General features: G+C 42.7%; 13 protein-coding genes across 21 annotated transcripts in view; 12 read left to right on the plus strand and 1 right to left on the minus strand.

Moving 5' to 3' along the window:
- Positions 1-25,431: 25,431 nt before the first annotated feature.
- ttyh2l (tweety homolog 2, like) lies at positions 25,432-51,541 on the plus strand. 3 transcript variants are annotated; one of them, XM_076753588.1, is made up of 14 exons: positions 25,432-25,827; positions 29,503-29,675; positions 33,775-33,886; positions 38,100-38,320; positions 41,117-41,212; positions 43,085-43,157; positions 45,504-45,573; positions 45,676-45,731; positions 47,166-47,258; positions 47,345-47,437; positions 48,510-48,652; positions 48,784-48,969; positions 49,050-49,128; positions 50,421-51,541. In XM_076753588.1, exons 1-14 carry the CDS (start codon positions 25,699-25,701, stop codon positions 50,499-50,501), a joined length of 1,605 nt encoding a protein of 534 aa, XP_076609703.1. In that variant the 5' UTR covers positions 25,432-25,698; the 3' UTR covers positions 50,502-51,541. The 3 variants fall into 3 exon arrangements, with proteins under 3 accessions (XP_076609703.1, XP_076609704.1, XP_076609705.1); XM_076753589.1 differs by having other exon boundaries at positions 25,610-25,827; positions 48,784-48,861; positions 50,421-50,630; XM_076753590.1 differs by lacking the exons at positions 25,432-25,827; positions 29,503-29,675; positions 33,775-33,886; ... (1 more) ...; positions 41,117-41,212; positions 43,085-43,157 and adding an exon at positions 43,272-43,375.
- Positions 51,542-52,639: 1,098 nt separating this feature from the next.
- On the plus strand, positions 52,640-57,464 carry LOC143334082 (charged multivesicular body protein 6-A-like). The gene is made up of 8 exons (XM_076752612.1): positions 52,640-52,902; positions 53,138-53,247; positions 53,623-53,710; positions 53,996-54,082; positions 54,461-54,526; positions 55,088-55,168; positions 56,958-57,033; positions 57,151-57,464. The coding sequence occupies exons 1-8, from the start codon at positions 52,837-52,839 to the stop codon at positions 57,198-57,200; spliced, it is 624 nt and encodes a 207-aa protein (XP_076608727.1). The 5' UTR covers positions 52,640-52,836; the 3' UTR covers positions 57,201-57,464.
- A 1,288-nt stretch (positions 57,465-58,752) lies between these two features.
- LOC143333721 (BAR/IMD domain-containing adapter protein 2-like) lies at positions 58,753-110,519 on the plus strand. Of its 5 annotated transcripts, XM_076751952.1 has the most exons (15): positions 58,753-58,961; positions 72,674-72,749; positions 76,546-76,632; positions 88,815-88,876; positions 90,053-90,124; positions 92,645-92,782; positions 98,970-99,122; positions 101,840-102,082; positions 102,991-103,222; positions 103,776-103,977; positions 104,065-104,133; positions 104,215-104,368; positions 104,600-104,637; positions 108,417-108,459; positions 108,980-110,414. In XM_076751952.1, exons 1-14 carry the CDS (start codon positions 58,890-58,892, stop codon positions 108,442-108,444), a joined length of 1,626 nt encoding a protein of 541 aa, XP_076608067.1. In that variant the 5' UTR covers positions 58,753-58,889; the 3' UTR covers positions 108,445-108,459; positions 108,980-110,414. The 5 variants fall into 5 exon arrangements, with proteins under 5 accessions (XP_076608067.1, XP_076608065.1, XP_076608066.1 ...); XM_076751950.1 differs by lacking the exon at positions 108,417-108,459 and having other exon boundaries at positions 108,980-110,519; XM_076751951.1 differs by lacking the exons at positions 108,417-108,459; positions 108,980-110,414 and adding an exon at positions 106,278-107,750.
- A 107-nt stretch (positions 110,520-110,626) lies between these two features.
- On the minus strand, positions 110,627-141,804 carry aatka (apoptosis-associated tyrosine kinase a). Of its 3 annotated transcripts, none has more exons than XM_076751944.1 (15): positions 141,446-141,804; positions 141,176-141,285; positions 128,642-128,775; positions 123,971-124,112; positions 120,635-120,714; positions 120,076-120,194; positions 119,833-119,920; positions 119,567-119,700; positions 118,837-118,921; positions 118,610-118,731; positions 118,030-118,179; positions 113,861-117,272; positions 113,577-113,757; positions 113,277-113,480; positions 110,627-112,267 (listed from the first exon to the last, which is right to left on the minus strand). In XM_076751944.1, the coding sequence occupies exons 2-15, from the start codon at positions 141,255-141,257 to the stop codon at positions 112,239-112,241; spliced, it is 4,962 nt and encodes a 1,653-aa protein (XP_076608059.1). In that variant the 5' UTR covers positions 141,258-141,285; positions 141,446-141,804; the 3' UTR covers positions 110,627-112,238. The 3 variants fall into 3 exon arrangements, with proteins under 3 accessions (XP_076608059.1, XP_076608060.1, XP_076608062.1); XM_076751945.1 differs by having other exon boundaries at positions 141,676-141,693; XM_076751947.1 differs by lacking the exons at positions 123,971-124,112; positions 128,642-128,775; positions 141,176-141,285; positions 141,446-141,804 and adding an exon at positions 121,111-121,846.
- Positions 140,691-157,071, plus strand: LOC143333727 (immunoglobulin lambda-1 light chain-like). The gene is made up of 6 exons (XM_076751957.1): positions 140,691-141,323; positions 142,351-142,478; positions 143,822-143,910; positions 144,003-144,328; positions 155,767-155,800; positions 156,549-157,071. Exons 3-6 carry the CDS (start codon positions 143,871-143,873, stop codon positions 156,872-156,874), a joined length of 726 nt encoding a protein of 241 aa, XP_076608072.1. The 5' UTR covers positions 140,691-141,323; positions 142,351-142,478; positions 143,822-143,870; the 3' UTR covers positions 156,875-157,071.
- Positions 157,072-157,906: 835 nt separating this feature from the next.
- LOC143334115 (immunoglobulin lambda-1 light chain-like) lies at positions 157,907-167,246 on the plus strand. Its single transcript, XM_076752657.1, has 4 exons — positions 157,907-157,946; positions 158,039-158,357; positions 165,862-165,902; positions 166,730-167,246. The coding sequence occupies exons 1-4, from the start codon at positions 157,907-157,909 to the stop codon at positions 167,053-167,055; spliced, it is 726 nt and encodes a 241-aa protein (XP_076608772.1). The 3' UTR covers positions 167,056-167,246.
- Positions 167,247-171,579: 4,333 nt separating this feature from the next.
- LOC143334110 (immunoglobulin lambda-1 light chain-like) lies at positions 171,580-181,742 on the plus strand. The gene is made up of 4 exons (XM_076752651.1): positions 171,580-171,619; positions 171,712-172,037; positions 180,359-180,392; positions 181,220-181,742. The coding sequence occupies exons 1-4, from the start codon at positions 171,580-171,582 to the stop codon at positions 181,543-181,545; spliced, it is 726 nt and encodes a 241-aa protein (XP_076608766.1). The 3' UTR covers positions 181,546-181,742.
- Positions 181,743-196,577: 14,835 nt separating this feature from the next.
- LOC143333728 (immunoglobulin lambda-1 light chain-like) lies at positions 196,578-204,000 on the plus strand. Its single transcript, XM_076751958.1, has 4 exons — positions 196,578-196,617; positions 196,710-197,034; positions 202,643-202,677; positions 203,492-204,000. The coding sequence occupies exons 1-4, from the start codon at positions 196,578-196,580 to the stop codon at positions 203,815-203,817; spliced, it is 726 nt and encodes a 241-aa protein (XP_076608073.1). The 3' UTR covers positions 203,818-204,000.
- Positions 204,001-204,851: 851 nt separating this feature from the next.
- On the plus strand, positions 204,852-214,449 carry LOC143334159 (immunoglobulin lambda-1 light chain-like). The gene is made up of 4 exons (XM_076752721.1): positions 204,852-204,891; positions 204,984-205,302; positions 213,154-213,194; positions 213,963-214,449. The coding sequence occupies exons 1-4, from the start codon at positions 204,852-204,854 to the stop codon at positions 214,286-214,288; spliced, it is 726 nt and encodes a 241-aa protein (XP_076608836.1). The 3' UTR covers positions 214,289-214,449.
- A 9,322-nt stretch (positions 214,450-223,771) lies between these two features.
- LOC143333724 (immunoglobulin lambda-1 light chain-like) lies at positions 223,772-226,775 on the plus strand. Its single transcript, XM_076751955.1, has 4 exons — positions 223,772-223,811; positions 223,897-224,219; positions 225,455-225,491; positions 226,253-226,775. The coding sequence occupies exons 1-4, from the start codon at positions 223,772-223,774 to the stop codon at positions 226,576-226,578; spliced, it is 726 nt and encodes a 241-aa protein (XP_076608070.1). The 3' UTR covers positions 226,579-226,775.
- Positions 226,776-237,525: 10,750 nt separating this feature from the next.
- Positions 237,526-251,057, plus strand: LOC143333723 (immunoglobulin lambda-1 light chain-like). The gene is made up of 4 exons (XM_076751954.1): positions 237,526-237,565; positions 237,658-237,976; positions 249,745-249,785; positions 250,549-251,057. The coding sequence occupies exons 1-4, from the start codon at positions 237,526-237,528 to the stop codon at positions 250,872-250,874; spliced, it is 726 nt and encodes a 241-aa protein (XP_076608069.1). The 3' UTR covers positions 250,875-251,057.
- A 4,822-nt stretch (positions 251,058-255,879) lies between these two features.
- Positions 255,880-270,400, plus strand: LOC143333726 (immunoglobulin lambda-1 light chain-like). The gene is made up of 4 exons (XM_076751956.1): positions 255,880-255,919; positions 256,005-256,330; positions 269,038-269,071; positions 269,895-270,400. Exons 1-4 carry the CDS (start codon positions 255,880-255,882, stop codon positions 270,218-270,220), a joined length of 726 nt encoding a protein of 241 aa, XP_076608071.1. The 3' UTR covers positions 270,221-270,400.
- A 2,540-nt stretch (positions 270,401-272,940) lies between these two features.
- The window catches only part of LOC143334091 (immunoglobulin lambda-1 light chain-like), a 17,885-nt gene continuing 2,467 nt past the window's right edge, over positions 272,941-288,358 (plus strand). Inside the window, exons 1-2 of the mRNA XM_076752625.1 lie at positions 272,941-272,980; positions 273,073-273,397. Of these exons, the coding sequence (XP_076608740.1) occupies positions 272,941-272,980; positions 273,073-273,397 (365 nt within the window). The remainder of the gene's footprint in view (positions 272,981-273,072; positions 273,398-288,358) is intronic.

Consider the following 288,358-nt stretch of genomic DNA (forward strand, 5'->3'; position numbering starts at 1 on the left):
GTGTCAAAATCCAAGCACAGAATGGTGGAATGGAGTTATTTAGGGCTGTAGTTTCAGTATGAGTTGACAAACTTGCACAACATGAGCCTGCTGGTTTCAAGGAAGGAGCTGGTTTTGCTATTGTGGGCATTGTAAATGTACCCATGGGTCCATATAAAGAAGAGAGATATGATGAGTGGGATCCTCTCTTCTTAAAATGGACACAGACGTTTATGATACAGTGGCAATGTAATACATGTACTTTTGAAGAAAGGTAATTTGGAAAAGTTTTACCAAATAGACAGTGGAAATATACATTAGACAGTACCTTGAAATAGAAATAGCTTCTCACAGACTTATTGAAATCAGCCCTCAAAACCACCTATGGAATAAACAGTAGAAGCAAGTTGGTTTATTTTCCAGCCTTTGGCCTCATTCAGTCCACAGGATCTTTCTTGAAGGTGTTGCACCTAAAGAAATTAAGTGTGTGTTAAAATAATTTGTTCTTTCTGGACAGGTGGAGTTGGACATGTTCAATTCAGCCATGCACAGTTTTCCTTTTCACCAAGTGCAACAAACCCTATCCTATCAGTGTCAGTATTTGGCATTTAATGATAACAAACAGTCCTCTGGGCAAATGCTGATATTGTTGAAGATCATGCTTTTTCTCCTGAACAGTATACAGAAAAATGTTCAGTTTGTCTTGGACCTGATTGAGATAGTTCAGTTCATTTTCCCCCTGTTTTTCTTTCCAGGCAAAGTGTACTGCTACTGAAAAACACTTTTCCCAAGTATAATATAATTCATGGGCAACATTACATGCTGCATTTCCCTGCTCAGATCCTTTCTCTGGGCTCTTTGGTAAGGCATATGTGCAAGTCAAAGCATTGTTTTTTCAAATGATGGTCTTCTAAATTAAACTTTAAAAATGTCTGTAAGTCACTTGTTAACCATAATCAGCTTCTTGAATACTGTCAAAATGAAATGGGCATTGAGCATCCCATTTTTTATACATGACAAGGAATTGGGTCCTGTCTCAGAAGTGATAAATATGGAGTACTTTACAGCAAAGATTAGAGATTTTTGGGAGATGGATGGCATACATCCTGCAGTCACAGCAAAGTGGGTTATTCTCAGTGGCAAACATTACATCAATGAAAGGCCTCTGATAATCACCAATGCAAATGAAACACTACCTGTCATTATTAAGCATTTTTTATTATTAAGCAGTTGTTACTGGGGAGTCTTGAATCAAGTTCTCACAGCTTGAAACAGCATTAAAAGACACAATTTAATTGGACTCCATGTCTCTGACTGTAATTTAGCTTGATGTTCATGTAAAGTAACTCATTTTATAATTTACTAAATAAGAAAAAATAACAATTTAAAAAAAAAACAATGGTAATCATCTTACACTATCTTGCATAGTATATTGTTCTCAAAACAAGAGCAATAAGAGAGCTAGATTTTAAATTACAAGTCTTGATTAGATCAGGACTTTCTGTCTCACCCATCGAAAGTACCATGGTGAAAGACAAAGAAAAATAAACTGTAAGTTTGATTAGTTGGGACAAGATACAAGGACGGGGAACATAAGCGAAGGCTTAGAGGTAGGGTTGGGCAGTAGGTAAACTGTATTGAGTCATCAGGTGTAAAGGCGGAGAGAGTTAAGAGATGAACAAGGGTGTGAGAGAAGAAAATTGCCAGTGTTCTGAGTACAGTAACTATACTCTATGTAGTGAAGAGGAGAGAATATAGTGGTTCAGAGGTGGTAACCATTGGAGAGGCAGAATAGATGTCTGTCCAGGTTCCTGAAAGTAATGGTCAGAGGAGTTTTTGTGTCAACTGATGACAGTTGTCCAAGTGGAAAGGAATGGCGTTGTAGTCTGAGATGAGGATGCAGAGGACAGTGGGACGGAGTGGATGGAAAGCAGCGGAGCAGACACTTTCAAGGTGTGTCCATTTATTGTATGTGGGGAGAGGAGACATGCCATGTGACGTTACATGAAAAAGTCCTAAAACCAAAAGCCAGCTGCTTTTTAAGTGTGCGCGAGTGCTGACGCTAACAAATAATGAAAGGTTTCTGTATTTAACAGGGACAATCCACATTGATATACATGTTCTCTAGGGAGAACATTAAGCAACCTTAGCAACCATAAAGTAAAGCACCAATCTCCTGATCTCACACCTTCAGCTTTTGGCTGTAGAACTCCTCTTTTCTTCGTACCTGTCTGCCTTCAAGGTCTCACTGAAGCCATCTTGGATTCCAGAGATGACTTTCATTGTCTCAGAGACCACCTGCTCTCTCACATTTGCTTCAAGAACCTCTTTCTCTTCCCACTGGCACTGCACCTCTCTCTCCAGGACATCAATGGCTTCCAGCAAAGCCAGAGTATATAGCAAGGTAATATCTCTGTCTTCAACATCACTCATCCTCCTTGTTACCTGCTGTCTGGCTGGCCCAACGTATCCCTGGAATTCATTCTCTGTGGTGATGGATGCCCTCTGGTACACTGCAAAGGCTCTCTCCATGCCTGTTGAGACTTTGAGCTCTTACACGAAAAAGAGACAATGGCTTTTCTAGGTCTTTGAACACAGCATCCCAACAGTTCCTAATTCATTCATGTCAATAATAAAAGGGTTAGAAGAAAAGTTGTCTTTTACAGGGAAAATGCTACGGTTGTCAATCTTAAGTCCCTCAATTTAAGACCCTATACCCTAGGCATGGGATCTTGAGGCCATCGACCACCTTTAGCTTCTCAAACAATGGGACATCATTTACACTGTATTCAGGAAACTGCCCAGTGAATAAGCTCTGTTGCATCAAAGTACACCTCCTTCCAGGCTGGACATTGACAGTGTTGATGGGCCTTTGTACGAGGCTGCACTGGGGCCTTCTTAATCCACTCTTGTGTCAAGTCCTTAATCTGATCTCTAAAATCTTCCATGATTTAACATGACTTTAACTCCTGTTTCCAGGCTGTATCCTGTGGACGAGACCGGACACCGTTTTACCCCCCTTCTCCCCAGCACAGGTTACCTCAGGCCACCTTTGACTGTGCTAGGCCTCCTCCACTGGGGACCACCATGTCCCGCAGGTGGCTCTCATTGGGGCCTTCCACTGGGTCATGCTGCTGCAGCCAACAGTACCGTTCTTTCAGACGGAGCATGTAAGATTTCAACGGCTCCTCTGGCTTCTGTATTCATCCTGAATACTGTGACCTTAATGCATACAGGTTTTCAAGTTCAGCAAATATCTTAGCAGCAAAATTTCTTAGCCATCCCAGTTAGTGACCTCATTAAAACCCTAACCTTTTGAGGTTCACCCAAGTTTTGCAATTCTATTTTAAGAGGCCTTGCCTCTTAGTCACATGACGGTTTTGTAAATCACCACTATGTCCTTGAAATTTTGGTACCCATGGTGCACCAGGGTAGATAGACTTTCAAAGAGTCCAATCTGGTAAAAACACTGCTCATGATCCTATTATCCTGCCAACAATGCCAAATTATGGGAATGAGAAGAGGTTTGTTGCCACAGAGGACAGAACCGAGGACTGGACACTGTGTGTTTTTGTTAAATGGGGGTGAGCAGTAGAAATTACCCAAAGGAGACAGAACTGAAATTGAATAATTTCTTCACACATTATCCAATATTACTGTGATGTATCATGCAGGATTACTGAAATGAGCAGCATAAAAACAAGGCCTTGTGTAAAAATGGTAAAAGGTAAAAGAGGATACAAGTTAAAAGTCCAATAAAAGTGAAATAAAAAAGAACAAGTCTGTCACCGTGTTCTTTTCAAGGCACTCAATCAACAAGCCGCTCTCTCTCTTACAGTTCAGTTTCTAATGACGACCTTTTAACTGCTGTTCCACAAAGAACAAGAGAACAAACTGCCAGTGGGGAACCCAACAATAGCCTGCTTACCCCTCATCCACCCTTTACTTGGCTGTATTTCTAGACAGCTTGGCCCAGATGTCCTGAGTGTGTAGCTCCCCTGGTTGGGTATAACTTGTGACCGTTGCTCTTTGGACTGCACCATCAGATTTGGCTCTGCAGCTGTGTCCACCTTCTTTGCTTTCTTTATGTCTCTGTCACAGTGCTACCACCCCATTACCACTAGTACTCACCTCCACTCAGGTGTGTTCCATTTTGCTGATGGCTGTGACCAAGTCAAAATCACCACAGACACTACACACAACACACTAGAATTCAACACAATACATGCAAGGACTAAGCAATCCGCAACAGACTTAAATACATAAAATCATAATTGCATCTAAGACAAAATAAGCAAACATAAGATATACTGCATGCAACCCAAAACACAGCAACCAAAAATATAACTGCAATAAAAGCAAAGGCAACCTCACACATTCAATAAAGAAGCATGTAATGTATAAATCAAGCAACTCATCTGGAACGTGTAAAACAAGACAGAAATCCAATGAATTAATGCAGCAATAAAACACTGCAATGGACAACACATTGCAGGAGTAGTAAAAAACAGTCATACACACATATATTTGTCACTGACAGTGAGAAATGACGAGCATAGATTGGAAAGATGGCAGATTAATTAAATTTAGAAAGCAGATTGGAGCCGCCAGGCAATTTAGCAAGGAACAGTTCTGAGGACTGGAGGTTGACGGTGATTAAAAAGGTTCATGCAATGGACAAAAATCAAACCAGGAATCTTTGATTTTAATGTTAATTAATTAATTATATAAATATTTCTTTTTTGATATTTGTCTGTGGAGCATTTTTTGTTTTTGTTTTTTTAGTAGGTGAACACTTTCTATTTTTGGCCTTGTGTGGCCTAGTGCAGTGCCCCTCCTCGAGGCTTGGGGGTCATAGTGCAGTTGGACACTACCCACTGACACCTGTACAATCTGCAGCAATCCAATACAACAACAACAACCGAATCTTCAGCCTCAAAAATTATTCATAAAGGTCGCTCACAAAGATAAGATTTTTTTTTTCTTTTTTTGCAGAACTTGAATTTCATTAGAGTGTCCAGGTACCTAATGAATTGGTAACTGGATTGCTAACTGGATATACACACTGGTGCCACGAATCTAACAAAACCACTTAAAGACATTTAACATTATGCCCCTGATCAGGTTGCTCTGTCATACAGAAGTTATATGCATCCAGTATTATGCACTACATCTCCATATTCATGTGCTCATAGCAAAATAATGGCTGTTTCCTACTGGCAAAAACAGTGCAGTGAATTTCAGCTTACAAAAATTCCACAGAGCTAGTTTGACCCACAACATAACCTGCAGACAACAGCATGGCCGGTGAAATCGTGATATCTCTCCTTTACATCAGATTGATTGACAAGAGTGTATTGAAGAAGTCTGACTGCTTCCTTCCACAGTGACTGTGGAGCCAGGCTATGGGCTGCTGTCTAATGAGGATGGGGTTTAGAAGCACAGAGTCTTTGACAACGGCTTAAAAAAAAAAAGAAAAAGAAAAAAGAAAAAGCACTGTCTGCAGAGCTGCGGTGTGTGCGTGTGCATACACATGTGGATTCGTAAGTTCAAAGTTCATGAACTCTTGCCTGTGAAGAAAAATAATGTATACTCAATAATGGGGTAGAAGAGAATATATGAAGTTTGGAATTAAGTCATAAGTCATGTTTAAACATGATATGCTGATGGATTGCCTGAGGTATTACAAGAAGTGTTTGTATGTTTTCTATTTTCAGAACAATAAGCTCAAGCTTATCGCTGCTATCATGGCTGAACAAGAGCTCTCTGCTTTCCTTCTCCTGGGTCACACCCATGCGATGGCAGAGACTGTACCCTACTTAACATCGTCTTTTCAGCCCCACACTGCACCTCATTTCATGTGGATGGATTTATTTCTGCTGTATCTGGATGTTTGCTTACAAAAACAGGACAACTGCTATATGCATGTTTTTCAATGCAGGACTCTTAAAGAGACAAACAGGATTCCCGAACATCAGCCGACTCAAAGCGCTGCATTTTTCACATCTGGAAGATTAAACTCAAGTGTGGAAATGGCCTCATCGTAACACACAAGCAGTACTTCAAAGGATTCGTCTAGATGTCTGCAAGATTGTTTTGCACTTTGAGGCAAACAAAAATATAATTTGGTTGCACACAGTGTACAATCTGATATCCTTTTGTGAGATAAGGGCGCCTGAGGACACAAGGTGCTGTTTGTTTCCACTGAATTAGACCTTTTTATTATCCTCCATGAAATTGCTAGTTTATGGAAATTTTAATGATTGAGTGAGCCATGTCCCCGCATCAAAATAAGATTAGAATAAGGTCTTACGAGGAAAATCCAACAACACAGCATGATGATGGGCTGCACTGTGTCCCCAGCTCTACCCGTCTCTGCTCCTGTTTTCTCCTCCTCCCCGTCCCTCTGGACTCGCAGTGCATTCAGTCTGACTCAAATTCATATCCCTCTCAAACTCTGAGGATATGCCGTGTGGCCTAGTTTACTCCTTGAACTGACCTTATCCTCCTGAAAGTTTGTGTGCCTATATTTATAATATCCGCAGTAAATCCTGGGGGCCCAAAACAATTTGTTTCTGCTTCACTCGCCTTGATTGATCGATTGTCTCTGAGTGTGGTTTCATTGTATATATTTTTAGGCTTATTTGCTTGAAATATCAAGAGAGTAGATCTTTGAAGTTGGGAATTTAATATCAGAAGTCTAGTGGGAGCTCTGAAATACTGTTCGCAGCTGTTGCGTTGAGATCAATAAAGATTGTGTGCTTAATTGCTGCAGAGTCTTTTTTGAACGCATCTTATACTGTCCCATTTTGTTAACGCTGCGTCTCCTTCTTGTACGGTGTGGACTTTTACAAATCAGTGACACCATATCTGTAAATACCTTGTCTCAGGGGGCTTTTCTTGAAAGATGTCTTCATTTACAGAACGTGGGCACACACACCCTGTTAACAGTAATAGAAAGTCAGGACGAGACCCCGAGTGACTGAGGTTCTATCTCAAAAATGTGTAGCAGGAAGAACAAAATTTAAGATCTTGTGAGGATTTTTTCCCCCACCTTTGCTGTCTTTCATCTTCTTCCCTGTTTCTTATCTCTTTGTGGCTGAGTGCATTTCTCTCACCTCGCTCGCTGTCTGTGTTCTCCTCACATGAATTGCATTGCTGTTACTGAATGTCTTCTGGTTAGGTGTGGAGATAGGCATTGTGAGCTGCTGTCAGTCAACTAGATTACAGCTCCGGAGGATCCTTATTGCTCACCCTCCAAAAATAAGTAGATGGCTCCTAACTTCACCAGCCAGACGTATCTGAAGATTTTCCCCCAGTTTGGGAGGTTGCGCTTCAAAAATACTCAACATGAGAGACAGAATTGGAGGACTAAATCTGAATTTGATTCAACAAAGCTGCTATCAACGAATCCTCACACAATTGGCAACCTTGTAGATACATAGATCACAGAGGCAGACAATAACCAAACACACATTATTCAGACTGTCTGAGAATGCCTTTTCATTTTATTTGTTTTGCAGCGATATTCATATTATATTTCGTCAACAACGGTTCTCTGTTCACCTGTCAACACTCCCACTGAACTGTCAGCTTAGGTAGATGTGAGGTTTTCCCCCATCATCAGCGCTGTAGGGATACGCAATGCTTGTTCCATGCAAGTGATCTCAGCTGCTGATGAGCTTATTGCTCCACATCTGTCCAAATCAAACCATCTGGTCAACAGAAAGCTCAGTCTGAAACAGCACGAAGCCGCTTGAAGGGCCTCCCTCTTTTCACTCCTAAAATTGTTTAGATCTTTTAAAAGTCTGGACTTTCAACTTTGAGCACTTCGGAGCATAGCTTCACTCTATCTATTGTAATATGCTGCAAGTAGAAGGTTTTAAAAGTTAAAAAAGGGCAATGGCATGTGTCCAATCTCTGCTGTGAGCGAGTTGAGCTGGGTTGGTGCATGGTCCCTCTCTTTTTGCCCTCCTGCTGTGTGTCAGGTCTTGAGATTCTGGAGATATGCAGGTGAGACCTGCAGAAGATGGGCAGGCACGGCTAGGACGGCTGCAGTTTGGGGAGGTGGGGGACAATTATTATTTTTGGTTGAAATTGGATTTTATTTTTGTCCACTCTGAGACCTCCATCTTATCCTGCAACCCAGTCCTCCCACTCAATTTCCATCTCACCGTGCAAGAATTGGAGTGATATAAAGATGTGAGCTAGTGATGGAGAAGACAGTCAGAGATGGTAAAAAGGAGGGCAAGGGAATGGCAAAAGATGCAGACAGGGAGATATAGGGGAGAGAGTGGAGATGGAGGGCGGACAAGGTGGCAGCACACAGATTCCAGCATTTCCAGCACACAGCAGCAAATGTCTTGACCAGATTTCCTATGATAGCTTTTACTCATGTGGAGAAGCAAACTATGTAGCCACCACACTCCAGTAAATTATTTACTTTAAACTGTTTCTGTCTAGCATCAAAACATACGCTACTGAAGTCATGCATAAGAAACCAGCAGTTTTAAAAAAAAAATGCCAGACTATTTGAGAAAAAAATATAATCAGTCAAATAGGAATGCATCTTAAAAAATCATGCATGTGATATTTCTTTGGCCACTTAGTATTCACAATGTGGTGCTCACTCTCCTCTCAGATGGAAAGACAGAGACGCTCATACATACAGTACATATAAACTGTGACGGAGGCATTGCTCATCTTGGATGCATTACACGTTGTGGCTCAATAACAGCACGGTCAAACGAAATCTCTGCTCTTCAGATGCATTCCAAATCCTCTTTTTTGTCTAGTCTACAATAGAAAGTATTTAACAGATTCACCAGCATGTGTTAAAAAAAAAGGGGGGGGGGGGGGGGGGGGGTCATTTGCTAAAAGTAGAGAGAGAAATCAATGAGTAGAAAAGGGCTCTGATAGCGATGCAGGGACGGCTTGCGTTCAGTTGGTTTGCATTCATAATGTATAAGGTGACAGCCCATTAGACAGCGTTAAAAGGAAATCAGATTCTGGCCTCCCTCCAAAGCCATTAGCCGCCAGGGTCAGCCTGAAGACAAACTGGTAATTGACCAATAGAGTCGGGTAATTTGCAGGTAAATTGTTGGTCTCTGGGAGGAACAATTATTTTGTTAATTGTATTTTTAACAGTGGGTGAGGGGATTTTGGATTACAGGTGTGTAATAGCAATCAGTGAAATGGGTCCAGCGCTCAGCTCAGCTCAGCTCAGTTCTGCAAACACATGTCCTCCCAGCTCAAATGCAAACATCATAGTACAATGCAGAATTAGTACAGTGCATTCTAAAATCCTGCACCAGAGGAAGCGGATAGCCTAGAAAGATGTGAATAAAAAATATGTGTTTTGATTTGTGAGATACTGGGTGGGTGTAAGTTCTGCATGAGTGAAGGGTCAGAGTTTCTACTGAATACTAACAAAACCTCGGGAGCCAACTGTCAGTCACACTAATGGACACTAACAGTAGTAAGGTCACTGCTATTGTAGCTATGTTTCTGTGTGTGTGTGTGTGTGTGTGTGTGTGAGAGAGAGACAGAGAGAGTGTGTGAAGTGTCTTATTTGTGCACATTTCACAGTCATGTCTGCTACCAGCCTGCTACTGTTTGAACTGCTAAACATGCTTTACCATGATGCGATTGATCAAGTGTCACTGATCAAGTGCTCTTTAATCCGTTGATGCAGACCCATGGTTTAGTCGTATGATGTGGCTTTAAACCAGGGGTGGATCAGATCCTTCACATAAAGGTGTGGAGGATTTAGTGGGTAAGGTTGCAGAGAAGGTCACCCTTCCCTATGGTGGCTGCTAAAAACTGAAACAAAAGGCGAAAGGCACTGTCTAGAGTGAGTGTTTGGTTTGTCCATCCTGGGCTACCGTAGAAAAGAGTACAACATGCTGTGCTCTGTGAAGTGGACCCACACTCTCTGTGGATATAAAGAGCTCATTCTAAGATCACGAAGACACAACAATTTTTATTTTCAGGTGATTATACACCAATGAAAACATATTAAAGAATCCTGAATCCTACACAATGGAACCTTTAAGTAAACCTACCACAATGGAAAAATATGCTCTTACAAGTAAAAGTACACAAGTATTATCAGCTACATGTACTTAAAGTACTGAAAGCACTTGTGATGCAGACAAAATGGCCCCTGTGTATTGTAATGTATTATACATTAATGTCTGAGTAGCATTTTTGCAGTTATAGTTCAGCATTCTGGAGCTACTTTTACCTCATCTCCACTGTTAGTGGTATAATCCATAATGATGCATCATATTTTATAAACCTATCACACTTTTTCATTATAAAAGCTGAATCTGAAAAGCAAGTGATAACGAAACTCAAAATTCAAAATTGTTCTTTAGTGCAGGACTTGAGTAAATGTTGTTACTTTCTGCCACTGGTTTAAACACATTCTCATGTGTCTGCAGTGATTATCTCACCTTCTCTGCTAATAAATAATTGTAAGTGATTGTATTTGTACATCTGAACTAACATATTAATAAACTGTGCAAGAGCTTGTATGGCAAGAAATATGTGAGGCTCTTCTTTCAGAGGCACAGGGTAAAGTGCTGTATTGGTTGTTCGTGGGAATTCAGGTTATTCAATCACTGTAGCAATTCACAGAGATTGTGTTGGTTTTAATTGAAAAACTGCAGCTTTCCTTTCAGTCTGTGAAGGCCCGTTAGTATGCTGAACACATCCACTAACAGCTACAGTACAATGGTTGTTCACAACACGTGCCAGTCATGTTGCAAGGACTAAGTGAATTCCAGGCTTGGTGCCACAGGACTGAGTAGGAACTTGATCTCACAATAACGCGCAGGTGCAGGCTTGAATTTGATCAAGGCACGGGAGCCCAGGCAGCAGCTAAATAATTGCCATGGGGAAATCTGATCTGCTGGTAAGCATGTCTGCACTCTGTACAACCGGAAGCCTTCACCTCCCTGACCCTCCGCAGACGGACCCTTCTGGTCAAACATGGGGCAGCAGACTGGTTGAAGGGGAGGAGGAAGAGCAGGAGGTGGAGGTGGGGGATGTGGACGTAGACCCCTCGCCCTGCAGGTATGACTTTCGACAGTGGAAGAGACCTGCTGCTCAGTTACAGTGATGAACGACTTTGCCTACCCTCTGATAATTGCTCACTCAGGGGCAGAGAGAGGTCCATTAATCAAAATGAGCTGAAGTACTGCAGGACTCCTCCACCTATGGCAGACTCCAGCATGCCTGAACAACCCCGGGGCAGACCAGGAGGCATCGGCTTCAAAGGAACCTGGCTGGTCAGGACACTGTCATTCTGCGATGGCATTCGGTGCCTCCGCCTGACGGTCTGCAATCTAACCTGCTGAGCAGAGCAAACACGGGTGGAGGAGGGGAGGGGTCTCCATTAAGTGACTGCCAAATGGAATAGCCTTGCAACCTAAACTTGAGGCAAACTGCACTATGCACCCATGGGAATGTCACACAGACTTTGTTGATGTGTCTGAGAGTGAGGGGGAGGGAGAGAGAGACGAGTAAATGTGAGAAAAATTCAGACAGGAGGAAGAAGAGGGAGAGCGGTCTCATTTCTGCTATGACAAATTGAGGAAATACAGTGAGAGCAAAGGTCTGCGATTGATTCTTGCAATAATGCATCAGCTGGGATGTCTGTTCGGGGGCGGTGACAAAGTGTTTATGTTCTTCCTACAGAGGAACTCAAGCAGCCAGATCGCTTTGTCTCGAGAGTCAAATCCATTAGATCAAGGTAAAGTAATCTTGTTAAGGGATGATTCTGCTCCTTAAGTTAGATTGACGGGAAATCACAATCAAGGTCACGGTCTCATCTGCTCTGCTGGTTCTTGAGTGCTGGTTTGTACACGAAGGAAACAAACATGCGCGGATTCATAGTCAGGCTATGATGTCCGTGGTTGCATCTCCTTCTGCTTTGATCTGCAGCAAATTTGCTTTGAATGCTGGAATACGTGTTTTTGCAGTAACATTAGCTTTGATTCCTATCATGATTTTACTTTATGCTGTTTTAACTTGTGGTTGTATAGTTATTGTTGAGTTGAGTTGAAAATTTTATTGTATGAGCTGACTATTAATGAACTAAAAAAACTAAAAAATGTTCAGGGATACTGACCAGCGATGAGCAGCTATGCTGTGCCTGGTAGGGTCATAGGATGTGCGAGCCTGTTTACAGATTTCATGTGTTTTGTTATTATTCATTTCAGTAGACATCCTTTGAGAAAAAATTTGCACTTCTGACTCAGAGGCTGTATACCTACTTAGAATACTGAGGATTGTCATGAGAGGCAACAGCTCAGGAAATCTTTGTACTCAAGCAAATTTATATCTTATCAGCTAACCGTGGCTTTGCAGGATTTTATTTATGCAATACACAAAAACGCTGTAACCCTCGATCTAGACCTTGAATTTTTATCAACAATACAACCCAGATACAGCAGGCAAGAAATCAAATTTGTATTCAGGCCAGTGTTGAAACCATTATAGCTGTGAAATAATTGTTTGAGTTACACGAGTTCACTGGATGTAACAAAAATAATACAACATCCCTAGAAGGTCAAAGTCATAATTAATGTCACTAAGCTGAATAAAATGCCTTTTTAATGAAGAATAATTGCGCTGATTTCACTGAGAGCCGTTTCGACCCTGTCCACGGTAACACTCAGGTGTGTGAGGTCAAACAGTCTCAGGTTACAAGAATTCACTTTCTAAAATATCATTTATGAGCAAATAAATGAGTAAATAAAAATGCAGAGGGGATAAAAATTGCAACACATTTGACAGAGTGGCCTTACAAGGCTGTAGTAAGCTACCAGACCAACATTTGATCATTTGCATCATCATTACAGTATAATATTTAAAGTTATTTACAGTAACTGTTACAAATAATGGAAAGGAGTTACTTGGTGGAGACCAAAAGTAGAGCTAAAAGAGGGTGAACATTAGGCTTACCGTCACCAGGAGGCCACAAACATGGCCCCAAATAAAAGATAATGTCACGTGTGAATAAGCAGCTGTTTGCTAACATAGTCATTTCAAATTGAAGGGCGATGATACTTTAATGCTGTACTCACAACTTGTTTCTGCTGCCCCCAAGAGGCCAAAAGGAATCAGTCATTGCAGAGGTAAAAAAAAAAAAAAAAAAAAAAAAAAAGACCACCACTGTAATCCTGATATGAGATATCATGATGTTTGACTGTTAATTGAAAGCTCAAGTCTTTTTAATATAATGAGGGCTCATGCGTGGTGAGGCTGAATGGAAGCAGCAGATTTCAGACCCTCTATCAGTGGTGTGAGATCACTCCTTTCCCTCAAAGACTGCTCCCACCAATCTTCAGTGACAAATCTTATCATTCATGTCAGCGGGAACCAGATCTTATTATGCTTCCCCCAGCTGAAGGGTGGGCATACTGATCCTGCATCCCAACCCCCCAAACCTCGACTGCGTGAAAGCCAATGTTTTTAGATGGGTCTATATGAGTCCACATCACACAGCTGGTCATTAAATGAAAATCAGTTCCTCATATCTCATCCTCACACAAAATAAACTACCTCTACTGTTCCTAGCCAATCTGCAGGCACCCCGCCTATTTCACGGTCCAGTTTATGTATTGTGTGACTGTGAGTGTGTGTGTGTGTGTGTGTGTGTGTGTGTGTGTGTGTGTGTGTGTCACTCCTGTCCTGTCCTGTCCCTGTGTATACCACACAACTCTGTAATGAGAGGCAGGAGAGGGAGCCTTGGCTTCAGGGACTCACATGGGAGCTCACATTATTGTGCTCGCATTTTATAGCCTATAGTGGTTTACCTCTGCATTAGCTCTGTCCGTCACATTAGATTGGACATCAGCGGGGTGATTGAGACCTACAGAGTAGATGAGCAGTAATGGGCACCGTGCTGAACAGCGACAGAAATGTATGGCGCTGATGTCACACTGCTATGGAGACAGATACATATTGTTCGTAGCCCTGCTTTCATGAGAAGCATTCATTCCCCCGCTGTGCTTTCAGTCCATCCATTTGAGACGCAGCTATAAAGAAGGAAGAACTGTGCTCTTACTCACCACAGCACATCTTCCAGACAGTAGCATGGATTAATGGCAGACCGAGGGGTGCTCACGCCCGCTCTTCGCTCAGTGTGGAGATACAACCCAATCGCTGGGATTGTACATTTCTGCAACATATACTGAAACTTTATGTTTCTTAACTCTTTCATTTTCAATTTCATGTTGTGACAACGCTGTGGTTGAGGTTTGCTTCAGTTTAGGCACAAAATCAACTTGGTTAGTGTTAAGAAAAGATCATGTTTTGGCTTAAAATACCCGGTTTTGTTGCCACAAATATGGCTGGAAAATGTCCCGAGATTTCCTTAGCCATGGCGCCACCACCACCCCCTCCTCCCACTTTGATACCAATTGTAGAAACACTGATATGATAGATATTAAACGTTTATATTTAACCTATCAGTGGTTCATAAAAATGTAAAATTCCAGCATTTCATCCTGGCGACTGGGCCGGTCGTAGCTGTCTCCTCTGCCGGACTTCTTCCAGATACTAACACCAGGCTCCAGCCCCGGCTGCGCTTTAGAGTCATTACATGAAGCTTAAATCGGTGTCTCAGAAGAGAAGCCCTCGTCTTTTAATGCTCCAGTTATCTGTTTTCATTTCCATTTCATTTTGATCAGAGAGATGGTCAGATGTCCAGCTCTGCTCTGTCTGGTCCAGCCTGAAATTAGACTGACTCTCAGTTATGCAGATCACAATCACATGAATGATGAATGTGTTCTTTTCTGTTGCAGGTGTCAGGACAAATTTCAGGCAAATTGCTGGGCTGAACTTTTTGTATTGTGAAATATTTTTGGAGCAATTACTGTTTTCTACTTTTCTATATTTTTCTACATTGTAGTTTTGGTGAAAACTGTTTTTCTGGGTCATCTATTTGATTCACGATGTGTATTCGGCTCCCCTGTTGATGAGTAGAGTTAGTGTGTGTCTATAGTTGCCTTTGCCCTCTTCACTGAGACTTGCTCTGTCTCCTGTGTGGAAGTATAAACGCTGACCAGCTCTGCTCTCATTGGTCCAGCTTGAAAGTAGAATGACTCTCAATCGTGCAGACCACAATCACCTGAATGATGAATGCATTTGTCTATATATCGGTTGCTCTGCTTTGTGATGGTGATTTGACAATGCCTGACGAAGATCTCTGTTCGATCCAAACGTTGCTCAATTGAAACTGTTGAGAGCTTTTAGTACAGTCCGCAGATTTTTGTCTAATTCTTGCCTTTATTTCGATTCTGCCATCGACACAATGATAATTCCTTGCTTTATGCTCTGTTTGATGCTCTGGGGGGTTGTAGAATATAATTAGTGATTGATCTTTGTGGTTGCATGCCATGTGCCTCTCTCTCCCAGGCAGCACTGCTTTGACCGCATGTTACAGCCTGAACCTGAGAATTAGTCAAGAAGAGGGATGGTGTGTTCAAGGTGAAAACTAACACATTAGTGTACACTCATCTATCTTCCTTCTCTCATTCACAGTATCGCGGCGCTCGGTGAAAACATGTTCCGCGCTAACAGTGCCCGCCAAAAACCAGTTGTGTTGTTCAAAACTAATGAAGACCCAGCTGGCTCAACTATCCTGAAGCTGTATTAAAGCACTCAGCAAAACTTTCTGATAAGCCTCCTCCGTGCTGCACAAGGGCAAACGTTCAGGCTAACAGACCGCACAAATCCCTCATTATTCAGTCCTGAACAGAATCTGTTACACAGCACCAAGCTTTAACAGGTAGTTTTTGATATTGTTGATGATGCATAAATTGCCTTTTTTGTTTGCTTTTGTAGATAATTGAAGTCTTCCTTTGTCTGTGTAGATGTAATCCTTGACAAGGTAAATTATATGTGTGTGCGTGTGTGCATGTGTGTGTGTGTGTGACGAACATGTTGTCAGAAAAATCTGCCACATGTGATTAAAGTGAGCCTGTGTAATGAAGAATGTGGCCAGTATCTGTGTTTCAGAGCAGGACTGCTTATCATTACAGGCTCTTCTCGCTTGCCACTGGCCGTGGATCTCGTCTCTGCAGCTGTGAGCACAACACACACATACACACGCACACATAAACAAGAAAAATTGATTACCACCTCTTCCTGATTGCAGCCCCTCTGTCTTCTAAATCTAAATTGCAACTCCAGACACAAAAGCAGCGCATGTAGCTGAAGCACACTAAATCAATCTCCCCCACTCTCCAGCTCCTATTCTGCCAAATAAAAAAGCACAACCTTTAGCAGAGAAATGAAAATCTCCGTGGTGTAAAATATGCCACGTAGGACAATGCTGTCTGCCCTCTGTGACCTTGAGTCTGAAGGGTGCAAACCTTAACTTTTCATGTTAAACTCTAATGGATTTGCCCAGAAGAGCCACATGTCAAGACCACAATCACGACCAGACTTCCAGAAGTGCCGGGAGATTAAAATCCCAGCTTTCGCCAAATGCTATGTGTTGAATAAAGTGTCAATCCCTGTCCACATATACTGTTTAATTTCCCCCACAGTGGCTTCATATTCCCTCCACATCCCAGTAAACAATTGGACATTATTCCACCAGGGACCATATCTGTCTAATTACCCACAGACTTTACACTCCATTGATTTTCTATTCTTAGCTATTCAAATTAAACAATACGTTGCATTTTAAACACTGACGAAAACTACTTAAAATTCAGTGATGAAACTCATTGAAGTATATCAGCAGTTTTGAGAGTACATACAGTATCTACTATGGAACCCCCCCCCCCAGTCCCACCCCTCCCTCCATTTATTACATTTGTCTGGCATCAGCCCTCATTCACCACCTTCACGTCCCCCCTGCGTTCTCTATGCTGGGTCCCTAATATTGTTGGTCACATGTATCACAAACTAGTCTTTAATGTGTCCTTATCCGTCACTCAGACAAGGCACTTAACATGGGAATGAATCTGAGACCTTGTCCTTAGCATGGGCCATTATGTGAAATGGTTGTCAGCTGTTTGGAATGCATTGCCCATGTGCCACTGAAACGCTCTCATTTGCACCCTTGTCTAGTTTGGCATTCAAGTGTGCACACAAGCACTCTTGGTTATTCGATAGTGGATGCTGGAAAAGTCTCCAACCCGAAAGGATCTGTGTGATTTTGCCTATTCTTGAATAATAATAATGAAAAAAAAGATGCTCATATGAAATGGCTGAGGCTGAGAGGTGTCATTGACAGAGAGAGAATGTGATTATCTGTGATAGCCCTCTCTGGCCTTGCATGAAGTTGGCTCAGTTCCTTCTAGGTGGAGGACTCGTCGACAGCGTCAACAAGGACAGCGCATATACGTTGTAAGATGACTTATAAAATTGTAAATGGTCTCGGCCCTTCATATCTGTCTGATCTCATTATACCTTATAGCCCATCCTGTGCTGTACGCTCTCAGAATACACGGCTCCTGTCAGTACTCAGAGTTAAAAAGGAGTCAGCAGGCTGCAGGGCCTTTTCCTATCGCGCCTCTTTCCTCTGGAACAGCCTCGCAGTTGATATCAGACAGCCTGACTCTATTGATGCCTTTAAATCTGAGCTAAAAACTCATATTTTCGCCCTAACTTTCAATTAGTGCTCATCTTTCGATACCTCAGGCCTTGTCCCTGTTACCATTATCCCACCACTATCCTCTCACTTTACTTTTCTCCTCCTTCAACTCTCTCTCTTCACTCAGGCTTCTCTCTGCTGGACCATCGACCGTCCTGGAACCTCTCTCTCTCTCCTGGCAGTTGGTGTCCATCCAGAACCTTTGATCTGGATCATCGTCCCCCATGAGACGCAGCCTCTCGTCTTCTCTCCCTAGTTTGCATGCTATCATGTCTCTCCTCCCCTCTGTGTGTTTGTCTGCCTCTCCTATCTCTCTGAATGCTGCCTCCTCTGTGTTTGATTGGCGGTCATGTGTTTCATATCTAGTGACACCTAAAGCTGCTTAACTTCCTCCTGGACGCATTCTCTTCAGATTTGTTTTATCTGTATTTTTGTCATGAGAATTCATATATATTGTGATATTTTGCTGACCAGTTCTGACATCTATTGCATGCCTGTCCATCCCGGGAGAGAGATCCTTCCTCTGTTGCTTTTCCTGATATTTCTCCCCTTTATTTTTCCTGTCAAAGGATGTTTTTAGGGAGAGTTTTTCCTAATCAGAATCGAGGGTCTAAGGATTGAGGGTGTCATGCGCTGTACATCTTGTAAAGCCCATTTGAGGCAAATTGTGATTTGTGATTCTGGGTTATACAAATACGATTGACTCGACTTGCCTCAAGCAGGAATCTCGCAGTTCTTCCTCCGTGTGAGTGGCAATTTTACTTCTTTTTTTTTTCCTGATTAGCACACCGCTCTGCTTGACAAACCTTAACAAGCTGCACTGAGAACGTGTGCTCAGAAATCTCATCGCACACACACACCATCCTTAGAAAGCACTGTGCAAAACTGATATCTGTCCCACGTGTGAATATCAGTGCGCTTTGAAGACACACACCTTACAACACAGTACATAAACTATGTGTAATGAATTAAGATCAATAAATCTAAATGCTCACTTGATATGCAGCATCAGGCAGAGACAGCTATGCAGCAGATAATTGTTAATTTAAGCATATTAAACTCACAAAAATTCACAGCTTGGAGCAGATAATCTCCCTCTATGAAATCTTATGTAGCACTGATAAGCAGCAGATGACCATCAGCTCATGGATATAAGCTTATAGGGTTTGCAATGAGTGTGTCTGAGACGAGCAGCAGCTTAAACTATGGAACGGGAGCTCAGTAGTTAAGATGTAATTATGATATGAACAACAGTAAGGCAAGCCGTAATATGTTGCTTTGAATTGAAATATTTCTCCAAATGCTTAGCTGAATATGAAGGATGTGGAGGAAAGGTGACTTTGACCATCTATCCAATAGTGACCAAAGCCGTTTGGATTTTGAAGCTGATGTTGGAGTGAAATTGTTATGTAAATGCGGTCTGTGACATTCCTAAAGCCAGTACACAATATAACCCTCTACAAGAGGCACTAGTTTGCAGGAATCGCCCTCAAACAGGAGTATTCATACTCCAGTGCTGTATAAATCAATATAAAAGAACCATAGTGCACATGTCAAACAACAACCAAGATAAATAGAAACTCAGAAAAACTACAATTAATACTTCAGTTTGAGTGCAGCGGCAGAGCAAACACAGTCCAGCTCATGGCCACAAGCTGGTCTGGAGCAGAGGAATAAAGCAGCTTGGTAGGCTAGCTTATACAGCTTTCTGATATTGTCAAGTACATAAACTCTGCAGCCACTTGAGGTTTACAGTGCATTAGAGGCCAGCAGCTGATACGACCAACCTAGCTGCAGCTTCCCTGAAGACTTTTGATAGGTGAGCTTTTCCTGTGCAAAGCAATGCCATCAGCCAGTGTTTACAAATGAGCCATGAGGAAGACACAGTGAAAGAGAACGGAGCGCTCAGTAAACCTTCGATCCAGACATACAGCTAAACAAAGATATACAGCAGCTCCTCTTTAGGCTGTGAGGGTTGATGAGCATTAATTAATGGTTTTATTATTGATAAGCCATTCTTAAGAGTACTGAAAACCAATATGAATAACTCATTAATAATTGTTTTTAAAAATGTTAATACACTATTTATGCATTTATTTTGGTCTGACTGTCCTGCAGCCCTTATTTAGAAGTGTTCAAACAGTCCATTGGAGGGCTTTTCCTGACGAATTAAAAAGTTTGATGCTCGAGGAGGATTTGTCACAACCTGGCAACCCAAAAGTTCTTTTAATTAAGGGCTTACAAATGATCCATAAAGCATCAGTAAATGATTAATAAAACTATCTTATAAGCCCTTTAGGCTGACTTATCAGGAAGTGCGGTCCATTTAGGTAAAGTAAAGCAGCGCGGTTGACAGCACACTGACTATACATAAATATATTATCTTTTGTTGACTGGACTTGTCTGCCGAAATTGTCTTTAGTTTCAGATTGTGTCTGATCATTCATTGGTAACTACTCAGGATTTCGTAATCTAACTTTCTAATTGCATTATAAACTTTAGAATTGAATGTTGAAATCCTTGCATACTTTTTTATTAGCAAATAATTGTGTTAGCAAAGGCAGGAAGTTTTCTTTAAGATCAAACTATTGCCTGGCTGTATGGGATAGTGTTTAAATCTGCAAAATCTTCTGTGCCACTCTCACAGGTCCTTTTGATTTTAGAAGACACAGTATTCCCTTATTTTTTACAACATTCAAAGATTAAATTAAGGAACTGGAGGCATCAGTGGGGGTATTTTATTCACTAGCAGCCGATAAAGCCTGTACTTCATCTTAATACTTTACTATTACATCTTCACAAAGGCCAGATAAACAAACCAAATGTTATTGCACACAAGGAGAACCCACTCCTTTTCTCTGTGTGTGTTGCTTGTTTCCATTCCCTGGACCCACTAGATCAATACAATGCTGTTGCAATTATTACCATCAGCAACCATTTGGAATGATTGGATTTGCTCCAAAGGTTGAAAAATAGACTTAGGCTGTATCATATGGGCGACTTTGCACTGCTGTAAATCCGTAATTGGATAAATTGCAGGCTAAAAAAGCCATTTTCCTGCAGGGGGATTAAAAAAAAAGGACAAATGTGCCAATGTCAGTTTAGTTTTTTCTCCTCACAAAAATCATTACTGTATGAAATAGCACTGGGCAGCTGTATAAAATAATAGTATAATCATAACATCAAAGCTGCTGTCTCAAACAGCCCCAGTGTCTGAGTTTCTCATTTTAAATGCCCAACCACACACTGAGTTGAAAAACCAAGCAGAATAGAATAGACAGTCAACATGTGGAGGGATGGATCTCAGGGGGGTCTGAGTGCTCTGCACACTAAAGGTTTCATTTGGGCCCCGAGCATTTGTACGCCAAACAAGAATTTTACCCTGGTAGGAAAAAATAAAAACACAGAGGTTCAAGGCAGTCTCCTTGACAGAAAGAAATCGAAAGCCTTTATTAAGTGTACAGTTTGTGATAGAACAATAATAAAAAAGTGTCTATGGTCTAGGCAGAGAATTCGCTTCATCAACTTGTGAGAACATGACCTTTTTTTTTTTTTGTAAAGGAACATTGTGAAGGAGCATTTTGCAAAGCTGCGGATTTTCCTTTTCTCTCTTTAAATCAGCGTCTGATGTTTCTGAGCCTCAGAAATGTTTGCCTTCAGCTTCAGTCGAGCACCTCCTTGCTGATTCTGAAAGCTGGCCACGTCAACAAATAATCGCTGCGATTTTGTAAGCAGTCGGAACAATAAAATATGTTCGTCAAGTCCTAAGGTGAGACGTTCAAATAACGAAACATGATTTCTTTAGCAATGGGAACACTCTTTAGGAGATAAGTTCCAGGGACTCTGTTCTATTTAATTCGCTATGCGGAGACAGATTGCAGTCTGGTTCTTCCTCTTGCTTTTATTTGTTTATTTTCAGGTCGCCTGCACTGTCTTGAATTTTCTCCCCTCTCCATCCAATCATTGAGAGAATACATTAAACATGGTGGTCAGCTTTTCATTAATTTACCGAAGCAATCTCCGACATGAAATATTACCTAAGTAGACAAATCCCCTTGATCATAACACGTGGCTATAGCATCGGAGGGGACCCTGGGTATTTCAAAGTGGCAATACCCCGAGGATTGCCGCATTGATATTACACTTTAATGCAATCTCAGGAGCCACTGAGCGGCCCAGTTTGATTGGATAATACCGGCACATTGAGCTCTCAGGCATAAATCTTCATTCATATGTATAGATCACTCAAAATAGAGCAAGGGGATTTGAGTCACAAATCCAAAAAAAGCAATAACCATAAAGCAGGAAAAAGTCCAATACAACGTATTTCCACATTCCACTGAGCAGTAACTGTTATGGCTCAGAAGGAGCCCAGTAGTATAGGAAGTAGGAAATAGGACACAAGGCTCTTCAAAACACTTTTAAATGAACCAATCATCCCTGTGATTGTTATGGAGCCAGTCAATCAGGAGGTAAATCCAGCGCTTGTTGAGGACACTTGAGCACATGATGAGGAAGAAGCAACAACGACATAACTACGAGGACCATGAAGAGTGTTTTTTTTTTTTTTTTTTTTCCTTTTTCTTTCATGAAAATTGTTTCTGCAAACCGCTGCGCAAAGCCAAGTTGTGTCTGGGTGTGTCAAGGCATCTCATACATTTCTTATTGGGCATCATGGAAGGTTTTATGGGGAAAAAAAGCAGGTTTGTCAGAAAGTCCAATAGGATTTTTCTGTAATTCAAGACAGGGGTGTGACATTAGTCTCAAGGTAGTTCCAGTCGGCTGCGGGTGAAATGTGGCCGCCCACAGAAGTCAAGGTTGGAGTATCACCTGCTCCTAAAGGAATATTTTGCCCACGATTAGAAATTCAGCAGTTTTTTTTTAACCTTCTGTGAAACATTAAAATAGAGTTGTTGGAAGTCTACCGACCTTGAGACTTGTTATTCACTATATGACTTTATTCCTTCACAGCCCACTTTTAGGTTTACTGTGCGGTCTAAGTTACTTGACTTCAAAGTCCCCTTTGATATGTATTTCCTGTAACATCAGTGCCCAAATGGGTGACCCCAGAGGCTCTTTCTGATGAAAGGCCCGAGAGAGGAGTGGATCCGATCTATAAGCCACAGTTCATTAAGATTAGATCTCACTTTATGGACAGTATTATGCACAAAGGAGCAATGACGGGTCGAGATTTTGTTCTTCACTGATACACAACCAGAGGACACCAGTGGACGGTGCAGAAGCATGAGGTTCTCAGCCTTACAGAAAAGTGCTGGGCTGCCATCTAATGGTTCAGCTTCATTGTCTGTGTAAGGAAGTGTTGCATGAAAATTGTACCCATTTCCCAATTGGTGTTGGCTTTTATCCAAAGCATTTTAAGCTACCACAACTGTGGACATTTTTAGTAAATCCTCTGTAGGAACCAAACCCCAGCAGTGTTTGTACAACATTTTACACACTGATTTACAGAGGTACACTCGCATAGTTTAATTAGACTCAGAACATGAATTGGCCTGACTGCAAACAAGTACCAAAATATAAGACTTTGTGGCCTAACTACATGCATCCTCAGGGTACAAGTTCACACCGACATTAGTCTGATTTGTGGTTTTGACATGTTTCGTCTGCAGCGAGATAACAAGAATAAACGAGCAGCGGGAGAGGAGGCTTGATATACAAAATCTGAATCAAAGAGACACAGACAGAGGTGCTTTTATTCACGTCACTCCCCTTTTTCACATCGGTCCCTCGGTTCAAACGCTGAGAGTGATTGGCACCGCAATCACCGGAGAGCTTTCTGGCACAAAATCCAGCTGTTTGTAAATGCAGAACACAGTCAGGAATTCATATTCATACCGTGTATTTCGAGTGTCACCTACTCCAAGTGTTCAGACTCAGAACACACTCTCTTGGCACGCTGGCCGTGGAGGTGCATCAAAGCACCCAAATAATTACAGCGGTAGCCATATGACATCAAGATGGCTTAGCATGCAAGCAAACTGCTCTGTACTCCATGTTCATTAAAACAACTCGTCCTCAAGGCAAAATGCATATGCCATGTTTTCATCTTCGCTTTTATCTGCCAATGGAACCTTTTCTGTCAGCTGACTTTCATTCTACTTGATTTGGTGTATTACCCAAGGCTCTCTGTTTACGTTCCTGAGAGATGGCATGGTAGTGGCCTGCTCTGTCTGTAACACTCTGTTTAATCTGATGTATTTGCCATATGTCTCCATTGCAAAAATAATATGTGCAATCTAGGGAAAAGTTGGGAACCATTCATAGATTCAGTTCAGATCGTACTGTAGACAGCTCTGGAGGCATCAAACCCTTTCTTTAAAAAGCTATAACAGCTATAACAGGAAACGCCGCATGAGTCAGAGCCAGATGTAATATCATCCGACAGAGGCTGTATTTTTTCAGTTATAGGTTCCAGCACAAGAAGACAAAGACTCTCATAAACAATAGAAATAGAAACAACATGTCTTAATGTAACTTAAACATTTCGAGAAAGTTGGCAAAATATTACTAAAATACAGTTGATGTCGTCTGTAACTCTCTTTAGGGTACAGAGGATTAATAAAGAGTGATAGTCTTTTCTAAATCAAAATGCAGACATTTAAATTTCTATTAATGTTGTGTAATTCACATTATTTTGTTCAGCGTTATCTTTAATATTCATAAATAAACACTGCATTTGCATCAATTTTCTATTTTTTTTTTGTCTGTCAACCAACCGTACCTCATGCCGCGGTTCAGTCAACAGCAGGCAGGAAGGAAGGAAGGTTTTACATTGTTTTAGAGACACTTGGAGACATGAAACCGGCGCATTAGCGCTGGTGTCAACTTTCCCCATCAGCCGGCCCTTTCCAGGAGCCCTTACTTTACTCAGCACGTAAGCAGCTGATTGTAACACCACTCATGCTGCGAGTTCCTCTCTCATGGTTATTTTATTTTATTTTATTTTTGCAAATTTAAAAAAGCTTGGTATCCACTGCCAGTTAATATAACCATCTGTATGCTATGTTGCATGAGTTCACATAGTGATAATTATCTGCTTTTGTGCCTTTGTGCCAAAAGAAAAAAAGTTTCTTTATTTGAGCACCGTGTGCCTGCGCTTACTTTAAGCAAATGGGTTAAATGGGTTTAAAACCCTGCACGTTTATTGCAGGTATAGCGGTGATTCTGATACAGGTGTAAATTCATTTTTTCACCACTGGGTGAAAATAAATAAATAAATAAATAAATATGTAAATACAACTTCCCACTGTAAATAAAAGCAGAAGCCAGCGTCCTGTACCGGGGGCTGCAGCATCTCATCACCCTCATTACTGCTCACCTCAGTGCGCTTCATTGTCCACAAGAGGTCAGACATTAACAGCACAAGTCATAGGCTAAATAGTGCACTAAATACCTCTGCCTGCTCACGCCAAGAGGCACGGCGCGGTGCCTTTTCCCATTTTTATGTGACTCACTTTTATTGTGGAATCAACATTTTGCATTTCCCCGGACAAAAACGGTCCCATGTGGTTCAAAGGGTGGAGGCCATTGACATCCACCCTCGCTATGTGTGACCATCTCGTCGCCGTTTGATCATTTTAATGGTTTAGTTTGCAATATAGTTGACAATTTCTCCTCCTAATTTTTTTTTTTTTTTGTTTGTTTGTTTGGTATCTCACTGTTAACTCCTCTTCAGTCAAAGTCTACGGTGGACCTGACACCACTTGACTGAAAAATGGTTGTCACGCCTTCTCTGCTCAAGGAGGCAGGTTCATACAGTCACTCAATCCCATGTCTCGGATACAAACGCTTGGCCCGCACTGAAGCTGTGTATTTTTAAGTAGCAACGCAACTCAACAGTTCGCGCAGACTTATAGGAACCGGAGTGTAGTGGAAATCTGCACTGTTCTGAAGGTGTGATGGCAAAAGAAGAACTTCCTGTTTAATATTCTGTGGTGATTCTAACCTAAACTGAAGTCGCGTGTCTTTTCTTTTTCTTTTTCCTTTTTTTTTCCACTCAACCTGGGAATATTTGAGTGCCAAGGTCTCCAAGGGAGGCGTGCGGTCAGTGGTTCGGTGGACTGACTGTCCAAGCAGGAATGGCCACTGCAAGGCTCGATTACGTTGCTCCGTGGTGGACATACTGGCTGCACAATTTCCCTCACTTCAATTTCTCTTTCCAGTCGCTCGACAACACTTTCAGACCGGAGGAGGCGAGCTATCAGCAGGTTGGTAACTGCACTTGCGCGTAAAAGCGCACGTAGTTTCAAAAGAACAGTTATTGGGGAACACTGACTTTCAAAACCAGTGGTGAAATACACATTTTAAACAGGAAGTAATTACAGGAAGTAATTAGAATCATGTGTTTACGGATTAAAGCTTTTTTTTTTTTCTTTTTTTCCCCCTTTTACTTATTACTGATTGTTTCCATGATGCATGAGCGTCAGGAAGTAAGAACCCATGTTCTAGACCTCACATGATCACACATGACCTGTATTAACTGGCCTATGAAATAGCCTATTTCAGGCCTTAAAAACTTTATCTATACGTTTCTGTATGTTTGTCAATTGTACACACTGTTTAGAGGGGCACAACTAATCCTTTATTGTTCCCAATCTTACTGTTTAACACCGGGCTTCACTTTGTGCAGTGTATCAGCAGACTGCAGTTACACTTCCAGTGCACTCTTTTGTCCAGTTTGCTACAGTAAGTCAAAAAAAGGTGAAAAAACCAAAACAAAAAAACATTTTGCATTACTGCTCATTCTGCTATAAAAACACATCATTTGTAGGAGATGGTTGTGTTCCGCACTTTTCTGTTTCCTTTTCATGATAAATTGTACGAGACATGTCCAAGACGAGGAAACTCTTTTACCCCGGAAAAAAAAATCTTTTTCAAATGAAATATTTCGATTTCAGTCCATTTACGGTCATTTACTGTACGGTGTGTGTCCTACTCTGTCATGTGTAGTGATGGGACTGACTGCAGGCAGCAGGACCAGAGTCATTATAGATAAAAGAGGCTGCATGATGGGACAAAAATATTGGATGCTCATGCTCAGTTGTTGTCATTGTTTTCCATCCGCACTCCATCAGTTCATCATTATACCTTTATGTTATGGACTTCATTTTCTTCTCTTTTTGTCTGTTCGGCTCGTCCTGTAAGCCTTTGTGTTTGCCTGTGAAGAAATTGGATTTCTCCTCACACAGTGTATTGCAATACAAAAAAAAAGTGACATGGCATCGCAGCAAGACATTTTGACAGGCCTGAATTGAATTAAAAATTGCTAACGAAGTTCATATGAGCGAGCACTATCAACAGCGCCTTATTGAATTTATTCCAGTAAAATAAAAGCTTTGTGTTTGTTTGTGTGAAGACTGTTTCTAAATCTAATTCAAAAAATTGTTTTCATATTTGTATAAATGGATAACTCACTCTGAGCTCAGAAGGATTTACACCTTTAAGTCTATCGTGTTATCTTTAAAAGTAAGACAACGCTGTAAATCCCCTTGAATATGGATATTGAATATGACTTTCTTAGTATTTGTTTGTGTGTCTGTGTGTAAGTGCATATCCATGTGGCACTGCACGCCTTTCGCTCCCAGGTCATCGATGAATACAGAAGCCATTACCAAGAACCTCCCAGATCCGACCTGCGTCCTTCGCTGTGTGTCTCTCTCTCCATGTATCAAGGCCCATCTGGGTCATTGAATCCCAGCTGTGTCACACTGGCTCAGCTGAGCACCAGTCAGTGAGGGGTGAAGAGCACCATGTTGCCTTCACAGAGACACTTGGTAGTCTTTGACACAGACTCATGTTCTGCATTTGACATGCCGGTCTGTTGTCCGGTTTGGAGACAGTCGAAAGAGCAGAGCAGAGCAGCCGCAGACACATTTCCCTGAAGCTCTTTGTTTACTGGTTAATTAAATTAGACAGACACCGTTCTTAAGCCTGCTTTATGCAAACATCCATTTGGGAAGATGAAAGATCAATAACCCTATGGTCAATGGATGCAGATACTGTAGCTGTTTTCTCCCTCGTTCTCTCTCCCTCTCATGCATCCTTTGCCTTGTTATGGCATGGCAGCGGGTGGAAATTGAAGTGCCTGCATGTCTAATTACAAAACAATGGAGTGGAAAATTAGAGGAGAGAGCAGAACTAGCAGCATTGTGCATCTGAAAGGCCTGACTTATAGTGACAGGAAATCTAAGCAGGGTTGAAACCACTGTAAAACTCCACACAGGGCGACTCTTGGCTCACCAACAGTGTCCTCAAAAACCAATGATAAGCAAATCATTGGATTAAGGTTTCGACCTGGGTGCCTGTGAAGGTAGGGCAGCTCAGTCTATATTGACCTATTTCACTGAGGGTATACTGGGAATGACGACAACTGTATTTTTTCTCTTCACACTGTACATTTGGCCTTTTTTTTTTTTTTTTTTTGAGGCCACCGTTGATCTTTGCAAAGCACCGGAACAGCGACATAATGTTCATTACTGTACATCAGTCTGCCTCAGGTTGAGTGTCTGATCTCATTTCTAATTGGAACATACTGATGAGTGAAACTAAGAGCAACGTGGAGCTCAGCTCCGCAGAGCTTGACACAAAGTTTGAACAATGAAGGACTGTGTTAGAATAATATGCAAAGAAATATCATTTAAATTCAGTCACAGTGTCAATGTCATCCAAACGGAATAATTAGTCGCAGACGCTGTAGTTGAGGAATAGCTGTGCTTAGTCAGCCAGACAGACTTTCTGAACTCATGGGCATTAAAACTTAAGTGCTAATTATTTGCAAGTAAAACCAAGGTCATGCTTTTCTTTTGATTGTCTTTAAACTAGTGTAACTTGGAGCTCAGTGCTTTGAGTTTGAGCCCACTTAAATTTAATGTTCCTAGTAGTCATCAACACTATAGGGGGCCCCAGTTGGGGCTCCAATATCAGCCAATACTAATATCGATGTTTGTGCAGCAGTGTAAACACTTTTTATATGGTTGGGGGTTTGTTTTATGGTGCTGCTGTAAAGACCAACGGATCAATTGATGTGTCTGCTGCTTCCAGACAGTTTGTTGAGGGAGAAATAAGTTGCAGAAAACTACAAGCATGTTTGCTCAATAGTCATGTGACATGTCTGCATGAAAATATGTATAAACTGATTGGGGTTTAATGCAAGAAATGTTCCCCCGAGTACAATCTAATGCAAGCAAACAATTCCATTTTGTCTGCCTTGGAGCATATGAACTACCAATTCTGTATTTATTTACTATGCAGTGATAAAAGCTTTTCAGAGAATAAGAGAAATTAGAGGACTTGTGGGGATTTATCGTGAAATACTTTGCGTACAGTGTTTCATGTACAATCTGTCCACATACAGGCTGTTTCAATGAAGTATTTCTCTAATGAGTGTTTTCATCCTTCAGGCTTTAAATGTTTTGCACACTCAGAAATCACAAGACTGGATGAAAGCCATTGTGCCACATGATGCTCCCCTCCCTCAGGCTTGGATCATTTCTGCTTTTCCTCTGAGCCACAATCCAAGTTCTGAATCAAGATGGCCCCCCCTTTCGTCACCCAAGACCACCAGCTTCTATGTTTCTGTCCCCTTTGCTGTAGGCTGCAGTGATAATGTTGATCAGTGGATTGCTGCACATATCTCTACACACGAGTGTTGTTTGATACTGGTGGGTTGTTTTCACTCAGTGCTGTCAACCTCTGGAGGGGTGGGGTCACCCAGCCTGACATCTCAAGACCACATGGAACAGCTGTGTGCCTATTTAAAGATATTTGTGTTCAATCTGCTGCAAACTGGGTAAACCTATTTTTCACTATAAAATGGCTTCCTAGTCTTGACTTTAACTGCATTTTTGTCTCTTGCCTCCTCTCTCTCCACTCTCCTGCCTCAGTCTCTGATATTTCTAGCATGTGTTGGTGCAGTGGGTCTGGGGCTGAGCCTTCTGGTTCTGGCTTCATACCTGGTCTGCATGTGTTGCTGCCGCAGGGACACGGATGAGGACACCAAAAGGCCTGAGACCTGCTGTGTCACCTGGGTTGCTGTCATCACGGGTCTCATCATATGGTGAGTCTGAAAGGTTAAGACCAGGCAGTTTTATCGATAGAGTGCCAAATCATACTAGTTTGGGAAAACAGGAAAAAAAAGAAAGAGAAAGAAAACATCCAGACATACAGAAAGCGGAAGGACAGTGTGACGTCAAAGGAAATTATGCTCAAATTTAAGGTCAAATGACTTGGCTCTGTCCGCTGCCTTATTCCATCCGGAGTTTTAACGCACTCAGATCTGCTAATGTGAAGCTCCACCATCCAGTTCTTTCTCTCTAAAGAATAGAAGTAAGGCTAGTTCAGCTGGTGTATTTCTGACATGCCGCATTATCCGCGGGGCCCCCATCAGCTGACGGTTAGTTGACCAGACCTCTAAATCCCTCAGATGACTGTTCAGCTGACTATACCCGCCAAAACTTTGACATCTGACTGCTCAGCTTGGTCCATTTAAATGCATTACCAAACAAGAATGCTGCAGCCTTGGATTGCTATTCAAAATCTCATATTTCCACGGATTGCATTCTGTAACTGTCTTTGTTGTACTGCTGATTTATGCTTGCTTGAACAAGAAGGGAGCTTGCATAAAACTCGACATAATTATACATTCGGATATGATTCAATACGCTTAAATTATCTGGTCAGAAATCTCCAAAACGACTTGATTGAATTTGGCTACACATCTGCTTAAGCTTGTGACATTTAAGTGTTGGGCTTTAACTTTGTTAGTTTTCTGTGTCCATACAGAGGCACTGCTGCAGGACACAAGGCCTGTTGCAATGTTAAGTGACTGGGCATGACGCTGTTTAGCAAAGGAGCTCTGTTCTCCAGTCTCTGCTCAGAGCTCTTATCTCTCCCTGTACAAGCTGCTTCCACTGGACGTTAATATATTCAGCTCAACAAATTAACCATCGTGTATGGCATCCAATTAAACGATCGAGCCGTACGAGGTTGAACAGACTGTCCATACATTACAGGTTAGGTTTAGTGGTTTAGAGCAACACTTGTAGCTAAAGAGTTTAGCGTCGTGGGGTACAGGAGGAATACAGCCGCACACATGCTCACACACACAAGCCTCCTCCCTGAATTCACATGGTAGCTCATGGCTCATCCTGAAATGGAGTCATAGGCTGCTGAGTGGTGAATAATCTGACTGGATAAGGAGGGGTGAGGGTCACAGACATCACACCAGCTTTGCATAGAATCTCAATTTATACTGCAACAGAGGGGCACAGTGGCATTTTCAGTTCTGCAATTAAATATTCCGACATATGAGACTGAACAGACTTTACATTGCAGTTTTTTGTGGTACTTGTTAATAACAGCATTTTGTCCTTGTCTTGTTTTTAACATTAAATCTTATCCACCCATTAGCTGGTGTTTTTGAGCTAAGTTTTGAGCTATAGCAGAATCGGCTTAATTGAAAAAGTTCTTGTGGTGATGCTTTTTAAGCTCCACTGAAACAAAGAAGGCTTGGACAGAAGCACAAAGATGCATATAGAATGAAAACTTTAACCGCATGTGTTTTGGTTCTTTTATGATGCGGGTTCATGGGACTTTTATTTGCTAAAATGAATAGAAATGTACTTTCATGTCATTTGAGAGAGATCTAATTGTTTGTCATGATCAGCCCATTCACTTTTTCCAGCTTTTCATCCCTCATGATATTCAAGGAGAATTGCGTTAGAGAGGAACTCAGACAGAAAAAGGCATTTAAGAGCCGCTGCACCTCTCTGAATAATTATTTTTTGACCTCAGGGGAATGAATGGGGTAAATTAAGGTTAAAGATAGAAAACAAATCTAATATTCTAAAAATCCTTCCTCCTGAGGTCGGTTTGTGTTAACCCTGTTACAGTTTATGAAAGCAGCGATGCGCTGGTCTCCACAGAATCGAGGCATTTATCTGCTAATACTTGTTCATCCTGTCCATTTGTTCAGCTCATAGCATGTTTTGAATAGTAATGTCCAGATATCACACAGTCTGTGAAGTGATACATCCTTAGAGGCACTAAATATCCTGGAGCACATATGCTGTAGTCCTGTTGTTCATTGTGTTGGTTTTCACACCTCTAGCCGCTGCAAACAGCCACGAAACACTGACGCTTCCCTGGAGGTGAAACTGCCTCATGACATCCTGTGTCGTTACTGTTTCATTACCGTGCCATTAGTGGGTCTTTATTGTCGCTGACATGTCACCAGGTTGGCCCAGAGGGTTAATGAAGAGCTCATTATCCAGTCTGCTGTGGACCATCTGAAACACAAATATCCCGAAAAGCATGGAGGAAGATGATTCGGTTTTCTTTAACCAGCTGAATGAGTACATGTTTATAACCACATCTGTGCAGTTTGGGTTTTGAGGTTGACTGTAATTTACTGTAATTGCATCTTTTTTTCTTTTTGGTTCTCAGTCTGGATTATACAAGGTGTGCCCCCACTGCCCCTAATCATAACCAGAGGGACCTAGTTTAATGGAGGAGACACCGGCAGTGGTTTTCATTATATTTACAAGGTTACAGTGAAAGGATGACACAAAACGAAACTCACACCCATGCAGTGACATATCACGCACTCACCCTGACAGGATGTATTAAATGCTAAAATAGAATAACTCCACATCCTGTCTTTACACTTAAAATTCCCCTTCACTCAAAGACATGTTTTTCTTCTTGTTCCTACAGCTGAATGTCTGCGCTTCACTCTACAGAACCATGTATGCGCACACACCGGGGGATGTTTTCATTTTTCTCTGCTGAAAGTGGAAAGTTTCCATCCACTCAGTGAAAATCAAATTTTCAGGGGCGGACCTACAAGTACAGTTTGGGACATCACAAACACTTTGGAAGCCAATCCCGGTCCAAAAGTCAACATGTCACGTGTCTGGAGGGGAATTTTAACTAACCTCCTTCATTTTCTTTGTCTCACCGTGGAGCGTGATAGTGCTAACCTGGCCGTATGTCTACCTGGCTGTGGGGTGTGATGCTTTTGTGGTTTTGCTGCACAGATGGTGTTAAAAATCTTCAACATACGAGTCATTGTGAGAGTAAACATTCTTGTGTGTGTTTGTGTGTGCATGTGGTGTCCCAGAAGCAGCCCTGCTCTGACTTGCTGCTATGTGAAGTGTGATGGATGGGCTCCGTCCTCTCTCAGTGGAAGCTGTCCCTAAACGCGGTTCAAAATGTCATAAACCTCCGACCTTTGTGTAGAGTGACAAACTTATTGCAATCAAGTATGATGAAATTGTGTCATTGCTCATGTCACGGTAGACTGTTAGCAGTGGGGTATATTGACTCTGGGGGTTAGGACACCAATCCTCCCTGTTACAGAGGCTCAGGCACGGTCTCAGGCTGCAGGGAGGTGGGAAATAGGGATCCTGTGTATTACACTCGGATACGTTTTCGGATGCCAAGCAGAATTCTGATGTGGTTTTAGTCTCGAATGGAATAACAAATTCAGTCCAAGTTACTGCTGAAAATAGAGCTTTGATATGTTTAACTCCAAATCTGTGTGAGAGAGAAAGGGGTAAACAAAACAGATGGAGGTACTGATGGGTGGAGGGAGGGATCTTAAAGGAAGAAATATGACAAATATGAAGATTTTGGCTTTCTCAAATCAACTCAGGTGTTTTTTCCTGGGCCCGTATGGCTGCCAGGTGGAAGAAAAGAGATGAAAATACACTCTTTTGACCAGTGCTCATTAAGACATCTGACAAATAAATGATGCTGAAAAACAAAACTGATGAAAAGGCTGAAAATTGCTCAGTCTTTTCTTTGTTTACATTTTTAAACAACTTTTTGTATATCTACCCCAAGATGCTTTCATTAATTCATGAATTTGTTGATTTCAGTCGCCAGTAGCACATTTTCTTCTATGAATGTAAAATAACGGTGATTCAAGGGTAAGGAGAAGACTAAAACATAATCCAGAACAGTGACTGCCATGATAAATATTTACCCTTAAGCCTCAGTGTCTCCCCTTTGAGAAATTATGAATAACATCTATTTGCCTTACTTCTCCTCTAATTGCCTCACTCAGTCCATAACTAAGAAGTACAAAGATGAAACAAACAGGGAATTAGGTTTGATTATTCTCTTATTAAAACTGATTCTCACCTTTTTCACAGTTCTGCTGTAGGAGTGGGTTTCTATGGAAACAGCGAGACCAACGACGGGGTGTACCAGCTGACCTACTCGCTCCACAACGCCAATCACACGTTGGGTGGCATCAACAATCTGGTGAGGGAAGCATGCCAAGCTCCTCTGTATAATCTCCCGTCGCATCAGCATTATTTATATCAGTTACAATTTAAGAATTTTCCAGTTGAGTCAGTGCGAGTTGACCAGGCAGTAAATGTGTCGTCGATGTTCTATATCGTTTTGCTGTAAATGACTGCTTGTCCCGTGCCTCTTATATTCAATTACCAAACATTTTTTATTAGCCATGGTGGCACAAAGCATCATTTTAATGGCTTACTCCACATTGGAAACAGTGATTTACAGCTGTTAGACACCAGAACAGCTCCTCTATTAATGGATTGTGCATCTGTCTCAGAGCAGCACCTCCCTGCGGGGGGTCTGCGTCCGCTTTTTGTCACAGTGAAGGAATTGAGGTGACTGCCGCCTGAGGATTTGTAAATACGGATTCTTTCTATACAACTCCTGACCTGCATTCAGGGAAGTTATTTGGGAGGCTTAGGGGGAGGGGGGAGGGAGGAGGGATAGGAAAGAGGAAGGAGAGCATGGGAGTCAGAACAAGGCCCTGCAAGAAGCAATAATCACAATGAGGAAGAAGAGGATTAACTCCCATCTGTAGTGCATTAATGGATGTTAAGCCTCTCCTCTCCCCATCTCGCTCAGTCCTGCTGTCTGTACTGTATATGTTTGTGTGTGCATGACAGTATCACACATCCACTTAAAAGCCTCATATGCACACATATTGTATTCATGTGTGGGCACAAACAGATTTGTGTGCACTTTTCCATTGTGTTTGGTGAATTTCATTGTGTATGAGGAGAGAACAGATTTCGATTTAATCCAGTTGTGGCTCACACGTTAATTTGGGTCATGATGGATGAAGGGTTACTTATGAAATATACACTTACAGTTCTGCCATTAATCCCACAATCACGCATCTTCTAATCAGTTTTTGGTGAAACGGATTTTAGTGGTGATTCAACTTCCTACCCTCATTTGTATGAATGTGGTGGACAAAATATTAGAAACTCAGCAAAGTGCGACATAATTCAGCAGCACCACAAACTGCATCCTCCTCAGTTTCAACAAAAGCTGAAGATTCTGCCCTTTATAAATGCAGTATAGTGGATTTCAGCGCGGGTGTATTGGACTGCATTAGTTCCAGCTCGGTGTAACAAATAACCTGGAGAAGGAGTGTAGTTTGCAGCACAGCTTTGTCTTTGTGCTGGAGAAAGGAAATGGGATCCAACATTAATGATTTCACATCCTTACTACCGACTCTCTCTTCTGCATCTTGGTATTGATTTGATTCAGTAGCATGATGTATGCTGTGGCTGCATCTGAAGCATAGCTTTTCCCCAAGGAAACAAAGGCTTTCTCACTCGCAAAATCATAGCTTGATGTAATGTACTCCACTCTCAGAGCTGATGAGTTGGCCGGCTGTTCATCCCATAAAGCTAAAGCTGCCTTCGTCTGTGTTTAGTCTTTGATTGAGAGAGTAATTTCTCCACTGATCTGTATTGGTTTATCAAATCCTTTCTCAGCCCTTCATGTGCCTTTTTATTAAGCGGGTTCAAAATAATCGCTTCGGCAGTTTGCGTCACCTTAATGCCTTAAATACACTTCCTTTGTTGTCTTTCACACACTGGGTTGATTGGTCCACTAAAGCAGGCACAGGGGTGACCAAAGATCTCCTGCGAGGTAGGTGATTTACAGCAGCGGCCATCTGGAAGGCTGTTCTCATCATGAAATACACACTGTCACACTGCGAGGGATCAGCGTGTGTCATATACAGAGAGAGTTGATGAGGAGGACCATTCGGTCGCTTGCCGTCGAACGGGGGCTTTTGGTTGTTCGCTGGCATTCGTTATTTTGAGTGTTCAGCTTGCTATATTAAGAGCTCTTCAGTGGTGGAAATAATGGATGAGAAAACATGGCAATCACACTTTATCAGAATGTCTGCTCCCAATTTACAACCCTGGATACACTTTTATATATAGCTCTTCCTCTTTGAAAGTGAAAGCTGTCTTGTGATGCTTGGAACAAAATGATTAGTACTTTCTGTGTTATGCACCAGTCCCCTGAGTGTCTCTCCTCAGTGTCCTGTTTCTCAATGTACTACCTCGCTCGGCTTTAAACTGCTCCCGTCATATATATTGTTTTATTGTCACAGTTAATACTGTAAATCTTAGATATATAAAATCACTGAAGGCATCGAGCAGAACAGCTCAGCTGCATATGAATTGGCACTTGGAGTAGTGCTGCTGTGAGCCTCAAATCAGTCAGTCTCATTTAACAGGCATGTCCAATACGGAGAAGCCTCCTTGTGACCCGCTTTCAGTAAAAGTGAGCTTTAATCCATTTTAAGGGAAGACGGGACGGTCCAGATTAGGGAAATGTGGATCACCCAGAGCAGCTAGCTGATGGATCCCATTTCTCACACTCAGGCATACAGGCTTGCAGATAAGATTCGGGGCGTTATGGCAGGAGCTGTTAGAGATGATGAACATAGAGGTGGGGAGTGGGAGCAGTTTACTGGCAATCACATCCTCCCCCCTGGGAGTGCTGGAGTGGAGGATGGGCCTGTATCTTTGCCCCATCTCCACACGGATACTCTTTCAGGGGTCTTGCTTAGAAGCCATCAGATGCATCCACTCCACAATTTAATCAGGAGTGTTTGAAATGTGACAGAGCTGAGGAGACTGAGATACGTTTTTATCTTCTTTGTTGGTGGCTTCTCGTGGCGTGGGAATGAACAGTCTCACTCAGAATACTTGGATGTGTTAAAGAAGAAGTCATGGGTGTAACTGAGAGAGATAAAGAAAGCAGGACTGTTGCTAAATGCTTCAGATTAGAATACAGAAAGCAGCATCTGTGTAGAATTAGTGGAGCCTCCCACTCAGTGTAATGTTAAATACACTGTTGTAGCAAAGCACGCGTGTGTGTGTGTGTGTATGTGTGTGTGTGTGTGTGTGTGTGTGTGTGTGGTTTTTAAAACTAGGGACCTCTTGCTAAAAGACCAACACCTCTAAAGTTCACCAAGTAACATGTTGTTTGTTTAATCTGTACAAAAACCTGTAAAAATGACCATTTGCCATTTTACACAGAGTCATGTGCTGGACTAACTCTTGGTTCTGAGCAGTTGCCAAGTGGAGAGTTACTGCACAGAGCCAAGAAATAGTCTGGCCCAGTGTGAAATTGCAAATTGTTGCTTTTAGATGTCGTTTTTTGCAAAGATTAAAAATATTAGATGTGACATGTTGATAGTGAGCTTTAGAGATGCTGGTAGGCTGATTGTTTTTTTTTGCCTTCTGACAGTCAGGCTAGCTGTTTCCCCCTGTTTCCAGTCTCTATGCTAAGCTAGGCTAACCAGCTGCTGGCTGTGGCCTTGTATTAAAGGACAGATATGGGAGTGGGACTGATCTTCTCATTTAATTCTCCCCCAGAAAGCAAGTATTTCCCAAAATGTTGAGCTGTTCCTTTAACAAAAAAAAGAAACTTGATTGACTTTCTTCAAACTGCATATGTTTTCTCAAATGTCAAACCCAAAACATCTTGACTAAAATTCAAGTGTCAGGCCAAGTATCGAAAGGCCTGATTTTGGAGTGACGGCAGGTTTCAAGCACGCATTTCCATTTTGATGGCAGGGTTGCCCTTTTGTTTACATGTGCAGAGTGAATTGCGCTTTTACTGTCATTTTCCAAAATATCTGTATAAGTGGGTCAAGCTAGCGTGCCTGTGATTCGCAGTGAAATGCGGCTGTGGCAGAGAAACTATTTCCCCCTGTCAGCATCAGGCTAAAATTGACCTGTTTCTGGCTCCATTGATGCTGTGAAAGTGCAGGCGTTTACTGCATCACATTGTTTTTGTTCAAACAGGAAAGTAAAATGTATTTACTCCGCCGTGCCTCCTCCCACTCTGTTCTCACAATCAAAGACCCCTGTGATAACAGGTCTCCCTGGTATTGTTATCGGTATTCTACTCGAACAGTGTTTACCTGAATAAAACACACGGTTGAGGAGAAAAGTTAATCTTTTCTCAAGGGAGCCCTCCTTTGGTTCTTTCACCTCTCTATATATTTTCAATCTTTTTATGAATATCTGTTTTGTATGAATTTATTTATGTTCCTGTTTCCTGCTGACCCTCGTTTTTCATTGACTTCTCTTCACCCCTCTCCCCTCCCTTGTGCTGACACCTACTATTTCCTATTTTCTTTCGTTTCTTGCATTCCTCTTATCTTTACTTTACTTCACAGGTTGCAGGATCTCTGGGCAATGTGGAAACTGGACTCAAACAGCACCTGCAACGGCTGGATGAAATCTTTGCCACAAGATCCGACTACCTCCAAACTCTGCGCTTCATGCGGCTGATGATCAACAACGTCATCCGCGAGCTGACGGCTCTGCCGGATATCAGTAAAGCCAATGTCGACTTGGCGGCTATTGCTGACCAAACGGCCTTCATTGAGTATTACAGGTAGGCGGAGCCTGACTTACTCCCCTGAGGTGATTGACGTCATTTTATTTCATCTGTGTGTGATTGAAGTAAACATGGTGCTCAGAATGGCACGGTAAGTGATCCAGATGAGACACAGAGCAGATGGGATTTTATTGATCTCCCCTGAGGAACAGAGACCGGAAAGCTGTTTTTCCTGATTGCTAAATAAATGAAAGCTGAAATAGAGCTTATTGCCCACTGTGCAGTTTGAGCTGTAACGCTTATTGCTCTCACAGAATGTTATGCATGGCAGAGTGGCTATTAGACCATAAATGATCTCCTTACCCGCAGACCATTGCTCACATTGCAATTATTATTTTGATGTGGCTCTCTCTTCAAGAACTACGTTCTTTTCGAAAAAGAACTGTGAAGAAGGATTGAAAACTGAAATTCAGTAAACAGATGTTACAAACCCAACCAACAACAAAGTAGTCCAAATGAATAAAATATCCAGCATTAATTCACAAGCGGGGTACTAATTTATGAGGCTCCAACGGCTGCTGCTCCTCCAAACTGTGAGTGCAATTTCATAGCTTTTGTGAGTTTATTTTTATTTTTGAGCACATAAAACTTCATAGCGCTGTTATGCTGTGAAGCGTCACATTTGCAACCTTTTCATTACTGTGCTCCAAGAGTAATTTGGATGAAATTAGCAGAAGGAGAGACTAACTGAACATAGATTTAGGGTTGTGTGGCACCTTCTATGAAAGGATTTGTTTTGTATATGATAGACACAAAGGGACCGGGGCTTATCTGGATGCATGCGTGGGCAAGTTCTGCAGAGATGTGACGTTGATGTCATCTCATCCCATAACTCCTGTTATGTGCCAGTAGGTTGCAGATTTAGTAGAAGATGAATAGCAAAGTGTAAAACTCATTCGGAGACATCTTACACACTGAGGTGCTACACGCTCCTGATGAAACATATGTCGAATCATATTTCAGTGGAAAGTTACAAAAATATGCATGCCTCTGCAGCACGATGATTAACAACATGGCTTATTGCTTTGTTTACTTGTTGAGGCTCATCTCCCTGCGTCTGCGTGGAGCTCTGTTAGTCACCTAGCCCTGGGTTAGATAGGCAGTCGAAGATAACCTCCACTGCAGCTCCATATCCAGTCTCTTCACCGTCTTTACGGAGGATTTAAGTGGTCCTTCGCTAGAGTTTTATTCAAAACCTCTCTCCTAAAAGGTTCAGCTTTATCATGAGCTTTTAATACCGTCAATGCTCTTGTTCTGGTTGGATTAGGCTGCTTATTTAATGGTCATGGATTCTGATTCACACTGGAAATGCTCAAAGTTTAAATTAGCTTCATAATAATAATGCTTTTGTAACTTACGTTTGGCATTAAATGGAGATTTCGTGTTTTCGACTATGTGAGGAATGTCAAGGAGTCCTACACCTACACTGTAGATGTACACTGCATGTAGAGAAAAAAAAACCACATGGTGTGAGAGAGCAGATGAGCATGACTCGCAGCTTCCCGCTGGTTGCCATGTAAATCTGTTTGTACTGTGAGCCTGCAAAATAATACAACAGAAACTTCTGCACAGCTCTGTGGTCAAGGTCTGAATTAAGGCTTGAGCAGAATGAAATGTGAGAGATCTTCGTCTCTAATATAAACTGTTAACCCCAAACGAAATGATAAAATAGAAATATTAATAAAACTCTATTTGTTTGTTCAGTCATAGTTTCTTCTATGCTTCTTAAAGGAACCGGCTATGATCACAGCAAGTGTGTCTGATTCTTGGCGTGACAGAGCACCAATAAGCACAGTTGTATCACTGGTGGTGACTCACTGGCCTATTTCTATCATTAATGTCCTGCATATAAATTCTCACATTGTGTGTTGTTCCCATCATGGTATCGGATCTTCTTTGGCACCGCAGTCGCCACTTTGTGCATCCTGACACCAATCTCCTGGGTGTTGATTGGATTTCATGCAGCTGTTGGGCTATGACGAGCCTGTGGCAGGGCTTCATCGATGAACAGCAAATGTTATGGCCAACCCAGTGTTATTCCAACAAGGGAAGCTTATATCTTCCCTTCCCTATTCTATTCCTGAATTAATCCCTGTCCCTGTGCTCAGAGAAACGCGTCTGCAGTTCTGTTTATGCAGATAATGTAAAAAGCACTCTCCTTTAGTGTTTTCCATCCATATGTCCTCTTCTGTGAGCAGCGGAATAACAAGTCTCCAGTTTTTTTTTTTCAAGTCTATTGTGGTACCAATAGACGCCTTCACATAGCATGATTGAATCATATTTGCAGTGGCCTTCGTGTACAGATTCACTATGATAGTGCAGGTAATTGAACAGCATCTTCATAATTCACCTGCTTGTGTGACATCCTGCATCACAATGTTTTTGGTCAATGCTAAAAGATTTACAATGCTACCGGGGCTTGTGGAGTTAAGAATGAGTCATAAGCATTCCCACGTGTTTAGCTGGTCAGCACACACACACACACACACACTCACACACTCTTCTAGTACAGGCTGACTGTGGGCCATTCCTGTGAAGGACATTTTCAGAGCTTGAAAAATTAATGTCTATGGATTTGTGGTGTTGAATTATTAAACCAACAGGCTGGAAATTACCTGAAACAGATGGGCTCTAACTAGGTGACAAGGATGCTGATATACACAGACCTCACACATTCAGTCCTGAACATATGTCGGGCGAGCACTTCCCGAGGCTTGTACATGTGCGTAAAGCATGCTGTCTGCGAGCGAAGGTGATCAATCAGGGCTGATGCTTCACTTTCCTGTCTCATAGATGGCTGACCTATCTGCTGCTGCTGATCCTGGATCTGGTCATCTGCTTGGCCATGTGCTTGGGGATGGCTAAACAGTCTCGATGGCTACTTATCACGTACGTACCCCAAGTGTGTATGCGGAGGTATTTGCTTTTCATGTCGTTGTTCTCACTGACCGCAGACATGCAGGGCACCAGTCAGCCTCTCTGGCACCATACAGGTCACTCCAGCAGCACCAACGATAGAATTACATCTTCCAATAGCTCCGACAATGACTCTGCCCTTATTCCACTCCTCAGTGACTTGCCTTTTATTTCCTCATACAGTTAAAGGCAACCTTAGAAAGTTCGGAATTGCCTGCGACAAAAGCTTGGCTCAGCACAGTCAGATGGCTGAGAGGACCTCTTTATATTTTTGAATGGTCTTTCATGCTTTACTGTTGTAGAAAGTCCTCTTTACAAAAGGAGGTTATTTTGTATGAAAGATTCACCAAAAAGGGATGTTTTGTACCCGTAGAACAAAATGCTGTGCAATGGCTCAACCCGACAGACAAGTGAAGACGCAGAGAGAAACAGTTCAGTAAGAATAAAAGAAAATAGCAGCCATTGGTGGAGCATGTTGGAAGCTTAGCATAAAAATCTGTGCAGATTTAAATCAGGACTTGCTCCAGTTTCAGTGTGAACTGCACAATAATGCCTGTAACCTCCCATCATGCAACACAGTGGGGACATGAATTGTATGTTAAAAAAGCCATTATTGAAGGAAAGAAGAACAGCAGAACAGATGCTTCCAAACTTTTCATCAGTTCGCGTCATGTGATTTTTATATCCTCAAACTACATCAAGAGTTTCTTCTCTTAACAAGAGAAAATAACTTTATCTTCCAAAGCTCTGGAAGAAATGGGAAGATTAGCAGGAGGAACGTTAGATTTAGTAAATTGCCAGCAGAAGTTTAAACCAACACTGATGTCTGACAAGCAAATCCACAGTCCAGACTTCCCTTCCCATTTGCCCAATTTAGTGCAGTCTACGTGTTCGCAGATGATGCTCAGGATCGCTCTTCACATCCCTCTCTGATGGGCCTCACTAATGCCTATTGATCGCTCCAGCAGGATGAGTCCGCTCCCTTAACTAATTATTAAGTGCTCTCAGGCTACTTTATTGGTGCTATCAAGAAGGTCTGAGGAGTGAGCTGAGAACAGAAGCGCTCTGCCGCCTTTTCACATCCATCACGGGGACTCTTCTAATTCACAGCGCTTTTCTCGAGATTCTGCCATTGGTCGCTAAGAAATTGCAGTTAATAGTGGGGAGATTTTTCAAAGTGTTTTTTTCTCATATTCCGCCTCCACAATGTTAAGAGCCCGTTGAACTCTTTTCAGACAGAAGGGGGCAGATGAAGCGGGAGGTCGACGACGCGAAGCCTGCGTCAGCTTTTGATTGACAGTGACGGTGCATAGCGATTGACAGCTAATAACGTCCGTGATTGAGAGAAAGCGCAGCCAATTAAAACGTTGCCAGTGGAATCCAGCAGAGCAGAGCAGAGAAAAGGAAAGACAAGAGATGCAAAGTCCCCAGACTTCAAGCGGTATCTTTCACTGTGGCTTTCTGAGACCTCTATTGAACGTCTTCAATCAAACATATTTCTGAATAGATCTTTTTTCTGTAAGTCTATAGCTAACAAGTGAATTCAGGAAGGAGTCATGAGTTAATTTATCTTTATATCACACCATGATAAATTGAGGTTCAGCTGTATCGTCTAATCTGCGATGCAGCAGTACAAAGCGCGAGCTGGGCCTCTGTCTTTCAGGCACGAGGAGTGCAATTCCCAAGCAAACGCTGAAAAGAATAAATCAAATTAACTAGGTGAGAAAGGGCTGAAGATCATCGGTACAAAGGCAAACGGATTCATCTGCTTCTCCCCATGCGTCTGTCTGTATCTCCCTGTCACCCCCTCCCTCTCGCTCCCATTCGCTGTTTTTTCCCCCCCAGGATCATGGCTTTTGTAGTGCTGTCTCTGATCCTGAGCTGGGCCTCGCTGGGAGCGGGCACCGCTACAGCTGTGGTGAGAAAACACTGTCTTTAAAAACTTGTCACAGTTGCTTCTTTATTTATTTATTTATTTATTTACATATGTGTGCTTGTGTTTGATTGGACCCTCAGACACTCTTGCGAACCACTTGTTTTCCCAGTTCTGTTTTAACCCACAGACCCACTGCCATCTTGGTGGACGGCAACGCTTCTCATGTTTAGCTTCCCAGCTCATGCAATTACTTCCTGAGGGTATTACTGTCAATAAGCATGTGTTTCTTGGACATGTTTCCTGGTTAAAGAGTGTCTGTACATGTTTGTTTAGTTTGCTCTGCTACGGTCAGTCATGCAGTAAAGCTGATTACAAGTCCGCAGGCTTTAAGGTTAATCAACCCTTAGCCCCGCCGTTGTAAACAAAGCTGTTTCTAGCATTAATTACTAGCTCTGCTTTCTTCAAAATCTCTTCTTTCGTCGTGCTCGGCTTTATTTCTCTTTCCTTATGTCCTTGTTTCTGACAGATTGTTCTCTCCTCCTGTCTGTACACCATGTGTTCACAACATCTGGGCTTAATGGAGCTCGCATTAGGGACCCTGTCTGGGGTACAAAGAGTAACCCCTTGCTTCAAGCCTTCCTCCATCCCTCATGTCCACTGTCTCCTCTCCTCGATCTCCTTGCCTCCTGTAGCTTATCCCATCTGTGGGATTATCCCACTGGATTTTGCATCTGGCCAGCTGTTTTCAGTGAGGCAAGGGGAAAGAGAGACGGGGCAGGGGGGCATGATTTTAACCCAAAATTAACTACACATGTGTGAAATGTGGAAACCTCTTGTGGTGAACACAGAGCTTCCCTGCCGTTTTAAGACAGATTATCAATGTCTTGGACTGTGCCTGTGGCTTAGCATTGTTCATTATAGTAGAGCATGACTCTGCAGTACAAGCTCTGACCTCTCCGGCCGACATGCAGTATCCAGAATAGTTGAGTATAGCTCGTCTCTACTGTGCATCTCTGTCAGGCGGCGTAAGTTGAGCTGAGGTGAATTTGCTCTGCAACTTATACCTGCCTAGTTATTAATAGGGAGGCCAGTCCTCCACACAGAAGTGGTTTATCAAAGAGCACGGTCTTCAGTAATAGAATTTGAATATGGGACAGTATGAAAAAGTAAGCATAAAGACTTTACTCGAAAGCTGCACATGGTGCATGTTTGTAAGGAAGGTGCATGACGGTGGTGTCCTAGAAAATGCTCATAAATGTGTACATATTTGATGAGACGAAGCATAAACAAAATGTCCCTGCTAGTATAATGAGATAGAGATGAAGGGTAGCATCCTAACAGTGCTGCACAGTCTTTGCTGAAAACACACGTCACGTGATCGACTTCAGAGGCATGTGCGTAATCTGAAATTGAGCTGGAACGAGTGTGACTTCAACTACAGAAAGAAAGTGGAAATGAAGGTTAGGCAGGCTGACTTTGTGTCTTGTCTTGCTTTACAGTTGCATTCCCCTGTGTTTTATTTTGTTGCATCCCGCATTGCATCATGTTTTTTTCATTGATCATGCTTTGTTAGATCGAAGCAGGTTTGCTCACTGTAAAGTCCTTTGAGCTGCGCTTTACAAAGACAGGCTATAAAAAGACACTTTTTGATTCGGGCTGACATGAAAAGCAGCGGACACGAGACTGCATCAGGAATAAATGATATGAGGCTTTGATTTTTGACTGTGTGTCACAGCAGATTTCTTGATCCCTTTGAACTGGATCAATTTGAATGTCAGCCTGTTAATTATGCATGTTTGTGAGAAATTATTCTGTTTAAGTTATTTTTTGTTATTTGCCCTTTTTTTCATTGCCTTCTTTTTATGTTCTAGACAAGACTAAGTACACAGAGACAGCATGAACCTGACCCCGAATTTCTTATGCATGCACATTAGTGGCTCTGAATGGATGAACTAAAAAACGTGAAAATATTTAGCAGATTTCAACCATGGTCAGGAAAGCTCGACATGGTTGAACATGGTCAGTGCAGCCTGAGGTCTATTGCTACACACTGCACATTTTCCTGTGTGCTTGTATAATGCATGTGTGTGTATCTATACTGTGTATGTGTGTGTATGTGGGCTGCTGTTGCACATGTCTGAAGGCATTTTTGTGCGAATACTGTCATTTCACAGTTTTGGTCACTCCAGAGTTTAAGAACGAATGATAACAACGGTGTAAACAAATAGTTTGTGTTGCTGAGAGATTGTCAATAACTGCCCGTTGCAAAATCAGTTTTGCTCAGCTGCAGCTCTAGAAATTGGATCTAGTTCATGGCTTGAATAAATACCGCACTCCTCTTGGTCTTGCATGCTCGCTACATTACAGCATGTTGTTGTTTTCCTGCAGGGCACCAGTGACTTTTGTGTGTCTCCAGACAAGTTTATCGTCAACCAAACGAAGGATTTCCTCAGCGCAGGTGATTCATGTCTACAAACGGAAACGCACAGATACCAGCTCCCTGTCACTGAATATTAAGACGCTAATGCTAATCTCTCTCCCTGTTTCTCTCACCCTCCAGATGTTGCACACTATTATTTGTTCTGCAGTCCGAATCTACCCAACCCGTTCCAACAGGTATTGACAAAATGTCTAAAGTCTCAGCTATCTGCTCACACATGGAATTGTTTACTGAGTCACGCACTGGAAAATGTATTGCTATTTTAAAATGAGTTTTTCCTTGTTAGATGCCAGGCAGCCAGATCATTATCAGGCCCTAACCGGCTGTTCTGAAAAATGAGCCCCCAACACTAATTGAATTACTTAAAGTGATAAATGTTGATCAAAGAATATTCCTTTTTCATATGTGGGTCTCCAAAAATTAGCCGTATCTTTTACCCTGTGCATAATCTGTGCCTTGGGGAATTCTCACTAGCAACTGTTTTTTTTTTTATTTAGTAATTTATTCAACTTACTGTATATCATGAATAAAGGCAGCTGCTGCACATAGGCAACTTGTGTTATCCCGATTTATTTTTATATATTTTTGCATAAATGACTTTTCAAAGAAACATGTAGACGTCACACCTTCCAGAGAGGCCGTTTATCGGTGCTTTGAATGCAGGTGCGTTTGGAATTGTCTCAAAAATGAATGGAGAACTGATACAGCTGTCACGAAACCCTGGAATTTAATCAAGCGCTAACATGCTGTTTAGAAACCACTTATTTTCAAGGCCAACAGACTTCAAAAACCCAAAGTTGTCTTTCATCGTATCTCTCCATGAGAGCTGCTTTCTATCTGGATGTCAACAGCAAATGTGACGCCGGAGCTGGAACGGCTCTGAAAGAACATTTCACAAGAGGCATTAGGTCTTATTACAGTGAAGGTCAACCTACTGTCCATGGCCAGGTGCACCAGATGATAATGTTGGGTGAACAAATTCACTGAATCTGTCGCTGAGTTTTGGCGCACAATTTTTATGCCCATTCAACAATGAGGAGGTTTTTTTAATACTCCACCTTCACAGTTAAATGCTTGCATGGCTTCGTGCATTTTAAGCTAGTGTGATCCTGCTATTTCTCATGCATTATATACAATGCCAGGCGTGTTTTTCATGAGCCCCACCATATCTGTGTTGCATGTACGGAGGGAATTTGTGGAGGATTAATCCATGACCAATAATTAGAAAAACCCACATGCTTACTGTAGTTATCGACGCAGCATCCATTTAGGGATTAAAATGATGCTTGTTAAGTCGGTAAGGATAATATTTTTCTCTGATGGCCTAGTTGATATAAATATTGCTCTTTTGTTTGTGCTTGAGATTGGTTGCTGGGAATGGGAGGAGGGATAGTGACTGGTGGGCGAGACGGTTGGTGGCGGAGGATAATCTGGGCCTATCTGTCTGGAAAGAAGTGTGTCCTCTTGTTAAGCGCATTACAAAACCTTCTTTAACACCAAATTACTTGTTGACATGTCGCACCCAAACAATGCTCTCCTTAATGTGATCCTCTAATTGTTGTGGCGGATGTGTGTGCGTGTGATGGCGGTGGGCGATTATATTTTCGCAGTCTTTGACAGTCTGCCAGCGTTCTCTGACCACCATGCAAATCCAGGTCCAGGGCTTGCTGCAGTTCTCCGTGCCTTTCTTTCCCACTGCTGAGGTAAGTGGCTGGCTGACAGACTATTACACCAGACTGTGGAGAAAGTGTGTATCATTCTCTCCTCTCTTTCATACCTTGTTATACAGAGAGACCTTTTGGGGATCCAGCGACTGTTGAACTCCTCCGAGTTCAGCGTACACCAGCTAACAGCCTTGCTCGACTGCCGCGGGCTACATAAGGTAAGGTCAGATTCTGAGGACAATTTTTAATAGGGCTGCTTTGTAGCATAGCTTAAAGCCTCTTAGAAGACCAACTTGACTGATTCTCAACTTTATCTCTGTGTACATCTCATAGAATGACATGTTTAGATACACCAGTGCAATTGTCAGTACACTCTGTATCTGCTCGACAAGCTCTTCTCACCACCCCCAGTTTTTCTCACTCTAAAGTCTAACTTTACTTTTGCAGGTTTCAGATTGTCAGTTTTTATCTGTAAAAGGAATAAGACGTGTCATCGCTGAAATTAGTCTTTCTTGCTGCTGCGATTGTAAGATCAGATCTAGGCTTTTAGATGAATAAAGCTGTCATATGACATCTGTAATAGTGTATGCTGCGTGTAGGTGTGTCATAAGGTAATGTGGATAGTGGGGACCGTATTTTCAATTTCAGCAGGGTGGTGGACGGGGGACGTCAATGTGCTTACTAATAATACATTCTAATTACATTAAAGAGTGCTTTGCAAATGTTTGTATGGTTCCCAGAGCTTCTCACTCAAACATAACAAGAAAATCAAAGGGAGACGGCAGTGATAACATGCGTGTCATCAGAGTAACATGATGGTCTCAGCACGGAACAAGACAACGTTATGTTTGTGTGCATGAACTCTTCCCTGTGGAATCTAATTAGGGGACCAGATTCCGACTTAATGATCTTAACAAATAATAATAATGAAATTACTTTGAAGTAAGGGCAGGGTGTCCCCACTTTGTCTGTGGGTTTATCTTTGAATTAGGGTTAGGTTAGCCTGCAGGATATGAATGAGAGTGAAGTAATGTCCCCAAAAATGATACAGACAAACATGTAAGAGTCCATCAGATTACTCATCTCATGTTTGTCTGTAAACCTCATAACTCAAACCATCACTTTTTAACTGCTGTTGATGGGTTTAAACTCAGTGGGTTTAGAGGAATATGTACATACATGCACACATAATACATTGGAGGGACTTGTATTCATGAAAGGTAATATTATTACTGGACAGTGACAATAACTGAAAGCACTATACTTATCTATGTGTGTCCATTCTTCTAGGACTACCTGGATGCCCTAATGGGTGTGTGCTATGACGGGGTGGAAGGGCTCCTCTACCTCTCTTTGTTTTCTCTGCTGGCTGCCTGTGCACTCTCTGCCATGTTGTGTGTGATTTTCAGAGTGTGGACACTAATGGGCAGCAGGTCAGCACCAAGCAACCCCCTTATCCCATTATGTACTTCCCGTACGCCTGCAAAGTATTAACGCATGCACTCTTTCCGTTATGCCTTTGTGTGTGTGTGCGTGTGTGTGTGTGTGTCCCACTTCCACCCAGGGACAAAGAATATGACGACATAGATGAGGATGACCCGTTCAATCCCCAGGCGCGACGGATGTCCTACAACCCCAGAAGGTCCAACATCCACAGTTTCTGTAGCTATACCAGCAGCCTCGGTAGCCAGGCCAGCCTTCATCCACCTCCGCAGTCTGCTTCTAATGTCATGCCGCCTCCTGAATACATGTAAGATCAGTAGATGATGACAGTATATGAGTGTATGTGTTTCATCTCTTACCACCTTTCTCTCTCTCTCTGTGATGCAGGAATCAGTCCATGCTGTTTGGAGGGAGTCCTCGATATGAGAATGCGCCGCTGATAGGGAGAGGATCCCCACCTCCCTCGGTGCGTTGGCCCTATGAGGCTCTAGTGTCCCTAGTGTGATGAGGATGATGACACCGCTGACCTCAACACTGCTGCAGCACTAACTGAAAGCATGCATAGCAACAGAACATAACAATGCATATATACACTTTAGAGGACCTCACTCTGTCAATGCCAAGTGAGGGGAGTGATGTGGCTCTGCAAGTGATGAAAGACTGCTCTCTGCTGGCCACTGACTGAAATGCATCCACCTCTCAATGCAAACACATTCTCTCACTAACCCGAGCACAATTTCACGTCCTTTTCTCCACCGCCTTGGATCGCATTTCTAATTCTTGTGACATAACACTTAAGACTAATGCACACATTAATTAGGTGTTTGATGGATAAAGACAGTGCAGGTGTCTAGCTTTGAAGGTAGCACTCATAGTCTGTAAGCGTGTGGTGTGTCCCCAGAGCTGAAGCTAGATAATAGATAACACCACAGGTAAAGTTAAATCCACACTGAAGTTTCTTTTCCATTAAGTTTTCTGTTTGTGTAGCTGACTCAGTGCTGGAGCTGCATTCTCAGCAGAGAGAGGGAGTTTAAAATTTTACTTTGTCTCAGTGAGACATGTTTTTAACAAGCACTAACATGTTTTTTTTTTTATTTGTGTGCAGAGATGCATTGGAAAAGATATTTTCTGTAGATTAACAATACTGCACTGAATGAGTCTACCGAGGAAAATATGTTTATTTTTGTTTATTTTTTGTGAATCAGCTCTGAAATGCATTTTACTCATGTTTTCATATAAGCCGTCTCTCAATGAGGTGTCTAACTGCTCAATATGAACCAGTGTTTTGCAACTAACCCTTTTGCTATTTTCATTTTTGTTACTCAGACTTTTAAAAACCGTAAGTTTTCTGTCTTTTCACTTCTTCCTGATTTGTTTGATTTCGCTCTCATCCCACTCCTTGAAACCCACTGTGGGCTTCCCTCTGTAACGACGCTTGCTTTGCAGAACGTTTTAACCTGTAACCCCAACACCCCCTTAAAGCTCTATACAGTACCTGAGCTGTGTGACCTCCTGGCACTGTTTTATCCACAGAGTGTTACATGTGAGTGTGACCCCTGACCCGTGCTCTCTTCACCTGCCCCCCGCTCCATTAAAGCACCACCCCTGATTCCACAGCCTCCTAATTAAAGAGCTGCTCATCATCAAAAGAAACCCTCGCCAAACTTAGACCACATGCCATTTTCATGTTTCATTTTGAGGTGATGTTGTTTGAATGCAGATGTGCTAAATTGTGTTTTTCAATCATTTCTCTTGCAGTATTCGCCCAGTATGAGGACCACCTATCTATCTATGACTGATGCCCAGATCAGACACTTTGGGACTGACTTCCAGGTGTAGCCTGCAGCCTTCTGAATCCTTTTCAGAGAAGCACTGTCTGAGACTCTGGGTCCTTATCAAGGAGGCTGTCTTCATGGCATAATCCTGTTTACCGGAGCTGCAGCCTGCTGTCCCAGTCTGAGACATGAAAGCAGGCCACATGAGACAATTACCTCAGTAACACACCAATGCAGTGCTCTGAAAGCCCTGCATGCAGCTTTGAACAGAGTTGGCCTCTGATGTATGGAAACACCGTTGCTCCAATGTCAGCACTCCTATGAGACAAATCAAGAGCCTTTGAACTGATTGGATTCAAACACATTTTTGACTCTTTCCTATATACTGGTGGTCTACGTGGATATGATCGTCAACACGGTCAGTATTTTGATGTGAAGTAGGACGGCTGATTATGACTCATAGACAATCCATCATGGCATTTAGATTTTTTGCAAAATTCCTACTCTTTGGCAGCAATTTAAATCTATCGTATTTTAGCCCTTTGTGTCATTTTTATTGGTGCTGTCTGAAATGAAACACCATATGTTCAACCTTTTTAAATAATATCATAAAATGTCAATGAAACAGCAGCAAATATTGTAGTTTTGTCTTGAACAGCCAAAGATTTGTGATCAGTTCTCTTTCTAGGTGTGTAACTACCACAGGTTTAAGCATCTCTTCGTTCTTGTTGTAATACTATATTGTATTGTATGACCTGCTGATCTGGGATGAGTTAAATAGTAATAGCTGGAGGGGTTTGCTGTAGTTTTGCATTTGGAGGATTTATAGCAGTTGCACGTGGAAAAATTCCCCTGGACTAAATAAGCACAACAGAATGGGATTGAATTCACCTCCAGGCATGTATCACTGTACTGTTGCAGAGCAGGTAAAGCGTAAAGTGAATATGCAGGAATTTAAAGTTTATTCTTAGATCCATCCTCCCCCTGTACCTCGTCAAAGAGACATTGTTCTCTTCATTGTAGAGAAATCTGCTGTATGCTGTTTTCTCTGTTGGATAATGTATCAAACTAAACTAATGTTTGAACATAAATGCTATATTCAGATTGTGTGTCGTCCTGTCACTCTTCATTTACCACTGTTTACTCTCGCTCTGATGGCTGAAAATGACCTGCATGGGAATAGGCTGATTGGGATTTTGTGTCTCCCACACCTGATGATGCCATACAGGGAAATATCCTCAGCCAGTACCATAAATCTAAAAGCTGCTAAAAATGTGTCTATGCACCATTGAACATCTTACAAATAACTTTAAGAGAGATGTTAGCAGTAATGGCTCTCACAGGGAGCGGGCTGGGCTATGTTTCCGTCACAAAACTAACTTAATACCAGGCTAAATAACAGCTTCATCTATGGTTGAAAGCCCTGGTGCCCCCATGGTGGAAGAAGGGCTGCAAAAGTGCCCTCTTGGATGCCTCTATGGTAGATAAAACATGATAAAATGCCCTCTACGGTGGCCCAGTTTGCAATAAAACTTGATGAAGCGTCCTCTCGGAGAGTGCCCTTCCAGTGGAGAAAAAGTGATGCAGTGCTTTATGGGCTGCCTACAAGGTAGAAAATTAGGCCTGTAGTTGCCCTCTGTGCACCTCTAAATTGTTAAATAGTTAACAGTTTCCTGTGTGTTTTTATTACAGAGGTGCAATGTTTTATTTATTTTTTTTTATTTTCCGGCTACCCCTCAGACTGTCACTGATTTGCACAAAACTACATACTACAATCTCATAAATGTCATAATTGATATCCGTTCACCATGAGCTCTTTTCAAGCTGTTGGAGTCGTGTGGATACTTTCAAGATTGAAACTTAAGCAAAAAACTACGGTAAACTTGAACCTTAATGTTGTAATGTAACACTGTCAGCAGATAAACCACAGGGTATGCCATCCTCCCGTCCTCATGTTTACCTCAGGTGAGTCATTTTCAATAGAGTTTGTAGTGATCGCTGTCCAAGGTGCTGATCCTGGATCCCCCGGGGAGCCGGGAGCTGTCCACGCTCTTAGCACGGACTTCATGCTGATAGCCGGGTACTATTTATACGGTTCTTCGTCAAAACTCATTTATCCCATCAGCATTTTCCTTTTATTTGGTCATCGACCGCAGACATATTATTGCTGCTCTATCGGGACTTTGGAACCGAGAAAACACTGTCAAAGTCAAGTACCAACAGACCGATTGACTGTCCTGCCTCGCTTGCCGTAGGAAACACGGAAAAACTGTGGACATGGTGGTAGTCGGTTAGCCTGCTAGCCATATTAGGCTGTTTATTAGCATGGCAAAATGTTCAGTAAACAGTGATATTTGGTCTTTTGACGAAGACAGATGTGGAGGGGATGTGGCTAAATAATGGGCAACGTTTTTGGGAGAAAGAGTCGGCCTTCTCGTGTAACGGAACAAGACAAAGCCGTTTTGGTGAGCTGATAGCGGTTGTATTAGCAGATTAGTCCCGTTACATGAATGCAAGGCAGGCGTTAGCTAGCTAGCTGTACTGTGCGGTGGCCACTGAGGCTGCATGGATTAATGTTAGCATGTTATAGCATTCACTGTTCAAATATATTCATTTGTATGTATTCATTAATTTCAGTTTGTACATACATGGTATATTGTTACTTGTCAAAATATATCTGACTTTGTGCTTCTGTTCCAGCAATTGAAGCAGCAGAGAGACAAACTGAAGCAGTATCAAAAGAGAATCACTTTACAACTGGAGAAGGAGCGACTTCTGGCAAAGCAGCTGTTGAAAGATGGCAGGAAGGAGTAAGCATAAAACAGCTAGTTCACCCTTTTCTGTTCAGATCTGACACATATCTGTCGTATAGTCACACCACAATGAATGCAGGCTACAGTAAAAAAGGCAAATGTTGTTATTAATTGAAAATGATATACCAAAGTGCAGCTTTAAAGCCTTTACTGGTAGAAAATACTGTATTTATTCATGTGCAATGGTGATTAGAAGCACTGCAGGTATACATGCACTACTGTACACAAAATGCCTGTTGAATGAATGAATGAAATCTCCTGAGTTGCAGACCTCCCAACAGGCTCGATGGCATGATTGTGTGTCTTTTATTCTCAGAAAAACACATTCTTTGCTCTGTTACATTTCCCCCTTTTTTTCCCCTGTTTTTTCAGGAAAGCACTGCTGCTTCTTAAGAAGAAACGATATCAGGATCAGCTTCTAGACAAGACTGAAAATCAGATTTCAAACCTAGAGCGCATGGTAGGTTTCATGAGATTACTCCGTTTGATGCCATAGCTCATGGGGTTCAATGTGATATGATATATTAAATTAGGAAATATTCTGCTGTAGAGAATGATAGATGCAGTTTTTTTATGCGGCTGACTCTTCAGTGTAGTTTCAACACTTTGAACACAATGAAGTCAGTGTTGTGTGATGGAATTAAAGCAGCAAAATGTTTTTGATCATATGTAAATATTTGCAATGTGGTTGTTTTTATTTGCCCTTTTTGCTTTTTTTTTTTTACATGCTAATATTTCTCGACAGGTTCAAGATATCGAGTTCATGCAGATTGAGATGAAAGTCGTCGAGGGGCTCAAAGTTGGCAATGATTGTCTGAAGAGTATGCACGAGGTAGATATGTTTTTTGTGTTTTGAATTTCAGCATTCGTGTGATAATGACACCCCCTTAAGCTGCAGATGTGTGAGTGTATACTTAAACGATGTCAGAAATTCCACTGATAAGCACACTTTCTATAATGTGGTCCTTGGGTGAGGATGGAGCTGCAGACAAAGCATGTGGTGTGTGTTAGCATAGCTGGTGCACATTGTTTGAAGATTAAAGGATTAGAAAGGAAAGCCTTGACTACAGCGGTGTGACTGCTGCACATCCTTGGATACAGTGCACAGATCTCGCTTAGAGAGAGAGGAAAAAAAAAAAAAAAGACAGCCAGAATAAGTGCAAAAGACTTTTCTCCTGTAACATGGGCGTCCTTTTCTTGCTTGTGACAGATCATGTCCATTGAAGATGTGGAGCGAATCCTGGATGAGACCCAGGAGTCAATTGAATATCAAAGGGTGAATATCTGCTTGATGTCAGTCATGTTCACCTGTGCAAAGCTATTTCTGCTTTCCTGCTTTACTTTCTTAAATTGTTTATTAAAACCTGTATTATATATGTTTATATTAGGCGTAAGCAGCAGTGGAAAGTCTGCAGTTTCTTAGGTCCTTTACTTACGTACAATTTTGAGGTACTTGCACTTGACTTGAGTATTTCCATTTTGTGCTACTTTATACTTGTACTCTAATACATCTCATCTACTTCGGTAAGTTTTCAAATTCAGGACTTTTACTTGTAACCGAGCACTTTCCATTGTGGTAGTTCTGCTTAAGTTAAAGGATCTGTATACTTCTTCCGCCCCTGAGCTTAATATCAACCAAGTTCACTAAAATTGCTCTATAACAAATGATGAGGAAGCAAGTACTGTTTTTGATCACATTTGAATAATGAAAATGTATTTGACGAGGAGCTCCTTGACATTAAAAAGTCATCCGTAGATAACTGTCCATTTATGCTAAGTCAGCGAAAAAACTGAGCTGTCACTGTGCTGTCAGCTAACATATTTTTTGCTCCGGCAGCAAATAGATGAAATGCTGGCTGGAGCCCTGACGCAGGAGGACGAGGACGCTGTTTTAGCGGAGCTGGAAGCTATCACTCAGGTCGGTGTTGAGCTGCGTGTTTGACCTTTATTGATACAGAAGATGTCAGCTGAGCATGCATGCTCTTCTACTGTAACACAGCGCTTCACATTTAGAGCATAGTTACGTACACGCTGAGGCTTTATGTAACCACAGTTAGCGCTGTGGTTAAACCTGACCCAGAGTTGAGTCGAGTGGGGGTTTCACACCAGAAATGCGTGTTGGTATTTTGACCTCAGATTTGTTCAATGTCTGTCTGCTGAGAAGAGGAATAATTCTAGTAATATTCAGAGCATTTTGAAGGAAGCCACAATATCATTATTCATATCTAATAATAGGCCGTATAATTGAAACAGTCATAATAATTAAATCATCAGCTGATTTCTTTCTTCTGTTGTGATCTAGTTATTATTCCAAATGACACACACACGAACTATTATGGTCCACGCTTGAACACAGACGCAAATTCTTCACCGAACAAAAATATAAAAGCAAGACTTTAGTTTTCGCTTCCGTTTTTCATGTGTTGAAATAAAAAATGAATAAGAAAGAGTTTTTGGAGCTTACGTCTCTCAAATTTTGCTCACGAATGTGTTTAAATCTGTGTGTGTGAGCCAAGAGAATCCATCCACCTGGTTGGTTTGGCATATCTCGATGCCGTTTAAACAGCATGATTATTGCACAGGTGTGCCTCGGGCTGGTCACATAACAGGCCGCTCTGAAATGTGCAGCTTTATCGCACAACACAAAGCCACAGATGTCATAAAGGACGTGCAGCTGGCGTGCTGACTGCGGGAATGTCCATCAGAGCTGCTGCCTGTGAAATGAATGTTCATTTCACTACCGTAAGCCGCCTCCAGTGTTGTTTCTGAGAATTTGGCAGCGCATCCCCCGCCTCTCAACGGCAAACAGTGTAACCACGCCAGCCCAGCACCTCCACATCCGGCTTTTTCACCTGCGTCTTCTGAGACCAGCCACACAGACAGCTGGTCTTTGTGAAATCAAGTAATTTCTGCATAAACTGTCGGAATCCACGTCAGGGAAGCTCGTCGTCCACCGGGGCCTTGACCTGACTCCAGTTTGTCGTCGTATCCAACCTGACTGGGAAGATGCTCACCTTCGACGGCGTCTGGTGAAATGTTCTCTTCACGGATGAATCGCTGTTTTCACTGTACCAGACAGATCAGATTGTGTGTGCAGTGTCGTGCAGGTGAGCGCTCTGCTAATATCAGGGTTGTGAACAGAGTGCGCCGTGGTTGGGGTGGGGTTGTATTGACAGGCATGAGCTACGGACAACGAACACAAGGGCGTTTCATCGATAGCACTCCGCCATCGCCTCATGTTGGAGCGTGATCGTACACAATCCCTGCAAACTGAAAACATCCCAGTTCTCGCATGGCCTTCATGCTCAGCAGACACGTCACCCATCGAGCATGTTTGGGATGCTCTGGATCAGCGTGTATGACAGCGTGTCGCAGTTCCTGCCACAATCCAGCGACTTCGCACAGCCACTGAAGACAAGTGGACCAACATCCCACAGGCCACAATCAGCAACCTGATCAGCTCAATGTGACGGAGCGGTGTCGCACTGCGTGAGGCAGACAGGGAGCAAGCGATGCAATGTTCACTTAAACAGTTTATTTACAAATGTTTTGGCTGGACTACAATGAAGCCTAAGCACCTTTAGTGGTATATCATGATTATTCCCTGAATCCTGAAGCTTGCATTGCCAAAATCTAAATGTGAAAAGCTTTTCGAGTGACTGTATAACCTTTATTGTATCACCCGTCCGTCCCTTTTCCTGAAACAGGGAGAAGATGTAGCACTTCCAGAAGTCCCCACTGAGCCAATACCAGAGGTCTCAGATGCAGCTAAAGCTGAACCGGGTACAGTTGTTTTGTTTTGCTTTGTTTTTGTTTCGCCTCACAGAACATTCCTTACACATATGATGTATTTTTTGATTGATGCCACACTGATCATATTTGCTTTGCTTTCGTTTCTAGAGAGGAGAGAAGCAAAGAACAAGCCAGCCAGAGAGATGTTGGCAGCCTAACAGACCGATTCCGCTCATTTCAGTGTTTCATTTTTAATTGTTAGACGGTGAAGGTGGGACCTGCAGACATCAGTGCACCTTCACTCATTTTTACTGGATAAGCACTGTGTCAGTCCGTGGTTCACCGGCCACCTGAAGTATCTTCATAAAGGAAGTGAAATGTTCTGTGTCTGACTCGGCGTAACAAAATGAAAGGACTAATTTTTAGATGTTTTACACATGAATTTCAGTTGTTTTCCATAGTAAACTGAGCTGTGGCAGCAATATGTTTTCTTGGCTTTTCTTTCACTTAGCAGTTTGTATGACTCTTGCCGTGGAGTGTCAGTATTTTGCTCATGTTTCCTGTTTGTGTATCATGCTTACTCCACAAGGGGGCACTCTTTGCTAGTTTTATTTTTAATCTTTGACTCAACAGTACACAAAAAGGGTGTCTTCATTCACAACCCGTGTGTGTGTGTGTGTGTGTGTGTGTGTGTGTGTGTGTGTGTGTGTGTGTTACTGTCACAAAGTAGAAAGCTCGTGTTGCTGATATGTGGGAGATGTTTAGACAAGAAAGCCAATATAATATTTACAGTCCAACATTAAGTGGGCTCTAGACTCTAATTAACATGTACAGTGAAAGCTAGCACAAATTATCCACTGGGAGAAAAACATCACCTATGTTATTAGAGAAAACAGTCAGACTATGACTCGCTGACAGCCCTGCACGATGCAGTTGTATACCTAAAATGTTCTTTTGTAAGCAGAAAGAAGACAAACATGGCGACAGCTGGGCTGTACATCATTCTTTAGGTGAATCGTGACAGCGGCAGGGTGCACAAAGGCTTTAAAGACAGAAAACAACAGAATACACCACACAGGTAAAGGCTAATTGCTGTGATGAATGCAGATTTTAGATCAGAGCTGTGGCTTTTAAGCACATGATAACACGCATTGGGAGTGCCAACATAAGCAGGCAAATATATAACGACCATTTTTTTCCCCTTCAGGGTAAGAACAGCGTTTGAATATTAGACTTATTTGTAAAGAAACAAACGCGTCTCCGTATGTTGCAGGAATTCTGCAGCTCAATTGGTACAGAGATATGGGGGGCGGGCACTAAAGCTGTACTTTGACAAGATGGTGCCGCATTATAATGCTGTGGGAATTATTGGTTTCACGGTTTCAGCGCGCATGTGGTGAGAAAACGCTCTTTAGTATAGGAGCCATAGGGATTTTGTTACGTGCTGCTGACTGTTTAATAATGTGCCCTTTGTTAGCCTCTATTACCTCTATTTAAAAAAATATAGGCTGTAGTAATTTAGTTTGTAACATTTCGCCATCAATTAAATGCTGAATTTCTCCTATCCAGCCCACCATTGGTGCACCGTCCTTTTTCTATTCATAAGCACATGATACTTATAGGTAAACGACATGTGTTCTTTTTGATGGTTCACTTTATTTCTGAGCCCTTCTGAGGTGCGTCTGAGATGGCGAGAAAACCAAGCCGTGGAGGAGTCCGTGAAGGCAGCAGCGGGCTGTCAGCTGTGAGAGGGAAGGTGTGTTTAGTTGAAGTGGGGTTTCGGGAGCGCAGCATCGTCTTGCTCTCTCACGGGCGCGTTGCCTCGCCTTTTGTTTGATCAAACTCGCGTATTTCCCCCGTTTTACTCTCCTTTTCCGCGGATACACGTTTCAAGGAAAAAACCGTTTATGGTCCTGGCTGAAGATTTCACGATGTCTCGCACCGACGAGGTTCACCGCTTGACGGAAAATGTCTATAAGGTAAGGTTCAACTATTGAATAAAGTTTTTCAGACGTGCATGGTGATATCATTTGAGGTGTCAGACACGCAGTGTGATTCCACCGTGAAGCAGGCTTTATTAAACATTGCTCAAGACGCATTCAGAGTCTTGTGGGGGGTTTTTTTTATTGGATAATCTCTTTAGGGAGAGGCGCAGTTTTTTTTTTTCAATCACTTCCATTTGTCGAAACACTGCACTGTCTTCCACCTCCACATATTTTTCCTCGACACCACGTTTGATACTCAAATCAAAGTCAATCACTCAGTCCGCTCCTCCACCTAGGCCTATATTTTATTCCTGAAGTCCACCCACTGCGCTGATAGTAGTGTTGGATAATTCAGGGATTCGGTGGATTTCTGCAGTCTCGTTTATTTGCTGAAACAGAGACATTCCAGAAGTCAGTGTTTGACGGGTAGAGGTTGGGCTTATCTGTTGCAACAAGTAAACATTTGCCCCATAGGGATTTCAACATTCAAACCTGTTCTACATAGAGAACCTGTGAGAACTTTGCATGCAACTGTTAAGCCTCAGTATTGGGAAAAAAAACCGATTCTGTGATAAGAACAGGATGGATTTCTATAGGGGATGTGTCTGAGGTTTTTTCCCCCCTACCAATGATTTGGTCGTTTATTTGATCGTTTGTTTGATCCTTTGGAGTCATGCCTTCAAATTGTTTTGTTCTACCAGCAGTCCCACCCCAAACTGCGTTCAATTTGCCATCATACAAAACGAAATGAAGCGGCTAATGTGGTGTTAATGTTGTCATTTATTAACCACCCATGCTTGTCACTGTCTCTTGAAACATGACTGTGATATGTTTAATTGGTTAAAAAAAAACAAAACTGGTTGCTGATTAACTTTCAGTGGAACAGAGAATCCACTGAGCAGGAGTCGACCCAGTGCTGATTTCTGTGTCATTTGTTAAAACTTGCTCTGGGCTTTGGTTCACAGCAGCCACCTACTGAAGGAATGTTAACGAAACCTCATGCGATGAGGGCTGCACACCTGTCTTGAGCTAATCTCAGGTTTCTCTTTTGTTTAGAGCTCACTGACTCTGACTTGCAGTATATTCCTGGTCATTATTTACAAGTAATGACCCATAAATATTACCCTACTTTCAACTTTCCCCCTGCGCCCTCCGCCAGCTGTAGTTCCCCTAACAGAAGGCCAGGAACGGGCAGGGGGTAGCTGCTCATTCTCCTGCAGGGAATAGACATCTATCAAAAAGGAGGTCAGATGAGCAGAGACTGACTGGTGCTTCTTCTTTTAGAGCCAACAGGGGAAGCAAATGTTTCAGGTGGTTATTTCTGTCCTGAATTGGTCACACAGCCTACAGTGTATCCTTCTCGTCGTCAATTGTGTACGCTCTGTCGGGGCCTCGTCCAAGTGTTTACACCTACTAATGTGGGTTAATCAACATAGACACAGAGTAGGTGTCTGGATCCCGAACCTTTGGGGAGAACGGGCGCTTGCATATGTGGTCTTGTTCATTCGAGCGCAAGCCCAGCTGCGGGACTCTGTCTCTGGGGTGAAAGCGCCCCGTCAGAGTCCTGACAGCCAGGAACGCTGATGGGCAGTGGAGTGGAGAGACAGAGTCCCTCATCCTCGCTGGGGATCTGACCTCGTGGCAAAAGCTAGGAAGGTCACCTCGAGTGTTATCTGTAGGCACTGCATTTTTTTCCCCCAGCAGTGTTAAAAGCAAGTTTCTGAGTGTGCTTCAATATTTGAAGAGATGCGTTCAGTTTGACTCAGTGATGAATGATAAGTCTTTTGCAGTGCGCTGCATGTTTTTAGGTGTTCATACCCTCAAAACCTCACTTCAGTGACGCCATTTAATTCTAGGGATAGGCGGTACTCGACATGTTTGGTCACTGAAATCTGCTGCTCCTAGTTTGGATGCAACATGAAACACTGCGCGAGTTTGAAGTGCAGACTATCAACTTTAATTTCATGGGCTCCTGAGCCACGATGAGGGAATGGTGAAGCTACAAGGCTGGTTGCGTAAGTATTAAAATGAGCTCAAAATTGCATGATTTTGCAAGTAATTGAGAAGATGCAAAATGTATCCAAAATCCTGAAATAAACAGAAAATTGAACAGAGCTCACCCCATCATTAGCGGCACAGGCAGCAGGGCAGGATGACTTGACATTTCTTAGTGCAGAGTGTAACGTTGATCAGAGTTGTTACTTCTAGTGTTGCACCTTTTGACTGTTTGAAGCATCTCCCCTTTTAATAATGCATTTGCTAATTGTTTGCACAGATGATTGAACATGGAGACTTTCCAAGCACCTGCAAGCTCCAGCAGCCAGTCACATCACATTAACTTTGGTTGGGAAATGAATGAAATTTTAACTTCCACAGCACAGGCCTGCTCATTTCTCTCCTCGATAAGCATTTGAATGCCTCTGCAGACGGTGATTGTGTTTGTCTGCTTTGTATGCGAGCAGACACCTCCAGAGGAAGAGGAGATGTAAAAAACATACGGCGGCTGCAAAGTCACAGCAGCCAGCAGCTGGGCAGATACTGAGTAATCGCAGGGGAGAAGAGGGGGGTAACTGCTCTGCTGTGAGTCATGTTAGCCCAGTTGAGTGTGTGTGTTTAACAGGGCTGGGACTGTAGGCACAGTGAGAGCGAGACGGCGAGCGGAGGCCGCAGGCACTCCTTAGTTTTCTGACTTTATCTCGATCACCAGGGGAGTCAACCCTTTAAACCTGGCAATCCCAGCCTGATCCTGCGTGACTCACTTCCATCTCCTCCCTCACATAGACAGACAGTTCCAGACGTGGCGATTGGCATCTAGTCATTCCCGCACTGACGGGGTGAGACAGATACTTAAGACTGACACCCGGTGCTTGCGTGTTTGAGTGTGTCTGTCCATGTGTGTGTGCGCATCTCCACCAGCTGGCCCGTGTCGCTGAGCGTCTGTGACCCGGGTCAAGCCTCTTAACATGCCGATGGATGAAGTCTGAGCGCCGACCTGGCTTCTAACTTAAGTGACCAAACAGATTAATCAGACTGGGGGCTGAGGAAGAATGGAGCTGTGTAATAAACCGGCCAATAATGAAACGGTGCAAGCACTTTTGGAAGAACACACCCTTTAGCACATTACAAAGTTTACCTGTATTTATTCACAGGCTTTGTTACAGGAAGTGTGTGTTCTGTGCTTGGTGCATGCGGTGCAGGTTTTGAACACACCCTGGCAGGTAAGGGAATAGAAGGGTGTGTCCCGTCTCTACCAGCCCTCAGGACTAAACACTCATTTTCCCATGCAGCACCACTCCCTGATTGTCAACACAGCCTGGAAAACAGCGAATGCCATTTTCTCAAATGGCTGTTATGAGGAAGGCTAAATAGTTGTTTGACGTTGAACAGGATCAAGTGTGATACTCAGCTCTCTCCGGTTACAGGATCCTCATTGTGTCATGAGGCTCATCCTGCTGCAGAACGCCGTTTGATAAGAAACCCCGATCCGAAATGCAGTTTTTCTGCCTAAAAGGTATCCTGTTATATAATCGGTTTCTCTCTCAGTTGCAATATTGTCGTGACATTCTCTCCACTCAAATGAGTGATATTCTGATAATGATAAGAGGACCAACAGTTTCACCACAATCTCATGTGGGAGATCTGAACAGGTGGTCTCTTAGCAACAGCGTGCCATTATTCTTATGTGTTTCTGTCATATCATTGTGCTAAAAGACTTGCAGTCAGCGAAGGGCTGGAGAAGGCGAGTGAGAGGGAGGACGAGCGATGGAGAGGGGAGGTGACGTAGCTTTAGTTTCAGGAGGAGATGAAACGGAGATGTTGAAGCTGTCTTAAAAATGCTTCATGAAAGGTCCACGAGGGCTCTGGAGGACACCAGCTGGTTATACAGTGGTGTGATTTGGTCTCGAATTAAAAATTAAAATACATCTGGAGTCATTCCGCTGACGGTGCCTCTCTTCACTTTATTTACCCTTTTTCCAGCAGTATATCACATCAGGCGCCACTTTCCTTATAATACGCAATTTAATAGAGTTTAAAATGACTTCAGCTCCTGAACATCTGCCTCCAGAATATAGTGTTTCAACAAGTTTATGCCTGCTGGTGCCCAGGGCCTTGAAAAGATTGCATTATGCACTGCAGGAGATATCATAACATTCATTGCCTGTGGAACAGCAGATTTGTTCCCTGTGCCTTTGACTGCGATGCAGAGAGAGGACTATTGCTCCACACACCCACCTTCTCTGCACGTCCGGGGGCGGATGGTTTAGAGACATTCTCTCTTTTCTTTTACTCATCACTGCTGTTTCAAGGACGGAGACTGGAGATGCTGCGCGTTGAATCCAAGGCTACACTGTACTGACTGCAAAGAAGCTCGGGAGCCGCCGCCGACAGAGAAAAGGTTGATTTTGAAGTCACCTTGTTAGCGTGGCCAGCGTCCAAAACGTGACTTGTCCGTCACAAGAAGCGGCACACACCAGGATGTTCTTTGCTCTATAGAAAATGCTTTATTGTGGGGGTGGAAGAGAGAGGGAGATGAAGAGAGGGGAAAATAGATGGAGACATTCCACATCCTTGTTGAAATAGTCCCTAATTACTGTGGAGGGTGAAGCTGTAATTACACAGACTGAAAGAGACACACAGGAGCAGAGACAGAGCATTTCAGTTAGTGCTGTGGCAGTGGACAATGGCCTTACATCTACGGGTCGTGCCCTGCAGTTAACATGCCTGTGGCTTGTGTTACTGTACGTCTCTGTGGCAGATGCTGCTACTTTCAGCAGCGTCGGCCACGCTACACCCACCGGGCTCGCTCAGCAGGCGACCGCAGTGTTTCTCCGAGCCCCACGCCAGTCATGCTATTGTACAGAAAGGAAACTCAGCTCGCTCACTCCCATGGTTTTCTGCGTTCCTGGAGCTGAAGACGTTCCTGTGCAGTCAAACTCGGGATGTAAAGTGACTAATGCAACACTCATTGTCGTGGCGCTCCACGTATCGCCAGTTTATTTATCAATTCAGCCTCAAATGTAAATTCAAAGTGCGTTGGCATTATTTAAGCTGTGTTAATTGACAGTGTGGCACGATATACATTTTCATCACGAGCTCGCTGTGATGCATCAGTATGAAATAAAAGAGAGATGAGGAAAAATACTCAAATCGAGGGAGCACTGAGAAAGACTGCCACCGTGGGACACTTTCATAGGAAATGTAGATGTATTTTAGATTTAAATTTGCCGAGCACGAGACAGATTCGAGGTTTTCTGTCTCTTTGTGACTGTGCTGAGATCTGGATGTTCCAAGGGGGGGGGGGGTCAGCAGTGAGACCCTCACACAATACACCCATAACTCGTAAACACCCTTCCTGACAGCTTTAACGCTGCCATGCAGAACTTGAATTTGCTCACGCTCCCTTCATCTAACCAGTGAAATGAAGCTGAAATGAAGTTCTTCGTGGCACAGTGTGTCGCCCTCTCATTGGATGGTCATTTAGAGAAGCGTCAGCCTCCGCCGTCTGTTTATTAGCATCTCGCTTTCACAATTGATCCGAGTTAGGACGATATTTTGAGGGATTTCAGAGGGATGCCTTTCTTTCCTCCACCAAAATGAATGGATCGTTCGCTGGTCAAAGAACTAAAGCTAGCAAATAAGCCTGGGTCTTGGTTGCTGTGGTAACCAGCGCCTGTGTTGGGTTAGTTGAGTGGCTGATGCCGGCGCTGGCCTGAGAGTGTGTGTGTGTGTGTGTGTGTGTGTGTGTGTGTGGAGGGGGGGGGGTCACACTGGCTGCAGATGACAGAAGACAAAGCAAACAAACGCAGTAAATAGTTGGTCTCTGGCGGGCAAATTATTTGTTGTGCTCCGGCAGCAGGAGACGCGCAGTTAGAAGGTGGAGGCAGAACAAAGAGCCTGTTTCAGAGGTGGCTCCTCCACCTGAGACCTCTTGTTGGCAAGTGCGGGGGCCAAACACACTCATCAAACCGCACATCTCGTCCAGCTTTGATTGAATCTGGTAAAAACTGTGCCTTGTAGCTTTTGCCATTTCGTTGTCAAAAGCCCATAATAATATATCAGTTGGTGGCAAATAGGCCTGTCACGATTATTACATCATGTTGCACTGTTGTTGATTCCACAGTCAAGGGAATTTAAAGTACATGAAGCAAACATAAAGGCTGTATTTCTGTCATGTTTTCCAGCATTTGAGGTTTGACTCTCTTTTGATTGCGTCACCTCTTCTTCTGCCCTGGTTTGATGGCACCTGACCGGAGAATTCGCTCCACCAACTTTTTGTCTTGATGCACTGAACTTCTATGATTTGCATAATGGCAGTGGATGGAAACTTTTAATGATATTGTATAAATTCTGTTAGTGGATTAAAACGTGGTTAATGTGAAGTGAATTAGGTGTGTTTCCATCAGCTGGGTTGAGGCAAACAAGCTGTCTGCCTGAGCACGAGCTTCCAATGTGAGGAAACAAGAGATTGGCTGTCTAGACGTTCCTGCAAGTGCACATGTTCTGTTTCAGCTCAAATGAGACCTACATCAATGAAGTCTTCAACCACATTTTCATTATATGAGGCAGACGTATACAACAGTTTTCGGACAAGCTATTTGAAATAAGATATTTTGAATTGCTCATGACAGGATGTGAATAATAAAATAGTGTATTGCACTATTTATTTGCACGGATGTATATTAGCATGTGTTAAACATAAATAACGCAGTAGAATGAATGAGCAGCAGATCGAGAGGTGGAACATTGTTTCCGAACACACGTGTGCAAACTAGTTGAGGACTGATGCTCTTTTGCGAACATGACTTTAATGAGCAGCCATTGAATTTACCAACATGGATTTAGGCCTAGCTGCCTCCAACATGACCAAACATTTTACTTCCGCGTAAGTTGCTGTGCGTTGTCCTTGATGTGGCGGCGCTTTGGGGATGCTTACAGCTCACACTGACAGCGAATGATAATGAAAGATTATTACAAACGATAAGCCTGTATTGCTCTTCAAATCCGATTTTAGCCGAAGCCTGCGCACCAAGTCTCCTCTACCTTTAGCTTTCCGAGTCCCGATAGCAAGGTGCAGATTGTGTTTGCCTGGCAGAGAGAGGAAAGAGCGTGGGACGTGTAAGAGGACGAATGTTAGTAAGAGGTGATTCAAGATTCACGGTGATGGAGATCCTTTTTGCAAGAGTTGAGTTTCCTCGGTTAGCATAGCTCCTGTCTGATAATATGAGTCACGCTGGACTCGAAAATATTGACTAAGCAGAATGAAATCTAGCTGAAACTTTGTGTCTTTCTGCTGTTATGTTCTGTTCACATTACATAACTGCAAAAGATGCAGAAGAACACAATTACTTTTGTACCTAAACTGACGGTGGAGTGTTGATACGCTTGTCCTGGTCCTCTTCAAGCTTCTGCAGGGTCATGAGTTTCATCATGGCCTCTGTGGCTACGACCCATAATTGGATCCCTGCTGCTAATAAGTTAGCTGTAATAAGTAGCGCTTAATGTTTCCTGCTCGGGCTGGACAAAGAGATCACAGGAGGCTTTAATGTCTCTGATACTCCGGTGCCAGAATTTTTTTTTTGTTTTGGTCACAGAAAACAAAACATTTCCCCTCTGATCCTAACAGCAAAGTGAACTTGAACGTCCCATCAATCGGGCATGTTAGCATTTTACCTACATTATTCAGTTTGTATGATAGAAGCAGCATCATTATCTGTAGCATAAGACCAAGTGCTGCAACTGTCAGTATTTGCTGCATCAACAAACAAAAGATTTCCTGTCACTTTGTGAAGTTATAAGAAGAACGCCTTTGATCTGTGCCGTACGGATCCCCGTCTGTGTTTGGCACGGCTGATGTGCAGTAATCTACTCTGCACACTTCCCCAGCAAAAGAACATGAGAGCTCTTCACAAACTGTACAGAGTCTTCTCTTCGGCTCACGATGTTGAAAAGTTTGCTCTCCTCAGTGCAACTTGGAAAGGACACAAATGTTCACGTGGCATTCTTGGATTGATGTTCGGCGCGGCCTCCACTGAGAGGCACATGCTGTGCCTCCTGCGTTAAGAGTGAGGCTTCAGGTATGCAAGAAGGACAGGCTTCTTCGTGGCATCTGTTCAAAGCACATACCTGGACTTTGCTCTGAAACAAGCATGTGACAGTCTGTGTGTTTTCTGGATTGATGTGTGTACTTTAGAAAGTTCTCTAACCCACCTTCAGCTGGATTGCAGGATGAATCTGGCTCTGTTTCCTTCACTTGTGCAGAAGCTCTGCAGTGATTTTCAGACTCCCTGCGCTCCACATCCCATGCTGTTGTGTGGCCACCTTGAAAACTCATGAAAATCTCTCTTAATCTACGACTTAACAAGAAGTTTGCCATCTTCCCTTATGAAGAAACGGGAGAAGTGAGGACAATGAGTCTATATTTGAGCACGATGGTTGAATTAAATTTGCATTCTTCTGGGGAAATGTAATAAGATTTGTATGGAATGCAGCCTCTCACAAGTGGCTGTTGTCTTTCCAGTGTCGCGCAGACGTCTGACATGCTCAGTTGTGACAGCAGGAGGAGTAGAAGCAGTTTGGGATGAGCCGTGACCAGACTTGAAATAAACAGAGACAAACATCTGGAAAGTTTAATCCAGACTGACCTTTGACAAAATACCCACACATTCTCCCCCAACCACTTATTTTCTCCCTTTTCAGAACACTTAAAAGTTAAAGGAAAAAACTATACACTATATATGCAGTGGTACGTTTAATTAATAGTTCAAAATTGTCCATAGTTTTGCATTGTCCGTAGTTAATATCCTTCCTACATGTGCGTTTTCTCATTCTGATATTCACGACACGCGCCTGAAGGCAGCATGGTGGAGTTTTGACGCGTTATTTGGTCAGTCTGTCTGCTGATGTCAGCTCAGGGTGTGAAGAGTACAATGGCAGCTACCAGAGTAAAGCTGTTGAGTGGAAATGTTTTGGAGTTTGTTTATGACCCCAACCACACACACACACACACACATACACACACACACACACACACACACACACACACACACACACACACACACACACAAACACACACTCAAAACTCCAAACCTCTGCTTTTACCAGACTGCTCAGACTCCTTGAGACAATGAGATTTCCTCAGATTTGGCCCTTTGAGCTCCCAGTCCGCTCTGTTTTTTGCGGCGGTGCTCGTCAGATGTGTGTGTTCAAGCATTGCTAACTTGAATGTGCATTGGTCCCTGTGGTAATGTAGAAGAGCTTTGGAATCCACACAGTGTGGTAGATGAAGAGCAACAGAATTGCAATCACATGCACACCCGCAGCTGCCCTGAGGCCAAGCCGAGCGGCGTTGATTTTAGCTTCGTTTAATTGTAGATAATTTCCTGTGCACATGTTTGCATATTGCAAAGCTGATTTTAAAACTGGAAAAAAATAGAAAAGTGTTCACTGAACTTTTACCCTGACTCACTGTTGCCTTTTTGTAAACATTGCACAAGTGATGCCACAGCCTCATCCTTTAGCCTCACATATTGATAGCATAAGATGATATGGCACAATTAGCAATTTTCTCCTTGGGCGTTATGTTCAAGCCTGCTTCGCTGCAGTAACTTGAGCAACGCAGGGTTTCCCCCAGGTGACTGCTGAGCCGAGGAGGTGAGATCCTGATGTGTCTCTTCTTGGTCGGCCCTTGCTCCTCATCAGTCGGTGGAGTCAATCAGACAGGAGATCATGCTGCGATCTCACTCTTTCCTCTTGGCACCGCAATTAGTTTAAAGGTCTCATCTGTCCTCCAGCTGATTGAGACCCATCATAAACTCACGCTTCTCCTTATTAAGTCCATCCACAATTTACTACCTTTTTTTTCTTTCATTCCTCTCTGAATGTGTCATAAAGCTTGGCTGCCCCAGCTGCCTGTCACCACATGACAAGTCCTTACAGTCCTCACAAATACAGTAAGCGGTGGCGTCAGCGCTCATCTGATGCTGGGCATTTTCCGGCCTGCGTGTGGAAGAGGGAACGAGGAGGTGGGAGCGAGGGGAGGGCGCGTCTAGGAGCAGATGATGGCATCCTGGCTTCTGATTGCGCGTGATTCCCCCTGGTTCTAATCAGCCGGTGTTGCTTTGAAATTACCCCCTTTGCATGTCATTACTGTGTTTGCCTGTGTGTAAGCGTGTGTGTGACAGAACAGAATGAGTGCAGATGAATATCCCATAGCTTGAATCAGCAATCTGTTTCACATACACTGACCTTGTTACAGTCGCTGCTTCCATGGCGAGGAGGAATTCATTTGGTTCGGGTGCAGAGAAATCATTTTAATCCACTTAATAATGTTTTCTCTTATCTGCAGCCTTTGTGCTCGAGCTCCAGAGTTCTCCGTATTCTTCCCGTCTCGCAGCACAATTGGGTGTCGGACAGATTTGATTCATTTCGTTGGAGACTTTTCTCTGCCCCCCTTTAATTGTCTGCTTTAATTTTTGCCCCCGGTGCTGATAATGAATTCATTCAGTCTTCATGTAGGCAGTCGCAATATGGACAACTTCTCGGTCCCCACAAAGGAAAAGATTAGACTTCAGCCGTGACATGTTTCTTATTTTATTACTGCTTTAATTGAAAGATGATACGGAGGAGTGATTGAATGGGCAGGGGGACACACAGTACGCGATTATATACCTTTTATTTCAGAATTCTTAAAGTATTCCATCCTCTCTCTTTCTGTCCTCTCTGTCTCTCTTTCTCTTCACGTCACACAACTTCAGTGCCTCCTGGCCCCATTTCCCAATTAGCTGCCACAATTAGGGTGACAATGTAGTACACGAGAACTGGGATGACAAATTTAGCAACGATGGGAAGAGATGAAGGAAGAAACTACCTCACCGTATTTTTTTTCTCTCCACTTCCCCCTTAGCTGCATGTAAATCATGTCTTTTATATAATCATTATGTCCGTGGTAATTCTTTATATACAGTTCTTCAGTAACTGCATGTATTTTCTTTGTGTTGACTGAGTGGCAGTGGGTCAGCGTGTGTGTGTGCGTGCGTGTGCGCGTGCGTGTGTGTGTCAGTTACCTTTGGCCTCTTTCAGTGGGAGAATGTGCCGTAATGATGCTGCACCGGGCTTTGCTTCGTTATGTAATCCTCCCACCAGCTCGAAACACCACCACTCTTTTTATTATAAAGCCTTGTATTAATGTAGGTGCGTGCATGAGCACGCACGCACACGTGAATGTGATTTGCACATTCACGTGACCCCGTCCTCATCAATGAGATGCACTTTATTTCAGAATCGGGCAGAGCGAAGGAACATTTCGGAATAAACATTTCCTCAGCGAGGCCCAGAGGGACGTGTTAGGCTTTTATCTTCCCCGAGGCGGAGAGAGGGGGGATACCTTTTCATGTGAGCGCTGTGTGTGTGTTTGAAAATGGGATTCTCCCCCAATTATGCGCCTATCCTTCTAGTACATTAGACGCTATTAAACACTAGTTGCTGTTGGAGTAGTTCACAGAGCTCATTCTGCCGTCTCTTCAAGGTAGCTTTGGAATAAGTTTATGTAAAACAATAAGCTGACACGACGCCCTCTGCACAAAGCAATCAGCAGTGTATTCAGTCTGCAGAGCCTTCATGTGCTCTCTTTCTTGAGAACATTTTTTTCTCCTCTTCAGGAACAACTGTTGTATTTTTAAAAGAAGCTTCTCTGCAGAATCTCGCTGTGGCCCTGAGAGCTGCAGAGCTGATGCACGGTGGACTTGCTGCAATCCTTTTGGCTTGAGGGCCAGAGCTGTCTAACAGCAGCAGAGGAATTTAATAAGCAGATAATGACCTCTGAGTTCAGACAGCCAATCGCATGGAAAGCTGAGTAACACCTTAACTGCTGATGCTCCCCTCGACCGATGCCAGAGTTTAAAGCTATGTTAAAATATTTTATGCACAATTATCACAAGCTAGCATCCTCCAGAAATGCAGGGAACTATTGAGACAGAGCTGCAACAGTTAATCGATTAGGTGATCAAGATGAAATTAATCAACAATCTTGATTACTGATTAATAGTGTTAGTAATTTTTCGAACCAAAAGCAAAACACGTGTCAGGATTTGATGCTTTTCTTTGTCATATATGAAATTAAATTGGATATCTTTCATGTTGGAAATGGCTCACTTTCGCCCGTGGGAAATGTTGACAGGCATTTTTCATAATTTATTTATTTAATTTTCTTAATTAGTCCATTAATCAAGAAAAGAATTGGCTGATTATTGTGAAAATAATCATTTGTTGCAGCCGTAGACGCAATCACTGCTCTAATGCGTGCATAAGAATTTCAGCTAATTCTCATGTTGATTATACCATATCAGCACAAGTGAAGCGATTTATGGTCATTAGAAACTATTTAAAATTAGGTTAAGCTGCATCTTTTACAGTTGGAACAGCTTTGTTTTGTGATCCAGTCCAGTTTCTGCTGTACGGGCTCGAGATGCAAGCACAGCCATGGAGAGGCGTAGTAAAATAGTTGCTGCTGGTAATGAAAGTATCAGTGGTTTACCTCTGACTCACTGGTATTTCTACTGTAGGTGGGTTATATTGCACTCAAGCCACCTGAACTATGACTCCTGACAGGATGCACAGCAAGCGCGCACACACACACACACACACACACACACACACACACATACCGTCCTATCCAAATCTTGGCTCTCATTAAAAACAAAAGACAGACAGCAAGATGAAGGCAAAAGCCAAAAGAGCTGAAGTATGACTGAAGATGAGAGGCTTGTGATTTTCAGGATGTGCTGCCGAGGTTGTTTCAGGTTGACGCTGGTGGCACCCTGCCATATTATTCTGCCACAGTGTGGATCCAGGCTAGAAGTAGATTATTAAGTGTTCTCCTGCAGTATTGATGGCTTGTGTTTGGGACTGCTGCTGCAGCAGTGTTGTGGCTGTCTCTCTGTCCCCTGGCTGTTCCTGACTAGCTGACTGGGGACCGGCTAATTGGAGGAAGCCCTGGAGGAGCACAGGAGGAGGAAGGAGAGGAGGGGTGGGAGAGAAGCAGAGGAAACAATGGTGGTGGGAGATGTCAGGCATCATGCATTCTCTGCATTTACATCCACTGTGCCTGTGGTGCGGGATGATGCTCTGTCTATACGGTAGAGCTGTGTGTTGCTGCTGCCGTGACAAAAAGTCTGTTCAGTTTCAGAAACAGAGATGTTAATGCAATAATTTTAAGTCTCGATGCTGATGAATTAGGGCCAGCAGCATTGTGTGTTATGTCCATCTGTCGAACCTCTAGCAGCCTCCATTAGCCTTTCTGTCCACCATCTACTGTTCTAGGCTAACTCTGTGCATCCCTGTCAGTGCAAATCTCCCAGTCACTTTGTTCTCATCCACGAGTACCTCTCCCACTCCTCCACCACCACCTCACCCCACCTGCACTGTAAGAGGGCGCGACGTGGGTGGAGGAACCCATTCCTGCCCTCATTAACATTCGAGACAACCACCGAGTGCCTCCAAAGATTCTGTCGATGGCTGTTTACTCTTTGTGTGTGATAGATTTTGTGCAGCTGACGCAGGTTTGTGTATGTCAGAGGGAGAAAGAGAGGCAGGAAGTGTGTGAGAGAGTGAATAGAGCAAGGTGGAAGACTTTCTTCTCTGCCCTTGACCCCGCTCTGCTGATAAATGAAACCTCCACCTCCCATCTATCTCTTGTTTTTCTCTTTCAGACCATCATGGAGCAGTTCAACCCCTGCTTACGGAACTTTGTTGCCATGGGGAAGAACTATGAGAAGGCCCTTGCCAGTAAGTCCTTTTTTTTCTCATTTATTTTCTCTGCGCTTTTCGCTGCAGGTTTAGGCACACGGCCAAGCCAGCACTCTCCCTGTCTCTTTCTCTTTCTTCTCTCTCTCTCTCTCGCCACATATATATCTATCTACCTATCTTTCTTTGTTATCTCACTAAAAGGAGGACAGTGTTTATCCTCTTGCCAAATGGGCAGGACGTATCGTGTGGTGCACAGCCCCTGGCACGGTTTGCATATTGTAGGGGACGTGCATTCATAGAGACACAAAAAGCCTCTAATCCGATGAAGAGGTAAGGGGAGCTCACTGTCAGCAGTGAAATTCACTAAGGAGAACATGTGGATATATGTTTGAATCACTTTCATTTGCCCAATTGCCTGACTTGGTAACAACGTCCCAAAAACTTTCCCCCAAAATGCCTCTCAACCTTAACACAAAGCCGAACCCCCTCAATCCAACTAATCCAGAAATTAGTGGGGCTTCTTCCCCCTCCCTATCCCTGTGCCTCTTTCCCCTGACACGCACAATAACTAATCCTGGCCTTGGTGTAGGTAGGAGACAGACTGGTAGGGACTCACTGAGCCATTAAAGACCCACTTTGCAGGATTGGCTCAACCCAAGGGACTAAGAGGCTGTGATGTGCGGGGGCAGGGAATGGGAGGACACACTTCCACCCATATGGTGCAATCACTGAAATTATTCAACACCAGAAATGCCAAAAGGGCTTCATGGGTAGGCCCGCTAGATCTGGATGTGGGAACGTTCCAGGTTTTCTAATACAGCAGTCAGTCGCTAAATCTCACAGCGTTTGGTAGGTGTAAAAGCAACAGATGCACACAACTGAGTGACTCCGACTGCCTACCAAACACAGCCTGGAACTTGTTATACAAGTCCCCTGACAGCATGATGAGGACGGTGTAGGTGCAGGAAATGATCGCTGTCCTGATTAAGCAACGTGTGGTTCATCCTCCTCTTCTCCAGAGTGAAGGATGAGTGATGGATCAGTAGCTCTGAGATGAGCCCCTCCCCTACCGATTGTCTCCCAGCCTTGCAATCAGAAATCCGGTAATCCTCTCCGTCTGTCTCTGTGAGCCCCTCACCACACATTTCATTAGACAGAAGTAAAGTATCCACATAGATCCAGCTTATCTACTCAGCCACCCTTCAGCTACACACACACACACACACACACGTGCGACTGCAGCAGCAATATCAGCAAGACGAAAGTGTCTGTTGCTTGGAGATCGCTTTGAAAATGTGCCGTAGCTCCGACCATCCTACTCACACCAGCCCCTGCCACACATATGCACACTCGCATGTACGCGCACAAACACACACACACACACACACACATACACATCAAGGCAGGCAGGAGGTCTGTTTGGCATAATGAAGAGAAATCAGCCGTGATGCTCTGGAGGGGCTCCGCTCTCAGTTCTCAGGTGTTCCCCCAGCAAGAGAGGAAGGAGAGAACGCATGCCATCCTCTGCCTTTGACTCAGCTGTAATTGGGATTAGCATTAGCATATGTCCCTCATCCTCGGAGCAGAGCTGCTAGGCTCGCAGCCTGGGAGACTTCCTCTATCGCAAGGCTGCATCTGTCTTCTGGAATTAGCCTGCCCCTGCCAGGCTATTGTTGTAAATGTGTCTCTCACCTGGCAGCTGTCTGCAGGCACAGGGCCCATCTGTCACCTGGACCGCTGTTGAACTCACCTCCAAAAGCGGCGGCCATTATTCACTGGAGATGGTGCTGATTGGCAGGCTGTGTGGCAGCCGGGCAGAAATCACTGGGAGCCGACTTTGCCCTGCGTGACCTTTGCTGGCCAGCACAGCAGCAGTTGGAATAATAGGGACTGAAGGGGATATTGATCTGCAACCGGGAGCACTCTTGATCTTTATTTAGTCAGTGGGAGAGAAGAGGAGATATGGCTGCTGATTACGATTAACCTCACAGATTGCTCCTGTGTACGCTCCAGATGTACAGCAGAGGTCAGTCATTTTGTTTGTGCGTCGCGCAGCGAATCTGTGCACACATGACATCTTGTTTTTGTGACCCTTGAACTCTCTTGAGTGAAAAACAGGTTATTAGGCGACCCCATTAGATCATAAAGCCACTTGGATTTACATTATTCATCAATGCTAGAACGCAGCATGACTGAAAGTGGTCGACATCCAGTGCTGCGGAGGGACACGGCAGCAGGCTGGAACCTTGTCTGTTCAGATGTATGAACCATAATTCACCCGCTAATCACAGTACCCCCCCAGGTCACCGTGTCACCCTGCTGTCTAGTGTTCAGACACACCGACAAAAGAGATGAAATGGAATGGAAGAAGGAAAAGGCCAGTGGTGTTAACAGCATGTGCTTAACAGCGTGACATTTTTCTTTCCATGGCTGGAACATTTTGAATCTTATTTGGTCACAGATCAGAAAGAGGCTCTCAATGAAAAACACCCCAAAATTGATTCCAATCACGGGACGTTGCGAATTTAAAAATAAGCTTATTGACTCACTGCAATGCTGTGTGTATGGTGTGTGGTACTTATCACAGATGCAGCAATAGACAAACTGTTAAAAACATGGAGAAAAAGCAAATGGAGTGTTTCCAGTTTTGATCTGGAGAAACTGATGAGTTTGGTGCTACATTAATTCAGGCTTCACTGAATGTGAAGTGTGTGTGCGTGTGTGTGTGGGGGGGTCCTTGATGCCCAGAAAACCTCTAAATATTAAACTTAATGCTCACATGCACCTTGGGGTGGTAATAAACCAGACTCTCATTATAACACTGGGCCAGAAACAAAACATAAAGGAAAACAGTTTGTGTGCGTGTGTGTGGCTTTCCCATCAAGCACAGATGATCTGCCGGAAAATAATTTCCTCTTTGCAATCAAGCACGCAGAATGCCAACAAGATGATGATGTGGAGTAATTGCGTAGCAACATCGGTGCGGCATTATTTTCGGATGGCGAGAAGCTGTGATTGACTACTTGAAAAGCAAAGCAGAGCTACAGTAGAAGAGAAGGGTGCGAACGTTTCCGCGTCACTGGCCAGACTGCTGTTTACACAAAGCTGAGCTGTCCAGTGGTTCATCTTTTCCGGAGTGTAGCCTGTGGAGTGTAGCTAAGGGTGTTTACTCAAGTACAGAGTCGAGGTGCCGTCTTGGATTAGCTGAAAAATGCAGTGTCACAGAAATGAAAACAGGGCTGTGTTTCATGAGAGAAACGACAAACGTTTGATGATCTTATTGAATGTGACGCGTTGCTGTCGGTTAAACTGCCAAACAGCACAAAAATTAATAGGAATTAGCTCAAGCTTAAACATATACAGCAGAAAAATGCAACATGCACATGAATGCAGCGTTATTATTATTCTGAAAACACTGACAGGGAACATTTTACTGCACTATGAGTATTTTTACCTCATAGCTTCAAATACATTTTGGTAATACTTTGCTTAAGGTTTTTAATGCAGGACTTAAACATTCGGTGTGTTTTTTCACTCTTTTGTTTTTGTTTCTGGGTTACAGTCGTTTCTTATGTTTTCTGATCTTTGTACTTGGTTTATGCTGCATTTTTTTTTTTGGCTTTATGGAAACAGTCTGATTTTTAAATTTGTATTGTTTGTTGTGTCAGTGAGGAGCTGAGGAAGATTATGAGCCACTTTGTGGAAGCTAATTGGGATTCAATAGAAAAATAAAGTGTTTTCACAGTTTTTTATTGCTACTTTTTCTGAAGGAAATGATCTGAATACTTTTAACTTCACAGCCATCCTGCTCTGTTTGTGTTCTTTTTATCTCTAGATGTGACATTTGCTGCCAAAGGCTACTTTGATGCTCTGGTCAGAATGGGTGAACTGGCCAGTGAGAGTCAAGGATCCAAAGATTTGGGTAAGTGACTGACATACACCTGAAGACCTCTGTTTTTTCTATTATTTCTGCCTTTCTCTCTCTCTCTCTTTTGTTCTTGCCGTTGGCCTTCACTGTCTCACTGGCCTTGCGCAAGCAGTTCTTTATACACTCACATGCACGCACACATCATCTAAACATCAGCTTCCTGTGCAGGGGAAGCGTTCGGCGAGACACGTGTGGGCTGATACAGGAGGTGTTTTTTAATTAGAATTTCTACTGAATCACTTTAGTTCAAAAGCAGTTTGTCGTCAGCTTGTGTCCTGGAGGAAATCACTTTTTCAACTGATGGGCTTCCTTTTTGTGAGAGGCATGTCATCAGAGATAGAAATAGGAACGGTAATGAATGCAGTACCGTCAGCGCAGGGAGGTGGGAGCTGATCATCATTTATTTACGACAGTATAGACGATGGTAACATGTTTTCATCCGAGCTGAAGATTGATTCTGGAAAAGACTTTTCATTTGACTGGTAGGAGTTTGCCAAGCATTTCCACTCTTACATTGATCGTGTGTGGAAAAACGTATCCGTGTACCACATGTCAGGAGTGGTGCACCTTATATGATGTGTGCATGTCATGTCAATTAGGTGTGTCAGCCTGCGTGCGTGTGCGCGTCCCCGTTACAAACACAGAGGTCAGCTGGAGAGCCAACACCTGGTCCTCTCGCCGCGAGTAGTTTCCCAGGTGATCGTTGTCTCTGAGAGTGTCTGTATTTGCTGTCACCAGCCCGTGGGGAAATCAGCTCCTGTTTGAAGAGATTCCCTTTGCACTGATTGTGCTTTCGACTGCTTGATCTGCGCAGAAGTAGCTGTTGATTTGACGGGGCCTTTGTTGCGATGGAGCTGAGATCCAGTTTGGGTTTCCTCCAGCCCAGCCAACAGGGATTGACATGAAAGTGCTCTCAGGATGTTTTATTCAGTAAGCCACCCTCTCTCTCTCTCTCTCCCTCCCTCCCTCGCTCGCTCAATCTCTCTACCTCGCAGACTCTGTGAGGTTTCCCATTGATTCCGAAGTTTACAGCAGCATCTCCGTGTTGAACTGAGCCTCGCTTACAGTAGCGGAGCTCCTCATCCTCAGCTGAACTTGTCCCGAAAAGAAAACAGCAGAGAGTGATCTGACTGATGGCTTGCTGCACACACTTTAAAGAATAGTTACTGTCAGATGCTTTTAAATGTGTGTGTACATCTTGGTGTGTGCTGATAGGTAGAGGTGAGCGCTATGGCCTGAAATAATATGGCGATATTTCAGGGAATGTAGTTTCTCAGCTTCCTTTAAAACTCACAATAGCTGTTGGACTCTCCTTGCAGCATTTTTGGCTCCACTCGTACTCAACCGGTTGCTTCTGCTTGAGGTGGTGAAATAAGTTTGTTGTCTGTGTGTGCACTTGTTGTGCATCTGATCGTTTGTAACTAAACCATGAATGTCGCTTTCCTTTTTTGGAATTAACTCCTCCACTGTGGAGCCGGCAGCAGTGTGCTGTGAGATTGTTGACATAATCACAATGCTGTATGCATTTTTTTAACTTATCATATTAAATAGTATATGTATTTTTGTGGCACACCCCTGCTAGTAGGTGACTCTGCCTACCAAGGATGTAAATGGTGCATATATAGTGTATGTGTGTGTGTGTGTGTGTGTGTGTGTGCAAGAATATCAGTTTACTCACCTCTTTTGTCACGAGTATGTATGCCAGAAGTGAGAAGTGAAGTGAAAGCACTGCCTGGAGGAAGATCTGCAATGGGACTGGATATTTGAGATGACTCATTCTCCTGGTCATCTGCTTGATGAGCACAGACACAAACAGACAAAGCCGGAATCTCTCTGTGCAGCTGTGAGGTTGTGATGCAGCTAAAGATATTAGCCCTCTGTTGTTCAATGTCTCCACTACAATGCAAGATGAGAGATAAGATAATCCTTTATTAATCCCACAGCGGGAAATTTGCACTGTTACAGCAGCAAAGGGGAGAGTGTGATGTTAGAAACATCAGTTAGAATAAAAAGTAGTAAAAATGTAGCAGCTACGCTCTGCTGCATGCCACCGTGCTTCCCAGGGGAAGGATCGGTATTTTTCCAGCCACCTGCTTGCAGCTTTTTGGAGTTTCCACCCATGAGGTCGGTGCCAGTGCACTGACCTCCTGTCAAACGATGCGCAGGGGTTAGCTCAGAGTTTCCTGTTTATCTGCTGGCGGAGCACAGAAATACTCACAGATCCGGAGGAGCGCTGGAGGTTAGCTGAGCAGATCGCAGCCCGTGTGCTGAAGTTGGTTGGAGATGGCAGTCTTACCGTTTAAATCCGCCTTTTGTGATTAATCTGGTCGTAATCTGTAAGAGATGTTTTCATTCAAATAAAGAGAGTAAGTATTTTTTTTCCCACAGGAACTTTGTTTCTTAATAGCTGTTTTCACCCACTTCTCATCTGCGTATTGATGGAGATTTTATTAAGGCTTAAGGTTTATTCAGGGTCTTTCCGGTTTCTCACATTCAGCTGTGAGGACTGTTGCTTGCTTGCATTTTAACTCCACCCAGGCTCCGTAATCAAACCGCATCAGTCACGTGATCGCTCGGCGTCCCGTTGATTGGCTGATCATCCCAACCGCAGACACATCTCTGCTGTTTTCTATGGGCTGTCTGTATCTGCGTGCGCTCACACTTTCATATGTGAGCATAAGTTTGATCTCTCTTTGCACCACTTTAAAGCCCGTTAATTCCACAGAGGCTCAGCGAGAGACGGCTGCAAGTGGTCCCACCTACACACCTAAGAGTCGGCAGCTGCTCTCCATCTCTTTCTTCCTCCCTCCCTCCTCCCTTTTTTTCCCTTCTGTCTTTCACACACACACATACACACACACACACACACGCACACACACACACACACATATAAACAGTATGCTTAAAACACGGGTTGAAATTACCCTGTGAAATAATGCCCTCTGTCGCTGTTTTTATTACCAACAAATCAACATGCGTTACACCCTTTAGAACACCGTATGTTCCCACAGGAGTCGGCCCTTGTGCGGATGCATGTGTTCATGCCTTTTTATACTTGGTTGTAAGCTTTTTCTATGCATAAATCTCCTGTCATTTCTACTTGTTTATACAGCATGAGTGCTCTTTTAATCCACTTGTGTATATCTCCGCCTAAAGAGACAGAGTCTCTCTCGCTCGCCAGCCCCACTACTCCCACACACTCCCTCCCACATACCCTCCTCTGGTTGGGCTAATCATCGCCTGTCACTTTGCCACCCACACACACATGCGTGCGCGCACACACACATACACACACCTGCCCTCCCTCCCCTCTTTCCCCTCTCTTCCTCTGTTTCTGCCATCCTCCTCTTCTTTTACCCTCTTCATTAAGTTACATTGGTAGCTTTCCAAGCCTTCTAGGGAAATACAGGAAACATAGTTTGTGGGGCTGAAGATATTTATGACAGTCGTAACCAACCAGCTCTGCTCCATTGTGTTTATATTCCTCTGAACTAAGAGGCTTGTTATTTATGTCCACACCCGAAGCCAAATGGGCAGTTTAGAGGTTTTAGCTGCAGAAATTCCTGGCATTTTGATCCTCCTTCATCTTTGTTGGAGCAAAATTCCAACCAAACTTTGCCTTTTTTGCAGAAAGTTGGGATGTGTTTTAGAGTTGTACATTGTAGATTACTTTTTCAAAAACAAACAAACAAAAAAAACTAAATAAACTAAAAAACACATTTTTATTTGAATTGATTGGCAGCCCACACAGCCCGTCCTAACGCCTCTGCTGCCTTATGTGTGTACGTAATGTTACTGTAGGGAAGTTATGTTTTACAAAGTCAGCCAAGGGTCTTATCTTTATTCATATTTTCCCACACACTAAAAGACACTGGGTTAAAATTCACCCTGTTTGCAGTCAATATAGCACCAGTGGAATACTGGGTTTAACTTATAGGTAGAAAAGTTGGGTTGTTTTGATTCAGTAACTGTATTACAACAATTACACCAGCAGTATGCCAGGGCTGCAGCAGTATACCAGCTTCACTGTACACCGTGGTCTTAAAGTTGAGGTTATCTTACTGTGTTCATTTGCTCATCTACGGTATTGAATTCCATCATACTCCTGTTATTAAAAAGTTTCAATCTAATATCATGGGTCTATTTTTAATGCCGTATTTGTGAGTGTGCATTCATAGTTTTGAATTTAAAATGCTCCCTGACGCTGCCTCTCAAATGGTTTGGTTTCATGGTTATCTGTTCAGCACGGCTCACCAGTCCCCTCAGTTTTCCATTCGCAAAGAAAAGAACAATAGCTGACAAGTGACGGGCCAGCGTGGCATGCAGCGGGTCAGATGGACAGACCCACTGGAGTCCAAGGCGAGGCCTGTTTGCTTACTGTGAACTCTGACTTTGAGTAATGACCAGCCTGATCTTCTGTGTTCATAGGATATTTTGCACAAAGACAAGACCAACAGATGACCTCAAGTTAGTTTGTAAGACTCAGTTTTATACATACATTACCTTTGTCCCACTTGAATCCAATGCATGACAGAACAGTAAAGAGCTTTTATGTACCACAATACTGAAGGAAATGGGTTTCTGGCAATGGGCCTGTTTACGACTGGCCAGTATGGTCAGCCCGTGCTTTTAGTGTCCTCAGGTGAAGTCGAGTCTGTGCTTGGTTGGGCATGTTCAGCTATGCTGTCCTACATGGATAGTGTTTCACTGTTGGAAGTTTTTAAGGATTAGTGAGAAAGTCAGACTCCAAACTGAGCACTGGCCTGATTTTTGAACATGCAGAGAGCGCAGACAAAATGCACAGCGTCTCATATTTGCTATGGCTTCCCTTCATCCCGACCGCCGGGTTAACAATTAAAAATACAGTCTCTCTCGAGCCGTTTGGCTGATTAGTCAGTTTTCGAGAAACCTGAACAGAAATGTGAAGTGCTTACAGTTCAGCCTCCCCAGCCAGATTAAATCAAATATCTTTCTCCCCTCTTATCGACCTCTGTAACCTTGCTAATTGCCGGGTTTTAATAACACGCATGTATGAATCAGCACAAATACATGTCTTTTGGGAAATTACATGCATCAGAAGAAAAAAAAAAGAGGTCATATTAAAGTGTAGTCAAACACTGGATTGCTTAGGTTGCTGCTGGGGAGAGAGCCCATGAAAAAAAAGAAAAAGAAAAAACACCTCATAGCCCTCCCAGTAATTACCTGAGGAAAAAAAGGTTCACAGAGGGAAAATGAGGCTGCAAACTGATGTAGCATAATTGTCTTTTTTAGGTTAATGGATCGGGGACGTGAGCGTTACATTTCTGCTGGTAAATGGATGCTGTCTAAAAGGCTAAATGACATGTCTGTTGACACGAGCAGAGGTTAGCGGTGGAGGGTGAAGTGTTAACTCTGACATGCTGTATTAGAATGAGTTCGTACTGTATACACACAGCTCTCTCTCTCTCTCTCTCTCTCTCTCTCTCTCTCTCTCTCTCTCTCTCTCTCTCTCTCTCTCTCTCTCTGTTTCCCCTCGCTGTCTCTCTGCCTTCAGTCTGGCCTACCTCTCTCCTCCTCCAGCACCTGTCCCTGTTTAAATGAGAGCAGAGGAGCTCTTTTCTTAGCTCTGTGCCACCATCCCAGGGGTCCCTGCCTGCCTTCTCCTGCTCTATTTCTGAGACCCGCACTGCATGATGGGAAGCCACTGGCCCCCACACTTTGCATCTACGCGCATTCCCATTGCCCTTCATTCGTTCGTGGCAGTGACATGTGCTGAAGGTGAGCTTGGATACAGCTGGGATGGACACGGACAAAGCTGCACCGGCGGCTCTGTTTCCTGTTAAATAAGCACGCACGCTTCAGCACGCACTCGTGAGGATCAGTGACGCGTCGACTGTGCACTCTGCACCGGTTGGTCTCGCATGCAAACTATGCAAAGCAGCACAGTCAATGCCACGCTGATGTGAAAGTGTGGTCAAACCAGTGCGTCCACATTTTGGGAGATATGGTGCTGTGATGTCTGCGAATCAGCATGTTTTTAGGCGTGAGGGTTTTAGATCTTGTCCGTCATGTGATCACCGGTTGGTAGAATCAGCAATGGGTTTTTTTTTTTCCTTTTTTTTTTTTTTCTTCCAATCCTGCACCATCAGCGACCTTTTACCCACTTTAAAATGACTCAAGTGCACGTCTACCAGTGTTTCCCCTCACCTGTGCATATTCAGACTTGAAGAGTGTGTTTAGTGACTTGCACTGACCCTGGTGAAATGGATGGATCAAATAACACACACGCACACACACACACACACACACACACACACAGACAGAGAGCTCAGTTTGGATTTTCACTCAGCCCCTCCTTGAGTCTCCATACCTCAACAGGTAGCTGCATGACTCTACAGTTTTTTCTCATTGCCTCAAGTGTAAAAGGCACAGCTTTAGAGACAACACTGTCGTTAAGGCTTAAACGGCAGCTTCTCTCTGTTACATTGAGGTATCACTTGTTGTCGCTGCGTTCTCAAGGGATTTTCCCCATCACGCTATACTTTTTGCCTCCCTAGCATTCGCTCTCTCTGTCTGCCTAATTTGCCCCGGAACGAAATCTCTTTCTCTTTCATGTCGAGCTTTCTTCGCTTTGCACTTCATTTGATCCTTAGAAGACTTTTTGTCGCAAAGAGCGGAGAGACAAAAACACCCCGGATCTTTCCAAACATACACACTACGATCTGCATGTCACAGTTAGAGCTACTGTTCCTGCTCTTAAGCCTGCCGTCTTTTTCACTTGTCTCTCTGCGTTCCACCGAAGTTTGTCAAATCAGTCAAAGTGCTTGGAATTCGTCACTTGTGCTCTCAGCGACAAGGAAAAGCCGATAAGTTATCAGAAGGGGCTTTTTGTGATCAAAGTTTCTCTCAGGGGACACACTTTTTTCATGAGAGTTTAAATCATATCTCACAATTGCTTTCGCAGCCTTGTGCAGGTTTCTGTCAAGTTATTAAACCTCTGCGGTGCCATAAGACCTTGTTTCAATCACAGGGGACAATGTGAAGGATATATGACAAGTTTCTAGTTTTTTTTATGATGGATATCACGCAAATCAAATTTTAGTTGTGTTTTATGGGGTGGTTACCCCCAAGACTTGTACAACCAGATACAGCTGAGGCCCTCTGGAACATGATAAATGAACCAGCCCACTGAGACTTGGAACATGCTGCAGGTTAAGACATATCAGCTATGCAGCACAGTTATTACCTTATGCATAAGTGAGCAGGAGTTCATGGATTAGAGAGCTGACACACATAGTTTATGTTTGCTTTAGCTAAAGAGCCAAAGTCTATAGCCAAAGTCACTATTTGCTTTTTTGTATGTTTACTTGATACCTGATAAGTGTTACCATGTTAAAACACCATAATCAGTTTGTCAGCATTCAGGAACTACAGCTCCCATGAGGCTTTCACAGCCATTCTGTGGCTGAGACTCATGGGATGTGTTGTTGTTATTGAGCTCAAAATAAACAATTATTACGATGACTATCTATGTCTTTGCTAAAATGATGCAAAATGCTAAAGTATATGTTAAAGCCATGACAGAAATAGGATTTAATCTGAGAGTGTGGACTGGAAGGCTGATTGTTATGTTTCAGCTTTTGTTCTGTGTGTTCATAAAACGTGACGTGTGGCTGAGGCGAACGGAGCGGCGGCTTAAAAGGGACGCCAGGATTTTGGCTCGCTGATACCGGCCGCTTTTGGATTTGCTGCATCTTATCCAGCAGACAATGCACGACAACCTACCTGAGACCTTCTTAGAATAAACACCGAGATTATTCGCAACTGCGCCGCGGCCCACTTCTCTCTGCCGGTCTCGCATTTCTCCCGTTAGGCCTTCATCATGGCCTAAATGCATGACACCATTGCTGGACAAACTTATATTAGGCTAGTAGGTTGAACAGCTGGGATGGCTGAGCTTCCCATTTTAGTATACGTATCAATAGTTGTCTCCTGTGAGAGGCTTTCATCCAGCTCACAAAACTACACAGCATGTGTGTTTGTGTGTGCGTGAGAGACAGCATGGGCCGGAGGAACTGTGAGCATAAGCTGCCCTCACTTCCAGATTAACCGTGTTGTGGTTTCACAGGGAGTGCGCTCACACACACACACACACACACACGTGCACACAAACGCGCACAGAAACGCGCACACAAACGCGCACACAAACGTACACACTCACGCGGCCACCCAGGCTCACTGCTATTATCTGCGTCTCGCACATTATCCCGCCGCTGCCCCATTACACTTGCCCACTTGTTTGTTTCCCTTGTGCCTTAGTGTGCCAGGTAGGCAGTCATTAACATCACTGCACTGTTTAGTCACACGCACACGCACACACACACACACACACACACACACACACGCACTATACACTATACACTGGCTCCCCAGGTGGGACTCACTCCACTTTTCCTCCTCCCCCGGCATGTGTAGATGCTGATGTAATGATAGCTGGTAGTAAGGGTGGAGATCTTTTCAACGGTGTTTTGTAACACAAAGCTTTGCAGCCGCCGGCCCTCATCTCGCAACTTCTCCCATGGCAACGACCCTAGCATTATCCTGCTTCCATGACAACCCGTAGTGAATCCGGCTTGACCTTCACCAGTGATTCAGTGTCTCTCCATCCACCTCCACTCCTCTCTCCCTCCCTCCATCTCTGTCTCTCTTGTTCTCTCTGTTCAACATTTCAAACTTCCACTTTTTATATATATATATATATATTTTTCTGCTCCGTAGCCCACATTCTGTTAGTCTGTTTTTCTTTTTCTCCACCTGTGTGGGTGTATCATCGCTTCTGTTACACAAGCAGTCAATACAGCTACACAGGCTGATGTCATACTTCAGGGGGACAGTCTGTTCACATGCACCCAGGCCCTGCGTCCGTGCTTCCTCCTCTGACTCAGTGGTTGGAGCGAGCAGGCTTGTGGCTGCTTGTTGCAGAGCTGCAGGTGCAGATCAACCTGAGCTCACCTCCCTACAAAGGAACTATTGTTTTCCCTCAGCCAGGAAGGACGCAGGCAGGGTTGAAGCGAGCCTGGAAGTCTCGAGACAATAATGACAAGTCTTTTCGGCTTTATTTACAGTGTGCGTGCGTGCGCTTGTGTCAAAGTGCGCTCTCTGTGCGTGTCCACGAGCCTGTCGCTGTGGATGTGGACCCGTCTGTCATGTCGCTCTTCGCTGGTATGCGGATATCCTCGTCAGGCTGGCGGCTCTCACACAGAGTCTCGCAGGTCGTGTCATGCCTGCCAGATAATTTTCTGTGCGGAACAATAATGTTACACAACACGTTGAGATTTTCCACATTATGCATCTTTATTGATTCTTGATTGAATTCTCTGCTGTTAGCCGCCCCTGAAGGCTGCAGCCCAATTTTCTGCTACTGTTGTTGTTGTTGTGTGATATGATATCGAAGTTGCCATGGCAACTGTTTGCATCTCCAAAGTGTGAATACCCCCCCACCCCCACCCCATGCTTTGGCATCGTACATTGCGCAGTAATAAAACTGCAGATGACAAGATGAGATCTCTCCCAGATTCATTCATTCTTTACCTTTCTGGCTTCATGCGAACGCCCTGTCCTACTGCCAGTTTACTTGAAGCGTGTGAGTCTGTCTCCGTGTGCGTTTGTGTGTCTGCGGCACGGTGATGGCTGCTCATTTGTTAATTGATCCAGCTAGTTGAAGCCGCCAGGGTTTCTAAGCCTTGAAGGGCTGTGATCAGGGATGAGTATCTGTAAGCTGCTTAGCAGGCCTGCTGGGAACTGACAGCATGCTTTGTCCTGCCTCTCTGCTCCTGCGAGGCACAAGATCAGCGGGCAGGTTGTGCCGTGGGCAAATGGCCTGGCTGTGTGGGGGGTGCAGGGGTTGGAGGGGCAGTGATTGCGCTGAATTGAGCAAAAAATTCAATTTAGCACCATGTTTGAATTCCTTCCTTTCTTTCTTTTTTTTCAATAAGATGGTTGAAATAGAATTGTACTAATTAGTGGGTCATTATTTATATCAGTGTTTAAAGTTAAAGGTCCCTGATTGTGCAGCATGTTGAGCTCACATTGCTCTTCAGGAATTTATCTTTTACTGTTTGATTCCATTGTAAGGCTTCACTTTAAATCCCCCTTGGTTAGCATTTATGAGCTGCACAGAAGCATTTAATATGTGGTTTAGGATGCATTGTAATGTAGTTGTAAGCAGGTGCGAGTGTCTGTTAATGTTTAAATGAATGAAAAGGAGCCTTGAAAGTCTTTCTGTTTCTAATTTGAAACGCTCATATTACACTGAAGACACTATGTGTAATTATTTTGGATAGTTTTGTATCTCTGTGTGTATACATCAACTTGATATATTCCTTGGAAATATAATTTAGTTTTTCCACTTTTATTTCTTCCATTTTATCTTGTTCTTTATATTCTAATTGTTTCTTACTGTACTTTCTATGTGTAGCACAGATGACTGCACCCTATGACTGCATTCCATGTGCAATCCTGTGTTATATAATGACAAATAAAGAACCCTGAACCTTGAACTGAAACTCCCTCTATTGGCATGCATACAGTCAGTGGAGGTGGGTGCATAAACAGATAATGAATGACAATATAGTCAAACACATTTGCTTATTAATGCTACAGTAAATAAAGGGGGGCTGACTTCTCAATAAAAATGCCAGTTTAGCGGTTAAACTTATCAGCTCTTCATACATTTTGCAAGATATTAATGGCCTCTTTACTTATTTATACATTTTGGAAGCAGTTGAAGTGGACCCCGTCACTTCAGCGTCGTCGCTCTGTTGCAGTTTGCATTCGTACGTGCTGTCTGTTGAGACAGAGACCACTCAAAAACCCTTCGGTGAAGACTGAAGTTTGGGCCGAAACCACTTCAGCGCAACTTCTGCTTTCACATATGGAGCGTGTTGAGATGGGATGAGATGTGCTGTTACAGGTTAGCTCTCAAAAGAGGACACAGCAGGGGAGTGTAGACTGAGATGAAATAAATCTGAAGTGTTGCACTAAAGCATGCAGCTCCTACTCCGCCACAAATGTCCAGTACTTGCTTTTGTATGCGCAGTATTGATGTCTGCAGTAACACAGCGATGGATGGTATTTTACCACACTTCAGCCTTGGACAGTGGTCTTTTAATCAAACTTGTTATGTGCCTGAATTGAATAGATGTTAGTAAATTGCCTTTTAAATGTTCTTGATACCATTTTTGAGCTGTCGCAACATTATTGATATTTTTCATCAGTGGCTCTTATTGAACTTCTCTGCTCACTAAAGTGTTCTCACTAAAATCAATACACAGTTTTTAAGTTAAATGCAATTTCCTGAATAACTGCAGTCGATACAAAGCGTTATTAACGCTGATTTTGCAGGTTTGCACGAGGCAACATGTAAATAACTCATATGTAATATGTCTGAGACTTAGCTGAGGGGCTTTGGACCTTCAGGGAAATGTATGTGTGTCTCATTTTTCTGTACATGCAGTTCTCACACTGTCTTTCCACCAGGTCTCTGTATGTATATGTGTCCTTCGCTCAATGTAGCTCTTTGTGTTCCTTTTCTTGACAATGCACTGCATATTCAGAAGAGGCAGCCTGTAGGTATATGAAAATGAAACACTCTCACTAGCTGCATGATCCTCCTTATCTCTTCCTTTTTGCTTATTTCCTTTTAACGTGGAGACTTTAACCTTTCTTTGAGGTGGTTTTTATTTATTTATTTATTTATTTATTTTTTGTTCTAGAAATCACATTGCCTGGTGTTAAGATTAATCAAAGAAAGAAAGGCAATATGTTTTGATCTCCACCAGACATCAGTACTTACACGCTTGAAGAACCAGAATTTAATTTGAAGCACTTTGTCTCCTCCATTTTTCGTACCTGTCATCACTCGTTTCATTTTCTGTGTTTTCTGTTGTCTTGTACCAAAAACAAACTCTCATCATGTTCTCCGTTGTCCCAGTTCCAAGTCACTCGTCCTGTATGTTTGTGTCTTGTGTTACTGCATGATATTTGCACGCTGGGGTCTCTCTGTTTCTCTCGCCTCTTCCTCTCCTCTCTCTGGTTTCCTACCTCTCTCCTCTCTGTTTTTCTGCTCTAGGAATGCTCGTGCTCGCTGAGTGTTCTTCATGTGTTCTCTCCCTGTCTCCCTCTTTCTCTCTGTGCAGGGGATGTGCTGTTCCAGATGGCTGAGGTCCACAGACAGATCCAAGTGCAGCTCGAGGAGATGGTTGGTATTCTGAGCTCAAAGGGTTTTTACACTGCGCTCTCGACAAAACTCTGGCTCCGTGAAAGGTCTCGTAATGTTTTAGCAATAGTTTAGACACGACGACAAGTTATTGCAGCGGTAACACACGTCAGTGTGGCGGCGTGGCTCTGCTCCACGATGCTCCGCAGCGTATTTGGACACGGATTTGTGCCCGTGGGCAGTACAAGGAATACACGATAATTAAATGAACATGAACTCATATTGAATGGACAGACGTGCTGAGCTCATATAAATCCAAACTGCCAGCCCAGGAGGCGGCTGGGGAAGTTGAGTGAGTTAATTGAACTGTGTGGCATTCTGGGTAATAAGAGCCTGTATGGCGAGTGGTCCACAGCTAATATCAAATTCATTAGTGTGTGTCTAGTATATCGAAGGGTGTTCCTCAAGCAGATGCCCTGCAGCTTGAGCTGAGGTCACTGAAGCACCCACGAGCCAGCTGCCCTTGATGGGATCATTTATTGCATCTATCTTCCCCACTCTGTCCATATATACAGTATATTTCTATAGATATATATATGTCATCCTTTATCCAGAGATATTAGAAATCAGCAACAAAATTCCCGAAATATGATCTTTTTAGTGTAAAATATCCAAATTAAATGTACAGGGCTTTTCTTCCTTCAACAATATCTCATAAATTTGAAATAAATGGCATAATTATATAGTTACACATATAAAATATGCACATATCAGTCTCTGAGGGAAAGAAACCCCAAAACATATTAGAATTAAATTCAGGAAAACAATGTAAAAATGACATTATTTAAGATGGATTCTCCATATATAGAAATGAATGACAGCAGATCAGAGATTGATCACTTTATTCAGATTTGGTAGCCGCCTCTTCAGGCAGGTCAGTTTACAATGAAGTGACTAAATACTGTGTCAGATAGCACTGCATCTGTGACCGTGACAGTGATTTGCAAGCTGAGAGAGGCTTCGCAGGCCAGGACTGTGTTGGTGAAACATTTATTCTGTAACTGAGGAAATGAGGACAACACATGTTATTTAATAACTTATTCCGTACAACTTCATGCGGAAGCCTCCACATCCACACGCAGCATCCGTGAAGGATTTTGTCACTGAACTAACAATCATTAGCATCTTTGTTGAACTGTTTTTGTGCTTCCTCTCCAGTTGAAATCCTTCCACAACGAGCTGCTCTCCGAGCTGGAGAAGAAGGTGGAGCTGGATGCTCGTTATCTGACGGTGAGTGCCTGATTGGCCCGTTGTAGTGCTTCATTTTATGTTGCATCAGACCTGTGAAGGCCCGGTTTGACTGAAGATGGAGGTGAAGTTGTATTTTAACATCTGGATCAAAGTCTGTCTCTGAGACAATTAGAGCATGCGTCTGTGGAAGGGGATGCTTTGAAATAACATTTCATGTCTACTCACCCTTCAAGGGTAGACTGATTATAATAAACCCCTTCTTCTTGTGTGTGTGTGTGTGTGTGTGTGTGTGTGTGTGTGTGTGTGTGTTTGTGTGTGTGAGAGCACTGTGGAGCTGGTCTACGTGTGATATCTTTAGAATGAGTGGGTTGCAGCTTGAGTGTAGAGCAGCACTGCTGTGCGTTGTTTTGGGGGATGGGATAACGTTGCCGTTATTGTATTGTATTATTGGAAGAGCCACGTTACGAGCTGCTGCGGCTCACAGTCGCTCGCTCGCTCACACACACACACACACACACAGACGTCATGTAAAATTGCTCTTAAATGGGGAATAAAAGGTTTTGTTTGTGAGAGATTTAGACTCCCGTTCTTTGACCTTAACAGGGAAATCAGATGTCGTCATGTTGAGTTCAAATGAAAACCTGCTCTGATTTAATCTCCTTGTAATCTCTGACTCCATACAGATCTGCAAAATGCGTCTTCGCTGTCTGAACTGATACGGGAAAAGATGTGGAAATGTTTCATGCTTCTTACAATAGTTCAGCTACGCGAACCATCGCAGACTCTTCTTTCCAGGCGTATCCCTGAGGTTTTAACATCCATTACTTTTAATGAATTTCCCACAGATCTGCCGCAGTGATAATAGCAGTCATTTTGCTTCAGACTTTGTGAATTAATCATCTGAAATTTTGACTGAGTTCAGAAAGACTCAGAGGAAAGCTCGCTGTTTTCCAGGACTGAAATGTGTGTGCTGTTCCCAGCGGTGCGTCTCCCTCCCTCTCTGCCTCGCTTTCTCTCGTCTCGCATAATCGCTTACCGGGGGGTTTTACAAGACTCTTCAGTCATTACACAGAGGTCACACTCTGGGCATAGACGAGAAATGCAAAAAAAGAGGCTGTAAACTAGCAACAAAGAGGAGCTTTTCTGGCAAATACGCTGTAAAAGGCAATGGGGAGATTCTCCAAGTCTACCAAAGTTCATCCACTGTCCGCTCTGTTAATCTCATTTATTATCAGTGATTGATAGTAAGTCAACAGCCTTTTGCTTTAGGACCATTCCGGCTCAGTGAGGCGGATACTTGGCATATTATTTATTGCTGTTTACCCCATTTGACCCTGCAAACTAGAAGCTTTTTTAATTTCACAACACTCGATTGTGTCTTCCCGAATCGCCACTACACTGCGTGATCTGTCTGTTGGAGATTTTCCACTGGGGAGCTGCGGTTTCTGGGAGTTAAGTCGTAGATATGAATAGCAGAGCAGCCCAGATTGTTTGTGCTGCTTTGCCTCTTAGGAGGGAATGAAAGGATGAGTCATTCATTGTTATTGGGTGAAGACAACACCAGTGCAAAGGCATGTTTTGTCCATTTTGTGCAGAAACCTGTTCAGCAAATTGCAGAGAAGCTCCTGGCTTGGAAGATGAATCGTCAGTAGATTAAATAAAAGTAAAATAAAGTTGTTTAGAGGTTTCCAGTCCAGCTCAGACCTGCAGATCTAATGCCACCCATCTTTGTTATGAAATCCAACCCTGCATGTGTCATCCGCTGGTCTTCCAGAGACAACAGCAGCTTCTTTTCAGCCAAATGACACCTGGAGGGGTACCTCAGCCTCGTACAGTATGCAAATGTGGGTGTTGAACCCTCAAGCATGAGCTCTCCTCTGCCACTTTTCCCCCGAAGAGAAACCACATGAGCTTTGTCACACCAGACACAGTTACTATAGCAACAGAGCTGGTACAGCCCGGAAACAAAGTTGTTATTCTCAATAAATAAACAATTAAATGAGCAAATTAAATGAATTAAATAAAGACACTCTGGCTGTAAAAAGGACTCGGCCAGTCGCTTGTTCTGCAGGCTGCCGCCGATTTCTGTCATTCTCATGCTGCAAGGAAGATCCACTTGGATCGGCCCGAGACGGGTAATCAGTTACAGCACGCGCTTAAAGAGACACATGTTGCAAAATCAAAGCGGGAAGACGAATAATAAGCAAACATCAGAAGGAATCATTGTTTCTCTGATTAAAAAGATTGCTTTCAGATGTCAAAGCCCTCGCAAACACACCAACCAAGAGTTTCAAAACAGCCCCAACATAGATCACATCTGCAGTGCCACACAAATTATGCAACTTCAACCCAAAAAAAAAAGACATTTTTTGATATGCATTGCAAGTGAAATGAGTCAAATCCAGCGGTTTGTGAGGTAGCAATTAGTCGAAAAAGGCTCAGGAATAGGTTGGCAGTAGCATTAGGTGTTTGCTCATGTGTGCCCCACCCTCTCCCACCCAGCCTTTTTACTTTGTTGTCCTAATTTACTGTTGGTGCTCTGCCTGTTGACCCACGTAGGCTGCCCTGAAGAAATACCAGATGGAACACAAGAGCAAAGGGGAGAGTCTGGAGAAGTGCCAGGCTGAACTGAAGAAGCTGCGCAGGAAGAGCCAGGGCAGCAAGAACCCCTCCAAGTACGGAGAGAAGGAGATGCAGGTGAGCCTTTCGCCGGCTTTTTGCACCAAGCCTCATTTTATGAATATGCCTCATGCTGTATAACCATCAAATGGACTTTGATCATGAAGGGCTACTGTAGAACAAGAAAATACTCAGAAATGACAAAAACAGAAATGAGAAATGAAAATGTAAACACTCTGAAGCCAGTTCGTAGCAGTGTTGTAGTTAGTTTTTAGCAGAATCTGCGCGCATGTGGGTGATTGTTGGATTGGAGATTCATGAGTTTTGGTGCAAAATAATGACTTTCTTCTTCATAAAGTAAAGCACAAAACAGCAAGGATGGGGGCGGAGGCAGTGGCGGCGAGGTGCCCTGAGTGGGAAGGCAAATAGTGGAGGTTTGATTATGAATTGTGTGCCCTCGCCAATCGCTCGTGCATCTCCACACATACAGCAGGCGCACAGACACACGGGAGGAAAGTAAGGCAGCAGCAATAATTGATGTCCTGGAAGAGAGGATGCATTTACTTCAGCTAATGTGTTCATGCACATGGCTTTGATCAGGGGTTTAACAGAGTGAGTAACGCTTGTATATTACCACAAAATAGCTGACTCGATGCTCCAAAGACGAAGAAGAAGAAGATAAGACGGCTATTTTTTTTTTTTAACCTCAAACATGGACATTTCAAAATAAAAGCTAACAGCAGAATGCTATTGCTTTCTGTTTTTTTAGAGTAATTTAATGAAGGAGTTTTATAGTTATGGCTTCTTATACATTTTTTTTTATCCTCCCATATAAGAAGACATTTGTTATTTTGTGCATTTTTATTGTCTATGTGTTCCACTTCTCCTTTTTATTGTCGCTCTTGTAACAAGTGAATTTCCCCGGCGTTGGATCAATAAAGTCTTATCTTCCTATCTTATTATATGGCATTCTGCTGTAAGTTTTTATTCTGAGGCTTCTGGTTGATGTTTTAAATCTCTGCTTTTAGTCAGAAATCTCAGTCTCTCGAGCTTGAAGTAGACACTGACGGCACATATGAACATGTGAATATGGATTGATTTGTTTGTCCACGCATGTATAACTCCTTCTTTTAGTAAAGGTGGTTCGGTGGTATGGCACACAGAGGCTGCGCTTGTGCAGCTTCTTTGATCAGGATGAAATGCTCAAAGAATTTCTGATTGTATCTTTTTGCATCAGTCTTCAGGAGTCGGCCGACATTTCCAACTTGTCAAAATGATTATGGTGAACATGTGAACAGTCAGGTGACTCACGTAATGGAATAAAGCAGAATTTGCTGTGGGTGTCATCATTCATGTGATTGTTTCCTCCGACCGAGCAGCTCAGGTGGAATGTTTTTTGATGAATTGGAATGGACCCTCAGTGTTAAGACATAACTTAATTAGTTGTCTTTCACATTCAGTTTTCCGCCACTCAGCTGCCTACTTGATGGGAGAAGTCGTGATGGTGTTCTTTCTCTACATAGTCACACACACACACCTGCAAAGACGCAGCACTCTCTCTATGAAGCCTCTTATTGCAGGCCTTCACTGTGGTGTTGCTAAATTTATTGGTTCAGTCTTGTTGCCTGTGTTGCTGTCAAACTGGGAAAAAATGACGCAGCAGAAAATGGCCACAGTGTGACTGCTGTGCCTTCACAAGGATTTCACTGGAAGCTGGAAGTCGGGCCGCCTGCAGGGATAGAAACAAAAATCTCAAACTAACAGGTCGAGGCTTGCAGGGTAATTGCCGAGCTCCTGTTGGTCTTGCTGTGAAGTGTGGACGGCTGTGACAGAGTCGGATTGATAGCTGAAGCAGAAACAAGATTCCACCAACACTTATGGGTACGATGTTTTTGTAGAGTTCGCTGGGTATGAAAACTTTGCTCTTTGCCAAACAGATTGTAGATGAAAGCAGGTCCCTCTGTCCAGGGAGTTTGTGCAGTCGCACACCAACATCTGCCCTCTCCTGTCTGAGATGGCATGGCGGTGCTGGATTGATCTGACTGCTGCGTCATATTGAGTTTGTTCCACCGTGTCAGGGATGCCACGAGGAGACGGTGTAGGAAGTGTCATCTTAAGGCATCAAAGTTGGCAGCGTGTGCAGCGGTCCGGTTTTGCATGGAGCGGGGCTCGGGATAGGAGGGGTGTTTGAGTGCACTGAGCCAGTAAATCTCAGTTAAGAATGGCAAGTTGTTGCATGTTCGTGTCTGCCTCATGTGTTGCATCATTAAGCCTCTGATAGGTTTCCAGTGTGACATGAGGCACAGTTTGATGAAGGAATCTTCTACTGCAGATCACTTCCAACCAAAAACTGAAAGAGAGGACATCTAAAAATACAAATCTAAATCCATAGTAAGGGCCCGGAAAGTTGATTACACCCTCAATACAAATATGTTGGACTTATTGAGAGTTTATAGAGCCTGATGATTAATGGTACTAATCTAAAGTTTGTCTTCAGGGCTTACAAAAGGCCACAGAGCATTAAAATAAAACCTCAGAGGAGTATGAATGTGCTAAGTGGAAACAAAATAACTTGTGTGCAATGTTGACATTATATCCCATGGGGGTTCAAGGAAAAAGATCCACAAAAGAAAGAGACATATTAATACTCGTATTATTGCGATTTCTTAGCAATCTGCCCAATAGACATTGATATTTAATTTGTAGTAATTGAAAGTTCAGATCAGGGGTTCCCCGAAACCTCTGGATTTGTCCTCTGAGTACCATGATGCCATATTTCATTGCCAGTAGCTGATGTTGAATGAGACAGTATCTTGCTGTGGATCAGTCGATGTAGCGACAAATGGACTAAAGCCAAACCAAACACAGCACAACAATTTCAACTTGTGCATATTGGACATGGAGAGTAACATTACCCCACTCTTACTGAGCCTGTATGACTGATCAATGGGGCCCATCTGCGCGGAGGAGCGAGCTCATCGGGCTCCGGACTCGTACCCGCCAGTCGGTTAGCAGGGAAAAGGAAAATCAATCTCCATGTCTCATTTTCAGTCTGCTCACTTTAACCGATCATATCGCAGCAGTGGGCGTGTGAGGGAAAAGTCAACTCGTTTGCATCCACAGAGAACTGCTTCGATGGTTCGGATTAGTTCAGTTTGTGCGGACAGAGGCGACTCCTTTCAGGCACTCGGAGGCAGTTGAGAAAGTACAAGTAAAAGTTGCTAAGGCGAGCTCAACGTGTCCTCCCCCTAGTCCTCCTCCACCACATCTGTGTTATTTTAGCAGATGAGAAGTTTTCCTTTTTATCTCCTCTCTTTTCATTAAAAAATAAAGTATGTCTGAGTGCAGTCTGGCAGCGGACACAGATGGCGGCCGCATTTCATTGATCGCCGTCTCCATCGCTCTCACTCTCTCTCTCTCACACTCTTCGCTGTTGTCTCTCCCACCTCTCTGTCTGTCTCTTTGTCTGTCTTTCCTCCCCCTCCCTGTTCCCTCCTGCCCTCAGACACTTTCACTGTGCCATCTCATCAATGGGTAAAGCCCCTGCCAAAATGATAATCAGCTCATTATGTAGCTCAGTGGAGTGGACCAAGGTACCGTAGAAAGGAGGTTTCATCTAGATAAACTCCTTTGCACTGCACAGGCTGTTAATAAGAGCCCAGACAGAGATAGAGAGAGACGGAGTTCAGGATTCAGAATTAATATCTCAAGATGTTTGATAAGCTCGGAGTTTATTCGCCGTGGTGTCATAAAATTGAAAACTGAGTCCAACCTGGAATTGTGGATTCAAACGGACGCAGAGAAAGAGGGTTTGTTGAAGTGCGGTCGATAAGCACAGACGCGGTGGATTCAAGCACGTACTGTAGGTGTAGGTGCTTTCTGTTGTGCCCCGGAGTGTCACAATACAATTCTTTTGATTCCAAAGACTGCTGATGATGAAGGAACAGAAAAGCAGACCTAAGCGGCTCTTGACTGTGCAGGAAATGCTTTTGAATCCCAACAGAACTGTAAAGGAGTATAAACCGTTTTGTTATGAGTCCTACCGTGTGCTTGGTGTGAATCCCTTCCTCCCCACCACTGCGACTCGTATTAGTGTAATAAGGTGCATAATGACGCGCAGGTTTTTTGCTGGTGTAGTAGGATGTTGTCCTGAATATGTCAGCGTCAGGGGACACACAGACCACTTCAAGCCTGAATGTAAGAATTGACATGCAGCAGGTTTCATTTATATTCATAACCTTTGCGAAACAAGTCATTCCAGCTATGATGTAACCTGAGGTCGCTTGAATATAATAGCGGCTGCTGTCTGTCCCGGCTTTTCCCGCTGCACTAATTGTCTTAGGTTACTTTGGTGACCTTTTGTATGCTTTGAGAATTGGGCCATGTGGATTTGACAAGAGGAGAGGGCTCTTCACCTTGTTGAAGCAGACGCTCAGCCCTTTAACTGATCGCTGTGCCTGTCAAGAACTAAAACTAACAACTGAACTGAACCCGTTTCAAAGCACTTAGCTTGAGCTTAAGGTGCACAGGAAGAACAGAATAAGGCCAGGCTCTGGCTCGGTTTGACAACTTGGCTCTCTGGATTTGTGTAATGGTGTTGGTGGATTTCTTCCAGTGCTAATGCAAACGGCCGTTCCTCAAAATGTTTGTGTTCAGTATCAGTTTGCCACCTTAAGTGTTCCTCCACACTTTGAATTCCAATAACCTTGTGGCTGTTGGCAGTGGGGAAGCAGTGTGCTCTGGTGGTTACTCAATGAAATACATCTGCACCGTGTGGTGGCACCACAGGAACTTTCATTTGGCTGCAGGGAGGAACTCAACAAACTTCATTAGTCTTTTCATCAGTCTTTGTGGAATTTAATATGGAACTTTTGAAAATTTACTCTAATGAGAATGCAGAACTTGAGATATAATCACACCACAGCACCAACAACATGCATTATGATCATTTCTTTCCTGTGGCTGAAATGACAAAGTAACACAATTATCTGCAAACTTGATACAGTGGCTGTCTTTACAATTTCTTAATACGGAGGGGTATTGGAGTCATGTGTCAACAAACAAGGTTGACATTTTTATCACTTTAAGCATTCAGAATAAAATGCATTTGGTCATTATCCAAGCCAGCTTCCTTGTGTAACAAAAAGAAAGGTGTATGTGTTTGACACCGGTTATGTGTGAGTAACACAGCCCATAACAAACCAGCCAATACGCCAAAGAAAGTTCAGTCTAGGTCAAATCATTAAATCTAGTAAATATAACACTCTCTTCTAGGTCAGTATTTGTCAGCAGATGTTGCAGTTTTAAAGCCATGAAACTGGACACAGCCAGCCTACTTTCAGAGTACAGTATTGAAACCTTTCAGCCACCAACTCGGCTGTTCTTAAAATACAGTGCCTGACATGCGTATGCACACGCTCAGAAAAACACCTAAATGCCACTTCCTCTTCAAAATTGGACTCCCCGTAGCTCCTTCTCACCACTGTTACTGACCATGTTGTGTGTGTGTGTGTGTGTGTGTGTCTCTGTGTGTGTGTGTGTGTGTGTGTGTTGTCAGTGAACTGGCTGAGACATTTCGCTCTTGACATTTCCCATTTTTAGAGCGCTCATGCTAAGACAAACTGACAGCCCTGGATCTCCCTCCCTTTCTGTCGCTGTTGCTCACTCCTAGACGTGCATTAGCACACCTGTTATTTGTTACTGTCCGATGTATAAAATGGATTCGTGGGTCTTTGTGAGCAGTGGGTCCTGCACACTGCAGGATCTTCAGGCATAATTGCCTTGCCTCAGTTGCAGCCTGCAGGGAAAATCTGACCACAGAAAGTTACTGAGTAAGGATCTTTCGTTGGACGGCTATTACCGCCGAGGTGCACCTAACCTCTAATTGCTCCAGTGGAGCTGTGCAGTGATTGGCAGAACAATACTGTGCTGTATGTCTAAATGTGTGTAATTTTGTGAATGTGAAGCAGGGTGCTATTTTTTTTTTTTTTTTTTTAAAAGTCGATGTTAGCTAGCTGTTTGGATACTTGTCAGACCTTCTGTCCATCGGCCCGACCTACTAAATATAAGGAGATGAAGGACTTGCAGTGTACCGCTAACCAAAACCTCCCTCTCGCTGTTTCACTTGTAAAACCTGGAAAGGCAATAGTTAGGCATATGAAACATACGACAATATTCAGTGTACACATCACTGTCATGATTGTTTTATGCAAATCTGTAGGTATTACGCCTCACCAAAGTGTCCATGTGTCATTGTCTGTTGCAGTTTGTGGAGACCATCAGCAGTAAGCAGACTGAGCTGGACACCTTCATCGCTGAGGGATACAAGACAGCCTTGTCCGAGGAGCGCCGCAGGTACTGCTTCCTGGTGGACCGCCAATGTGCCGTGGCCAAAAACAGCAGCGCCTACCATGGCAAGGTAAGTCCAAGTGGCACTTGAAGATTCAAAAACACGTTTATTTTGCGATCAAAGAAGGATCAGGAGAGACATGAACGCCATAGTTCCAGGAAGTCATGGTTAAAGTTACCATGAAGATGTAAGTTTAAGTCAGCTACAGTACAGCTGTAAGTACAGCTACTCTAAAGTTGTTGTTCAACAGTTCAGTCATAGTTTTTTGGTGACACCTGTACTGGTGGTAAGAGCAAAATGCAGTTTAGTACTGCAGGTCACAGAATTATGGGGACAGCAAAAGAAGTCAGGCAATCATTGGCCTTTTCCTTCATTCTGTGATGGAAAATGCTGATATTATGCTGCACATGGCATGAGTCTGCAGACAGTCAAAGGAGTTGGTTACATTGCAGAGAAGTTGGAGGTGTGCAGCCTGTCGCCTGCAGCTCCATTACTTCTGTTACTTCCTGCAACATTTCAACATGATCCACTGTCAAACAATGACAAAAATGACTTGTCATGTTACACAGACACAATTTTGATTAATGATCGTGGTGAGTGCATTGCATTTCACCACTTAAACTGCTTTTAAGGTGAAGCATCAGAAGTAGGAAATGTTCAGTTTGCATTAGCAGAAGCTCGTTTTCTCTGGGAATGTGGCCAAAGACACCCAGCTTGTAATACTGGTTGGGGTCAGTGGGCCATAGGCTCTATCACCATTGTGCTACCTCTTTCAGCCATTAAATGTGACTTAACAGACATTTATTTAAGTGAAAGTCTTCAAGATTACTCATTTGAACCTTGAAAATCGTGGTTTCAAATCTCAAGTATTTCTATATATCCATGACCAAATAGCTGAAAAAGCTGATGTTGAGAAAAAAACTAAAAACTCATCTCATCTGCTTCATCAGGAGAGTGAGTGTGGGTGTGGTTTGATTTGATTTGATTGACAATGATGGCAACTCAAGCAAGACGCCCACGACCGCCATTGTGTTTTAATTCAAACGTTGCTGAACTCTGATTGGTGCAAAGAAACACATTACATCATGTTTCTCCCAAATGAGCCATGCCCAGTTATAATCAGGGAGAGAGGAAAGGACGAACAGGCCGAAATCGCTGTTCCTGCTCAAACTTTGGCCAAACATAGTGTTGATCGCTCATAGCAACAAGCTGATTGAGAAAATTGGCTTTCGGGGCCTTTAATAAAGGCTGAGTTTGTGGTCAGTTTTGGTGTTTCCTTGAATAATTTGTTCAACCCTCAAATACTTGTTTGCAGTGGAACCTCAATAGCTAATGGGGCTCAGCCTGTTTTCAGTCCTTTTGATCTGGCAGCTAATCAGGAGCAGATTTTCTGTCCATTAAGTTCAGAAAGGGACGTGTGCAGAGCTCATTAGGTCAATGTACGAAACCTAACGTATTCCCTTTGTGCTCCGGTGTTGACTCTAGCCACCTACTCCCCGTGTGTCATCTCTGTTTTATTTGAAACTCACCTGCTGTAGACCATTGTTCAGTGAAAAGAGCATACTAGATGTATAATTCAAAGTCACATTAGCTTCGACCGCTCATTGGGGCCTCTTCATTTTAAAAATTCATTAAGACTGTAGACAATGCCCAGCTGACAGGCATATCTGAAGCTGTAATCCATCACTGCACCCTCGAGCGTCTGGCCACCTTTTTTGTGTAGAAAGCTGCTTCGCTTGTTCGCTCCATGAAAGGCTTTAATAGGAAAAGGCATCAAAACGCTGAATGTAGAGGAAGATGGATTGAAATCGCAGCTCAGCTCAACGAACAGGACAAGAGTTGTTTCTCACCCATATTGTTTACATCAGTGATTAGGGAATTTTATAACAGCTGCTTGTTATTTCCACATCGCTGTTGACATTTGAGGCAAAGAAACTTTAAATCCAAACAAACTCCCCCTATATCATACCATCAAAGGTAATGGAGCGTTATTAACCAGGCTTTAGTCCTTTGTTTTTGCTCGTCTGTATGTCTACAAATGTATGCCTATCCATTATCCAAGAACCTCATATTCTTGAGTAATGGAGTACATCAGTCTCATGGGATAACTGGTGGGTGTGAACTGCCAGCCTGAAGATGTGGCTGGAGGAGGACTGTGGTTGTGTGTGTGTGTGTGTGTGTGTGTGTGTGTGTGTGTGTGTGTGTGTGGACTGTGTTCCTGCTTCCTTTGTCAACATGGAGTCTAGTCATTAATCAGGATGGGGGCGTGCGTGGGAAGAGTTCACCTTCAGCAAACTAAAGAACCCTCTCCCAGAGGGTTCCTAGTGTGTATGTGTGTGTGTGTGTGTGTCTGTGTCTGTGTGTGCACCTGAGAAACCGAGAAAGAGCTACGAATTAGCACCTCGAAAGGAACAAAACCGTCTGCGTTCTGCATGTGTGTGCATGCATGTATGCTGTACAGTATGTGTTGCCTTTCCGTCTGCACTTTAAAATCTGTTTCTGGGGTTGTTGGAAGAACAGCCGTGACCACAGGCTGTGAGATGCTGAAGTGGGCAGCTCAGTTGTATGTCAGTCTGTCCCACATCCTCACCCACGCAGCACATTATCATAGCTGTGCAAAGGGCAGTGGTCAAGGGTACAGAGAGAGGAAAAACCGTTGAGAGCCGAATCTTTTTCAAGGATAGGGAGGAACTATGAAAAGAAAGTGCTTAACTGGACTCTTTTCTCTGGTCAGACAGCAGCTACATCGATATCTCTGTTCTCTGATTTTTCCTGCCTCCTTCCAGGGTAAAGACCTTCTGACCCAGAAGATCCCAGTGTGGCAACAGGCTTGCTCAGACCCCAACAAGCTGCCAGAGAGGGCCATGCTCCTGGCCCAGCAGATGGGCTCTGCTGCCCTCGGGGGCACCAGCCCCCTGCATTCCTCTAAATCCAACCTGGTAATCTCGGACCCTATCCCCGGGGCCCAGCCTCTTCCTGTGCCTCCAGAGCTGGCTGTCTTCATGGGCAGTGGCCTGGGACACCCAGGGGTGAGTTTAGGAAATTATCTCTACTGTATTAATTTGTGTTTCTATTTTATTTTATTTTTTTTTTACTTGACCTAGCCTTAATCACAAGCTACATCCTGGACAAAACCTCTCTTTTAACCTAACCCTTAAAGTCCAAATGAAACTGGATTATCTGGCGCCTGTATCAGGACAAATTGAATTGGTGTGAAACAAGATAGTCAGACAGAGTTCAGTGATAGCCACCATTCAGTCTTAGAGGACGACTTTCCTCCTTCAAGACCTTCATGAACTCTGTTTCCACAGTAGGCAGACGTGCCCGTCGTCTGTCCCACGGAACAAGGTCTGAGGTGGCCGATGAGACATATTGTGCTTTTGCTAGCTAGCTGTGCCTACTAAAAGTTGAATGTTGATGTCATGATATTATTTGTTGAAACTGGTAAGTTCAAGCTTAGGTAAGCACACGTCATATTTTGTTTTATAGGAAGACAACATGATTGGAAGAAGACGACTGACTTGAAATTTATGGCTGTTTACACAGAAAGGGTTCTTGTTTTTCTTAAGAGAACTGAATGACGTAACTGTGACGGAGGTTCTATCTTAATGTCAGCTTGTCCACCTGTGGCCCTCCATAAAGATGCAAATCAGACAAACATCTCCCTTGTCTCACTTTAAAGATGGCACTCAAGTTAATGAGCTATTTAGAGGCTACGTTTCATGCTGCGCCACAGCTAACAGACTAGATTTAGATGAACCCTCACTAGACGTCATAGTTGACCCCAAAGTTCTGATTTATTTATTTTTTTTATCAAGATGTTGATCACAACATGTCATCACTTTGGCTTAATTGAAATATTACATGAAGTAATTTCTACTGTAGCCATTTTCTCAATTTTATGTATTTAATCCATATATCCGCTTGTTTATTCCAGAGGCTGATGGGCCCTGATGGTATGTCCATGGTCAATGGGACAACAGGAGTCCACGGGGAAGAATATTGGACGGACGGAGGGACTATGTCCGTGTCCCAAGTCAGGCCTTCGTCCCCTCAGACCCAGGCGCAGGGCCAGTCCCAGGCTCAGCCCCAGAGACAGGTCAGCGATGTCTACTCCAACACCCTCCCTGTTCGCAGGCCCGCTCCCGCCAAGAACAAGAACCCCGTGGGTAAGATATCCGAGCGCTGCTGGAACTGAATGAGCAACAGGAGCACTGCGGCAAGAAAATCACAAGCAAAACATTTGATTGAGTCTCAAACCAAATTCTGTAATTTTATGTAAAAGTATGCTGAGGTCAGATCACAGTAAGACTGACTAACTTTGATGCTAAATTACAGTGTTGGCTGTTGGGGTGGGAAGATTTAGACTCTGACTTGTAGTGGAGCAGGTAGAAGTGGCGACATACACTTAACAGCAGTATTTATGAGAAATATAGGCATGAGACTGTTTTCAATTAACTCAAAAACTCATTTTTTATGGTGATTACACCAGAGTATCAGTGAATCTGGCAGTGATATATGGATGTTTACAAATGCTGTTCAAGAGCACATTTAAGAACCTGTTAAATTTAGGACATCTGCCTGGCTGCTGACTGTGCCGAAAGAGACATAAATGTCATCTTTAGTGAGCACTGCAGCCTCTAGTTATTCAGAGTTTGTGACTCTCTGAACTCTTCGTGAACTTCATGTCACTGACCATCGTCTCTGTCTGCAACTCCTCAGGAGAGACACGGACCCTGCCCAGGTCCAGTTCCATGGCAGCAGGCCTGGAGAAGAACGGGCGCTCCCGTGTCCAGGCCATCTTCTCCCACGCTGCGGGTGACAACGGCACCCTGCTCAGCTTCTCTGAGGGAGATGTCATCACCCTGCTAGTGCCTGAAGCCCGCGATGGCTGGCACTATGGGGAGAATGAGAAGAACAAGATGTAAGTAATGGATTCATTTATTCTATTTTGCCTGAATCCAGACTGTGAGAGTGGATAAATGGTTATCGAGGTCTTTGCTTTTCCCAGGCGTGGCTGGTTCCCATTCTCCTACACGCGTGTGCTGCCTGAGAGCGACAGTGAGAAGCTCAAAGTGAAGTACGTAGTGTTTTTCTTTCATAAATGGTGTGTCAACTTCAGGAACTCAAGTCCGAGGCCTTTGTTTTTCTCCCCTCCCAGCCTGCACCATGGGAAAAGTAGCAGCACAGGGAACTTGTTGGAGAATGATGGATCACTGCCCACACCTGACTATGGCCTGACCGCCCGGCTGCTGGCACAGAGCCTAGCACAGACCCGCCCACGCCCCTACAGCATGGCAGGCTTTGGCACACAGGTGGGTACCACTTAACACGTGTAGAATCCGTGAACAGCACACACACACTTGTTACTCTTGCTCAGTTAATTTGTAGCCCCCGTCTGGTTTTGCCCTGTGTTGCATAATTGGATATGAGTAATCCTGCAGCAGCTGAAAAGGAGACTTCTGCTCGAGTTTCTGCTGCCACCTAGTGTGTGTATGCAGGTACAGCAGGCCACAAAATAAGAAATATTACTTTTATCTTTTCAGCCTGCCATTGAGGATTATGACGGCCGCTTTGCCACAAGGTAAGTGCCTTTTCTGCCCTGCCCTGAGAGCAATGACTGATATGACTGCTGCTGCTATAGCTTCTGTAGTTTTGGTAGTGAGCATCAGAGGAAGACAGGCATTTCACCTGAGTTACTACATGCTCTGACACCCAAGAGACAGCAAGGCAACTGCTTCACATGCGCAGAAGTCAAATTAAATGCCACATACGCATTCAAAGCAGGTTTACGCTGCAGTACGAGATAATTGACATGTAGAAAAGTTTGTATGCATGCTGTATTCTACAAAATATGAACTGGTGGAGCCAGGCACAGCTGCAAAACATGAAGCCAAAACACTGTGTCGTCGGCACATGTTGCATAATTTTTTGTTGGTACAAGATGGTAAAGTACAAGTACACAAGCTGCAAGGAGTCTTCTGTGACAGTTAGTGTAATACAAACTCTAAACAGTTAATATGTAGCTTGAAATTAGGACGGATGTGTTCTTTGAGTCTATAAAGTGTCTGAAAATAGGGACAAATAGCAATCACAGTTTCCAAGGGCTGTCTTCAAACGACGTGTCCTGTCTGAACAACAGTCCAAAACCCAAATATAAAATATGCAGTTTATGGTTAACAGGGAAAAAATTGATTTGACGGATGCATTTTTTGCCCCATTAACTAAAGAATCAATAGACTACTGGCTTCAGAAGTGGTTAGTAATACACAGTGGCGCGGCTCAAGCAATAGATTTGATGTATGCTCAGTGTTTCCTTTGAATATTTCTTTACTGTGTCTTCTTTGTCCTTCCCTCTTTGCTCTCGCTTTATTTTTTTAGTGGCTCTTTAAAGTAACGAAGGCAGCGTAGCGGGGGTCAGTGTCCACAGTTTATCGTCAGAGTGCTCTTGGCCCAGTATATTAGCACTGTAATCCTATCAAGTCCTAGCTGACTCGCCAGGGGTTGTGAGAGGTTAGGGTTAGGAATTATGCTGTGCCTGTTTCTGTCCAATCAGGGAGTACATCCTTGTGTACATGTATATAAATGTGTGCGACTGTGACAGAGTGAGAGAGATGGCCTGGAGTGTACGTGGGCTCGTACTGGTCTTTGGTGGAGTACGTGTTGTGACAGAAGACATCATGCTGACTTCATCTCAGTCATCACTGCTTGTCAGCCTGGGGCTTTGGGCACCGGTGTCAAGCTGTTTTACACACTCTTGTCTGCTCTGAATGTGTGTGTGTGTGTTTTGTTTTTTTTTTTCTGTATCAGTAATTTGAGACAACACTGTCCCGCAGGGTGTATTCACCCCAACAGACTAATCTTAACACTACATCCCTCCAGCTAAGGAGATGACTTGATTTTCTCATCAACAGTAACTCCTGGGTTTTTTGTCGACTTCTCACCGACGACCTTTCTCTAAAATGGCTCGATTTGAATATCCAACCAGCAAACATATCCCGATTTTGAAAAAACAAAGTGTTGATGAGGGAATTGGAAGTCCAATCTTCCTGATCACGGCAGGTGTGTTTGGAGTTGTACCTGTAGGTGGGGCGACGTAGATTTCCTGACCCCACCTACGCTTCTCCAAAACTCTACCGCGCCTCCTTGTGCCTGTCTTGTCTTTCTCCATTTCTCTCTGAGTGTGTCCGACCTGGCAAGCTTCCTTCTCTCTTTGTTCCACAGTGACAGTCCTGATGGCAAATTGATTTCGACTGTGTGAGAACAGACATACAGACAGACACAGACAGCTCCGGATAGCACAGGGGCCTCTTCCTCCCCATCTTTCCCTCCTCTTAGCCTCCCTCCTGTCCACTTATCTCCACCTCTCCTCCTCCTCTGCCTCCACACACACCCCTTCTCCAAGTGGAAGAGGCCAGTTTCATCCCTCCTTTCTGTCCTCTCTTCCTCCCCGGGTCCCTCCTTTCCTCCTTCCGTCCATCCTGGGTGCTGCTGCTGGTGGTGTCGGTGTGGACAGTAGCGGTTGGTGGGTGGAGGATTGCATTGAGCGAGAGAGCCAGAGCGGGGCCTACCTGCTCGGCATGCAGCGATATGGACTCTGAATACTCTGTCTCTGATCACAGTCCACCATCACGGACTGATCTCTCAAGAGACTGCCTTTGCTACTGCTTGTCTTTCATGCATGTACATGGTTGTGTCATTTTGTCAAACTAAAGGACATGTTCATGTACTGTACAAGTGCCAAAAGACTTCAATGTCATTGTACTAAAGCCACCGGCTGAATGGCCTTTATAAGCACATGTGGGCCCAGTATTATTGAGTTCCCACCCAACACACATATGCTCAAAGAAGAAAAAAAACAACAAAAAAAAAAGCTTTGTTGAAAGTAAGGCTGTGCAGCAGCTTACTATGTTTCTGTTCTGAGAGATCCCGTAGGTCGCGCTGTGCTTCCTTGTGTCAGTGCTAAACTTGATTTTCCGTCCAGAGGGTGTGTGTCATATTTGCCTTACTTTGCTTCTTTTTTTTTTTTCTATTAAACACATACTTTCTGTGCAATGAAGCAAATCTTCAAATTGAGCTTCGAGAATATACGGTATATATATCTCTATATATATAAAATGTTTCCGTCAGTCCACCAAATTGCACTGTATTATGATCATTGCAGAAACATGTTTCCAGTCCCAATCGCAGCCCCACAGAAACTGTTTTTCTTTTTTTTTTTTTCTTCTTTTTTTTTTTTTTATTCTTGGCTGGACTTCCTGCCAGAATTGTCCGTTAAAATAAAAAGCCTCACTCCAGTTTAACCTTCAGTTTGGTCTTTTTTCTGAAGCAGTCAGTTCGGAGGGGTCTTCTGTTCAGTATCCTCGATAACAGCTGTGAATTCATTTTAGGTTAAACCACGGCTTTTGCGGCTCTCAGTGTTATTTATGATTGTATTCCCTGAGTGGCTATGTAGTTTTTGGTCTTTTCTTTAAAAAAGTAATTCAAAAAAAAAATATTGTCCTTGTTTTAAAAAAAAAAAAAAAAGAAAGAAAATATTTCCAGAAACAGTGAGAAAGTACTGATTAGTTGAAGTGTTTATCTTATGCATGCTGTGGAGGGAAACCAGAAAAATGTGATACTGAAAATTGACCTTGAATGTATGGTGACTTTTTACAAAGGTATTCTAAATAAAACATATCTCTATATATTAATAAACAGTCTGGTCTGGCGAGAAATCTGTTCTGTCAGTGACAATGACATTTTCAGTTTTGTTGAACATTTTCCTTGTTCCAAAGTTACGGCTCTAAACTGATTTTTTTTTTTTTTTTTTTTCCTTCCCTTGAACGTTTCAATTCCTTCTTTTCAAGACCTCCACCCTTGTGTGAATCATTTCCAGCAGCATGCCGTTTCATCCTTCCCCCTCCCTCAGTTAACACCCACAGCATCTGTGCTTCTCTCTGTTGTCAGAAATAAAAAAGACTGTCAGTGTGTGTGTATGTGTGTGTGTGTGTGTGTGTGTGGTGTTGTGTACAGTATGTGTATTGTGAGTATCTGAACTCTGCCTGCCTGCTATTATTTTAGGATGACAGACCTAGTAATGCACACCTTTTAGCAGACTCAACTTCAGAACACCTGCCTGTTGACTGCATTGCATCTACGTCACATAGTTGAGGATGTGACAGGGAGCGCACAGCGAGCGGCATGTTGAGCATGAAGTGTGTACTTCTGTTTTCCATCCCTCATTTCAGTTACAGTTCTTATTATCCACTGACAGTATGTTCATCTTGCGCCAGACTAACCAGCAGTGTTGTTTCAAAATGTGACCCATGCATGATCTGAGAGATGAGCCATTCAAACCCAAAGGTTCTCTTTACCTTCCAGTTTGGGTCCAGAATTGTCCCGGTTCTGAGGGAACAGGACCTCCGTAAGTCACCAGCCTCCATCGCCTTTCAGCGAGCCAATCACTTTTCTCCTCCTCTCTATTACTGCCTGGTTCTCTCTGCTGTCATTGGCTGTCTGGCTGCAGTAGGATGCTGGGAATCACTGGTCTTTTCTGTCCTTTGGCCTCCGTGGATGTGGCAGCGTTTGAGTCTGTCAGTCCAGCAGGCCTTGGGTTGTAAAAGAATTACTTTTCTTTTCCCTTCTTTGTGTGTGTTTATCACAATGTCATACAGAGAAGACACTAACCCTGCATGTGTGCACATTACAAGCTGTTTTTGTTTGTTGTTTTTTTTTTCAGATTTTACTAGAGTTTTCTCACTACATGCTTGCTAAAACTCACAGTAGATACTACTTTGCTCAGCTTATACTGTAAGAAACAAAACCGTAGGAAGGGTGATTTCTTTGGGAGTGGTTACATAGTTGACCGTGTGTCTCTCTTATTTGTGTCATTAGTTCAACCTAACTGTCGCTGTTCCTTGTCTCACCCCCTCCTCTCCCCACAGTGACCGTTCCTTGGAGGTCTACCTCCGGCCCACCTTCATTGATGACCGATCTGCACCCATCTTCTACTAGCAGTCCGCTGTCCCCTTTTGTCCACTAATGGGCTCTTTTGAAGGGGAGTAAGAGAAAGGCTAACATTGGCATGTTTCCGTTGTTTGATGCTATCACAAGAGAGCCCAGAAGTGTGACACGGGGGGGTAAAAAGTCACCTCAAGGAACATGTTGCACTACTAAGACTATAGTTTCCGTGGAAATTCACTCAGACAATTTCCGGTTAATCCTTGTCATGTTTTGCGAACGCTTCCACAGACACTGAATGTCTCAGCCTGAGCATTCGAGTGCAGGTGTGATAATAGATTTTATTAGTTATTTAGATCCCACCTGTTGTGGATAAGTTATGGCTAATAGGTTTTACTAGTGATGCCGTCACATTATTATTTATCTGCACCTCTACTATGGGATTTCTTTTGTTTTTTTTTTCTTCACTATACACTGTAAATTTCATTTGAGGATTATTTACATTACTGAGCAGTGAAGGCGCACTCTGCATTAGCTGTTTAAGTGAGGCTTGAGGGTGAATAGAAGACGGTCAGTGCATCACTGTAACATACACTGAGGACAAAGTGTAGATTGGATACTGCCACAGATAGCTAGAACTTGACAGGTGGTGAGTAAACTATAGATCTGCTTTTGTTAAGTGATATAATACTATATATTTACTAGTTGTGATACAGTGTACCCATATTTTCAATGTGGGAACTGTGCCTTCTCCTTTTTTTTTTAAACATATGCTTCATGCAGCATTGACCCAAACATCTTTAAACTGGTTCGAGGGCATATGCGTCAGTTCAACTTGTATTTTTGATATTCCTAAAAATATAAGTTTAGTTTTGTTTGCTTGTAATCTTGAGGCTTTTGTTTGTTTTGCGTAGCGAGCCTCCAGTACAGCGCAATTGCAATTCCACCAAAATGATTCAAGAATACTTTGAATTGCTATTCTTTCCGTCTCTTTAAATTTCAGTAGTATCTAAACTGCCAGATAGCCGAGAGATGAAATACAGTGCATACGTATTGGGTCTTTTTTTATATTTAGCTTTGAGGGAGTGGTAGCTTATCAGATAAGGTACAGTATTATCGTGGCTTGTGATCATTCATTCTCAGTATTATACACTCACCTGGGAGAAACGCTTGGAGCAGAGGCACTTATCTACAGTATGACGTGTGGGGAAAGTAGTGAAACTGTATGTGATGGAAAAGCAATAATATGTATGGTTGTGTGAATGAGTTAAATGCCTCTCAGACTGCAATTAATTAGAGTTCCATCATGAAAAGTCAGTTTTCCATGGATGAGTCCTTTACGCTGAGTGATATGATCAGGCTTTTATTACACAGCTCATTTGGGCTGCAGGCTTTTTTTTTTTTTTACTTTTATATAGCTTTCATTGTCCATTTCTCACTTTTGTCCCGGTTTGTATTATATCTGTACTGTACAGAAAGTGCATATAAATTATCTTGTCCAAAATAAACCTATTCATGGGCACAAACGTCATACTTTTATGTGTTTTGTTGTTTCATGTTTTCATGTTTGTTTGCTTGTTTGTTTGTTTGTTTGTTTTTGGCAGAAAAATAAATCACAGACACACGAAGGGGAAAAAAAAAGTATTTGGATTTATTTGTTTGGGATAGTACAATAGCAATGAGTGAGGGGAAAAATGGAAACAGCAATGTTGTTACTACCGGTGCACGGAACAGCCCACCTCACCTTCTCCAAAGGTGTCTGCCACTTTAGCCAATAGACTTTGTAATATCTCTTTGGCAAATTTGAGAGACTGTCATCCTGGATTGCATCTTTTCAAATTGTACAAAAATACTTGCGAGGTTTTCTCTTCTTGCAGAACTTAAAAAGCAAGGTGAGAGGAAACAGAATTGGCACTTTGAGCTACAGAAGGATAGAGAGGGGGAGGGAGCCGTCGATACAGCAGTAGTAATTCAAGTCAAGCTACCTGCTACATGTTGATAAAACATTCATACAATATGTGAGATATGTCATATTTTGAATGTCTTTTTTTTTTTGTACACCTCAGACTTGGGCATTCAGCACACATGTAATAGAATACATCATGTATGAGAATATGGACGATACGTAGACGTAGAAAAGATGCATAAAGATGGTAATGTCATTCAACATTTATGACATGACAATGCTGAACTGTGTTGAAACACCTCTCTGTCCCTTTGGTGTCATTCTATTGCTGATGAAATGTAACATAAACAAAGCTAAAGTGACACAAAGTAAAGTGAACCTGTAGCTGGCGCTGTGGACACAAATAGGAACCTCACATGTTTAGATATTTCATTCCAGGATGGGGAGATGTAGAGCAACAGAGCCATCACTTCTATAAATAAAGACCCAATTTGGCTAATACAAAGTGCTTCAGACAGATATGGTGGAGACATATATTGTAGGTCATCATTAACCGGAGTGAGCGGTGGTGATAATTAAGGGGTGACAACACCTGTTATGTTGCCATAAACATAGCACACTGCATCCCACCATAAATATGATTTGGATGTGATCTTGATTAAGGGACAAAATAAGTTTCAGCACCTCCATCTTCAAACACCACCACCACCCACGGCTGTTAAAAAGTCATATTTTGTGTCTGGAAATCCACCACCGCTTCTTATGCGACACTAAGTATTGTTTTCTAGCTCTGACTATGAGAGCTGTAACAGTCTTTAAAAAAAGGCCAGATCAATAGTAAGCAGATGGACCAAGGCAGCCAATGAGAGGAGCAGCTATGACGCCTGTCATTTCACTATTTTTTTCTCCTTTTATTCTATTAATTTTCCTTTTAAATTCACAACTGTAATGACCCGTGAGGTCACCGACAGAAACCGATGCTGCATTCAGCAAATAAGTTATTGTCATATACTGTGTGTTAAAACTAATATACTGATGACTTCTATTTCTGCAAACAACGTGATCTGATTTTGTATCCACTCTCTGGTTTGTCTCAATCAGGTTGCCATACCTGCAGCTATCACATTTTCTTCACAAAAATAAAAAACAAAAGTGTGCAAATCATTGAGGGTCTTTCACTATAACATGAGGCACTGTCTCATAAAGGGTCACCAGGGTCAGATGCCCCAAATGTTGATAAAAATAAAACTCTGTAAAACATCTAGATATAATAATGCTGCTTTTCTGTGTCGAGAAGGACCGGGACTCATCCTCCTCCAGTCAGGACCGTGGGGCGCTTAATCTTTTGGACTATCTTCACTGTGCCCTGTTGGAAGATTGATGGGAAATTACTATCACAGCCTTCATTGTAAGAGACTGATCAAACAGCTTAAAGTGATACTCCACCCAAAATCTACTTTTTGTGTCTAACACTTACCTGCCTGTGAGCTTGAAAGGCAGCTTTTAGAGATTAGCAGTTTTGTCCCCCAGAGAGAAAATTTGTTTCGGAGGCATTCCAAAAGGTGACGAGTTTGCACAGCAGAAGAAATGTCATAAGAACAGAGTGCTGCAGGAATGAGTCCTTAAACCCAGAAATGGGTGATGCTCACCTACAGTGCCAAACTCTGTCATCCCTGCAGCACTCTATTCATTAACTTCTTCACTCCTCATCATACAAATTGTTTGCATGCTGCAAACTCTCAAATATTTATCAAAATACCTCTCACTACACTGATTATGTTTGTTTACACCACCAGTGTTTGAAACTCACTCACAAGCTTCATCCTTTATCACCCAATTTCAAACTCATCGAGGTTCGGTATGTTTTACTAGAAAGTTTGTTGGTGGAGTATCACTAAGACATAATGTGCTCCAAATATTAGACCAGCTTTAAACTGCAAAAAAAAAAAAAATGTCAGTGTTATTTAAAATTTATTAGCAATGTGCTTGCTTGGTTGCTTGTTCAACAAGTAAAGTGCATGACGGGGCATGTATCCATGTTTGATGTTTGTTAATAAGGGGACTCAAGTAGGAAAGTTAATGTGGATTGTTGTTCAAAGTGTCTGTTGCAGCAGGCTGCCATCAGGCTGTTAGTGTGACCGTCTGCTGTGCCTAGAACGCTCACATTTCTGCTTCAAACAAATATGGTTTAAAATGAAACAATCTCAGTGGCCATTTGGAAACAAGTTCTCTGTCTGTGTGGACAGCTAAACCAAAAGAATTAAAATTTAAATCTCTCCCATCTGGTTTCTGAAATAAACATTTTTAGATCACATTTCAAGATACAATAACATTATACAACCGTCCATACTGTGTATGAAAGCGTTAATACAGACCTGTTGCTGAGCCCACGTGGGGGTCGGAGACATGTGTGATAGAGAATCGTGAGACCATAAAACGGTTAAGTGCTACAGCTGCAGGTTTAGGAGCCTCAGGACTGTTGGAGGTGGATGTGGGTGAGGACCGGGGCTCAGGGATGGTGTCAGGTGAGGATGGGCGGGGCTCAAATGAGAGGTCATCTTTCCATTCACAGCCCCCACCTGAATATACACAGACACCATTAGTTTTTGTGGACAATCTGGGATAAATCAGCTGGGATTACTCTGTGTAGCAGTGTATGTCCTTGACAAACCCACCCTCTTCTGGGTTGTTCCCATCTGTTTCTTCAGAAACACAGAATGCTTCACAGGATTGAGCTTCAAGTTCAGGGTCAGGTTGCAGCTGTTGGTCAGAGGTTTTCTCCTCTGAGGATTCCTGCTCACTGGACTCCGTTCCTAAGGAGAAGGCGTAGTCAGCCAGCTCTCCCGTGGGGCTCTCCTGGAAGTCATAAACATAAAAATATTCCCCACATACTCTCAAGCAATAATCTAATCAACAGACTATACACGTTGCACAATCTTGACCTATAAATGTGTCATACCTGGTCAAAAAGAAACACCGTAACATCATCAAAGAAGGACACAGCTTTTTTCTTCCTTTCCAGCTCATCACAGAAGGACTGGGTGAGCAGGGTGGGCATCTTCAAGAGGCTGCGGAGGTGTCTAGCCCTGCTGCAGTCGCTTACGACCACTGGCACTGCAGTGAAATCCTCCTCACTCTCCTCGCTGTCTTCATCTTGAATGTTGTAGGTCCTCAACTCTTCATCAGACTCACTGTCATCTGAGTCATCTTCATCCTCCGCCTCCTCCAGCGGAGCTCTCACTTCTTCTCCGCACAGCTCCAACAATGATGAGGAAGAGGACAGGTCAACAGGACCGTTGGATTCTTCACATAAACTGTCCTGTGAGTCACATTCCTCTGCATCTATATCCTCAAAATCTTCCTCATTTATTCTCACAGCCTCCCTTCTGTCCTCCGCTTCTTCCTTGACATGATTGAATTCGGGCAGCTCTTCCTCCTCTGTGGACCCATCACTGTTTTCATTTTCTTTTGGGGCCTCATCTCTGTAGTCAGTTATGGTGGAGTCAGAATGCAAAGACTGGACAGGGGAGCAATCTTCTGCTCCCCTGTTCCCCTCTTCATGGTTTCCTGAGGCCTCCTGGACGGTGGAAGAGGGTACAGACCCAATGGAGGAGCTAAGTTCTGAGGAAGGCTCCTCTCCTGAGTGCTCTGTTTCCAACCCAAGATCATCATCAGCAGGAGCAGACTCTTTGGTCAGGCAGCCGCCCATCTGCGGAGGGAAGGGTGACAGCATGGACAACCCAGGGGTGGGAAGGGGGTTGGGTGAACTAGGGTCAGCCTCTGAGAGATTGACCAAAACACAACTTTTGATGTGTCTCAGATTTGTTAAGTGATCTTCATTGTTGAACTGCCTTTTGACAGAATCATCATCTCTGATACAACTCAATTTCTCAACAGTGACGTTGCTTGGACCTGCATAGAATTTGCTGCCTTCCTCTTGAGGGCTCCTCTCATTTTCAGCATCATAGTCAGAGAAATAGGCTGAGTCCCTGTATGGGTTTTTATCAGTCAGGCCCTTTAACTGCATCTCTGAGGTGCTTGAAGTGCAGACCCCTTGGCCTAAACCCACCTGCAGAACTAGTTCAGGCTCTCCACCCAGCCTCGGGCTCCTCTCACCACCTCTGGGATCTCCAAGCTCTTTGAAGATAAACTCTGGAGATTCATTATTCTCTGTGTCATAGCCACTGTCCAAGGATTTAGGTAGGACAGGGATATTGAAGGGATCCGGGCTGAAGGCCTGATCACAGGTGCTTGCCATTGATGACGACAGGTTAATGGTGTCTACAGAGTCAGGAATTCTCTCTGGATTCTTCAGTGGGCTAAGCTCTTCCTCTTCTACCTCAGCATAGTCCAGGTTGAAGTCTGCAAAAATCCCTGACGTTATATCTGTGATGTCCTCGTCATCATCCTCACTATAGTCACCAAGCTCAACCAGGCTAATGCTAGAGTTTCTGACCCCCACTCCACTGTCCAATGCTCTGCTGCTTTCTGATGTCTCAGGATAGTTTAGCCTCTTGTCCCCCAGACCAACAGAGATTCCTGCTGAAACCCCCTCCCAGATGTTACCTCTCTGCTTGACAGACAAGGCTCCTGTTTGACCAGTCTGAGACTCCTTGAAAGAGGATGGGGACTTTATATAGCGTGCCTCAGGTATCATCTTAGGCTCAAAGTACAGTCTCTCTCCATTAATGAACAATTGCTTGTCATATGTTCCGTCTATTTTCCCATCCTCTGTACCTCTGGCAATAATACTTGAGCCGGTAAGAGAATCAATACTTCTTAGATTTTCTGCAGTTAAGTTCCTTTCTCCTTGAGTGACAGATTCATCTCTTTCTTTATGATATAAGTGAATGTATGAATCTATTTCAGTGGGCTTGCCAACAGCATTACAACCAGAGTCTCCTCCTTCCACCTCCAAGGTGCCACAAGACCTGGAGCTGTGGAAAGTTCTGGTGGTGGCCTTGGTTAAAGACCATAATTCTGTTGTGTTAGAGTGATTGCTATATTGAAGGTCCAGATAGCTGTCATGCCCACTGCCTGTATGCCTGCTGTCAAAGCTCAGGCTATTATTGTTTGCTGAATGGTTTGATGTCCAGTTAGTGGCGTCTCCTTCAGAGAAAAGGTCATCCTCAATGTCTTCACCTCCCCGCTGGCCCACCAGCAGTCCGTCATCTGTTCCTACATCAATGCTAATGTGGTTGACAATGGGTAGTGTCTTTCTGAGGGGACCCATCATATTATGGCAGCTTTCATTAATCGTACTACGACCTGTGCTTGCTTCAAGGTAGGGATCGCAGAACCCTAAGCTGGGGCTGCTCACTGCTTGTGACAAACTGCGTGGGTTTTCTAAATGCCCTACAGGATGGACAAGGTTTGTTTTGGACTCTGGAGAAGTTTCCAGTTCAGACAGAGACAACTGGTGGTGTGTCTTGTATGCTGATGACTGTTCACAGTAGACTGAGTCATCATGACTGGATGAGAAGCAGTTGTGGGAATGGCCTAACTTTACAGGACTGGTGCTGGATGCCTGTCTTAGCAGTGGCTCCATGGTTAGTTGGACAGTGGGGCTTGAATCAGAGTCATAGGCAGTAGACTTGGTGTTGTCAGCAGTTGCCCAGTAAGCACTTGGCTGTGCCATGGATGAACCAGTCCGACTCTCAGAGGACAGCCTGCTGCTGCTGGCCTCCAATCCTGGGCTGTAGTCCACCAAAGAGTCATCCAGGTTAATGTTACACTCTACTGGTTCCTCTATCCGAATGTAGTACTCACTGCTGACAGAGGGGCTGTGGGCACTCAATACTGGGACCACACCTGGATGTTCAGGTTCATAGTAGGATGGGGATGTGCCTGAAGTCAGACTGTCAGTCTTGCAGCCCCCTGAGGTGCTTCCTTTACTTGAATAGTAGATATCCTGGTAATGTGGGTTCCCTTGGCCCAGTGGCCCACTGGTAGAGGAGGAGCAGTATGGCTGCTCAGCTCTTGCTTGCTCCCATTTGTACTCAAAGTTGAGACCATGGCTGGTCTCTGTGACAGTGAGTAGGTCATCCCCTGTGTCAGAGTGGAAGCTGTCAGAGAAGTGCTCCAGGAGGGGGAAGGAGGATGAGGCAGAGGAGGCCAGCTCCACTGTCTGAGTTTGTTCTGCACCGGGCTCGTCAGCAGAGGCTGGTGTTGGGCTCAAGACTAGGGCTGTGGATGTTGCTGTGTGGGAGGTGCTACCAAGCAGGTTGGGTCTCAAGGCATTCCAGCGTTGTTCAAAGTCTTCCTCAGCCTCACTGGAGCCTTTGGCACACAAGTAAGTGACCAGAAGGTGTACTTCCTCACCGCTGGGTCTTAGCTCTGGCTGCAGCCAGCAGAACTGCATCACCTCATACCTGGACAGAAACGGCAGAAAGAGAAGAAAAGATCAGAAGCACAGGAAATTATGTCACAAGTTCTCTGTGTTACTTTTCTTATGTTGGCAAATGAGTTACCTCAGAAGAACTTAATATCTTAAGAATATTGTTTTGATCTTTTACATAAGGAGAGAAAGTTAAAGAATTGATTCCAGAAGAACGACAAGGCAAAATAAAGGAAAACTTTTGAAGTCAGCACTTTCTAGCAACACCTTGTACTTTTTCTTGACACAAGTCAGAGACATATATAATATATGAAGGAGGTGCAGTGCAGATGCTGACATAGTTAAAAGATGTTTACATCCCTCCTTTTGTGTGTGTGTGTTGCTCCTCAGTGCTAGTACCAAGCACATTTAATTTAGTGAGGAACAATTTCGAAAAACAAATAAATAAAAACAATATTTGGCTGCCTTCCCAGGGAAAGATGAATGAGGTGATTCAACTCCAGCCGATGCCAAGGGGATCATAAAGAATAGGGAAAGTATTGATCATCTGCCCTTGCTATCAAAGAGAAATACTGCTACAGTGGACCGGTGCACCATCAAAGCAGAACGCGATTTTAAAAACAGGACACGCTGACTTGTAGGAAATTAATTGGTCAGTGAGCCCTGGAGGTTTAGTAATGTCTAAAATTTACCTTATGTGGTATCAACATATATAACACTCTGAGTGTCAGTCTGTGCATGGTATGTACAGCATGTCTGCCTGAGTGTGTGGGCATACAACTATGTCTCACCAGCGCTCAACCATTGGGAATTGGAGCTGAGGTTTGGGCAGTTTGAGCTGCTGTTCTTTCACAGCATATGTCAGCACCTGTCTGTCAGAGTAGTGTCTGTACGGCTGGTTTCCCAGCTCAAACAGCTCCCACACAGTCACCCCCAGCGACCTGGAACAGGCACAGAAATCATTAATTGTGCTCACCGCTCATATCTCAGACAAGGCCGTGTTCCAAAGAGGCCGTTCATTTCATACTGACAACTTTCTTGATGTTATATATTTTTGTGTTGTACAGATATTTCCTAAAGCGTATCTCGATAAAAACAGAGGAGAGCACAGGAAAACATAACATGTTCTTCATGAATATGAGCTAAAACTAAATCCACTTATGTTGCTGTACATGTTAGGAGTTTTAAATGCATCACTCCTCAAACATAAAAGAAAAAAAAAATGAAAACCTGTGCATACAAAGTAAGACTCTAGCAATAGTCTACATTAGTTCAAAGATTATTTCATTCCCATTTTTATATACACAGAAAAAAAAATCCATGTTAAACTTGCAATAATATTTCCTGTTTATCACTCTTTAAATATCTTACCAAATGTTGCTGGATTTTGTTTGGTCCACGACCAGCAGGTTTCCGTGAACCTCGTCTATAAGCTCAGGTGCAATCCAGCGCAGAGGCACCCATATCTGGTCTTGTGTTACATAGTAGTCATCCTGTAGTAAAACAATAACAACATAAAACATGTTTGAGTACTGATCGGGGAATAAGGTTAAAAGCACTCAATCAAAAATAATGACTTTATCAAACGACAGTCTGACCTTGTATCGGCTGTGAGAGAGCCCATAGTCTCCGATCTTAACTGACATTTCTGAAGTTAGCAGGCAGTTTCGCAAGGCCAGGTCACTGTCAAAACAAAGTAAACTGTCATCTAGTGAAGTACAACTGAGCTGCATAAACATACTTGACCAAACCACACAGTTTGACTATCGGATGCTTAAAATGCTTAAAAATACTTAAGATTTGAAACCAAGTTGTCACAGGGTTTTAAAGTATTGCTGGAAGTTTTAAGACTTAAGAGTTTTTAGCACTGTTACAGTATAGTCAGTGTGTTAGGCTCATTATGGGTAATACTTGCTGTCAATGAAATATGTCTCACTGCCTTCTGAGTACGTATATATATCTATATCTATATATCTATATATATGTGTATATATAGATATAGATATATAGATAGATAGATAGTTTCATGTGTTTTCTCACCTGATCACATAAAGACACAGACTAGGCTTAGTCGCATTGTTCAATCTCACCTCCTTCACAAACAGGGAGCTCTTTCGCCTGGCAGCCACTGATTGGTTGCGAGATGGGTTCGCCCCCGGCAACAAAATCACTGATGCTGGAGTTTCTGACAACTACTCAGGCAGCACCAGGATGTTGTTGCAGAGAGAGACCAGCAGGGGGTGCACAGAACATTCAGCTGGATTCTTCCTTTCTAGGGCATTAATATTGATGACGGTAAATAGAGCTGAACTGACTGATATACTGCACCTGTGTATAAAGTTGTATTTGTGGAGGTGCAGAAGCCCTGAGGCAATGTCACAAGCCATTCGCTGGAGGATCAAGGGGTCAGGCGTCTCAGAGTCAGCCACCCGACAACTGCGCAGGTAGCTCTTCAGATCACCCTGAGAGGAGAGAGGACATGAGGTTGCTCTACTGTTTATGAATAATCCAAACAAGAATTCACAAAAAAGGGGATAATACGGTATGTGGGAAGGACTGTATTAACTGAATTTCATCATTAATGTGCGTCTCACCAGAGGGCAAAACTCCATGACCAGCAGATAAGGAGTGACCTCTGAGCACTGTGCCAGGCACTGCAGGAGGGCAGGGTGCTGGAGCGTTCTGGTGGGGGAAACAGGATTTGAGCAGTTATGAATGCACAAAGACCATACGTACAACAAATAATCAGATCATTCATTTACATTGTTTTTATTACTAGGTGGTGCTTTTCACGGGCTGAACATGCGGCGTGATCTCTAATGTTTCAGTGAACTGACCGGTATGGCTGCACCTCCTCCAGGAACTGCATCTGGTCCTGGACACTGGCACTGGCCTTGAGCTCTTTTACCACCACCTGGGTGGTGCTGAGGCCTGCATTGACCTCGCCCAGCAGAACCTGAGAAGCATACATAAGAGGAAGAGCAAACTCTAGGAATGTAGTACATAATTTACTACGAATGGCATCAACATGCAGATATAAACTGAGAATGTGTGAGGAGGAAAAAACGGAGAAGGGTGCGTGAGCAAACCTAGCAGCGTGTACTGCACAGTAAATTGTGAGGAATTTACTGTGACTGTGAATTTCAACTCCTCTCCCATGGAATCAACACGCTGGCACAAGTGCCAAAAAATTAGCCTCGCTAGCATGAGATCATCATCACATTACCCTCGCATGCCACACAGAGGAGAAAAACATAGGAGTACAGTTAGTAAAGGAAGGACAGATGCAGTTGAAACAGTTAAAGCAAGTAATAATGAGTACACAGGTGGCGTCTCTGGACCCAAAAACTGTGTGTGATTGGGTGCATGTTTTAAGAACAAAAAAGCTTGTTTTACCTTGCCAAACCAGCCATGTCCAATCTCCTTTAGATACAGCAGACTATGGCGGCCAAGGTCTGATGATTTCAGCAGCTGGACTGGAAAGAGCAGTAACAAAGACATGAGATTACTTTTAGACAGGAAAAAAAAAAATAGTGTTATAGTTGGAAAGAATTGATGAAGAGGAAAGAAACAGCAGAGATTTCTGAAAAGAAAGGTTTTCAACATTATAAGCAAAGTAAATGAAAAAAAAGAAAAAGCATCAAATGCATCACAGACAGAGTTAAGAAGAGGAAACAAACAGAAACTCCTCTCAGCCAAACAATAAATGGACTTTTCCTCAATAAAAAGCTGCATCAGCTAAAGAGGACGCACTGCCTGAAGGCAACAAAACCCATCTTCCCAGCTGGAAGTATCTATAAGTACAAGGAAGCTTATTGCCATCACACTCAAATTCATTAAAGAGAACTTAAATCCTGTGTGTTTTCAAATACCTCCATGGATCCTCATATTTCAACAATGGAGATGATGATGGTGAGTAGAAAGACGATGCTGACGGAGCAGTGGAGCGGCCAGCCACTCTGAGCACCGTGACAGGGACTGAGTCCGAGTCCCAGGCAGGGATGAAGTACCGGTTCAGAGTGTGAGAACCAAGAGCCCGTGGCCCCAGCCCTAACCCCAGGCATCTTAGCCTCATTGTGTGTATGTGAGAACGAGCCCACGGTCGCAGTGTGTGTGTGAGAGCCTCGGCAGGATTTAACCCTCCGAGCCCTCGTGCAGCTGAACAAGCTCGCCACGCCGCCTCTCCCCGTCTGCACCGCGCTCATCCTCCAACTGGGACACACACAAACACACATACTGTCCTCGTCTAGAGCTCTCCAGCTGTCGAGCAAACACCGAAATCCTTGGTTCCTATACAGACCGCTTTTAAATCTACAGTAAACTGAGCGGGAACTCTACAGGAAACTTCTCACGGCTTCGAGTCAGTGGAGCAATCTGCCGATGGTTCTTCGCAGGAGTTCTGAGGAGGATTTCTGCCCTGGCCGCTGAGATTTTCTGGTCATGTATCACGCCTGATGTGACCGTCACGCATGTTGGTAGTGTGCCGTTTGACGCGCCAGCTCTGTCTGCAGCTTCAAGACACCCAGTAGTGACATAAGGCCCACATAATGCCCCCCCTGTCACCCAGGACAGCAACATTCCTCGGCCAAACAGGACACAAACACTGCTCTGTCCGATGCAGAAAAGACCTCTGTCATACACACTCACCACCCCTATCTCAAGCCTCCCCTCCCCGCTCTTAGGTCCTGGTACATGCCACCACCCTTCCCCTGTCTCTCCTCATTCTGGCACAGACGCCTCACTGTATTCTGCCCATAATGCCAGTCCTCCACTGGTGCGTTCCACGGACGTTTCAGCCCGGCCTTCTGCTCACCCACTGCCCAGCCGGCCTAAATCAGGACCATTGTTTGGCTCGCTCACTCACACGCTCACGCTGCGTCTCCTGGTACCCAGTGCACCAAACACACACTCATCTGCAGACACACACAAGGCCCATTCTCCTCTGGATGATAACAGACCCACACTTCTCCACCCCAAACCCTTCCCGAGCCTCCACCACCCCGCCCTGACGGAGAGAGAAAGAGAAATTAAGAAGTGGTATTATTCCAAATGTGGAATGTGTGAGCGTGAGTGTGCATTCCCGTCCTCCTCATGGCATTCCCAGAGAAGATGGTGGAATGATAGGCACACAATCGCTTCACACACACACGCACACACACTCACTTTGATGCATCCAGCCTCTGTGGTGGGTTTGAAAGCTTTACATGACCTCTTGAATAAAAGATTAGAGCAACAAGTGAAAAGGAGGACTGTCAGATCAATGGCAAACGTTGTACTGTGTGTTCACACAGATGTATAAGTGATGCTTGGCTCACATAGAAAGCACCATTCACGGTTAGAGTATAAGCTATAGTATATGACTGGTGTTTTTGTTGAACATGCAATTACTAGGCTCATTTTCATTGAGTGTATGTCAGCGTGGGGGGTGGATAACTTATGACGTGCATGATGTTAGTGTGTAAGGAGGAGTCTGTTCAGTTCTTGACCTGTAGCATATTGATGTAATATAAGATTATTCCATTTCCAGTCAGTCTTTTCAAATTACACATTCCCAATACGTCCAAAGTATATACAATACATACATGTAAAGAGGTTCATACAATTAGAACATATTTTACTGTCTTTACATAAAAAAGGAGGAATGAGTAAGGGACCATTCTCTCTCTGACTTAGTGAAAGGAGATATTCTTCCTCTTTCACGATCTCGTCTCCTTTTGCCGTTTATCCATTCCTCGCCCTGCAACACCTGGACCAATCATACAGCCGTAGCTATGGAGGACAGAGGAGAGGCTACTGATTGGCTGTGAGCCTGAGGCTGCCTTGTCCAATCATTGCTGGAGCTCACATCCTAGGATGCTGAGCCCCAACTCACCTCCCTTCTGGCTGAGCACAGTGCAGCGCAGACAGCCAGTGAGTCATGCAGGGAGAGGCATTTTGAGCACCCAGGATCTGGCTTACACTGAGATTCACACACACACACGCACACACACCACATACATGCACATACACATCGTAACAGGCTGGATGTGAGGCAGAATGACCTCAAGAAAAACAAACAGGCTGTGATGTCCCTGAGAAAGATCACGGATATAGAATACAAATTAAACACGTCAGCATAGCATAGAATGTGCTGACATTGGATTTTGCAAGATTCAAATAAAAAAGGAGGAAAAGTCATATTAGATTCATGCACATGTAATGGAGCATGCATCTACAAACAGAGGTTATGTACACAAAGGTTAGGCCGGATTCCTTCCTCTCCAGTGGGCTACACTTTTCACATACAGAACGCATCACAGCACTGCAGTAGGTCGATTTCTAAATGCATTACACAATGGACAGATGTCTGTCCTGTGTCTTGTGGGGAGAGAGGGCCAGAAAGAAGAGACACATAATGCATGATAACAAATGAAGGAGGCCACGTCGGCTCCAACTACAGAATGTGCTCAGCTGTGTCTCGTCCAAATCAATAGAGCGAGTAGCATGTTCCATAATCCACTTTCGCTGTGCTCCACAGAAGTAACAACCTTTCTTAATAGTGTTAGTGTGATATAAATTCACTCCTTACAATAAGCTGGGAATTAATACTGACAGTGGAGGTATGCGATTCAGAAAAGAGAGAGAGAGAAAAGAAGAAGTGGAAGCAAAGAAAAACTAAACTCAAAAGGAGGTCATTAAAAGTCCAAGCAGGCAGAATCTGTTATGCATTTATGGTGTTGTGTCATTTCTTACTGGATCTGCCAGGCTGTCTGGAGACAGGCAGGGAGACCTCCGTGAGGGGAAGGATGTAGACCTCGGGGCCATTCTGGGAGGAAGGCGAGGCCAGGGCGGAGAGATCTGCCTGGTACTCCTCTCCCTCAGTGTTTTCAAACTCCTGGTGCAAAGACACATGCTGGGATTAGTCATCCACTCGCAGCCATCCTACCACTGAGATAGTGGGAGACAATGGCTCGACTGTGAAGGCATTCAAATGCACTGAGGCACGCCCACCTAGCCATATATTTAAGTCATGTACATTGTAGGGTGTATTATGTGAGTCACTGCAAGGCGCTGTAGGGGGAGCACACCAATGTGTGTGTTCAAACTGTATACACAAAGCCCTTCTTTCTTGCAATCTGTCCTTTCTTTCTTCCTCATGTAAACTCAAACCAAGGTTCTTATCAAGAAGAAAAAATATAAAAACTGCACTTTTCATACCGCAAATACATGAATTGTTATGCTTTTTGTTTTATTTGGATGCAATAAAAACTACATTTTGGGTCTTATTTTAACCCTTGAACTTCTTGTTCACAAAGGATGTGCTAGTTTTGGACACAACATCACCACTTTCATCATGTCAGAAGTATCTGAGAGGAATCATCGATGTCCTGATTATTTTGAGCTGTGTGATATAAACTGTGCTGTTGTATCTGCTAATACATAGCACTACCTTGAATCCACATTTTTAAGTTTTCTGATTTATTACACAAAAATGTTGCAAAAATATACAAAATACCTGTTCTTTACTGTCATCAATAATAATCACATCATCTGAACCTTCCGTTGAACCATGAACGGTCTCCGGTGCACTTTGACAAAGATAAGCAGAGATAACCTTTACAATATCAATGCGCACTTTCAAATAAGAGGAAGAAAGAGTGGGAATTATCATCAGATATGCAGAAAAAAAAAAAAAACTCAGGTCCTTTAGATTTAGTCCCCTCCTCCATACTGAGATGGATGAGGAGGAGAGGGAGTGGAAAACAGTGACCCTCTCCCTTTTCATCCCGATGCACCACATCCCACATCCTCTATCTGTCTGCTGTATCCCTGCTACCCTTCTCTTGCCCCCATCTGTTGTTGCTCCCTGGTCTACTGCAGTGTCCTTGCTCTCTAACTGTTGTAGTGTGTCTCTATAGCAGTCCGTCTCTCTAAACCCACATGCAGTGCGACGCTGATCTTAAATTCAAAGGTGCTTAAACCAACTTCAATGCGACACATTGAAGTTAAAGAGACAGATTTTATGCTTTGCACATAAATGAGAAAAGTCTTGCATTGTCCTTCATGTAGCCTTAAAATCAGATCTGTCGTCACTCACCCAAGCAGCTATTACTCATTACTTTTAAAGCTGAGGCATGGATTGACCTTCTGGCTGTAAATGCCAGAAAGAACAGCACATTAGGAAATATATTAACAGTAAACTCGACAAATTGCATGATGCAGCATGAGGCAGATCACACAGTAGATTAGCAGAGTATCGTCAGGGTGAGTCAAGATTTATGAGTGTTAACAACTCCATGAGCTCATATGAGATCTGAAGAGTCCTGCGTGTTCAGTTAGAATTACATTGTTGTTGCGTGTTAACTCTGGGCTGTGAGCAGGGTTGAATTGTGTTAATTAAGATCCAATATTTTTGAGAAAATCTGCTCTTTTCCTGGAAGAATTGCCTGTAGGAAACTGACATTATTAGCACGACCTGTGCCTGTGCTCTGTGCCTCAAACCGCCGAAACAATGCGCTGAATTCGCTGCATGTGACAGATTTTTCTTTGTTGCCACTGCATGTAATTATAACCTCAAGTCAGCACAGAAGATGGTCACACACAATAAGTCATAGTTGGCCCCCCTTCATTAAATATATCAGGTCTTTAAGTCAAAGCCCCTCTTGTTGCTGTCCTGACTTTGTCCTGCCACAAGAGGCAACATCCCAAAACCATTCAAGTCAATCTCCTTAGCAGTCTGTAAGACTGTGGCCGGGATGAGACACCGGGCTGACAACAGTGCTCTGCTCACAAGCACCCATCCGTCCCTCCATCCACCCATCCATCCATCTATCCATCCATCCGCCGGCTAATGAACTGCTACCCATAACAAGCCTATCTCCCACTTGCAGCCACCAGGGAGGTTAAGAAAGAAGGAAAAGTGAGGAGAAAAGAGGAGGAAATGAGAAAGGAGGAGAGCAGGAGAGTGGGTTAATATGAAATATTTGAATGGCTCATTGTGTGTGTGTGTGTGTGTGTGTGTGTGTGTGTGTATGTGTGTCTGTGTGTATTTACATGTGTCCTAAAACACCAGTGTGTGTATACAGGAATGTGTGTTTCTCATTCAGGAGAACCATCTGCCACTCTCCTCAGAGCGAAGTGTGAAAGCGAGCACCTGGCTGTGAGTCAGCGTTGCATAGCTCCCCAGAGAGCCTTCAGTTTAGAAAGCACTTAATACGCAGCCTCACACAACACGCTTCGGTAAGAGCACAGCGATGGAGAGGAATAATGAAGCTTTTCTGGACGGCGCAGCGGTGCGGTGCAGTCCCACACGAACGCACACCTTACAAGTGAGCTGCTGAGCGACGAACCGGTGCCAAAGAGAGGGAAAAAGAGTGGGGACCTTTCAACCATTAAGTGATGTTTGCTGCCAAACTACGAAAGCAAGATGAAGATTTGATGCTTAAGGATGAAAATATATCAACCATCATTCTGGCTTTTCTCATCTGGTATTACAATGAACCACAATCAAGACAATGAATCAGCCAGAGAAGAGTCCTCGTTAATAACCAGTTACCACCACACTTACTTACTATATTACTAATAACTCACCCTTGAAAAACAAAGACTGCCTGAGACACCGAAACAGATGCTGTTGTTCAAGCAAAAACAATCTCCACCTATTGTTGAGTCCGTGCCCACCTCTGTTCCTACATATTTACAATAAAGATGAACCCAGCATATGTGCTAAAACAACATAGTTGTGATGCACTTTGCCACCTTGACTGTCAGTCTCACTCAAGTGTCCTTGACACAGAATGCAGCGGCGTCGTGCCTAAACTTTCACCTCGACTATCTGATGAAATGGTGCTGTAAGACAATATCTCTGCACGAATCAGTAGTGTCGTATTGGAACTTCAGCAAGGCTTAAACTGAGGCCACCGTTGATCTGACTACAGTCCGATAATGTCCGATCCCTCTGTCACTGCACAGCAAAAAAGCAGGCCGTCGGAAAGCAGACGCAGACCTAGACTCCCACTGTTCCTGCAGGTTATTAAAATACACTTTCACGTAATGAGGCAGAGGCGATCTGCAGAGGCGTGGGACAGACAGACGTGGGCACATATAGGAAAAGTTGTTAATGATGCTCCTCCACGCTGTGCTCATTAGTAACACTGTTATCCCTGCAGAATCTACCTACCACAGGCTGTTCCCTGTTCAGTGTGAACGCTGAAGCACAGACCTGAGTCTCAACAACAAGAGAAAGCCAAACATGGTTTTCATTCCCTGTATACACAGTTCTCCATGCCTACATATTTCACCTCAGGAATTATGGGAGGGAGGCTCACAAAATGATTTGCATGACTAATCTTAACATAAGAGTCAGGGATGTAATTTATCCACTGCGCCGCTAACAGAGTGAGAAACATTAAATGCATGACCAAAAATGAAAATACGTTCTGATGCTAAGACCATAATATGAGCAAACGCTAATGGGAAACTTGTAACGACAAGGAGCAGCCAGCAGAGCGACTCTAGAGTTTCTCCTCCCTCTCCCTCTCCATATGCCCCCTGCCTGTGTCAGTCTCTGTTAGCCCTCATCAGCCACTCAGCTCAGAGCTGATGTTTGACACAGCATGGCTGAGTCATGCTGGCAGCTGAAGGCAACACAGAGACAATGTGTGCCAGCCTGGGATGGCTAAGGGTAGTTAGTTGCATCACTTGCATACAATGAAGGCTATAGTCCTCAGGAAAAGGGATTAGGGAGCTGGGCAGATCAGTGCTGAAATATGAGTACAATCATGATCCTCACATCTCCTGACAGGAAACATTAGACGGTACCAAACGAGTTAGCTGCGACGATTGGCTGATTAATCAGTCAGTCGGTCAGCAGAAATTAACTGGCAATTATTTAAATAGTAGAATAATCATGTTAGTATTTTCAGCAAAAAATTCTGAGAATTTGCTGCTTCCAGCGTCTCAGACGTGATTTTTTTTTAAGCTTTTGTGTTTCAAACATTAAAGCAAACGGAGTGTCTTTGGCTTTCGGATAGGACAAACAAGACATTTCTCATAGTCCAAGATGACATCGTTAAAATAGCCATTTTCCAGCATTTTATTGACAAAATGATTAATCAATTAATCAAGAAAATGATCAGATTAATCCAAAATGGACATAATTGTTAGTCGCAGCACTAACATAATCTGTTTATCTTTAGGATTTTGAGAGCTTTTTCTCCCCCATTTTTTTCCCTTAAAAAAAAAAAAAAGAAAAGCAGTTTATTAATACATATATAGGTGTGTTTTTCATGTCTGTACGACATGTCTATAAATACTGGGAACACACACATTCCTTATATGTTATTTACTGACCCTCTCTTCCTGTGTGCACATGCAGTTTGTGCTCTCTTTATTGCTTCCAGCAGGGGGCAGCAGTGAGCTCACCTTGAAACCTATGTCGCCCTTCTTGCAGCAGAGGCAGGCCAGCATGAGGAAGACGAAGGTGAAGAGGCCAGAGAAGGAGACAGCCACCACCGCCAGGGATGAAGGCCACGACAGCTCGCTCAGCGGAGCCCCATCTGCAACATCAGAGGATGATTGTGTTAAAAGGGTGGAGATCAGACGGCAAACTGCAGGGTCATACAGGAAATTAAAAACAAAATAGAGATAAAGGTGATTTGTACACGCACACACACACACACACACAGATGATTCGTGGATGTTTCATTGGCAGCGAAGAAAGAAACATGTGACGCATCATTACCATTCTCCTCTGCTTCCTATTCATCGCTAGAATCTGTGAGTCTGAATAGGCAGCAGGCCCCTGTGGCTTAATTACAGTGGTTACTCTGCACTCAGGACTTGTGGAGGCTAAAAGTTTGATACCGCCCATAAAAACATTTACTGGCTCTCGATAATAATTGAATAAAGCAGCGGCAGAGTAGGTGTAGTGGCTCATTTTCAATGTTAACAATGGCGATGAATAAAAATGCTCACTGCGGATCTATAATCTGCTTTTCATCTTCTGCAGCGCCCTGCAAAATCACGCTCACAGCAACGTCCGCCATTCAAAGTACAACCCCGAAATTTATGTAATTGAAGTAACTGCTTTCCAGAACAATGCACACAATGCTATGACAGCCGAGCACACAATGAGAAGCAGTTATGTTTGAGTGCATGGCGCTTTGAAAAAAGACCGCAAATAAATGTTTTGTGAGGGTCTGTGACCAATAAACACAAGCACGCACATGCTTATTGGTGATTTTGTGTAATTATTTCTCCATTGTGCAAGTTATTCGCAATCTGTCATTGTCTTCTCGTGGGCATATGTGCAGCACACGTGTCTTTTCGCCTGTAGGACCGGCCAGAGGGCCAGATGTCACAGTTTGGAGCACCTCTACATAATCAGATTTACAGTTTTAAACCTCCTGCCAGCACAGATGAAAGAGACGCGAGGAAAGCAGGAAAGAGGAAGAGAGTGAAAGAAACTGTGGGAGAGTTTAGGACAAACACACGAAAACATGCACAGACACAAAATATTAGCAATACCCATAGGTTCACCTCTCAGCACCTTCGATATGAAAGGAAAATGCTCCGTATCTACATGACTCAAGGCTCACTGTATTCATCTTTGACCAAACATTTGTTAGCATTCAACGGTTATTTCACTGCACCAAGTAACCACTGCCTGCATTAGCCATCTGCTGGGAGCGATGAGGAGATCTGTGCTGTAGCCTTCGTCTCATAGGACACTTCTGGAGAAAATACAACATGCTCATCTATCTGACCCTCAGTCATATTTAATGCTTTAAGATGAGTTAATGGAGTATTGATTTTCTCATTTGCCTGTATGATCTATTTTGGGTCCCATTCTGTTTACTAATAGTCCCATTGCGCTTTTTTATTATGTGCTACTTTCAAAAGGGCATTAATGTAACGGTAATTAAGAAGGAAGGATCGCCCCAATGTTGCTGCTCTATGAAATATAGAAATTTCAAGGGGTATTCCAGGAATTTAGTACTGTGCTTCCACACAGTTGAAACAGTTATGAGAGACAGATTAAGTGGGGAAAAAGAAAAAAAATACATAAAAATCCAAGAAGCAGATGCAGAGAAATCCAGATTTTTAAGAGTCAAGCTTGAACAATTGCTGCACCATTATGCACCTCCATAACATGACATCACTGTGACATCATCGCGGTTATCAGGTAACTTTAGACGGATCCCTCCAGGGCCACAGAGGACATTATACTAATGTTTCCACAGGATGAGTAAGATGGTTTTTATGTGTTTAATCTGTTGAGTCATAACTAAATCGTTAAGATTATTTCTTTATATAATGCCACATTTGCATATTCTGTGGTTAGTTTCTCCAAATTAAGCTCACAAATATTTGAAAACATGTTTTGGTTGGAAATTCCTGGCTAAACAGCAAATCTGTTACTTCTCATTTTCCCATGTTGTTTGCATGAAGCTCGTTTGAGTTCTCACTCTCAACAGCTTTTCTCACAACTTGTGCCCTTGTAAAAAATTGTACCCTCCATAAAAGAAAAACCCACTAAACCCGAAGCTAAACTTAACTAGCCAACCACAGCAATCTGGCAGAACTCCTCCATCTGTCAACACACCCCATTACACCAGCATGTCTGCTCTCAAAATGTCCCAGGCCTGCAGTTACCCATGTGGATGCCATGTTTATTCTTATCCCCCTTCCTGTCAATGCATCTATAATAGCCTGATAAAGAAGGTCAGCAATATGTCCTCGCGCTGGGATTCCCTTTATTTCTCTCTCCTTGTGAGGACAACGCAAGCACGGCGCTCCAGTTCTCACTGGGTCCACTCAGAGTTGTGGTGTGTGATGCTTGAGCGTGGGTACTTTTCCAGCTCACTGACTGGACTGAGACCCAGTGGTCCTGACCCATTTGGCTGTAGGGAACACACTGTTCCAGACATGACATCTCCTGCAGCACCAGCAGCACCGCTCCAACCAAAGCTTCACCCTAATGTCACAGCCACAAAGCATGTATGCACGAGAAGACGCACACGCGCGCACACACACGGGCGGATGATGGAAACAGACAGGGAGAAAGCATCCGGGTTCCTACTTGAAGCCTGGTTTAAGAGCTGCAGTCTGTGTGTGTGTGTGTGTGTGTGTGCGCACTGACCTGCCAACACATCACCATGGTAACAACTTTGCTGGCCAACACGTATTAATTGATTGGCATTTACAGTGTACTAAACCCTCTTTATTTCCCCACATTTGGAAGAAACTGCTTTGCTTGTGGCACTCTTCCGTTTTTCCCCCCTGTACTATGCTGTGACAGCTTGCGGCAGTGAGAGTTTGTGTGTGTGTGCGTGTGTGTGTGTGTGTGTGTGTGTGTGTGTGTGTGTGAAAGTGTCTGTGAAGTGGAAAAGAGGGAGATTACCAAGCTAAACCACGCAGTGCCCTTTCTGGATCCACCACATACCACAACACACAGCCTGAGTGGGTGGTGACAGGACACATTGTGGAGAGGCTGATAGGGGAAATAAGGATGATGCTCTCCTTCTAATGTGCATATTCACAGCTTCTATGCAGTCCCTTTGGTATCCTTGTCAAGCAGCTTAGAAGACTAAGTGTTATAAATTTGCTTGCTCCCTTTCTGCCATTACACAGATAAATGACTTTACAACTGTGTTTTTCAATGGAGTTTTTAGGCTCTTTTTATATACTGCATATCAGTTGCCTGTGTACGTGTAGGTGGATGGATGGATGGATGTGAGGAAGCATGATGGAGTAGAGAGGACGCACACTGTGCAGATGGTGTTGGAAACAGTGATGGCACATGCGGAATCAGAGGGCACGGTGACTCACTCATACAACACACACACACACACACACACACACACGTTACAGGTTCTCGAGGAGTCAGTTTTCAAGATGTGCAAACCCTGGGCCTGATCGGATTTTCAGCAGTGACCATCTCCTTTAAAAACAAACACACATCTCCTCACATTAAAGTTTAAAGCAACTTTTCACCTTGAGGTAGGAAGTGTACGATCATGTCCACTTCCTCCTCAGCTGGTCGCAGTCCCACCACAAAACCTCATCCATCTTGATAAGCTGGCTGCCTTGACAAGTTATCTCGCCTGAGGCAGATGTAACTGGCAACTGTCAACCCTCTGCAGGCACTCATGGAGCAGATGGTGAACACAAACGTGCAGAGGACCAACTTATTGTTCTTTCACCGAAAATGGAGGAATCGTGGAAATTGGCAATACACTCTAAATCTGTTTTGTACATCTGGAGAAAGCAAATGACTGTGTTTCCCCTGAAGTAGTAACAGGGGGGCGTTTGGTCTTTTACATTTGCCTCCATGAGATATGCATTTAAACTGGACGGACAAGGGTATACCTCCTGCCTCTTTTATTCGAGACTCTAGCTGACAAGATATTCACAGTGAAGCGGTGCTCTGGAGAGCGTCACGTTTGGTGATGATGTGGTGGCATGTCTGCTATGCTGATGATGTGGCTCTCTTCTGGAAAAATGACAGATCACTGAATCCAGGTGAGAGGCAAGTAAATTCACCACCACAGGGGATCAGATATTCAAAAGCCTTATTAATCAATAATGGTACAATACAAAATCAGTTCCAGTAATGTCAGCATATCAAAATGTGATTTTTTTTGGATTACTGTTCAGCCGTACCTACATAATGTCTAAGTGGGTGATTGGCTGGGTGTAGACTCCAGGGCAGACGGGTTGGAGAAGCCCCCCAAAGATTTGGAGAAAAGAGACAAATGATGCTTCTCTGCACATCCTTTCACCACCATGACGCTGCCCTGGGCAAATGGTTTGAAAACAGATGAGAAATCATCATCTGGTCCCTATTTAGCTTCACAGTTCTTTTGTTTCTTGGTACATTGTGCAGTTATTGGTATACCTGTGAATCCCCTGTACTGTGGCAGCTGGACATGTTTCGACTACAACAGACAGATCTGCTGTTATTAAGTCTTCATTTACCACCAGAGAGTCTAATATGATCATCCAGAGGAAAATCAGCGGCACTATTTTCATAAGAGCCACATTTGGAGAATCCATCTCCCCCTCTCTCTGAAGAAAAGTGAGAGTGCGACGACCTGGGGTCCTCCATAAATATTTGAGAAGCACACATTACTTCACCAGCTGCATGGCAAAATGAAAATAAAGCACTTAAAGCCAGGCTCATACCTGCTTTATTAAAAAGCTGTCCTCAGGACTGGAGGAAGATGAGCAATGTCCTGACGGACGGGAGGGGAGAGCAATAGAGTCACCCTGCCACCTCCACAATTCAGGCTGATAATGAGGAGGATGCAGTGGAATAAAGGGAGGGAAGGAGGGAGAAAATGTGTTGGTGTAAGGAAAATGAATGTATGAGGATTTACCACACTTCATCAATAAAAGTCTTACTTCAGCATGACTTTGTACTCCCGCTGTGGATCTGTTTCCCTCAACTAACCTGTGTCTCCTTAACGAGAAAGACATGGAGAGAGATGAAGGCCCGAAGAGGAAGCACAAAAGCCAAGGAATGTCATGTGTATGCAGGTGCATGTGTGCATGTACGAAATGAGAATGTAGTGCGTTAAGCACAGCCACTGAGGTTTTCATGGTAGATCATAAATAAAGCATGCAGCAGCGAGGTAGAGCGTTCTGTTGCTGTGCAGCTGGAGCGGCCAGCTGAAGCGAGTCGGGTCTGCAGCTGCTGGGATATTTACTGTGTGTGAGTACCTGGTATTCACGACAGAGCTCATCGTGCATTCAACAAATCTGTTCCAAATGGACACATGTAGGAGAGGGAGAGAGGACAAACAGGACAAGGAAGACTAGTGCGAGAAAAGGGATTTTTATTCAGGGCAGAGTGATGCATATTACAATGCCTCCCACACTCGTACCAAGGCCAGGGCCGAGCATACGAGCGTGAGAGCATGCACCCACACAGAGAGCCAAGTCAGGGCGTCTCACCAGGCTGCAGAGGAGAACTTTTGAGTTTCAGAGCAGTGGGTTGTTGTTTCTCCTCCTGACAGCAGCAACCCTGTGACAAAACCCACGAGAGCACACCGCAGATAATGTTGTGTGCTTTGATACAGACCGGCCAAACACAAATAAACGTCGCTCTCTCTGTGAAATGCTGCGTTCTCTTTTCCCCTCTGCAGTCTGCCACTTTTTTTTTTTTTTTTTACTTCAGTCTTTCTCAGTCCTGCAGGTCTGGTTGCTTTGCATGCACAAATGCACACAGACACACACACACACACACACACACACACACACACACACACACACACACACGTACACACACCCCGCTTCTTGTTTTTGACCAAGAGACCAAGTAATGACAGTGCTGCAGGGTGGGCACTTTGCCAAACTACACACCACTGCAATCAAATCGTCCTGAGAAAGAGGGGGAGCTGAGGAGAGGGGAAAAGGGATACAGTTACAACTGCAATTAGTATTCAGTAGATTGGGCACAAATAGGGACAAACTAGTACATTTGCTAAAGGTCTCCAGTTGTCGTGCGGTGATTGGCCACAGACTGACGTCCCACCTTTCCATTCATCCAACAGCACTAACATTAAAGACAACAGTCGCTCCATATTTCAACACACTCAAGTGAAGATGAACTTATGTATCCAGGTGGCACTAATGACCAAGCAGCATGGGATATACTGCAAAAAGACTGGGGGAAGTTGCCACCATTATTTAGCTAATTAACTCCCCTCGATGCTCCTGATGGCTAAAATGTGTGTCAACGTGAGGAGGACAGAAAGACACCCAAATCTCTCCGAGATGATGTGTTTACATACAGGACGCTGCTGCAGGGGCAGACAAGCTCCTCCGTCTGCCATGCCTGGGCTGCACCAAGCGGCTTCCAACAACAGCAAAGGCTTGTATGTACTCTCAGACGGATGCATACACGGACAGCTGCGGACACCACGGCTGTTTATACTACTTTCTAGGGTTGACGAGGAGGATGCGTTCCACACGCGCACAGACGTATTTCAGAGCTTTGTAACAACAAATTGGAGGCGAGCAGATGTCTGCACAAAGCGTCAGTGCACGCCCTCTGATGACGAAATTTACCAAAGCATCATTTCAGCTACCACACACGCACACACAACTGCAATGGTGATGTAGGTGGTGATGGTGAGGAAGTGCTTGGAATACTACAGACAAGACAGACAGAGAGAGAATAGAACTGTGACCTTTGGGTTAAGCTTACAGGTCGGTCAGGAGGCGGCAGGAGCAGCTCATTGATTTGCATACAGTATATAAATGAACACACACACATGCAGAAAACTGTCAGAGCTACGCTGATATTTGACTGGATGACAGGTGCTGTCTAGAGCAGGGCAACTCATAAAAACAACCAGCTTCCAGCAGAGAGTTGCCCTCCTGTATATAAGCCAAGCAAAATATTGATTCTCCACTGCTTTTGTGCATTAGTAATTAAAATGCATAAGGGCAGTCGTTATGGATCAATTGTTGGCTTTAGTGGTGAGCTCATCTTTGGTGTCAAGATGTAATTTGAGCACCTGTTTTAAGACTTGTTCTATATATTTCGGCGCCTGGGGATGCAGAGTGGCTGGAGTTAGTTCTCATCTATTTCTTTCTTTCTTTTTTTTTGACAGCCAATGGCAGAAGCCTCACAGCCCAAGAAAGAGAAACGTCTGGCAGCAACCCTCTGCTACATGCTGCATGAGGAAGGGACGGATCGGGAGTTAGGACAGAGGGAGGGAGAGAAATGCTCTGAGGAAAGGAGAGTTACAGTTGCCAGGTTGAAAAAAAAATGGGAGAGAAGTGCAGTGCAAATGAAGATCAATCTCTGAGGAGGGAGGGCCGAACAGAGAGAGCTGCAGATGAGGAAACACTCTGCAAACACACACATGCACAAATATGTCAGTCTTAGGGAAGGCTGACAGCGGAGGGAACGGCATGACATGATTAATGGCAGGGTACGGCATCCTCCACCGTTTTACATCCTCTCTGCTGTTCTCCAGTCATGCTCTCTGTGAATGGCTGCAGATGGCAGAGGGAGGCGCTGGCCTGCAGAGAGCCATGATAACTGTCATTAACTGGGAGTGAGAGCCCAGGAGGACCACCATGGATCAGCATTACAGGCCTGTCATGTCCGTCCCCTGACAGTCCGGGAAGGGCACGCTGCTGGAGAGAAGGGGTCTGAATATTAACTCTGTCTTTGATCTGCAGACATTTTAAGCTAATTTGACTAGCTTCACGACCAAGGCATCTCAAGTAAAGGTGCTAGCTGTAGCATTTAACATCAATAATGCATTCATTTGAAACATCTTTATAATTAATGTAAGGAAGCACGAATGATCGCAGAGCGGACTGGCAGCCTCTGCTGGCCTCTGTTGTGCAATTTGCCGTGTGGGCTGTTGGGTCAAATTTTGAAGGAAATCTGCTGAATTGGATGATTATTACGCAGCACAAAAAGAATCAGAGCTACTGTCTCTTCTGCTCAACGGAACAAAAGCTGTTCACAGTTTATCACACTGGCAAACAGCGAGCCGAATGAATGAATGGAATGAAAATATGTTTATCCTCTTGAGTCGAGTAGAGGAGGGAACTTGACTGAGGACTCGAGGATCCTCTTTGCAACAGGAAGCAACACAGTTTATAGGAAATGCAAACTGTGATGAGGACCAGCATTAACAATCCCAGGAGATAAGTGCTACCAATCTTTTTAACTGTTTTGTCATCACTGCTAATCATCACAATGACAAGAGAAATGCTACACATAGCACCTTTAGCGCACCGGATCTACAACTTTTGTTTCATTTTCATTTTCATACATGTTTCCTGGATAACCATGTAATGCTGGGAAATAGAGAAAACCCTAGTGAAGAATATAGGTTTATTAATGCATCTAAAAACCTTTGCATATCCCAGTGAGCCGTAACAACACCTCATTTTAGTACTTGCTAGTGAATGCTAGTGCTAGTATAATTATCTGGTGTAAATATTTTACTATTGCTATGCTTTACTTACGAAAGAGGATGTTTACCACTTGTCATGTGGTTGAAGAAGCAAACAGAACTGCCAGATTACAATTTACAAAGCTACTGTAAATGACATGACCAAAGAAATAAAGAATACAATCAATGCACTTTTTTCTTTGATAAGTTAATGACACCCTGCGGCTCTTTGAAAATGCTAGAACTTAATTATTTTTATCACTGGCACTATGAAGGCTCAAATAATTTAACCTGTATATAGTAATATCTATGACGAGAGCATTTGCACACAGACCTGACAGAAGAGAGCTCTGAAAACACACACACACATACACACACACACACATGCGCACACACGCACACACACACACACACCGGGAAGGAGTGATTGGGCCCTCGTGTGTTTAGGCCTCAGGCTGATAAACACAAATTAGATGCATGTGCAGACCATATGCAGACATAGAAATATGCACTTGAGATGACATTTCAGGCCGAGTCTCGTGATGCATACAAAGGCAGTGTGTGTGTACATTTATGTGGAGATGCCTGTGCGTGTGTGTGAAGTGAATACAAGCATACCTGAGCAAAACAAGTTAGTATGAGTTACGCTGCCTCCCGAGCTCTCATTATTCCTCTCATAATGTTCTGTTTCCCTGATGATATTGTTAAGCACGTACTCCGACTCCGACGCACATGCAGTGAGTTCACACAGTCACACTTTGTGTTACGAACACACGTGTGTGTGTGCTTTCCCTCTCTGTCACTTCATCATCTGCATGAAACATCCCTAAAATCAGCCCACCTCACCTCAACCTCGCTTCATAACAACCGAACCCCTCCAATTCTATCCACCATGTGAGGTGTAGGTAAATGGCTCTCAGGCTGATTTAACATTTAAATGCACCGAGAAATGATACTCAGTGACGGGTTAAATACTGCATGGGACCCTCTCTAAAAAATTAAGCATGCAATTGCAAGCACACGAGCCTTCAACCAGTGTGACACCAAGAAAACCTGAACATCCCCCACATCATCACACAGAGAGCACATAGAGGAGACATGGATGGTTCCTCTTGACTGCTTAAATCCACTTCATTCTTATTCTAGTTTCCCCAGAGGCAGACTTATGTAACTAAAGTGCTTGGTGTTACACATGGAGAGATGAATAATCAAACAGTCAGTGGCTTGTGCTGGCTGAGTCAGTGGGAGGAGCACCGCCAGCGCGTCGAGAAACCATTTTTAAAATCTTTCCTCTATGATATCAGTACCTCCGTGATTACAGCCTGCAGTGGTGCGTCCATGTGTGTGCGTGGGCACGTGGAAGCTTTCCTGCATGTGGAATGTGCATTATGCATCATGCTCTTCTGTGTGTGACTGACATAAAACGTGCGTGTGTGTGTGTTCATTTGCGCCAGATACCATCCATAACATGCACACTAGCTGTTACTGCCACCCCCAGGCATCAGAGGAGACTGCTGAAAGACAAGTCTCCCACAGTGCTGTATAGTCAGCTTGTTGGTGTATCAGTGCCGCCTTCCAGGTCAGTCTGTCTCCTATTTGCCCTGACAGGAAAGTGATGCATATTAACTCTGGGTTGCAGCCAGGTTTTCAAACAGCTACCCTGCACACACACACATCTGCGCCCTCTCCTGATGGGAGAGCTCTCCGTGGTGCTGAAGCAGTAGTCAGCCAGGTGCAAGCTGCAGTTGTCACTGGTGCAGAATGCCACACATACTGGGCCACCACCTCCCAGGGCTGCACACAAACCAAGCCGCAGCCAGGGTTCGCCAAGGGCTACGTAGTCAGGAGATCAAAAATCCTACTATGGTGCATTCGTCCCTACTGGCATCTTATATAACAGCATGCAAAGTGACGACTGACCTGGCTCCCCTGTGTGGGTGTGAGTGTACAGAGGTAGCACACACTATGTTCTTACATATTACGTCTTGCAGGGGGTGTAAGTGTAACTATGGAGGATGGCTTTAGGGGTGATACAGTTGAAAAAATGTAAGTGTGTTTCATTAATCTACTCCTCAGCCTCAAAGACAGCATATTCAGCAACTACAGCTGATTGAATGCTGTGTGTCCCTCCCCTTTAAGGGACTCGAGCATTTCTCTGTCCTTAGCACTGGCCATGAAAATGATTGGTTCCTCCTCACACGCCCCCTCCATCGCCTAGACAACATTGATCCTCAGTCCAATTACTGGGAAGGAACAGGATCGCTGGTGAGGTGCTCCTCTGATGCAGAATGTAGATCATTATAACAGGGGGGGTGACCATTCAGACCCCATCCTCTAGTCCAGCTACATACAAGCTACATGTGCATGCCCACTCATGCCCCACCCTCCACCTGAAACTAACCAATCCCAGTGCATGTACTGAATCCATCCAGAGCTGTCACCAAGGTTATACATTCAGCTACCACCAGCATGAATAAAGAAAACATGAATGTTTCACTGCACATTCCTGCGGGGAAATTTTTAAGAACTGCATCAGGAAGAAAATACGAACACAATTAAATTAGACGATGCCCCTGAAGAGCCACAGTTAGCAAGCATTTTATCCATACTTCAGCTGGGAACCATTTATCTGGCTTCAAATTAAAAGATTGCTCTCCTCTGATAGGTTTGTATCATATTTCACCGCACAGAACCAGGGATAGCCAGCTCAGCATCCACTACACACACACACACACACACACACACACACACACACACACACACTCCATGCCAAGAACTGCTCTTGTCATGGTTATCTTAACACGAAACCAATCTCTTGTTTGTTGTCGCAGTATATTTTAGAGCAGAGCGGACTATTATCTGGAACAGGTCAAGCATTACTTATGAACAAATCCTTCAGTTATGATGTCATATCAGTAGTCTTATGTGATCAGCGATCTAGAGATTTACTTAATAATCTAAATGCTCTCTGCGTTTTGCGTCCAAAACGCTCTGTGTGATGATCAAAAGCATCTGCTGTAGATTTGAAAATGTCCTCTATCACTTCTCTTGCTATGGTGCTTTGCTTGACAGTCAAATTACTACAATGCTGTGCAATGTTGTTGCCATTGCACACAAACTTCCCACATGCACAGGGACAGCATAGGTCGTATAAATAGTCGAAGTGGCTTTAAATGGAGGCCCCTTTTAGTGCCACATTCTGAGAGGAGATGCACAGGAGAAGAAGTGGGGAGTCACAGGAAGGTAGATGAGGGCGGAATAATTGGACAACGAGGGATCAGAGATCACAGAGCGTGCAGTTTGGGGAGGACAGATAGGGCCTGAAACTTGAGAGCCACTGAGCTCACTGTCATTTGTATGCTCAGCACACTGCGCTCTGTGCAGGGGCTCTCTCAGTCCTGTTTACACTCCTGCACACAGTTATTTATTCTGCTCTAATTCGAGCCCTCACACAGGCTGTAAGCACAAGCATGACTTCCTGTTTGGGGGTCCCTGTAGCACTGCAGGAGCACCTGGGTTCTCCTTCGCCAAAGGATCCCAGAATCCCTCGACAGCCAGGGGATGATTAAACACAGCGACCAAATGGGAGACCGCAACCTCAAGCGCTTGAGCCTCACACCTCTGTCAGCCGGTCACCTCTGTAATGTTGAAGTCAGTCGCCACCCTGATCATAGCACACACATGTACACACACAGCTGCAGGAATGGATGTGTTGGACTCGATGTGTTGGACTTGTACTTTTAACCCTCCTGTCACCAGCTATAAGGGACTCAAAGGAAATATCCATACCGGAGCAAATCTTTTGAGGTTTGGGCTTACTGTCATGATGATGATGATGATGATAATGATGATGATGATGATGTTATGGCAATGATGCCACTGCTGGTGACTAAGAAAATGGCATATACAATGAATGTAGCACCGAGAGACCGCGCATGGCCCTGCATCAAACACAAGCTTGATTTTGAAGAAACGTGAAAATCACAAGGTCTGCAGCAAATGGATAAACGGCCTCATTCAAGTCACTCACCTGTATCAAAGTGGGAGCTGAAGGCAAAACTGGGATTGAAAAACGCCGAAGACATGACAATCACATGTAGGGCAAAGACCATCCTCCTCGTTGCAGAAGACAGCAAAAGCCTAAACACGAAAAGGTCAAGGATAAATTCCCACCTCAGGTGCGTTTCAGACTCAGTAACCTGTGGTCGAAGCAGTAATGCGCAGCATTTTATTCCATCGCACTTCACAGAGAGACCCCCGGCAATCCTGCTCCACCTTCAGCTCGAACAGATTTGGATACAGATGTTGACATTTCCCCACATCTGTTAGTTTACTTGTTTGACAACAAAATCCCGTCTCACGATTATTCTGGACGGGTTTACTGTACCCACTCGGTCAGCCGGTGAAACGCTTATCCGTTATTTACACCAATAAAATAATGACCGCTACAAACATTTGGTCACCTCCCATTTGTGTTCCTTTCAGAATAAACCTCTGGCTGCTCTTAGTCTCGTACTGCACGTCAAATACCGTTTTTCGGGAGAGCAGAGGGGTCTTTTCTATTCTTTTTCTTTTTTTTTTTTCTTCTTTTTTTACAAAGATGCGTCGGTCAGCGATGCGCATTTGGGTTTCAGCTTCGGCACAGAAAGAATGAGCGACATCTTGCACCAGAGTCAAGTGATAGAAAGCATGAAAGTATTTCCGTTTAAGCCTTTCAAAATAAAAAACGCATGGGCTAGAGGACTAATCTTTTCCTTTTACTTTGAAGGCAAAGCCACGCAGAGCTCCGGCTTTCTCTGGCGCACTTGACGCAGCCGTTTCTAGAGGAATCCTGCTGGGGATCGTGCGCGTGCGCCTCCTTGTGCGTGCACGTGCGTGTGTGTGTGTGTGTGTGTGTGTAATCGTTTTAAACAATACTTGTACTGAAATGCTTCCATTTACTCAAGTTAAGGCCACATGAACATCACCATACCTCATATCCTAATTGTCCAGCAGGTGTGTCCGGGAGGAGGCGACGAAAGACACCGAGGACCGGGCCACAAACAAGCGGACTGCAGTCTGGCTGCATGGGCAACATTATGTTTGGCTTCAGAGACTCCGGAGTTTTGGGCCCGTGAAAGAATCTGCTGAGTCCATTGTGGCCAGACTGCCACAATAACCCCATTAGCAGAGACGGATTTTTTTTTTCTTTTCTTTAATTCCTAGGCACATCGTTGACACGCAGTGGGAAGGTAACCGGAAGAGACATGCAGGTCGACAGCTGTGTGGGAAAGGAGCCAATGGTGAGGTGATTTGCAGAAGCTGGGAAACCGAACAGAGCTTCTAGTGGACAGGTGAGGAACGGCAGGCAGCAGAGGTGTGTTGAGTGATGGAAATGATGCGTGGTTTGGTATTAGTTTGATAAAGTTATCAGTCAGCATGGACCATTTTAATTGAATATTTATTGCATATGCACATTTTCAGTATGTGGAGACTGGATGCACACGTGCGTGTTTGAGTGCAAACAGGTGTTGCTGCAGGCATGAATCATGTTGGTTCTGTGGGACTTGACTTTTTATTCAGATGTTGTTTCTGTTCTGTAGATTTGTGCGAACTGTTTTGTTGATCATTCAAACTGACTCCGCATGAACAGACCCCAGATGTGCGGGACCATGTGTGCATTCTTCAGACAGAAATAATCTTTAAACCAATTCAGTCAAAGCCAGCTTGCTTATGCTACATGGCATAATACCTACCTCTGCTGGTTGTCAGCAGTAATGCAGACAAAGTCCTGGCGTTAGATGATGACGAGCTGCCACCACATTGTCTCAGACCTAAACACGAAATTCACAAATGAATGATCTATTACATTGCATTGTGCTGTGTACAATGTATGTATGGTGCATTTTATTTATTTATTTAGGAGATTATTTGTTTATTTAAATTGAAGAAGCAATTGCATTTTTATGCACTATTGCCCAAATAGTCTTTCACCTGTTTATTTGCATGTATTTCTTTCAATAGATGAATCATTTATTATTTTGACTTTATGTGGCACAACCTGATGGCAGCAAATAGGGGAACTATGCAAGAGAAGGTGTTGTTATTCAGTTGAATGCACACAAGAGAGCAGCACAGGACTACTATTGGAAACACATACACAAGCACAAAAAAAAAAAAAAAAAAAAAAAAAAAGCCTAGATTTCACCAGAATGAGGACTCATTTTTCAACTCTGCTATCTCATCTGCCGGATGCACCTGCAGGCGTCCTGTCTTTATTTAGCTTTATGTAAATTAAGAGGTTCTCTGCAAAACTGCCCTTGACTGGAAAAACACAGATGTTCAAAACCTGCGCTAAGTGTCTCCTTGAAACTTGTGAAAAAATCTGCCAATATGAAGAATTTTTGAACTGTTAGTCAAGCAAGGAAATAAAGGGTGTATGCATGGCATTAATCCCAATCAGTAGGCTCAAAGATCAGGACTATTACAATAAAATTACACACTGTACAACATTTTTTGGTGCAGGGGGTTCACCTACACTGATAAAAGATTATGTGAAATAAGACAAATGTGCCAAAGCATGCAGATTGAAGCAAAGCTCCTCCTCCTGTCAGTCACTCTCAGTTTCAGTGTTGTCTTAAATTGCTCCTCCAGCACCTCCTCTCCTCATCCTCCAAACCCTCTAATCTGTCAGCAGGAAGCTCACTTTCCAAGTTCCAAGGCCATTCTCAGCACACACTGACAACATGCTGGGGACCCTCTGCACTCTCATCACTGCTCTAACATGTAAGGAGGCTGACTTACTGCAGCTTTGAGCTCATGTTGGATTCATCAGTCTGTGTGTTTCTCTTGACTTCATGTCATCTTCTTGTTTCCAGGTGTGAGTGGTGTGACGGTGGTGACACAGAAGCCTCCTGTTGTGGCGCTGAGGACAGGAGAGACAGCCACCATGGACTGTAACCTGGGCACGGTGACTGACTGTGGTTCTTGGTGGTACAAACAGATTCCAGGAGGAGCTCCTCAGTTTGTCTTAGATATGTATCACAGCTCAAGCTCTCCCATCTATGGCTCTGGTTTCTCGTCTCCAAAGTTCACATCTACTCATCAGTCACAATCAGATTATCGTTTGATCATCAACAATGTGGAGGAGGGAGACTCAGCAGTCTATTACTGTCACACATGGGACAACTCTGCTAAGCAGCACGTATCACAGTGATTTACACTGTGACAAAACCCTCCTCACTAACTACTTCTGCTTTCTGACTCTCTCACACATGTCCACTGATAATAGAGCCACAAACAGGCTCAATGTAACATCCCACTGTGTACAATCATTTGTTTTAAAAAATGTAAATAATTTGGTTTTCTTTGCCCAAAAATATATGAAAGTTCATATTTATATGTATATGCACATAATTTGTAGTCATTCTTTTACAATCATAATATTAATAAACTTATTGAAGGCATGAAACAGTAAAAACATTCCACCTTCATCCAGAATAAATAAGGGTCTTTTTCTTTCTTTCTCTCTTTGTGCATCAGGATTCACATCTGGTGCTGTGTTCATATTTTCTTTACTCACTAAATGTTCTGGGGGTCTGGTGGACCAGCAACATTGTGGTTTCAAAAGATTGTTTTGTTTGTTCTATTTACATATAGTTAAATGTTTATGTCAACCTTTGTTCAGCTTTGTTCTGAGCTTTATGCCTATTTCTGTGTACGTACATTGAGAGCAACAGAAAACCAAATTCATTGAGTGTTTAAACATGATTGTGACTGAACACTGTTTACTGCTCATACTGTAATAAACAACTGTGAGAAACCATCAATCTGATGGTCCAGCAACATCATATTTATAATGTGATCATATTTTTTTGGTCTTTAGACTCAAACATCACCTTAAAAAGAACATTTGTACCACCCCTGAGAATATTAACACTACTTCTCCTCCTCTTCCTCCTCCTCCTCTTCTCCTCCTCCTCAGTGTCTTTATAAGCTTCAGTCTCTCTTCTCCTCACACTCCAACCCTGCTCACCTCTCAGCTGGACAGTAAGGGACGTTTACAGCACACACTGACAACATGCTGGGGACCCTCTGCACTCTCATCACTGCTCTAACATGTAAGATATTCTTCTCATTGTTTTCATAGCTCAGATTTTCACACACAAACCTTTCACTCATGGATTTTTCTGTGTTTGTTGACAGATGTTGATGCAGTGATCGTGCTGACCCAGACGCCTGCTGTCCACACAGTTTCTCCAGGACAAGAGGTTGTTCTCAACTGCAACATTCAGAGAGATGATAATGCTTATGTCTACTGGTATAAACAGGTTCCTGGTGAAGCTCCTCAGTATGTTCTGAGATTTCACCATAGTGAAAGTTCACCCACCTTTGGAACAGGATTCTCCTCAGACAGATTCAACTCTAAAGCCTCATCAAACACAGATTACCAGTTCATCATTAAGAGGGCAGAGGCAGGAGACTCTGCTGTCTATTACTGTCTAACATGGGACAACTCTGCTAAAGAGAGGGTATCACAGTGATTTACACTGTGACAAAAACCTCCTCACTAAGTACTTCTGCTTTCTGACCCTCTCACACATGAACTAATGCTCTCTATAACTACTCTACATGAGACTTTAAAAACAACTGAAAAGTCAGTTTCATCAATCTAATCTTGACCAATTTCATGTCAAAGTTTGTTCCAAATCTCTCTCAACACTGAACTTAACAAAATAATTAGATTCAGCATTTGTTGTTTTCTGTTTTTCATTTTATTCTTTTCATTTGGACGAGACAGAAAAAACACCAACGACTGATAAACAAAGATAAACACAGAATTTCATTCTCACTGTTTGGGATAAATATATGTGGTAAACATCTGTATTGATCAGTCAGTGGAAATGATGAATCACTTCTGTTTGTGGTCTCAGAGACTCCGTCTGTGAAACAAGATTAAATCCAATGGATTTGAATCAGCTCCATCTGTGTGATTGGTGCTGTCAGCACTTTTTATGCAGGATGCACCTGCAGGCCTCCTCTGCTTATTTATAGCTGCATGTAAATGAAGAGGTCAAGTGTCAGCTCTCTGTGAAATCAGAGGGAACTCAGTTCAATCCCTTTTATTAAGAAGTGAGCAAAGAAACAAATCTATGACAATAAAAGTGCAGGAAGTCTTTTCCAAATCATCATGTTGTCATATTTTGGGGTCGGGGGGAGACATTGTCTACAGAGACAATAATGGAGACAGAAAAGACTTTTCCCTTCACGGAAGATAAGAGAGCAACAAATGTGCCAAAGCATGCAGATTGAAGCAAAGCTCCTCCTCCTGTCAGTCACTCTCAGTTTCAGTGTTTCTTAAATTGCTCCTCCAGCACCTCCTCTCCTCATCCTCCAAACCCTCTAATCTGTCAGCAGGAAGCTCACTTTCCAAGTTCCAAGGCCATTCTCAGCACACACTGACAACATGCTGGGGACCCTCTGCACTCTCATCACTGCTCTAACATGTAAGGAGGCTGACTTACTGCAGCTTTGAGCTCATGTTGGATTCATCAGTCTGTGTGTTTCTCTTGTCTTCATGTCATCTTGTTGTTTCCAGGTGTGAGTGGTGTGACGGTGGTGACACAGAAGCCTCCTGTTGTGACGCTGAGGACAGGAGAGACAGCCACCATGGACTGTAACCTGGGCACTGTGACTAACCGTGCTGCTCGATGGTACAAACAGATTCCAGGAGGAGCTCCTCAGTATGTACTGAGTTTTTCTCACAGCTGGTGGTACCCCGGCTATGGCTCTGGTTTCTCGTCTCCAAAGTTCACATCTACTCATCAGTCACAATCAGATTATCGTTTGATCATCAACAATGTGGAGGAGGGAGACTCAGCAGTCTATTACTGTGCTACATGGGACACCTCTGCTTCTGCAGCTGTATCACAGTGATTTACACTGTGACAAAAACCTCCTCACTAAATACTTCTGCTTTCTGACTCTGACACATGTCCACTGATAATAGAGCCACAAACAGGCTCAATGTAACATCTCACCATGTCCAGTCATTTGTTTTCAAAAATGTAAATAATTTAGTTTTCTTTGTCCAAGAATTGACAATAGTACATATTGATTAGTATGTTGCGTTCATTCATTTATGATAATAATACTATTCATAATAAAGTCATTGAAGAAGTGAACCAGTAAAAACATTCCACCGTCATTCAGAATAAATAAGGTTCTTTTTCTCTTTGCACATCAGGATTCACACCTGTTGCTGTGTTCATATTTTCTTTATTCACCAAATGTTCTGGGGGTCTGGTGGACCAGCAACATTGTGGTTTTAAAAGATCGTTTTGTTTGTTCTATTTACATATAGTTAAATGTTTATGTTGACCTTTGTTCAGCTTTGTTCTGAGCTTTATGTCTATTTCTGTGTACGTACACAGAAATAGACATTGAGAGCAACATAACCAAATTCATTGAGTGTTTAAACATGATTGTGACTGAACACTGTTTACTGCTCATACTGTAATAAACAAATGTGAGAAACCATCAATCTGAAATCCAACAACATCACATTTATAATGCCATCATATATTTTTGGTCTTTAGACTCAAACATCACCTTAAAAAGTATTTACACCACCCCTGAGAATATTAACACTAATGTAAACTCCTCCTCCTCCTCCTCCTCCTCCTCCTCTTCTCCTCTCCTCAGTGCCTTTATAAGCTTCAGTCTCTCTTCTCCTCACACTCCAACCCTGCTCACCTCTCAGCTGGACAGTAAGGGACGTTTACAGCACACACTGACAACATGCTGGGGACCCTCTGCACTCTCATCACTGCTCTAACATGTAAGATATTCTTCTCATTGTTTTCATAGCTCAGATTTTCACACACAAACCTTTCACTCATGGATTTTTCTGTGTTTGTTGACAGATGTTGATGCAGTGATCGTGCTGACCCAGACGCCTGCTGTCCACACAGTTTCTCCAGGACAAGAGGTTGTTCTCAACTGCAACATTCAGAGATATGATGGCAATTATGTCAATTGGTATAAACAGGTTCCTGGTGAAGCTCCTCAGCATGTTCTGAGATTTTACTACGGGAGCAGTTCACTCAGCTTTGGAACAGGATTCTCCTCAGACAGATTCAACTCGAAAGCCTCATCAAACACAGATTACCAGTTCATCATTAAGAGGGCAGAGGCAGGAGACTCTGCTGTCTATTACTGTGAGACATGGGACAGCTCTGCTTCTGCAGCTGTATCACAGTGATTTACACTGTGACAAAAACCTCCTCACTAACTACTTCTGCTTTTTGACCTGATGATCGTGAAGCCATCAGCCACTGTGATCTGTGATGTTTTAAAGAGAAACACTGCTCCTGTTTCAGCTGATGATTTTTCATTGTTGTTTCTTTTTTACAATTTTACATTTTTTTCTTCTCATTCATTATAAAATAATCAACCTTTTAAATATAATTATCAACCATAATCTTAAAATTCCTTCTTGATATAAATCCTCTGGACATGTCATGATGATGTTACACAAACACTTGTTTTGAATTGTAATCAAGTTACATTTTCCGTCTTCATTGACGGGTCCAAATGTCATCTGCTCACCAGAAGTTAAAAACACGAAAATCTCTGTCATGTGCAGCTGAAACAAAACAAAATGAAAATCTTTGATTCACCTGGCAACATGTCAAAAGATTCAGTGATTCATGAAAACGTTTCATAGGGGATGCTCAAGACAATGAGGGAAGGACCCAAATGCAGACAGTCCAGACAGACAGGGAGAGGTCAGTGATTTATTGTGAAAATAGAGGTGCAAAAGCTCATTGAATCAGAAGACAGACAAGGGTCAAAACCAGGAAAGCAGCCTGAACAGACTTATTCAAAGGGATTAGGAAGAGAATCACAAGTCCATGGATCAGGCAGACGGTCAGGTTGGAGGTCCAGGTCCAGGTCCAGGTCCAGGTCCAGGTTCTGGTATCAGGATACAGGTTGAGGGTCATTCTGGCTGGAAAGCAAGGAATGAAACAACATTAACAATCTGGCCAAAGACTGAGAAATGGGGGCTGGTCAGTGGAGCGACACACTGATGAGGGAAATGGAGAACAGGTGAGCAGGTTGGTGAGGAGAGTCAGGTGACTTCCATGGAAAAACATGAGCCTGGAGGAAGTGAGACGTGGCTGGAGACAGGGGCCGAGAACAGAGTGAGGAAAAGGACAACTGAGGCCGACATTGAGACAAAAGTAAAGAGAACATTTATGTGATGAGAACACAAGTGGATTTAACAGTCAAAGGACACATCTGTGAGTGTGAAGCCCCGAACCAAAGCTCAATGTTTTCCCTGCATGTATGATGAAAAATCTCACTGTTTAATATCCAATATCTTCTCAATGGATTCACCTGATTTTTCTGGCTTTAGATGTGAAAATAATTTACATGAATCCCACTTGATGAGACAAGCACTGAAGCTAACTGCTGCACAGCTGTCACAGAAACAAACAGTTAACAGATGAAGCTGATTTGACTCCATCAATGTGCTGCATCACCATGAAGCCTGAGCCCATGAAGACTGGAGACAGATGGAATCACCTGGAGTCTACAAGCTGCTGCTGGTGGAGGAAAGCCAACAGGTGGAGGATGGAACCTCTCAGTTGAATCACTGGGATCATCCTGAGGGAGATGGAGGTGACGGGGAGGTGCTGGATTGCACAAACAAAGGTGTGAAAGACAGAAACACAGTGAATTATTTAAAGGACAGCATCCGAGGAGTGATTGGCTCAAGGTCCTTCAGCAGAGAGATCATTGGCCAGATGTGATGATTGTGTATGAAATGGATGTTGAGAGTGAGGCAAAACAGAAGTGACGCAGTCGAGAGCAGAAAATAACAGAAATAAATGAAACCAGTGTGGAAACTCCTCCTCCTCCTCCTCCTCCTCTTCTCCTCTCCTCAGTGTCTTTATAAGCTTCAGTCTCTCTTCTCCTCACACTCCAACCCTGCTCACCTCTCAGCTGGACAGTAAGGGACGTTTACAGCACACACTGACAACATGCTGGGGACCCTCTGCACTCTCATCACTGCTCTAACATGTAAGATATTCTTCTCGTTGCTTTTATAGCTCAGATTTTCACACACAAACCTTTCACTCATGGATTTTTCTGTGTTTGTTGACAGATGTTGATGCAGTGATCGTGCTGACCCAGACGCCTGCTGTCCACACAGTTTCTCCAGGACAAAAGGTTGTTCTCAGCTGCAACATTCAGAGATATGATGGATATTATGTCAGTTGGTATAAACAGGTTCCTGGTGAAGCTCCTCAGCATGTTCTGAGCTTTGACTACGGGAACAGTTCACCCGACTTCGGAACAGGATTCTCCTCAAACAGATTCAACTCAAAAGCCTCATCAAACACAGATTACCAGTTCATCATTAAGAGGGCAGAGGCAGGAGACTCTGCTGTCTATTACTGTGAGACATGGGACGACTCTGCTGATGCAGCTGTATCACAGTGATTTACACTGTGACAAAAACCTCCTCACTGATTACTTCTGCTTTTTGACCTGCTGATAGTGAAGCCATCAGCCACTGTGATCTGTGATGTTTTAAAGAGAAACACTGCTCCTGTTTCAGCTGATGATTTTTCATTGTTTCTTTTTTACATTTTTTTCTTGTCATTCATTATAAAATAATCAAGATTTTAGATATAATTATCAACCATAATCTTAAAATTCCTTCTTGATATAAATCCTCTGGACATGTCGTGATGATGTTACACAAACACTTGTTTTAAATTGTAATCAAGTTACATTTTCCGTCTTCATTGACAGGTCCAAATGTCATCTGCTCACCAGAAGTTAAAAACACGAAAATCTCTGTCATGTGCAGCTAAAACAAAACAAAATGAAAATATTTGATTCACCTGGCAACATGTCTATAGATTCAGTGATTCATGAAAAAGTTTCACAGGGGATGCACAAGACAATGAGGGAAGGACCCAAATGCAGACAGTCCAGACAGACAGGAAGAGGTCAGTGATTTATTGTGAAAATAGAGGTGCAAAAGCTCATTGAATCAGAAGACAGACAAGGGTCAAAACCAGGAAAGCAGCCTGAACAGACTTATTCAAAGGGATTAGGAAGAGAATCACAAGTCCATGGATCAGGCAGACGGTCAGGTTGGAGGTCCAGGTCCAGGTCCAGGTCCAGGTTCTGGTATCAGGATACAGGTTGAGGGTCATTCTGGCTGGAAAGCAAGGAATGAAACAACATTAACAATCTGGCCAAAGACTGAGAAATGGGGGCTGGTCAGTGGAGCGACACGCTGATGAGGGAAATGCAGAACAGGTGAGCAGGTTGGTGAGGAGAGTCAGGTGACTTCCATGGAAAAACATGAGCCTGGAGGAAGTGAGACGTGGCTGGAGACAGGGGCCGAGGACAGAATGAGGAAAAGGACAACTAAGGCCGACATTGAGACAAAAGTAAAGAGAACATTAATGTGATGAGAACACAAGTGGATTTAACAGTCAAAGGACACATCTGTGAGTGTGAAGCCCCGAACCAAAGCTCAATGTTTTCCCTGCATGTATGATGAAAAATCTCACTGTTTAATATCCAATATCTTCTCAATGGATTCACCTGATTTTTCTGGCTTTAGATGTGAAAATAATTTACATGAATCCCACTTGATGAGACAAGCACTGAAGCTAACTGCTGCACAGCTGTCACAGAAACAAACAGTTAACAGATGAAGCTGATTTGACTCCATCAATGTGCTGCATCACCATGAAGCCTGAGCCCATGAAGACTGGAGACAGGTGGAATCACCTGGAGTCTACAAGATGCTGCTGGTGGAGGAAAGCCAACAGGTGGAGGATGGAACCTCTCAGTTGAATCACTGGGATCATCCTGAGGGAGATGGAGGTGACGGGGAGGTGCTGGATTGCACAAACAAAGGTGTGAAAGACAGAAACACGGTGAATTATTTAAAGGACAGCATCCGAGGAGTGATTGGCTCGAGGTCCTTCAGCAGAGAGATCATTGGCCAGATGTGGTGATTGTGTATGAAATGGATGTTGAGAGTGAGGCAAAACAGAAGTGACGGAGTCGAGAGCAGAACAGAACAGAAAAAAATGAAACCAGTGTTGAAACTCCTCCTCCTCCTCCTCCTCCTCCTCCTCCTCCTCTTCTCCTCTCCTCAGTGTCTTTATAAGCTTCAGTCTCTCTTCTCCTCACACTCCAACCCTGCTCACCTCTCAGCTGGACAGTAAGGGACGTTTACAGCACACACTGACAACATGCTGGGGACCCTCTGCACTCTCATCACTGCTCTAACATGTAAGATATTCTTCTCATTGCTTTTATAGCTCAGATTTTCACACACAAACCTTTCACTCATGGATTTTTCTGTGTTTGTTGACAGATGTTGATGCAGTGATCGTGCTGACCCAGACGCCTGCTGTCCACACAGTTTCTGCAGGACAAGAGGTTGTTCTCAACTGCAACATTCAGAGATATGATGATGTTTCTGTCAGTTGGTATAAACAGGTTCCTGGTGAAGCTCCTCAGTATGTTGTGGCTTTTAACTATGACGACAGTTCACTTGACTTTGGAACAGGATTCTCCTCAGACAGATTCAACTCTAAAGCCTCATCAAACAGAGATTACCAGTTCATCATTAAGAGGGCAGAGGCAGGAGACTCTGCTGTCTATTACTGTCACACATGGGACGACTCTGCTAAAGAGGACGTATCACAGTGATTTACACTGTGACAAAAACCTCCTCACTCACTACTTCTGCTCTCTGACTCTCTGACACATGAACTAATGCTCTCTATAACTACTCTACATGAGACTTTAAAAACAACTAAAAAACCAGCTCCATCAGTTTTTCTTGAAAGACCAATTTTACATAAAAGTTAGCTTACTAATCTCTCTCACCACTGAACACAAAGAAATCATTAAATTCATCCTTGTTTTCTGCTTTTTGTTTTGCAGATGTGTTCATTTGCACGAGACAGCACAGTGAAAAACACCAACGACTGGTGAACAGAGATTCATTCTTGACCTTGGGTCAGGAGCCAGGAGAGTGAAGGAGGAAGACCACGCCCAGACAGACAAACACGAGCGCCGAGTCCACATGGGTGTTTTTCAACAATGTAGATTTTTCATTTTGTCCACATGCAGACAGTTTTAGGTCAGCTTTTGGAAGACTCCTTCCAGGGTGAAAATGATCAGAAACTCAGTTTGCAGTGTTGACGTGTTGACAGGGAAAACCGAGCGTGCACCGTTTTCTCCTTTGTTTGTAGAAACACTGACAAACACAGACAAAATGTTGATGTGGTGCTTAAATAATGCTTTTTTCTCCCTTAAGTTTATCCAACTCAACATCAGAATTGCACCACTGCATGCAGAAAATTCCTTTGACAAAGTCAACTGGACATTTCTTTGCATGCAGAAACTTGGTTTTGAGGAGTCGTTCTCTCAGTGGATCAAACATCTCTTTAACTCTCAGTCTACATCGATGATAATCGATAATCACACCTCTCAACACTTCACACTGCAGGGGCCAAAAGACAAGGATGGCCACTCTCTGTATTATTGTTTTCCATTTTCATTGAACCTCTTGCAGCTGCCATTTGACAAACCATTTGTGCACAACCTGTTCCCACTTCTGTCCTCTGGTGGGCGCTACAGAGCTCTGTACACCAAAACAACCAGACACAAGAACAGTTTCTTCCCACAGACCATCACTGATGAAGAGTCAAATCAGTCACATGGTGTCAGAAACAATCACTGTGCAATAACCCTGAAACACTAAACATCCACAGAACCTGAATTATAAATGAAGGATTTCAGAGTTTCAACAGACATTTTTCTAACAAAAATATATCAAATACAAATGTGAGCATGCTACATACACACATGTGTCCATGCATATTGTCACTTAGTGGTTATAAAGCAGCCTGTTACATTAATTATTCAATGATTATTTCAGCTCTATTTGTACTCCAGGCATTATTTGATGTTTATTGTTGTTCAAACAGCATCTTAAAAAGAACATTTGCGAGAATATTAACAGTGATGTAAACTCCTCCTCCTCCTCCTCCTCCTCCTCCTCCTCTTCTCCTCTCCTCAGTGTCTTTATAAGCTTCAGTCTCTCTTCTCCTCACACTCCAACCCTGCTCACCTCTCAGCTGGACAGTAAGGGACGTTTACAGCACACACTGACAACATGCTGGGGACCCTCTGCACTCTCATCACTGCTCTAACATGTAAGATATTCTTCTCATTGCTTTTATAGCTCAGATTTTCACACACAAACCTTTCACTCATGGATTTTTCTGCGTGTGTTGACAGATGTTGATGCAGTGATCGTGCTGACCCAGACGCCTGCTGTCCACACAGTTTCTCCAGGACAAGAGGTTGTTCTCAACTGCAACATTCAGAGATATGACAGCAATTCTGTCAATTGGTATAAACAGGTTCCTGGTGAAGCTCCTCAGTATGTTCTGAGTTTTTTATATGGGGGCAGTTCACTCAGCTTTGGAACAGGATTCTCCTCAAACAGATTCAACTCTAAAGCCTCATCAAACACAGATTACCAGTTCATCATTAAGAGGGCAGAGGCAGGAGACTCTGCTGTCTATTACTGTGACACATGGGACGACTCTGCTTATGCAGCTGTATCACAGTGATTTACACTGTGACAAAAACCTCCTCACTGATAACTTCTGCTTTTTGACTCTCTGACACATGAACTAATGCTCTCTATAACTACCCTACGTGAGACTTTAATAACAACTTAAAAGCCAGTTTCATCAATCTAATCTTGACCAATTTCATGTCAAAGTTTTTTCCAAATCTCTCTCAACACTGAACTTAACAAAATAATTAGATTCAGCATTTGTTGTTTTCTGATTTTCATTTAATTCTTTTCATTTGCACGAGACAGAAAAAAAAACAACGACTGATAAACAAAGATAAACAGAGAATTTCATTCTTACTGTTGGGGATAAATATATGTGGTAAATATCTGTATTGATCAGTCAGTGGAAATGATGAATCACTTCTGTTTGTGGTCTCAGAGACTCCGTCTGTGAAACAAGATTAAATCCAATGGATTTGAATCAGCTCCATCTGTGTGATTGGTGCTGTCAGCACTTTTTATGCAGCATTTCACCTCCCAAACATCAAATCAGTCTCCATAAGTTCATGTTTGTTGCAGTTTTACAACAGGCTGTTCATAAGAGGTCTAACAGGGAGTTTGACCTCTCTGACGTTGAATTGACCTCAAACATCAGAAATGTCACCATGTGTCAAAACATCTTTCACTTTTCTACACATTGAGTTTTAATGAGGTCATAAGAAGAACATATTGAATATATTTGCACAGACAGCAGTGGGTCTGTGGGTCTCCAACAATGTCAACCAAACACAGGGTGAACACAGCAATCAACTGCTTTGGTTGAATTTGATGGTTTGAAGACGACTTTTGGCTGCAGCAAGTTAAACAGAAGCAGACTGATGAAGTGAACGATGTTGACAGTGAAAGTTGGTCTCAACAGGATGTTTCAGTTCCACTCCCCTCATCAGTGAGAGTCAGGAGGTTTTTGTACGGCCATGTGTACAAACTGAATCACTGTGGTATTCGGACAAGGCACCAAGCTGACTGTGACAAGTAAGTACTTTTTAACTGATCACAAAACAAGACAGATTCTCTGTTTCTGAGTCAAATTCGGTGAAAATCATCAATTCATATCAGGCTGACTGTTTAGAAAGTCAAACATGTTGTTGAGTGAATTTCACTTTGACTTCTTTTCATCTGCTTTAATGAAGTGTTTTGATGGCTGAGCAATTTTAATATTTGGACAAAATGTACAAAATTATTTGATTTTATTTTTTCAAACCCTTTGTATCATTGTAAAACCAAATGCTAAATAATCTGTCAAATGTAATTTATTCTGTCATATCAACACTAAATCGTTGAGTTTAATTTATTAATATTTACTTGCTAATCTTCCAAATTTTTAGGGAGTTTTTGTTGTTTTTTATGTGAATGAATACAGTTGTTTTTTTCTCTGGATGATTAGACAGACAACAGCAAAACAGCTAAATGACCACTGATTTCCTGTCGTGCCATTTGTGAGACACAGAAAGTGACTTCATGAATTTTTTCAGTGTAAAAATGATCCTGAATGAATCCAAATATTTCTACGTTTGTAACTGATAGACTTTGTTTGAAACAGGAAGAGTGCTCATATTTTAGGCGATGGTTTCAAAATGTTTTCACTCATTTAAAATGCTTCACTTCTTCACTGTGTTTGTCGTATCGTTGAAGAAAACAGTGAAATAATCTGCTGCTGTCGTGCTTTGTATCAGTGATTCCATTTGGAGTTATTTGATGAATGTCCTTGGTGTGTTTTCAGGCTCCAGCCTCCCTCCTCCTGTCCTCACAGTCTTCCCTCCGTCCCGTGCTGAGCTCCAGTCCAACAAAGCCACTCTGGTCTGTCTGTCCAGTCAGTCTGTGCCTTTTGCAGATGTGAGCTGGTTGTCTGGTGGGAGTCCAGTGAGCAGCGGGATCTCCACCAGCACCGCTGTTCAGCAAGCGGACCGGACTTTCCGAATCAGCAGCTCTCTGGCCATCCAGACGTCAGACTGGAACATGGATAAGGTTTACACGTGTAAAGTGTCTCTGGGCTCCCAGACTTCAGAGAAAAACATCGACAAGTCGCACTGTCCCACTGAAGAATAGCAGAGGAGCAGAATGAGCATTTCAAAGCTGCTTCTTTACTGTTTGTGCTGTTTGCTCATGACGAGGTTGACGTGTTAGAAAAGATGTGTCTGCATGCTTGTAATAAATGTTGTGACAGTGAGGTGGAGGTGTTGTATCAGCTTTGCAACTGCTGCGTTTGTCCAGACTCATTCAATAAAAAGTAAACATACAACAAACTGTGGACGACAAAAGTGTTTGTATTTATTTGTTTTCTTGAAAACATCATTTGAAACAATAATGTTCATCAAAATGTTGTAACTGTCAGTAGATTTTATTTTTCTCCTCATGTTCATCTCACATCTCATGAATCCAGGACACAGAGATAACAGACATATTTCTGTCTGATTATTACTTCAGTGTGTTTTCTTCAGAAAGCTACATTGTTATTAGGAGTTAATTTGCAATAAAAGCTCAACAGAGAGATTAAAATCACCTTTTTTGGTTTCAGTCACTTACAGTTGTTAAGACGTAGGAAAAACCGGATGAAATGAGCAAATGAAACTGAACGTTTATCCTCCGTCAGTGAAGCATCACCTCTCTGCTCCTCCCTCTCTTCCTTCCCAGGATGCACCTGCAGGCCTCCTCTGCTTATTTATAGCTGCATGTAAATGAAGAGGTCAAGTGTCAGCTCTCTGTGAAATCAGAGGGAACTCAATTCAATCCCTTTTATTAAGAAGTGAGCAAAGACACAAATCTATGACAATAAAAGTGCAGGAAGTGCTCTTCAAATCATCATGTTGTCATATTTTGGGGTCGGGGGGAGACATTGTCTACAGAGACAATAATGGAGACAGAAAAGACTTTTCCCTTCACAGAAGATAAGAGAGCAAGAAATGTGCCAAAGCATGCAGATTGAAGCAAAGCTCCTCCTCCTGTCAGTCACTCTCAGTTTCAGTGTTGTCTTAAATTGCTCCTCCAGCACCTCCTCTCCTCATCCTCCAAACCCTCTAATCTGTCAGCAGGAAGCTCACTTTCCAAGTTCCAAGGCCATTCTCAGCACACACTGACAACATGCTGGGGACCCTCTGCACTCTCATCACTGCTCTAACATGTAAGGAGGCTGACTTACTGCAGCTTTGAGCTCATGTTGGATTCATCAGTCTGTGTGTTTCTCTTGACTTCATGTCATCTTGTTGTTTCCAGGTGTGAGTGGTGTGACGGTGGTGACACAGAAGCCTCCTGTTGTGGCGCTGAGGACAGGAGAGACAGCCACCATGGACTGTAACCTGGGCACTGTGACTAACAGTGCTGCTCGATGGTACAAACAGATTCCAGGAGGAGATCCTCAGTTTGTCTTAGATGTTTATCACAGCTGGGGCTCTCCTGGCTATGGCTCTGGCTTCTCGTCTCCAAAGTTCACATCTACTCATCAGTCAAAATCAGATTATCGTTTGATCATCAACAATGTGGAGGAGGGAGACTCAGCAGTCTATTACTGTAAAACATGGGACACCTCTGCAACTGCAGCTGTATCACAGTGATTTACTCTGTGACAAAAACCTCTTCACTAAATACTTCTGCTTTCTGAGTCTCTGACACATGTCCACTGATAACAGAGCCACAAACAAGCCCAGTGTAACATCCCACCATGTACAATAATTTGTTTTCAAAAATACAATTTTGTTTTCTTTGCCCAAGAATGTACATATTTCTAAGTATGTTGCATCCATTCTTTTATAATAATATTTTTATTGAAGAAGTGAACCAGTAAAACATTCCACCTTCATCCAGAATCAGTTAATCAGGATTCACACCTGGTGCTGTGTTCATATTTTCTTTTCTCTCTTTTTTTTCGTTTATTGAATGGAGTTATGATACATATTGAAATGGAATTAAAAACTTCCAACCAATAAGTGTGTAATGAGGGGCACGACCACAACATATGGATATAGGTAGCAGGTGCCTGACGACATCTGTCACACCTGGGATCAACATCATCATAAATCTTAGTCAGCCTGACTTTGGTGAAGTGGACGCGATGCTGAATTTTACATTGGGTCAGACCATGTCTCGAGCAGATAGATGAGGTGTGAACCTGTTACGGCCCTGGCCGTATTGTGCTATGTGTTTGTTCCTGTGTGGTCCTGTGGCGTCTTTTTGTCCGGTTCGTGTTTTTGTGTGTGAGTGTGTGCTCTTCTTTTTTTTTGAGCAGCTGTGCTGGTCCTGCCCTCCTCCGTAAGCCAAGTGGTGTCGCTCTCCGATTGGTCCCTGCTGCAGCATCCAGCTCTCTTAAACCAGGGATTTCTCATTCGCCGGGGGACTCGGCTTGACAGCAGTGGCTCCCTTGTTTCTGGCGTTTTTGAACTAAAGAACTTTGTCCCCAGATCTCGGTTGTATATTGTGGTAGAGTTAGATTTGGTAGTGTGGTTTCTGGTGGTGGGTTTTGGATCTTCTTCAGGTTTTGGTTGGTCGTTTGTAACACTGTATATAGTTAGCACTATTTTGTTTTGTTTTGGCTGTGGCCCTTTTTTACCTGTACATCAGGTCTCTTTTTGTTAATACCAATAAATTGATTGTTTATCATTGAACCTGGTTTTGGTCGTAGAATATTTGTTGATTTGGAGACAAAGTTTGTTTTTCTGTCACTCTTTTATGTTGCGTCTTGGCTCCCCTAGACTGGGGCGTAACAGAACCCGACGCAATATCAGATCCAATGCTCCTCAGAAATCTCCCCCACGTTGTCTTCCCACTGAGTTCTTAGCCGGCGTAGAGAAACTGGGCGCAATGAGATAATAAGGTTATATAAATGTGACACCACACCCTCAGCAGAAGAAGGAGGAGACAGAAAAGAATCAAGTGCTGAGGCCTCAGGAAGACCTGGAAAGTAGGAATTAAGATTGTGAACAAAACTACGGATCTGCAGATACCTAAAAAACTGTGAATTTGGTAATGAAAACTTGTCGCGCAGCTGCTGGAAGGATCCAAATACATTTTCAATATCTAACTCACTAAGCGTCTGAATGCCTGAATTTGACCAGATAGAAAATGTTCCATCAATCAAAGATGGATGAAACATAGGTGTTCATATTTTCTTTATTCAGTAAATGTTGTGGGGGTCTGGTGGACCAGCAACATTGTTGTAGATTAATAGATAGAAAGATTGTTTTGTTTGTTCTATTTTCATATAGTTAAATGTTTATGTTGACCTTTGCTCAGCTTTGTCCTGAGCTGTTTGTCTATTTCTGTGTATGTAAATTGAGAGCAGCAGAAAACCAAATTCATTGCATGTGTAAAAATACTTGGCCATTAAAGCTGATTCTGATTGTTACTGAACACTTTTTACTGCTCATACTGTAAAAAACAACAGTGAGAAACCATCAATCTGAAATCCAGCAACATCATATTCATCATCTGATGATGATGATATTTCTTTGTCTTTTGACTCAAACAGCATCTTTAAAAGAACATTTGTACCACCTCTGAGAATATTAACACTGATGTAAACTCCTCCCCCTCCTCCTCCTCCTCCTCCTCTTCTCCTCTCCTCAGTGTCTTTATAAGCTTCAGTCTCTCTTCTCCTCACACTCCAACCCTGCTCACCTCTCAGCTGGACAGTAAGGGACGTTTACAGCACACACTGACAACATGCTGGGGACCCTCTGCACTCTCATCACTGCTCTAACATGTAAGATATTCTTCTCATTGCTTTCATAGCTCAGATTTTCACACACAAACCTTTCACTCATGGATTTTTCTGTGTTTGTTGACAGATGTTGATGCAGCGAAAGTGCTGACCCAGACGCCTGCTGTCCACACAGTTTCTCCAGGACAAGAGGTTGTTCTCGACTGCAACATTCAGAGAGATGATAGTGCTTTCGTCAATTGGTATAAACAGGTTCCTGGTGCAGCTCTTCAGCATGTTCTGAGTTTTTACTACGGGAGCAGTTCACCCAGCTTTGGAACAGGATTCTCCTCAGACCGATTCAACTCAAAAGCCTCATCAGACATAGATTACCAGTTCATCATTAAGAGGGCAGAGGCAGGAGACTCTGCTGTCTATTACTGTCAAACATGGGACAGCTCTGCTTCTGTAGCTGTATCACAGTGATTTACACTGTGACAAAAACCTCCTCACTAACTACTTCTGCTTTCTGACTCTGACACGTCCACTGATAATAGAGCCACGAACAAGCTCAGTTTAACATCTCACCATTTACAATCATTTGTTTTCAGACATTTAAATGCTTTTATTTGGTTTCTTCCCTCAAGAATTGAATTGAAGACAAGTCCATATTTCTGACTTTTTTGCATCCATTCTTGCACAATAATAATAACAATAAAAATAATATTAATAATAATAATAATGCACCATTAAAAACACTCCACCATCATGAATAATAAATGAAAGCAGCACTCAGACAAAGGCTGGTGATAGTTCAACACAGTTTATGTAGGATTTGGGAAAGGTGAGATGGATTGATGGTGAGCTAAGCTGGAGTTTACGGTGGAGTGTGTCAGGTGAGTGAATGGCTGGCAGACAGTGGACAGAGCAGAGCTGAACGGCAGAGCAGGGAGAAGCACAGCAGGCACAGAGAGCTGAGCTGTTGGCTGGAGAGTGGACTGGTGAGATGCTGAGCAGGACAGACAGACGGAAATCACAGAGAATGAGTGAACCTGAACACAGGTTAACACAGGATTAATCACAGATACAAACAACACGAGCAATCACAGAACTAGAGCTCGACTCGGCTGCAGCTTCAGCAAACTGAAGAATCTGGAGACGAGTGGCTGAAGAACCAGGGTTGATGTTGTGCAGGGTTGATGAGTCGACGGGCTGCAGGTGAGCGGCTTGGAGCAGGTGTGTCTGCTGAACAGCAATCAGGAAGTGAGGAGCAGAGTAGAGCTCCGACCACAACACATCCACAGACAAACACACAGAGAAACAAAGAGGGGAGCACAGGAGACACGAGGTCAGGGAGAAAACACAGGAAACACCAGGAATAACTGAACTTCATGAGTTCACAAAAGTATGGATTTTAAACTGTTTGCAATTTTCATAAAAACTCATTTGGATGTTGTTACATTTGTACACAAACTGTTGAACCTGCATTTCCAAAGTGGACACAACATGTTCCCACTTCTGTCCTCTGGTGGGCGCTACAGAGCTCTGTACACCAAAACAACCAGACACAAGAACAGTTTCTTCCCACAGACCATCACTGATGAAGAGTCAAATCAGTCACATGGTGTCAGAAACAATCACTGTGCAATAACCCTGAAACACTAAACATCCACAGAACCTGAATTATAAATGAAGGATTTCAGAGTTTCAACAGACATTTTTCAAACAAATACATATCAAATACAAACCTGAGCATGCTGCATACACACATGTATCCATGCATATTGTCACTTCATGGTTATAAAGCAACCTGTTACATTAATCAATTAATACTTATTCCAGCACTTTTTGTACTCCAGACATTGTTTGATGTTTATTGTTGTTCAAACAGCATCTTAAAAAGAACATTTGTACCACCCCTGAGAATATTAACACTGATGTAAACTCCTCCTCCTCCTCCTCCTCCTCCTCCTCTCCTCTCCTCACTGTCTTTATAAGCTTCAGTCTCTCTTCTCCTCACACTCCAACCCTGCTCACCTCTCAGCTGGACAGTAAGGGACGTTTACAGCACACACTGACAACATGCTGGGGATCCTCTGCACTCTCATCACTGCTCTAACATGTAAGGAGGCTGACTTACTGCAGCTTTGAGCTCATGTTGGATTCATCAGTCTGTGTGTTTCTCTCGACTTCATGTAATCTTGTTGTTTCCAGGTGTGAGTGGTGTGACGGTGGTGACACAGAAGCCTCCTGTTGTGACGATGAGGACAGGAGAGACAGCCACCATGGACTGTAACCTGGGCAATGTGACTGACAGTGGAGCTCACTGGTACAAACAGATTCCAGGAGGAGCTCCTCAGCTTGTCTTGCATTTTTATTACAGCTGGTGGTACCCCGGCTATGGCTCTGGTTTCTCGTCTCCAAAGTTCACATCTACTCATCAGTCAAAATCAGATTATCGTTTGATCATCAGCAATGTGGAGGAGGGAGACTCAGCAGTGTATTACTGTGAAACATGGGACGACTCTGTTGCTGCAGTTGTATCACAGTGATTTACACTGTGACAAAAACCTCCTCACTGAATACTTCTGCTTTCTGAGTCACTCACAGGTCTTGACTGGCAGTCAGCAAACAGCCACTGCTTTCTGTAACTTCCCCACACAAACATTTGCTAAATATAAACAATATTCACATGTGCAAAGGCAGGTCATGAGTTATTACACTGTTACAAAACTCACTGTTTACAGAAAATACTATTTTAGATTCACAAATGAATGATGTTTTTCCTAGAAAATAATAACAGGACTCATTATTAATGTGGATCATGCTAAGCTGGTTAGAGGACAATTTACAAAGTGTGATCAACCTGAGATAAGGGATAAACAGTTGTGTTTACTCCAGCTTCTTATTTTCTACCTGTCAGATCACAAAGTTCCTGACGAACAGGAAGCAGCAGGTGAGACTGGAGAAAATCACATCCTGCTGTGGCGTCCCTCAGGGATGTGTGCTCTCCCCACTGCTCTTCCCCCTCTACTCCAACGACTGCACCTCAGGACACTCGTCTGTAAAACTCCTGAAGTCTGCAGACGACACAACAACCATCGACCACATGACGCTGATGAGTCTTCATACAGATGGGAGGATGGACAGCTGGTCCTCTGGTGTCGTTAACAATCTCCCAGAACCCAAAGTGCACGTCCAACATCACCACAATCATCACAAAGGCCCAGCAGAGGATGAACTTCCTGTGTCAGGTCAGGAAGTTCAACCTGCCTCAGGAGCTGCTGGTCCAGTTCCACACTGCAGTCATCCAGTCTGGACTCTGTTCATCCATCGCTGTCTGGTTTGGATCGACCACCAAACAGGACAGAACAGACTGCAACAGACAGTCAGGACTGAAACATGTCCAGAGTCCTGTGTACACGTTACAGCTGACTCTGATTGTTACTCAGCACTGTTTATTGAACATATTGTCATAAACTACTGTGAGAGAGAACAATTCTGAAATCCAATGAAGACTCATTTAGCATCTGATCATCTTTACTTCATGTCATTGAAATGAAACAGCACTTTAAAGAGAACATTTGTATCAACCCTGAGAATATTAGCACTGATGTAAAGGTCATCATCAGACCTGCAATGACAACAAGAACAACAACAAAACAAACTGGAACAAACTGATTTGTGGATATTTATTCATGACTGAAACCAGTGTTGAGTGTTGAAACTCCACCTCCTCCTCCTCCTCCTCTTCTCCTCTCCTCAGTGTCTTTATAAGCTTCAGTCTCTCTTCTCCTCACACTCCAACCCTGCTCACCTCTCAGCTGGACAGTAAGGGACGTTTACAGCACACACTGACAACATGCTGGGGACCCTCTGCACTCTCATCACTGCTCTAACATGTAAGATATTCTTCTCATTGCTTTTATAGCTCAGATTTTCACACACAAACCTTTCACTCATGGATTTTTCTGTGTTTGTTGACAGATGTTGATGCAGTGAAAGTGGTGACCCAGACGCCTGCTGTCCACACAGTTTCTCCAGGACAAGAGGTTGTTCTCAGCTGCAACATTCAGAGAGATGATGGATATTATATCAGTTGGCATAAACAGGTTCCTGGTGAAGCTCCTCAGTGTGTTTTGAGATTTTACTATTCAGACAGTTCACCCAAGTTTGAAACAGGATTCTCCTCAGACAGATTCAACTGTAAAGCCTCATCAAACACAGATTACCAGTTCATCATTAAGAGGGCAGAGGCAGGAGACACTGCTGTCTATTACTGTCTAAAATGGGAGAAATCTGTCTATGAGTACGTATCACAGTGATTTACACGGTGACAAAAACCTCCTCACTAACTACTTCTGCTTTCTGAGTCCCTGACACATGAACTATTGAGCTCTCTATAACTACCCTACATGAGACTTTAAGAAACTACAAACCAGTTCCATCAACACCAACGACTGATAAACAAAGATAAACAGAGAATTTCACTCTTATTGTTGGGGATAAATATATGTGGTAAACATCTGTATTGAACAGTCAGTGGAAATGATGAATCACCTCTGTTTGTGGTCTCAGAGACTCCGTCTGTGAAACAAGATTAAATCCAATGGATTTGAATCAGCTCCATCTGTGTGATTGGTGCTGTCAGCACTTTTTATGCAGCATTTCACCTCCCAAACATCAAATCAGTCTCCATCAGTTCATGTTGTTGGAGTTTTATAACAGTCTGTTCATCAGAGGTCTAACAGGGAGTTTGACCTCTCTGACGTTGAATTGACCTCAAACATCAGAAATGTCACCATGTGTCAAAACATCTTTCACTTTTCTACACACTGAGTTTTAATGAGGTCATAAGAAGAACATATTGAGTATATTTGCACAGACAGCAGTGGGTCTGTGGGTCTCCAACAATGTCAGCCAAACACAGGGTGAACACTGTTACAGGACAAAATCCACATCCTGATGAGTTCAGTACAGCAGGAGCCATTTTTGTGAGTAATTATGTCTCTGACATTATATCAACTGCTTTTGTTGAATTTGATCGTTTGAAGACGACTTTTGGCTGCAGCGAGTTAAACAGAAAATGACTGTTATCCCATCCCTGCAGTCAATAACATCCAACCAGGTTCAGCTGCATTGTCTGAATGATTTTCCTCATTAACATTGGACTGAATTGACTGATGATATCTGGACTTTTAACATGTCCAGCACGAAAACAAAAGGATGCAGCAGAAGACTGAGAATCAGTCCTCAAGTCCAGCAGTGTTTGTGAACAGAAGCAGACTGATGAAGTGAACGAGATGTTGACAGTGAAAGTTGGTCTCAACAGGATGTTTCAGTTCCACTCCCCTCATCAGTGAGAGTCAGGAGGTTTTTGTACGGCCATGTGTACAAACTGAATCACTGTGGTATTCGGACAAGGCACCAAGCTGACTGTGACAAGTAAGTACTTTTTAACTGATCACAAAACAAGACAGATTCTCTGTTTCTGAGTCAAATTCGGTGAAAATCATCAATTCATATCAGGCTGACTGTTTAGAAAGTCAAACATGTTGTTGAGTGAATTTCACTTTGACTTCTTTTCATCTGCTTTGATGCCAGACTGTGTCTTTGAGGACAAAGTAAAGATCTGCTAATGATCAAAATGTGTTAAATGATATCTACAAATACTCTGAAGTGTTTTGATGGCTGAGCAATTTCAACATTTGGACAAAATCTAGAAAATTATTTTATGTTTTCAAGACTGATGACACTTTTGTATCATTGTAAAACCAAATGCTAAATAATCTGTCAAATGTAATTTATTTTATCATCTCAACACCAAATTATTGAGTTTAATTTATTAATATTTACTTACTAATCTTCCAAATTTTATGGAGTTTTTGCTCTTCTTTATGTGAATGAATACAGTTTTTTTTTTTCTGGATCATTAGAGAGACAACAGCAAAACAGCTAAACGACCACTGATTTACTGTCGTGCCATTTGTGAGACACAGAAAGTGACTTCATGAATTTTTTCAACATAAAAATTATCCTGAATGAATCCAAATATTTCTAAGTTTGTAACTGATAGACTTTGTTTGAAACAGGAAGGGTGCTCATATTTTAGGTGATGATTTCAAAATGTTTTCACTCATTTAAAATGCTTCACTTCTTCACTGTGTTTGTCGTATTGTTGAAGAAAACAGTGAAATAATCTGCTGCTGTCGTGCTTTGTATCAGTGATTGGATTTGGAGTTATTTGATGAATGTCCTTGGTGTGTTTTCAGGCTCCAGCCTCCCTCCTCCTGTCCTCACAGTCTTCCCTCCGTCCCGTGCTGAGCTCCAGTCCAACAAAGCCACTCTGGTCTGTCTGTCCAGTCAGTCTGTGCCTTTTGCAGATGTGAGCTGGTTGTCTGGTGGGAGTCCAGTGAGCAGCGGGATCTCCACCAGCACCGCTGTTCAGCAAGCGGACCGGACTTTCCGAATCAGCAGCTCTCTGGCCATCCAGACGTCAGACTGGAACATGGATAAGGTTTACACGTGTAAAGTGTCTCTGGGCTCCCAGACTTCAGAGAAAAACATCGACAAGTCGCACTGTCCCACTGAAGAATAGCAGAGGAGCAGAATGAGCATTTCAAAGCTGCTTCTTTACTGTTTGTGCTGTTTGCTCATGACGAGGTTGACGTGTTAGAAAAGATGTGTCTGCATGCTTGTAATAAATGTTGTGACAGTGAGGTGGAGGTGTTGTATCAGCTTTGCAACTGCTGCGTTTGTCCAGACTCATTCAATAAAAAGTGAACATACAACAAACTGTGGACGACAAAAGTGTTTGTATTTATTTGTTTTCTTGAAAACATCATTTAAAACAGTAACGTTCATCAAAATGTTGTAACTGTCAGTAGATTTTATTTTTTCTCCTCATGTTCATCTCACATCTCATGAATCCAGGACACAGAGATAACAGACACATTTCTGTCTGATTATTACTTCAGTGTGTTTTCTTCAGAAAGCTACATTGTTATTAGGAGTTAATTTGAAATAAAAGCTCAACAGAGAGATTAAAATCACCTTTTTTTGGTTTTTAGTTGCTTGCAGTCATTGAGACGTTACACAAATCAGATGAAATGAGCAAATGAAACTGAACATTTATCCTCCGTCAGTGAAGCATCACCTCTCTGCTCCTCCCTCTCTTCCTCCCCAGGATGCACCTGCAGGCCTCCTCTGCTTATTTATAGCTGCATGTAAATGAAGAGGTCAAGTGTCAGCTCTCTGTGAAATCAGAGGGAACTCAGTTCAATCCCTTTTATTAAGAAGTGAGTAAAGAAACAAATCTATGACAATAAAAGTGCAGAAAGTCCTCTTCAAATCATCATGTTGTCATATTTTGGGGTCGGGGGGAGACATTGTCTACAGAGACAATAATGGAGACAGAAAAGACTTTTCCCTTCACGGAAGATAAGAGAGCAAGAAATGTGCCAAAGCATGCAGATTGAAGCAAAGCTCCTCCTCCTGTCAGTCACTCTCAGTTTCAGTGTTGTCTTAAATTGCTCCTCCAGCACCTCCTCTCCTCATCCTCCAAACCCTCTAATCTGTCAGCAGGAAGCTCACTTTCCAAGTTCCAAGGCCATTCTCAGCACACACTGACAACATGCTGGGGACCCTCTGCACTCTCATCACTGCTCTAACATGTAAGGAGGCTGACTTACTGCAGCTTTGAGCTCATGTTGGATTCATCAGTCTGTGTGTTTCTCTTGACTTCATGTCATCTTGTTGTTTCCAGGTGTGAGTGGTGTGATGGTGGTGACACAGAAGCCTCCTGTTGTGACGCTGAGGACAGGAGAGACAGCCACCATGGACTGTAACCTGGGCACTGTGACTAACAGTGCTGCTCGATGGTACAAACAGATTCCAGGAGGAGTTCCTCAGTATGTGCTGAGGTTTTATCACAGCCATAGTTCTCCCACCTATGGCTCTGGTTTCTCATCTCCAAAGTTCACATCTACTCATCAGTCACAATCAGATTATCGTTTGATTATCAACAATGTGGAGGAGGGAGACTCAGCAGTCTATTACTGTAACACATGGGACAGCTCTGCTTCTGCAGTTGTATCACAGTGATTTACACTGTGACAAAAACCTCCTCACTAACTACTTCTGCTTTTTGAGTCTCTCACAGATCTTGACTGGCAGTCAACAAGCAGCCAATGCTTTCTGTAACTTCCCCACCGAAACATGAAAATTATATTTTCGAAGTTCTTTACTCTTTTATTGGAGTCACTCATTAGTCCTGAGAGGTGTTTATTTAGTGTTAATTTGCTAAACAAAAACAATCCTGACATGTGCAACCACAGGTCATGATTTATAACACTGTTTCTAAACTTACAGTTTACAGAAATAACACATTATTTTATCTTTGTAATGATCAAAAAAGATTTCAACAATGAAAATTTGCAAAATATTCTGGTTTCTGATTTAAATTCTCTAAATGTAAGAAATCCTATTTTACAGAAGTCCTCTGGTGCACATGCAGTGATGATTATTATACTGACACTGAGATTAAATTGAAGACCCCAACACTGTCCTCTGTCATTATAATCAACAACACTGTGTTTGATATGAAACATTCAAGTTTCTGGGATCCACAATCTCCCAGAACCCAAAGTGCACGTCCAACATCACCACAATCATCACAAAGGCCCAGCAGAGGATGAACTTCCTGTGTCAGGTCAGGAAGTTCAACCTGCCTCAGGAGCTGCTGGTCCAGTTCCACACTGCAGTCATCCAGTCTGGACTCTGTTCATCCATCACTGTCTGGTTTGGATCGACCACCAAACAGGACAGAACAGACTGCAACAGACAGTCAGGACTGAAACATGTCCAGAGTCCTGTGTACACGTTACAGCTGACTCTGATTGTTACTCAGCACTGTTTATTGAACATATTGTCATAAACTACTGTGAGAGAAAACAATTCTGAAATCCAATGAAGTCACATTTAGCATCTGATCATCTTTACTTCATGTCATTGAAATGAAACAGCACTTTAAAGAGAACATTTGTATCAACCCTGAGAATATTAGCACTGATGTAAAGGTCATCATCAGACATGCAAAGACAACAAGAACAACAACAAAACAAACTGGAACAAACTGATTTGTAGATAATAAGTGAACACAGATGAATCCTGTCATTTATTCATGACTGAAACCAGTGTTGAGTGTTGAAACTCCTCCTCCTCCTCCTCCTCCTCCTCCTCCTCTTCTCCTCTCCTCAGTGTCTTTATAAGCTTCAGTCTCTCTTCTCCTCACACTCCAACCCTGCTCACCTCTCAGCTGGACAGTAAGGGACGTTTACAGCACACACTGACAACATGCTGGGGACCCTCTGCACTCTCATCACTGCTCTAACATGTAAGATATTCTTCTCATTGCTTTCATAGCTCAGATTTTCACACACAAACCTTTCACTCATGGATTTTTCTGTGTTTGTTGACAGATGTTGATGCAGTGATCGTGCTGACCCAGACGCCTGCTGTCCACACAGTTTCTGCAGGACAAGAGGTTGTTCTCAACTGCAACATTCAGAGAGATGATAACGAATATGTCTTTTGGTATAAACAGGTTCCTGGTGAAGCTCCTCAGTATGTTCTGAAATTTTACCATAGTTACAGTTCACCCGACTTTGCAACAGGATTCTCCTCAGACAGATTCAACTCTAAAGCATCATCAAACACAGATTACCAGTTCATCATTAAGAGGGCAGAGGCAGGAGACTCTGCTGTCTATTACTGTGCTACATGGGACAACCCTGCTGCTGCAGCTGTATCACAGTGATTTACACTGTGACAAAAACCTCCTCACTAACTACTTCTGCTTTCTGACTCTCTGACACTCGTCCACTGATGATTGAGCGACCAAACAAACTCAGTGAATAATTATGATAATTTTGCATCCATTCTTTTGCAATGAAAAATAAAGCAAACAAAAAAATTAAGAAATGCACCAGTAAACACATTCCACTTTCATCCATAATCATTCAGGGTTTTTTTTGTTTGTTTGTTTGTTTGTTGCACAAGTCATGATTCAAACCTTCTGTCTCTTGTCTCTGGTGCGTCAAAGGAGCTAATGGGGAAGTTCAGCAGGTGAAAAACACCAACTACAACTATTTCAATCCAGAGGGAGGACATGGAAACTGTGCAGGGTTCAAAGTGTGCAGGAGGACACTTGGACACCAAGCTGGACTGGACTAAGAACACAGAGGCTGTGTACAAGAAGGTCCAGAGCTGACTCTACTTTCTGTGGAGGCTCCGGTCAGTCAGTGTCTGCAGTCCTGTGCTGAGGATGTTCTAGCAGGCTGTGGTAGCCAGAGCTGTTTCCTTCACTGCTGTTTGCTGGGGCAGCAGGGTGAGGGCAGTCGACACCAACAGAATCAGCCTCATGTTGAGAGATGGACAGCCGAAGCACGAGGTCCTGAGGTGGCTCCAGGGTCCATTTCAGCTCTGATCTGCTCTGGTTTAATTAAATTATCACCTGTTATCGTGAAGAAGTGCTGATTGTTTCACTTCCAGCTGCAGTCACTATAACAGAAATCTGATTCATGAGACAAACCCCAACATCAACTGATAAACAGTTTGAATAAAACATTTCTCTTCATGTGTTTGGATTATTAGGAAACATGTTTGTGTGGTGGAAAGAAAATTTAGACAAGTGAAAATACTGAGATTAGAGGTGAACATTTACCTCCACATGTTCTTATTATAGAAGAACGTTTACTTCACATACAACGATGAAAGATGAACATGAACTGATACACTGATGATGATCTGACTGGAGTTAAAAATACTCATCAAAGGACATCAACACACCTCCAAACACCATCAGTTCATAAACATTAAGGTGATGAAATATGAGATTGATGGTATGAAATGATTCAATGACACAAACAAAATTTATTTTATCTGTGACTGAAACCAGTGTTGAGTGTTGAAACTCCTCCTCCTTCTCTTCCTCCTACTCCTCCTCCTCCTCTTCTCCTCTCCTCGGTGTCTTTATAAGCTTCAGTCTCTCTTCTCCTCACACTCCAACCCTGCTCACTTCTCAGCTGGACAGTAAGGGACGTTTACAGCACACACTGACAACATGCTGGGGACCCTCTGCACTCTCATCACTGCTCTAACATGTAAGGAGGCTGACTTACTGCAGCTTTGAGCTCATGTTGGATTCATCAGTCTGTGTGTTTCTCTTGACTTCATGTCATCTTGTTGTTTCCAGGTGTGAGTGGTGTGATGGTGGTGACACAGAAGCCTCCTGTTGTGACGCTGAGGACAGGAGAGACAGCCACCATGGACTGTAACCTGGGCACTGTGACTGATCAGTCTGCTCGCTGGTACAAACAGATTCCAGGAGGAGTTCCTCAGTTTGTCTTACATTTTCATCACAGCTGGGGCTCTCCAAACTATGGCTCTGGTTTCTCGTCTCCAAAGTTCACATCTACTCATCAGTCACAATCAGTTTATCGTTTGATCATCAAAAATGTGGAGGAGGGAGACTCAGCAGTCTATTACTGTAAAACATGGGACAGCTCTGCTCAGGAGTACATATCACAGTGATTTACACTGTGACAAAAACCTCCTCACTAAATACTTCTGCTTTTTGAGTCTCTCACAGGTCTTGACTGAGAGTCAGCAATCAGCCACTGCTTCTATGACTTCCCCACTGAAATATTAATATAATATTGTTAAAGTTGTCCACCCTTTTTTAAAGTCTCACATTAATCCTGAGAACTATCTAGTGTTAATTTGCTAAACATAAACAATATTCATATGTTCAAAGACAGGTCATGACTTATTACACGGTTTCAACACTCACTGTTTACAGAAATAAAATACTATCTTATCTTTGGAACTATATAAAAAAGATTTCAATAATGGAAATTTGCAATAATGTTCTGGTTTCCTGATTTAAATTCTTAAAATGTAATAAATCCTTTTTTTACAGAAATCTTCTGGTGCACATGTAGCCATGATTATTATACTGACACTGAGATTAAATTGGAGACCCCAACACTGTCCTCTGTCATTATAATCAACAACACTGTGTCTGATGTGAAATGTTCAAGTTTCTGGGATCCACAATCTCCCAGAACCCAAAGTGGACGTCCAATATCACCACAATCAGTAAAAAAGGCCCAGCAGAGGATGAACTACAAAGACCTGCAAAGACAACAGGAACAACAAAAAAACAAACTGGAACAAACTGATTTGTGGATAAGTGAACAGTCATTTATTCATGACTGAAACCAGTGTTGAGTCTTGAAACTCCTCCTCCTCCTCCTCCTCCTCCTCCTCCTCCTCCTCTTCTCCTCTCCTCAGTGTCTTTATAAGCTTCAGTCTCTCTTCTCCTCACACTCCAACCCTGCTCACCTCTCAGCTGGACAGTAAGGGACGTTTACAGCACACACTGACAACATGCTGGGGACCCTCTGCACTCTCATCACTGCTCTAACATGTAAGATATTCTTCTCATTGCTTTCATAGCTCAGATTTTCACACACAAACCTTTCACTCATGGATTTTTCTGTGTTTGTTGACAGATGTTGATGCAGTGATCGTGCTGACCCAGACGCCTGCTGTCCACACAATTTCTCCAGGACAAAAGGTTGTTCTCAACTGCAACATTCAGAGATATGACGGCAATTATGTCAGTTGGTATAAACAGGTTCCTGGTGAAGCTCCTCAGTATGTTCTGAGATTTCACTATTCAGACAGTTCACCTGACTTTGGAACAGGATTCTCCTCAAACAGATTCAACTCTAAAGCCTCATCAAACACAGATTACCAGTTCATCATTAAGAGGGCAGAGGCAGGAGACTCTGCTGTCTATTACTGTGCTACATGGGACGACTCTGCTTCTGCAGCTGTATCACAGTGATTTACACTGTGACAAAAACCTCCTCACTAACTACTTCTGCTTTCTGACTCTCTGACACTTCAACTGATAATAGAGCCACAAACAAGCTCACTGTAACATCCCACTATGTCCCATCATTTGTTTTCAAAAATGTAAAGAATTTAATTTTCTTTGCCCAACAATTGACAAAAGTACATATTTATTAGTATTTTGCATTAATTGTTTCCCAATTATAACATTATTAATAATAAACTTATTGAAGAACTGCACCAGTAAAATCATCCCACCTTCATCCAGAATAAAGTCTTATTATTATTATTATTATTATTTTTATTTTTATTTTTATTTTTATTTTTTTTAAAGTCAGGATTCAACCCTTGTGTGGTGTTTTTCATGACATAATATTGTGGTTTGACAGAAATAAAGCCATAATACTTAATACTTAAATAAAATACAAGAAAAATTGACGCCAGTAAAAGACAATAATTTAGCATTAAGAATGATTGAAGTCATTGAGCAAATATATTCACTTTAAGTAAAAGCTGTAGCAAATAATAATGTTTTCAACCCTGATTTAAATGAGTTGACAGTTGGTGCAGACCTCAGGTGTGCAGGGAGAGTGTTCCACAGGTGAGGAGCATAATAGCTGAAAGCTGCCTCACTTTGTTTGGTTCTCATTCTGGGAACACACAATAGACCTGTCCCTGATGACCTGAGAGGTCTGGATACTTCATATGGAGTTAAAAAATCAAAAATATATTTTGGTCCTAGACCATTTAATGCTTTGTAGACCAACAGTAAGATTTTAAAGTCTATTCTTTGACTCACAGGAAGCCAGTGTAGTGATCTGAGGACTGGTGTGATATGGTCCATTTTTCTGGTGTTTGTTAGGACTCGAGCATTTTGAGTCAGCTGTAGTTGCCTAATTGATTTTTTGTTTAGGCCATTAAAGACTCCATTGCAGTAGTCCAACCTACTGAAAATAAATGCATGAACAAGTTTTTCCATGTCTTCTTTGGACAGACATCCCTTAATTCTGGTTATATTTTTCAATTGGTAGTAAGCTGATTTGGTAATGAGCTTTAACTGGCTGTTAAAATTCAGGTCAGAATCAATAATTACACCAAGATTTCTGGCTTTATCTGTTGTTGTCAGTGACATGGCATTAAGGTGAGCACTGATCTTTGACCTTTCATTTTTGGGGCCAAATACAATCACTTCTGTCTTATCTGCATTAAGCTGAAGAAAATTCTGGCACATCCACACATTGATTTGATGAATACACTCACTCAGTGAAAGTAAGGGACTGTAATCATGTGATGACACAGAAATATAAAGTTGTGTATCATCTGCGTAGGTATGATAAGAAATATGATGATGCTCCATAATCTGAGCTAGGGGCAACATGTAGATATTGAAAAGAAGTGGTCCGAGAATGGACCCTTGTGGCACCCCACACATCATCTTTTGTCGTTCAGAAACATGCTCACCAATTGACACAAAGTAGTCTCTATCTTGTAAATAAGATTTGAACCAGTGTAGTACTGTGCCAGGAAGTCCCACCCACATTTCCAGTCTGTCAAGAAGTATGTCATGATCAACTGTATCAAAGGCAGCACTGAGATCTAATAATACTAAGACTGAGGTTTTGGAAGCATCATTATTCAGATGTATGTCATTTAAAACTTTGATAAGTACAGTCTCGGTGCTGTGGTGTTGACGGAATCCAGACTGAAATGCATTAAAAAGATTGTTCTGCATCATGAAAGCATGCGTTTGTTGAAAAACAACCTTTTAAATAATTTTTCCTTGAAAGGGAAGATTTGATATTGGCCTGTAGTTACTTATTACTGAAGTATCCAGATTAGTCTTCTTTAGGAGTGGTTTTATTACTGCAGTTTTCAAGGCCTGGGGAAACTGACCAGACTGAAGAGAATTATTTATTATCTGCAACACATCTGGAGCTATGCAATTAAAAACATTTTTAAAAAAGTTTGTTGGCAGAATATCAAGGCAGCATGTTGTGGATTTTAACTGTGATACAGTTTCTGTCAGCCTTGAATGATATAGAAGGTTAAAATGTGCTAGATTAACTGGAGAACAAGAAGGCACAGATGGACTTATCATTTTGGCTGAACTGGAGCTGCACACTGTTTGTCTTATCCTCGAAATTTTATCTGTAAAAAAGGCTGCAAATTCATTGCATGACTTGTTGGATAGCAGTTCAGTAGGGACTGATGCTGTGGGGTTTGTCAGTCTTTCCACAACAGAAAACAAAGTGCGGGCATTTTTACAGTTTCTGTTGATAATCTCTGAGAAGAATGCTTGCCTTGCTTTCTTTAGTTCATGGTTATAGGTGTGGAGACATGAGGTCAGGGAGAAAACACAGGAAACACCAAGAGTAACCGAACTTCATGAGTTCACAAAAATATGGATTTTAAACTGTTTGCAATTTTCATTAAAAACACATTTGGATGTTGTTGAAACTGTTGAACCTGCATTTACAAAGTGGACACAACATGTTCCCACTTCTGTCCTCTGGTGGGCGCTACAGAGCTCTGTACACCAAAACAACCAGACACAAGAACAGTTTCTTCTCACAGACCATCACTGATGAAGAGTCAAATCAGTCACATGGTGTCAGAAACAATCACTGTGCAATAACCCTGAAACACTAAACATCCACAGAACCTGAATTATAAATGAAGGATTTCAGAGTTTCAACAGACATTTTTCTAACAAATACACATCAAATACAAACGTGAGCATGCTGCATACACACATGTGTCCATGCATATTGTCACTTCATGGTTACAAAGCAACCTGTTACATTAATCAATTAATTAGTTAACTTCTACCGCTGCACCATCGAGAGCATCCGAACCAACTGCATCTCAGTATGGTACGGCAGCTGCACAGCCTCCGAGCGGAAGACCCTAAAATGGGTGGTGAAACCGTCCAGTATATCAGCGGTGCCCAGCTAACTGCTATCAAGAACCTCCAGCACAAGCGGTGTCGAAGAAGGGCACGCAGCATCAGCAGAGACAGCTCCCACCTCAACCATGGACTGTTTGCCCCCCTCCCATCTGGTAGGAGGTTCAGGAGTCTCTGTTCCTGTACCAGCAGGTACAGGGACAGCTTCTTCCCCAGAGCTGTTACCTCTGTCCCCCAGCAGCCTCCCCTCCAATCCCCACCACCCTCCCATTGATGGACACTGACACCTCCCTCTAACCACCTCCTGGTATAGTTTCATCATAATTACTTGCAGCGACATCATACTGTTTATACTTCATGCCAATTGCACTACCTGTATGTATTTATAGTTTGGGTATTTTGACGATTTTCGCTTCTGGTTAGATGCTAAACTGCATTTTGTTGTCTATGTGCTGCACTCTGACGATGACAATAAAATCTAATCTAATCTAATCATTCAATACCTATTCCAGCACTATTTGTACTGCAGACATTGCTTGATGTTCATTGTTGTTCAAACAGCAGCTTAAAAAGAACATTTGTACCACCACTGTGAATATGAACACTGACGTAAACTCCTCCTCCTCCTCCTCCTCCTCCTCCTCTTCTCCTCTCCTCAGTGTCTTTATAAGCTTCAGTCTCTCTTCTCCTCACACTCCAACCCTGCTCACCTCTCAGCTGGACAGTAAGGGACGTTTACAGCACACACTGACAACATGCTGGGGACCCTCTGCACTCTCATCACTGCTCTAACATGTAAGATATTCTTCTCATTGCTTTCATAGCTCAGATTTTCACACACAAACCTTTCACTCATGGATTTTTCTGTGTTTGTTGACAGATGTTGATGCAGCCAAAGTGCTGACCCAGACGCCTGCTGTCCACACAGTTTCTCCAGGACAAGAGGTTGTTCTCAACTGCAACATTCAGAGACATGATGGCAATTCTGTCCGTTGGTATAAACAGGTTCCTGGTGAAGCTCCTCAGTTTGTTCTGAGATTTCTCTATTCTAGCAGTTCACCCAGCTTTGGAACAGGATTCTCCTCAGACAGATTCAACTCTAAAGCCTCATCAAACACAAATTACCAGTTCATCATTAAGAGGGCAGAGGCAGGAGACTCTGCTGTCTATTACTGTCAAAAATGGGACAGCTCTGCTGATGAGCACGTATCACAGTGATTTACACTGTGACAAAAACCTCCTCACTAACTACTTCTGCTTTTTGATCGTCTCACATATTTCCACTGATAATAGAGTCAAACAATTCCAGTGTGCAGTTGTTTCCAATAAAGTTGTGACCCTGTGTGAAACATGTATAGAAGCAGAATGTTATGAATATTCAAAATCCCACATTTTATTGAAAATAACACAAAGACAAAATATGAAATGTTGAAATGGAGAAATTTCATTGTTGTCTGATTATGACATCCTCATTTAGAATTTGATGCCATCAACAGCAGTGTCCCAAACTGTTTGGAAATTGGGTTGTAACATCCCACCATGTAATATCGTGTAAAATCATGCTCTTATTGGTTTTCCTGACACATTGATTCAAGTATATATTTTGAAATTGACTGTATTTATGAAGCGTTTTTCTACTCTGACAACCACTAAAACAACACTACACTCGTCTGCATTCACCCATTCACACACATATTCAGACTACCTGCTGAGGCCTCCTGCTCATTATGAGCTTTTAACCATTCACACACACTCACACACCAATGACACAGCATTGGGAGGAAACTGGGCTTTAGTGTGTTGCCCAAGGATACTTTGACATGTGGACTGCAGAGGCTGAGGAGTGAACCTCCGACCTTCTGATAGGTGGACGACCGTTCTACCTCTTCACACCTTTACTCATAATGTGTGTCATTCTTTTTACAAGTCAGACTTCAGCTCTTTGTGGTGTTCATATTTTTTTTAATTGATCAAATGTTGGGGGTGTAGTGATCAGCAACATTGATTTAAAACAATATTATTGTAAAAATATTTGACAGATTTGAGATAAAAGCCTGACTGCATGACTCTGTTGACTGACAAGCTGATGACGATGATGAAATGATGAAAGTGAAGATCTGCAAAGACTGTGATGGCGAGGTGGAGGGGTGTACATAACGACAGCAGGAAAAAACTTGGACAGAGACAGCAGCGGGATAACAGGCTAACAGTGAAGGTGTGTTGCTGTGCTGTGGGACAGGTGAGGATCTGCTGACTCTGATTGTTACTGAACACTGTTTACTGCTCATACTGGAATAAACAACTGTGAGAATCCATCAATCTGAAATCCAGCAACATCATATTTATAATGTGATCATATTTTCTTTAAGCCTTTGGACTCAAACAGCACCTTAAAAAGAACTTTTGTATCACCCCTGACAATATTAACACTGATATAAACTCCTCCTCCTCCTCCTCTTCTCCTCCTCCTCCTCTTCTCCTCTCCTCAGTGTCTTTATAAGCTTCAGTCTCTCTTCTCCTCACACTCCAACCCTGCTCACCTCTCAGCTGGACAGTAAGGGACGTTTACAGCACACACTGACAACATGCTGGGGACCCTCTGCACTCTCATCACTGCTCTAACATGTAAGATATTCTTCTCATTGCTTTTATAGCTCAGATTTTCACACACAAACATTTGACTCGTGGATTTTTCTGTGTTTGTTGACAGATGTTGATGCAGTGATCGTGCTGACCCAGACGCCTGCTGTCCACACAGTTTCTCCAGGACAAGAGGTTGTTCTCAACTGCAACATTCAGAGATATGATGGATATTATGTCAGTTGGTATAAACAGGTTCCTGGTGAAGCTCCTCAGTATGTTCTGAGATTTCACTATTCTGGCAGTTCACTCGACTTTGGAACAGGATTCTCCTCAGACAGATTCAACTCTAAAGCCTCATCAAACACAGATTATCAGTTCATCATTAAGAGGGCAGAGGCAGGAGACTCTGCTGTCTATTACTGTGCTACATGGGACGGCTCTGCTTCTGCAGCTGTATCACAGTGATTTACACTGTGACAAAAACCTCCTCACTGACTGCTTCTCCTTTCTGACTCTCTGACACATGGACTAATGCTCTCTCCTACATGAGACTTTAAAAACTACAAAGCAATGTCATCAATCTGACTTTAAAAATCTAATTTCATATAAAGGTTTCTTCCAAATCTCTTTTGACTCTGAAATTGAAGAAATAATTAGATTCAGTATTTGTTGTTTTCTGCTTTTCATTAAATTTTTTTTCATTTGCACAGACACAGAAGAGACAGAAAAACACCAACGACTGATAAACAAAGATAAACAGAGAATTTCATTCTCACTGTTGGGGATAAATATATGTGGTAAATATCTGTATTGATCAGTCAGTGGAAATGATGAATCACTTCTGTTTGTGGTCTCAGAGACTCCGTCTGTGAAACAAGATTAAATCCAATGGATTTGAATCAGCTCCATCTGTGTGATTGGTGCTGTCAGCACTTTTTATGCAGCATTTCACCTCCCAAACATCAAATCAGTCTCCATAAGTTCATGTTGTTGCAGTTTTATAACAGTCTGTTCATAAGAGGTCTAACAGGGAGTTTGACCTCTCTGACGTTGAATTGACCTCAAACATCAGAAATGTCACCATGTGTCAAAACATCTTTCACTTTTCTACACATTGAGTTTTAATGAGGTCATAAGAAGAACATATTGAGTATATTTGCACAGACAGCAGTGGGTCTGTGGGTCTCCAACAATATCGACCAAACACAGGGTGAACACATCAATCAACTGCTTTGGTTGAATTTGGTTTTGGTTGAATTGACTGATGATATCTGGACTTTTAACATGTCCAGCATGAAAACAAAAGGATGCAGCAGAAGACTGAGAATCAGTCCTCAAGTCCAGCAGTGTTTGTGAACAGAAGCAGACTGATGAAGTGAACGAGATGTTGACAGTGAAAGTTGGTCTCAACAGGATGTTTCAGTTCCACTCCCCTCATCAGTGAGAGTCAGGAGGTTTTTGTACGGCCATGTGTACAAACTGAATCACTGTGGTATTCGGACAAGGCACCAAGCTGACTGTGACAAGTAAGTACTTTTTAACTGATCGCAAAACAAGACAGATTCTCTGTTTCTGAGTCAAATTCGGTGAAAATCATCAATTCATATCAGGCTGACTGTTTAGAAAGTCAAACATGTTGTTGATTGAATTTCACTTTGACTTCTTTTCATCTGCTTTGATGCCAGACTGTGTCTTTGAGGACAAAGTAAAGATCTGCTAATGATCAAAATGTGTTCAATGGCATCTACAAATACTCTGAAGTGTTTTAATGGCCTAAAGCTTTTAACATTTGGACAAAATGTACAAAATTATTTTATATTTTCAAGACTGATGACACTTTTGTATCATTGTATCAAACCAAATGCTAAATAATCTGTCAAATGTAATTTATTCTGTCATATCAACACTAAATTATTGAGTTTATTAACGTTTACAGACTAATCTTCTACAGTTTATGGAGTTATTTGCAGTTTTTTATGTCAATGAATATAGTTTTTTTTATCCTCCGGATGATTAGACAGACAACAGCAAAACAGCTAAATGACCACTGATTTACTGTCGTGCCATTTGTGAGACACAGAAAGTGACTTCATGATTTTTTTCAACATAAAAATGATCCTGAATGAATCCAAATATTTCTATGTTTGTAACTGATAGACTTTGTTTGAAACAGGAAGAGTGCTCATGTTTTAGGTGATGATTTCAAAATGTTTTCACTCATTTAAAATGCTTCACTTCTTCACTGTGTTTGTCATATTGTTGAAGAAAACAGTGAAATAATCTGCTGCTGTCGTGCTTTGTATCAGTGATTGGATTTGGAGTTATTTGATGAATGTCCTTGGTGTGTTTTCAGGCTCCAGCCTCCCTCCTCCTGTCCTCACAGTCTTCCCTCCGTCCCGTGCTGAGCTCCAGTCCAACAAAGCCACTCTGGTCTGTCTGTCCAGTCAGTCTGTGCCTTTTGCAGATGTGAGCTGGTTGTCTGGTGGGAGTCCAGTGAGCAGCGGGATCTCCACCAGCACCGCTGTTCAGCAAGCGGACCGGACTTTCCGAATCAGCAGCTCTCTGGCCATCCAGACGTCAGACTGGAACATGGATAAGGTTTACACGTGTAAAGTGTCTCTGGGCTCCCAGACTTCAGAGAAAAACATCGACAAGTCGCACTGTCCCACTGAAGAATAGCAGAGGAGCAGAATGAGCATTTCAAAGCTGCTTCTTTACTGTTTGTGCTGTTTGCTCATGACGAGGTTGACGTGTTAGAAAAGATGTGTCTGCATGCTTGTAATAAATGTTGTGACAGTGAGGTGGAGGTGTTGTATCAGCTTTGCAACTGCTGCGTTTGTCCAGACTCATTCAATAAAAAGTAAACATACAACAAACTGTGGACGACAAATGTGTTTGTATTTATTTGTTTTCTTGAAAACATCATTTGAAACAATAACGTTCATCAAAATGTTGTAACTGTCAGTAGATTTTATTTTTTCTCCTCATGTTCATCTCACATTTCATGAATCCAGGACACAGAGATAACAGACATATTTCTGTCTGATTATTACTTCAGTGTGTTTTCTTCAGAAAGCTACATTGTTATTAGGAGTTAATTTGCAATAAAAGCTCAACAGAGAGATTAATATCACCTTTTTTGGATTTAGTTGCTTGCAGTCATTGAGACGTTACACAAATCAGATGAAATGAGCAAATGAAACTGAACGTTTATCCTCCGTCAGTGAAGCATCACCTCTCTGCTCCTCCCTCTCTTCCTTCCCAGGATGCACCTGCAGGCCTCCTCTGCTTATTTATAGCTGCATGTAAATGAAGAGGTCAAGTGTCAGCTCTCTGTGAAATCAGAGGGAACTCAATTCAATCCCTTTTATTAAGAAGTGAGCAAAGAAACAAATCTATGACAATAAAAGTGCAGGAAGTCTTTTTCAAATCATCATGTTGTCATATTTTGGGGTCGGGGGGAGACATTGTCCACAGAGACAATAATGGAGACAGAAAAGACTTTTCCCTTCACAGAAGATAAGAGAGCAAGAAATGTGCCAAAGCATGCAGATTGAAGCAAAGCTCCTCCTCCTGTCAGTCACTCTCAGTTTCAGTGTTGTCTTAAATTGCTCCTCCAGCACCTCCTCTCCTCATCCTCCAAACCCTCTAATCTGTCAGCAGGAAGCTCACTTTCCAAGTTCCAAGGCCATTCTCAGCACACACTGACAACATGCTGGGGACCCTCTGCACTCTCATCACTGCTCTAACATGTAAGGAGGCTGACTTACTGCAGCTTTGAGCTCATGTTGGATTCATCAGTCTGTGTGTTTCTCTTGACTTCATGTCATCTTGTTGTTTCCAGGTGTGAGTGGTGTGACGGTGGTGACACAGAAGCCTCCTGTTGTGACGCTGAGGACAGGAGAGACAGCCACCATGGACTGTAACTCGGCAATAGATGGACCACGCTGGTATAAACAGATTCCAGGAGGAGTTCCTCAGTATGTACTTAGGTTTCATCACAGCTTTAGCTCTCCTTTCTATGGCTCTGGTTTCTCGTCTCCAAAGTTCACATCTACTCATCAGTCACAATCAGATTATCGTTTGATCATCAACAATGTGGAGGAGGGAGACTCAGCAGTCTATTACTGTCACACATGGGACGACTCTGCTAAGCAGCACGTATCACAGTGATTTACACTGTGACAAAAACCTCCTCACTAAATACTTCTGCTTTCTGACTCTCTCACACATGTCCACTGATAATAGAGTCACAAACAGGCTCAATGTAACATCCCGCCATGTACAATCATTTGTTTTAAAAAATGTAAATTATTTTGTTTTCTTTGCCCAAGAATTGATGAAAGTTCATATTTATATGTATATACACATAATTTGCAGTCATTCTTTTACAATAATAATATTAATAATAATAAACTTATTGAACGCATGAACCAGTAAAAACATTCCACCTTCATCCAGAATAAATAAGGTTCTTTTTCTTTCTTTCTCTCGCTGCACATCAGGATTCACACCTGTTGCTGTGTTCATATTTTCTTTATTCACTAAGTGTTCTGGGGGTCTGGTGGACCAGCAACATTGTGGTTTTAAAAGATTGTTTTGTTTGTTCTATTTACATATAGTTAAATGTTTATATCGACCTTTGTTCAGCTTTGTTCTGAGCTTTATGTCTATTTCTGTGTACGTACATTGAGAGCAACAGAAAACCAAATTCCTTGAGTGTTTAAACATGATTGTTAATGAACACTGTTTACTGCTCATACTGTCATAAACAACTGTGAGAAACCATCAATCTGAAATCAAGCAACATCATATTTGTAATGTGATCATATATTTTTGGTCATTAGACTCAAACAGCACCTTAAAAAGTATTTACACCACCCCTGAGAATATTAACAATGATGTAAACTCCTCCTCCTCCTCCTCCTCTTCTCCTCTCCTCAGTGTCTTTAATATCACCTTTTTTTAGATTTATTTGCTTGCAGTCATTGAGACGTTAGACAAATCAAATGAAATGAGCAAATGAAACTGAACGTTTATCCTCCGTCAGTGAAGCATCACCTCTCTGCTCCTCCCTCTCTTCCTTCCCAGGATGCACCTGCAGGCCTCCTCTGCTTATTTATAGCTGCATGTAAATGAAGAGGTCAAGTGTCAGCTCTCTGTGAAATCAGAGGGAACTCAATTCAATCCCTTTTATTAAGAAGTCAGCAAAGAAACAAATCTATGACAATAAAAGTGCAGAAAGTCCTCTTCAAATCATCATGTTGTCATATTTTGGGGTCGGGGGGAGACATTGTCCACAGAGACAATAATGGAGACAGAAAAGACTTTTCCCTTCACAGAAGATAAGAGAGCAAGAAATGTGCCAAAGCATGCAGATTGAAGCAAAGCTCCTCCTCCTGTCAGTCACTCTCAGTTTCAGTGTTGTCTTAAATTGCTCCTCCAGCACCTCCTCTCCTCATCCTCCAAACCCTCTAATCTGTCAGCAGGAAGCTCACTTTCCAAGTTCCAAGGCCATTCTCAGCACACACTGACAACATGCTGGGGACCCTCTGCACTCTCATCACTGCTCTAACATGTAAGGAGGCTGACTTACTGCAGCTTTGAGCTCATGTTGGATTCATCAGTCTGTGTGTTTCTCTTGACTTCATGTCATCTTGTTGTTTCCAGGTGTGAGTGGTGTGACGGTGGTGACACAGAAGCCTCCTGTTGTGGCGCTGAGGACAGGAGAGACAGCCACCATGGACTGTAACCTGGGCACTGTGACTAACAGTGCTGCTCGATGGTACAAACAGATTCCAGGAGGAGTTCCTCAGTTTGTGCTGAGCTTTTATCACAGCTGGAGCTCTCCAAGCTATGGCTCTGGTTTCTCGTCTCCAAAGTTCACATCTACTCATCAGTCAAAATCAGATTATCGTTTGATCATCAACAATGTGGAGGAGGGAGACTCAGCAGTCTATTACTGTAAAACATGGGACACCTCTGCAACTGCAGCTGTATCACAGTGATTTACTCTGTGACAAAAACCTCTTCACTAAATACTTCTGCTTTCTGAGTCTCTGACACATGTCCACTGATAACAGAGCCACAAACAAGCCCACTGTAACATCCCACCATGTACAATAATTTGTTTTCAAAAATACAATTTTGTTTTCTTTGCCCAAGAATGTACATATTTCTAAGTATGTTGCATCCATTCTTTTATAATAATATTTTTATTGAAGAAGTGAACCAGTAAAACATTCCACCTTCATCCAGAATCAGTTAATCAGGATTCACACCTGGTGCTGTGTTCATATTTTCTTTTCTCTCTTTTTTTTCGTTTATTGAATGGAGTTATGATACATATTGAAATGGAATTAAAAACTTCCAACCAATAAGTGTGTAATGAGGGGCACGACCACAACATATGGATATAGGTAGCAGGTGCCTGACGACATCTGTCACACCTGGGATCAACATCATCATAAATCTTAGTCAGCCTGACTTTGGTGAAGTGGACGCGATGCTGAATTTTACACTGGGTCAGACCATGTCTCGAGCAGATAGATGAGGTGTGAACCTGTTACGGCCCTGGCCGTATTGTGCTATGTGTTTGTTCCTGTGTGGTCCTGTGGCGTCTTTTTGTCCGGTTCGTGTTTTTGTGTGTGAGTGTGTGCTCTTCTTTTTTTTTGAGCAGCTGTGCTGGTCCTGCCCTCCTCCGTAAGCCAAGTGGTGTCGCTCTCCGATTGGTCCCTGCTGCAGCATCCAGCTCTCTTAAACCAGGGATTTCTCATTCGCCGGGGGACTCGGCTTGACAGCAGTGGTTCCCTTGTTTCTGGCGTTTTTGAACTAAAGAACTTTGTCCCCAGATCTCGGTTGTATATTGTGGTAGAGTTAGATTTGGTAGTGTGGTTTCTGGTGGTGGGTTTTGGATCTTCTTCAGGTTTTGGTTGGTCGTTTGTAACACTGTATATAGTTAGCACTATTTTGTTTTGTTTTGGCTGTGGCCCTTTTTTACCTGTACATCAGGTCTCTTTTTGTTAATACCAATAAATTGATTGTTTATCATTGAACCTGGTTTTGGTCGTAGAATATTTGTTGATTTGGAGACAAAGTTTGTTTTTCTGTCACTCTTTTATGTTGCGTCTTGGCTCCCCTAGACTGGGGCGTAACAGAACCCGACGCAATATCAGATCCAATGCTCCTCAGAAATCTCCCCCACGTCGTCTTCCCACTGAGTTCTTAGCCGGCGTAGAGAAACTGGGCGCAATGAGATAATAAGGTTATATAAATGTGACACCACACCCTCAGCAGAAGAAGGAGGAGACAGAAAAGAATCAAGTGCTGAGGCCTCAGGAAGACCTGGAAAGTAGGAATTAAGATTGTGAACAAAACTACGGATCTGCAGATACCTAAAAAACTGTGAATTTGGTAATGAAAACTTGTCGCGCAGCTGCTGGAAGGATCCAAATACATTTTCAATATCTAACTCACTAAGCGTCTGAATGCCTGAATTTGACCAGATAGAAAATGTTCCATCAATCAAAGATGGATGAAACATAGGTGTTCATATTTTCTTTATTCAGTAAATGTTGTGGGGGTCTGGTGGACCAGCAACATTGTTGTAGATTAATAGATAGAAAGATTGTTTTGTTTGTTCTATTTTCATATAGTTAAATGTTTATGTTGACCTTTGCTCAGCTTTGTCCTGAGCTGTTTGTCTATTTCTGTGTATGTACATTGAGAGCAGCAGAAAACCAAATTCATTGCATGTGTAAAAATACTTGGCCATTAAAGCTGATTCTGATTGTTACTGAACACTTTTTACTGCTCATACTGTAAAAAACAACAGTGAGAAACCATCAATCTGAAATCCAGCAACATCATATTCATCATCTGATGATGATGATATTTCTTTGTCTTTTGACTCAAACAGCATCTTTAAAAGAACATTTGTACCACCTCTGAGAATATTAACACTGATGTAAACTCCTCCTCCTCCTCCTCCTCCTCCTCCTCCTCCTCCTCCTCCTCCTCCTCTTCTCCTCTCCTCAGTGTCTTTATAAGCTTCAGTCTCTCTTCTCCTCACACTCCAACCCTGCTCACCTCTCAGCTGGACAGTAAGGGACGTTTACAGCACACACTGACAACATGCTGGGGACCCTCTGCACTCTCATCACTGCTCTAACATGTAAGATATTCTTCTCATTGCTTTCATAGCTCAGATTTTCACACACAAACCTTTCACTCATGGATTTTTCTGTGTTTGTTGACAGGTGTTGATGCAGCCAAAGTGCTGACCCAGACGCCTGCTGTCCACACAGTTTCTCCAGGACAAGAGGTTGTTCTCAACTGCAACATTCAGAGACATGATAGATATTATGTCAATTGGTATAAACAGGTTCCTGGTGCAGCTCCTCAGCATGTTCTGAGTTTTTACTACGGGAGCAGTTCACCCAGCTTTGGAACAGGATTCTCCTCAGACAGATTCAACTCAAAAGCCTCATCAGACATAGATTACCAGTTCATCATTAAGAGGGCAGAGGCAGGAGACTCTGCTGTCTATTACTGTCAAACATGGGACAGCTCTGCTTCTGTAGCTGTATCACAGTGATTTACACTGTGACAAAAACCTCCTCACTAACTACTTCTGCTTTCTGACTCTCTGACACACATCCACTGATAATAGAGCCACGAACAAGCTCAGTTTAACATCTCACCATTTACAATCATTTGTTTTCAGACATTTAAATGCTTTTATTTGGTTTCTTCCCTCAAGAATTGAATTGAAGACAAGTCCACATTTCTGACATTTTTGCATCCATTCTTGCATAATAATAATAATAATAATAATAATAATAATAAAGCACCTTTAAAAACACTCCACGATCATGAATAATAAATGAAAGCAGCACTCAGACAAAGACTGGTAATGGTTCAACACAGTTTATGTCAGAATTGGGAAAGGTGAGATGGATTGATGGTGAGCTAAGCTGGAGTTTACGGTGGAGTGTGTCAGGTGAGTGAATGGCTGGCAGACAGTGGACAGAGCAGAGCTGAACGGCAGAGCAGGGAGAAGCACAGCAGGCACAGAGAGCTGAGCTGTTGGCTGGAGAGTGGACTGGTGAGACGCTGAGCAGGACAGACAGACGGAAATCACAGAGAATGAGTGAACCTGAACACAGGTTAACACAGGATTAATCACAGATACAAACAACACGAGCAATCACAAAACTAGAGCTTCAGCAAACTGAAGGATCTGGAGACGAGTGGCTGAAGAACCAGGGTTGATGTTGTGCAGGGTTGATGAGTTGACGGGCTGCAGGTGAGCGGCTTGGAGCAGGTGTGTCTGCTGAACAGCAATCAGGAAGTGAGGAGCAGAGGAGAGCTCCGACCACAACACATCCACAGACAAACACACAGAGAAACAAAGAGGGGAGCACAGGAGACACGAGGTCAGGGAGAAAACACAGGAAACACCAGGAATAACTGAACTTCATGAGTTCACAAAAATATGGATTTTAAACTGTTTGCAATTTTCATTAAAAACTCATTTGGATGTTGTTGAAACTGTTTAACCTGCATTTACAAAGTGGACACAACATGTTCCCACTTCTGTCCTCTGGTGGGCGCTACAGAGCTCTGTACACCAAAACAACCAGACACAAGAACAGTTTCTTCCCACAGACCATCACTGATGAAGAGTCAAATCAGTCACATGGTATCAGAAACAATCACTGTGCAATAACCCTGAAACACTAAACATCCACAGAACCTGAATTATAAATGAAGGATTTCAGAGTTTCAACAGACATTTTTTTGACAAATACATCAAATACAAACCTGAGCATGCTGCATATACACATGTATCCATGCATATTGTCACTTCATGGTTATAAAGCAACCTGTTACATTAATCATTCAATGGTTATTCCAGCACTATTTGTACTCCAGACATTGTTTTATGTTTATTGTTGTTCAAACAGCATCTTAAAAAGAACATTTGCGAGAATATTAACAGTGATGTAAACTCCTCCTCGTCCTCCTCCTCCTTTTCTCCTCTCAGTGTCTTTATAAGCTTCAGTCTCTCTTCTCCTCACACTCCAACCCTGCTCACCTCTCAGCTGGACAGTAAGGGACATTCTCAGCACACACTGACAACATGCTGGGGACCCTCTGCACTCTCATCACTGCTCTAACATGTAAGGAGGCTGACTTACTGCAGCTTTGAGCTCATGTTGGATTCATCAGTCTGTGTGTTTCTCTCGACTTCATGTCATCTTGTTGTTTCCAGATGTGAGTGGTGTGACGGTGGTGACACAGAAGCCTCCTGTTGTGACGCTGAGGACAGGAGAGACAGCCACCATGGACTGTAACCTGGGCACTGTGACTACCAATTCTGCTCGCTGGTACAAACAGATTCCAGGAGAAGTTCCTCAGTTTGTCTTAGATTTTTATCACGGTGATAGCTTTGTATATTATGGCTCTGGTTTCTCGTCTCCAAAGTTCACATCTACTCATCAGTCACAATCAGATTATCGTTTGATCATCAACAATGTGGAGGAGGGAGACTCAGCAGTCTATTACTGTCACACATGGGACAACTCTGCTAAGCAGTACGTATCACAGTGATTTACACTGTGACAAAAACCTCCTCACTAAATACTTCTGCTTTCTGACTCTCTTACGCTTCCACTGATAACAGAGCCACAAAGGAACTGAGTGAAGCATCTCATCTGAAATCCATATTGACTTTTTCTTTTTTGTTTGTTGGTGCTGGTCACAGATTCTTCCATCCCTATGCAGTACACTTATGAGAACCACATTTTCTGCCTTTCTTTGGCATGTAGGACACCAGGGATTTGTCAGCTGTGAACCTAAAGGAACTGACAGCTTAGCTGAGGTGGGAGCTCTGGCTTGTTCTTGTAGTTGTGTTCCTGCCATCGTCAGCTTCCTCTTGACGAGCTCCTGCTCCAGTTTGTGAGAAATTAAAGTTATCACATGTGATGTTGTGACCACGATGTTGAATCCCTGCATTGTGTCTGAGACAACCTGCATCCCAGTGCTGCTGACTTCAGTTTGCCCACAATCCAAAGACGGGAGTGAAAGATCTCATCATTGTCCTGCTTCACCTGAAGGGGCTGGGTGGCACTGTGAGAGTCACGCTCTTTGATTTTTCCGGGGTGTTCAAGACCATCCAGCCTGCCTTGCTGGGGTGCATGCTGATGAAGTTACAGGTGGACACCCACCTGGTGACATGAATTGTGGGCTATCTGACTGGTTGTCCTCAGTATGTTAGACTGGCTGCGTGTCTGCAGAAGCTCTCTGATCTCTGCCGTTGTGAGCTGCATCAGTGAGTGGAAGGAGTCTGAGTGCAGGGGTGTCATGGACTCCTTCGTTGAGTGATGGCTCATCTCCAGCGAGACAAAGGAGCTGTTGGTGGACTTCAGCAGCTAGAAAACACCCACTACACCTATGCCCATCCAGGGGGAGGATGTCGAAACTTTCCAGGGTTAGAAGAACCCAGAAGGCTGTGCACAAGAAGGTCCAGAGCTGACTCTACTCTCTGTGGAGGCTCCGGTCATTCAGTGTCTGCAGCCCCGTGCTGAGGATGTTCTCGCAGGCTGTGGTAGCCAGAGCTGTTTCCTTCGCTGTTGTTTACTGGGGCAGCAGGGTGAGGAGTCCTGAGGTGGCTCAGGCTCTGTTTCAGCTCTGATGGTTTAATTATGGGACATTATGCAATATCATGGACATAATCATGGAACATTGTGAATTTAATATGTACGCACTTGTATAGACACACCTGTACTTTACATTTGATATCATCTATGATCTGTACCATTTACCTGTTTACATTTCTGGCCTTGTGTATATTTTGGATTTGCAGACTTTGTGTCACTGCATATGAGTAACAGCCATCTGTGTCAGTGTCATATTTATCATGCTGGCAGCCACACAGGGTGGTTCATTCAGTGGGCAGCTTAACCATTCAGCTTCACCACTTATACACCCATATTTCTCCTCCTGCAGGCTGCTGATTGGCTGGTCTTTTGGCTGTGGGTCAATCTCATCCTCTTCAAATTCAGTCAGAACCATGTTCCTCACAGTCAGTTCAGTCTTCAACACTCGCTTCTCTCCTCCTCTTCTCCTGTTGGGGCCTGTCTGGTGTGCATTCAGTGGACATTGAAAACTCCAAAATGGACTGAATTACACTGGGAGGAAGATTAATGAGACACAGGTGAAAACAAACGAGGGACAGATGACAACAATTAAACAACCAAAAAAAAAAATAAAGTAACATGTGACAGATAAGGTAAACCCTCAACATGAAACAGGAAACAAATACAAACACAAAAAACTAATTAACCAAATCATGACAGTGATGATTGTTCTATACTGTCCATGCAAATATATCATATATCATCTCCACTTGATCTACTCTGCACCACTGCACTGTGGTGTTCTTGTTGGGATGTACAGAAACAGTCTGACATGAATACAGATGAAATAGATGATGTTCATTGTTGCTTTACGTCATTTTCTTCTCTTGTATGTACGCATGGTGAAATGTTTTTGTTGACCTTTGTTCAGCTTTGTTCTGAGCTGTATTTCTATTTCTGTGTACGTACATTGAGAGCAACAGAAAACCAATTCCCTGTGAGAGCAAACACACTTTGCCATGACAGCTGACTCTGATTGTTACTGAACACTGTTTACTGCTCATACTGAAATAAACAACTGTGAGAAACCATCAATCTGAAATCCAGCAACATCACATTTGTCATGTGATCATATTCCTTTAAGTCTTTTGACTCAAACATCACCTTAGAAAGAACATTTGTACCACCTCTGAGAATATGAATACTGATGAACTCCTCCTCCTCCTCCTCCTCCTCCTCCTCTTCTCCTCTCCTCAGTGTCTTTATAAGCTTCAGTCTCTCTTCTCCTCACACTCCAACCCTGCTCACCTCTCAGCTGGACAGTAAGGGACGTTTACAGCACACACTGACAACATGCTGGGGACCCTCTGCACTCTCATCACTGCTCTAACATGTAAGATATTCTTCTCATTGCTTTTATAGCTCAGATTTTCACACACAAACCTTTCACTCATGGATTTTTCTGTGTTTGTTGACAGATGTCGATGCAGTGATCGTGCTGACCCAGACGCCTGCTGTCCACACAGTTTCTGCAGGACAAGAGGTTGTTCTCAACTGCAACATTCAGAGATATGATAATGTTTATGTCTACTGGTATAAACAGGTTCCTGGTGAAGCTCCTCAGCATGTTCTGAGTTTTTACTATGGGAGCAGTTCACTCAGCTTTGGAACAGGATTCTCCTCAGACAGATTCAACTCTAAAGCCTCATCAAACACAGATTACCAGTTCATCATTAAGAGGGCAGAGGCAGGAGACTCTGCTGTCTATTACTGTCAAACATGGGACGACTCTGCTAAAGAGGACGTATCACAGTGATTTACACTGTGACAAAAACCTCCTCACTAACTACTTCTGCTTTTTGACCTGATGATCATGAAGCCATCAGCGACTGTGATCTGTGATGTTTTAAAGAGAAACACTGCTCCTCTTTCAGCTGATGATTTTTGTGATCATTGTTGTTTCTTTTTTTTTACATTTTTTTCTTGTCATTCATTATAAAATAATCAACATTTTAGAAATAATTATCAACAATAATGTTAAAATTCCTTCTTGATATAAATCCTCTGGACATGTCGTGATGATGTTACACAAACACTTGTTTTAAATTGTAATCAAGTTACATTTTCCGTCTTCATTGACAGGTCCAAATGTCATCTGCTCACCAGAAGTTACAACCATGAAAATCTCTGTCATGTGCAGCTAAAACAAAACAAAATGAAAATCTTTGATACACCTGGCAACATGTCTATAGATTCAGTGATTCATGAAAAAGTTTCACAGGGGATGCACAAGACAATGAGGGAAGGACCCAAATGCAGACAGTCCAGACAGACAGGGAGAGGTCAGTGATTTATTGTGAAAATAGAGGTGCAAAAGCTCATTGAATCAGAAGACAGACAAGGGTCAAAACCAGGAAAGCAGCCTGAACAGACTTATTCAAAGGGATTAGGAAGAGAATCACAAGTCCATGGATCAGGCAGACGGTCAGGTTGGAGGTCCAGGTCCAGGTCCAGGCTCAGGTTCGGGTATCAGGATACAGGTTGAGGGTCATTCTGGCTGGAAAGCAAGGACTGAAACAACATTAACAATCTGGCCAAAGACTGAGAAATGGGGGCTGGTCAGTGGAGCGACACACTGATGAGGGAAATGGAGAACAGGTGAGCAGGTTGGTGAGGAGAGTCAGGTGACTTCCATGGAAAAACATGGGCCTGGAGGAAGTGAGACGTGGCTGAAGACAGGGGCCGAGGACAGAGTGAGGAAAAGGACAACTGAGGCTGACATTGAGACAAAAGTAAAGAGAACATTAATGTGATGAGAACACAAGTGGATTTAACAGTCAAAGGACACATCTGTGAGTGTGAAGCCCCGAACCAAAGCTCAATGTTGTCCCTGCATGGATGATGAAAAATCTCATTGTTTAAAATCCAATATCTTCTCAATGGATTCACCTGATTTTTCTGGCTTTAGATGTGAAAATAATTTACATGAATCCCACTTGATGAGACAAGCACTGAAGCTAACTGCTGCACAGCTGTCACAGAAACAAACAGTTAACAGATGAAGCTGATTTGACTCCATCAATGTGCTGCATCACCATGAAGCCTGAGCCCATGAAGACTGGAGACAGGTGGAATCACCTGGAGTCTACAAGATGCTGCTGGTGGAGGAAAGCCAACAGGTGGAGGATGGAACCTCTCAGTTGAATCACTGGGATCATCCTGAGGGAGATGGAGGTGACGGGGAGGTGCTGGATTGCACAAACAAAGGTGTGAAAGACAGAAACACGGTGAATTATTTGAAGGACAGCATCCGAGGAGTGATTGGCTCGAGGTCCTTCAGCAGAGAGATCATTGGCCAGATGTGGTGATTGTGTATGAAATGGATGTTGAGAGTGAGGCAAAACAGAAGTGACGGAGTCGAGAGCAGAAAATAACAGAAAAAAATGAAACCAGTGTTGAAACACCTCCTCCTCCTCCTCCTCCTCCTCTTCTCCTCTCCTCAGTGTCTTTATAAGCTTCAGTCTCTCTTCTCCTCACACTCCAACCCTGCTCACCTCTCAGCTGGACAGTAAGGGACGTTTACAGCACACACTGACAACATGCTGGGGACCCTCTGCACTCTCATCACTGCTCTAACATGTAAGATATTCTTCTCATTGCTTTTATAGCTCAGATTTTCACACACAAACCTTTCACTCAAGGATTTTTCTGTGTTTGTTGACAGATGTTGATGCAGTGAAAGTGCTGACCCAGACGCCTGCTGTCCACACAGTTTCTCCAGGACAAGAGGTTGTTCTCAACTGCAACATTCAGAGATATGATGATGTTTCTGTCATTTGGTATAAACAGGTTCCTGGTGAAGTTCCTCAGTATGTTCTGAGCTTTTACTATGAGGACAGTTCACTTGAATTTGGAACAGGATTCTCCTCAGACAGATTCAACTGTAAAGCCTCATCAGACACAGATTACCAGTTCATCATTAAGAGGGCAGAGGCAGGAGACTCTGCTGTCTATTACTGTCACGCATGGGACGACTCTGCTAAAGAGGATTTACACTGTGACAAAAACCTCCTCACTAACTACTTCTGCTTTTTGAGCTGCTGATACATCTCCAATGGGAGTGAAACCATCAGCCACTGCTTTGTGTAACTTCCCAAGTGTAACATTCAGAATATAATTCTCAACTTCTAAACAATTGTTGTTATTGTCACAGAAATCTTCAGGTCTGCAGTGGCCGTTATATGCAGTCTGTCATATGTAAATGCTTTAATACAGTAACAGATAATATTCACCCATGTAAATGTAACCAACTAAAACTAATATTTATTGTTCACATTAAATATTAATGTTTGCTGTCCCTCATAAATATTCACATCTTCTCATTTGCTGATATAAATTCAGATGATGTGAGAAATCTTTCTCGATGTGAATCCTCTGGTGCACCAAAACAACAACAAACCAGTCGTGTTTATCTTGATGTTGAGAAATAAGATGTCTTATCGATGTTGTTTTCTTGATGTCAGAGTGCCACCTGCTCCACCTCGCCTCATTGTCCCATTGCTCATTGTGATGGCTGCTGAGGTCATGTTCCTGATGCCCACTGTTTGGGGTCCATCTGTGAGAAAGTCCATGAATTCAGATCCAAAGGAAGGTCTTCAGGCTGAGGATCCACCTTCTATACCAGCTTCTGGTCAATGATTGTGTTGAATGCTGACTGGAACCAATGAACATTCTCATGTGGATGTTCTTGTTATCCAGATGCGACAGTGCAGGTGGAGAGCAGAGGAAGTGGCATTGATTGTGGACCTGTTGGTGCAGATAGGGGTCATGTGGGGTGGGGAGACAGGATTTGCTGTAATCCACGAACAGACACTCAAAGCACTGCATTGTGGTTGGTACAATTTCTACAGGAGAATCTTCACTGAAGCAGGACAATGCTTACTTTTTTTGGCACTCGGGGGATAGTGGTGGTCTTGAAGCACACAAGGACAACCACTTGGCTCATGGACATGTTGAAAATGTCGATGAGCACGTTGGTCAGCTGATCTGCGCTCATCCTGAGCAGTCATCCAGGAACAGCAGCCTTGCAGAGGTTCACTCTTGCGAGGGTTTGCCTGACGTTGACTGTGGACTGACAGAGTAGCTGGTCGTTCTGGGGGGGTACAGACATCCTGGTGGGTGTGTCATTGATGGCTTAGAAATGTGCATAGAAGTTATTCAGTGACCCTGGATGGGATGCTTGACACTCACATGCATGCGGTCTTGTAGTAAATGATGGCTTGCCTGGCGACAAATGCCATGTGTCATTTGTGTCACTTGTTGACACTTGGGTACCCTCATGACTGGACAGGTTGGCCTTTCCCTTCTGAGGGCTGCCATGTTTGTGCCATGCGACCATGCCACAGACTCTAAAAATAGTGGACAGAGCTTCCAGGTCTGAAGCGTGACGCCATTGTGGAAGTGCCTTAAACCTGTATTGTTTCTAACGACCAGCAGGGAACGACTCCACTGGCTGTGAAAGAAGTGTGATTGTACGTAAGCTTATGAGAAAATGACCCTACTTCTCCCTTGATTTATTACATCAGTAAACATTTTCTTAATAAGTTTCTGGTCTCAGTCACTTGTTTTAAGTAACACAAAAACAATCTGTTCTGTCAGCCACAGTTGAACAGTGACAAAGGAGAAATACTACATTGACCTGAAGGATCATGTCGATTCTGACATTTATGAAATTTGGAAAAGATGAATTGGAACAAACCGGATAAATATTCAACATCAACATCCTGATGCAGATTTTATAAAATCACTTTAATACAGTTAGAAACATGTAATAAAAATGAAGTGAAGTGTTTGTGAACAACAGAAGAGATTAAAATGTATGTTGAGAAACTCACAATCATGCTGCAGTGGATTAATGACTGAAACCAGTGTTGAGTGTTGAAACTCCTCCTCCTCCTCCTCTCCTCTCCTCAGTGTCTTTATAAGCTTCAGTCTCTCTTCTCCTCACACTCCAACCCTGCTCACCTCTCAGCTGGACAGTAAGGGACGTTTACAGCACACACTGACAACATGCTGGGGACCCTCTGCACTCTCATCACTGCTCTAACATGTAAGGAGGCTGACTTACTGCAGCTTTGAGCTCATGTTGGATTCATCAGTCTGTGTGTTTCTCTTGACTTCATGTCATCTTGTTGTTTCCAGGTGTGAGTGGTGTGACAGTGGTGACACAGAAGCCTCCTGTTGTGGCGCTGAGGACAGGAGAGACAGCCACCATGGACTGTAACCTGGGCACTGTCACAGGGAGTTATGTTTACTGGTACAAACAGATTCCAGGAGGAGTTCCTCAGTTTGTACTGAGGTTTTATCACAGCGATAGTTCTCCCACCTATGGCTCTGGTTTCTCGTCTCCAAAGTTCACATCTACTCATCAGTCAAAATCAGATTATCGTTTGATCATCAACAATGTGGAGGAGGGAGACTCAGCAGTCTATTACTGTGCTACATGGGACAACTCTGTGAATGAGTGGGTATCACAGTGATTTACACGGTGACAAAAACCTCCTCACTAAATACTTCTGCTTTTTGAGTCTTTCACTGGTATTGACTGGCAGTCAGCAAACAGCCACTGCTTTCTGTAACTTCCCCACACAACATTAAATCTCTTAAAATCTAACATTAATCCTGAGATCTATCTAGTGTTAGTTTGCTAAACGTAATCTTATCTTTGTAATTATTTAAAAAAGATTTCAATAATGAAAATTTGCAAAATGTTCTGGTTTCATGATTTAAATTCTCAAAATGTAATAAAACCTATTTTACAGAAATCTTCTGGTGCACATGTAGCCATGATTATTATACTGACACTTAGATTAAATTGGAGACCCCAACACTGCCCTCTGTCACTATAATCAACAACACGTGTCTGATATGAAACGTTCAAGTTTCTGGGATCCACAATCTCCCAGAACCCAAAGTGCACATCCAACATCACCACAATCAGTAAAAAGGCCCAGCAGAGGATGAACTTCCTGTGTCAGGTCAGGAAGTTCAACCTGCCTCAGGAGCTGCTGGTCCAGTTCCACACTGCAGTCATCCAGTCTGGACTCTGTTCATCCATCACTGTCTGGTTTGGATCGACCACCAAACAGGACAGAACAGACTGCAACAGACAGTCAGGACTGAAACATGTCCAGAGTCCTGTGTACACGTTACAGCTGACTCTGATTGTTACTCAGCACTGTTTATTGAACATATTGTCATAAACTACTGTGAGAGAAAACAATTCTGAAATCCAATGAAGTCACATTTAGCATCTGATCATCTTTACTTCATGTCTTTGAAATGAAACAGCACTTTAAAGAGAACATTTGTATCAACCCTGAGAATATTAGCACTGATGTAAAGGTCATCATCAGACCTGCAAAAACAACAGGAACAACAAAAAAACAAACTGGAACAAACTGATTTGTAGATAATAAGTGAACACAGATGAATCCTGTCATTTATTCATGACTGAAACCAGTGTTGAGTGTTGAAACTCCTCCTCCTCCTCCTCCTCCTCCTCCTCCTCTCCTCAGTGTCTTTATAAGCTTCAGTCTCTCTTCTCCTCACACTCCAACCCTGCTCACCTCTCAGCTGGACAGTAAGGGACGTTTACAGCACACACTGACAACATGCTGGGGACCCTCTGCACTCTCATCACTGCTCTAACATGTAAGATATTCTTCTCATTGCTTTTATAACTCAGATTTTCACACACAAACCTTTCACTCATGGATTTTTCTGTGTTTGTTGACAGATGTTGATGCAGTGATCGTGCTGACCCAGACGCCTGCTGTCCACACAGTTTCTCCAGGACAAGAGGTTGTTCTCAACTGCAAAACTGATTCTGGAAATTATGTCAGTTGGTATAAACAGGTTCCTGGTGAAGCTCCTCAGTATGTTCTGAGATTTTACTATTCAGACAGTTCACCCAGCTTTGGAACAGGATTCTCCTCAGACAGATTCAACTCTAAAGCCTCATCAAACACAGATTACCAGTTCATCATTAAGAGGGCAGAGGCAGGAGACTCTGCTGTCTATTACTGCAACACATGGGACAGCTCTGCTTCTGCAGCTGTATCACAGTGATTTACACTGTGACAAAAACCTCCTCACTAACGACTTCTGCTTTTTGAGCGTCTCACACATTTCCTCCGATAATAGATTCAAATAAACCCAGTGTGCAGTTGTTTCCAATAAAGTTGTGACCCTGTGTGAAACATGTTTTGAAGCAGAATGTGATGAATATTCAAAATCCCATGTTTTATTGAAAATAACACAAAGACAAAATATAAATGTTGAAATGGAGAAATTTCATTGTTGTCTGATTATGACATCCTCATTTAGAATTTGATGCCAGCAACAGCAGTGTCCCAAACTGTTTGGAAATCATTTGCTTTCAAACATTCAAATGCTCTTATTGGTTTTCCTGCCACATTGATTCAAGTATATATTTTGAAATTGACTGTATTTATGAAGCGTTTTTCTACTCTGACAACCACTAAAACAACACTACACTCGTCTGCATTCACCCATTCACACACATATTCACACGACCCGCCGAGGCCTCCTGCTCATTTTGAGCTTTTAACCATTCACACACACTCACACACCAATGGCACAGCACTGGGAGGAAACTGGGCTTTAGTGTGTTGTCCAAGGATACTTTGACATGTGGACTGCAGAGGCTGAGGAGTGAACCTCCGACCTTCTGATAGGTGGACTAACGTTCTACCTCTTCATACCTTTACTCATAATGTGTGTCATTCTTTTTACAAGTCAGACTTCAGCTCTTTGTGGTGTTCAAATTTCTTTTGTTGATCAAATGTTTGCAGGTGTAGCACATCAGCAACATTGATTTTATCACAATAACAAGGTAAAAATGTTTCACAGATCTCAGTTACAAGCAATTTACACACATCGATCTGAGCAGCAGCAAGATAAATCGCCCCATGGAGTCCAGACGCTGGTGATGGCAGATGACTCTGTTGACTGACAAGCTGATGATGATGATGAAACGATGAAAGTGAAGATCTGCACAGACTGGATGTGAGGATCTGATGAGAACAGCTGATATCTTCATTGACAGACCCTGACAACGTCAACAAAGACATCATGAGTGACCATGTCTGAGAACAGTGAATGTATAATCGCTTGAGCAATAATAATAATAATAATAATAATAATAATAATAATAATAATAATAATAATAACGTCTTAGCGATGTTGTTTTCTTGATGTCGGAGTGCCAGCTGCTCCACCTCCCTCTGTGCATTGTCCCATCATCTCTGCTGATGAGGCTCATCAGTTTCATGCCGTCCATAATATCTTGATAATATAAATGGAGTCATATTTGGTAGAGCAGTCACAAGTCATCAGCATGCTGCATGTACACATGTATCCATGCATATTTGTTCGGATCCTACTGACCTGTTCTCTCCTAGTGTGTCTCCTTGCCCTTTTCCTAGTGTTATTGTTGTCTGTCTGTTCTCCCCTGTCTGTGCAGCAGGTTGTTTCCCTGCACCCAGTCAGCTCCGCCCCCTCACCTGAGAGGCATGTTCCTGATTAGGCACAGTACTTAAGGAGAGAGCCCTCTCCCACCTCTTCCGGATTATTCCTCTGTCCATGGCTGTGTCTGGTTGTTCCCAGTGAGAACGCTAACTACCCTTTAACTGCCACTCATCATGTGCTCCTGTGTTTCAGTGCCTTCCTGCCGCTTCAGCGCGTGCCTTGCCTCAAACCCGCCTTGTCGGAGCTCCCTTTGTTCTCTCCCACTCCGTTTGATTGCGCCTTTAGTTTATTTATTCTCCACTCCTCACTGGTGCACTTTTTGTTGTTATTTATTGTTATTTAATTCTCGTTTTACTTGATTGCTGTGTTCAGGTCTGCATCTTTGAGTCCAAACTAATTTGTTAGGCAAAAGCTTCACAATATTATCACTTCATGGTTAAAAAGTAACCTGTTACATGAATCATTGAATACTTATTCAGCACAATTTGTACTTTAGATATTTCTTGATGTTCATTGTTGTTTTCTAGCTTTTTTCTCTTGTATGTACGTATACTGAAATGTTTATGTTGACCTTTGTTCAGCATTGTTCAGCTTTTTTTTTTTTTTACAATAATACTATTATTAATAATAAACGCATTGTGAGCCAGTAAAAACTTTACACTTTCATATATACCTTTCTTCAGCTTTGTTGTGTGAGCTTCGTGACTATTTCTGTGATCGTACATTGAAAGCAACAGAAAACCAAATAACTTGTGTTTAAACATGATTGTTACTGAACACTGTTTGCTGCTCATACTGTCATAAACAACTGTGAGAAACCATCAATCCGAAATCCAGCAACAAAATATTTATAATGTGATCCTATTTTTTGGTCTTTTGACTCAAAAAGCATCTTAAAAAGAACATTTGTACCACCTCTGAGAATATTAACACTGATGTAAACTCCTCCTCCTCCTCCTCCTCCTCCTCCTCCTCCTCCTCCTCCTCCTCCTCTTCTCCTCTCCTCAGTGTCTTTATAAGCTTCAGTCTCTCTTCTCCTCACACTCCAACCCTGCTCACCTCTCAGCTGGACAGTAAAGGACGTTTACAGCACACACTGACAACATGCTGGGGACCCTCTGCACTCTCATCACTGCTCTAACATGTAAGATATTCTTCTCATTGCTTTTATAGCTCAGATTTTCACACACAAACCTTTCACTCATGGATTTTTCTGTGTTTGTTGACAGATGTTGATGCAGCCAAAATGCTGACCCAGACGCCTGCTGTCCACACAGTTTCTCCAGGACAAGAGGTTGTTCTCAGCTGCAACATTCAGAGAGATGATGGATATTATGTCAATTGGTATAAACAGGTTCCTGGTGAAGCTCCTCAGTATGTTCTGAGATTTTACCATAGTCAAAGTTCACCCAGCTTTGGAACAGGATTCTCTTCAGACAGATTCAACTCTAAAGCCTCATCAAACACAGATTACCAGTTCATCATTAAGAGGGCAGAGGCAGGAGACTCTGCTGTCTATCACTGTCAAACATGGGACGACTCTGCTAAAGAGAGGGTATCACAGTGATTTACACTGTGACAAAAACCTCCTCACTAACTACTTCTGCTTTCTGAGTCCCTGACACATGAACTAATGCTCTCTATAACTACCCTACATGAGACTTTAAAAAAAACTACAAACTTGTTTCAGCAATCTCAATTTCATGTCAAAGTTTCGTCCAAATCTCTCTCAACACTGAACTTAATGAAATAATTAGATTCAGCATTTGTTGTTTTCTGCTTTTCATTTTATTATTTTCATTTGCACGAGACAAAAAAAACCAGCAACGACTGATAAACAAAGATAAAAAAGGAATTTGATTCATATTGTTGGGGATAAATATATGTGGTAAATATCTGTATTGATCAGTCAGTGGAAATGATGAATCACTTCTGTTTGTGGTCTCAGAGACTCCGTCTGTGAAACAAGATTAAATCCAATGGATTTGAATCAGCTCCATCTGTGTGATTGGTGCTGTCAGCACTTTTTATGCAGCATTTCACCTCCCAAACATCAAATCAGTCTCCATAAGTTCATGTTGTTGCAGTTTTATAACAGTCTGTTCATAAGAGGTCTAACAGGGAGTTTGACCTCTCAGACGCTGAATTGACCTCAAACATCAGAAATGTCACCATGTGTCAAAACATCTTTCACTTTTCTACACATTGAGTTTTAATGAGGTCATAAGAAGAACATATTGAGTATATTTGCACAGACAGCAGTGGGTCTGTGGGTCTCCAACAATGTCAACCAAACACAGGGTGAACACATCAATCAACTGCTTTGGTTGAATTTGGTTTTGGTTGAATTGACTGATGATATCTGGACTTTTAACATGTCCAGCACGAAAACAAAAGGATGCAGCAGAAGACCGAGAATCAGTCCTCAAGTCCAGCAGTGTTTGTGAACAGAAGCAGACTGATGAAGTGAACGAGATGTTGACAGTGAAAGTTGGTCTCAACAGGATGTTTCAGTTCCACTCCCCTCATCAGTGAGAGTCAGGAGGTTTTTGTACGGCCATGTGTACAAACTGAATCACTGTGGTATTCGGACAAGGCACCAAGCTGACTGTGACAAGTAAGTACTTTTTAACTGATCGCAAAACAAGACAGATTCTCTGTTTCTGAGTCAAACTCGGTGAAAATCATCAATTCATATCAGGCTGACTGTTTAGAAAGTCAAACATGTTGTTGAGTGAATTTCACTTTGACTTCTTTTCATCTGCTTTGATGCCAGACTGTGTCTTTGAGGACAAAGTAAAGATCTGCTAATGATCAAAATGTGTTAAATGATATCTACAAATACTCTGAAGTGTTTTGATGGCTGAGCAATTTTAACATTTGGACAAAATGTACAAAATTATTTTATTTCTTTTCAAGGCTGATGACACTTTTGTATCATTGTAAAACCAAATGCTAAATAATCTGTCAAATGTAATTTATTCTGTCATATCAATTGACTTTAATTTATTAATGTTTACTTACTAATCTTCCAAACTTTTAGGGAATTTTTAAGTTTTTTATGTGAATGAATACAGTTTTTTTTTTCTCTGGATGATTAGACAGACAACAGCAAAACAGCTAAATGACCACTGATTTACTGTCGTGCCATTTGTGAGACACAGAAAGTGACTTCATGAATTTTTTCAGTGTAAAAATGATCCTGAATGAATCCAAATATTTCTAAGTTTGTAACTGATCGACTTTGTTTGAAACAGGAAGAGTGCTCATATTTTAGGTGATGATTTCAAAATGTTTTCACTCATTTAAAATGCTTCACTTCTTCACTGTGTTTGTGGTATTGTTGAAGAAAACAGTGAAATAATCTGCTGCTGTCGTGCTTTGTATCAGTGATTCAGGTTATTTGATGAATGTCCTTGGTGTGTTTTCAGGCTCCAGCCTCCCTCCTCCTGTCCTCACAGTCTTCCCTCCGTCCCGTGCTGAGCTCCAGTCCAACAAAGCCACTCTGGTCTGTCTGTCCAGTCAGTCTGTGCCTTTTGCAGATGTGAGCTGGTTGTCTGGTGGGAGTCCAGTGAGCAGCGGGATCTCCACCAGCACCGCTGTTCAGCAAGCGGACCGGACTTTCCGAATCAGCAGCTCTCTGGCCATCCAGACGTCAGACTGGAACATGGATAAGGTTTACACGTGTAAAGTGTCTCTGGGCTCCCAGACTTCAGAGAAAAACATCGACAAGTCGCACTGTCCCACTGAAGAATAGCAGAGGAGCAGAATGAGCATTTCAAAGCTGCTTCTTTACTGTTTGTGCTGTTTGCTCATGACGAGGTTGACGTGTTAGAAAAGATGTGTCTGCATGCTTGTAATAAATGTTGTGACAGTGAGGTGGAGGTGTTGTATCAGCTTTGCAACTGCTGCGTTTGTCCAGACTCATTCAATAAAAAGTGAACATACAACAAACTGTGGACGACAAAAGTGTTTGTATTTATTTTTTTTCTTGAAAATATCTTTTAAAACAATAATGTTCATCAAAATGTTGTAACTGTTAGTAGATTTTATTTTTTCTCCTCATGTTCATCTCACATCTCATGAATCCAGGACACAGAGATAACAGACACATTTCTGTCTGATTATTACTTCAGTGTGTTTTCTTCAGAAAGCTACATTGTTATTAGGAGTTAATTTGAAATAAAAGCTCAACAGAGAGATTAATATCACCTTTTTTTGTTTTTAGTTGCTTGCAGTCGTTAAGACGTTACACAAATCAGATGAAATGAGCAAATGAAACTGAACGTTTATCCTCCGTCAGTGAAGCATCACCTCTCTGCTCCTCCCTCTCTTCCTTCCCAGGATGCACCTGCAGGCCTCCTCTGCTTATTTATAGCTGCATGTAAATGAAGAGGTCAAGTGTCAGCTCTCTGTGAAATCAGAGGGAACTCAATTCAATCCCTTTTATTAAGAAGTGAGCAAAGACACAAATCTGTGACAATAAAAGTGCAGGAAGTGCTCTTCAAATCATCATGTTGTCATATTTTGGGGTCGGGGGGAGACATTGTCTACAGAGACAATAATGGAGACAGAAAAGACTTTTCCCTTCACAGAAGATAAGAGAGCAAGAAATGTGCCAAAGCATGCAGATTGAAGCAAAGCTCCTCCTCCTGTCAGTCACTCTCAGTTTCAGTGTTGTCTTAAATTGCTCCTCCAGCACCTCCTCTCCTCATCCTCCAAACCCTCTAATCTGTCAGCAGGAAGCTCACTTTCCAAGTTCCAAGGCCATTCTCAGCACACACTGACAACATGCTGGGGACCCTCTGCACTCTCATCACTGCTCTAACATGTAAGGAGGCTGACTTACTGCAGCTTTGAGCTCATGTTGGATTCATCAGTCTGTGTGTTTCTCTTGACTTCATGTCATCTTGTTGTTTCCAGGTGTGAGTGGTGTGACGGTGGTGACACAGAAGCCTCCTGTTGTGGCGCTGAGGACAGGAGAGACAGCCACCATGGACTGTAACCTGGGCACTGTGACTAACAGTGCTGCTCGATGGTACAAACAGATTCCAGGAGGAGATCCTCAGTTTGTCTTAGATGTTTATCACAGCTGGAGCTCTCCAAGCTATGGCTCTGGCTTCTCGTCTCCAAAGTTCACATCTACTCATCAGTCAAAATCAGATTATCGTTTGATCATCAACAATGTGGAGGAGGGAGACTCAGCAGTCTATTACTGTAAAACATGGGACACCTCTGCAACTGCAGCTGTATCACAGTGATTTACTCTGTGACAAAAACCTCTTCACTAAATACTTCTGCTTTCTGAGTCTCTGACACATGTCCACTGATAACAGAGCCACAAACAAGCCCACTGTAACATCCCACCATGTACAATAATTTGTTTTCAAAAATACAATTTTGTTTTCTTTGCCCAAGAATGTACATATTTCTAAGTATGTTGCATCCATTCTTTTATAATAATATTTTTATTGAAGAAGTGAACCAGTAAAACATTCCACCTTCATCCAGAATCAGTTAATCAGGATTCACACCTGGTGCTGTGTTCATATTTTCTTTTCTCTCTTTTTTTTCGTTTATTGAATGGAGTTATGATACATATTGAAATGGAATTAAAAACTTCCAACCAATAAGTGTGTAATGAGGGGCACGACCACAACATATGGATATAGGTAGCAGGTGCCTGACGACATCTGTCACACCTGGGATCAACATCATCATAAATCTTAGTCAGCCTGACTTTGGTGAAGTGGACGCGATGCTGAATTTTACACTGGGTCAGACCATGTCTCGAGCAGATAGATGAGGTGTGAACCTGTTACGGCCCTGGCCGTATTGTGCTATGTGTTTGTTCCTGTGTGGTCCTGTGGCGTCTTTTTGTCCGGTTCGTGTTTTTGTGTGTGAGTGTGTGCTCTTCTTTTTTTTTGAGCAGCTGTGCTGGTCCTGCCCTCCTCCGTAAGCCAAGTGGTGTCGCTCTCCGATTGGTCCCTGCTGCAGCATCCAGCTCTCTTAAACCAGGGATTTCTCATTCGCCGGGGGACTCGGCTTGACAGCAGTGGCTCCCTTGTTTCTGGCGTTTTTGAACTAAAGAACTTTGTCCCCAGATCTCGGTTGTATATTGTGGTAGAGTTAGATTTGGTAGTGTGGTTTCTGGTGGTGGGTTTTGGATCTTCTTCAGGTTTTGGTTGGTCGTTTGTAACACTGTATATAGTTAGCACTATTTTGTTTTGTTTTGGCTGTGGCCCTTTTTTACCTGTACATCAGGTCTCTTTTTGTTAATACCAATAAATTGATTGTTTATCATTGAACCTGGTTTTGGTCGTAGAATATTTGTTGATTTGGAGACAAAGTTTGTTTTTCTGTCACTCTTTTATGTTGCGTCTTGGCTCCCCTAGACTGGGGCGTAACAGAACCCGACGCAAAATCAGATCCAATGCTCCTCAGAAATCTCCCCCACGTCGTCTTCCCACTGAGTTCTTAGCCGGCGTAGAGAAACTGGGCGCAATGAGATAATAAGGTTATATAAATGTGACACCACACCCTCAGCAGAAGAAGGAGGAGACAGAAAAGAATCAAGTGCTGAGGCCTCAGGAAGACCTGGAAAGTAGGAATTAAGATTGTTAACAAAACTACGGATCTGCAGATACCTAAAAAACTGTGAATTTGGTAATGAAAACTTGTCGCGCAGCTGCTGGAAGGATCCAAATACATTTTCAATATCTAACTCACTAAGCGTCTGAATGCCTGAATTTGACCAGATAGAAAATGTTCCATCAATCAAAGATGGATGAAACATAGGTGTTCATATTTTCTTTACTCACTAAATGTTGTGGGGGTCTGGTGGACCAGCAACATTGTTGTAGATTAATAGATAGAAAGATTGTTTTGTTTGTTCTATTTTCATATAGTTAAATGTTTATGTTGACCTTTGCTCAGCTTTGTCCTGAGCTGTTTGTCTATTTCTGTGTATGTACATTGAGAGCAGCAGAAAACCAAATTCATTGCATGTGTAAAAATACTTGGCCATTAAAGCTGATTCTGATTGTTACTGAACACTTTTTACTGCTCATACTGTAAAAAACAACGGTGAGAAACCATCAATCTGAAATCCAGCAACATCATATTCATCATCTGATGATGATGATATTTCTTTGTCTTTTGACTCAAACAGCATCTTTAAAAGAACATTTGTACCACCTCTGAGAATATTAACACTGATGTAAACTCCTCCCCCTCCTCCTCCTCCTCTTCTCCTCTCCTCAGTGTCTTTATAAGCTTCAGTCTCTCTTCTCCTCACACTCCAACCCTGCTCACCTCTCAGCTGGACAGTAAGGGACGTTTACAGCACACACTGACAACATGCTGGGGACCCTCTGCACTCTCATCACTGCTCTAACATGTAAGATATTCTTCTCATTGCTTTCATAGCTCAGATTTTCACACACAAACCTTTCACTCATGGATTTTTCTGTGTTTGTTGACAGATGTTGATGCAGTGATCGTGCTGACCCAGACGCCTGCTGTCCACACAGTTTCTCCAGGACAAGAGGTTGTTCTCAACTGCAAAACTGATTCTGGAAATTATGTCCATTGGTATAAACAGGTTCCTGGTGAAGCTCCTCAGTATGTTCTGAGATTTCACTATTCAGACAGTTCACCCATCTTTGGAACAGGATTCTCCTCAGACAGATTCAACTCTAAAGCCTCATCAAACACAGATTACCAGTTCATCATTAAGAGGGCAGAGGCAGGAGACTCTGCTGTCTATCACTGTGAAACATGGGACAGCTCTGCTTCTGCAGCTGTATCACAGTGATTTACACTGTGACAAAAACCTCCTCACTAACTACTTCTGCTTTCTGACCTGCTGATAGTGAAGCCATCAGCCACTGTGATCTGTGATGTTTTAAAGAGAAACACTGCTCCTGTTTCAGCTGATGATTTTTCATTGTTGTTTCTTTTTTACATTTTTTTCTTATCACTCATTATAAAATAATCAAGATTTTAGATATAATTATCAACAATAATGTTAAAATTCCTTCCTGATATCAATCCTCTGGTGCACATGTCGTGATGATGTTACACAAACACTTGTTTTAAATTGTAATCAAGTTCCATTTTCCGTCTTCATTGACAGGTCCAAATTTCATCTGCTCACCAGAAGTTAAAAACACGAAAATCTCTGTCATGTGCAGCTAAAACAAAACAAAATGAAAATATTTGATTCACCTGGCAACATGTCTATAGATTGTTTGATTCATGAAAATGTTTCACAGGAGTTTGCTCAAGACAATGAGGGAAGGACCCAAATGCAGACAGTCCAGACAGACAGGGAGAGGTCAGTGATTTATTGTGAAAATAGAGGTGCAAAAGCTCATTGAATCAGAAGACAGACAAGGGTCAAAACCAGGAAAGCAGCCTGAACAGACTTATTCAAAGGGATTAGGAAGAGAATCACAAGTCCATGGATCAGGCAGACGGTCAGGTTGGAGGTCCAGGTCCAGGTCCAGGTCCAGGTTCGGGTAGCAGGATACAGGTTGAGGGTCATTATCGCTAGAAAGCAAGGAATGAAACAACATTAACAATCTGGCCAAAGACTGAGAAATGGGGGCTGTTAAGTGGAGCGACATGCTGATGAGGGAAATGGAGAACAGGTGAGCAGGTTGGTGAGGAGAGTCAGGTGACTTCCATGGAAAAACATGGGCCTGGAGGAAGTGAGACGTGGCTGGAGACAGGGGCCGAGGACAGAATGAGGAAAAGGACAACTGAGGCCGACATTGAGACAAAAGTAAAGAGAACATTAATGAGATGAGAACACAAGTGGATTTAACAGTCAAAGGACACATCTGTGAGTGTGAAGCCCCGAACCAAAGCTCAATGTTTTCCCTGCATGTCTGATGAAAAATCTCACTGTTTAAGATCCAATATCTTCTCAATGGATTCACCTGATTTTTCTGGCTTTAGATGTGAAAATAATTTACATGAATCCCACTTGATGAGACAAGCACTGAAGCTAACTGCTGCACAGCTGTCACAGAAACAAACAGTTAACAGATGAACCCGACAACAGCTCACTGACATACACAGATTCCTCACTTCTGAACTTTGCTGATTTGACTCCATCAATGTGCTGCATCACCATGAAGCCTGAGCCCATGAAGACTGGAGACAGGTGGAATCACCTGGAGTCTACAAGCTGCTGCTGGTGGAGGAAAGCCAACAGGTGGAGGATGGAACCTCTCAGTTGAATCACTGGGATCATCCTGAGGGAGATGGAGGTGACGGGGAGGTGCTGGATTGCACAAACAAAGGTGTGAAAGACAGAAACACGGTGAATTATTTAAAGGACAGCATCCGAGGAGTGATTGGCTCGAGGTCCTTCAGCAGAGAGATCATTGGCCAGATGTGGTGATTGTGTATGAAATGGATGTTGAGAGTGAGGCAAAACAGAAGTGACGGAGTCGAGAGCAGAACAGAACAGAAATAAATGAAACCAGTGTGGAAACTCCTCCTCCTCCTCCTCCTCTTCTCCTCTCCTCAGTGTCTTTATAAGCTTCAGTCTCTCTTCTCCTCACACTCCAACCCTGCTCACCTCTCAGCTGGACAGTAAGGGACGTTTACAGCACACACTGACAACATGCTGGGGACCCTCTGCACTCTCATCACTGCTCTAACATGTAAGATATTCTTCTCATTGCTTTTATAGCTCAGATTTTCACACACAAACCTTTCACTCATGGATTTTCTGTGTTTGTTGACAGATGTTGATGCAGTGATCGTGCTGACCCAGACGCCTGCTGTCCACACAGTTTCTGCAGGACAAGAGGTTGTTCTCAACTGCAACATTCAGAGATATGATAATGTTTATGTCTACTGGTATAAACAGGTTCCTGGTGAAGCTCCTCAGTTTGTTCTGAGCTTTGACTATGAGGACAGTTCACTTGAATTTGGAACAGGATTCTCCTCAGACAGATTCAACTCTAAAACCTCATCAAACACAGATTACCAGTTCATCATTAAGAGGGCAGAGGCAGGAGACTCTGCTGTCTATCACTGTCAAACATGGGACAGCTCTGCTTCTGCAGCTGTATCACAGTGATTTACACTGTGACAAAAACCTCCTCACTAACTACTTCTGCTTTCTGACTCTCTGACACTCGTCCACTGATGATTGAGCGACCAAACAAGCTCAGTGAAAAATTGTGATAATTTTGCATCCATTCTTTTGCAATGAAAAATAAACAAGCAAACAAAAAAATGAAGAAATGCACCAGTAAACACATTCCACTTTCATCCATAATCATTAAGGGTTTTTTTTGTTTGTTTGTTTGTTTGTTTGTTTGTTGCACAAGTCATGATTCAAACCTTTTGTCTCTTATCTCTGGTGCGACAAAGGAGCTGGTGGGGAAGTTCAGCAGGTGAAAAACACCAACTACAACTATTTCAATCCAGGGGGAGGACATGGAAACTGTGCAGGGTTCAAAGTGTGCAGGAGGACACTTGGACACCAAGCTGGACTGGACTAAGAACACAGAGGCTGTGTACAAGAAGGTCCAGAGCTGACTCTACTTTCTGTGGAGGCTCCGGTCAGTCAGTGTCTGCAGTCCTGTGCTGAGGATGTTCTAGCAGGCTGTGGTAGCCAGAGCTGTTTCCTTCACTGCTGTTTGCTGGGGCAGCAGGGTGAGGGCAGTCGACACCAATAGAATCTGCCTCATGTTGAGAGATGGACAGCCGAAGCACGAGGTCCTGAGGTGGCTCCAGGCTCCATTTCAGCTCTGATCTGCTCTGCTGGTTTAATTAAATTATCACCTGTTATCGTGAAGAAGTGATGATTGTTTCACTTCCAGCTGCAGTAACTATAACAGTAATCTGATTCATGAGACAAACCCCAACATCAACTGATAAACAGTTTGAATAAAACATTTCTCTTCATGTGTTTGGACTATTAGGAAACATGTTTGTGTGGTGGAAAGAAAATTTATACAAGTGAAAATACTGAGATTAGAGGTGAACATTTACCTCCACATGTTCTTATGAGAGAAGAACGTTTACTTCACATACAACGATGAAAGATGAACATGAACTGATAAACTGATGATGATCTGACTGGAGTTAAAAATACTCATCAAAGGACATCAACACACCTCCAAACACCATCAGTTCATAAACATTAAGGAGATGAAATCTGAGATTGTTGGTATGAAATGATTCATTGACACAAACAAAATTTATTTTATCTGTGACTGAAACCAGTGTTGAAACTCCTCCTCCCCCTCCTCCTCCTCCTCCTCCTCCTCCTCCTCTTCTCCTCTCCTCAGTGTCTTTATAAGCTTCAGTCTCTCTTCTCCTCACACTCCAACCCTGCTCACCTCTCAGCTGGACAGTAAGGGACGTTTACAGCACACACTGACAACATGCTGGGGACCCTCTGCACTCTCATCACTGCTCTAACATGTAAGATATTCTTCTCATTGCTTTTATAGCTCAGATTTTCACACACAAACCTTTCACTCATGGATTTTTCTGTGTTTGTTGACAGATGTTGAAGCAGCGAAAGTGCTGACCCAGACGCCTGCTGTCCACACAGTTTCTCCAGGACAAGAGGTTGTTCTCAACTGCAACATTCAGAGAGATGATAATGCTTATGTCTACTGGTATAAACAGGTTCCTGGTGAAGCTCCTCAATATGTTCTGAGATTTCACCATAGTGAAAGTTCACCCACCTTTGGAACAGGATTCTCCTCAAACAGATTCAACTTGAAAGCCTCATCAGACATAGATTACCAGTTCATCATTAAGAGGGCAGAGGCAGGAGACTCTGCTGTCTATTACTGTCAAACATGGGACAGCTCTGCTTCTGCAGCTGTATCACAGTGATTTACACTGTGACAAAAACCTCCTCACTAACTACTTCTGCTTTCTGACTCTCTGACACATGAACTAATGCTCTCTATAACTACCCTACATGAGACTTTAAGAACAACTGAAAAGCCAGTTTCATTAATCTGATCTTGACCAATTTCATGTAAAGGTTTGTTCCAAATCTTTCTCAACACGAAAATTAACAAAATAATAAGATTTAGCATTTGTTGTTTTCTGATTTTCATTTAATTATTTTCATTTGCACGAGACAGAAAAAACACCAACGACTGATAAACAAAGATAAACAGAGAATTTCATTCCTCCTTTTGGGGATAAATATATGTGGTAAATATCTGTATTGATCAGTCAGTGGAAATGATGAATCACTTCTGTTTGTGGTCTCAGAGACTCCGTCTGTGAAACAAGATGAAATCCAATGGATTTGAATCAGCTCCATGTGTGTGATTGGTGCTGTCAGCACTTTTTATGCAGCATTTCACCTCCCAAACATCAAATCAGTCTCCATAAGTTAATGTTGTTGCAGTTTTATAACAGTCTGTTCATAAGAGGTCTAACAGGGAGTTTGACCTCTCTGACGTTGAATTGACCTCAAACATCAGAAATGTCACCATGTGTCAAAACATCTTTCACTTTTCTACACATTGAGTTTTAATGAGGTCATAAGAAGAACATATTGAGTATATTTGCACAGACAGCAGTGGGTCTGTGGGTCTCCAACAATGTCAACCAAACACAGGGTGAACACTGTTACAGGACAAAATCCACAGCCTGATGAGTTCAGTACAGCAGGAGCCATTTTTGTGAGTAATTATGTCTCTGACATTATATCAACTGCTTTGGTTGAATTTGATGGTTTGAAGACGACTTTTGGCTGCAGCGAGTTAAACAGAAAATGACTGTTATCCCATCCCTGCAGTCAATAACAGCCAACCAAGTTCAGCTGCATTGTCTGAATGATTTTCCTCATTGACATTGGACTGAATTGACTGATGATATCTGGACTTTTAACATGTCCAGCATGAAAACAAAAGGATGCAGCAGAAGACTGAGAATCAGTCCTCAAGTCCAGCAGTGTTTGTGAACAGAAGCAGACTGATGAAGTGAACGAGATGTTGACAGTGAAAGTTGGTCTCAACAGGATGTTTCAGTTCCACTCCCCTCATCAGTGAGAGTCAGGAGGTTTTTGTACGGCCATGTGTACAAACTGAATCACTGTGGTATTCGGACAAGGCACCAAGCTGACTGTGACAAGTAAGTACTTTTTAACTGATCGCAAAACAAGACAGATTCTCTGTTTCTGAGTCAAATTCGGTGAAAATCATCAATTCATATCAGGCTGACTGTTTAGAAAGTCAAACATGTTGTTGAGTGAATTTCACTTTGATTTCTTTTCATCTGCTTTGATGCCAGACTGTGTCTTTGAGGACAATGTAAAGATCTGCTAATGATCAAAATGTGTTCAATGATATCTACAAATACTCTGAAGTGTTTTGATGGCTGAGCAATTTGAACATTTGGACAAAATGTAGAAAATTTGATGATTTCTTTTCAAGACTGATGACACTTTTGTATCATTGTAAAACCAAATGCTAAATAATCTGTCAAATGTAATTTATTCTGTCATATCAACACTAAATTATTGAGTTTATTGATGTTTACTGACTAATCATCTACAGTTTAGGGAATTTTCACAGTTTTTTATATTAGTGAATATAGTTTTTCTCACGTGTTATTTGTGAGACACAGAAAGTGACTTCATGAATTTTTTCAGTGTAAAAATGATCCTGAATGAATCCAAATATTTCTACTTTTGTAACTGATAGACTTTGTTTGAAACAGGAAGAGTGCTCATATTTTTGGTGATGATTTCAAAATGTTTTCACTCATTTAAAATGCTTCACTTCTTCACTGTGTTTGTGGTATTGTTGAAGAAAACAGTGAAATAATCTGCTGCTGTCGTGCTTTGTATCAGTGATTGGATTTGGAGTTATTTGATGAATGTCCTTGGTGTGTTTTCAGGCTCCAGCCTCCCTCCTCCTGTCCTCACAGTCTTCCCTCCGTCCCGTGCTGAGCTCCAGTCCAACAAAGCCACTCTGGTCTGTCTGTCCAGTCAGTCTGTGCCTTTTGCAGATGTGAGCTGGTTGTCTGGTGGGAGTCCAGTGAGCAGCGGGATCTCCACCAGCACCGCTGTTCAGCAAGCGGACCGGACTTTCCGAATCAGCAGCTCTCTGGCCATCCAGACGTCAGACTGGAACATGGATAAGGTTTACACGTGTAAAGTGTCTCTGGGCTCCCAGACTTCAGAGAAAAACATCGACAAGTCGCACTGTCCCACTGAAGAATAGCAGAGGAGCAGAATGAGCATTTCGAAGCTGCTTCTTTACTGTTTGTGCTGTTTGCTCATGACGAGGTTGACGTGTTAGAAAAGATGTGTCTGCATGCTTGTAATAAATGTTGTGACAGTGAGGTGGAGGTGTTGTATCAGCTTTGCAACTGCTGCGTTTGTCCAGACTCATTCAATAAAAAGCAAACATTCAAAAACTGTGGACAAGAAATGTGTTTGTATTTATTTGTTTTCGTGAAAACATCATTTAAAACAATAACGTTCATCAAAATGTTGTAACTGTCAGTAGATTTTATTTTTTCCTCCTCATGTTCATCTCACATCTCATGAATCCAGGACACAGAGATAACAGACATATTTCTGTCTGATTATTACTTCAGTGTGTTTTCTTCAGAAAGCTACATTGTTATTAGGAGTTAATCTGAAATAAAAGCTCAACAGAGAGATTAAAATCACCTTTTTGTTGCTTGCAGTCATTGAGACGTTACACAAATCAGATAAAATGAGCAAATGAAAGTGAGTTTTCATCCTCCGTCAGTGAAGCATCACCTCTCTGCTCCTCCCTCTCTTCCCTCCCAGGATGCACCTGCAGGCCTCCTCTGCTTATTTATAACTGCATGTAAATGAAGAGGTCAAGTGTCAGCTCTCTGTGAAATCAGAGGGAACTCAATTCAATCCCTTTTATTAAGAAGTGAGCAAAGAAACAAATCTATGACAATAAAAGTGCAGGAAGTCCTCTTCAGATCATCATGTTGTCATATTTTGGGGTCGGGGGGAGACATTGTCTACAGAGACAATAATGGAGACAGAAAAGACTTTTCCCTTCACAGAAGATAAGAGAGCAAGAAATGTGCCAAAGCATGCAGATTGAAGCAAAGCTCCTCCTCCTGTCAGTCACTCTCAGTTTCAGTGTTGTCTTAAATTGCTCCTCCAGCACCTCCTCTCCTCATCCTCCAAAACCTCTAATCTGTCAGCAGGAAGCTCACTTTCCAAGTTCCAAGGCCATTCTCAGCACACACTGACAACATGCTGGGGACCCTCTGCACTCTCATCACTGCTCTAACATGTAAGGAGGCTGACTTACTGCAGCTTTGAGCTCATGTTGGATTCATCAGTCTGTGTGTTTCTCTTGACTTCATGTCATCTTCTTGTTTCCAGGTGTGAGTGGTGTGACGGTGGTGACACAGAAGCCTCCTGTTGTGGCACTGAGGACAGGAGAGACAGCCACCATGGACTGTAACCTGGGCACTGTGACTAACCATTATGCTTACTGGTACAAACAGATTCCAGGAGGAGTTCCTCAGTATATGTTGTTCTTTTATCACGGTGATAGCTCTGTATTTTATGGTTCTGGTTTTTCGTCTCCAAAGTTCACATCTACTCATCAGTCAAAATCAGATTATCGTTTGATCATCAACAATGTGGAGGAGGGAGACTCAGCAGTCTATTACTGTGCTACATGGGACGACTCTGCTAAGGAGTGGGTATCACAGTGATTTACACTGTGACAAAAACCTCCTCACTAAATACTTCTGCTTTTTGATCATCTCACACATTTCCACTGACAATAGAGTCAAATAAATCCAGTGTGCAGTTGTTTCCAATAAAGCTGTGCCCCTCTGTGAAACATGTATAGATGCAGAATGTGATGAATATTCAAAATCCACATTTTATTGAAAATAACACAAAGACAAAATATGAAATGTTGAAATGGAGAAATTTCATTGTTGTCTGATTATGACATCCTCATTTAGAATTTGATGCCATCAACAGCAGTGTCCCAAACTGTTTGGAAATTGGGTTGTAACATCCCACCGTGTAATATCGTGTAAAATCATGCTCTTATTGGTTTTCCTGAGACATTGATTCAAGTATATATTTCAAAATTGACTGTATTTATGAAGCGTTTTTCTACTCTGACAACCACTAAAACAACACTACACTCGTCTGCATTCACCCATTCACACACATATTCAGACTACCTGCTGAGGCCTCCTGCTCATTATGAGCTTTTAACCATTCACACACACTCACACACCAATGGCACAGCACTGGGAGGAAACTGGGCTTTAGTGTGTTGTCCAAGGATACTTTGACATGTGGACTGCAGAGGCTGAGGAGTGAACCTCCGACCTTCTGATAGGTGGACGACCGTTCTACCTCTTCACACCTTTACTCATAATGTCTGTCATTCTTTTTACAAGTCAGACTTCAGCTCTTTGTGGTGTTCATATTTTTTTTAATTGATCAAATGTTCGGGGGTGTAGTGATCAGCAACATTGATTTAAAACAATATTATTGTAAAAATATTTCACAGATTTGAGATAAAAGCCTGACTGCATGACTCTGTTGACTGACAAGCTGATGACGATGATGAAATGATGAAAGTGAAGATCTGCAAAGACTGTGATGGGGAGGTGGAGGGGTGTACATAACGACAGCAGGAAAAAACTTGGACAGAGACAGCAGCGGGATAACAGGCTAACAGTGAAGGTGTGTCACTGTGCTGTGGGACAGGTGAGGATCTGCTGACTCTCATTGTTACTGAACACTGTTTACTGCTCATACTGGAATAAACAACTGTGAGAATCCATCAATCTGAAATCCAGCAACATCATATTTATCATGTGATCATATTTTCTTTAAGCCTTTGGACTCAAACAGCACCTTAAAAAGAACTTTTGTATCACCCCTGACAATATTAACACTGATATAAACTCCTCCTCCTCCTCCTCTTCTCCTCCTCCTCAGTGTCTTAAAAGCTTCAGTCTCTCTTCTCCTCACACTCCAACCCTGCTCACCTCTCAGCTGGACAGTAAGGGACGTTTACAGCACACACTGACAACATGCTGGGGACCCTCTGCACTCTCATCACTGCTCTAACATGTAAGATATTCTTCTCATTGCTTTCATAGCTCAGATTTTCACACACAAACCTTTCACTCATGGATTTTTCTGTGTTTGTTGACAGATGTTGATGCGGTGAAAGTGCTGACCCAGACGCCTGCTGTCCACACAGTTTCTCCAGGACAAGAGGTTGTTCTCAACTGCAACATTCAGAGATATGATGGATATTATGTCCATTGGTATAAACAGGTTCCTGGTGAAGCTCCTCAGTATGTTCTGAGTTTTTCCTACGGGAGCAGTTCACCCAGCTTTGGAACAGGATTCTCCTCAGACAGATTCAACTCTAAAACCTCATCAAACACAGATTACCAGTTCATCATTAAGAGGGCAGAGGCAGGAGACTCTGCTGTCTATTACTGTGAGACATGGGACAACTCTGCTTCTGTAGCTGTATCACAGTGATTTACACTGTGACAAAAACCTCCTCACTAACTACTTCTGCTTTCTGACTCTCTGACACATGTCAACTGATAATAGAGCCACGAACAAGCTCAGTTTAACATCTCACCATTTACAATCATTTGTTTTCAGACATTTAAATGCTTTTATTTGGTTTCTTCCCTCAAGAATTGAATTGAAGACAAGTCCATATTTCTGACTTTTTTGCATCCATTCTTGCACAATAATAATAATAATAATAATAATAATAATATTAATAATAATAATAATTCACCATTAAAAACACTCCACCATCATGAATAATAAATGAAAGCAGCACTCAGACAAAGGCTGGTGATGGTTCAACACAGTTTGTGTAGGAATTGGGAAAGGTGAGATGAATTGATGGTGACCTAAGCTGGAGTTTACGGTGGAGTGTGTCAGGTGAGTCAATGGCTGGCAGACAGTGGACAGAGCAGAGCTGAACGACAGAGCAGGTAGAAGCACAGCAGGCACAGAGAGCTGAGCTGTTGGCTGTAGAGTGGACTGGTGAGATGCTGAGCAGGACAGACAGACGGAAATCACAGAGAATGAGTGAACCTGAACACAGGTTAACACAGGATTAATCACAGATAGAAACAACACGAGCAATCACAGAACTAGAGCTCGACTTGGCCGCAGATTTAGCAAACTGAAGGATCTGGAGACGAGTGGCTGAAGAACCAGGGTTGATGTTGTGCAGGGTTGATGAGTTGACGGGCTGCAGGTGAGCGGCTTGGAGCAGGTGTGTCTGCTGAACAGCAATCAGGAAGTGAGGAGCAGAGGAGAGCTCCGACCACAACACATCCACAGACAAACACACAGAGAAACAAAGAGGGGAGCACAGGAGACACGAGGTCAGGGAGAAAACACAGGAAACACCAGGAATAACTGAACTTCATGAGGTCACAAAAACATTGATTTTAAACACAAACTGTTGAACCTGCATTTACAAAGTGGACACAACATGTTCCCACTTCTGTCCTCTGGTGGGCGCTACAGAGCTCTGTACACCAAAACAACCAGACACAAGAACAGTTTCTTCCCACAGACCATCACTGATGAAGAGTCAAATCAGTCACATGGTGTCAGAAACAATCACTGTGCAATAACCCTGAAACACTAAACATCCACAGAACCTGAATTATAAATGAAGGATTTCAGAGTTTCAACATTTTTCTCACAAAAACATATCAAATACAAACCTGAGCATGCTGCATACACACATGTATCCATGCATATTGTCACTTCATGGTTATAAAGCAACCTGTTACATTAATCAATTAATTAGTTAACTTCTACCGCTGCACCATCGAGAGCATCCGAACCAACTGCATCTCAGTATGGTACGGCAGCTGCACAGCCTCCGAGCACAAGGCCCTGCAATGGGTGGTGAAACCGTCCAGTAGATCAGCGGTGCCCAGCTAACTGCTATCGAGAACCTCCAGTGCAAGCGGTGTCGAAGAAGGGCACGCAGCATCAGCAGAGACAGCTCCCACCTCAACCATGGACTGTTTGCCCCCCTCCCATCTGGTGGGAGGTTCAGGAGTCTCTGTTCCTGTACCAGCAGGCACAGGGACAGCTTCTTCCCCAGAGCTGTTACCCTGCTGAACTCTGTCCCCCAGCAGCCTCCCCTCTAATCCCCACCAGCCTCCCATTGATGGACACTGACGCCTCCCTCTAACCACCTTGTGGTATAGTTTCATGGTAATTACTTGCACTGATATCATACTGTTTATACTTCATGCCAATTACACTACCTGTATGTATTTATAGTTTGGGTATTTTGACTATTTGCGCTTCTGGTTTGATGCTAAACTGCATTTTGTTGTCTATGTGCTGCACTCTGACGATGACAATAAAATTGAATCTAATCTAATCTAATCATTCAATACCTATTCCAGCACTATTTATAATGCAGACATTGCTTGATGTTCATTGTTGTTCAAACAGCAGCTTAAAAAGAACATTTATACCACCACTGTGAATATGAACACTGATGTAAACTCCTCCTCCTCCTCCTCCTCTCCTCAGTGTCTTTATAAGCTTCAGTCTCTCTTCTCCTCACACTCCAACCCTGCTCACCTCTCAGCTGGACAGTAAGGGACGTTTACAGCACACACTGACAACATGCTGGGGACCCTCTGCACTCTCATCACTGCTCTAACATGTAAGATATTCTTCTCATTGCTTTTATAGCTCAGATTTTCACACACAAACCTTTCACTCATGGATTTTTCTGTGTTTGTTGACAGATGTTGATGCAGCGAAAGTGCTGACCCAGACGCCTGCTGTCCACACAGTTTCTCCAGGACAAAAGGTTGTTCTCAACTGCAACATTCAGAGATATGATAGTAATAGTGCTGATCTCAGTTGGTATAAACAGGTTCCTGGTGAAGCTCCTCAGTATGTTCTGAGCTTTTACTATTCAGACAGTTCACTTGAATTTGGAACAGGATTCTCCTCAGACAGATTCAACTGTAAAGCCTCATCAGACATAGACTACCAGTTCATCATTAAGAGGGCAGAGGCAGGAGACTCTGCTGTCTATTACTGTGAGACATGGGACGACTCTGCTCAAGAGGACGTATCACAGTGATTTACACTGTGACAAAAACCTCCTCACTAAATACTTCTGCTTTCTGAGTCACTCACAGGTCTTGACTGACAGTCAGCAAACAGTCAATGCTTTCTGTATTTTCCCCACAGAAATATTTGCTAAATATAAACAATATTCACATGTGCAAAGGCAGGTCATGAGTTATTACACTGTTATAAAACTCACTGTTAACAGAAAATACTATTTTAGTTTCACAAATGAATGAAGTTTTTCCAAGAAATTAATAACAGGACTCATTATTAATATGGATCATGCTAAGTTGGTGAGAGGACAATTTACCAAGTGTGATCAAACTGAGATAAGGGATAAACAGTTGTGTTTACTCCAGCTTCTCATTTTCTACCTGTCAGATCACAAAGTTCCTGATGAACAGGAAGCAGCAGGTGAGACTGGAGAAAATCTCATCCTGCTGTGGCGTCCCTCAGGGATGTGTGCTCTCCCCACTGCTCTTCCCCCTCTACTCCAACGACTGCACCTCAGGACACTCGTCTGTAAAACTCCAGTAGACTGCAGACGACACAATGACCATCGACCACATGACGCTGATGAGTCTTCATACAGATGGGAGGATGGACAGCTGGTCCTCTGGTGGGATCCACAATCTCCCAGAACCCAAAGTGCACGTCCAATATCACCACAATCAGTAAAAAGGCCCAGCAGAGGATGAACTTCCTGTGTCAGGTCAGGAAGTTCAACCTGCCTCAGGAGCTGCTGGTCCAGTTCCACACTGCAGTCATCCAGTCTGGACGCTGTTCATCCATCACTGTCTGGTTTGGATCGACCACCAAACAGGACAGAACAGACTGCAACAGACAGTCAGGACTGAAACATGTCCAGAGTCCTGTGTACACGTTACAGCTGACTCTGATTGTTACTCAGCACTGTTGATTGAATATATTGTCATAAACTACTGTGGGAGAAAACAATTCTGAAATCCAATGAAGTCTCATTTAGCATCTGATCTTCTTTACTTCATGTCGTTGAAATGAAACAGCACTTTAAAGAGAACATTTGTATCAATGCTGAGAATATTAGCACTGATGTAAAGGTCATCATCAGACCTGCAAAGACAACAAGAGCAACAACAAAACAAACTGGAACAAACTGATTTGTGGATATTTATTCATGACTGAAACCAGTGTTGAGTGTTGAAACTCCTCCTCCTCCTCCTCTTCTCAGTGTCTTTATAAGCTTCAGTCTCTCTTCTCCTCACACTCCAACCCTGCTCACCTCTCAGCTGGACAGTAAGGGACGTTTACAGCACACACTGACAACATGCTGGGGACCCTCTGCACTCTCATCACTGCTCTAACATGTAAGATATTCTTCTCATTACTTTTATAGCTCAGATTTTCACACACAAACCTTTCACTCATGGATTTTTCTGTGTTTGTTGACAGATGTTGATGCAGCGAAAATGCTGACCCAGACGCCTGCTGTCCACACAGTTTCTCCAGGACAAGAGGTTGTTCTCAACTGCAAAACTGATTCTGGAAATTATGTCCATTGGTATAAACAGGTTCCTGGTGAAGCTCCTCAGTATGTTCTGAGATTTTACCATAGTCACAGTTCACCCATCTTTGGAACAGGATTCTCCTCAGACAGATTCAACTCTAAAGCCTCATCAAACACAGATTACCAGTTCATCATTAAGAGGGCAGAGGCAGGAGACTCTGCTGTCTATTACTGTCAAACATGGGATGGCTCTGCTGATGCAGCTGTATCACAGTGATTTACACTGTGACAAAAACCTCCTCACTAACTACTTCTGCTTTCTGACCTGCTGATAGTGAAGCCATCAGCCACTGTGATCTGTGATGTTTTAAAGAGAAACACTGCTCCTGTTTCAGCTGATGATTTTTCATTGTTGTTTCTTTTTTACATTTTTTTCTTATCACTCATTATAAAATAATCAAGATTTTAGATATAATTATCAACAATAATGTTAAAAATCCTTCCTGATATAAATCCTCTGGTGCACATGTCGTGATGATGTTACACAAACACTTGTTTTAAATTGTAATCTAGTTACATTTTCCGTCTTCATTGACAGGTCCAAATGTCATCTGCTCACCAGAAGTTAAAAACACGAAAATCTCTGTCATGTGCAGTTAAATCAAAACAAAATGAAAATCTTTGATTCACCTGGCAACATGTCTATAGATTGTTTGATTCATGAAAATCTTTCACAGGAGTTTGCTCAAGATAATGAGGGAAGGACCCAAATGCAGACAGTCCAGACAGACAGGGAGAGGTCAGTGATTTATTGTGAAAATAGAGGTGCAAAAGCTCATTGAATCAGAAGACAGACAAGGGTCAAAACCAGGAAAGCAGCCTGAACAGACTTATTCAAAGGGATTAGGAAGAGAATCACAAGTCCATGGATCAGGCAGACGGTCAGGTTGGAGGTCCAGGTCCAGGTCCAGGTCCAGGTCCAGGTTCGGGTAGCAGGATACAGGTTGAGGGTCATTCTGGCTGGAAAGCAAGGAATGAAACAACATTAACAATCTGGCCAAAGACTGAGAAATGGGGGCTGGTAAGTGGAGCGACACGCTGATGAGGGAAATGCAGAACAGGTGAGCAGGTTGGTGAGGAGAGTCAGGTGACTTCCATGGAAAAACATGAGCCTGGAGGAAGTGAGATGTGACTGAAGACAGGGGCCGAGGACAGAATGAGGAAAAGGACATTGAGACAAAAGTAAAGAGAACATTAATGTGATGAGAACACAAGTGGATTTAACAGTCAAAGGACACATCTGTGAGTGTGAAGCCCCGAACCAAAGCTCAATGTTTTCCCTGCATGGATGATGAAAAATCTCACTGTTTAATATCCAATATCTTCTCAATGGATTCACCTGATTTTTCTGGCTTTAGATGTGAAAATAATTTACATGAATCCCACTTGATGAGACAAGCACTGAAGCTAACTGCTGCACAGCTGTCACAGAAACAAACAGTTAACAGATGAAGCTGATTTGACTCCATCAATGTGCTGCATCACCATGAAGCCTGAGCCCATGAAGACTGGAGACAGGTGGAATCACCTGGAGTCTACAAGATGCTGCTGGTGGAGGAAAGCCAACAGGTGGAGGATGGAACCTCTCAGTTGAATCACTGGGATCATCTTGAGGGAGATGGAGGTGACGGGGAGGTGCTGGATTGCACAAACAAAGGTGTGAAAGACAGAAACACGGTGAATTATTTAATGGACAGCATCCGAGGAGTGATTGGCTCGAGGTCCTTCAGCAGAGAGATCATTGGCCAGATGTGGTGATTGTGTATGAAATGGATGTTGAGAGTGAGGCAAAACAGAAGTGACGGAGTCGAGAGCAGAGCAGAACAGAAAAAAATGAAACCAATGTTGCAACTCCTCCTCCTCCTCCTCCTCCTCCTCCTCCTCCTCCCCCTCCTCCTCCTCCTCCTCCTCCTCTTCTCCTCTCCTCAGTGTCTTTATAAGCTTCAGTCTCTCTTCTCCTCACACTCCAACCCTGCTCACCTCTCAGCTGGACAGTAAGGGACGTTTACAGCACACACTGACAACATGCTGGGGACCCTCTGCACTCTCATCACTGCTCTAACATGTAAGATATTCTTCTCATTGCTTTCATAGCTCAGATTTTCACACACAAACCTTTCACTCATGGATTTTTCTGTGTTTGTTGACAGATGTTGATGCAGTGATCGTGCTGACTCAGACGCCTGCTGTCCACACAGTTTCTCCAGGACAAGAGGTTGTTCTCAACTGCAACATTCAGAGATATGATAATGTTTATGTCAGTTGGTATAAACAGGTTCCTGGTGAAGCTCCTCAGTTTGTTCTGGGTTTTTACTACGGGAGCAGTTCACTCATCTTTGGAACAGGATTCTCCTCAGACAGATTCAACTCTAAAGCCTCATCAAACACAGATTACCAGTTCATCATTAAGAGGGCAGAGGCAGGAGACTCTGCTGTCTATTACTGTCAAACATGGGACGACTCTGCTAAAGAGAGGGTATCACAGTGATTTACACTGTGACAAAAACCTCCTCACTAACTACTTCTGCTTTCTGACTCTCTGACACATGAACTAATGCTCTCTATAACTACCCGACATGAGACTTTAAAAATAACTTAAAATCCAGTTTCATCAATCTAATCTTGACCAATTTCATGTCAAAGTTTCTTCCAAATCTCTCTCAACACTGAAATTGAAGAAATAATTAGATTCAGCATTTGCTGTTTTCTGCTTTTCATTTAATTATTTTCATTTGCACAAGACAGAAAAAACACCAACGACTGATAAACAAAGATAAACAAAGAATTTCATTCTTTCTGTTGGGGATAAATATATGTGGTAAATATCTGTATTGATCAGTCAGTGGAAATGATGAATCACTTCTGTTTGTGGTCTCAGAGAATCCGTCTGTGAAACAAGATTAAATCCAATGGATTTGAATCAGCTCCATCTGTGTGATTGGTGCTGTCAGCACTTTTTATGCAGCATTTCACCTCCCAAACATCAAATCAGTCTCCATCAGTTCATGTTGTTGGAGTTTTATAACAGTCTGTTCATCAGAGGTCTAACAGGGAGTTTGACCTCTCTGACATTGAATTGACCTCAAACATCAGAAATGTCACCATGTGTCAAAACATCTTTCACTTTTCTACACATTGAGTTTTAATGAGGTCATAAGAAGAACATATTGAGTATATTTGCACAGACAGCAGTGGGTCTGTGGGTCTCCAACAATGTCAACCAAACACAGGGTGAACACTGTTACAGGACAAAATCCACAGCCTGATGAGTTCAGTACAGCAGGAGCCATTTTTGTGAGTAATTATGTCTCTGACATTATATCAACTGCTTTGGTTGAATTTGATCGTCTGAAGACGACTTTTGGCTGCAGCAAGTTAAACAGAAAATGACTGTTATCCCATCCCTGCAGTCAATAACATCCAACCAGGTTCAGCTGCATTGTCTGAATGATTTTCCTCATTAACATTGGACTGAATTGACTGATGATATCTGGACTTTTAACATGTCCAGCACGAAAACAAAAGGATGCAGCAGAAGACTGAGAATCAGTCCTCAAGTCCAGCAGTGTTTGTGAACAGAAGCAGACTGATGAAGTGAACGAGATGTTGACAGTGAAAGTTGGTCTCAACAGGATGTTTCAGTTCCACTCCCCTCATCAGTGAGAGTCAGGAGGTTTTTGTACGGCCATGTGTACAAACTGAATCACTGTGGTATTCGGACAAGGCACCAAGCTGACTGTGACAAGTAAGTACTTTTTAACTGATCGCAAAACAAGACAGATTCTCTGTTTCTGAGTCAAATTCGGTGAAAATCATATCAGGCTGACTGTTTAGAAAGTCAAACATGTTGTTGAGTGAATTTCACTTTGACTTCTTTTCATCTGCTTTGATGCCAGACTGTGTCTTTGAGGACAAAGTAAAGATCTGCTAATGATCAAAATGTGTTAAATGATATCTACAAATACTCTGAAGTGTTTTGATGGCTGAGCAATTTTAACATTTGGACAAAATGTACAAAATTTGATGATTTCTTTTCAAGACTGATGACACTTTTGTATCATTGTAAAACCAAATGCTAAATAATCTGTCAAATGTAATTTATTCTGTCATATCAACACCAAATTATTGAGTTTATTAATGTTTACTGACTAATCTTCTACAGTTTAGGGAATTTTTCACAGTTTTTTATATTAGTGAATATAGTTTTTTTCACATGTTATTTGTGAGACACAGAAAGTGACTTCATGAATTTTTTCAACATAAAAATGATCCTGAATGAATCCAAATGTTTCTAAGTTTGTAACTGATAGACTTTGTTTGAAACAGGAAGAGTGCTCATATTTTAGGTGATGATTTCAAAATGTTTTCACTCATTTAAAATGCTTCACTTCTTCACTGTGTTTGTCGTATCGTTGAAGAAAACAGTGAAATAATCTGCTGCTGTCGTGCTTTGTATCAGTGATTCCATTTGGGGTTATTTGATGAATGTCCTTGGTGTGTTTTCAGGCTCCAGCCTCCCTCCTCCTGTCCTCACAGTCTTCCCTCCGTCCCGTGCTGAGCTCCAGTCCAACAAAGCCACTCTGGTCTGTCTGTCCAGTCAGTCTGTGCCTTTTGCAGATGTGAGCTGGTTGTCTGGTGGGAGTCCAGTGAGCAGCGGGATCTCCACCAGCACCGCTGTTCAGCAAGCGGACCGGACTTTCCGAATCAGCAGCTCTCTGGCCATCCAGACGTCAGACTGGAACATGGATAAGGTTTACACGTGTAAAGTGTCTCTGGGCTCCCAGACTTCAGAGAAAAACATCGACACGTCGCACTGTCCCACTGAAGAATAGCAGAGGAGCAGAATGAGCATTTCAAAGCTGCTTCTTTACTGTTTGTGCTGTTTGCTCATGACGAGGTTGACGTGTTAGAAAAGATGTGTCTGCATGCTTGTAATAAATGTTGTGACAGTGAGGTGGAGGTGTTGTATCAGCTTTGCAACTGCTGCGTTTGTCCAGACTCATTCAATAAAAAGTAAACATACAACAAACTGTGGACGACAAATGTGTTTGTATTTATTTGTTTTCTTGAAAACATCATTTGAAACAATAACGTTCACCAAAATGTTGTAACTGTCAGTAGATTTTATTTTTCTCCTCATGTTCATCTCACATCTCATGAATCCAGGACACAGAGATAACAGACATATTTCTGTCTGATTATTTCTTCAGTGTGTTTCTTCAGAAAGCTACATTGTTATTAGGAGCTAATTTGCAATAAAAGCTCAACAGAGAGATTAAAATCACCTTTTTTGGTTTCAGTCACTTACAGTTGTTAAGACGTAGGAAAAACCGGATGAAATGAGCAAATGAAACTGAACGTTTATCCTCCGTCAGTGAAGCATCACCTCTCTGCTCCTCCCTCTCTTCCTTCCCAGGATGCACCTGCAGGCCTCCTCTGCTTATTTATAGCTGCATGTAAATGAAGAGTTCAAGTGTCAGCTCTCTGTGAAATCAGAGGGAACTCAGTTCAATCCCTTTTATTTAGAAGTGAGCAAAGAAACAAATCCATGACAATAAAAGTGCAGGAAGTCTTGTTCAAATCATCATGTTGTCATATTTTGGGGTCGGGGGGAGACATTGTCTACAGAGACAATAATGGAGACAGAAAAGACTTTTCCCTTCACAGAAGATAAGAGAGCAAGAAATGTGCCAAAGCATGCAGATTGAAGCAAAGCTCCTCCTCCTGTCAGTCACTCTCAGTTTCAGTGTTGTCTTAAATTGCTCCTCCAGCACCTCCTCTCCTCATCCTCCAAACCCTCTAATCTGTCAGCAGGAAGCTCACTTTCCAAGTTCCAAGGCCATTCTCAGCACACACTGACAACATGCTGGGGACCCTCTGCACTCTCATCACTGCTCTAACATGTAAGGAGGCTGACTTACTGCAGCTTTGAGCTCATGTTGGATTCATCAGTCTGTGTGTTTCTCTTGACTTCATGTCATCTTCTTGTTTCCAGGTGTGAGTGGTGTGACGGTGGTGACACAGAAGCCTCCTGTTGTGACGCTGAGGACAGGAGAGACAGCCACCATGGACTGTAACTCGGCAATAGATGGACCACGCTGGTATAAACAGATTCCAGGAGGAGTTCCTCAGTATGTACTTAGGTTTCATCACAGCTTTAGCTCTCCTTTTTATGGCTCTGGTTTCTCGTCTCCAAAGTTCACATCTACTCATCAGTCACAATCAGATTATCGTTTGATCATCAACAATGTGGAGGAGGGAGACTCAGCAGTCTATTACTGTCACACATGGGACGACTCTGCTAAGCAGCACGTATCACAGTGATTTACACTGTGACAAAAACCTCCTCACTAAATACTTCTGCTTTCTGACTCTCTCACACATGTCCACTGATAATAGAGCCACAAACAGGCTCAATGTAACATCCCGCCATGTACAATCATTTGTTTTAAAAAATGTAAATTATTTTGTTTTCTTTGCCCAAGAATTGATGAAAGTTCATATTTATATGTATATACACATAATTTGCAGTCTTTCTTTTACAATAATAATATTAATAATAATAAACTTATTGAACGCATGAACCAGTAAAAACATTCCACCTTCATCCAGAATAAATAAGGTTCTTTTTCTTTTTTTCTCTCGCTGCACATCAGGATTCACACCTGTTGCTGTGTTCATATTTTCTTTATTCACTAAGTGTTCTGGGGGTCTGGTGGACCAGCAACATTGTGGTTTTAAAAGATTGTTTTGTTTGTTCTATTTACATATAGTTAAATGTTTATATCGACCTTTGTTCAGCTTTGTTCTGAGCTTTATGTCTATTTCTGTGTACGTACATTGAGAGCAACAGAAAACCAAATTCCTTGAGTGTTTAAACATGATTGTTACTGAACACTGTTTACTGCTCATACTGTCATAAACAACTGTGAGAAACCATCAATCTGAAATCAAGCAACATCATATTTGTAATGTGATCATATATTTTTGGTCATTAGACTCAAACAGCACCTTAAAAAGTATTTACACCACCCCTGAGAATATTAACAATGATGTAAACTCCTCCTCCTCCTCTTCTCCTCTCCTCAGTGTCTTTAATATCACCTTTTTTTGGATTTATTTGCTTGCAGTCATTGAGACGTTAGACAAATCAAATGAAATGAGCAAATGAAACTGAACGTTTATCCTCCGTCAGTGAAGCATCACCTCTCTGCTTCTCCCTCTCTTCCTTCCCAGGATGCACCTGCAGGCCTCCTCTGCTTATTTATAGCTGCATGTAAATGAAGAGGTCAAGTGTCAGCTCTCTGTGAAATCAGAGGGAACTCAGTTCAATCCCTTTTATTAAGAAGTGAGCAAAGACACAAATCTATGACAATAAAAGTGCAGGAAGTCTTGTTCAAATCATCATGTTGTCATATTTTGGGGTCGGGGGGAGACATTGTCCACAGAGACAATAATGGAGACAGAAAAGACTTTTCCCTTCACAGAAGATAAGAGAGCAAGAAATGTGCCAAAGCATGCAGATTGAAGCAAAGCTCCTCCTCCTGTCAGTCACTCTCAGTTTCAGTGTTGTCTTAAATTGCTCCTCCAGCACCTCCTCTCCTCATCCTCCAAACCCTCTAATCTGTCAGCAGGAAGCTCACTTTCCAAGTTCCAAGGCCATTCTCAGCACACACTGACAACATGCTGGGGACCCTCTGCACTCTCATCACTGCTCTAACATGTAAGAAGGCTGACTTACTGCAGCTTTGAGCTCATGTTGGATTCATCAGTCTGTGTGTTTCTCTTGACTTCATGTCATCTTCTTGTTTCCAGGTGTGAGTGGTGTGACGGTGGTGACACAGAAGCCTCCTGTTGTGGCGCTGAGGACAGGAGAGACAGCCACCATGGACTGTAACTCGGCAATAGATGGACCACGCTGGTATAAACAGATTCCAGGAGGAGTTCCTCAGTTTATACTTAATTTTTTTCACAGCTTTAGCTCTCCTTTCTATGGCTCTGGTTTCTTGTCTCCAAAGTTCACAATTACTCATCAGTCACAATCAGATTATCGTTTGATCATCAACAATGTGGAGGAGGGAGACTCAGCAGTCTATTACTGTGCTACATGGGACAGCTCTGCTAAGGAGTACGTATCACAGTGATTTACACTGTGACAAAAACCTCCTCATGAACTACTTCCGCTTTTTGAGTCTCTCACAGGTCTTGACTGACAGTCAGCAAACAGCCAATGCTTCTATAACTTCCCCACAGAAATATTAATATGATATTGTCAAAGTTGTCCACCCTTTTCTTGGAGTCTCACATTAATTAAGAACTATCTAGTGTTAATTTGCTTAAAAAATAAACAATATTGATATGTTCAACGACAGGTCATGATTCATTACACTGTTTCAAAACTCAGTGTTTACAGAAATAAAATACTATTTTACCTTTGTAATTATATAAAAAAAGATTTCAATAATGGAAATTTGCAAAATGTTCTGGTTTCTTGATTTAAATTCTTAAAATGTAATAAATCCTATTTTACAGAAATCCTCTGGTGCACATGTGGTGATGACTATGATACTGACACTTAGATTAAATTGGAGACCCCAACACTGCCCTCTGTCACTATAATCAACAACACGTGTCTGATATGAAACGTTCAAGTTTCTGGGATCCACAATCTCCCAGAACCCAAAGTGGACGTCCAACATCACCATAATTAGTAAAAAGGCCCAGCAGAGGATGAACTACAAAGACCTGCAATGACAACAGGAACAACAAAAAAACAAATTGGAACAAACTGATTTGTGGATAATAAGTGAACAGTCATTTATTCATGACTAAAACCAGTGTTAAGTGTTGAAACTCCTCCTCCTCTTCTCCCGTCTCCTTGACTCAAACAGCACCTTATAAAGAACATTTGTGCCACCTCTGAGAATATGAACACAGATGTAAACTCCTCCTCCTCCTCTTCTCCTCTCCTCAGTGTCTTTATAAGCTTCAGTCTCTCTTCTCCTCACACTCCAACCCTGCTCACCTCTCAGCTGGACAGTAAGGGACGTTTACAGCACACACTGACAACATGCTGGGGACCCTCTGCACTCTCATCACTGCTCTAACATGTAAGATATTCTTCTCATTGCTTTTATAGCTCAGATTTTCACACACAAACCTTTCACTCATGGATTTTTCTGTGTTTGTTGACAGATGTTGATGCAGCGAAAGTGGTGACCCAGACGCCTGCTGTCCACACAGTTTCTCCAGGACAAGAGGTTGTTCTCAACTGCAACATTCAGAGAGATGATAACCAATATGTCAGTTGGTATAAACAGGTTCCTGGTGAAGCTCCTCAGTATGTTCTGAAATTTTACCATAGTTACAGTTCACCCAGCTTTGGAACAGGATTCTCCTCAGACAGATTCAACTCGAAAGCCTCATCAGACACAGATTACCAGTTCATCATTAAGAGGGCAGAGGCAGGAGACTCTGCTGTCTATTACTGTCTAACATGGGACAACTCTGCTAAAGAATACGTATCACAGTGATTCACACTGTGACAAAAACCTCCTCACTAACTACTTCTGCTTTCTGACTCTCTGTCCACTGATAATAGAGCCACCAAACAAGCTCAGTGTAACATCCCACCATGTACAAATCATTCATTTTCAAACATTTACATGCTCTTATTTTTTTTCTTCCACAAGAATTGATCAATGCACAATTTTATGAGTATTTTGAAATCATTCTCTTACAATGAAATACAAAACAAAAAATGTATTAAAGTAATGCACCATTAAAAACACTCCACCATCATTAATAATTAAAGCAACACTCAGACAAAGACTGGTAATGGTTCAACACAGTTTTTGTCGGAATTGGGAAAGGTGAGATGGATTGATGGTGAGTCAAGCTGGAGTTTACGGTGGAGTGTGTCAGGTGAGTGAATGGCTGGCAGACAGTGGACAGAGCAGAGCTGAACGGCAGAGCAGGGAGAAGCACAGCAGGCACAGAGAGCTGAGCTGTTGGCTGGAGAGTGGACTGGTGAGATGCTGAGCAGGACAGACAGACGGAAATCACAGAGAATGAGTGAACCTGAACACAGGTTAACACAGGATTAATCACAGATACAAACAACACGAGCAATCACAGAACTAGAGCTCGACTCGGCCGCAGCTTTAGCAAACTGAAGGATCTGGAGACGAGTGGCTGAAGAACCAGGGTTGATGTTGTGCAGGGTTGATGAGTTGACGGGCTGCAGGTGAGCGGCTTGGAGCAGGTGTGTCTGCTGAACAGCAATCAGGAAGTGAGGAGCAGAGGAGAGCTCCGACCACAACACATCCACAGACAAACACACAGAGAAACAAAGAGGGGAGCACAGGAGACACGAGGTCAGGGAGAAAACACAGGAAACACCAGGAATAACTGAACTTCATGAGTTCACAAAAATATGGATTTTAAACTGTTTGTAATTTTCATGAAAAACACATTTGGATGTTGTGACATTTATACGCAAACTGTTGAACCTGCATTTACAAAGTGGACACAACATGTTCCCACTTCTGTCCTCTGGTGGGCGCTACAGAGCTCTGTACACCAAAACAACCAGACACAAGAACAGTTTCTCCCCACAGACCATCACTGATGAAGAGTCAAATCAGTCACATGGTGTCAGAAACAATCACTGTGCAATAACCCTGAAACACTAAACATCCACAGAACCTGAATTGAAGGATTTCAGAGTTTCAACAGACATTTTTTTAACAAAAATATATCAAATACAAATGTGAGCATGCTGCATATACATGTGTCCATGCATATTGTCACTTCATGGTTATAAAGCAACCTGTTACATTAATCACTCAATACTTATTCCAGCACTATTTCTACTCCAGACATTGTTTTATGTTTATTATTTTTCAAACAGCATCTTAAAAAGAACATTTGCGAGAATATTAACACTGATGTAAACTCCTCCTCCTCCTCCTCCTCCTCCTCCTCCTCCTCTTCTCCTCTCCTCAGTGTCTTTATAAGCTTCAGTCTCTCTTCTCCTCACACTCCAACCCTGCTCACCTCTCAGCTGGACAGTAAGGGACGTTTACAGCACACACTGACAACATGCTGGGGACCCTCTGCACTCTCATCACTGCTCTAACATGTAAGATATTCTTCTCATTGCTTTCATAGCTCAGATTTTCACACACAAACCTTTCACTCATGGATTTTTCTGTGTTTGTTGACAGATGTTGATGCAGCCAAAGTGCTGACCCAGACGCCTGCTGTCCACACAGTTTCTCCAGGACAAGAGGTTGTTCTCAGCTGCAACATTCAGAGATATGATGGCAAATATGTCTACTGGTATAAACAGGTTCCTGATGAAGCTCCTCAGTATGTACTGAGATTTCTCTATTCTAGCAGTTCACTCTACTTTGGAACAGGATTCTCCTCAGACCGATTCAACTCTAAAGCCTCATCAAACACAGATTACCAGTTCATCATTAAGAGGGCAGAGGCAGGAGACTCTGCTGTCTATCACTGTCTAACATGGGACAACTCCGCTCAAGAATGGGTATCACAGTGATTTACACTGTGACAAAAACCTCCTCACTAACTACTTCTGCTTTCTGAGTCTCTGACACATGAACTAATGCTCTCTATAACTACCCTACATGAGACTTTAAGAAACTACAAACCAGTTTCATCAATCTGATCTTGAGAAACAAATGTCACATAAAAGTTTCTTCCAAATCTCTCTCAACACTGAACTTAACAAAATAACTAGAATCCGCATTTGTTGTTTTCTGTTTTTTATTTTATTCTTTTAATTGGAAAAGACAAAAAAAAACAACAACGACTGATAAACAAAGACAAACAGAGAATTTCACTCTTACTGTTGCGGATAAATATATGTGGTAAATATCTGTATTGATCAGTCAGTGGAAATGATGAATCACTTCTGTTTGTGGTCTCAGAGACTCCGTCTGTGAAACAAGATTAAATCCAATGGATTTGAATCAGCTCCATCTGTGTGATTGGTGCTGTCAGCACTTTTTATGCAGTATGCACCTGCAGGCCTCCTCTGCTTATTTATAGCTGCATGTAAATGAAGAGGTCAAGTGTCAGCTCTCTGTGAAATCAGAGGGAACTCAATTCAATCCCTTTATTAAGAAGTGAGCAAAGAAACAAATCTATGACAATAAAAGTGCAGGAAGTCTTTTTCAAATCATCATGTTGTCATATTTTGGGGTCTTCAGAGACAATAATGGAGACAGAAAAGACTTTTCCCTTCACAGAAGATAAGAGAGCAAGAAATGTGCCAAAGCATGCAGATTGAAGCAAAGCTCCTCCTCCTGTCAGTCACTCTCAGTTTCAGTGTTGTCTTAAATTGCTCCTCCAGCACCTCCTCTCCTCATCCTCCAAACCCTCTAATCTGTCAGCAGGAAGCTCACTTTCCAAGTTCCAAGGCCATTCTCAGCACACACTGACAACATGCTGGGGACCCTCTGCACTCTCATCACTGCTCTAACATGTAAGGAGGCTGACTTACTGCAGCTTTGAGCTCATGTTGGATTCATCAGTCTGTGTGTTTCTCTCGACTTCATGTAATCTTGTTGTTTCCAGGTGTGAGTGGTGTGACGGTGGTGACACAGAAGCCTCCTGTTGTGACGATGAGGACAGGAGAGACAGCCACCATGGACTGTAACCTGGGCACTGTGACTGACAGTGGAGCTCACTGGTACAAACAGATTCCAGGAGGAGCTCCTCAGCTTGTCTTGCATTTTTATTACAGCTGGTGGTACCCCGGCTATGGCTCTGGTTTCTCGTCTCCAAAGTTCACATCTACTCATCAGTCAAAATCAGATTATCGTTTGATCATCAACAATGTGGAGGAGGGAGACTCAGCAGTCTATTACTGTGCTACATGGGACACCTCTGCAGCTGCAGCTGTATCACAGTGATTTACACTGTGACAAAAACCTCCTCACTAAATACTTCTGCTTTCTGAGTCTCTGACACATGTCCACTGATAATAGAGCCACAAACAGGCTCAATGTAACATCCCACCATGTCCAGTCATTTGTTTTCAAAAATGTAAATAATTTAGTTTTCTTTGTCCAAGAATTGACAATAGTACATATTGATTAGTATGTTGCGTTCATTCATTTATGATAATAATACTATTCATAATAAAGTCATGGAAGAAGTGAAACAGTAAAAACATTCCACCGTCATTCAGAATAAATAAGGTTCTTTTTCTTTCTTTTTCTCTTTGCACATCAGGATTCACACCTGTTGCTGTGTTCATATTTTCTTTATTCACCAAATGTTCTGGGGGTCTGGTGGACCAGCAACATTGTGGTTTTAAAAGATCGTTTTGTTTGTTCTATTTACATATAGTTAAATGTTTATGTTGACCTTTGTTCAGCGTTGTTCTGAGCTTTATGTCTATTTCTGTGTACGTACACAGAAATAGACATTGAGAGCAACAGAAAACCAAATTCATTGAGTGTTTAAACATGATTGTTACTGAACACTGTTTACTGCTCATACTGTAATAAACAAATGTGAGAAACCATCAATCTGAAATCCAGCAACATCACATTTATAATGCCATCATATATTTTTGGTCTTTAGACTCAAACATCACCTTAAAAAGTATTTACACCACCTCTGAGAATATTAACACTGATGTAAACTCCTCCTCCTCCTCTTCTCCTCTCCTCAGTGTCTTTATAAGCTTCAGTCTCTCTTCTCCTCACACTCCAACCCTGCTCACCTCTCAGCTGGACAGTAAGGGACGTTTACAGCACACACTGACAACATGCTGGGGACCCTCTGCACTCTCATCACTGCTCTAACATGTAAGATATTCTTCTCATTGCTTTTATACTGTAGCTCAGATTTTCACACACAAACCTTTCACTCATGGATTTTTCTGTGTTTGTTGACAGATGTTGATGCAGTGATCGTGCTGACCCAGACGCCTGCTGTCCACACAGTTTCTCCAGGACAAGAGGTTGTTCTCAACTGCAACATTCAGAGAGATGATGGATATTATGTCAATTGGTATAAACAGGTTCCTGGTGCAGCTCCTCAGCATGTTCTGAGTTTTTACTATGGGAGCAGTTCACCCAGCTTTGGAACAGGATTCTCCTCAGACAGATTCAACTCGAAAGCCTCATCAAACACAGATTACCAGTTCATCATTAAGAGGGCAGAGGCAGGAGACTCTGCTGTCTATTACTGTCACACATGGGACAACTCTGCTAAAGAGAGGGTATCACAGTGATTTACACTGTGACAAAAACCTCCTCACTAACTACTTCTGCTTTCTGACTCTCTGACACATGAACTAATGCTCTCTATAACTACTCTACATGAGACTTTACCACTGAAGACAAAGAAATCATTAAATTCATCCTTGTTTTCTGCTTTTTGTTTTGCAGCTGTGTTCATTTGCACGAGACAGCACAGTGAAAAACACCAACAACTGGTGAACAGAGATTCATTCTTGACCTTGGGTCAGGAGCCAGGAGAGTGAAGGAGGAAGACCACGCCCAGACAAACAAACACCAGCGCCGAGTCCACATGGGTGTTTTTCAACAATGTAGATTTTTCATTTTGTCCACATGCAGACCGTTTTAGGTCAGCTTTTGGAAGACTCCTTCCAGGGTGAAGATGATCAGAAACTCAGTTTGCAGTGTTGACGTGTTGACGGGGAAAACCGAGCGTGCACCGTTTTCTCCTTTGTTTGTAGAAACACTGACAAACACAGACAAAATGTTGATGTGGTGCTTAAATAATGCTTTTTTCTCCTTGAAGTTGATGCAACTCAACATCAGAATTGCACCACTGGATGCAGAAAATTCCAAAGTCAACTGGACATTTCTTTACATGCAGAAATTTGATTTTGAGCAGTCATTCATTCAGTGGATCAAACATCTCTTTAACTCTCCGTCTACATCGATGATAATCAATAATCACACCTCTCAACACTTCACACTGCAGGGGCCAAAAGACAAGGATGTCCACTCTCTTGAACCTCTTGCAGCTGCCATTTGACAAACCATTTGTGCTATAGGTATGCACACAAGACATTTTCTGCAGATAACATCCCATTTTATCTAAACCCTCAATATCTTGTCAACAGTCTTTAATCTCACATCCACATCCTCTCACATCATTTCTGATGGCCTCATGAATTGTAAGCAACTAAAAATGTGGTTTTAGTTGCTTTCAGTGTTCATGATGCTCGAAAAATCAGATAAAGTGAGCAAATGAAGCTCACTTTTCATCCTCCGTCAGTGAAGCATCACCTCTCTGCTCCTCCCTCTCTTCCTTCCCAGGATGCACCTGCAGGCCTCCTCTGCTTATTTATAGCTGCATGTAAATGAAGAGGTCAAGTGTCAGCTCTCTGTGAAATCAGAGGGAACTCAATTCAATCCCTTTTATTAAGAAGTGAGCAAAGAAACAAATCCATGACAATAAAAGTGCAGGAAGTCTTTTTCAAATCATCATGTTGTCATATTTTGGGGTCGGGGGGAGACATTGTCTACAGAGACAATAATGGAGACAGAAAAGACTTTTCCCTTCACAGAAGATAAGAGAGCAAGAAATGTGCCAAAGCATGCAGATTGAAGCAAAGCTCCTCCTCCTGTCAGTCACTCTCAGTTTCAGTGTTGTCTTAAATTGCTCCTCCAGCACCTCCTCTCCTCATCCTCCAAACCCTCTAATCTGTCAGCAGGAAGCTCACTTTCCAAGTTCCAAGGCCATTCTCAGCACACACTGACAACATGCTGGGGACCCTCTGCACTCTCATCACTGCTCTAACATGTAAGGAGGCTGACTTACTGCAGCTTTGAGCTCATGTTGGATTCATCAGTCTGTGTGTTTCTCTCGACTTCATGTCATCTTGTTGTTTCCAGGTGTGAGTGGTGTGACGGTGGTGACACAGAAGCCTCCTGTTGTGGCGCTGAGGACAGGAGAGACAGCCACCATGGACTGTAACCTGGGCACTGTGACTAACCGTGCTGCTGGATGGCACAAACAGATTCCAGGAGGAGTTCCTCAGTTTGTGCTGAGCTTTTATCACAGCTGGAACTCTCCCACCTATGGCTCTGGTTTCTCGTCTCCAAAGTTCACATCTACTCATCAGTCACAATCAGATTATCGTTTGATCATCAACAATGTGGAGGAGGGAGACTCAGCAGTCTATTACTGTCAAACATGGGACACCTCTGCAGCTGCAGCTGTATCACAGTGATTTACTCTGTGACAAAAACCTCCTCACTAAATACTTCTGCTTTCTGAGTCTCTGACACATGTCCACTGATAATAGAGCCACAAACAAGCTCAGTGTAACATCCCACCATGTCCAATCAGTTTTTTCAAACATTTACATGCTCTTATTTTTTTCTTCCACAAGATTTGATTAATGTACATATTTATGAGTATTTTGCATTCATTCTTTTACAATGAAATACAAAATAAAAACTGATTGAAGTAATGCACCATTAAAAACACTCCACCATCATGAATAATGAAAGCAACACTCAGACAAAGACTGGTGATTGTTCAATGCAGTTTATGTAGGAATTGGGAAAGGTGAGATGGATTGATGGTGAGCTAAGCTGGAGTTTACGGTGGAGTGTGTCAGGTGAGTGAATGGCTGGCAGACAGTGGACAGAGCAGAGCTGAACGGCAGAGCAGGGAGAAGCACAGCAGGCACAGAGAGCTGAGCTGTTGGCTGGAGAGTGGACTGGTGAGACGCTGAGCAGGACAGACAGACGGAAATCACAGAGAATGAGTGAACCTGAACACAGGTTAACACAGGATCAATCACAGATACAAACAACACGAGCAATCACAGAACTAGAGCTCGACTTGGCCGCAGCTTTAGCAAACTGAAGGATCTGGAGACGAGTGGCTGAAGAACCAGGGTTGATGTTGTGCAGGGTTGATGAGTCGACGGGCTGCAGGTGAGCGGCTTGGAGCAGGTGTGTCTGCTGAACAGCAATCAGGAAGTGAGGAGCAGAGGAGAGCTCCGACCACAACACATCCACAGACAAACACACAGAGAAACAAAGAGGGGAGCACAGGAGACACGAGGTCAGGGAGAAAACACAGGAAACACCAGGAATAACTGAACTTCATGAGTTCACAAAAATATGGATTTTAAACTGTTTGCAATTTTCATTAAAAACTCATTTGGATGTTGTTGAAACTGTTGAACCTGCATTTCCAAAGTGGACACAACATGTTCCCACTTCTGTCCTCTGGTGGGCGCTACAGAGCTCTGTACACCAAAACAACCAGACACAAGAACAGTTTCTTCCCACAGACCATCACTGATGAAGAGTCAAATCAGTCACATGGTGTCAGAAACAATCACTGTGCAATAACCCTGAAACACTAAACATCCACAGAACCTGAATTATAAATGAAGGATTTCAGAGTTTCAACAGACATTTTTTTTGACAAATACATGTCAAATACAAACGTGAGCATGCTGCATATACACATGTATCCATGCATATTGTCACTACATGGTTATGAAGCAACCTGTTACATTCATCATTCAATGCTTATTCCAGCACTATTTCTACTCCAGACATTGTTTGATGTTTATTATTGTTCAAACAGCATCTTAAAAAGAACATTTGTGAGAATATTAACAGTGATGTAAACTCCTCCTCCTCCTCCTCCTCTTCTCCTCTCTTCAGTGTCTTTATAAGCTTCAGTCTCTCTTCTCCTCACACTCCAACCCTGCTCACCTCTCAGCTGGACAGTAAGGGACGTTTACAGCACACACTGACAACATGCTGGGGACCCTCTGCACTCTCATCACTGCTCTAACATGTAAGATATTCTTCTCATTGCTTTTATAGCTCAGATTTTCACACACAAACCTTTCACTCGTGGATTTTTCTGTGTTTGTTGACAGATGTTGAAGCAGCGAAAGTGGTGACCCAGACGCCTGCTGTCCACACAGTTTCTCCAGGACAAGAGGTTGTTCTCAACTGCAACATTCAGAGATATGATTATGCTTATGTCAGTTGGTATAAACAGGTTCCTGGTGAAGCTCCTCAGTGTATTCTGAGATTTCACTATTCTGGCAGTTCACTCGACTTTGGAACAGGATTCTCCTCAGACAGATTCAACTCTAAAGCCTCATCAAACACAGATTACCAGTTCATCATTAAGAGGGCAGAGGCAGGAGACTCTGCTGTCTATTACTGTCAAACATGGGACAGCTCTGCTTCTGCAGCTGTATCACAGTGATTTACACTGTGACAAAAACCTCCTCACTAACTACTTCTGCTTTTTGATAGTCTCACATATTTCCACTGATAATAGAGTTCAACAATTCCAGTGTGCAGTTGTTTCCAATAAAGTTGTGACCCTGTGTGAAACATGTATAGATGTAGAATGACATGAATATTCAAAATCCCGCATTTTATTGAAAATAACACAAAGACAAAATATGAAATGTTGAAATGTAGAAATTTCATTGTTGTCTGATTATGACATCCTCATTTAGAATTCGATGCCAGCAACAGCAGTGTCCCAAACTGTTTGGAAATTGGGTTGTAACATCCCACCGTGTAATATCGTGTAAAATCATGCTCTTATTGGTTTTCCTGACACATTGATTCAAGTATATATTTTGAAATTGACTGTATTTATGAAGCGTTTTTTCGACTCTGACAACCACTAAAACAACACTACACTCGTCTGCATTCACCCATTCACACACATATTCAGACTACCTGCTGAGGCCTCCTGCTCATTATGAGCTTTTAACCATTCACACACACTCACACACCAATGGCACAGCACTGGGAGGAAACTGGGCTTTGGTGTGTTGTCCAAGGATACTTTGACATGTGGACTGCAGAGGCTGAGGAGTGAACCTCCGACCTTCTGATAGGTGGACGACCGTTCTACCTCTTCACACCTTTACTCATAATGTCTGTCATTCTTTTTACAAGTCAGACTTCAGCTCTTTTGTGGTGTTCATATTTTTTTTAATTGATCAAATGTTCGGGGGTGTAGTGATCAGCAACATTGATTTTAAAACAATATTATTGTAAAAATATTTCACAGATTTGAGATAAAAGCCTGACTGCATGACTCTGTTGACTGACAAGCTGATGACGATGATGAAATGATGAAAGTGAAGATCTGCAAAGACTGTGATGGCGAGGTGGAGGGGTGTACATAACGACAGCAGGAAAAAACTTGGACAGAGACAGCAGCGGGATAACAGGCTAACAGTGAAGGTGTGTCACTGTGCTGTGGGACAGGTGAGGATCTGCTGACTCTCATTGTTACTGAACACTGTTTACTGCTCATACTGGAATAAACAACTGTGAGAATCCATCAATCTGAAATCCAGCAACATCATATTTATCATGTGATCATATTTTCTTTAAGCCTTTGGACTCAAACAGCACCTTAAAAAGAACTTTTGTATCACCCCTGACAATATTAACACTGATATAAACTCCTCCTCCTCCTCCTCTTCTCCTCCTCCTCAGTGTCTTTATAAGCTTCAGTCTCTCTTCTCCTCACACTCCAACCCTGCTCACCTCTCAGCTGGACAGTAAGGGACGTTTACAGCACACACTGACAACATGCTGGGGACCCTCTGCACTCTCATCACTGCTCTAACATGTAAGATATTCTTCTCATTGCTTTCATAGCTCAGATTTTCACACACAAACCTTTCACTCATGGATTTTTCTGTGTTTGTTGACAGATGTTGATGCGGTGAAAGTGCTGACCCAGACGCCTGCTGTCCACACAGTTTCTCCAGGACAAGAGGTTGTTCTCAACTGCAACATTCAGAGATATGATGGATATTATGTCCATTGGTATAAACAGGTTCCTGGTGAAGCTCCTCAGTATGTTCTGAGTTTTTCCTACGGGAGCAGTTCACCCAGCTTTGGAACAGGATTCTCCTCAGACAGATTCAACTCTAAAACCTCATCAAACACAGATTACCAGTTCATCATTAAGAGGGCAGAGGCAGGAGACTCTGCTGTCTATTACTGTGAGACATGGGACAACTCTGCTTCTGTAGCTGTATCACAGTGATTTACACTGTGACAAAAACCTCCTCACTAACTACTTCTGCTTTCTGACTCTCTGACACATGTCAACTGATAATAGAGCCACGAACAAGCTCAGTTTAACATCTCACCATTTACAATCATTTGTTTTCAGACATTTAAATGCTTTTATTTGGTTTCTTCCCTCAAGAATTGAATTGAAGACAAGTCCATATTTCTGACTTTTTTGCATCCATTCTTGCACAATAATAATAATAATAATAATAATAATAATAATAATATTAATAATAATAATAATTCACCATTAAAAACACTCCACCATCATGAATAATAAATGAAAGCAGCACTCAGACAAAGGCTGGTGATGGTTCAACACAGTTTGTGTAGGAATTGGGAAAGGTGAGATGAATTGATGGTGACCTAAGCTGGAGTTTACGGTGGAGTGTGTCAGGTGAGTCAATGGCTGGCAGACAGTGGACAGAGCAGAGCTGAACGACAGAGCAGGTAGAAGCACAGCAGGCACAGAGAGCTGAGCTGTTGGCTGTAGAGTGGACTGGTGAGATGCTGAGCAGGACAGACAGACGGAAATCACAGAGAATGAGTGAACCTGAACACAGGTTAACACAGGATTAATCACAGATAGAAACAACACGAGCAATCACAGAACTAGAGCTCGACTTGGCCGCAGATTTAGCAAACTGAAGGATCTGGAGACGAGTGACTGAAGAACCAGGGTTGATGTTGTGCAGGGTTGATGAGTTGACGGGCTGCAGGTGAGCGGCTTGGAGCAGGTGTGTCTGCTGAACAGCAATCAGGAAGTGAGGAGCAGAGGAGAGCTCCGACCACAACACATCCACAGACAAACACACAGAGAAACAAAGAGGGGAGCACAGGAGACACGAGGTCAGGGAGAAAACACAGGAAACACCAGGAATAACTGAACTTCATGAGGTCACAAAAACATTGATTTTAAACACAAACTGTTGAACCTGCATTTACAAAGTGGACACAACATGTTCCCACTTCTGTCCTCTGGTGGGCGCTACAGAGCTCTGTACACCAAAACAACCAGACACAAGAACAGTTTCTTCCCACAGACCATCACTGATGAAGAGTCAAATCAGTCACATGGTGTCAGAAACAATCACTGTGCAATAACCCTGAAACACTAAACATCCACAGAACCTGAATTATAAATGAAGGATTTCAGAGTTTCAACATTTTTCTCACAAAAACATATCAAATACAAACCTGAGCATGCTGCATACACACATGTATCCATGCATATTGTCACTTCATGGTTATAAAGCAACCTGTTACATTAATCAATTAATTAGTTAACTTCTACCGCTGCACCATCGAGAGCATCCGAACCAACTGCATCTCAGTATGGTACGGCAGCTGCACAGCCTCCGAGCACAAGGCCCTGCAATGGGTGGTGAAACCGTCCAGTAGATCAGCGGTGCCCAGCTAACTGCTATCGAGAACCTCCAGTGCAAGCGGTGTCGAAGAAGGGCACGCAGCATCAGCAGAGACAGCTCCCACCTCAACCATGGACTGTTTGCCCCCCTCCCATCTGGTGGGAGGTTCAGGAGTCTCTGTTCCTGTACCAGCAGGCACAGGGACAGCTTCTTCCCCAGAGCTGTTACCCTGCTGAACTCTGTCCCCCAGCAGCCTCCCCTCTAATCCCCACCAGCCTCCCATTGATGGACACTGACGCCTCCCTCTAACCACCTTGTGGTATAGTTTCATGGTAATTACTTGCACTGATATCATACTGTTTATACTTCATGCCAATTACACTACCTGTATGTATTTATAGTTTGGGTATTTTGACTATTTGCGCTTCTGGTTTGATGCTAAACTGCATTTTGTTGTCTATGTGCTGCACTCTGACGATGACAATAAAATTGAATCTAATCTAATCTAATCATTCAATACCTATTCCAGCACTATTTATAATGCAGACATTGCTTGATGTTCATTGTTGTTCAAACAGCAGCTTAAAAAGAACATTTATACCACCACTGTGAATATGAACACTGATGTAAACTCCTCCTCCTCCTCCTCCTCTCCTCAGTGTCTTTATAAGCTTCAGTCTCTCTTCTCCTCACACTCCAACCCTGCTCACCTCTCAGCTGGACAGTAAGGGACGTTTACAGCACACACTGACAACATGCTGGGGACCCTCTGCACTCTCATCACTGCTCTAACATGTAAGATATTCTTCTCATTGCTTTTATAGCTCAGATTTTCACACACAAACCTTTCACTCATGGATTTTTCTGTGTTTGTTGACAGATGTTGATGCAGTGATCGTGCTGACCCAGACGCCTGCTGTCCACACAGTTTCTGCAGGACAAGAGGTTGTTCTCAACTGCAAAACTGATTCTGGAAATTATGTCAGTTGGTATAAACAGGTTCCTGGTGAAGCTCCTCAGTATGTTCTGAGTTTTTTATATGGGAGCAGTTCACCCAGCTTTGGAACAGGATTCTCCTCAGACAGATTCAACTCTAAAGCCTCATCAAACACAGATTACCAGTTCATCATTAAGAGGGCAGAGGCAGGAGACTCTGCTGTCTATCACTGTCACACATGGGACACCTCTGCTAACGAGCACGTATCACAGTGATTTACACTGTGACAAAAACCTCCTCACTAACTACTTCTGCTTTTTGAGTCTCTCACAGGTCTTGACTGGCAGTCAGCAAGAAGCCAATGTCATCTATAACTTCCCCACGAAAATATTAAAGTCATGTTTTCAAAGTTTTTCACATTTTCATCAAAGTTTCACATTAATCCGGAGAACGATCTCATATTTGCTGAACATAAACAATATTGACACATGCAACGTCACGTCACGTTTTATTACACTGTACAAAACTCACTGTTTACAGAAAATACTATTTTAGTTTCACAAATGAATGATGTTTTTCCAAGAAATTCATAACAGGACTCATTATTAATATGGATCATGCTAAGCTGGTGAGAGGACAATTTACAAAGTGTGATCAAACTGAGATAAGGGATAAACAGTTGTGTTTACTCCAGCTTCTTACTTTCTACCTGACAGATCACAAAGTTCCTGACAAACAGGAAGCAGCAGGTGAGACTGGAGAAAATCACATCCTGCTGTGGCGTCCCTCAGGGATGTGTGCTCTCCCCACTGCTCTTCCCCCTCGACTCCAACGACTGCACCTCAGGACACTCGTCTGTAAAACTCCTGAAGTCTGCAGACGACACAATGACCATCGACCACATGACGCTGATGAGTCTTCATACAGATGGGAGGATGGACAGCTGGTCCTCTGGTGGGATCCACAATCTCCCAGAACCCAAAGTGCACGTCCAATATCACCACAATCAGTAAAAAGGCCCAGCAGAGGATGAACTTCCTGTGTCAGGTCAGGAAGTTCAACCTGCCTCAGGAGCTGCTGGTCCAGTTCCACACTGCAGTCATCCAGTCTGGACGCTGTTCATCCATCACTGTCTGGTTTGGATCGACCACCAAACAGGACAGAACAGACTGCAACAGACAGTCAGGACTGAAACATGTCCAGAGTCCTGTGTACACGTTACAGCTGACTCTGATTGTTACTCAGCACTGTTGATTGAATATATTGTCATAAACTACTGTGGGAGAAAACAATTCTGAAATCCAATGAAGTCTCATTTAGCATCTGATCTTCTTTACTTCATGTCGTTGAAATGAAACAGCACTTTAAAGAGAACATTTGTATCAATGCTGAGAATATTAGCACTGATGTAAAGGTCATCATCAGACCTGCAAAGACAACAAGAGCAACAACAAAACAAACTGGAACAAACTGATTTGTGGATATTTATTCATGACTGAAACCAGTGTTGAGTGTTGAAACTCCTCCTCCTCCTCCTCTTCTCAGTGTCTTTATAAGCTTCAGTCTCTCTTCTCCTCACACTCCAACCCTGCTCACCTCTCAGCTGGACAGTAAGGGACGTTTACAGCACACACTGACAACATGCTGGGGACCCTCTGCACTCTCATCACTGCTCTAACATGTAAGATATTCTTCTCATTACTTTTATAGCTCAGATTTTCACACACAAACCTTTCACTCATGGATTTTTCTGTGTTTGTTGACAGATGTTGATGCAGCGAAAATGCTGACCCAGACGCCTGCTGTCCACACAGTTTCTCCAGGACAAGAGGTTGTTCTCAACTGCAAAACTGATTCTGGAAATTATGTCCATTGGTATAAACAGGTTCCTGGTGAAGCTCCTCAGTTTGTTCTGAGATTTTACCATAGTCACAGTTCACCCATCTTTGGAACAGGATTCTCCTCAGACAGATTCAACTCTAAAGCCTCATCAAACACAGATTACCAGTTCATCATTAAGAGGGCAGAGGCAGGAGACTCTGCTGTCTATTACTGTCAAACATGGGATGGCTCTGCTGATGCAGCTGTATCACAGTGATTTACACTGTGACAAAAACCTCCTCACTAACTACTTCTGCTTTCTGACCTGCTGATAGTGAAGCCATCAGCCACTGTGATCTGTGATGTTTTAAAGAGAAACACTGCTCCTGTTTCAGCTGATGATTTTTCATTGTTGTTTCTTTTTTACATTTTTTTCTTATCACTCATTATAAAATAATCAAGATTTTAGATATAATTATCAACAATAATGTTAAAAATCCTTCCTGATATAAATCCTCTGGTGCACATGTCGTGATGATGTTACACAAACACTTGTTTTAAATTGTAATCTAGTTACATTTTCCGTCTTCATTGACAGGTCCAAATGTCATCTGCTCACCAGAAGTTAAAAACACGAAAATCTCTGTCATGTGCAGTTAAATCAAAACAAAATGAAAATCTTTGATTCACCTGGCAACATGTCTATAGATTGTTTGATTCATGAAAATCTTTCACAGGAGTTTGCTCAAGATAATGAGGGAAGGACCCAAATGCAGACAGTCCAGACAGACAGGGAGAGGTCAGTGATTTATTGTGAAAATAGAGGTGCAAAAGCTCATTGAATCAGAAGACAGACAAGGGTCAAAACCAGGAAAGCAGCCTGAACAGACTTATTCAAAGGGATTAGGAAGAGAATCACAAGTCCATGGATCAGGCAGACGGTCAGGTTGGAGGTCCAGGTCCAGGTCCAGGTCCAGGTCCAGGTTCGGGTAGCAGGATACAGGTTGAGGGTCATTCTGGCTGGAAAGCAAGGAATGAAACAACATTAACAATCTGGCCAAAGACTGAGAAATGGGGGCTGGTCAGTGGAGCGACACACTGATGAGGGAAATGGAGAACAGGTGAGCAGGTTGGTGAGGAGAGTCAGGTGACTTCCATGGAAAAACATGAGCCTGGAGGAAGTGAGATAGACAGGGGCCGAGGACAGAATGAGGAAAAGGACATTGAGACAAAAGTAAAGAGAACATTTATGTGATGAGAACACAAGTGGATTTAACAGTCAAAGGACACATCTGTGAGTGTGAAGCCCCGAACCAAAGCTCAATGTTTTCCCTGCATGTATGATGAAAAATCTCACTGTTTAATATCCAATATCTTCTCAATGGATTCACCTGATTTTTCTGGCTTTAGATGTGAAAATAATTTACATGAATCCCACTTGATGAGACAAGCACTGAAGCTAACTGCTGCACAGCTGTCACAGAAACAAACAGTTAACAGATGAAGCTGATTTGACTCCATCAATGTGCTGCATCACCATGAAGCCTGAGCCCATGAAGACTGGAGACAGGTGGAATCACCTGGAGTCTACAAGATGCTGCTGGTGGAGGAAAGCCAACAGGTGGAGGATGGAACCTCTCAGTTGAATCACTGGGATCATCTTGAGGGAGATGGAGGTGACGGGGAGGTGCTGGATTGCACAAACAAAGGTGTGAAAGACAGAAACACGGTGAATTATTTAATGGACAGCATCCGAGGAGTGATTGGCTCGAGGTCCTTCAGCAGAGAGATCATTGGCCAGATGTGGTGATTGTGTATGAAATGGATGTTGAGAGTGAGGCAAAACAGAAGTGACGGAGTCGAGAGCAGAGCAGAACAGAAAAAAATGAAACCAATGTTGCAACTCCTCCTCCTCCTCCTCCTCCTCCTCCTCCTCCTCCTCCCCCTCCTCCTCCTCCTCCTCCTCCTCTTCTCCTCTCCTCAGTGTCTTTATAAGCTTCAGTCTCTCTTCTCCTCACACTCCAACCCTGCTCACCTCTCAGCTGGACAGTAAGGGACGTTTACAGCACACACTGACAACATGCTGGGGACCCTCTGCACTCTCATCACTGCTCTAACATGTAAGATATTCTTCTCATTGCTTTCATAGCTCAGATTTTCACACACAAACCTTTCACTCATGGATTTTTCTGTGTTTGTTGACAGATGTTGATGCAGTGATCGTGCTGACTCAGACGCCTGCTGTCCACACAGTTTCTCCAGGACAAGAGGTTGTTCTCAACTGCAACATTCAGAGATATGATAATGTTTATGTCAGTTGGTATAAACAGGTTCCTGGTGAAGCTCCTCAGTTTGTTCTGGGTTTTTACTACGGGAGCAGTTCACTCATCTTTGGAACAGGATTCTCCTCAGACAGATTCAACTCTAAAGCCTCATCAAACACAGATTACCAGTTCATCATTAAGAGGGCAGAGGCAGGAGACTCTGCTGTCTATTACTGTCAAACATGGGACGACTCTGCTAAAGAGAGGGTATCACAGTGATTTACACTGTGACAAAAACCTCCTCACTAACTACTTCTGCTTTCTGACTCTCTGACACATGAACTAATGCTCTCTATAACTACCCGACATGAGACTTTAAAAATAACTTAAAATCCAGTTTCATCAATCTAATCTTGACCAATTTCATGTCAAAGTTTCTTCCAAATCTCTCTCAACACTGAAATTGAAGAAATAATTAGATTCAGCATTTGCTGTTTTCTGCTTTTCATTTAATTATTTTCATTTGCACAAGACAGAAAAAACACCAACGACTGATAAACAAAGATAAACAAAGAATTTCATTCTTTCTGTTGGGGATAAATATATGTGGTAAATATCTGTATTGATCAGTCAGTGGAAATGATGAATCACTTCTGTTTGTGGTCTCAGAGAATCCGTCTGTGAAACAAGATTAAATCCAATGGATTTGAATCAGCTCCATCTGTGTGATTGGTGCTGTCAGCACTTTTTATGCAGCATTTCACCTCCCAAACATCAAATCAGTCTCCATCAGTTCATGTTGTTGGAGTTTTATAACAGTCTGTTCATCAGAGGTCTAACAGGGAGTTTGACCTCTCTGACATTGAATTGACCTCAAACATCAGAAATGTCACCATGTGTCAAAACATCTTTCACTTTTCTACACATTGAGTTTTAATGAGGTCATAAGAAGAACATATTGAGTATATTTGCACAGACAGCAGTGGGTCTGTGGGTCTCCAACAATGTCAACCAAACACAGGGTGAACACTGTTACAGGACAAAATCCACAGCCTGATGAGTTCAGTACAGCAGGAGCCATTTTTGTGAGTAATTATGTCTCTGACATTATATCAACTGCTTTGGTTGAATTTGATCGTCTGAAGACGACTTTTGGCTGCAGCAAGTTAAACAGAAAATGACTGTTATCCCATCCCTGCAGTCAATAACATCCAACCAGGTTCAGCTGCATTGTCTGAATGATTTTCCTCATTAACATTGGACTGAATTGACTGATGATATCTGGACTTTTAACATGTCCAGCACGAAAACAAAAGGATGCAGCAGAAGACTGAGAATCAGTCCTCAAGTCCAGCAGTGTTTGTGAACAGAAGCAGACTGATGAAGTGAACGAGATGTTGACAGTGAAAGTTGGTCTCAACAGGATGTTTCAGTTCCACTCCCCTCATCAGTGAGAGTCAGGAGGTTTTTGTACGGCCATGTGTACAAACTGAATCACTGTGGTATTCGGACAAGGCACCAAGCTGACTGTGACAAGTAAGTACTTTTTAACTGATCGCAAAACAAGACAGATTCTCTGTTTCTGAGTCAAATTCGGTGAAAATCATCAATTCATATCAGGCTGACTGTTTAGAAAGTCAAACATGTTGTTGAGTGAATTTCACTTTGACTTCTTTTCATCTGCTTTGATGCCAGACTGTGTCTTTGAGGACAAAGTAAAGATCTGCTAATGATCAAAATGTGTTAAATGATATCTACAAATACTCTGAAGTGTTTTGATGGCTGAGCAATTTTAACATTTGGACAAAATGTACAAAATTTGATGATTTCTTTTCAAGACTGATGACACTTTTGTATCATTGTAAAACCAAATGCTAAATAATCTGTCAAATGTAATTTATTCTGTCATATCAACACCAAATTATTGAGTTTATTAATGTTTACTGACTAATCTTCTACAGTTTAGGGAATTTTTCACAGTTTTTTATATTAGTGAATATAGTTTTTTTCACATGTTATTTGTGAGACACAGAAAGTGACTTCATGAATTTTTTCAACATAAAAATGATCCTGAATGAATCCAAATGTTTCTACGTTTGTAACTGATAGACTTTGTTTGAAACAGGAAGAGTGCTCATATTTTAGGTGATGATTTCAAAATGTTTTCACTCATTTAAAATGCTTCACTTCTTCACTGTGTTTGTCGTGTTGTTGAAGAAAACAGTGAAATAATCTGCTGCTGTCGTGCTTTGTATCAGTGATTCAGGTTATTTGATGAATGTCCTTGGTGTGTTTTCAGGCTCCAGCCTCCCTCCTCCTGTCCTCACAGTCTTCCCTCCGTCCCGTGCTGAGCTCCAGTCCAACAAAGCCACTCTGGTCTGTCTGTCCAGTCAGTCTGTGCCTTTTGCAGATGTGAGCTGGTTGTCTGGTGGGAGTCCAGTGAGCAGCGGGATCTCCACCAGCACCGCTGTTCAGCAAGCGGACCGGACTTTCCGAATCAGCAGCTCTCTGGCCATCCAGACGTCAGACTGGAACATGGATAAGGTTTACACGTGTAAAGTGTCTCTGGGCTCCCAGACTTCAGAGAAAAACATCGACAAGTCGCACTGTCCCACTGAAGAATAGCAGAGGAGCAGAATGAGCATTTCAAAGCTGCTTCTTTACTGTTTGTGCTGTTTGCTCATGACGAGGTTGACGTGTTAGAAAAGATGTGTCTGCATGCTTGTAATAAATGTTGTGACAGTGAGGTGGAGGTGTTGTATCAGCTTTGCAACTGCTGCGTTTGTCCAGACTCATTCAATAAAAAGTGAACATACAACAAACTGTGGACGACAAAAGTGTTTGTATTTATTTGTTTTCTTGAAAACATCATTTAAAACAATAATGTTCATCAAAATGTTGTAACTGTCAGTAGATTTTATTTTTACTCCACATGTTCATCTCACATCTCATGAATCCAGGACACAGAGATAACAGACATATTTCTGTCTGATTATTACTTCAGTGTGTTTTCTTCAGAAAGCTACATTGTTATTAGGAGTTAATTTGCAATAAAAGCTCAACAGAGAGATTAAAATCACCTTTTTTTGGTTTTAGTCGCTTACAGTCGTTAAGACGTTACACAAATCAGAGAAAATGAGCAAATGAAACTGAACATTTATCCTCCGTCAGTGAAGCATCACCTCTCTGCTCCTCCCTCTCTTCCCTCCCAGGATGCACCTGCAGGCCTCCTCTGCTTATTTATAGCTGCATGTAAATGAAGAGGTCAAGTGTCAGCTCTCTGTGAAATCAGAGGGAACTCAATTCAATCCCTTTTATTTAGAAGTGACTAAAGAAACAAATCTATGACAAGAAATGTGCAGGAAGTCTTGTTCGAATCATCATGTTGTCATATTTTGGGGTCTACAGAGGCAATAATGGAGACAGAAAAGACTTTTCCCTTCACAGAAGAGAAGAGAGCAAGAAATGTGCCAAAGCATGCAGATTGAAGCAAAGCTCCTCCTCCTGTCAGTCACTCTCAGTTTCAGTGTTGTCTTAAATTGCTCCTCCAGCACCTCCTCTCCTCATCCTCCAAACCCTCTAATCTGTCAGCAGGAAGCTCACTTTCCAAGTTCCAAGGCCATTCTCAGCACACACTGACAACATGCTGGGGACCCTCTGCACTCTCATCACTGCTCTAACATGTAAGGAGGCTGACTTACTGCAGCTTTGAGCTCATGTTGGATTCATCAGTCTGTGTGTTTCTTTTGACTTCATGTCATCTTGTTGTTTCCAGGTGTGAGTGGTGTGACGGTGGTGACACAGAAGCCTCCTGTTGTGACGCTGAGGACAGGAGAGACAGCCACCATGGACTGTAACCTGGGCACTGTCACAGGCAGTGGAGCTCGCTGGTACAAACAGATTCCAGGAGGAGTTCCTCAGTTTGTCTTTGATGTTTATCACAGCTGGAGCTCTCCCAGCTATGGCTCTGGTTTCTCATCTCCAAAGTTCACATCTACTCATCAGTCAGCAACTGATTATCATTTGATCATCAACAATGTGGAGGAGGGAGACTCAGCAGTCTATTACTGTAAAACATGGGACGACTCTGTCAATGAGTACGTATCACAGTGATTTACACTGTGACAAAAACCTCCTCACTAAATACTTCTGCTTTCTGAGTCGCTCACAGGTCTTGACTGGCAGTTAGCAAAGAGCCAATGCTTTCTGTAACTTCCCCACACAAACATTTGTGCAAAGGCAGGTCATGAGTTATTACACTGTTACAAAACTCACTGTTTACAGAAAATACTATTTTAGTTTTACAAAAGAATGATGTTTTTCCAAGAAATTAATGACAGGACTCATTATTAATGTGGATCATGCTAAGCTGGTGAGAGGACACTTCAGAAAGTGTGTTCAAACTGAGATAAGGGATAAACAGTTGTGTTTACTCCAGCTTCTTATTTTCTACCTGTCATATCACAAAGTTCCTGACGAACAGAAAGCAGCAGGTGAGACTGGAGAAAATCACATCCTGCTGTGGCGTCCCTCAGGGATGTGTGCTCTCCCCACTGCTCTTCCCCCTCGACTCCAACGACTGCACCTCCGGACACTCGTCTGTAAAACTCCTGAAGTCTGCAGACGACACAACAACCATCGACCACATGAGGCTGATGAGTCTTCATACAGATGGGAGGATGGACAGCTGGTCCTCTGGTGGGATCCACAATCTCCCAGAACCCAAAGTGCACGTCCAACATCACCACAATCAGTAAAAAGGCCCAGCAGAGGATGAACTTCCTGTGTCAGGTCAGGAAGTTCAACCTGCCTCAGGAGCTGCTGGTCCAGTTCCACACTGCAGTCATCCAGTCTGGACTCTGTTCATCCATCACTGTCTGGTTTGGATCGACCACCAAATAGGACAGAACAGACTGCAACAGACAGTCAGGACTGAAACATGTCCAGAGTCCTGTGTACACGTTACAGCTGACTCTGATTGTTATTCAGCACTGTTTATTGAACATATTGTCATAAACTACTGTGAGAGAAAACAATTCTGAAATCCAATGAAGTCTCATTTAGCATCTGATCATCTTTACTTTGTCATTGAAATGAAACAGCACTTTAAAGAGAACATTTGTATCAACCCTGAGAATATTAGCACTGATGTAAAGGTCATCATCAGACCTGCAAAGACAACAACAACAAAACAAACTGGAACAAACTGATTTGTGGATATTTATTCATGACTGAAACCAGTGTTGAGTGTTGAAACTCCTCCTCCTCCTCCTCCTCCTCCTCCTCTTCTCCTCTGTCTTTATAAGCTTCAGTCTCTCTTCTCCTCACACTCCAACCCTGCTCACCTCTCAGCTGGACAGTAAGGGACGTTTACAGCACACACTGACAACATGCTGGGGACCCTCTGCACTCTCATCACTGCTCTAACATGTAAGATATTCTTCTCATTGCTTTTATAGCTCAGATTTTCACACACAAACCTTTCACTCGTGGATTTTCTGTGTTTGTTGACAGATGTTGATGCAGTGATCGTGCTGACCCAGACGCCTGCTGTCCACACAGTTTCTCCAGGACAAGAGGTTGTTCTCAACTGCAACATTCAGAGATATGATAGTGCTGATGTCAATTGTTATAAACAGGTTCCTGGTGAAGCTCCTCAGTTTGTTCTGAGTTTTTTTTATTCTAGCAGTTTCCTCAACTTTGGAACAGGATTCTCCTCAGACAGATTCAACTGTAAAGCCTCATCAAACACAGATTACCAGTTCATCATTAAGAGGGCAGAGGCAGGAGACTCTGCTGTCTATTACTGTTCTACATGGGACAATTCTGCTAAAGAAGAGGTATCACAGTGATTTACACTGTGACAAAAACCTCCTCACTAACTACTTCTGCTTTTTGACCTGCTGATAGTGAAGCCATCAGCCACTGTGATCTGTGATGTTTTAAAGAGAAACACTGCTCCTGTTTCAGCTAATGATGCTTTTTCATTGTTGTTTCTTTTTTACATTTTTTCCTTATCACTCATTATAAAATAATCAAGATTTTAGATATAATTATCAACACTAATCTTAAAATTCCTTCTTGATATAAATCCTCTGGACATGTCGTGATGATGTTACACAAACACTTGTTTTAAATTGTAATCAAGTTACATTTTCCGTCTTCATTGACAGGTCCAAATGTCATCTGCTCACCAGAAGTTAAAAACACGAAAATCTCTGTCATGTGCAGCTAAAACAAAACAAAATGAAAATCTTTGATTCACCTGGCAACATGTCTATAGATTCAGTGATTCATGAAAAAGTTTCACAGGGGATGCACAAGACAATGAGGGAAGGACCCAAATGCAGACAGTCCAGACAGACAGGGAGAGGTCAGTGATTTATTGTGAAAATAGAGGTGCAAAAGCTCATTGAATCAGAAGACAGACAAGGGTCAAAACCAGGAAAGCAGCCTGAACAGACTTATTCAAAGGGATTAGGAAGAGAATCACAAGTCCATGGATCAGGCAGACGGTCAGGTTGGAGGTCCAGGTCCAGGTCCAGGCTCAGGTTCGGGTATCAGGATACAGGTTGAGGGTCATTCTGGCTGGAAAGCAAGGACTGAAACAACATTAACAATCTGGCCAAAGACTGAGAAATGGGGGCTGGTCAGTGGAGCGACACACTGATGAGGGAAATGGAGAACAGGTGAGCAGGTTGGTGAGGAGAGTCAGGTGACTTCCATGGAAAAACATGGGCCTGGAGGAAGTGAGACGTGGCTGAAGACAGGGGCCGAGGACAGAGTGAGGAAAAGGACAACTGAGGCTGACATTGAGACAAAAGTAAAGAGAACATTAATGTGATGAGAACACAAGTGGATTTAACAGTCAAAGGACACATCTGTGAGTGTGAAGCCCCAAACCAAAGCTCAATGTTTTCCCTGCATGGATGATGAAAAATCTCATTGTTTAAAATCCAATATCTTCTCAATGGATTCACCTGATTTTTCTGGCTTTAGATGTGAAAATAATTTACATGAATCCCACTTGATGAGACAAGCACTGAAGCTAACTGCTGCACAGCTGTCACAGAAACAAACAGTTAACAGATGAAGCTGATTTGACTCCATCAATGTGCTGCATCACCATGAAGCCTGAGCCCATGAAGACTGGAGACAGGTGGAATCACCTGGAGTCTACAAGATGCTGCTGGTGGAGGAAAGCCAACAGGTGGAGGATGGAACCTCTCAGTTGAATCACTGGGATCATCCTGAGGGAGATGGAGGTGACGGGGAGGTGCTGGATTGCACAAACAAAGGTGTGAAAGACAGAAACACGGTGAATTATTTGAAGGACAGCATCCGAGGAGTGATTGGCTCGAGGTCCTTCAGCAGAGAGATCATTGGCCAGATGTGGTGATTGTGTATGAAATGGATGTTGAGAGTGAGGCAAAACAGAAGTGACGGAGTCGAGAGCAGAAAATAACAGAAAAAAATGAAACCAGTGTTGAAACACCTCCTCCTCCTCCTCCTCCTCCTCTTCTCCTCTCCTCAGTGTCTTTATAAGCTTCAGTCTCTCTTCTCCTCACACTCCAACCCTGCTCACCTCTCAGCTGGACAGTAAGGGACGTTTACAGCACACACTGACAACATGCTGGGGACCCTCTGCACTCTCATCACTGCTCTAACATGTAAGATATTCTTCTCATTGCTTTTATAGCTCAGATTTTCACACACAAACCTTTCACTCAAGGATTTTTCTGTGTTTGTTGACAGATGTTGATGCAGTGAAAGTGCTGACCCAGACGCCTGCTGTCCACACAGTTTCTCCAGGACAAGAGGTTGTTCTCAACTGCAACATTCAGAGATATGATGATGTTTCTGTCATTTGGTATAAACAGGTTCCTGGTGAAGTTCCTCAGTATGTTCTGAGCTTTTACTATGAGGACAGTTCACTTGAATTTGGAACAGGATTCTCCTCAGACAGATTCAACTGTAAAGCCTCATCAGACACAGATTACCAGTTCATCATTAAGAGGGCAGAGGCAGGAGACTCTGCTGTCTATTACTGTCACGCATGGGACGACTCTGCTAAAGAGGATTTACACTGTGACAAAAACCTCCTCACTAACTACTTCTGCTTTTTGAGCTGCTGATACATCTCCAATGGGAGTGAAACCATCAGCCACTGCTTTGTGTAACTTCCCAAGTGTAACATTCAGAATATAATTCTCAACTTCTAAACAATTGTTGTTATTGTCACAGAAATCTTCAGGTCTGCAGTGGCCGTTATATGCAGTCTGTCATATGTAAATGCTTTAATACAGTAACAGATAATATTCACCCATGTAAATGTAACCAACTAAAACTAATATTTATTGTTCACATTAAATATTAATGTTTGCTGTCCCTCATAAATATTCACATCTTCTCATTTGCTGATATAAATTCAGATGATGTGAGAAATCTTTCTCGATGTGAATCCTCTGGTGCACCAAAACAACAACAAACCAGTCGTGTTTATCTTGATGTTGAGAAATAAGATGTCTTATCGATGTTGTTTTCTTGATGTCAGAGTGCCACCTGCTCCACCTCGCCTCATTGTCCCATTGCTCATTGTGATGGCTGCTGAGGTCATGTTCCTGATGCCCACTGTTTGGGGTCCATCTGTGAGAAAGTCCATGAATTCAGATCCAAAGGAAGGTCTTCAGGCTGAGGATCCACCTTCTATACCAGCTTCTGGTCAATGATTGTGTTGAATGCTGACTGGAACCAATGAACATTCTCATGTGGATGTTCTTGTTATCCAGATGCGACAGTGCAGGTGGAGAGCAGAGGAAGTGGCATTGATTGTGGACCTGTTGGTGCAGATAGGGGTCATGTGGGGTGGGGAGACAGGATTTGCTGTAATCCACGAACAGACACTCAAAGCACTGCATTGTGGTTGGTACAATTTCTACAGGAGAATCTTCACTGAAGCAGGACAATGCTTACTTTTTTTGGCACTCGGGGGATAGTGGTGGTCTTGAAGCACACAAGGACAACCACTTGGCTCATGGACATGTTGAAAATGTCGATGAGCACGTTGGTCAGCTGATCTGCGCTCATCCTGAGCAGTCATCCAGGAACAGCAGCCTTGCAGAGGTTCACTCTTGCGAGGGTTTGCCTGACGTTGACTGTGGACTGACAGAGTAGCTGGTCGTTCTGGGGGGGTACAGACATCCTGGTGGGTGTGTCATTGATGGCTTAGAAATGTGCATAGAAGTTATTCAGTGACCCTGGATGGGATGCTTGACACTCACATGCATGCGGTCTTGTAGTAAATGATGGCTTGCCTGGCGACAAATGCCATGTGTCATTTGTGTCACTTGTTGACACTTGGGTACCCTCATGACTGGACAGGTTGGCCTTTCCCTTCTGAGGGCTGCCATGTTTGTGCCATGCGACCATGCCACAGACTCTAAAAATAGTGGACAGAGCTTCCAGGTCTGAAGCGTGACGCCATTGTGGAAGTGCCTTAAACCTGTATTGTTTCTAACGACCAGCAGGGAACGACTCCACTGGCTGTGAAAGAAGTGTGATTGTACGTAAGCTTATGAGAAAATGACCCTACTTCTCCCTTGATTTATTACATCAGTAAACATTTTCTTAATAAGTTTCTGGTCTCAGTCACTTGTTTTAAGTAACACAAAAACAATCTGTTCTGTCAGCCACAGTTGAACAGTGACAAAGGAGAAATACTACATTGACCTGAAGGATCATGTCGATTCTGACATTTATGAAATTTGGAAAAGATGAATTGGAACAAACCGGATAAATATTCAACATCAACATCCTGATGCAGATTTTATAAAATCACTTTAATACAGTTAGAAACATGTAATAAAAATGAAGTGAAGTGTTTGTGAACAACAGAAGAGATTAAAATGTATGTTGAGAAACTCACAATCATGCTGCAGTGGATTAATGACTGAAACCAGTGTTGAGTGTTGAAACTCCTCCTCCTCCTCCTCCTCCTCCTCCTCTTCTCCTCTCCTCAGTGTCTTTATAAGCTTCAGTCTCTCTTCTCCTCACACTCCAACCCTGCTCACCTCTCAGCTGGACAGTAAGGGACGTTTACAGCACACACTGACAACATGCTGGGGACCCTCTGCACTCTCATCACTGCTCTAACATGTATGGAGGCTGACTTACTGCAGCTTTGAGCTCATGTTGGATTCATCAGTCTGTGTGTTTCTCTTGACTTCATGTCATCTTGTTGTTTCCAGGTGTGAGTGGTGTGACAGTGGTGACACAGAAGCCTCCTGTTGTGGCGCTGAGGACAGGAGAGACAGCCACCATGGACTGTAACCTGGGCACTGTCACAGGGAGTTATGTTTACTGGTACAAACAGATTCCAGGAGGAGTTCCTCAGTTTGTACTGAGGTTTTATCACAGCGATAGTTCTCCCACCTATGGCTCTGGTTTCTCGTCTCCAAAGTTCACATCTACTCATCAGTCAAAATCAGATTATCGTTTGATCATCAACAATGTGGAGGAGGGAGACTCAGCAGTCTATTACTGTGCTACATGGGACAACTCTGTGAATGAGTGGGTATCACAGTGATTTACACGGTGACAAAAACCTCCTCACTAAATACTTCTGCTTTTTGAGTCTTTCACTGGTATTGACTGGCAGTCAGCAAACAGCCACTGCTTTCTGTAACTTCCCCACACAACATTAAATCTCTTAAAATCTAACATTAATCCTGAGATCTATCTAGTGTTAGTTTGCTAAACGTAATCTTATCTTTGTAATTATTTAAAAAAGATTTCAATAATGAAAATTTGCAAAATGTTCTGGTTTCATGAATTAAATTCTCAAAATGTAATAAAACCTATTTTACAGAAATCTTCTGGTGCACATGTAGCCATGATTATTATACTGACACTTAGATTAAATTGGAGACCCCAACACTGCCCTCTGTCACTATAATCAACAACACGTGTCTGATATGAAACGTTCAAGTTTCTGGGATCCACAATCTCCCAGAACCCAAAGTGCACATCCAACATCACCACAATCAGTAAAAAGGCCCAGCAGAGGATGAACTTCCTGTGTCAGGTCAGGAAGTTCAACCTGCCTCAGGAGCTGCTGGTCCAGTTCCACACTGCAGTCATCCAGTCTGGACTCTGTTCATCCATCACTGTCTGGTTTGGATCGACCACCAAACAGGACAGAACAGACTGCAACAGACAGTCAGGACTGAAACATGTCCAGAGTCCTGTGTACACGTTACAGCTGACTCTGATTGTTACTCAGCACTGTTTATTGAACATATTGTCATAAACTACTGTGAGAGAAAACAATTCTGAAATCCAATGAAGTCACATTTAGCATCTGATCATCTTTACTTCATGTCTTTGAAATGAAACAGCACTTTAAAGAGAACATTTGTATCAACCCTGAGAATATTAGCACTGATGTAAAGGTCATCATCAGACCTGCAAAAACAACAGGAACAACAAAAAAACAAACTGGAACAAACTGATTTGTAGATAATAAGTGAACACAGATGAATCCTGTCATTTATTCATGACTGAAACCAGTGTTGAGTGTTGAAACTCCTCCTCCTCCTCCTCCTCCTCCTCTCCTCAGTGTCTTTATAAGCTTCAGTCTCTCTTCTCCTCACACTCCAACCCTGCTCACCTCTCAGCTGGACAGTAAGGGACGTTTACAGCACACACTGACAACATGCTGGGGACCCTCTGCACTCTCATCACTGCTCTAACATGTAAGATATTCTTCTCATTGCTTTTATAACTCAGATTTTCACACACAAACCTTTCACTCATGGATTTTTCTGTGTTTGTTGACAGATGTTGATGCAGTGATCGTGCTGACCCAGACGCCTGCTGTCCACACAGTTTCTCCAGGACAAGAGGTTGTTCTCAACTGCAAAACTGATTCTGGAAATTATGTCAGTTGGTATAAACAGGTTCCTGGTGAAGCTCCTCAGTATGTTCTGAGATTTTACTATTCAGACAGTTCACCCAGCTTTGGAACAGGATTCTCCTCAGACAGATTCAACTCTAAAGCCTCATCAAACACAGATTACCAGTTCATCATTAAGAGGGCAGAGGCAGGAGACTCTGCTGTCTATTACTGCAACACATGGGACAGCTCTGCTTCTGCAGCTGTATCACAGTGATTTACACTGTGACAAAAACCTCCTCACTAACGACTTCTGCTTTTTGAGCGTCTCACACATTTCCTCCGATAATAGATTCAAATAAACCCAGTGTGCAGTTGTTTCCAATAAAGTTGTGACCCTGTGTGAAACATGTTTTGAAGCAGAATGTGATGAATATTCAAAATCCCATGTTTTATTGAAAATAACACAAAGACAAAATATAAATGTTGAAATGGAGAAATTTCATTGTTGTCTGATTATGACATCCTCATTTAGAATTTGATGCCAGCAACAGCAGTGTCCCAAACTGTTTGGAAATCATTTGCTTTCAAACATTCAAATGCTCTTATTGGTTTTCCTGCCACATTGATTCAAGTATATATTTTGAAATTGACTGTATTTATGAAGCGTTTTTCTACTCTGACAACCACTAAAACAACACTACACTCGTCTGCATTCACCCATTCACACACATATTCACACGACCCGCCGAGGCCTCCTGCTCATTTTGAGCTTTTAACCATTCACACACACTCACACACCAATGGCACAGCACTGGGAGGAAACTGGGCTTTAGTGTGTTGTCCAAGGATACTTTGACATGTGGACTGCAGAGGCTGAGGAGTGAACCTCCGACCTTCTGATAGGTGGACTAACGTTCTACCTCTTCATACCTTTACTCATAATGTGTGTCATTCTTTTTACAAGTCAGACTTCAGCTCTTTGTGGTGTTCAAATTTCTTTTGTTGATCAAATGTTTGCAGGTGTAGCACATCAGCAACATTGATTTTATCACAATAACAAGGTAAAAATGTTTCACAGATCTCAGTTACAAGCAATTTACACACATCGATCTGAGCAGCAGCAAGATAAATCGCCCCATGGAGTCCAGACGCTGGTGATGGCAGATGACTCTGTTGACTGACAAGCTGATGATGATGATGAAACGATGAAAGTGAAGATCTGCACAGACTGGATGTGAGGATCTGATGAGAACAGCTGATATCTTCATTGACAGACCCTGACAACGTCAACAAAGACATCATGAGTGACCATGTCTGAGAACAGTGAATGTATAATCGCTTGAGCAATAATAATAATAATAATAATAATAATAATAATAATAATAATAATAATAATAATAATAATAATAATAACGTCTTAGCGATGTTGTTTTCTTGATGTCGGAGTGCCAGCTGCTCCACCTCCCTCTGTGCATTGTCCCATCATCTCTGCTGATGAGGCTCATCAGTTTCATGCCGTCCATAATATCTTGATAATATAAATGGAGTCATATTTGGTAGAGCAGTCACAAGTCATCAGCATGCTGCATGTACACATGTATCCATGCATATTTGTTCGGATCCTACTGACCTGTTCTCTCCTAGTGTGTCTCCTTGCCCTTTTCCTAGTGTTATTGTTGTCTGTCTGTTCTCCCCTGTCTGTGCAGCAGGTTGTTTCCCTGCACCCAGTCAGCTCCGCCCCCTCACCTGAGAGGCATGTTCCTGATTAGGCACAGTACTTAAGGAGAGAGCCCTCTCCCACCTCTTCCGGATTATTCCTCTGTCCATGGCTGTGTCTGGTTGTTCCCAGTGAGAACGCTAACTACCCTTTAACTGCCACTCATCATGTGCTCCTGTGTTTCAGTGCCTTCCTGCCGCTTCAGCGCGTGCCTTGCCTCAAACCCGCCTTGTCGGAGCTCCCTTTGTTCTCTCCCACTCCGTTTGATTGCGCCTTTAGTTTATTTATTCTCCACTCCTCACTGGTGCACTTTTTGTTGTTATTTATTGTTATTTAATTCTCGTTTTACTTGATTGCTGTGTTCAGGTCTGCATCTTTGAGTCCAAACTAATTTGTTAGGCAAAAGCTTCACAATATTATCACTTCATGGTTAAAAAGTAACCTGTTACATGAATCATTGAATACTTATTCAGCACAATTTGTACTTTAGATATTTCTTGATGTTCATTGTTGTCATCTGTGCCTTCTTGTTCTACAGTTAATCTAGCACATTTTAACCTTCTAGATCATACAAGGCTGGCAGAAACCGTATCACAGTTAAAATCCACAACATGCTGCCTTGATACTCTGCCAACAAACTTTTTTAAAAATGTCTTTAATTGCATAGCTCCAGATGTGTTGCAGATAATAAATAATTCTCTTCAGTCTGGTCACTTTCCCCAGGCCCTGAAAACTGCAGTAATAAAACCTCTCCTAAAAAAGGCTAATCTGGATGCTTCAGCGATAAGCAACTACAGGCCAATATCAAATCTTCCCTTTCTAGGAAAAATTATTGAAAGGGTTGTTTTTCAACAAATGCATGCTTTCATGATGCAGAACAATCTTTTTAATGCATTTCATTCTGGATTTCGTCCACACCACAGTACTGAGACTTTACTTATCAAAGTTTTAAATGACATACATCTGAATAATGATGCTTCCAAAACCTCAGTCTTAGTATTATTAGATCTCAGTGCTGCCTTTGATACAGTTGATCATGACGTACTTCTTGACAGACTGGAAAAGTGGGTGGGACTTACTGGCACTGTACTACACTGGTTCAAATCTTACTTACAAGATAGAGACTACTTTGTGTCAATTGGTGAGCATGTGTCCGAACGACAAAAGATGATGTGTGGGGTGCCACAAGGGTCCATTCTCGGACCACTTCTTTTCAATATCTACATGTTGCCCCTAGCTCAGATCATGGAGCAATATAATATTTCTTATCATACTTACGCAGATGATACACAACTTTATATTTCTGTGTCATCACATGACTACAGTCCCTTACTTTCACTGAGTGACTGTATTCATCAAATCAATGAGTGGATGTGCCAGAATTTTCTTCAGCTTAATGCAGATAAGACAGAAGTGATTGTATTTGGCCCCAAAAATGAAAGGTCAAAGATCAGTGCTCACCTTAATGCCATGTCACTGACAACAACAGATAAAGCCAGAAATCTTGGTGTAATTATTGATTCTGACCTGAATTTTAACAGCCAGTTAAAGCTCATTACCAAATCAGCCTACTACCACCTGAAAAATATAACCAGAATTAAGGGATGTCTGCCCAAAGAAGACATGGAAAAACTTGTTCATGCATTTATTTTCAGTAGGTTGGACTATTGCAATGGAGTCTTTACTGGCCTAAACAAAAAATCAATTAGGCAACTACAGCTGATTCAAAATGCTGCTGCACGAGTCCTTACAAACACCAGAAAAATGGACCATATTACACCAGTCCTCAGATCACTACATTGGCTTCCTGTGAATCAAAGAATAGACTTCAAAATCTTACTGTTGGTCTACAAAGCATTAAATGGTCTAGGACCGAAATATATTGTAGATTTATTAACTCCATATGAAGTATCCAGACCTCTCAGGTCATCAGGGACAGGTCTATTGTGTGTTCCCAGAATGAGAACCAAACAAAGTGAAGCAGCTTTCAGTTATTATGCTCCTCACCTGTGGAACACTCTCCCTGCACACCTGAGGTCTGCACCAACTGTCAGCTCATTTAAATCAGAGTTGAAAACATTATTATTTGCTACAGCTTTTACTTAAAGTAATCATTTTAAATGCTAGATTATTGTCTTAAACACTAAATTATTGTCTTTTACTGGCTTCCTTTAATTGTATTTTATTTTTATTTTTCTATTCTCTTCTAATCTCTTTCTTTCTTTCTTTCTTTCTTTGAAATGTATGATTTTAATGTATTTTTATGCTTCTGTAAAGCACTTTGAATTGCCTGGTGTATGAATTGTGCTATACAAATAAATTTGCCTTGCCTTGCCTTGCCTTGTTTTCCAGCTTTTTTCTCTTGTATGTACATATACTGAAATGTTTATGTTGACCTTTGTTCAGCATTGTTCAGCTTTTTTTTTTTTTTTTTTACAATAATACTATTATTAATAATAAACGCATTGTGAGCCAGTAAAAACTTTACACTTTCATGTATACCTTTCTTCAGCTTTGTTGTGTGAGCTTCGTGACTATTTCTGTGATCGTACATTGAAAGCAACAGAAAACCAAATAACTTGTGTTTAAACATGATTGTTACTGAACACTGTTTGCTGCTCGTACTGTCATAAACAACTGTGAGAAACCATCAATCTGAAATCCAGCAACAAAATATTTATAATGTGATCCTATTTTTTGGTCTTTTGGCTCAAAAAGCATCTTAAAAAGAACATTTGTACCACCTCTGAGAATATTAACACTGAAACAAACTCCTCCTCCTCCTCCTCCTCCTCCTCTTCTCCTCTCCTCAGTGTCTTTATAAGCTTCAGTCTCTCTTCTCCTCACACTCCAACCCTGCTCACCTCTCAGCTGGACAGTAAGGGACGTTTACAGCACACACTGACAACATGCTGGGGACCCTCTGCACTCTCATCACTGCTCTAACATGTAAGATATTCTTCTCATTGCTTTTATAGCTCAGATTTTCACACACAAACCTTTCACTCATGGATTTTTCTTTGTTTGTTGACAGATGTTGATGCAGTGATCGTGCTGACCCAGACGCCTGCTGTCCACACAGTTTCTCCAGGACAAGAGGTTGTTCTCAACTGCAAAACTGATTCTGGAAATTATGTCAGTTGGTATAAACAGGTTCCTGGTGAAGCTCCTCAGTATGTTCTGAGTTTTTTATATGGGAGCAGTTCACCCAGCTTTGGAACAGGATTCTCCTCAGACAGATTCAACTCTAAAGCCTCATCAAACACAGATTACCAGTTCATCATTAAGAGGGCAGAGGCAGGAGACTCTGCTGTCTATCACTGTCACACATGGGACACCTCTGCTAACGAGCACGTATCACAGTGATTTACACTGTGACAAAAACCTCCTCACTAACTACTTCTGCTTTTTGAGTCTCTCACAGGTCTTGACTGGCAGTCAGCAAGAAGCCAATGTCATCTATAACTTCCCCACGAAAATATTAAAGTCATGTTTTCAAAGTTTTTCACATTTTCATCAAAGTTTCACATTAATCCGGAGAACGATCTCATATTTGCTGAACATAAACAATATTGACACATGCAACGTCACGTCACGTTTTATTACACTGTACAAAACTCACTGTTTACAGAAAATACTATTTTAGTTTCACAAATGAATGATGTTTTTCCAAGAAATTCATAACAGGACTCATTATTAATATGGATCATGCTAAGCTGGTGAGAGGACAATTTACAAAGTGTGATCAAACTGAGATAACGGATAAACAGTTGTGTTTACTCCAGCTTCTTACTTTCTACCTGACAGATCACAAAGTTCCTGACAAACAGGAAGCAGCAGGTGAGACTGGAGAAAATCACATCCTGCTGTGGCGTCCCTCAGGGATGTGTGCTCTCCCCACTGCTCTTCCTCCTCGACTCCAACGACTGCACCTCAGGACACTCGTCTGTAAAACTCCTGAAGTCTGCAGACGACACAATGACCATCGACCACATGACGGTGATGAGTCTTCATACAGATGGGAGGATGGACAGCTGGTCCTCTGGTGTGATCCACAATCTCCCAGAACCCAAAGTGCACGTCCAACATCACCACAATCAGTAAAAAGGCCCAGCAGAGGATGAACTTCCTGTGTCAGGTCAGGAAGTTCAACCTGCCTCAGGAGCTGCTGGTCCAGTTCCACACTGCAGTCATCCAGTCTGGACTCTGTTCATCCATCACTGTCTGGTTTGGATCGACCACCAAACAGGACAGAACAGACTGCAACAGACAGTCAGGACTGAAACATGTCCAGAGTCCTGTGTACACGTTACAGCTGACTCTGATTGTTACTCAGCACTGTTTATTGAACATATTGTCATAAACTACTGTGAGAGAAAACAATTCTGAAATCCAATGAAGTCACATTTAGCATCTGATCATCTTTACTTCATGTCATTGAAATGAAACAGCACTTTAAAGAGAACATTTGTATCAACCCTGAGAATATTAGCACTGATGTAAAGGTCATCATCAGACCTGCAAAGACAACAACAACAACAACAACAAAACAAACTGGAACAAACTGATTTGTGGATATTTATTCATGACTGAAACCAGTGTTGAGTGTTGAAACTCCTCCTCCTCCTCCTCCTCTTCTCCTCTACTTTCTGTGGAGGCTCCGGTCAGTCAGTGTCTGCAGTCCTGTGCTGAGGATGTTCTAGCAGGCTGTGGTAGCCAGAGCTGTTTCCTTCACTGTTGTTTGCTGGGGCAGCAGGGTGAGGGCAGTCGACACCAACAGAATCTGCCTCATGTTGAGAGATGGACAGCCGAAGCACGAGGTCCTGAGGTGGCTCCAGGCTCCTTTTCAGCTCTGATCTGCTCTGTTTTAATTAAATTATCACCTGTTATCGTGAAGAAGTGCTGATTGTTTCACTTCCAGCTGCAGTAACTATAACAGTAATCTGATTCATGAGACAAACACCAACATCAACTGATAAACAGTTTCAATAAAACATTTCTGTTCATGTGTTTGGATTATGAGGAAACATGTTTGTGTGGTGGAAAGAAAATTTAGACAAGTGAAAATACTGAGATTAGAGGTGAACATTTACCTCCACATGTTCTTATGAGAGAAGAACGTTTACTTCACATAGAACGATGAAAGATGAACATGAACTGATACACTGATGATGATCTGACTGGAGTTAAAAATACTCATCAAAGGACATCAACACACCTCCAAACACCATCAGTTCATAAACATTAAGGTGATGAAATATGAGATTGATGGTATGAAATGATTCAGTGACACAAACAAAATTCATTTTATCTTTGAATGTGCTGAGTCTTGAAACTCCTCCTCCTCCTCCTCCTCCTCCTCCTCCTCCTCCTCCTCTTCTCCTCTCCTCAGTGTCTTTATAAGCTTCAGTCTCTCTTCTCCTCACACTCCAACCCTGCTCACCTCTCAGCTGGACAGTAAGGGACGTTTACAGCACACACTGACAACATGCTGGGGACCCTCTGCACTCTCATCACTGCTCTAACATGTAAGATATTCTTCTCATTGCTTTTATAGCTCAGATTTTCACACACAAACCTTTCACTCATGGATTTTTCTGTGTTTGTTGACAGATGTTGATGCAGTGATCGTGCTGACCCAGACGCCTGCTGTCCACACAGTTTCTCCAGGACAAGAGGTTGTTCTCAACTGCAACATTCAGAGATACGATCGCAATTATGTCAGTTGGTATAAACAGGTTCCTGGTGAAGCTCCTCAGTTTGTTCTGAGATTTCACTATTCAGACAGTTCACCCAGCTTTGGAACAGGATTCTCCTCAAACAGATTCAACTCTAAAGCCTCATCAAACACAGATTACCAGTTCATCATTAAGAGGGCAGAGGCAGGAGACTCTGCTATCTATTACTGTCAAACATGGGACGACTCTGCAGCTGCAGCTGTATCACAGTGATTTACACTGTGACAAAAACCTCCTCACTAACTACTTCTGCTTTCTGACTCTCTGACACATGAACTAATGCTCTCTATAACTACCCTACATGAGACTTTAAAAAAACTACAAACCAGTTTCATCAATCTGATCTTGAAAATCTAATTTCATATAAAAGTTTCATCCAAATCTCTCTTGACATTGAAATTGAAGAAATAATTAGATTCAGCATTTGTTGTTTTCTGCTTTTCATTGAATTTTTTTCATTTGCACTAGACAAAAAAAAAAAACACCAACGACTGATAAACAAAGATAAAAAAGGAATTTGATTCATATTGTTGGGGATAAATATATGTGGTAAATATCTGTATTGATCAGTCAGTGGAAATGATGAATCACTTCTGTTTGTGGTCTCAGAGACTCCGTCTGTGAAACAAGATTAAATCCAATGGATTTGAATCAGCTCCATCTGTGTGATTGGTGCTGTCAGCACTTTTTATGCAGCATTTCACCTCCCAAACATCAAATCAGTCTCCATCAGTTCATGTTTGTTGCAGTTTTATAACAGTCTGTTCATAAGAGGTCAAACAGGGAGTTTGACCTCTCTGACGTTGAATTGACCTCAAACATCAGAAATGTCACCATGTGTCAAAACATCTTTCACTTTTCTACACACTGAGTTTTAATGAGGTCATAAGAAGAACATATTGAGTATATTTGCACAGACAGCAGTGGGTCTGTGGGTCTCCAACAATGTCAACAAACACAGGGTGAACACTGTTACAGGACAAAATCCACAGCCTGATGAGTTCAGTACAGCAGGAGCTTGTGAGTAATTATGTCTCTGACATTATATCAACTGCTTTGGTTGAATTTGATCGTCTGAAGACGACTTTTGGCTGCAGCGAGTTAAACAGAAAATGACTGTTATCCCATCCCTGCAGTCAATAACAGACAACCAAGTTCAGCTGCATTGTCTGAATGATTTTCCTCATTAACATTGGACTGAATTGACTGATGATATCTGGACTTTTAACATGTCCAGCATGAAAACAAAAGGATGCAGCAGAAGACTGAGAATCAGTCCTCAAGTCCAGCAGTGTTTGTGAACAGAAGCAGACTGATGAAGTGAACGAGATGTTGACAGTGAAAGTTGGTCTCAACAGGATGTTTCAGTTCCACTCCCCTCATCAGTGAGAGTCAGGAGGTTTTTGTACGGCCATGTGTACAAACTGAATCACTGTGGTATTCGGACAAGGCACCAAGCTGACTGTGACAAGTAAGTACTTTTTAACTGATCACAAAACAAGACAGATTCTCTGTTTCTGAGTCAAATTCGGTGAAAATCATCAATTCATATCAGGCTGACTGTTCAGAAAGTCAAACATGTTGTTGAGTGAATTTCACTTTGACTTCTGTTCATCTGCTTTGATGCCAGACTGTGTCTTTGAGGACAAAGTAAAGATCTGCTAATGATCAAAATGTGTTCAATGATATCTACAAATACTCTGAAGTGTTTTGATGGCTGAGCAATTTTAATATTTGGACAAAATGTACAAAATTATTTTATATTGTCAAGACTGATGGCATGTTTGTATCATTGTAAAACCAAATGCTAAATAATCTGTCAAATGTAATTTATTCTGTCATATCAACACTAAATTATTGAGCTTAATTTATTAATGTTACTGACTATTCTTCCAAATTTTAGGGAGTTTTTAAGTTTTTTTATGGAAATGAATATTGTTTTTCTCTCAATGATTAGACAGACAACAGCAAAACAGCTAAATGACCACTGATTTACTGTCGTGCCATTTGTGAGACACAGAAAGTGACTTCATGAATTTTTTTCAGTGTAAAAATGATCCTGAATGAATCCAAATATTTCTAAGTTTGTAACTGATAGACTTTGTTTGAAACAGGAAGAGTGCTCATATTTTAGGCGATGGTTTCAAAATGTTTTCACTCATTTAAAATGCTTCACTTCTTCACTGTGTTTGTAGTATTGTTGAAGAAAACAGTGAAATAATCTGCTGCTGTCGTGCTTTGTATCAGTGATTGGATTTGGAGTTATTTGATGAATGTCCTTGGTGTGTTTTCAGGCTCCAGCCTCCCTCCTCCTGTCCTCACAGTCTTCCCTCCGTCCCGTGCTGAGCTCCAGTCCAACAAAGCCACTCTGGTCTGTCTGTCCAGTCAGTCTGTGCCTTTTGCAGATGTGAGCTGGTTGTCTGGTGGGAGTCCAGTGAGCAGCGGGATCTCCACCAGCACCGCTGTTCAGCAAGCGGACCGGACTTTCCGAATCAGCAGCTCTCTGGCCATCCAGACGTCAGACTGGAACATGGATAAGGTTTACACGTGTAAAGTGTCTCTGGGCTCCCAGACTTCAGAGAAAAACATCGACAAGTCGCACTGTCCCACTGAAGAATAGCAGAGGAGCAGAATGAGCATTTCAAAGCTGCTTCTTTACTGTTTGTGCTGTTTGCTCATGACGAGGTTGACGTGTTAGAAAAGATGTGTCTGCATGCTTGTAATAAATGTTGTGACAGTGAGGTGGAGGTGTTGTATCAGCTTTGCAACTGCTGCGTTTGTCCAGACTCATTCAATAAAAAGTGACCATACAACAAACTGTGGACGACAAAAGTGTTTGTATTTATTTTTTTTTCTTGAAAACATCATTTGAAACAATAATGTTCATCAAAATGTTGTAACTGTCAGTAGATTTTATTTTTCTCCTCATGTTCATCTCACATCTCATGAATCCAGGACACAGAGATAACAGACATATTTCTGTCTGATTATTACTTCAGTGTGTTTCTTCAGAAAGCTACATTGTTATTAGGAGTTAATTTGAAATAAAAGCTCAACAGAGAGATTAAAATCGCCTTTTTTTGTATTTAGTTGCTTGCAGTCGTTAAGACGTTACACAAATCAGATGAAATGAGCAAATGAAACTGAACGTTTATCCTCCGTCAGTGAAGCATCACCTCTTCCTTCCCAGGATGCACCTGCAGGCCTCCTCTGCTTATTTATAGCTGCATGTAAATGAAGAGGTCAAGTGTCAGCTCTCTGTGAAATCAGAGGGAACTCAATTCAATCCCTTTTATTAAGAAGTGAGCAAAGACACAAATCTGTGACAATAAAAGTGCAGGAAGTGCTCTTCAAATCATCATGTTGTCATATTTTGGGGTCGGGGGGAGACATTGTCTGCAGAGACAATAATGGAGACAGAAAAGACTTTTCCCTTCACAGAAGATAAGAGAGCAAGAAATGTGCCAAAGCATGCAGATTGAAGCAAAGCTCCTCCTCCTGTCAGTCACTCTCAGTTTCAGTGTTGTCTTAAATTGCTCCTCCAGCACCTCCTCTCCTCATCCTCCAAACCCTCTAATCTGTCAGCAGGAAGCTCACTTTCCAAGTTCCAAGGCCATTCTCAGCACACACTGACAACATGCTGGGGACCCTCTGCACTCTCATCACTGCTCTAACATGTAAGGAGGCTGACTTACTGCAGCTTTGAGCTCATGTTGGATTCATCAGTCTGTGTGTTTCTCTTGACTTCATGTCATCTTGTTGTTTCCAGGTGTGAGTGGTGTGACGGTGGTGACACAGAAGCCTCCTGTCGTGGCGCTGAGGACAGGAGAGACAGCCACCATGGACTGTAACCTGGGCACTGTGACTAACCGTGCTGCTCGATGGTACAAACAGATTGCAGGAGGAGTTCCTCAGTTTGTACTGAGGTTTCGCCATGACTGGAACTCTGTAAAATATGGCTCTGGTTTCTCATCTCCAAAGTTCACATCTACTCATCAGTCACAATCAGATTATCGTTTGATCATCAACAATGTGGAGGAGGGAGACTCAGCAGTCTATTATTGTAAAACATGGGACACCTCTGCGAATGAGTACGTATCACAGTGATTTACACTGTGACAAAAACCTCCTCACTAAATACTTCTGCTTTTTGAGTCTCTCACAGGTCTTGACTGACAGTTAGCAAACGGCCCCTGCTTCTGTAACTTCCCCACAGAGATATTAATAAAATATTTTCAAAGCTCTCCACCCTTTTGTTGGAGTCTCACATTAATCCTGAGATCTATCTAGTGTTATTTTGCGAAACATAAAAAATATTGAAAGGTACAACCAAAGGTCATGACTTATTACACTGTTACAAAACTCACTGTTTACAGAAATAAAATACTATTTTATCTTGTAATTATATAAAAAGATTTAAATAATGTAAATTAGCAAAATGTTTTGGCGTCCTGATTTAAATTCCTAAAATGTAATAAATCCTATTTTACAGAAATCCTCTTGTGCACATGTGGTGATGATTATTACACTGAATTGAATTAGATTAAATTGGAGACCCCAACACTGTCCTCTGTCACTATAATCAACAACACGTGTCTGATATGAAACGTTCAAGTTTCTGGGATCCACAATCTCCCAGAACCCAAAGTGCACGTCCAACATCACCACAATCAGTAAAAAGGCCCAGCAGAGGATGAACTTCCTGTGTCAGGTCAGGAAGTTCAACCTGCCTCAGGAGCTGCTGGTCCAGTTCCACACTGCAGTCATCCAGTCTGGACTCTGTTCATCCATCACTGTCTGGTTTGGATCGACCACCAAACAGGACAGAACAGACTGCAACAGACAGTCAGGACTGAAACATGTCCAGAGTCCTGTGTACACGTTACAGCTGACTCTGATTGTTACTCAGCGCTGTTTATTGAACATATTGTCATAAACTACTGTGAGAGAAAACAATTCTGAAATCCAATGAAGACTCATTTAGCATCTGATCATCTTTACTTCATGTCATTGAAATGAAACAGCACTTTAAAGAGAACATTTGTATCAACAATGAGAATATTAGCACTGAAATAAAGGTCATCATCAGACCTGCAAAGACAACAAGAACAACAACAAAACAAATTGGAACAAACTGATTTGTAGATAATAAGTGAACACAGATGAATCCTGTCATATATTCATGACGGAAACCAGTGTTGAGTGTTGAAACTCCTCCTCCTCCTCCTCTTCTCCTCTCCTCAGTGTCTTTATAAGCTTCAGTCTCTCTTCTCCTCACACTCCAACCCTGCTCACCTCTCAGCTGGACAGTAAGGGACGTTTACAGCACACACTGACAACATGCTGGGGACCCTCTGCACTCTCATCACTGCTCTAACATGTAAGGAGGCTGACTTACTGCAGCTTTGAGCTCATGTTGGATTCATCAGTCTGTGTGTTTCTCTTGACTTCATGTCATCTTGTTGTTTGCAGGTGTGAGTGGTGTGACGGTGGTGACACAGAAGCCTCCTGTTGTGGCGCTGAGGACAGGAGAGACAGCCACCATGGACTGTAACCTGGGCACTGTGACTGACAGTTCTGCTCGCTGGTACAAACAGATTCCAGGAGGAGTTCCTCAGTATGTACTTAGGTTTTATCACGGCGCGAGCTCTCCCAGCTATGGCTCTGGTTTCTCGTCTCCAAAGTTCACATCTACTCATCAGTCACAATCAGATTATCGTTTGATCATCAACAATGTGGAGGAGGGAGACTTAGCAGTCTATTACTGTCACACATGGGACGACTCTGCCAAGGAGGAAGTATCACAGTGATTTACACTGTGACAAAAACCTCCTCACTAACTACTTCTGCTTTCTGTGTCTCTCACACATGTCCACTGATAATAGAGCTACAAACAAGCTCAGTGTAACATCCCACCATGTCTAATCATGTCTTTTCAACAATGTTAATAATTTAGTTTTCTTTGCCCAAGAATTGATAATAGTACATATTGATTAGTATGTTGCTTTCATTCATTTATGATAATAATATTATTAATAATAAAGTTATTGAAAAAGTGAACCAGTAAAAACATTCCACCTTCATCCAGAATAAATTAGGTTCTTTTGTCTTCTTCCTTTACAAGTCAGGATTCACACCTGGTGCTGTGTTCATATTTTGTTTATTTACTAAATGTCCTGGACGTCTGGTGGACCAGCAACATTGTGGTTTTAAAAAGATTGTTTTGTTTTTTCTATTCTTTTGCAATGAAAAATAAACAAGTAAACTAAAAAATTAAGAAATGCACCAGTAAACACATTCCACTTTCATCCATCATCATTCAGGGTTTTTTTTTTTGTTGTTTGTTGCACAAGTCATGATTCAAACTTTTTTTCTCTTATCTCTGGTGCGACAAAGGAGCTGGTGGGGAAGTTCAGCAGTTGAAAAACACCAACTACAACTATTTCAATCCAGAGGGACGACATGGAAACTGTGCAGGGTTCAAAGTGTGCAGGAGGACACTTGGACACCAAGCTGGACTGGACTAAGAACACAGAGGCTGTGTACAAGAAGGTCCAGAGCTGACTCTACTTTCTGTGGAGGCTCCGGTCAGTCAGTGTCTGCAGTCCTGTGCTGAGGATGTTCTAGCAGGCTGTGGTAGCCAGAGCTGTTTCCTTCACTGTTGTTTGCTGGGGCAGCAGGGTGAGGGCAGTCGACACCAACAGAATCAGCCTCATGTTGAGAGATGGACAGCCGAAGCACGAGGTCCTGAGGTGGCTCCAGGCTCCTTTTCAGCTCTGATCTGCGCTGCTGGTTTAATTAAATTATCAACTGTTATCGTGAAGAAGTGATGATTGTTTCACGTCCAGCAGCAGTAACGATAACAGTAATCTGATTCATGAGACAAACCCCAACATCAACTGATAAACAGTTTGAATAAAACATTTCTCTTCATGTGTTTGGATTATTAGGAAACATGTTTGTGTGGTGGAAAGAAAATTTAGACAAGTGAAAATACTGAGATTAGAGGTGAACATTTACCTCCACATGTTCTTATTATAGAAGAACGTTTACTTCACATACAACGATGAAAGATGAACATGAACTGATACACTGATGATGATCTGACTGGAGTTAAAAATACTCATCAAAGGACATCAACACACCTCCAAACACAATGAGTTCATAAACATTAAGGAGATGAAATATGAGATTGTTGGTATGAAATGATTCAATGACACAAACAAAATTTATTTTATCTGTGACTGAAACCAGTGTTGAGTGTTGAAACTCCTCCTCCTCCTCCTCCTCCTCTTCTCTCCTCAGTGTCTTTATAAGCTTCAGTCTCTCTTCTCCTCACACTCCAACCCTGCTCACCTCTCAGCTGGACAGTAAGGGACGTTTACAGCACACACTGACAACATGCTGGGGACCCTCTGCACTCTCATCACTGCTCTAACATGTAAGATATTCTTCTCATTGCTTTTATAGCTCAGATTTTCACACACAAACCTTTCACTCATGGATTTTTCTGTGTTTGTTGACAGATGTTGATGCAGCCAGAGTGCTGACCCAGACGCCTGCTGTCCACACAGTTTCTCCAGGACAAGAGGTTGTTCTCAACTGCAAAACTGATTCTGGAAATTATGTCAGTTGGTATAAACAGGTTCCTGGTGATGCTCCTCAGTTTGTTCTGAGATTTTACTACGCGGACAGTTCACCCAGCTTTGGAACAGGATTCTCCTCAGACAGATTCAACTCTAAAGCCTCATCCAACGCAGATTACCAGTTCATCATTAAGAGGGCAGAGGCAGGAGACTCTGCTGTCTATTACTGTGCTACATGGGACGGCTCTGCTTCTGCAGCTGTATCACAGTGATTTACACTGTGACAAAAACCTCCTCACTAACTACTTCTGCTTTTTGAGCGTCTCACACATTTCCACTGATAATAGTCAAACAAACCCAGTGTGCAGTTGTTTCCAATAAAGTGTGAAACATGTGTCGATGCAGAATGTGATGAATATTCAAAATCCCACATTTTATTGAAAATAACACAAAGACAAAATATGAAATGTTGAAATGGAGAAATTTCATTGTTGTCTGATTATGACATCCTCATTTAGAATTTGATGCCAGCAACAGCAGTGTCCCAAACTGTTTGGAAATTGGGTTGTAACATCCCACCGTGTAATATCGTGTAAAATCATGCTCTCATTGGTTTTCCTGACACATTGATTCAAGTATATATTTCAAAATTGACAGACTTCAGCTCTTTAATGGTGTTCATATTTCTTTTGTTGATCAAATGTTTGCGGGTGTAGCACATCAGCAACATTGGTTTTAAAACAAGAACAATGAAAAAATATTTCACAGATCTCAGTTACAAGCAATTTACACACATCGATCTGAGCAGCAGCAAGATAAATCGCCCCATGGAGTCCAGACGCTGGTGATGGCAGATGACTCTGTTGACTGACAAGCTGATGATGATGATGAAATGATGAAAGTGAAGATCTGCACAGACTGGATGTGAGGATCTGATGAGAACAGCTGATATCTTCATTGACAGACCCTGACAACGTCAACAAAGGCATCATAAGTGACCATGTCTGAGAACAGTGAATGTATGATCGCTTGAGAAATAAGTGCAATAATAATAATAATAATAATAATAATAATAATAATAACGTCTTAGCGATGTTGTTTTCTTGATGTCGGAGTGCCAGCTGCTCCACCTCCCTCTGTGCATTGTCCCATCATCTCTGCTGATGAGGCTCATCAGTTTCATGCCGTCCATAATATCTTGATAATATCATCCATCCATCCATCCATTCCCACCCGCTTATCCGGGGCCGGGTCGCGGGGGCAGCAGTCTGAGCAGGGACGCCCAAACTTCCCTCTCCCCGGACACTTCCTCCAGCTCCTCCGGGGGGACCCCGAGGCGTTCCCAGGCCAGCCGAGTGACATAGTCACTCCAGCGTGTCCTGGGTCTTCCCCGGGGCCTCCTCCCGGTGGGGCATGCCTGGAACACCTCCCTAGGGAGGCGTCCAGGGGGCATCCGGTACAGATGCCCGAGCCACCTCAGCTGACTCCTCTCGATGTGGAGGAGCAGCGACTCTACTCTGAGCTCCTCCCGGGTGACAGAGCTCCTCACCCTATCTCTAAGGGAGTGGCCCGCCACCCTGCGGAGGAAACTCATTTCAGCCGCTTGTATCCGGGACCTCGTTCTTTCGGTCATGACCCAAAGTTCATGACCATAGGTGAGGGTAGGAACGTAGATTGACCGGTAAATCGAGAGCTTCGCCTTTCGGCTCAGCTCCTTCTTCACCACGACGGACCGATACAGCGACCGCATTACTGCTGCCGCTGCACCGATCCGCCTGTCAATCTCACGCTCCATTCTTCCCTCACTCGTGAACAAGATCCCAAGATACTTAAACTCCTCCACTTGAGGCAGGATCTCTCCCCCAACCCGGAGGGAGCAAGCCACCTTTTTCCGGTCGAGAACCATGGCCTCGGACTTGGAGGTGCTGACTCTCATCCCAGCTGCTTCACACTCGGCTGCGAACCGTCCCAGTGCACGCTGAAGGTCCTGGCTCGATGGAGCCAACAAGACAACATCATCCGCAAAAAGCAGAGACGAAATCTGCCGGCTCCCGAACCGAACCACCTCCGGTCCCTGGCTGCGCCTAGAAATTCTGTCCATAAAAATATACTGATAATATCAATGGAGTCATATTTGGTAGAAAAGTCACAAGTCAGCATGCTGCATGTACACATGTATCCATGCATATTATCACTTCATGGATAAAAGTAACCTGTTACATTAATCATTAAATACTTATTCAGCACTATTTGTACTCCAGACATTTTTTGATGTTCATTGTTGGTTTCTATTATATTTTCTCTTGTATGTACTTATAGTTAAATGTTTATGTTTTGACCTTTGTTCAGCGTTGCTCTGAGCTGTTTGTCTATTTCTGTTAACGTACATTGAGAGCAACGGAAAATAAAATTCCTTGTGAGTGCAAACATACTTTGCCATGACAGCTGACTCGGATTGTTACTGACCACTGTTTACTGCTCATACTGTCATAAAAAACTATGAAAAACCATCAATCTGAAATCCAGCAACATCAGAATTGTCATGTGATCATATATTTTTAGTCTTTTGTCTCAAACAACACCTTAAAAAGAACATTTGTACCACCTCTGAGAATATCAATACTAACGTAAACTCCTCCTCCTCATCCTCCTCCTCCTCCTCCTCCTCTTCTCCTCTCCTCAGTGTCTTTATAAGCTTCAGTCTCTCTTCTCCTCACACTCCAACCCTGCTCACCTCTCAGCTGGACAGTAAGGGACGTTTACAGCACACACTGACAACATGCTGGGGACCCTCTGCACTCTCATCACTGCTCTAACATGTAAGATATTCTTCTCATTGCTTTTATAGCTCAGATTTTCACACACAAACCTTTCACTCATGGATTTTTCTGTGTTTGTTGACAGATGTTGATGCAGCGATCGTGCTGACCCAGACGCCTGCTGTCCACACAGTTTCTCCAGGACAAGAGGTTGTTCTCAACTGCAACATTCAGAGATATGATGGTGCTTATGTCAGTTGGTATAAACAGGTTCCTGGTGAAGCTCCTCAGTTTGTTCTGGGTTTTTACTACGGGAGCAGTTCACTCAACTTTGGAACAGGATTCTCCTCAGACAGATTCAACTCTAAAGCCTCATCAAACACAGATTACCAGTTCATCATTAAGAGGGCAGAGGCAGGAGACTCTGCTGTCTATCACTGTCACACATGGGACAACTCTGCTAAAGAATACGTATCACAGTGATTTACACTGTGACAAAAACCTCCTCACTAACTACTTCTGCTTTCTGACTCTCTGACACATGAACTAATGCTCTCTATAACTACCCTACATGAGACTTTAAAAACTACAAACCAGTTTCATCAATCTAATCTTGAGAAACAAATTTCACATAAAAGTTTCGTCCAAATCTCTCTCGACACTGAAATTGAAGAAATAATTAGATTCAGCATTTGCTGTTTTCTGCTTTTCATTTTATTATTTTCATTTGCACGAGACAGAAAAAACACCAACAACTGATAAACAAAGACAAAGAGAGAATATCATTCTTACTGTTGGGGATAAATATATGTGGTAAATATCTGTATTGATCAGTCAGTGGAAATAATGAATCACTTCTGTTTGTGGTCTCAGAGACTCTGTCTGTGAAACAAGATTAAATATGATGGATTTGAATCAGCTCCATCTGTGTGATTGGTGCTGTCAGCACTTTTTATGGAGGATGCACCTGCAGGCCTCCTCTGCTTATTTATAGCTGCATGTAAATGAAGAGGTCAAGTGTCAGCTCTCTGTGAAATCAGAGGGAACTCAATTCAATCCCTTTTATTAAGAAGTCAGCAAAGAAACAAATCTATGACAATAAAAGTGCAGGAAGTCTTTTCCAAATCATCATGTTGTAACATTTTGGGGTCGGGGGGAGACATTGTCTACAGAGACAATAATGGAGACAGAAAAGACTTTTCCCTTCACAGAAGATAAGAGAGCAAGAAATGTGCCAAAGCATGCAGATTGAAGCAAAGCTCCTCCTCCTGTCAGTCACTCTCAGTTTCAGTGTTGTCTTAAATTGCTCCTCCAGCACCTCCTCTCCTCATCCTCCAAACCCTCTAATCTGTCAGCAGGAAGCTCACTTTCCAAGTTCCAAGGCCATTCTCAGCACACACTGACAACATGCTGGGGACCCTCTGCACTCTCATCACTGCTCTAACATGTAAGGAGGCTGACTTACTGCAGCTTTGAGCTCATGTTGGATTCATCAGTCTGTGTGTTTCTCTTGACTTCATGTCATCTTCTTGTTTCCAGGTGTGAGTGGTGTGACGGTGGTGACACAGAAGCCTCCTGTTGTGCCGCTGAGGACAGGAGAGACAGCCACCATGGACTGTAACCTGGGCACTGTGACTGACCGTGCTGCTGGATGGCACAAACAGATTCCAGGAGGAGTTCCTCAGTATGTACTGAGTTTTCATCACAGCTGGGGCTCTCCTAACTATGGCTCTGGTTTCTCGTCTCCAAAGTTCACATCTACTCATCAGTCACAATCAGATTATCGTTTGATCATCAACAATGTGGAGGAGGGAGACTCAGCAGTCTATTACTGTCAAACATGGGACACCTCTGCAGCTGCAGCTGTATCACAGTGATTTACACTGTGACAAAAACCTCCTCACTAAATACTTCTCCTTTCTGAGTCTCTGACACATGTCCACTGATAATAGAGCTACAAATCAGCTCAGTGTAACATCCCACCATGTACAATCAGTTTTTTCAAACATTACATGCTCTTATTTTTTTTCTTCCACAAGACTTGATTAATGTACATATTTATGAGTATTTTGCATTCATTCTTTTACAATGAAATACAAAAGAAAAACTGATTGAAGTAATGCACCTTTAAAAACACTCCACCATCATGAATAATGATGGTGGAGTGTTTTTAAAGGCCCCTTAAACCATCACTGGACCCCCTTCAGTTTGTCCACTACAGGCTGGGCTGCACAGCAGAGTCCTGCACGGGTCCAATTTTCGAAACCCGTGCCCGCCCCGCCCGTCAATCATCAGACCCGTGAACGGACCCGTTACCCGTGATTACATCAAATGTCAAACCAGCCCCGCCCCGCCCGTCAAAAAATGGACCCGTGTCCCGCCCCGTTACCCGTGATTCCAGGCACTAAATAGCCTACAAGAGACGGTCTCTCACTTAAAAAAAAAAACGTTTTATTTTTTCAAGCCTGTTGTAACACAAGATGACAGCAGCCTTCATTAACGCTCTCAGCGAAGTCTTACAGTAGTAGACTGACAAGTCACACACAGACGCAACACTATTTCATATTCACCGCTTGCTAACTTAGCTCGTATCTCCTTCTCCTCCATGCTGTTTTTGTTGTTATTCCCGCGCGCGCACGCGCTGCTGCCGGGGAGTGTATATGTACTGGAGGTCAGAGTGCGTGCTGCGCGGTGCGCAGCGTCTTCGCTGCGTCATGCTGCTTGAAACTAGTGATTTTCATGACACAATAAAATGTTACCCGCCCGCTTTTGGTTCCGTTCCGCCCGTGCCTGTACCCGTAAAATTATAAATGCATAATTTCCACCCGTTTGTACCCGTCAATTGCGGGTACCCGTCGGATATCCGTGGGTACCCGGCCCGTTGCAGGACTCTACTGCACAGTGAGAGTCATGTTCTCTGATTTGTCCAGCGTGTTCAATCCAGCCGGCCCTGCTGGTGTGAAAGCAGACAGTGATGCAAGTAGACACTCACCTGCAGATGTTTCAGTTTTTTTGAATCTGCAGCTGTAACTAGTGGGCAGGCAACAGTCAGATGGTGAGGTGATGAGACTAATATGGATTGCTGGCTAGCTCGCCTGCCCACGGGCCATCAGTGGGTTTATTTGTGTTTATTTTTCTTCCCGTCTATTTACACAAATGCTACCTTCATGTTTAAGGTCATATTGTACGCCATTAGAAAGCTGAGATTCTGGTGAATCGATTGGTGCAAACCCTTTCAAGGTACAGTCACAACAGGAGGAACAATAACCGGCAACAGCAAACTCTCTCGTCTCTCAGTGGTCCACAGATCGAAAACACTCCAACAAAAACCGTCTGTTAACATCGACAAAGATCCAGATGATCCACTGCTGTAAACATATTTAGTCCAACACTTGATAAGAGTCCTCAGAAAGATGTTTTCTCCTTTCAAATTAGCAGGCGATGGGCTCATCTTCTGCTTGTCTTCTGTTTTCCCCCCAGACATCTTCTGGAAAGTCTCAGGTTTCAAATGACACCTCACTTGACCAATCACGATTTACAACATGGAGCCCGGCAACCAGAGAAGCCAATCACAGTCTGAGTTGAACAGAGAGGCCTCCTCTTCTTCTGTGTGAACACAGAGCCAGTCACAGCCGATTTTGCAGATGACTGATGAATCCAACAGCCAATGAAATTCTGAATATGCTGAAATGTTACTTCAGTGAGTTATTTCCAGCCCCAGTCACCTGAAATCAAGGATTTCAGTGCTAATAGTGAGATTACATACAATTTGGAGTGATAAGTGTAGAATAAAAGACCTCAATATGAAGATATATATCCAAACATGAATATAAATACCCAAAATTTAGATTTCTTGACTATAAATCTGGACATTGATGTACAGATTTCTCAAATGGCTATAAAAATAGTTCAAAGAGGAACCATAGATAGGAAAAAAATCTCTGAGGGGGAGCATGCCCCTGGACCCCCATTGGTTCGGGCTGAGCTTTCAGTGTTTATTACGTCTGAGTCCACCTCTGAGTTAGACAACAGGGCTGCTTGTCTGATACTGTGGTGAATGACACGGTGGCCCCACAGGGGACATTACTGTCACCATCTCTGTTTATCCTCTACACTTCAGTCCTCTGTCACCGGCAGATGTTCTCTGACGACTCTGCAGTCGTGGACTGCATCAGTGACAGGAAAGAGGCTGAGGACAGGGGCATCGTGGACTCTGTTGTTGACTGGTGAGGACTGAACCACCTGCAGCTGAACTCTGGTCAAACAATGGACTGAGATCAGAGGTGAACATTTTCACCTCCACATGTTCTTATTATACAAAAATGTTTCACCTACAATGATGAAAGATGAACATGAACTGTTAAACTGATGATGATCTGACTGGAGTTAAAATATTCATCAAAGGACATGAAGACACCTCCAAACACCATCAGTTCATAAACATTAAGGTTATGAAATTTGAGATTGTGTTTTGGAACCATTTCATGCCAACAATGTGAAAACACAAACATAATTTATTTTATCTGTGAATGAATCCTGTGTTGAGTGTTGAAACTCCTCCTCCTCTCCTCAGTGTCTTTATAAGCTTCAGTCTCTCTTCTCCTCACACTCCAACCCTGCTCACCTCTCAGCTGGACAGTAAGGGACGTTTACAGCACACACTGACAACATGCTGGGGACCCTCTGCACTCTCATCACTGCTCTAACATGTAAGATATTCTTCTCATTGCTTTTATAGCTCAGATTTTCACACAAAAAATTTTCACACATGGATTTTTCTGTGTTTGTTGACAGATGTTGATGCAGCGAAAGTGCTGACCCAGACGCCTGCTGTCCACACAGTTTCTCCAGGACAAGAGGTTGTTCTCAACTGCAACATTCAGAGACATGATGGCAAATATGTCCGTTGGTATAAACAGGTTCCTGGTGCAGCTCCTCAGTATGTTCTGGGATTTCGCTATTCTGGCAGTTCACTTGAATTTGGATCAGGATTCTCTTCAGACAGATTCAACTGTAAAGCCTCATCAAACACAGATTACCAGTTCATCATTAAGAGGGCAGAGGCAGGAGACTCTGCTGTCTATTACTGTAACACATGGGACGACTCTGCTGACGAGCACGTATCACAGTGATTTACACTGTGACAAAAACCTCCTCACTAACTACTTCTGCTTTCTGACTCTCTGACACATGAACTAATGCTCTCTATAACTACTCTACATGAGACTTTAAAAACAACTAAAAAAACAGCTTCATCATTTTTCCTTGAAAGACCAATTTCACATAAAAGTTTGCTTACTAATCTCTCTCATTACTGAACACAATGAAATCATGAAATTCATCCTTGTTTTCTGCTTTTTGTTTTGCAGCTGTGTTCATTTGCACGAGACAGCACAGTGAAAAACACCAACGACTGGTGAACAGAGATTCATTCTTGACCTTGGGTCAGGAGCCAGGAGAGTGAAGGAGGAAGACCACGCCCAGACAAACAAACACGAGCGCCGAGTCCACATGGGTGTTTTTCAACAATGAAGATTTTTCATTTTGTCCACATGTAGACAGTTTTAGGTCAGCTTTTGGAAGACTCCTTCCAGGGTGAAGATGATCAGAAACTCAGTTTGCAGTGTTGACGTGTTGACAGGGAAAACCGAGCGTGCACCGTTTTCTCCTTTGTTTGCAGAAACACTGACAAACACAGACAAAATGTTAATGTGGTGCTTAAATAATGCTTTTTTCTCCTTGAAGTTTATCAAACTCAACATCAGAATTGCACCACTGGATGCACAAAATTCCTTTGACAAAGTCAACTGGACATTTCTTTACATGCAGAATCTTGGTTTTGAGGAGTCATGCATTCAGTGGATCAAACATCTCTTTAACTCTCCGTCTACATCGATAATCAATAATCACACCTCTCAACACTTCACACTGCAGGGGCCAAAAGACAAGGATGGCCACTCTGTATTATTGTTTTCCATTTTCATTGAACCTCTTGCAGCTGCCATTTGACAAACCATTTGTGCTATAGGTATGCACACAAGACATTTTCTGCAGATAACATCCCATTTTATCTAAACCCTCAATATCTTTTCAACAGTTAGTTGCTTACAGTGTTCATGATGCTAGAAAAATCAGATAAAATGAGCAAATGAAACTGAACATTTATCCTCCGTCAGTGAAGCATCACCTCTCTGCTCCTCCCTCTCTTCCTTCCCAGGATGCACCTGCAGGCCTCCTCTGCTTATTTATAGCTGCATGTAAATGAAGAGTCATGGATCAGCTTTGTTGAGATACAATGTGTATGTTTGTGTGTGCATATGTATTACTGACTTTGTGAGGACTTGTCATGCAAAATGTAGTTCCTCATCACATAAATAATTAAATTTTATGGTGAAGTCTTGGATTAATGTTAGGTTAAGGTTAGAGTAAGGGTTAACGTGAGGCAAGTCATGGTTATAAAGGTGTTCAGGGAAAGTCTCCAGGAAATGATTGTAAGTCTATGTAATGTCCCCAAAAGTGATGAAAACCCACAGCTAAAACATCAAAATATGTTCACTGTTCAATCACCTCTCATTTAGAGAATAAAATTTGAACTCATGAATCTCATTCATCAGCAACTGGACACAGGAAAAACACACAAATCTGACAATGATATTCTCATGTCATCAATTTCAAAACCATTCTTCTTTAACCCCGAAAGGACTATATTGAATGCAGATGGTCTAATTATCTGCACAGAACATCTGAGACCAACAAATGCGAAATAATTCGGGTATTTCCTGCTTAGAAATGACAAAAATCTCCCTGAGCAGCGTCATCAAGGACGAAAAATATTTTACCAGCAAAGCTCCTCCTCCTGTCAGTCACTCTCAGTTTCAGTGTTGTCTTAAATTGCTCCTCCAGCACCTCCTCTCCTCATCCTCCAAACCCTCTAATCTGTCAGCAGGAAGCTCACTTTCCAAGTTCCAAGGCCATTCTCAGCACACACTGACAACATGCTGGGGACCCTCTGCACTCTCATCACTGCTCTAACATGTAAGGAGGCTGACTTACTGCAGCTTTGAGCTCATGTTGGATTCATCAGTCTGTGTGTTTCTCTCGACTTCATGTCATCTTCTTGTTTCCAGGTGTGAGTGGTGTGACGGTGGTGACACAGAAGCCTCCTGTTGTGACGCTGAGGACAGGAGAGACAGCCACCATGGACTGTAACCTGGGCACTGTGACTACCAGTTCTGCTCGCTGGTACAAACAGATTCCAGGAGGAGCTCCTCAGTATGTACTGAGTTTTTCTCACAGCTGGTGGTACCCCGGCTATGGCTCTGGTTTCTCGTCTCCAAAGTTCACATCTACTCATCAGTCACAATCAGATTATCGTTTGATCATCAACAATGTGGAGGAGGGAGACTCAGCAGTCTATTACTGTAGCACATGGGACGGCTCTGCGAATGAGTGGGTATCACAGTGATTTACACTGTGACAAAAACCTCCTCACTAACTACTTCTGCTTTCTGACTCTCTTACGCTTCCACTGATAACAGAGCCACAAAGGAACTGAGTGAAGCATCTCATCTGAAATCCATATTGACTTTTTCTTTTTTGTTTGTTGGTGCTGGTCACAGATTCTTCCATCCCTATGCAGTACACTTATGAGAACCACATTTTCTGCCTTTCTTTGGCATGTAGGACACCAGGGATTTGTCAGCTGTGAACCTAAAGGAACTGACAGCTTAGCTGAGGTGGGAGCTCTGGCTTGTTCTTGTAGTTGTGTTCCTCCCATCGTCAGCTTCCTCTTGACGAGCTCCTGCTCCAGTTTGTGAGAAATTAAAAAGTTATCTCATGTGATGTTGTGACCACGATGTTGAATCCCTGCATCGTGTCTGAGACAACCTGCATCCCAGTGCTGCTGACTTCAGTTTTTCCACAATCCAAAGACGGGAGTGAAAGATCTCATCATTGTCCTGCTTCACCTGAAGGGGCTGGGTGGCACTGTGAGAGTCATGCTCTTTGATTTTTCCAGGGTGTTCAAGACCATCCAGCCTGCCTTGCTGGAGTGAAGCCTGATGAAGATACAGGTAGACACTCACCTGGTGGCCTGGATTGTGGGCTATCTGACTGGTTGTCCTCAGTATGTTAGACTGGCTGCGTGTCTGCAGAAGCTCTCTGATCTCTGCCGTTGTGAGCTGCATCAGTGAGGGGAAGGAGTCTGAGTGCAGGGGTGTCATGGACTCCTTCATTGAGTGATGGCTCATCTCCAGTGAGACAAAGGAGCTGTTGGTGGACTTCAGCAGCTAGAAAACACCCACTACACCTATGCCCATCCAGGGGGAGGATGTCGAAACTTTCCAGGGTTAGAAGAACCCAGAAGGCTGTGCACAAGAAGGTCCAGAGCTGACTCTACTCTCTGTGGAGGCTCCGGTCATTCAGTGTCTGCAGCCCCGTGCTGAGGATGTTCTCGCAGGCTGTGGTAGCCAGAGCTGTTTCCTTCGCTGTTGTTTACTGGGGCAGCAGGGTGAGGAGTCCGGAGGTGGCTCCAGGCTCTGTTTCAGCTCTGCTGGTTTAATTATGGGACATTATGCAATATCATGGACATAATCATGGAACATTGTGAATTTAATATGTACGCACTTGTATATCCTGTACTTTACATTTGATATCATCTATGATCTGTACCATTTACCTGTTTACATTTCTGGCCTTGTGTATATTTTGGATTTGCAGACTTTGTGTCACTGCACATGAGTAACAGCCATCTGTGTCAGTGTCATATTTATCATGCTGGCAGCCACACAGGGTGGTTCATTCACTGGGCAGCTTAACCATTCAGCTTCACCACTTAAACACCCATATTTCTCCTCCTGCAGGCTGCTGATTGGCTGGTCTTTTGGCTGTGGGTCAATCTCATCCTCTTCAAATTCAGTCAGAACCATGTTCCTCACAGTCAGTTCAGTCTTCAACACTCGCTTCTCTCCTCCTCTTCTCCTGTTGGGGCCTGTCTGGTGTGCATTCAGTGGACATTGAAAACTCCAAAATGGACTGAATTACACTGGGAGGAAGATTAATGAGACACAGGTGAAAACAAACGAGGGACAGATAACAACAATTAAACAACCAAACACGCAGGAACATAAAGTAAAGTAACATGTGACACATAAGGCAAACCCTCAACAGGAAACAGGAAACAAAAACAAACACAAAAAACTTATTAACCAAATCATGACAGTGATGATTGTTCTTTACTGTCCATGCATATATATCATATATCATCTCCACTTGATCTACTCTGCACCACTGCACTGTGGTGTTCTTGTTGGGATGTACAGAAACAGTCTGACATGAATACAGATGAAATAGATGATGTTCATTGTTGTTTTACATAATTTTCCTCTCTTGTATGTACGCATGGTGAAATGTTTATGATGACCTTTGTTCAGCTTTGTTCTGAGCTGTATTTCTATTTCTGTGTACGTACATTGAGAGCAACAGAAAACCGATTCCCTGTTACTGAACACTGTTTACTGCGCATACTGAAATAAACAACTGTGAGAAACCATCAATCTGAAATCCAGCAACATCACATTTGTCATGTGATCATATTCTTTTCAGTCTTTTGACTCAAACATCACCTTAGAAAGAACATTTGTACCACCTCTGAGAATATGAATACTGATGAACTCCTCCTCCTCCTCCTCCTCCTCCTCTTCTCCTCTCCTCAGTGTCTTTATAAGCTTCAGTCTCTCTTCTCCTCACACTCCAACCCTGCTCACCTCTCAGCTGGACAGTAAGGGACGTTTACAGCACACACTGACAACATGCTGGGGACCCTCTGCACTCTCATCACTGCTCTAACATGTAAGATATTCTTCTCATTGCTTTTATAGCTCAGATTTTCACACACAAACCTTTCACTCATGGATTTTTCTGTGTTTGTTGACAGATGTTGATGCAGTGATCGTGCTGACCCAGACGCCTGCTGTCCACACAGTTTCTCCAGGACAAGAGGTTGTTCTCAACTGCAACATTCAGAGAAATGATGGCAATTATGTCAGTTGGTATAAACAGGTTCCTGGTGAAGCTCCTCAGTATGTTCTGAGATTTCACTATTCTGGCAGCTCACTTGAATTTGGAACAGGATTCTCCTCAAACAGATTCAACTCTAAAGCCTCATCAGACACAGATTACCAGTTCATCATTAAGAGGGCAGAGGCAGGAGACTCTTCTGTCTATTACTGCAACACATTTGACGACTCTGCTTCTGCAGCTGTATCACAGTGATTTACACTGTGACAAAAACCTCCTCACTAACTACTTCTGCTTTCTGACTCTGACACATGAACTAATGCTCTCTATAACTACCCTACGTGAGACTGTAAAAAACTACAAACCAGTTTCATCAATCTGATCTTGAAAATCTAA

Source organism: Chaetodon auriga, chromosome 16 (assembly GCF_051107435.1).
Source record: "Chaetodon auriga isolate fChaAug3 chromosome 16, fChaAug3.hap1, whole genome shotgun sequence".
Lineage (NCBI taxonomy): Eukaryota > Metazoa > Chordata > Actinopteri > Chaetodontiformes > Chaetodontidae > Chaetodon > Chaetodon auriga.

Coding starts and splice junctions, on each gene's coding strand:
- ttyh2l (XM_076753588.1), top strand. CDS start 25,699: ATGGCCACTGCAAGGCTCGATTACGTTGCTCCGTGGTGGACATACTGG. Junction 25,828..29,502: donor AGGAGGCGAGCTATCAGCAG/GTTGGTAACTGC, acceptor CTCCTGCCTCAG/TCTCTGATATTTCTAGCATG. Junction 33,887..38,099: donor TGGGTGGCATCAACAATCTG/GTGAGGGAAGCA, acceptor TTTACTTCACAG/GTTGCAGGATCTCTGGGCAA.
- LOC143334082 (XM_076752612.1), top strand. CDS start 52,837: ATGGGCAACGTTTTTGGGAGAAAGAGTCGGCCTTCTCGTGTAACGGAA. Junction 53,711..53,995: donor TTTCAAACCTAGAGCGCATG/GTAGGTTTCATG, acceptor ATTTCTCGACAG/GTTCAAGATATCGAGTTCAT. Junction 57,034..57,150: donor TGCAGCTAAAGCTGAACCGG/GTACAGTTGTTT, acceptor TTTCGTTTCTAG/AGAGGAGAGAAGCAAAGAAC.
- LOC143333721 (XM_076751948.1), top strand. CDS start 58,890: ATGGTCCTGGCTGAAGATTTCACGATGTCTCGCACCGACGAGGTTCAC. Junction 90,125..92,644: donor TGGATGCTCGTTATCTGACG/GTGAGTGCCTGA, acceptor TGACCCACGTAG/GCTGCCCTGAAGAAATACCA. Junction 104,638..106,569: donor GACGGCCGCTTTGCCACAAG/GTAAGTGCCTTT, acceptor CGGTGTGGACAG/TAGCGGTTGGTGGGTGGAGG.
- aatka (XM_076751944.1), bottom strand. CDS start 141,257: ATGGTCTTTGCCCTACATGTGATTGTCATGTCTTCGGCGTTTTTCAAT. Junction 119,701..119,832: donor TCATGGAGTTTTGCCCTCTG/GTGAGACGCACA, acceptor CTCTCCTCTCAG/GGTGATCTGAAGAGCTACCT. Junction 118,732..118,836: donor TCTCTCACAGCCGATACAAG/GTCAGACTGTCG, acceptor GTTTTACTACAG/GATGACTACTATGTAACACA.
- LOC143333727 (XM_076751957.1), top strand. CDS start 143,871: ATGCTGGGGACCCTCTGCACTCTCATCACTGCTCTAACAT. Junction 144,329..155,766: donor ACAACTCTGCTAAGCAGCAC/GTATCACAGTGA, acceptor TGAATCACTGTG/GTATTCGGACAAGGCACCAA. Junction 155,801..156,548: donor CACCAAGCTGACTGTGACAA/GTAAGTACTTTT, acceptor GTGTGTTTTCAG/GCTCCAGCCTCCCTCCTCCT.
- LOC143334115 (XM_076752657.1), top strand. CDS start 157,907: ATGCTGGGGACCCTCTGCACTCTCATCACTGCTCTAACAT. Junction 157,947..158,038: donor TCTCATCACTGCTCTAACAT/GTAAGGAGGCTG, acceptor TGTTGTTTCCAG/GTGTGAGTGGTGTGACGGTG. Junction 165,903..166,729: donor CACCAAGCTGACTGTGACAA/GTAAGTACTTTT, acceptor GTGTGTTTTCAG/GCTCCAGCCTCCCTCCTCCT.
- LOC143334110 (XM_076752651.1), top strand. CDS start 171,580: ATGCTGGGGACCCTCTGCACTCTCATCACTGCTCTAACAT. Junction 171,620..171,711: donor TCTCATCACTGCTCTAACAT/GTAAGGAGGCTG, acceptor TGTTGTTTCCAG/GTGTGAGTGGTGTGATGGTG. Junction 172,038..180,358: donor ACAGCTCTGCTCAGGAGTAC/ATATCACAGTGA, acceptor TGAATCACTGTG/GTATTCGGACAAGGCACCAA.
- LOC143333728 (XM_076751958.1), top strand. CDS start 196,578: ATGCTGGGGACCCTCTGCACTCTCATCACTGCTCTAACAT. Junction 196,618..196,709: donor TCTCATCACTGCTCTAACAT/GTAAGGAGGCTG, acceptor TGTTGTTTCCAG/GTGTGAGTGGTGTGACAGTG. Junction 197,035..202,642: donor GACAACTCTGTGAATGAGTG/GGTATCACAGTG, acceptor CTGAATCACTGT/GGTATTCGGACAAGGCACCA.
- LOC143334159 (XM_076752721.1), top strand. CDS start 204,852: ATGCTGGGGACCCTCTGCACTCTCATCACTGCTCTAACAT. Junction 205,303..213,153: donor ACATGGGACACCTCTGCAAC/TGCAGCTGTATC, acceptor TACAAACTGAAT/CACTGTGGTATTCGGACAAG. Junction 213,195..213,962: donor CACCAAGCTGACTGTGACAA/GTAAGTACTTTT, acceptor GTGTGTTTTCAG/GCTCCAGCCTCCCTCCTCCT.
- LOC143333724 (XM_076751955.1), top strand. CDS start 223,772: ATGCTGGGGACCCTCTGCACTCTCATCACTGCTCTAACAT. Junction 223,812..223,896: donor TCTCATCACTGCTCTAACAT/GTAAGATATTCT, acceptor GTTTGTTGACAG/ATGTTGATGCAGTGATCGTG. Junction 225,492..226,252: donor CACCAAGCTGACTGTGACAA/GTAAGTACTTTT, acceptor GTGTGTTTTCAG/GCTCCAGCCTCCCTCCTCCT.
- LOC143333723 (XM_076751954.1), top strand. CDS start 237,526: ATGCTGGGGACCCTCTGCACTCTCATCACTGCTCTAACAT. Junction 237,977..249,744: donor ACATGGGACACCTCTGCAGC/TGCAGCTGTATC, acceptor TACAAACTGAAT/CACTGTGGTATTCGGACAAG. Junction 249,786..250,548: donor CACCAAGCTGACTGTGACAA/GTAAGTACTTTT, acceptor GTGTGTTTTCAG/GCTCCAGCCTCCCTCCTCCT.
- LOC143333726 (XM_076751956.1), top strand. CDS start 255,880: ATGCTGGGGACCCTCTGCACTCTCATCACTGCTCTAACAT. Junction 255,920..256,004: donor TCTCATCACTGCTCTAACAT/GTAAGATATTCT, acceptor GTTTGTTGACAG/ATGTTGATGCAGTGAAAGTG. Junction 256,331..269,037: donor ACGACTCTGCTAAAGAGGAT/TTACACTGTGAC, acceptor TGAATCACTGTG/GTATTCGGACAAGGCACCAA.